The 288,358-nt window shown below is 44.1% G+C and overlaps 3 protein-coding genes and 2 pseudogenes across 10 annotated transcripts; 2 read left to right on the top strand and 3 right to left on the bottom strand.

Annotated features, from left to right (window-relative positions):
• The window catches only part of LOC110521050, a 13,639-nt pseudogene extending 2,067 nt beyond the window's left edge, over positions 1-11,572 (top strand).
• Positions 11,573-13,022: 1,450 nt separating this feature from the next.
• cep85l (centrosomal protein 85, like) lies at positions 13,023-87,742 on the bottom strand. Of its 2 annotated transcripts, XM_036975781.1 has the most exons (14): positions 87,632-87,742; positions 86,470-86,586; positions 74,967-75,125; positions 46,429-47,147; positions 31,970-32,055; positions 28,666-28,783; positions 28,267-28,500; positions 25,927-26,079; positions 24,915-25,069; positions 24,667-24,784; positions 24,506-24,556; positions 24,178-24,285; positions 21,990-22,173; positions 13,023-15,813 (listed from the first exon to the last, which is right to left on the bottom strand). In XM_036975781.1, the coding sequence occupies exons 2-14, from the start codon at positions 86,483-86,485 to the stop codon at positions 15,650-15,652; spliced, it is 2,265 nt and encodes a 754-aa protein (XP_036831676.1). In that variant the 5' UTR covers positions 86,486-86,586; positions 87,632-87,742; the 3' UTR covers positions 13,023-15,649. The 2 variants fall into 2 exon arrangements, with proteins under 2 accessions (XP_036831676.1, XP_036831675.1); XM_036975780.1 differs by lacking the exons at positions 86,470-86,586; positions 87,632-87,742 and adding an exon at positions 78,958-79,498.
• LOC110522210 (cardiac phospholamban) lies at positions 38,362-45,598 on the top strand. 3 transcript variants are annotated; one of them, XM_021600416.2, is made up of 3 exons: positions 38,362-38,526; positions 41,878-42,225; positions 43,571-45,598. In XM_021600416.2, exon 2 carries the CDS (start codon positions 42,036-42,038, stop codon positions 42,195-42,197), a length of 162 nt encoding a protein of 53 aa, XP_021456091.1. In that variant the 5' UTR covers positions 38,362-38,526; positions 41,878-42,035; the 3' UTR covers positions 42,198-42,225; positions 43,571-45,598. The 3 variants fall into 3 exon arrangements, 1 of the variants encoding a protein (XP_021456091.1); XR_002473269.2 differs by having other exon boundaries at positions 38,363-38,526; positions 41,878-42,193; XR_002473268.2 differs by having other exon boundaries at positions 38,369-38,526; positions 41,883-42,193.
• Positions 87,743-90,653: 2,911 nt separating the features above from the next.
• Positions 90,654-110,438, bottom strand: LOC110521049 (annotated as a pseudogene).
• A 2,411-nt stretch (positions 110,439-112,849) lies between these two features.
• LOC110522208 (protein FAM184A) lies at positions 112,850-276,368 on the bottom strand. Of its 5 annotated transcripts, none has more exons than XM_021600410.2 (19): positions 276,039-276,368; positions 275,601-275,805; positions 198,157-199,011; positions 194,988-195,123; positions 184,765-184,946; positions 183,328-183,513; positions 170,735-170,857; positions 170,152-170,313; positions 169,321-169,442; positions 165,722-165,872; positions 158,645-158,857; positions 150,031-150,184; positions 147,798-147,925; positions 127,022-127,206; positions 121,243-121,389; positions 118,297-118,420; positions 117,767-117,871; positions 116,725-116,936; positions 112,850-113,354 (listed from the first exon to the last, which is right to left on the bottom strand). In XM_021600410.2, the coding sequence occupies exons 2-19, from the start codon at positions 275,778-275,780 to the stop codon at positions 113,273-113,275; spliced, it is 3,447 nt and encodes a 1,148-aa protein (XP_021456085.2). In that variant the 5' UTR covers positions 275,781-275,805; positions 276,039-276,368; the 3' UTR covers positions 112,850-113,272. The 5 variants fall into 5 exon arrangements, with proteins under 5 accessions (XP_021456085.2, XP_021456086.2, XP_021456087.1 ...); XM_021600411.2 differs by having other exon boundaries at positions 118,303-118,420; positions 276,039-276,367; XM_021600412.2 differs by lacking the exon at positions 116,725-116,936.
• Positions 276,369-288,358: the final 11,990 nt, after the last annotated feature.

Here is a 288,358-nt window from a genome sequence, read left to right as displayed (position 1 = left end):
GCGGCCGGTTACGACAGAGCCTGGGCGCGAACCCAGGGTACAGCGCCCTTAACCACTGCCAAACATAAATATTAAAGTAAAGTACAGATACCCCAAAAAACTACTTAAAGTATTTTTACTTAAGTACTTTACACCACTGCTCTTGAGCATCACGGAAGCATTGACAACGTTTTCCAGCATGTACTCAACCAACTACAGAACTATGGCAGGTCATATGTGATCCCGATGCCATTCCATTGTGCAGGCATAACCACGCATATTTACATAGAAAAAGCCTAAACGTCCCTTGTCTGACACAAATGTTGACTAAAATGATTTGAACTTACTTTGCCGATTGTCCAGGGGTTGGTACTTGTGTGTCAATTTGAGACAAAATATCCATGGGAAATATTGTTAAACAGACTTCAAAACGTACCATTTTTTACCTTTGCAGGGATCAATTTTAGGACTGCTAGTCTGCTTTCCACAGCCAGTTATGAATTATAATGAGATTCTTCACTGTGAACGCAATGGGATTCAAAGGTGGTAATGTCCTTTTATTGCCTGATATGAGCTGCATGCCAGATTTGTTATACAGATGGACTTTTTGGCAGTGCAGATGAAGGCTCGTGACTGTTGTGACGTGGCTATGGCCAAGTTATGTGTGAATTCTGGCCAGGAACATGGTTGTTCCCAATGGATAAAGAAAACATGTTTAGTTCTTTTTCAGTAGTTTGACACCACACCTGTAAGCAATGAGTTGATTTCATCCTCAAAGTAGAGCCCTCATCTGACTCATCATATCCAATCTTTAGAATGCTGTACTGGGAAGCTCGACATTGGCATTTTACTCTGGAGAAACTTTTGAGCTGTATCCGCTTGCAGGATTTTGGTTTATTACAGGCAGTCTGTCTATGATTGAAGCCGTTGAGGAAAAAAAGGTTATCCAATTTTTTGCACTGCTGAGTCGCTTCAAAGTGTTTTTATCGGCTGGTGATATGGGGAGCGGAAACTAGTCACAAATGGTTTCAGTCTCCGAGCTGTCTCCCTCCGGATTATTATGTTATACTGTACCCTCCGAACTGGAGCACTAGTCCTACCCTTCATACACTATCTTATGTTAATGGGAGCTAATGACCTAAAGGCCTCCCTTACACGTATACTGTATGTTCCATTTCATGATCCTAAAATACATTTTTACAAACTCTACATTTCTGTAAGTGGCAGAAAGGAATGGATCTGTGTTCATTTCAAAATGAGTCCTGTTTTCCCTGCAGTTTTTGGTCTCTACTAGATTTAGATGGGGACTGTTGTGGCGTTATCCATGTATTAGAGCATAAATGCAATTTCACCCTTGACATGCAGTGCATCCACTTGTGCTAAAGGTTTCTACGCTGAAGCAGCCCCCCCCCCCCCCCCCCTCTCTACCAGACCACCATGAGCTGGAGACCATGTTCAGTCATTACACCCAGTGTCGATTCCAGTGGCTCTTTACCTCATGGCAACAGCCGTTGTCCTTCGACAGGCAGCTCAGGGCCTACAGTGGCGGAAGCAAAGCAAGAGGAAGGTGGCGTCCTGGGGAGGCACGCTGTGTGACGTCCACTACCTGGCCTCACTCTAACGCATCACCACCGACTACTGGAGTGGGAAGCTGGCCCGGGGCGACTACTGGAGTGGGAAGCTGGCCCGGGGCGACTATTGGAGTGGGAAGCTGGCCCGGGGCGACTACTGGAGTGGGAAGCTGGCCCGGGGCGACTACTGGAGTGGGAAGCTGGCCCGGGGCGACTACTGGAGTGGGAAGCTGGCCCGGGGCGACTACTGGAGTGGGAAGCTGGCCCGGGGCGACTACTGGAGTGGGAAGCTGGCCCGGGGCGACTACTGGAGTGGGAAGCTGGCCCGGGGCGACTACTGGAGTGGGAAGCTGGCCCGGGGCGACTATTGGAGTGGGAAGCTGGCCCGGGGCGACTACTGGAGTGGGAAGCTGGCCCGGGGCGACTACTGGAGTGGGAAGCTGGCCCGGGGCGACTACTGGAGTGGGAAGCTGGCCCGGGGCGACTACTGGAGTGGGAAGCTGGCCCGGGGCGACTACTGGAGTGGGAAGCTGGCCCGGGGCGACTACTGGAGTGGGAAGCTGGCCCGGGGCGACGGCCCTGTCGGTGAGTAACGCTTTGAGATGTTGCGCCTTGCCCTATACTTTTATTCTACTTTATGCTAACGTTATGCACAGTCATGGCACTCTGATTCGATTGACTGCGCTGAGTGGATCAAACCTTGTGCTTACTCTGGATTTGTTTTAGAACGGGCACCCACTCTTGCGTGCTCATAAATATTCTTCACACATTATGGTTATTTTCAATTTCTATGCCCCAAGAATAATATCATACCACCTTGACCTATTACTGTTAATGGTATCACTTCTTTATACATTATTAATTGGATGCAGTGAGTAGGGAAATGAATAAGCCTCTCCCTTGACACCGAGGCTCTTCTATAGTGCGTTACCCTGTGTTCTGCTCTGCTATCTGTTGTACTATGACAGGTCTTGAACAAAGGCCACTGGCTTTCATGCCAAGTGTCTATTCTCCTTCCTCCCAGGAATTCAGACGGTGGAGAACTATTTCTCCATGTGCAATCCACTGGTGGCCTTAATTGTTAAGTGCATTCCCAGCTGATACAGATACTGTGCCTATCGGCATTTTGTCTGGTGGTAATGGGGCTATCTTGGCAAACATGCCAGTGGTCCTGTGGTGTCCCATATACAACAGGAGTTCCCTGATCCTGGTGCAGAATACACAGGGTTTCTCCCTCCCCATATTGACTGATACCATTCAATTCAATAATAAGAAAGGACTAAGTAAAAGTTGTCTAGTAAAAAATGTGATGCCTTCTGCCAGGTCTATCTCCATTTAGAGACATCGGTATCAAGCCCGTCTGTCAGTCTGGACTTTGACAAACGTTGGTGAGCAGGTGGTGAGGTCTTTCCCAGAGCCCCCAGTGATGGCTGTAGCAGCATAGATCAGCTCCTGGCCCCTCCTCAAAGATACTGATCGGTCGACCGACCGTCCGGACGGACGGACGGACAGACAGAACACTGATTTACATGATCAATGGCAGTGGTGATAGAAGTACCCAATTGTCAAACTTGAGTATAGATACCTTAATAGAAAGTTACTCAAGTAAAAGTGAAAGTCACCCAGTGAAATACTACTTAAGTAAAAGTATTTGCTTCTAAATATACTTAAGTATCAAAAGTAAATGTATATGTTAAAGTATACTTAAGTAGTAAAAGTATGAATCATTTCAAATCTCTTACATTAAGCAAAGCAGATGGCACCATGTTCTTGATTTTAATATGTACGGATAGCCAAGGTGTACACTCCAGCAGTCAGACATCATTGACAAACTATGCAATAGTTTTTAGTGAGTCCGCCAGATCAGAGGCAGTAGGGATGACCACGTGTTCCCTTGGTAAGTGAGTGAACTGGACCATTTCCCTGTCCTGCTAAGTCCTCTACATGTAACGAGTACTTTTGGGTGTCAGGGAAAATATATGGAGTTATTTTCTTAAGGAATGTAGTGAAGTAAAAGTAAAAGTTGTCAAAAATATCAACAGTTAAATAAAGTACAGATACCACAAACTGCTTATGTAGTACTTTAAAGTATTTTTTACTTAAGTACTTTACACCACTGATCAATAATGGTTATGATTAGCCTGGGGGGAACCAACCTGATCGCTTCATTCACCTTTCTGTTTCACTCGAGATATCATAAATGTGCAGTGAAATAGAATGTTGAACACAGCAATCAGGCTGGTTCTACCAGACTAGGTTATGCCCTGGCAGTTATATGCACCCAAGAAGTAGAAAATAAGCAACAAATGTCAGTTTACATCAATTGTTTCACAATTGGGTTATCAAATGTATCAAATGACGTGGTTTACCTTCTGTATTTCTACAAATGATGAGCCTGTGAAAGCTGTTGCCGCTGGCCGGATACTTGCCAACATTCCTAGGAATACTCACAGCGAGGGCATGTCTGCATGATGCTGATGAGGGCCTCCTTGTTGGTCTTCTCTGTGCTGCGTGTTCGGCTCAAACTGGTATCTCTTGAACAACTGCAGCAGGCAATCTTATGAGGTGGTGTTGACTGGGAGAATCTGTGACAAGGTGATTTATATTAGACAGCTAAGTGGTAAATTGCATTTTGGTTCTAAAGAAAGGACAACGCTAATGCAAAATGACTACTAGTTGTATCTGCTTGGCTGGGGAATTGGCCTACTATTTTATCAAGCTGGGTATTGTATCTTTGAATACAACTTCTCACATAACACACTACCTGTCGTCGATGAAGCAGTCTTTCATCAAGGCAGTAACTCTGGTCACTATCAGAGGCCTCATGATGATGTGTCCTTTTCATTGGAGTTGAGGGAGACTCTGGCAACAATGGAGGCGGTGTCACAAGGGTACTTGTCACATTTCACACTTTCATTCTATAGCCTTGCTTGACAAGCTGTGAACATGGTAAGTGAACAGTGAATGAAATGATTTTGAGGTTGCTAAACCATTGCAATCACATTGCTGGACATGTTATGATACCCACCTTTACTGCGTCTGTTAGGTCCCAGCATCCATTCATGACCAGGGGATCACTCTGGCACCCAACTGTCCACTTTGTCTAACAGAAAAACAGGTTCAATGATTGTCATCATCCTTCAATAATAAACCATGCTTGAGAAACGTAATCTGGTTTAGAAGCTAATTCTATGCTTTACAGATGTAGACGGACTAGCTCCAGATTGGATTAGATTCAGGCCAGTGATGCTGTTACACTTTGCAACCAACCAGCTGTGACGTGTTTTGCTATGGCCCTGTGTTGGTTTGAGTTTGTTGCTGCTAGTTAGTTGTAGTCTGTTGTAGTCACATGAGTTAGCTAGTACCACCATAGTTTCAGCCAATATTTATTTGTGCATTAAATATGCTTTGCACCTCAGAGAATAATGTGACTGTTTTGTCTAGATTACAATTGCTACCTTGGAGTGTAATGAACATAATTGGTAGGAAATAACTTAGCTTTATTATGTTGTCAAATTTACTTTCGATGTTGCATTTTGCTGTTACTAGAGACCCTGGTTTGAGTCCATGCTCTGTCCAGCCGGCCGCGACCGGGAAACCCATGAGTGGTGACCGGGAGACCCATGAGGCAGCGCAAAATTAGCCCAGCGTCGTCCGGGTTAGGGGAGGGTTTGGCTGGCAGGGATGTCCTTGTCCCATCACCCACAAGTTTGTCAAATAGCTAGTAATGCCAATGTTAGCTAGCTAAAATACGGTGGTGCCCTCTATCTTAGTTAGCTGGATAAAATTATAGCTACTGAATCTAAAGTCAATCTGGCCACATCACAATCACCACAAAAGGTTTTTCTACAAATTATTTACCTTTTGAAATGTTATCGTGTTTCTAAGCCAAATCCGAGTTGTATTGAGCTAGGTAGAGATTTCAAACAGGCAACATTTGGGTTGCTAGACGTTTGCGATATACGCCCACTCATCCACCCCGACCAACCACCTTACCCGTTTTGGCCTTAAGTAACCTGTCTTAAGTAACCAAACCAAAGTTAGCATATCATACTAATTTTTGTGTTTTTCTTTACCGCTTTTTCATGACATCCAATTTGTATTTACAGTCTTGTCCCATTGCTGCAACTCCCCTACAGACTCGGGGAAGGCGAAGGTCGAGAGCCATGCGAAGGTCAAAGCCACATGGGTCTACCGGTCACCACTTATTGGTCTCCCTTAGACTGCTGCGCCACTCGGGAGGCCCTAATATTTACTATGTTACAACTAGTCTATGAGACCAGGCTGGTGCATCCTGCTGGAGGCATGCATTGCATCGTAGGGCTTTTCGGTCCCAAATGGCTGTGATCCTTTGAACACGTTGGTTGGGGGTAATGAAACAACTGAGCACCATTTAATGAAGGAAAGCGAAGTGGGCGGATGGGTGATTAGCACGTGGAGCTTGGCAAAGGGGGACTAATTGTAATCCAAACCCAACCTTAATTTACTCGTAGTGATGCAGAGGTTTCAAACTCAGTTTTAGACTACACTGACTTTGACCAAAATGATCCTATTTACACTTTGTAGTCAGTTTTTACACTAGAATAAATGTCTCTGACTCGATGTCACAGGTAAGGGATTAGTTGTTTTTTAGCGGAAGTCACTCTCTAAATTACTAAATTTCAGGGAACATTAGTGGAGTGTAATGTGTAGTGCACCTACCGAAATGAAAGCACTCGTTGTGTTTTTGTCAACACTATTGATAAAAAGATGAGAGATGCCTGACTCTTTTCAACATTATGGAGGACAATGATCATTTCCTTTGCCAAACTGCTTGTATACAAATGACATTTTTGGCATTTATTCAGTGGTGTCTTTAGTATTCCATCAGTGTGCATCTCCTTCCGTTAAGCATCTCCAGATCATCAGCTCTGTGCTGGTGATTTCACAGGTCACAGCTTGAGCAGGCTGCAGGAAGCGCCTAGACCCATGTAATGTCCTGCTAAATGGATTATAGACATATCAATGCATGTCCCACTCAATTACACTTCATGTGTGAATACAGGCTAGCTGCAGGCTTGTACTCTATAGCAATAGCCAGCGATACAGTCAAGGACAGTGTTATCAATACAATTTATACAATCATATTGGCATTTGGCACATTAGTGGTTTGTATGAGCAATTATGGATGGGATTGTTTTTTCCCAGCTAGTTTACTTGATGTATAGAATTGGAAAAACACTTTACTTTGGCATTAGGAATTCGCTTGGATTACAGTGGCATATAGGCTGCTGTAGTGTTAGATATTCCTAAATTCTACTGTATGATTGTCTGATGGTGTCACCTTAGTTCCTTTGTTATGTTTCTTGTTTAGGTTGGTCAGGGCGTGAGTTGGGGTGGGCATTCTATGTGTTGTTCTAGTTTTGGTTTTCTATGTGTTTGGCCTGGTATGGTTCTCAATCAGAGGCAGCTGTCAATCATTGTCTCTGAGAATCATACTTAGGTAGCCTGTTTTTCCCACTTGATTTGTGGGTAGTTGTCTTCTGTTTTGTGTGTTTGCACCTTACAGGACTGTTTCGTTTCACTCTCTTTGTTGTTTTGTTATTCAGTGTTCAGTTGATTTATTAAATATTAACATGGACACCTACCACGCTGCGCATTGGTCCGATCTCGACAACTCTTCCTCAGATGACGAGGAGAACCGTTACAGATGGATTAGGGATTGACTGAGTGCAGGTGTACGAGGACACCCTGGAGGGCGTGTACCTGCTGCTGATGGAGATGCAGGAGATCCTGGTGGAGCACAAGAGGCTCTGGCAGGTGACCAAGGTCCAGATGGCCCAAGTGTGCACCCTAAAGAGACTGCCATCAACTGGAAAAAAATCGAGAGACTGCCCTACTACAAGTATGTGATTATTACACAGAAGAAAAATGCAACATGTAACAATTTCACAGATTTTACTGAGTTTCAGTTCATGTAAGGAAATCCGCCAATTTAAATGAATTCATTAGGCCCTAATCTATGGATTTCATATGAATGGGAATACAGATATGCATCTGTTCGTCACAGATACCTTAAAAAAAACATAGGTAGGGGCGTGGATCAGGAAACCAGTCAGTATCTGGTGTGGCAACTGTTTGCCTCATGCAGCGTGACACATCTTCTTAGCATAGAATTGAATCAGGCTTGTGGCCTGTGGAATGTTGTCCCACTCCTCTTCAATGGCTGCGCGAAGTTGCTGGATATTGGCGGGCCTCAGGATCTCAGCCTGCCCATACCATAACCCCACCTCCACCATGGAACACTGGTCACAACGTTGACATCAGCAAACCACTCACCCCACGATTCCATACACGCTGTCTGCCATCTGCCCAGTTCAGTTGAAACCGGGATTCATCCACACTTCTCCAGCATGACAGTGGCCTTCGAAAGTGAGCATTTGCCCACTGGAGTCAGTTACGATGCCAAATTGCAATCTGGTCAAGACCATAGGGAGGACAACGAGCACACAGATGAGCTTCCCTGAGACAGTTTCTGACTGTTTGTGCAGAAATTCACAGTTAAATCAGCTGTCCGGGTGGCTGGTCTCAGAGTATGCTGCAGGTGAAGAAGCTGGATGTGGAGGTCCTGGGCTGGCGTTGTTACACGTTGCCTGTGGTTGTCTTGGCAAAGGAGAAATGCTCACTAACAGGGATGTATACATATTTTTGCACAAATAAGCTTCTTGTGCGTCTGGAACATTTCTGGGATATTTTATTTCAGCTCATGAAACATGACACCAACAATTTACACGTTGCGTTTATATTTTTGTTCTGTATAGTTAATCAGATCCAGATAACTAATCAGGGTTAGGCTTGAGCGGTATCCAGATTGTCATACCGTCCTTGTGCCATCCCAGGACTACACTAAGCCTCTGTAGTCCGACGGTTAGCAAACATGTAAAATGCTAATGAGTGCATGCAAGCATATTATAATATAAACTAGTGGGACGGTGTGGTGAAAGCACTTTGAGGTCAAAGCAAATAAGTGGTTGCAGTTTAAAGGCCCAGTGCAGTCAAACGTTTCCCTGTGTTTTTATGTATATTTCCACGCTGAGGTTGGAATAATACTGTGAAAATGATACTGCCCTTTTAGTGTAAGAGCTGTTTGAAAAGATTTCTAGACATTTCTGCCTGTTCTAGTGGGATGGAGATTTGGCCTGCCTGGTGATCTCATCAGCCGGTAATTGGTGAATGGACCAATAAGAAAGAGTTCCAAACCTCTCTACCAATAACAGATGGTTTTCAGTTTTCCCCTCTTGACTCAGACCTCTCCCAGACAGTCCCAGTGAAATTCTTGCTTGAGAAATTTCTCTTTGCAATAGAGCTTTTTCATCTTTTTGACTGTTTTAATTGATAAATTAAATATTAAAATGTAAAATTTAAAGTAATTTTTTTCAATGGTATTGAAAATCATACCAGGGTATTTCAAAATACCCCGGGGGTACGGTATATATGGCATACCGCCTAACTCTTATGCGTTTCAGATCCTATTGAGAGGGAATATGGAGCTATACTGTTAGTTGGTTAAAAACTCGTTAGCTATGCTTTGAAGCCTGGGGAGAGAGTGCTGTGTAATCAGGGCACAGCTGGTAGCTTCAAACACATTGCCTGCAGCACAGGACCCAGCACTATCCACTGTCAGTCAATGATATGTTTGAACTTCAAGACTGCTCATCCCCTCGACCTATGAGTTCAACAGAAGCCCATAACTCAGAGGCTGAATCTTTTGCCCCAGGGATGAATTACATTTTTCCAGGCTCATTGTGTTTTTTTCCCCCTGCCTTCTTAAAGTGGTAATCTATAGTTCAAACCAGACACCCCGCCACAGATTTAGCAAAACGTTTAGGGCTGTGCCTGGAGACCATTCTCAAATGAATCTACAGAGCTGTGAATGCAAGAACCATCCATGAGATTATAGTTTTAACCATGTTTTGAAGCTATACAGTGTTTTATTAACAATGTTATTATAAACAAAGGTATAAAACAAGCTCATTGTTCGGGGTTCTGATGGCTTTAGACAGAACTAAATTCTTGAGGCATTTAATTAATAAAAAAAAAAACAAACAGGGATGTTTCAATCACAGATTGCACCTCTTTGAAGTTACAGGAGTCTAAATGAAACACTGACTGGCTGCAGGACTAAATGTAATAACCACTTGTGAATAAAAAAATCTTTCACCATGGTATTATCAATGTAATATTTTCAATGCCCTTAGTATTCAGAGTCTCCATCCTGTCTGGGCGAGTCATTACGCATTCGCTTAATCCAAATTTAAGGCACTGTGGAGAGAATAACTTGAGCTCTCTGAAAGTTACTTTGGGCACAGTTTTTTTTCTTTCTTCTAAGAGATGACAAATTGCCTTCATGGAGTCACCCATTTACTCCGTTTTCTTGCACATTCTGTTGTTCTCCTGTCCCTATGTGGTTTGATCATGTGAAATTCATCCCTGCTTCGAAAATAATGACGCTCACAGTAGAGATTGGATGGAAGAAAGGACTGAAAATACTCTGTCTCAATTCAGGGCCACCCACCTATTCATGAATGGATTTTCTGTGTTTGTTTCACTCTTTCATTAAGTGTTTCATTTGTATCAGGAATATGACCATTTTGGAATTGATAAAACATTTTTGTCATGCATTTTCTGTCATTACTTAATATTCATTCATATTAGCCATATGGCCATTAGAAATGTCTGGAGTGCATCTCTCTGGTCATCCCTCAGGCAGTACATTGTGTCAGGCAATGCGGTGTACCGAGGGCACGTGCAGAGCTTCCTCAAAAGGAAGAGGCTGGTCCATCACTGGATTTTCCTGGAGCAGAACTCCTAGGTTCACACGGGTGCTGCCTGACAACCTCTACCCTCTGCTGGAGTTTGACACCAAGATCTCCCAAGGTAAAGTAGAGCCTCGGTTCTCCAGAATGTACCCAGAAACCTCTGTTATCATTATATATCCACCCTATCAGCTACAGAAACGTCTGTTCTCCAGTATGTACCCACCCTATCAGCTACAGAAACCTCTGTTCTCCAGTATGTACCCACCCTATCAGCTACAGAAACCTCTATTATCCAGGATGTACCCACCCTATCAGCTACAGAAACCTCTGTTCTCCAGTATATACCCACCCTATCAGCTACAGAAACCTCTGTTCTCCAGTATATACCCACCCTATCAGCTACAAAAACCTCTGTTCTCCAGTATATACCCACCCTATCAGCTACAGAAACCTCTGTTCTCCAGTATATACCCACCCTATCAGCTACAGAAACCTCTGTTCTCCAGTATATACCCACCCTATCAGCTACAGAAACCTCTGTTCTCCAGTATATACCCACCCTATCAGCTACAGAAACCTCTGTTCTCCAGTATGTACCCACCCTATCAGCTACAGAAACCTCTATTCTCCAGGATTTACCCACCCTATCAGCTACAGAAACCTCTGTTCTTCAGTATGTACCCACCCTATCAGCTACAGAAACCTCTGTTCTCCAGTATATACCCACCCTATCAGCTACAGAAACCTCTGTTCTCCAGTATGTACCCACCCTATCAGCTACAGAAACCTCTGTTCTCCAGTATATACCCACCCTATCAGCTACAGAAACCTCTGTTCTCCAGTATATACCCACCCTATCAGCTACAGAAACCTCTGTTCTCCAGTATATACCCACCCTATCAGCTACAGAAACCTATGTTCTCCAGTATATACCCACCCTATCAGCTACAGAAACCTCTGTTCTCCAGTATATACCCACCCTATCAGCTACAGAAACCTCCGTTCTCCAGTATATACCCACCCTATCAGCTACAGAAACCTCTGTTCTCCAGTATGTACCCACCCTATCAGCTACAGAAACCTCTGTTCTCCAGTATGTACCCACCCTATCAGCTACAGAAACCTCTGTTCTCCAGTATGTACCCACCCTATCAGCTACAGGTTGTCTTAAGATTTCCTTCTATTGATTTCTTTCATGTTGTCCTTTCTCATTTAGGTTCTTAATAGTTTTACTTGTGGTGCTAATGCAGGGGTTTCAGCCTTTAAGAATACCATGATGATTTTGATCATAGTCCGTTTTTAACAGGGGGAAATCCCTTCCTCCAGGCAGCCAGGGTGGGAGGTATTTGAATATAAGTGGTTTGACATCATTTACCCTGAGCTGCACTACAGCCATCCATCACCGGCCCCAGCCATGACAGTTTGTCAAAATGCTGTACATTTTCTGTATTTGATTTAGTACCTGAGCCTGCCCATGGCTGACTGACCCAAGTGATAGACGGACACAACCAAAGGGGCCATTTGTCTTGTTTACCAGCCTCAAATAATGGCGTCGCAGGTCCGTGTTCTTTCTGGTGCGGATGTAATGCTTTCAATACACACACACACATACACAGCAGCTAACCTTTGTTTTATACCCTGTTCTCACTGTATTCAGTGTTCCTAGGAGGGTTTCCCTTTGTCAATGGCTGTAGAAATGTTTAACATTTTTTTTCCTCAGTCACACGTGTGGATCTGGCAATATTATGGTCCTGCTGTATCCGTTTTTGATTGGTAGATGTGGTGTTTGCGTGCACTCACTGAGGTTAACATGTTTTGGGGGGTTTGTTTACATTTAGCCTCTAGTTGGCCTGTGGTTTCTGTGAGGTATTGTGGGGATTCTATTAAGCTGGCCCGGATGGGTGTCGTTTGCACTGGGTGGAAATAGCATTCACTTTGGAAGGGGCAGCCTCCCCGGGCGTGAGCTGGGTGCCCCGTTCTGGCTGACAAGAAAAGTCACGTATGTTAAGCACGTGGAGCAATGAGTAGGATTCTGCATGTTTTTTAAAATCAAAAGCAATCTGCCTTCCCAATGAAAACGACTAGTTAGAGGTGGGGAATAGAGGGAGAGGTTTCATTTATTTATTTTTGGAGGGGGTGTGTCTCGGATGGTTGAGGGGCAGCTCTCGGAGAACTGTGGGGGGGGGATCTTGGAGGGTTGGTGGCCCGGCGGTTGGGAGTTTGGGCCGGTGGCCGATAGGTCGCTGGTTCGGATCCCTGTTTTTGACTTGGTGGGAGATCTGGCGACGTGCCCTTGTGCAGGGCGTTGATCCTGGTTGCTTCTGGATGGGAGTGATAGATGACTGAATGTAATGTAAATGTTGAGCTGCTTCACTGCCGGTAGATTGTATGTAATAATAAAATAATAATAATTAGGGTTTAGCCAACAGATGGATTGAACTACTTTGACGTTTTTGAATTGATCGGTCATCCCCCTCAAGTTGTGGTAGTAAATAGATTTCAAATGCTAACAATTCTTGGCCAATGAACGACAAAGGCTAGAAACGTGTGACAGTGCTGGGTCGCTGTGTAACCAATAAAACACGACTACTAATTGATTAGAACTGTGATCTGTTTCAGGTTCTGAATCACCTGATTATTATAACGGCGGCCTAGAGAGAACACATACCAACAGTTATAGAAAAATATTGTATTTGCAATCTGTACAAATAACATATCAAATGGAAAAATACTTGTTAATACATTTAGGAACATCGTATATAAATAGACCTTTGGCATTCATAAAATCTAGCTGCAAAACTAAAAGCTTAAAACATGTATAAACCACAGAAATAATCCTACGTACAATAAAGCCAACCAGTGGCTCAAAGTCCACAGTGCACAGAGAGACAGCCATGACAACCACACCTTTCCCTTTTGGATGAGTCGACCAACACCAGTCTCACCATAGACTTACACCGTCACAATGGGTGCCATACTTACAGTGCCTCACCGTTCTGTGCATCCGAGTACATTCTTCTCCAGGTTTCACAAGAGCCTGCTATGGTCTTTATTTACCTGAGTGGATATGTATGCATTGTTTGTGGCTATTGCTTAGCAACATCTTTGTCAACATACAGACAGTACAATGTAAGATGGTAACCATACATTGTAAGAGAGTCAGAGAATCCTATTTACATTGGATGCATACATGCAGAATAGTTACATGTCTCCAGTCACTATTCATGTCAATAGGGAGGAACATACAGGAGCTCTTATCTGCTGCATAGATTTGTAAAGGCACAGAAGAACAATATCTCATATCTGCTGCTGATAACTGAATGTGAGGCGCTGGCTGGTGCATGGGACATTGCATAGTATTTTACAGTTTCCATGTACCACTTAGGGCTAGATTAAATCCGTATCGTGGAAGATCGGCAGTATAGTACGGCTGAAATGTAAAAGCCATTTCCGATTGAGCCAACATATGCAGGGTTTACCGTGAATGCAGAAACATTGCTTTTAAATTACAATCACGCTAGACTGCGGTTCAGCGTTCGTGAGACTGCACATGTCGGCTCGACTGGAACATAGTCAAAACATTTGTTCCATATCTTATAGCCTACCAAAACATCTCTTACATAGCTCATACTGTACACGTTTCCTTTTTAAGATCGGTAATACAACAGTAGAATAGGATACCCTACCCATGCAAATTGTTCTTCGCACACAACACTGACTTAAGTCCACATTAAAACATGTCACTTCGAAACATGCAATAAATTAAGCTATGAAAATGGATATCGTCATTTTTAACAACTTATTACCAGGCTGAATTACAGTTTCTGTAGATCGTTTTTAAAATAACATGTATAATAACGTTCATCACTTTGTAGCAAACAGTAAATTCACTTCCCATTTAGTTAAAGATCAAGCACGAGGAGTGTTCCTATGACAAATAGTGGGAACGACGGCAAACTATCAATTAAGTAAAACAGGAGAATGTGAACCAACGATCACACCATGAATCCAATAGACTAAAGAGTCCCCTCTACTGTGTGGAAGAGGTTTGGAGGAGTAGAGTGGTCAGTAACCTTGACGTATTACGTGCTCCTATATTGACTGACTGGATGGATACTAGCTCAGTCAAATCGCACTGGGTAATGTTCTGAAGGCCTAGACTGTAGAAGTGCCTTGTCAATTTTGCCATCGGTTGTTTTTGCATTTGTTTTTACTGTCTCGATCAAATAGGTGTCTATGGAACTCAGGGGACACGGTACTGAGCCCCGGCCTTACCATGGAGATTCCTAACTTCGAAAAACAATTCCTGAATTTCATTTGGTTAGAAAGACACCTGAATATTACCTGATGGGTTAATATATTGCTTAAGATATTCAACAACAATACAACAACAGCCAATAATATAACTGAGGGTATAATTGCCATGCTATCATTTCCGTATCAACACAGCTATCCTAATAACCAGTCTGGGAGTGTTATTCACATCACTGAACTCACACAGAAGAAACACCCATATTAAAAAGGAGACCGGAAACACCACAATGGCGCGGATATGTTGTGAAAGGAAGAAGTGCCACTATGCCGTGTCGACCTGCGACTACGGGCAGCAGTTGAGAGGAACGTTTGGGGACAATGTCTTTGGGCGACACGCGTTGTGGAGATGATGTGTGAGAGGGGAGCCATTGGTTGCCGTTGGAGACGACTTAGGAAGGGGACAGCTGATTGCTGGAGAAGCTGTCACACAGAGGCACTTGACAGAGCAGCAGTGAGAGTCATTTTCCTACTGGCTGGTGATTGTGTCGGAGGGGCCAAATACACGCCAACACACACGCATACACTCACACACTCCGACTACCTTCTGTGCATCTGTGAGGGTAGGGGTCTCCAGGTTTAAATACACAAGTCTAAGCGCATGAAGCAATGTACATGATCATGTTGGAATTCTTTCTAGTACACAGGAAGCACGATCAACATTTGAAAAATCAAAACCTATTTAAAAAAAAGACTGTTCCTTGTAAACTTGATTCACAGCTTGCTCCTACGTTCAGAACGCTGGCGATAGATACCTCCATCACGTAGAACTGGATAAAAACCTCATGGCCGCTTGACACTGTACCAGGTTTATTATTCCCTTTTTTTTTTAAAACACTGTTCTTCCTGGGTTTCCTCCAATCAGGATTCGTCCTGTCCTCACTGGCTGTGAAACAGTAGCCCTGGGGAGAAGGAGGTGGGCATGCTGACGCTGTGCAGTGACGAGAGAAGAGGGGCGGTCAGGATCCCTCGTGGCGGGTGTGTCTTTTGTCATTGCGTCACACAGTTGTCGCCCATGTCCTGTGCGTAGCGGTCGGAGATGGCAGTGCGCAGGTCGTCAATGTCCTTCCTCAGCTGGCCAACCTCCAGCAGCTTGGCCCGCAAGTTGTCCTCCACCAGAGAGTTGTCATTCTCCTCCCCTGACATGCTCATCGCTATGGGGGGGTAAGAGAGAGAAATACACCGTCAGGAAGCAGAGATCACATCAATGAAGCAATGCTGAAATCTATCTGATGGGCTTTAGTACACATCTACCAATCCAAGATTTCAACGAGCAGCAGGTGTGTGACTTAGGGAGTGTGAGATATGCTACATTATGAGATAGTAAGTGTATGAGTATGTTTTGGCAGGTGTGTGACTTAGGGAGTGTGAGATATGCTACATTATGAGATAGTAAGTGTATGAGTATGTTTTGGCAGGTGTGTGACTTAGGGAGTGTGAGATATGCTACATTATGAGATAGTAAGTGTATGAGTATGTTTTGGCAGGTGTGTGTGTATTTTTTTATTAGAAACTGGGTGGTTCAAGCCCTGAATGCTGATTGCTCTAATTCTGTCGGTAACCAGTTTCTAATAGCAATAAGGCATCTTGGGGGTTTGTAGTATATTTCCAATATAGGACAGCCCTTAGCCACGGTATATTGACCATATACCACACCCCCTTGGGTACGTATTGCTTAATTATACTGCGGCTGTGTGAAAGGCTCTGTTCAGTGTGTGAGTGTAGAGAGTGTATATTGTGTATGTGCTAGGGATGGGCATTTGAAATATTGCCACTATTAGAATAATATCGTGACTTTTTTTATCTCGGATATCTGGATAGTCAGAATACATGTGTTTCGTGAAACTTTTTTCTTGTTTGATGTGCGACAGCATAGACGATGCTGCTCTGCTTGTGCAGCAGGGCGGGGGAAGGACAGGGGCCTGTTGGGAGGGAGAGAGAAAGTAGCCATACTCACACTAGTTAGACACACTTGTTGCTGCCATAGGTTATATATCATACATTTGATGCAAATAAGCTATTATTTTTTTTATGGGGCGCACGTCATAAACACTACATTCAAAAAGTTTGCTGTTTTATTTAATGAAGAATTTCACGGTACAGTACATTCAGAAATGATTCAGACCCTTTGACTTTTTCCACATTTTGTTACGTTACAGCCTTATTCTAAAATGTATTAAATAAAAAAAAAATCCTCATTAATACCCCATAATGTCAAAGCGTAAACAGGTTTTTATAAATGTTTGCAAATGTATTAAAAATAAAAAACAGATATACCTTATTTACGTAAGTGAACAGACACTTTGCTATCAGACCTGAAATTGAGCTCAGGTGCATCCTGTTTCTGTTGATCATCCTTGAGTTGTTTCTATAACTTGATTGAAGTCCACCTGTGGTACATTCAATTGATTGGACATGATTTGGAAAGGCACACACTGGTCTATATAAGGTCCCACAGTTGACAGTGTATGTCAGAGCAAAAAACAAGCCATGAGGTCGAAGGAATTGTCTGTAGAGAAGGGTACCAAAAAATGTATGCAGCATTGAAAGTCCCCAAGAGCACAGTGGCCTCCATCGAATGAATGAATAGAAGAAGTTTGGAATCACCAAGACTCTTCCTAGAGCTGGCCGCCCGGCCAAACTGAGCAATTGAGGGATACAGGCCTTGAACCCGATGGTCATTCTGACAGAGCTCCAGAGTTCCTCTGTGGATATGGGAGAACCTTCCAGAAGGACAACCATCTCTACAGCACTCCAACAATCAGGCCTTTATGGTAGAGTGGCCAGACAAACAGGCCACGTTTGGAGGAAACCAAGCACCGCTCATCACCTGGCCAATAACATCCCTACGGTGAAGCATGGTGGTGGCAGCATCATGCTGTGGGGATGTTTTTCAGCGGCAGGGATTGAGAGACTAGTCAGGATCAAGGGAAAGATGAATGGAGCAAAGTACAGAGAGATCCTTGATGAAAACCTGCTCCAGAGGTTCACCTTCCAACAGGACAATGATAATTAGCACACAGCCAAGACAACGCAGGAGAGGTTTCGGGACAAGTCTCTGAAGGTCCTTGAGTGGCCCAGCCAGGGCCCGGACTTGAACTCGATCGAACACCTCTGGAGAGACCTGAAAATAGCTGTGCAGCAATGCTCCCCATCCAACCTGACAGATTGAGAGGATCTGCAGAGAAGAATGGGAGAAACTCCCCAAATACAGGGGTGGCAAGCTTGTAGCGTCATACCAAAGAAAACTTGAGGCTGTAATCGCTGCCAAAGGTTCATCAACAAAGTACTGAGTAAAGGGTCTGAATACTTATGTAAATGTAATATTTTAGTTTTTTTTTAATTAGCAAAAACCTCTAAAAAACAATTTTTGCTTTGTCATTATGGGGTATTGTGTGAAAAAAAAAAAAAATTGAATAAGGCTGTAACCTAACAAAATGTGGAAAAAGTCAAGGGGTACTGAATATTTTCCGAATGTATTGTATAAAATTAGTAATTGATTGGAGAAGTCAAATTGCTTTGAATCTTTGAAGGAAAGATGTCTGGTCACGAAGGAATGAAGCAGTGTCTTCTTGCTCCTCTGTTGCCTGAAACCTGAAACCTGTGTAGTCATCACTTTACAACATCAATGTTTAACCCCCAACACGCTGCCTTCACTTCAAAGGCTGACAGTTTCTATATCTTGAGAAAACATCATTAGCTCTTGGCCTCATAAATATGGGAGGCGGCTAGCCCACCAGGAGGTTCAGCCTCTCTGATCTGAGCTCTGACTGGAGCCATAAGGATTTCCATCTAGCTAAGCTAGCTATAGCTACAGTACAGCCACTGCTGCACTCCGTCTGCTCCTTTCATAGCTCCAAACCAACGCAATTACAAAAGATAACGATTCCACAGAAAAGGGAAAATCATTTTCTCTGGCTCTGCATCAATAGTTCAGACTCTTTTCAAATGCTTCCCCATGATTACAGTTAGGCCAGTTGTTTGAGTAATTGCCACAGTGCAGCAGGACCAATGACGTATAAACCCTGGATTGCTGATGCTATGTATTGACCATTGAGAGGCTTTGAAGCCACCAGTCGGCCAAATTGGCACGCCTCAGTAGGAGCAGTCCTCCATATGAATGAATGGAACTCTACAGGATTTCAATTAAATGTTTCAAGGACGAAAATCAAAGTATTTAGAATTGTTGTTGTTGTATTGGACAGTAACACCAGTAACAACTAAAAATGATACTTAGTAAACCGTTTTTAAATTTGTTAGTTTTATGTTTAGCTCACATAATATACAGTGGCTTGCGAAAGTATTCGCCCCCCCCCTTGGCATTTTTCTTATTGTGTTGTCTTACAACCTGGAATTAAAATTTATTTTCTGGGGGTTTGTATCCTTTGATTTACACAACATGCCTACCACTTTGTAAAGTCACCTTTTGCAGTACTTACAGCAGCAAGTCTCTTGGGGTATGTCTCTATAAGCTTGGCACATCTAGTGACTGGGATTTTTGCCCATTCTTCAAGGCAAAACTGCTCTAGCTCCTTCAAGTTGGATGGGTTCCGCTGGTATACAGCAATCTTTAAGTCATACCACAGATTCTCAATTGGACTGAGCTTTGACTAGGCCATTCCAAGACATTTAAATGTTCCCCCTTAAACCACTCGAGTGTTGCTCTGGAAGACTGAAACAGGTTTCCCTCAAGAATTTCCCTGTATTTAGCACCATTCATCATTCCCTCAATTATTTTTTTTATTTTTTACATTTTTACCCCCTTTTCTCCCCAATTTCGTGGTATCCAATTGTTAGTAATTACTATCTTGTCTCATCGCTACAACTCCCGTATGGGCTCGGGAGAGACGAAGGTTGAAAGTCATGCATCCTCCAATACACAACCCAACCAAGCCACACTGCTTCTTAACACAGCGCGCCTCCAACCCGGAAGCCAGCCGCACCAATGTGTCGGAGGAAACACCGTGCACCTGGCTACCTTGGCTAGCGCGCACTGTGCACGGCCCGCCACAGGAGTTGCTGGTGCGCGATGAGACAAGGATATCCCTACCGGCCAAACCATCCCTAACCCGGACGACGCTAGGCCAATTGTGCGTCACCCCACAGACCTCCTGGTCGCGGCCGGCTGCGACAGAGCCTGGAACTTCTTTCCTTCTTAATGCATTTGAGCCAATCAGTTGTGTTGTGGCAAGGTAGGGGTGGTATACAGAAGATAGCCCTATTTGGTAAAAGACCAAGTCCATATTATGGCAAGACCAGCTCAAATAAGCATTATTACTTTCATGACATGAAGGTCAATATGGAAAATGTCAAGAACTTTGAAACCTTCTTCAAGCGCAATTGCAAAACCCATCAAGCGCTACGATGAAACTGGCTCTCATGAGGACCGCCACAGGAAAGGAAGACCCAGAGTTACCTCTGCTCAGAGGGTACGTTCATTAGAGTTACCAGCCTCAGATATTGCAGCCCAAATAACAGAGTTCAAGTAACAGACACATCTCAACATCAACTGCTCAGAGGAAACTGTGTGAATCAGGCTTTCATTGTTAAATTGCTGCAAAAAAAGGACACCAATAATAAGAAGAGACTTGCTTGTAGGGCTGGGCGATATGGCTAAAATATCATATCATGGTATTTTTGACGGTATTTTATGTTTTGATTAATAAAAGTTCTAAATGTGCTTTATGAGTAGTGCGTGACCCTAGGGTGGCAACACATATATTCTAAATGATTTCAATGGGTCTCCATTCGGATTGTTCTATACTGTTCAATTCAACTTCAACCTACATTTCCTGCATTTCCAGCAATACGTAATATGGTACAGTACACTGACTTGATTAGTTAAATAAAGGCAAAAAAAAATCCCAAACTTGTCATAATTATGTTTTAATCCAGAGAGGCTAGAAAAGTGATCAAGATCTTCAATGAGACTTTGCAGGGATCAAGATGTATTTATTTATTATTTCACCTTTTTTAACCATGTAGGCCAGTTGAGAACAAGTTTTCATTTTCAACTTTTCAACGGCCAAGATCAAGCAAAGCAGTGTGACAAAAACAACAACACAGAGTTACACATAAACAAACGTACATTCAAGTTTGCGACTTAAGAAAACTTCAATCATCAACATACATGGACACTTTTGTTTTTATCCCCTGGATTTCTAACCTCTTGATGTTCTTGTTGGATCTAATTTTAATAACTAGCATTTCCATGGCTATAATAAATAGATATGGAGACAACGGACAGCCTTGTTTTACTCCTCTTAAAAACTCAGTACGTTCAGATAAGTAACCATTATTTACTATTTTACATCTGGGGTTGCTGTACATAACTTTAACCCATTATTGTATAAGAGATTCACCAAAATTAAAGTAATCCAGGCATTTATATATAAATTGTAGTCGTACTTTATCAAACACATTTCCAAAATCTGCTATGAAGATCAGGCCTGGTATCGTTAATGTTTCATAATGTTCAATTGTTTCAAGTAACCGTTGTACATTATCTCCAAGATATCGTCCATGTAAAAAAACATGTCTGATCAGGAGGAACAATATCTGGTAAAACCTTCTTTATTCTGTGTGCTATGCATTTCGCCAGGATTTTTGCATCTCTGGAAATGTTTAGTGTAGCCTACTGTTCTCCGGGTATAATGCAAGATTACCTTTGAGCAAAACATTAGGAAATTTAGCAGGCTACGTTCTTTCTATGATAAACATTAGAAATATGATGGCCATGCATCGTTTTTGCAAAAGACCTTGCTTTTTCATTGTTAGCTCGTTTACTTTTGTGGCTGCCAGCCAAATAGCGTTGCACTTTTCATCTGATGAAAATTAAGCTATTTTATGCCAAATGTGTTGCACTAATGCATTTTATGTGAAGGAAAACTATAGTTGCAGGCCACGGATCCTATCGAAGAGAAAAAGAACACGACTTTCAATAGGAAACGTGACTCCTGTCAATACACAGCTGGACTCACCTGTTTCTGCTTTCTCCCGTTGTGCTATTTACAAACAAACACATGACTGGCTCAACTGTTCTCGGGAACTACGGTGAGCTTCATAATGTCAAATAATGTGACAGGTGAAATGAAGAATGTGATCTGCTTTATCTCCTAACGGATTACACACGTTGACTGCAGTTATTTACTTAAAAAGTGAAAAAATAGCTTTAATGGTATTAAATGTATTGAAACAACATCCCATGGCTATTTCCAAATACCCCAGTGTACCGTACGGTATACCGCCCAAGCCTATTTTGGATAAGGCAGTAGTTTGTGGGTGGAGGTGTGTGTATGCAGAGAGGTTTGATCTAGACAGATGTACTTACATTTGATGCCCAGTAGCAGTGCCAGGTTAGGTTCCTTGCCCTGGGCCCTCTGGGTGAGGATACTACAGAGGGCCTTGAGGTCCAGCAAACACAGGGACATCTCCTTAAGTAAGGGCCCCGCTTCGGGCCCTTGGCCCCCGCTGCCCTGACGCACCATCACGCCCTCCTCCACCTGCCTTCGGTTCTGTAGGAATACACACACACACACTTAGAACACACACACAGTGGAACACACACACTTAGCTTAGATATCCACACTGGGTTTGTTATTAAACACTGACACTAATGCAGCAGAGCTCTGGAGTGTTCATTAAATTCATGTAAAACCCATTAAATCCGCCCCAATATTAAATAGGATTTTGAGCCAGTTCAAAGTAGATAAAGTGTTGCTGAATTGAAACACAAATTGGCTAAATTCTTTGCTCTGCTTAAAAGCGTCGTTGTTGTTCTCTGTCACTGCCACAATGCATTAATAACAACAACACATTGTAAATGGCTAGAGAAGGGAGTTTAGTCGCTCACAATAGGAGCACAAGCATTTCACGGACCTGCAATAACATCTGCTAAATATGTGTTTGTGACCAATACAATTTGATAACTTTTTCTTATCATAACATGACAGCCGCGCTATTATTTCGAAACAGAAATGGATTTGTCCATTAGGGCTCCAGAGAGTGTATTTTTGGATGAAACTGCATTTGAGAGAGAAATGAAGAAGTGAGAACTGCCACTGGCAGGCAGTGTCTAAAGCGGAGTGTGTGAGTATTTGTGTGTTTACACTCCTTTGTAACCTGGGAGGATCATCAACACTTGCACAGCCTCTCATTGGTTCTGCTTTGAACCAGAATAGTTCAAATGAGACACTTTAAAATGAGTCTCTCCAAATGTCTCACAGAATACCATGTAGTCTGGAATAATAATCACCATCCCTCAACAGGATAACGAGGCATCATAGTAACAAACACCCACCAAGGGGACAGAAAGGTAATAGTAGTTGTTGCAGGTGCAAAGTCATTTTAGGACCGATTAGCCAAGTTCCTGCTCTTCCAAGATGGAGGCCGTATCACCACAAAAACTTTAAAAAAACTCTTTCATCTCAGTTTCACACCCAAAGGCGCTTACCACTTGTTGTTGCCTGGAGTCAAATTTCCCTCCTCCCCTGTCATTCTTTCTGCACGCTGCTGGGGACATAGTGTGCCGCTTAAGACCCAGCCTCCATAGAGCAGTGGAGTTAAAACCACCCATACTAGTAGACACACCACACAGACTCATCTCATCTTGTCATATCTCACCGTCCCTGCGCCGACAGCCCTTTGAGTAGTCGAAGCCAGGCAACACTCCATCCCCTCACCCTCCATCCTCCCCTCCCTCCCTCTCTCTCTCTCTCTCTCCAAACCAGCGACCTCCCTTTGTGGGAGCCGAGCCGGGGAATCTTCCAGCTGATAATTGCCTCTTGTGTCCCTGTCAGTGGGATAATGTATGGTGCTGCCGCGCCAGCCACGTGTGTGTGTGCTCTCTACCTCTCCTCTGTACAGGAGACACACACACACACACACGTGTTCCCGCCCTCTTCTGCCCGCCCGGCTGTCACATGCATGAATTCAGACCTTTCATCGCCGGGCTCGTCCTCACCTTGAGACGGGTGGGGGAGGTGAAGAATGACACCATGAATTCTAATAGTGTGGTAGTGGTGGGAGCTGGAGGGGCCATATTGGGTTATTCATGACTTGGCTGCTATGAAAAGATCTGAGGACAAAAAGGGTCACTAGTGGAACATAATGGGGGTGAATGGACCTCTCCATCACCAGCTAAACCTGGGACAGAGCTACTGTCTGACAGGATGTGGGTGTGTGTGAGAGAGTGAGAGATACTCCAATCTACCCTAGGTTCTAACATGCGTCCTTTGTCCTGATCTTGTCCTCATTTTGATTGTGCCCACATTCTTTGACAGGAGTAGACAATTTTAAAAGGCCCATTGTGAACTGATTTTGATCAGGTCTCCATAAGTGTAAACTTATAGTAAACGATCAGGACGCGTGTTAGCGGCAGGTATAAACGGGGCTTAAGAAATGTCCGCTCATTGTTTGCTCCCGAGAACAATTCTACTTTGCGACGTACACGTCGTACACGTTTGTAGTTAGTGTTTTCGGAGTGTCTGCGCGAGGCTCATCAGCGAGGGGCTGGTTACCTGGTGGAGGGTGCAGGAAAAGGCATCCAGGGCCTCGTCCTTCTCCTGCAGCTGTTGCTGGAGCTCTTGGGAGAGACATCGCTCCTTCTGCAGCCTCTGCTCTACAGCCTGCAGCAGAACAAGACAACCATCGCATGAAACGGCCACTACGCTGTACGATGCACTGATGACAGCGATGACTGATCATCATCCTCTTCTTAAACATCATCATCATCACCACTCACAGACACACTCAAGGACAGACACACAACATGACAACTACTAGACGACAATAGCACCTGATTGAAGCATATTGTTGACCCAAATACAGTCTAATAATAGGGCTTACCGTCAGCTCAAGGGTGAGTTTTTCTATCTGGTTCTTCTGATTGTCTATCAGCTGAAAAAGAGCAGAGCGGAATCGTAAACATCTGGTAGCTGTCAAGACTCAGCACTCTGAATGACCCTGTGTGTGTGTCTGTGTGTGTGTGTGTGCATTCTGCGTCTGACCTTGCTGGTGGTGGCTTGCTGTTCCTGTAGTCTTGCGTTCTCTACCTCCAGCTGCTTTAGGTCCAGCATGGGGAGCCGTACGCCGTCCTCAAGACACTGCTCCACCTTCTCCTGCAGGCTGGGGGAACCAGAGAGAGACACAACGTTAGGGCACCGTCTGTCATCAACACAACCACAGCTAACCAGCTCTGTTTGAAACGCACTGTGACAATTAAAAAACATATTGCATTTCTATTCCTTGGTCATACCTCTGCACAGCAGCCACCAGCTCCTTCTCCCTCTTGCACTGGGTCTCAATCAGGTCCTCTTTCTCCTGCAGCACGGTGCGGCCTTCCTCCAGGTTTTTCTCCAGACGAGCCACTGTGTCCTGCAGGCCCTGGGCCTTCCCCTGACTCTCCTCCAGCTGATAAACACACGCAGCACATGAACAGAACATTAGGACTGTACATACACAAACAGGCAAACACAACTAGATAAGACTCACCGAACCATACACACCAGTTTAGTGCACACAAACCCACACTATGAAATTTACATTGACTTAATTGTCTGGTTCTTATTGACCTCTGGTGGTAAAATGGTGTATTACACGATAACGATTACCAAATTGAATCTCATTAATTGTCTTGAAGAAATTTACACAAAGCAGGTTGACGATGATTTAATTATCATTACAGTTCAGATAGACAGGGCAAACACAATAGGAGACATATTATCTTAAGGTTGATCAGAGGTTATTAACAGACACTTGCTGTTAATTGACAGTATGAACTCCCCTGCCTCCTCCTCTTTCCCCTCTAGGACTACCATTAATGCAGCCTGAAATGGCTGATCTAATCAGGTCTAATGGGATTAAAGAGCTGTAATGAAGAGACGCCTCCGCTCCATTACCAGGTGTTACTGTAGCGTCTCACTGAGACGCTAGCTAGCAGAGACGCTAGCTGGGGCTCACTGTCTGGCCTCTGCTAGAGGGGGTAGACATAAGGAGCTTTCTGACCAGTGACCACAAATCCAATTTCAACCAATAACCTTAACCTTTAACCCTCACATGAACCTGGCCTTTAAGCTAAATCTTAACCCTGAAACTAAATCAAGACCATACAGGCTAGCTCATGTACTCTCTCATCATTTTGGGGGTATTTTCTAACATAGCCATCAAATGACTAAGAAGCATAGCAGAGATTCTAGCGGAGATGCTAGCGGAGATTCCAGGCAAACGGGACCCCCTGAGGTGATCCTGTGGCTGGACAGGGTCTCTACCTGCTGGGCCTGGGTCTGGACCTCATCCAGGGAAGGCAGGTCAGCCAGGTACTTCTCCAGGGTTTCTATCCTCTGCTGCTTCTCCTGGTTCTGCTCACTCTCCCGCTGACACTTCTTCTTCAGGCTGTTGATGTAGCGGTCACGCGTCTTCATCTGGAGGGCGGGGTAGAGGGTTGATTACATTCATTAGGGTTGGGGTTGCGCCTAGGTTAAGTGTTCCAGGGGTGTACACACCAAGCTAGAGTTAGGGTTGTGGCTGATCCGGGGTATAGACATGAAGTTAGGGTTGTGGATGAGGCTGGGGTTAGGGTTGATCCGGGGTGTAGACATGAAGTTAGGGTTGATCCGGGGTGTAGACATGAAGCTAGGGTTAGGGTTGTGGCTGGGGTTAGGGTTGATCCGTGGTGTAGACATGAAGCTAGGGTTAGGGTTGTGGATGAGGCTGGGGTTAGGGTTGATCCGGGGTGTAGACATGAAGCTAGGGTTAGGGTTGTGGATGAGGCTGGGGTGTAGACATGAAGCTAGGGTTAGGGTTGTGGATGAGGCTGGGGTTAGGGTTGATCCGGGGTGTAGACATGAAGCTAGGGTTAGGGTTGTGGATGAGGCTGGGGTTAGGGTTGATCCGGGGTATAGACATGAGGCTAGGGTTAGGGTTGTGGATGAGGCTGGGGTGTAGACATGAAGCTAGGGTTAGGGTTGTGGATGAGGCTGGGGTGTAGATATGAAGCTAGGGTTAGGGTTGTGGATGAGGCTGGGGTGTAGACATGAAGCTAGGGTTAGGGTTGTGGATGAGGCTGGGGTTAGGGTTGATCTGGGGTGTAGACATGAAGCTAGGGTTAGGGTTGGACTGGGGTTAGGGTTGATCCGGGGTGTACACATCAAGCTAGAGTTAGGGTTGTGGCTGATCCGGGGTATAGACATGAAGTTAGGGTTGTGGATGAGGCTGGGGTTGTGGCTGATCCGGGGTATAGACATGAAGTTAGGGTTGATCCGGGGTGTAGACATGAAGCTAGGGTTAGGGTTGTGGCTGGGGTTAGGGTTGATCCGTGGTGTAGACATGAAGCTAGGGTTAGGGTTGTGGATGAGGCTGGGGTTAGGGTTGATCCGGGGTGTAGACATGAAGCTAGGGTTAGGGTTGTGGATGAGGCTGGGGTGTAGACATGAAGCTAGGGTTAGGGTTGTGGATGAGGCTGGGGTTAGGGTTGATCCGGGGTGTAGACATGAAGCTAGGGTTAGGGTTGTGGATGAGGCTGGGGTTAGGGTTGATCCGGGGTATAGACATGAGGCTAGGGTTAGGGTTGTGGATGAGGCTGGGGTGTAGACATGAAGCTAGGGTTAGGGTTGTGGATGAGGCTGGGGTGTAGATATGAAGCTAGGGTTAGGGTTGTGGATGAGGCTGGGGTGTAGACATGAAGCTAGGGTTAGGGTTGTGGATGAGGCTGGGGTTAGGGTTGATCTGGGGTGTAGACATGAAGCTAGGGTTAGGGTTGGACTGGGGTTAGGGTTGATCCGGGGTGTACACATCAAGCTAGAGTTAGGGTTGTGGCTGATCCGGGGTATAGACATGAAGTTAGGGTTGTGGATGAGGCTGGGGTTGTGGCTGATCCGGGGTATAGACATGAAGTTAGGGTTGTGGATGAGGCTGGGGTTGTGGCTGATCCGGGGTATAGACATGAAGTTAGGGTTGTGGATGAGGCTGGGGTTAGGGTTGATCCGGGGTGTAGACATGAAGTTAGGGTTGATCCGGGGTGTAGACATGAAGCTAGGGTTAGGGTTGTGGCTGGGGTTAGGGTTGATCCGTGGTGTAGACATGAAGCTAGGGTTAGGGTTGTGGATGAGGCTGGGGTTAGGGTTGATCCGGGGTGTAGACATGAAGCTAGGGTTAGGGTTGTGGATGAGGCTGGGGTTAGGGTTGATCCGGGGTGTAGACATGAAGCTAGGGTTAGGGTTGTGGATGAGGCTGGGGTTAGGGTTGATCCGGGGTATAGACATGAGGCTAGGGTTAGGGTTGTGGATGAGGCTGGGGTGTAGACATGAAGCTAGGGTTAGGGTTGTGGATGAGGCTGGGGTGTAGACATGAAGCTAGGGTTAGGGTTGTGGATGAGGCTGGGGTGTAGACATGAAGCTAGGGTTAGGGTTGTGGATGAGGCTGGGGTGTAGACATGAAGCTAGGGTTAGGGTTGTGGATGAGGCTGGGGTTAGGGTTGATCCGGGGTGTAGACATGAAGCTAGGGTTAGGGTTGGACTGGGGTTAGGGTTGATCCGGGGTGTAGACAAGAAACTAGGGTTAGGGTTGTGGCTGGGGTTAGGGTTGATCTGTGTAATATGCCCATTGCCCACCTTATCCTCCAGCTTCTTGATGTCCTCTGTGTATTTCTGGGTGTTCTGTTTGAGGAACTCGTTGAGGTGGATGACCTCCAGCTCTGCAGCGGCCAGCTTACGGCCCAGCTCCCCGTTGTCACAGCACAGAGGGCTCATCCTGTCTGGGACCTGGGGCTGGAGCTGGTGCTGGGGGTGGAGCTGCAGATGGAGCTGGGGGTGTGACTGAGCCACTGGGCTGTCATATGGAGACTCCTGGAAAAGAGGGGAGGATAGACATGAGTTGTCAGTCTTTCAAAGAGCTCCAGATATGTCAACAAATGGCAAAGCTTAAAAATGTTAACACACGGCCAGTTGTGTATAACAGTATACTGTACGTCAGACAGTTGAGATGTCACTGTGTCGGTGAGGCTTTATTACCTTAGCTTTGAGTAGACCGGGGTCGTCACAGCGCCCCTTCTGGCTCTGGAGGACCTGTTGCGCTTTCAGCTCGTTCTCCCTGATCCGAGCGTGGAGCTGTAGGATCTGCTGCTTCTGTCTGGAAAACACACATCCGACGTAGAATGTCAGCTATACACCACAATGTGTAGCAGAAGCAGCCATGCTGATATCCCAGGTAATACGAACACGTAAAGAAAAAAACGAGGTACACATTCAAATACGCAATGGTCACACACAGCGCCACCTCTCTCCGTGGTGAATATTACACAGGCTGGCAGTAAAACAGAAACACACAGCCAACAGGCCAATCAATGTGGAGCATATAGGACCATATATAATAATACTATATAATAAGGCAGTTTGACTCAGTGTAGATCACTTAAATCTAATATTTCTCTCTTGTGAAGGGTGGGCCAGCTGGCTACATGCTATCCCGATGAGGCAGGCACAATTTCCTCCCCCTAAACCCCGCCCTGAAAAAAAAGAGTCATATTTATAATCAGCTCCTAAATACCTGTCTCTTTGCTTTGACAATTTCTGCCTTTCAGCAGAATAAAAAGGGGCGCGTTGATAAATGCTACCGGATCGAGATTGGAATACTAAATGCTTGGTGTTTAGGTTTGCTTTCGACTGCCACCTGGTGGTGAAATTTGCCCGTTTTCTCATTCATTTCAGTCACAATTGATGGAGACATTCAATAACGAGGCTCACAACTGAGAAATGTAACACCTTGACCAGCCTGCTGCTAACTCAACTCATGAACAATTACATAACGTTAGGAAACTGTTCATCCCATCTCTAATGCACACAGCATGTTGTCGTATTCACAATAACACCAGTTGGCCAGGATATTGAGTGTGCTAGATTGATCTCTCCAGTTCAAAGTGGGTCCGGCCTTTTAATGTCATACCCGTCCACGTGTGGATGTGGCAGGGTGGTGTCTGTGTGCTGTGTGCCTCCTCTGTGTCTCTGCCTGTATTTCCTGCAGTAACCTCTGGGTAGTGTCTGTGTGCTGTGTGCCTCCTCTGTGTCTCTGCCTGTATTTCCTGCAGTAACCTCTGGGTAGTGTCTGTGTGCTGTGTGCCTCCTCTGTGTCTCTGCCTGTATTTCCTGCAGTAACCTCAGGATGGGTGGGTGACCCTGTGCTGTTCACTCCCCTCCCCTGGCACTGCCCAGCTTGTCCTGTCAGCGCCAGCCTGCCACTCTGAAAGGGGACACCTCGGACGCGTGTGGCCGACATGCCGCCACACAGACATCTGCTCAAGGTCATTGAAAAAGTGTGTGTGTGTGTGTGTACATGCCTCGGCTGGGTTGACAGTGTGTGTGTGTGTGTGTGTGTGTGTGTGTGTGTACATGCCTCGGCTGGGTTGACAGTGACTGTGTGTGTGTGTGTAGATGCCTCGGCTGGGTTGACAGTGACTGTGTGTGTGTGTGTAGATGCCTCAGCTGGGTTGACCGTGACAGCGTGTGTGTGTGTGTGTGTGTACATGCCTCGGCTGGGTTGACAGTGACTGTGTGTGTGTGTGTGTACATGCCAGAGCTGGGGTGACAGTGTGTGTGTGTATGTGTGTGTACATGCCTCGGCTGGGTTGACAGTGACAATGTGTGTGTACATGCCTCGGCTGGGTTGACAGTGACAATGTGTGTGTACATGCCTCGACTGGGTTGACAGTGACTGTGTGTGTGTGTGTGTGTGTACATGCCTCGGCTGGGTTGACAGTGACTGTGTGTGTATGTGTGCGTACATGCCTCGGCTGGGTTGACAGTGACTGTGTGTGTGTGCATGCCTCGGCTGGGTTGACAGTGACAGTGTGTGGCCCATAGAAATGAATAAAGGAAGTCAGAGACTGAGAGACTGTAGTGCTCTAACTTTCCACTGGGCAACGACAACCAGAAGGGACACTCACGGAATGTTTTTTTCCTTCCAATGTGGCGAACAGAGTCAGACACCGTGCTGGAATATAATGAGGTACAGTGGGGCAGAAAAGTATTTAGTCAGCCACCAATTGTGCAAGTTCTCCCACTTAAGAAGATGAGAGAGGCCTGTAATTTTCATCATTGGTACACTTCAACTATGACAGACAAAATGAGAAAAAAATCCAGAAAATCACATTGTAGGATTTTTTAATGAATTTATTTGCAAATTATGGTGGAAAATAAGTATTTGGTCAATAACAAAATACTTTGTTATATACCCTGTGTTGGCAATGACAGAGGTCAAACGTTTTCTGTTAGTCTTCACAAGGTTTTCTCACACTGTTGCTGGTATTTTGGTTTCATCTGACCATATGACATTCTCCCAATCTTCTTCTGGATCATCCAAATGCTCTCTAGCAAACTTCAGACGGGCCTGGACATGTACTGGCGGGGGGACACGTCTGGCACTGCAGGATTTGAGTCCCTGGCGGCGTAGTGTGTTACTGATGGTAGGCTTTGTTACTTTGGTCCCAGCTCTCTGCAGGTCATTCACTAGGTCCCCCCGTGTGGTTCTGGGATTTTTGCTCACCGGTCTTGTGATAATTTTGACCCCACGGGGTGAGATCTTGCGTGGAGCCCCAGATCGAGGGATGTCTTCTATTTCCTAATAATTGCTCCCACAGTTGATTTCTTCAAACCAAGCTGCTTACCTATTGCAGATTCAGTCTTCCCAGCCTGGTGCAGGTCTACAATTTTGTTTCTGTTGTCCTTTGACAGCTCTTTGGTCTTGGCCATAGTGGAGTTTGGAGTTTGTTTGAGGTTGTGGACTGGTGTCTTTTATACTGATAACAAGTTCAAACAGGTGCCTTTAATACAGATAACGAGTGGAGGACAGAGGAGCCTCTTAAAGAAGAAGTTACAGGTCTGTGAGAGCCAGAAATCTTGCTTGTTTGTAGGTGATCAAATACTTATTTTCCACCATAATTTGCAAATAAATTCATTAAAAATCCTACAATGTGATTTTCTGGAATTATGTTTCTAATTTTGTCTGTCAAAGTTGAAGTGTATCTATGATGAAAATTACAGGCCTCTCTCATCTTTTTAAGTGGGAGAACTTGCACAATTGGTGGCTGACTAAATACTTTTTTGCCCCACTGTACATACTGACTCAGTCCGACTGTGTACATTTGCTGCTCAGAGGCCTTCGCCCAATATAATAATGCTAAGATTCAGATATGTTTCTCCTAGAATTGTTTTGGTGTTTTTTTTCCTCCAGCCTCAATGAATTCCCCTGCTTGGCCCGATGACTCACTACTGCACCTCTGCTGGGTTTAAACATCCCTGTCCTCTGCCGTGCATTTCTGACCTGTCAATCTCCAGCTCTCTCTGTCGTAGAAGGCCCTCTTTGATCTTCACCAGCGTGTTCACAGGAAGGGAGGCTCCGCCCAGCATCTGCACAGGAAACACACACACATCGGTCAGCACACTTAACATCTACAGAGCAAGCAGATCCGCATCGTTTGTCATTTTTGTCATCGTCGTCATTATCTTCATTATAATCAAACTAAAGATTTAACTAAGAGACACCAAGAGAGTCAACGAGCCCAATGCCATTTCACATGTGTACCCTAAATGTAGTCCCTCTATACAAAGACATGAGCCACAGCTTATCTGCATGCGCTGGGCCTTCACACATTCCAACAGTATATCCTTTATAGCCCTCCTCTATACAGGAGTGTGGGCAGGGTGTCATGGACGGGCCGTTTGGGCGGGCGTCTCTTCAACATTTGCATCAGTGAGTGACTAATCTCCTATAGCATAACAAGGTCTCTGTGCCAGATGGCTGGGCTGCTGCAGGGCCCCTGGTAAGAAGCGGTCACAGGGATCACGATATGGGTCAGGTATGTCCTCACAATCTACTACTACAGGAGCACAGGGCAGAGACAGCCAGATCACGTTCAGTAGGCACGAAATGGAAAATAATTTGAATCGGAAAGATGAAAATGGGTGTTCCTATTGGACAAATTCAGTTACTGAACACGTCCCTTTCTATAATAATCTGGTCTCAGTCTCCATGAGATTGAAGGTTAGGTAGGCTGCAACATCTAAGTCTTTATTTCTATAGCTCAAAAGAAATGGTAAAACCCTCCAACCACATGTGAAACCCTGAAGAATCCCATAGCTATTCTAATATGGTGGACTGGACAGTGTGTCTACAACAGACTTCAGGCTTAGTTACGGGTGGTATGGTGGTGCTATGGCGCTATGTGCACAAACAATGCACACCAATAACATGGATCCTGGACACAAGAGCCATTACCACATACTGCGTTCTGCTTATCTGATGCGTGTAACCCCTCGGTCATTGTCTGTTCATTGAGTTGCCTGCCTGCCACCAGGTTAAAAATACTTCTCCTATTAATGCCCTAGATATCAGCTGCACAGCTCTTCTCTCGGTCTCTCTAGCCCTGGTAAAAAGACCCCCTCCTGTGAGGCTTTGCCACTCCCCCCACACATACCCTGACCTGGAACGAAGGTAGGAAGACATCACAGGAGATCGGTGGTACCTTAATTGGGGAGGACGGGCTCGTGGTAATGGCTAGAAGGGAAATCAGTGGAATGGTTTCAAATACATCAAACACATGGTTTGATGCCATTCCATTTGCTCCGTTCCAGCCATTGTTATGAGCCGTCCTCCCCTGGGCAGCCTCCACTGGCAGACATCCATCCGTCCCTGAATCCAGATCCACTTCACATAGCTTAGCCTATTTTTAACAAACCATTGTGTGACTGTGGCCACAGCAGCAGGGCAGAAACAAGCAGAGATGTGTCCACTGTATCCTGGTACGATAAGCTAGTACACACGGGCTCTCAGAACTCAGCAGATAGGAGATATTAAGAAAAGGCCCCAATAAAAAGGTAGGGGCACTGCTGCACTGACAACCAACACGCTGGAGGGAAACATGGGGAGTTTCCACAACACTGTATGAGGAGGCCAAGCCAGGACAGGCCAGGGTAAGACAGGATAGGCCAGTGGGGCCCACAGGGACTGGCCTGAACTCTGGATCCCACTGCTGCCTTCGGCCCTCTCATCACAATATCGCCACACATGATGGTTTATGGGCTTTTCTGCCGAGGAGGGAAGCTCCGACTCTCTTTTGTTTTAGGCTGGTCTAAACCCAAGCTAAATTCGCGAGCGCGACAAACTGAGGAGGTGTCGCCTGTGTAGAGGACACTCTCTCTGGGGAGAGCAGAGCGTCAAACTGCCACTACAGCCTTCAGGGAGCAGGAACACCACTCAGGGAGCGGAAGTCAGCATGACATTTTTTTTATGAAAATGACGGTCAAGTTTGTACATTAGCATGTGCTAAAAATGAAATGGCATTGTACGCTGGAGGCCTTTCTCTGGGAATCAATGGTGAAAGAGAGGCTGTCCACTTGCCTGCCAAGTTTATAGAACGAGGAAGACTGAGCGAGCGAGAGAGAGTATGTTAAGAGAAGGTGGGTGGGTGGGGTGCAGTTAGTTTGTCGCCATGCAGCCGGAGGCTCTTGGGGTGGGGGGGTGGGGATTTACTTTAACACTAGGGATGAATGGCTGATCTGGGGCATAGCTGTCCCCACCAGCTGATAGCAAAGCCCAACACAAAGCAACACCCACCGCCTTCAGACTGAGGTCATGGCCATGGGCGCAGCAGGGGTGATGTTATCACCATGCACCACACACTCTTTCTTCATTGGTTTAATACCGCACACCAGCCATAGAGGAAGCTTACTCCCAACACCAGGCCCCAGACCATCAGGCTCCCTCACGTCGTCACTAGACCTAGAGCCGGAGCATACTGTATATCTCCGTTGTCCGGCAACAAGGTTTTTCAGTGTTCCGCCTAATGACCATATTGTCGCTTTCTTCCCCCACACAGTCATTCCAACCAATTACAGTTGAAATGCAGTAACAGCAACAGCTGCTCCCAGACAGACCCAGACATTACCCTGTGCTGCTGCCTGCTGAACGCTTGAAATGCCAAACGAGAAGACAGTTTCATTTAGATGCCTGGGGAGCTGGGTTTATTCATCTGCACCACACAGGAAGATGGAAACACGCACACACAGGCATGCACACACCAAACTAACGAACCAGAAACCGAAGCATCTTTTATAATGTGTCCCACATACGCCAGTGTATTTCAAGTTCAAAGCATTCTTACTGGGAGGTGGTCTTTAATCCTATCAAAAGACTATCTTCCTGGCAGAGCTTATTACTTAAAGTAACTGTCCAGTGTTTCCCGTTTTTATGAAATATGACCTATAATTATTGCTTACAATATGAGTGAAATAGTTTTCCTTGAAAAAGTTTTCAATTAAGTATGTTAAAAAGCAGCTTTTGTGTGTTGGAATGGTGTGGGCGTATACCAGTCGTTAAAAATATGAACGCGTGTAGACCGCTGATTGGCCAGCACATCGTCCTCTAGGCCGCTGATTGGCCAGCTCATCCTCCTCGGGAGTACGACATCATACTCTATCAGGAAAGAGCAAGCATTTTTAGAAACGGTCTGTTTGAGATGCAAGTTTGAGGCGGGGTGTTTTTCTTCCATTTTATGTTTTGACAAATAGGAGTTTAGGATGAGTCAACAACATTATTTGGGTATGAGTTAACAAAATATGAACTTCTGAAAGTGATATTTTCACTGGAGAGTTAATTTAAAGGATCAGATCAGATTACAGCAGCAAACTGTAAATCTATTAGGCCCACTGGTCAAAGGTGCTATTGGCTAGTTAGCATAGCGAGGTTTGAGTTACATGTAACGGTTATGACCCAGGTTAGCCCTAAAGTGGACTTGCTAGCTTGTTAGCACCTACTGCTACTACATCTCACTAGCTAGATTTACAAAATCTCTCATTAGCTTTCTCACACTTCTACTAGGCCTACATATTGTGTACTGTAGTCCTGGATTTAGCCCTACAATCTGTAATTGCGTCCATTTAAACTGAGTAGAATTTGTTTAATTTTCGAATTTTCCAACAGAAATGGCCTAGCCCGTCTCTCTCCACATCACCAGTCGAGGTCAGCATTTGGCTTTGGGGCTGGTTTCAGCTGCATCTATGTTACCAATTAAAATGAACCGGGCACATTGGAAACAACACAACTTTGTTCCCAATGAATTCTTGTGGAGATGACACCTGGGAGCCAAGCAGGCTAATAACTGTAGCTCTCTCTGTCCATCTCTCTGTCTCACTGCTGGAGAGGTCGTCTAGGAGGGCCCTGGAGACCTGACAGGCAGGCAAGCAGGCAGGCAAGCAGGCAGGCTGACTCATTATACTATACGGTGGTATGGTGGGGCCATATGGAAGAGACAAGCCATATTCTCTCTCTCTAGCTCCTCTCACCTTTCTCTCTCTCTCTTTACCTCTTTCTGAGTCTCTCGCTCTCTCTCTCGCTTTACCTCTTTCTGAGTGTCTCTGTATATCCCCTGGCTACTGCCGTGGCGAGGCGAGCGCCACTCTATCACATAGCACAGCTAATCTGCTGCCAATTCCTAGAACGTTATCGCCCCTGCCGCCCTCCTCCCAGGGCCCTCCAGTGCAGACACCCCAGCTTTCAGCACTTTCTCCCAGCCTTGCACACCGACACACACCTCCACCTCTCCTACCCTAGAGGGGATACATTGGGACTGCCGTGATCTGAGCATTGGAAATGCATTGGACTCTACCTTTACATTTTTAACTGTTTTATTTCACCTTTATTTAACTAGGCAAGTCAGTTAAGAACAAATTCTTATTTACAATGACGGCCTACCAGAAGTAAAACTATAGGACAAAACACACATCACGACAAGAGAGACACCACAACACCACATAAAGAGAGACCTAAGACGACAACATAGCATGGCAGCAACACATGAAAACACAGCATGGTAGCAACACAACATGACAACAACATGGTAGCAATACAACATGGCAGCAGCACAAACCATGGCACAAATGTTATTGGGCACAGACAACAGCACAAAGGGGAAGAAGGTAGAGACAACAATACATCACGCGAAGCAGCCACAGTCTTGGGAATGAAGAGATGGAGATAAAACTGTCCAGTTTGAGTGTTTTTTTTGCAGCTCGTTCCAAGTCGCTAGCTGCAGCGAACTGAAAAGACGAGAGACCCAGGGATGTGTGTGCTTTGGGGACCTTTAACAGAATGTGACTGGCAGAACGGGTGTTGTATGTGAAGGATGAGGGCTGCAGTAGGTATCCCAGATAGGGGGGAGTGAGGCCTAAGAGGGTTTTAGAAATAAGCAGTGGGTCTTGCGACGGGTATACATTCGGGGTGTAGATCTAAGAAATGAAGGTGTGTCTGCAGATACACCATTTTCTGACTGACTTAATTCCACCATAATTCCACCGCATTTATTCAGCGCCCCGCAAGGGATCCACCTCCACCAAGCCTGTTACGCACCTTCATAAAGGGAAGTCTGAGTCATACAAATGGCTGCTATATGCACTGAACACAGGTTTACAACTAACCCCAAAGCCCACAGTTAACGAGAGACCCATGCTGTGCTTAGACTAAACAACATCAACAGCTTCCATAATAGATGTGGCTGGTTGGAACTCTCCCCCCCCCCCCCGTCTCAGAATGTCAATGTTTGTGGTCATGATTAACGCACCGCTACAGAGGGTGATTATGAGCATTGAAGAAGTTCTCTCTCATGTAATGGATACGGCGCAGATGAGAGCCTTTGCGAGAATGCCGTGCAGAGACACAGTAGGTATGAATGGAGTGTGTGTGTGTATGAATGCATGTACTGTATGTGTGTGCGTAATGCTTCGTTCAACCTCTAATGAAGGTCACCGACCGTTGGCATCCGACACCTGTGTGGGCATACCTGTGCCACCGCAGGAGGGGGTGCTCGGTGTTCCAAGAACAGTACCACCCAAGCCAGAGAAGACCGGGACAAAGTATGTCGCCCCCCCACCCCCCGTCGCCCTTCCTCAAAGCAACGGCCATAAAAAAAAAAAAAAGCACTATTCTGAGCTTGTTTTGATCGAGTCAAGACCCAGCTAAACGCTCCTTTTAAGGAAGAGCGGAGGGATTTGTTTCTGTTTTGGGGCTGAAAACTGTACAGGAAAGATGTTCAGATTCAGAGCCCCTGGAGAGATTGATGGCCACTGTGTTTCCTCTGATACAGTCAGGAACACATAGAGGACTGACTGCATGAAACGGCAATAGACAGTCCTTCAAACTAACAGAGTCTATGCGGGTTAGGAAGCACACACACAACGGAAGCCAGAAAAGCTGAAAGGGAACAAACTCTCAATAAGAAACAGGTAAGCGATGTTGCGGAGGATCGATTCGTTCTCGGAAACTCTCCTGAGAGAGAAAAGAAACACAGCAACCACAACATTGTCCTTTTTCAGCTGTGGCTGCGCATCACTTCCAGGACTGACAATCAGCCTGTGTTTGCCATTTCAGAATGACTAAGTATGACCTGACAGAGACAGTGAAGACACACAGGTCAAACTCCTCAGGGTTCAAATGGTGTAGGTCCTCCAGCAGACGGAAAGAGAGAGACCCAGTTCAGAACGAGAGGTACTAGCCTATCTATAGTACGCCAGGTGAGAGAGGGGAGGCCGCTTGCCCGCTCTGCCCATCCGTGCCCTCCTCTTCCAAAATGGACGGATGAACAGACCACATAGCAGCGATGCCACTCCCCCAGGCAGCTACATCCCTCTCTCTCCCTTCCCTCTCTCCTCTCCACTCTCCGCCCATCTGCTTTTCCTCCCATAAACAAGGTGACGTAGTGCAGAGTGCTGCCAGAGAGCCTCCTCGCCTGCTGCTGCTGGATCCACAGCCTTTCTGCCAGCCTCCTCACCAGACGGTCTGTGACCTCCAGATCAACATCCATCTATCCACCCACTCCACTGGAGCAGGTAAGTGCACAGGCCTGGCGAGAATGACAACTTAAGGGCTGTAAAGAAAGCCATATTGTAATACTGTTCCAGCTATACGACGATATCGACATTACCTCGAAACTAATAACAATGCACTCCTGCGGGGCTCCAAAGTATTCCCTAAATATCATTTATTCAAGGTCAAGCACTAATAGTTCAGACGGATAAGACTCACAAAACACCTAAGCAACTGTATTTGTGTCTCTCAAGCGATGATTGATCTTGCAATACGCAATAGTGTTGTTATGAAGGCTATATCCTGAGACAAATGGTACCCTGATGTTTAGGATGGAGCAGTTCTGAACTTAACTGTCCTCCTGTCTAAACAGACAGAGCGGCGCGCGCGCTCGCACACACACATCAGAGGCTAGCCGTGACCTATCCACAACACACACATTTGCATCTGGCAAAGGCCTGGAATTTGCATTGATTGAAATGAGCAGACAGGACACAAAAGGGAGTCTGTAGACAGGGAAAGGTTACTGCCAACCAACCAACCACACACTGGAGGAGAGAACTGGAAATCACATGGGTTTATCATGAAAATGGCCCACTCTAGCTTGCCTCAGTGCAGTGAATCTACTGGTAATCAATTCTCATATTCATTGTAATCCTATATTTCAATACCAGGTGGAAGAGGCTGTTATGAAGATATATTTTGTTTGAATAGAACAGACATTTTCTGGTTGGCAACTGACCATTGTTCACACTGCTATGCGTATCGTAATTGGGACTGTATAACATTTCACTTATGCCCTCTCCTGAGCCACACATCCAAATCAATGCCCACAGTTCCCTGTACATTGCTGTGTGATGCCATCATGGAAAGTTCAGTGCTGGGGGCCAAGCCCATTGAAAGCTTTCCTCCCTCTCCCTCCAGATGACTCATTATCACAGGAACTACGCCAAGAGAGCTGAAAAAAAAAAAAAAAAAAAAACGAACACTATTGGCCTGTGAACGCTTCTGCCAGGTTTCAGAAGGATTTCCTTCTTAGGTTCGATTCGATTTCATGTTCGGCTTTGTTTTTCCCCCACTGACTCCGTCGCTCCATGTGGACTCTTTCATGAAGAGGAATGGCGGGTTTGGGTTTTACAATCCAAACAACGTCCCCATAGGGTTTCAACAACAGCCTCTATTAGTTTGGCATTTCATCCTGCTGTTATTAGTTTGTCATTTCATCCTGCTGTGTCCTTGGCCTCCCCTTCAGAATGCCCTTGTAAGGGTGGGTGGGTGAACCCAGGGGGCAGTGATTGAGTAGATGGTGACATGTTTAGTAGTGCCAGGGGAGAGGCTATTATTAATGAACTTATCATATCCCCTTGTCCTGACATGAGGAGAACAACTCCTGACCACTCCAGAGCTGAAGGCTTGGGGGCATTTGGTGTTGACATGCCGCTTGATTGCCACTCATCGCTGAAGGCATGGTGCGTTAAGCAAACCATGTGTCATGTGACCAGGCTGAGGGAGGTATGTTTGTGCCAGCCTGGGCTCCGACGTCATTCGCTAGTAACCACTCTTACCCAGAACCCTCCAGTTCCTTTTAGGCTGGGGGCACCTGTGATCTTCTTGGAACACCAGGGTATAGCCTAGCGTTCCTCTCAACCACAATGGAACGTAAAACAACACGACTCAAAAAGTGTAGAAAGATAATCTCTTAGCAGAGATGGATTGATGCTATAGTGGACAGAAGGCCCTTAATCCTCACAGACTCATTATCAGGACTCAAGCGAGATTCCTCCGTATCTACATCCTGACCCATTAAATCCACACGCTCTACTGCACCCAACCCATGCTTTGCACGCGCAGTTCCCCTCCCTCCACACTGGTGTTCAAGAGGTCAGGTCAGAGGGATGTTTTTAAAGAGGGGTTTAGGTTTGGCTAGTGTCGAAATGGACTCCACCTCTTTGAGATAGCCAAAGGTCAGCCCTAAGAATACCCGCTGGCACATAGCTGGAGCCGGGCAGATAACTGCTGTCAGCAGGTCTTCAGCGGGCCTGGCCGCCTCCTCGCCTTGCATCTCCCTCCCCTCTACTCTGGAGCAGGCCATGGGTAGTCTGACTCAGAGAGGCAGGGAACCAGCAGGGACCAGGGGCAAAGCTGGGAGAGTGACTCACAGATCCTCACCTTTCCTGGGCATGCCTGTCACTGAGGAGCCCCTGAGGGGAGAGAGGATTCTGGAAGAAGAGATAAGGCCTGTGCGGGCGGACTAGAGAGAAGCAGGGCTGCTCTGACGATCACAACCCAGTGTGTATATTCTCGACCCAAAATGGAGGACAGCTTTAGCCACAGTAATATCTCCAACAGCACCCTCACCGTCACTGAGATTAGAGGTGGTTTGAATGGCTTCATCTCCAGTTAGAAGTCTTCTGCGTTCCGATAAGGCGTGTGATCTCCAGCAGGTTTTTCCTTCCATGTTCCGCCAGAGGGAATGCGGTGGAGTCAGAAAGGGCACACCGCATACAGCACCTACTCACGTCCATGTTGGAGTCGTCAAACACCCAGCAGGGAAGTGGGATTCTCATTTCTATGATGTCGAAAGCTGTCACAGTACATAGAAAACACACATTCCACATAAAATCATCGAGCTAAAGCATCGCATCCTTCAAGAACCCCGACAATATTTAAGCATTAAAATACGCCAAAATATGCAACGACAACAAAAACAAGTAACATACACCACGAATACCAAACCGCCACCATCCAGGTTACAAACATCTCTTCAAACCTAGCTTCCGACTCACAACTTATGAACCCCATTGAGAGAGAAGTACAAAACCGTTTCCCTTTTTTAGAAAACACTGCGGTGCGTCCTTCACAGAATAAGCCCAGATACGATCGGCCAAATCCAGTCGGCCATTTATAGAGAGGAATGAATTATGGGAGACGACAGGAGGTTGGAGTCCATTTTTATTATCATTCCATTATCCTCCCCTCTCGGTTGTTTTGACCTTGAGAGGAGGGGCAGAGCTGTGCAAACACGTGACACTAGAGAGCAGACTCAGTGGGGATAGGAGATCTGTGATTGATTATAAGGCCTGGGGTTATGGGGCCCCAAAGTGAGTGCCGTTTGATTATATAGATTTTTTTTTTTTTTTTAATGATGTTGTATTGTAACATACACTGGATAGCTGCAGTGAAATGTGTTGTTTTACAGGGTCAGCCATACCGTTGGACATGAAGGGGAATGGGTGGGGTATCTTGCCCTCCAGTTGAACCAATTGTTAAGGAAACTGAATGTGACTAAAAATGTTATTTTGATTCCGTTAACGGTATTTCTTTGTCTGTGTTTCCTCACCGACTCCACTTTCTCTGCCACTCCCTCCCCCCAGCGCAGCTCCTCCAGACCCCTGGGCACCGGGACCACTCCTCTCACCTCCCTCCGTCACCAGCCCGCCACCACTCTCTATCCTCTGTCCACCTGTCCTAGAGTACGCTCTCGCCCCTCACTGCCTAGCGCCCAACCCCACAGAGCCCAGCCAGTCCCAGCATGGATAAGGTGCAGCACACGATGCGCTCGGCCATCCGCAGAGCCTCCATGGCGGTGGACGTGCCCCCCCAGGCCAGGCAGAACATGCAGGAGCTCTTTGTCAACTTCAGCCTCATCCTCATCTGCCTGCTGCTCATCTACATCATCGTGTTGTTGATGTGAGGGCCGAGGAGGGGCCGGGAGGGGCCAGGTGCCACACTACAGCCCAACAGGGCCATGCACTCTTTAAGAGGGCCAGACAATGAAAGGGGAGAGGAGGGGATTGGGTGGCAAACATGGAGATTATCTTAATATTTTGTCAAATGGCTTTGAATTTGCAGGAATTCGTGTAGGATAAGATCAGATATACTGTTTTGTAGAGCCTAATAATCCGGCATGATTTATTTGAATGACATATACAATCATATATAATACTAGAAAGTTGCAGTGTGAGAGTTGCAATAGAAGATTGTTGTTCCCAGATGCAGTATACACTCTCCTACATATTTATTTGCACAGTGAAGCTAAAGTAGAGTCATAAATATCATACCCCACCAAACAAATGCTAATGAGAGGTTAGCATGTTTTGGGGGCATGATCTTTGTGCATCTGTAACTTTCTCAATCCTCATTATTCGCGATTCATTCGTGATTATTCGTAATCATGGTAGCATGCACGTTAATGTAGAAGTGTTCAGAAACATATTCTATTGTTATTTACCATACAAGGGACTCCAAAATGACACAATAAAATGATTTACCAATCATTGAGCACACCATAATCCGAAACACTACTAAAACAAACAGCAAATGCATCCAACAAGTTTGTAGAGTCACAAGCATGATGTGGTCATTGCGTGCTAGGAATATGGGACCAAACACTAAACTTTGGACTAAATTGAATACACTATTGTAAGAGTAGAGGAGCTAACCCCTGTGTCCTTGCTATATTCCCAATCTGGTCCTTATACAGTACCATCACTGTCACCTAATTATCCCCAGTTCATTCATCCCCCTCCTCTCCCCTGTAACTATTCCCCAGGTCGTTGCTGTAAATGAGAATGTGTTCTCAGTCAAATTACCTGTTAAAATATGGGTTAAAATACTCATGGCACAATCAGATGGGGGGGCGACTAGATACATAAAGTGCATTCATTTCTAAACTGTAAACAGATGTGTATGAAAATACCCTGAAATAAAAAGGTGACATTCTGTACTGTCACCTGATAAAACTTTTGACCTCAAATCCAAAACGCTGGATTATAGAGCCAAATTCAACCTTTCAGCTTCACTGTCCAAACAAATACGTAGGGGAGTGTATGTCAAAGTTGTGTGCACACATGTCACCCTCCTGTAGTTCTGTAATCCCTCACAGTGACTCTTAACTTACAGCTCCCTTCTGCCACCTGGCTATACTGACACACTACAGTGCACTGCTGAAATAAACGTACTGACAATGTTAACCCATGGGAATCTGACTTGTATATGTGTGTGTGATCATGTTTGTGTCTGCGTGAGCGAACCGGTCTCTCACTGGGCCCCTGTTTTCCCTCTCAGACCTCTGTAGCTGAACCAACAACCACCACAGCACAGCTACAGTGAGGGCTAAGCAGGGAGATGTAATCTGCATCCATCCAATCATCAATCCATCACTAGCCTTCCTGGGGAACCTTCCAGAAGACCCCCCCCCCCCTTCCCCTGGACTGAAGAGCTTTGCCCAGAAATTGACCACTCTGCCTGGGGTATCTGCAGCCTGAACCCAACCTCCTCCATGTCGAGTGTCATCATGGATCTGGTCAATGACCGCGGCCTCAACCTGATGCTCAACTTCCTGCTCATCGTCATCGTGCTGCTCCTCATGCTTGTCCTGGTCAAGCTCATGTAACCTCTGACATCTGACCTCATGGCTTACAGTAGTTAGGTTGAGCAATTCCAGTCCCCAAGGGCCACAGGGTCTGATGGGAGTCCCTCTACCTCTGATTTGATCATATAAATACACCATGGCTTTGACTAATTACTATTCAACAGTTGTTCATCCACAGCATCAAATCACTGAATAAAGGCTGCGAACCTGCTGGATTAGAATCCAAGATCTTGAGCTGTTGGAGAGAAGAAAAGTCTGGGATTCCGTGAGATCGTAACATGAGACGGCTAGATTCAAAATATGACAGGAGGATGAAGCTCCATCCACCGATGGTAGAGAATGTAAAAAATGTTGGCATGGGAGAATCAATAGCATGCCCTCCTTCCATTTAGCTTGACCTCCCTCTAGTGGTAGAATCACCTAACTGCACCACATTTCATTCTGGCCAATGATTTCTTTTTTAAGTATGCCATTTAGCAAACACTTTTATCCAAAGTGACTAACAGTCATTGGTGCATACATTTTACGTATGGGTTTATATGAGCCATAGAGAACAAGCTCTTTAAAGCTTTTACACTCACAGTCAGACTATTAAGACCAAAGCACAAAACACGCATGATGCAACTGACAAATGAAATGGAACTGAAAATGATTAAACCTGCAATATGTAACTTTTTTGGCTGACCCTCCACAATTCACATAGAAATGTGAGTTATAGTTCTGTCATTCTGATCGAAAGCTAGTCTAATCTGTTCCATTTCTGTTCTATTTCTATGGTTCCAATTTTTTGTCTTTTACTTTCTTTTTCAGTTTCAAACGGCTGAAAATACTATTTTAAAATATATATTTCACAGCGGTTTAGATGGTACAATGATTCTCTACACTATATTTTCTTGTTTCGCCACATAAACTGAAATTAGGAAAACTAGTATGCAATCTTTAAAGGCCCAGTGTATTCAAAAACGTGATAATCCTATGTTTTATATATATATATTTCCACACAATGAGGTTGGAATTATACTGTAGTATTGTGAAAATTATGATAATGCCCAAAGCTGTTTGAAAGGATTGCCTAAAATTTCTGCCTGTTTTGGTGGGATGGAGTTTTGGCCTTCTATGATGACATCACCATGGGGTAAATTGGATAATAGACCAATGAGAAAGAAGAGTTCCAAACCTCTCTGAAAATAACAGCTCATTTTCAGTTTCCCACTCCCCACTCCACTCCCAGACAGTCCTAGCAAAATTCTTGCTTGAGAAATGGCCCTTTCCTAAGAAGCAATTGTTTTGTTTATTTTTTACCATTTTAAATGAAAACAATCACAAGTTAGGTGCTTAATTGTTACCCAGAAATGATTTGATGTTGAGATAAAAACAGCTGCATATGACCTTTAAAGTTTTCAGTCCTTTCTGGTGCGATATCATCTCTTTATGCTGCACTCACAGAGTAACAGTTGAGTTAGGCCCTTTGGAGACGGTTGGCTTTTCATCTTTTTGTGTCCAGTTGCTTTTGAACACAGTTTTTAGCATATTCACACTGGATAGTAGATAAGTACAACACATTCTTCCCTCAATAAAAATGTGTATGTAGTGTAAACTGTTCGGGGAGAGATATAATATTGTTATTGCGATATCCTAACATAATTGTGTGCTGTAAATGTTTTAGTGTCCAGTAGTAAGAGGCGACTCGTTTATTTTTGGCAGAGTAAGACACAAACACAGAGTAAATGCACCAAACGCGTCCAGCTCTCTGAAGATGAAACTACTGTAGAACGGTTGTCTATCTGCAGGCACTGGCTCCACTGGTCACTTTCTTATGCACACAACGCATAAAGATCAAATACACAAACCATAAAGAGTTTGCCTGTCTTCATTGAAAATGTGAACTACTTTATATTAGCCTTCATGGAAACGCATGTGTATCTTGTATCGGTGCAATCCGGGATCCACCCCTATCGCTCCAGTATCCCTGCACATTGTAAATATGGTATTGGAACTGACCCTGTATATAGCATACTTACTTTCTCCTGTTTTTGTTCTACCTTATGTTATTTTTAGTACCACATTGATATTGATTATTGCATAGCTTGGTTAAGAGCGTGCAAGAAAGGCATTTTACTCTACTTGTGGATGTGACGTTAAAACTTGAAACGTGATCGTTGGGACGTCCCTAACCCATTGAAGTTTACATTTAACATGGCCATGGTAAGGATTAGGTTAGAGTTATGGTTAGGGTTAAGGGTAGGGACGTCCCCAGGATTCCAGATAGCACTGACCATCTTGTATTGTTTGCCTTTAGGAAAAACGTCAACGCTTCAGAATCCCACCAGAGGGCGATATGCCCCAATACTTAGTCCTACATGAAGCGGTTCACAATTTGGAGGGAAATCTTCACCAGTTTTTAGTACAGACTCCAGGCAATATTGTGCTGAAAATCTGAAAGTTAGTTGTCATGGGTGTTAACCTAACACTCATCAATTTATTTGACAGAGTCCCCTGACTAGCTGTCAAACAGAAACTGTAGTCCACTCGCCCAATACACTCCTCTCACCTGGTTGAGCTCGGCCTCTTGCCGTAGCCTCTCCCTCTGCTGCTGCTCCTGTTGCCAGGCCGACAGGGCCCCACACAGCTCTGGCCCGGGGCCGGGGGGCCGGTACTCCATCTGCTCACTCAGCCACATCTGGGTCCTCACTGCTGGCTGGATGGGAGACCCTCCTACTGTCTGGTGGCCCAGTGGTAGGCCCCTCTGGCTGGGTACCGTCAGCCCGACGCCAGGGTGCTTGGTCTCTGGTAAGGCACTGTAGGTCAGGTCTAAAGTGTTGGGTTTGAGTGGGGACGAGCAGGCAGAGTGAGAGTCTGTCTTAGTACTCAGGGGGTACTTGTACCTGGCCTCGGCCCCTGGGGAGTGCAGGTGGGATAGGTAGGGGTCCGTGGGGCCCAGAGGGTCATGCCTGTAACCGTAGAGCACCCCTCTGTCCAGGGAGCCATGGGGGTCAGAGCGGTACGCGGCCCGACCCCCGGGGATGGTCTTCTCCTGGGGGCTGAGGCGGGTGAGGGAGGACCAGCGGCGGACGGGCCGGGGGTCCTTCATGTCCAGGGGGCTGTCGAGGGGCGAGGGCAGCTGGCAGGAAGACCAGGGGTTGCTCCCAGGGGAGGGCACTGTGCTGAGCTTGGGGCCGGTGGAGGGCGAGGGCATGACGTGGGCCGTGGGGAGGGCACCTTGGGAGCGCAGCGGCTGGAAGGACAAGGTGGTGCTGGAGCTGGAGTGGTCTGGAGGAGAGAAGAGAGGAACACTGTGTGGGTGGACTTGTTCAACTATCTTACATATTCCAAACGACATACATTTCTATAATACACGACCACAACTTTTTGGGAAGTTTCTAGAATTTAGTTACAAAGGGGTGCTTCAATTCTGAACACAGTACTCCACAGTGTGCTCCAAGGACCATTTCATACTACTGGGCATTATTAGTTTAGAAAATGTGTTCCTGGTTCATAGAAAGCTGCAGTCTGTCTGTCTGGAGGGCTCAGATGTTCAGCAGGGGTGTTACTGTGTTACTATATGGTTGGAGGCACCGCCCACAGTGTCAGCCCTGGGCTCATCTGCCATGTTCCTCATGAATAACCCACGATCTGTGTGTGTGTGTGTGTGTGTGTGTTATACGACATACTAGGAACACTGCTGCCTCAGGGGCATCACGCAACAGACACATGTGGCCAGTCACACACAAAGAAGCACGGGGTAAACAAAGGACTGTGTCTATGGCTGGGCCCTTCTAAACCAACATGACTAACTACCAAAGCAAGACACGGATAATTAGCTCCCCAGTGCAGGTCTGAAAGTGATTGACAATATCATATGTTAAAGTCACACTGTCATTAATCATTGGATGAACCAAACAGTATGATACTACTACTGTACCTCAGCATAAAAGGCCACTAGTTAGCCATGAGTATATAGACAGGAGTGAACTCGGACTCATCACCAATTATAAGTTCTGCCCATTACTTAAGCACATCATAGCAATGATGCAACAACCAGTGGCCCATATCCAACTTTCCTCATTTACAGCAATAGACTAACATTAAGGCATCAAAGCTTCCACTGGGGCTTCCGTGCATCTCATTAAGACTAGAGGACTCTGCAATGCAGCAGAGCAGGGATTTACTCCTTCCAGACTTATTGCAAGTAGACTGGCTGGTGAGTTGGAGGAACAGGGAGAGGGAGGGGAGAGTAAGCCACAGTGAAAGGAGGCTGAAGCTGGGGCAGAGTGGGAGGGGGACAATAGCCTGGGATGGTCTTAGCTCTGTCTGGGCCAACTCTTTTGTCATCCGTTGTAATGCAGTAAACTGTTAGCATGGTAACTAACACCACAGAGGAGTTGGCTCAACTAAACCATGCAGTGGCAGTGATCTTCCACCAGGCGAGAGAGAGGAAGACAGAGGACCAGTCTGAGAGTGACAGGGCAGTCCTCCCAACATCCCAGAGCCCTCTAGTACTGGAAGCACAGAACTGCTCCTGACCCTAACGAACCCTGTGAAAAGTTCCCTTCAACTGAATCTAAACAATAGGTGACCAGATAATCTGAGGCCAAAATGAGAGCAGGCCAAGGGCTCTGACACCCCTGTATCCTGACAGTGACAGAGAGGGACACTTTGAAGGAGGAGTCAGCCAGTCAGAGAAGAGACAGAGCAGTCATTCTGTCAGCCCTTCTCACGTCACATTAGTCATTGGGGCAATTCACATCAGAGCAACAACCCCCCCCATGCACTGTCCGGAATGTTCTCTAATATGAGCAGCAAGGACGCAGGGTGGGACGCATAATGTATCCTTGGTTGAGTTATAAGGTCAATCAACTTAAAAGATTGTCTGCAATATTTTGAAAGCAATGTTAGTTCAGAATGGAGGTCAATTTCACTGGTTTTGAAGTTGTACTGAAGTAGCCTACTTAAACTGACTTTGTACTGAGACAAAGACCCCGTTGTCATGCCACCATACCACCCGGATTCCGTTGCTCCTTGTTGTTGTTCAGTTTGCGCTCACCTTGAGCCCCCCAGGAAACCATTAGCGGTTGGGCCGTTAACAAAGACAGAGGCACGTGGCTCGTCGAGGTTCTGACAAAGTGCTCCTTTGTTAACACTTTTGAGTGTCAGGGCAAATGCTAGAGCAGCTGGAAGGGGCTGGGGGTTGAAGGGTGGAGGTGGGGCTAGGGCAAGTTAGGCTCAGACAGCCCATTCCACACAGGACCGGCTGCCACTCTAAACCTAGTCTCACACATGAGACACTTCCTTCCCTAGCTGGCTACGTGCAATAACCTGGTCTGAGGAAGAGGTGACTCTAAACTAGGGCCCGGCTGCATAAAACATCAAGCGTTAGGGTTAACCTTAAGGAATAGAGCCCCTCAAATATTTCCTTAGGTAAGGGCCTTTACAGTAGTTTGAAGGTATGGATGGCAGAAAGAGTATCTGGATCTGGCATGATTTACTGACTAATGTCTCGTCAAAGAGATTGCTTTAATTTTGTCAGATAGCAATCAAGACAGGATAACCAAATTGCTTCAGAAGATAATAAATCACGTTTCTTGTAGTTACTTTTTTCTCAACTTGTTTATATTAAGTACGTCAAGCTAGCTTAAATAGTACTTAGAGCTAACTAGCCAGCTTTGTAGCCATGGATTGTGCATCTTCCATTGTTTAGCTAAGTAGCTAGCTTTGTAGCCATGGATTGTGCATCTTCCACTGTTTAGCTAAGTAGCTAGCTTTGTAGCCATGGATTGTGCATCTTCCACTGTTTAGCTAAGTAGCTAGCTTTGTAGCCATGGATTGTGCATCTTCCACTGTTTAGCTAAGTAGCTAGCTTTGTAGCCATGGATTGTGCATCTTCCACTGTTTAGCTAAGTAGCTAGCTTTGTAGCCATGGATTGTGCATCTTCCACTGTTTAGCTAAGTAGCTAGCTTTGTAGCCATGGATTGTGCATCTTCCACTGTTTAGCTAAGTAGCTAGCTTTGTAGCCATGGATTGTGCATCTTCCATTGTTTAGCTAAGTAGCTAGCTTTGTAGCCATGGATTGTACATCTTCCACTGTTTAGCTAAGTAGCTAGCTTTGTAGCCATGGATTGTGCATCTTCCATTGTTTAGCTAAGTAGCTAGCTGGTTGATGTTTTCATTTTGTAACCAGAGCAGATGAAAACAACAATCACCTCCACAAATGCTGTTTACATTGATATCCATACTGAATGAAGCCGATAAGGGACCTCGTGGGCACCCTTAACTTTTCCACTTAATTTATTGGGGAAATTCACCTTAAAATGTTTTGTGCAACTGACTTAAAGTTAAGTAGACATAAACCAGCCGGGAAGGTGTTAAGTAGACATAAACCAGCCGGGAAGGTGTTAAGTAGACATAAACCAGCCGGGAAGGTGTTAAGTAGACATAAAGTAGTCTGGAAGGCTTTGAGTAGACATAAACCAGCCGGGAAGGTGTTAAGTAGACATAAACCAGCCGGGAAGGTGTTAAGTAGACATAAACCAGTCCGGACGGGGTTAAGGAGACATAGACCAGTCTGGACGGGGTTAAGTAGACATAAAGTAGTCTGGAAGGCTTTGAGTAGACATAAACCAGCCGGGAAGGTGTTAAGGAGACATAAACCAGTCTGGACAGGGTTAAGGAGACATAAACCAGTCTGGACGGGGTTAAGGAGACATAAACCAGACTGGACGGTGTTAAGGAGACATAAACCAGACTGGAAGGGGTTAAGTAGACATAAACCAGTCTGGACGGGGTTAAGGAGACATAAACCAGTCTGGACGGGGTTAAGGAGACATAAACCAGACTGGACGGGGTTAAGGAGACATAAGCCAGTCTGGACGGGGTTAAGGAGACATAAACCAGACTGGAAGGTGTTAAGTAGACATAAACCAGTCTGGATAGCTCTAAGTGAAGAAGACATATCCTGGCTGGCTACTGTTGGAGACTGCGGCTCAGACCTGCTAGTTTCTCTTTTCCTGCAGGCCAGCTGGAGCTCAGGAAGCATGCTACACTGAGCGCTAACAACTTGGAAAGGCATTCAGATGCACACTGTGACTGACTGACCCTGGGCTTCCAATGGCTACTGAAGTGAACTCAGCCTTAACCACTCTGGATGCCAGCACTACAGTACAGCACACTAAGCACTGAGAGGTAGGGAACAGCATGGAGGGTTAGTGGAGGAGGGAAAGTCAACGTGGAGATGTACAGAGGGCAGTGTATTAACACTGACAACCAGCTCTGACAGCCTGATGATGCTAGCATGATGATGATGGTAACTGATATAACAGTTGGCTACCAGGGAGCAATCATAATGAGGCCACACCACAGAATGGTGACAAGTGGTGACAGGACTGCTGGCAGGGAGGATATGCTCAGGACAATTCTAAGCAATGCCAATAAGCTTGTTATTGGAGTAAAAACCAATAACAAGTGTTCTGAAAGGAGATACAGATCTCTGAGATCCAGCAGGCTTTAATTAAAACTCTATTAACAGGGCTCAACAGTGTAACAATTTTCCTCGCATATGCGCCTAAATATTTTCCTGTGCGACCTTACATTTTAACCAGAGCGCCCAGAGAAATGAAGGATTCTAGCTTCCTAACCTGAAAATATTTTTCTTTGTGTTCCTAATTTCTTCGTGTTGGCCAATATTTTTCAATTTAGGCGCAAACATGCTCCGTGTAAAAATATTTAAAAAATATGCGAAGAGAGCTGCTTAAATATCGAGGCCTTATTAAATCAAAGAAAATAAATTCTAATCTAATCGAATTGTATTCGTCACATGCGTCGTAAACAACAGATGTAGACCAAACAGTGAAATGCTTACTTACTGGCCCTTCCCAACAAGGAAAAGAGAAAGAAAACAGAGACATAATAAAAAGGAAAAACATAATAATAAAATTAATAATAAATACACAATGAGTAATGATAACTTGTTATAAACATGGGGTACCAGTACCGAGTCGATGTGCAGGGGTACGAGGTAATTGAGGTAAAAATGTATAGTGCATTCGGAAATGATTCAGACCCCTTGACTTTTTTCACATATTGTTACGTTACAGCCTTATTCTAAAATGGATTACATTTTTTTCACCCCTCATCAATCTACACACACTACCCCATAACGACAAAGCAATAAACAGGTTTTAAGCATTTTTTTCAAATGCATAAAAAAATGCAAACTGAAATATGACATATACATAAGTATTCAGACCCTTTACTCAGTACTTTGTTGAAGCACCTTTGGCAGTGATTACAGCCTTGAGTCTTCTTGGGTATGACGCTACAAGCTTGGCACACCTGGGGGGGATCCTCTGTCAGGTTGGATGGGGAGCGTCGCTGCACAGCTATTTTCAGGTCTCGTCAGAGATGTTCGGGTTCAAGTCCGGATTCTGGCTAGGCCACTCAAGGACATTCAGAGACCTGTCCCGAAGCCACATCTGCGCTGTCTTGGCTCTGTAGTTAGGATCAATGTCCTGTTGGAAGGTGAACCTTCACCCCAGTCTGAGGTCCTGAGCACTCTGGAGCAGGTTTTCATCAAGGATCTCTCTCTACTTTGCTCCGTTCATCTTTCCCTTGAACCTGACTAGTCTCCCTGTCGCTGAAAACCATCCCCACAGCATCATGCTGCCACCACCATGCTTCACAATAGGGATGGTGCCAGGTTTCCTCCAGACGTGACGCTTGGCATTCAGGTCAAAGAGTTCAAACTTGGTTTCATCAGACCAGATAATCTTGTTTCTCATGGTTTGAGAGTCTTTAGGTGCCTTTTGGCAAACTCCAAGCAAGCAGTGATGAGTCTTTTACTGAGGAGTGGCTTCGTCTGACCACTGTACCATAAAGGCCTAATTGGTGGAGTGCTGCAGAGATGGTTGTCCTTCTGGAAGGTTCTCCCATCTCAACAGAGGAACTCTGGAGCTCTGTCAGAGTAACCATCGGGTTCTTGGTCACCTCCCAGATCAAGGGCCGTTCTAGGAAGAGTCTTGATGCTTCCTAACATCTTCCATTTAAGAATGAGGGTGGCCACTGTGTTCTTGGGGACCTTCAATGCTGCAGACATTTTTGGGTACCCTTCCTCAGATCTGTGCCTCGACACAATCCTGTCTCGGAGCTCTACGGACAATTCCTTCGACCTCATGACTTGGTTTTTGCTCTGACAAGCACTGTCAACTTTGGGACCTTATATAGACAGGTGTGTGTCTTTCCAAATCATGCCCAATCAATTGAATTTACCACAAGTTGACTCCAATCAAGTTGTAGAAAGATCTCAAGGATGTTCAATGGAAACAGGATGCACCTGAACTCAATTTCGAGTCTCATAGCAAAGGGTCTGAATACTTATGTATATAAGGTATTTCTGTTTATTTTTTATATATAAATTTGAAAAAAATACTAAAAAACACTATTTGCGTAGTCATTATGGGGTATTGTTTGTAGATTGATTAGTGTTTTTATTTTCATTTAATCCATTTTAGAATAAGGCTGTAACATAACAAAATGTTAAAAAAGGGGTCTGAATACTTTCCGAATGAACTGTACATATAACTTAGGAATAAAGGGACTAGGGAACAGGATAGATAATAAAGAATAGCAGCAGCTTAAGTAATGAGTCAAAAGAGTTCATGTAAAAATAGGTCAATGCAGATAGTCCTGGTAGCTTTTTGGGTAGAAGCTGTTCAGCGTCCTGTTGGTTCCAGACTTGGTGCTGAGAGAACAGTCTATGACTTGGGTGGCTGGAGTCTTTGACCATTTTTCGGAGATTCCTCAGACACCGCCTGGTATAGAGGTGTACTGGGCAGTACGCACTACCCTCTGTAGCGCCTTGCGATCGGATGCCAAGCAGCTGCCATAGCAAGTGATGATGCAGCCAGTCAAGATGCTCTCAATTGAGGATCTGAGGGCCCATGCCTCCTGAGGGGAAGACGCATTGTCATGCCCTCTTCACAATTGTGTTGGTGTGTGTGGACCACGATAGATCCTTAGTGATGTGGACAATGAGAATCTTGAAGCTCTCAACCTGCTCCACTACAGCCCCGTCAATGTGAATCGGTGCGTGCTTGGCCCTCTGTTTCTTGATGTCCCAAGATCAGCTCCTTTGTCTTGCTGACGTTGAGGGAGAGGTTTTTGCCCTGGCACGTGTTGAGGGTCAGCGTGGTGGATGTGCTGTTGCCTACCCTCACCATCTGGTGGCGGCCCGTCAGAAAGTCCAGGATCCAGTTGTAGAGGGAGGTGTTCAGTCCCAGGGTCCTTAGATTAGGTGATGAGCTTGAAGGGCACTAAGGCGTTGAACGCTGAGCTGTAGTCAATGAGCAGCACTCTCACATAGGTATCCAGGTGGGAGAGGGGCAGCGTGGAGCGCAATAGAGACCGCGTCATCTGTGGATCTGCCGGGGCGGTATGCGAGTTGGAGTGGGTCCAGGGTGTCTGGGATGATGGTGTTGTGATGTGAGCCATTAAGAGTGATTTCAGATGTTATTGTATGAAATCAAAGAGGGGCAAGAGCCTAAAACAGACACACATTTTAACAGCTGTTATTCATTACACAATAAACGTTAAAAAAAAAAATAGAGGTCGAAGTCTGTGTTTGCCACCCTTATATAGTCAGGGAGGTAATTTCAGACAGGGGGTTTAACGCACCCAGAATAGACTCATCTGGTTATGATTTGCATTGCGGCAGTAGAGAAAAACAGGGCTACAGACAGAAAGAGAGAAAGAGAGGAGGAGAGAAAGGGAGAAAGAGAGAGACAGAGTTTGAGAGAGAGACAGCGATAGATGGGGAACTGCGGAAGCCTGGGGCTGGTAGTACAGCCCTCCCCTACAACAGCTCACAGAGCTGGGGAGAGCCTCCTTACAATGTTCCTGCATCTAGCAATGAAAATCACAGCCCTTGTGTGTTCCAGGCCAAATTATGGCCAGTAACAGTCAGCTGTAGAATGTAGAGCTACATAGAGATACACTACAGTACATGACCAAAAGTATGTGGGGCGGCAGGTAGCCTGGTGGTTAGAGTGTTGAACTATTAACCGAAAGGTTGCAAGATTGAATCCCCGAGCTGACAAGGTAAAAATCTGTCAATCTGCCACTGAACAAGGCAGTTAACCCACTGTTCCTTGGTCATCATTGAAAATAAGAATATGCTCTTAACTGACTTGCCTAATTAAATAAAGGTAAAATAAAAATAAATAAATGTGGACAACTGCTTGTTGAACATCTGATTCCAAAATCATGGCCATTAATCCGCAGTTGTCCCCCCTTTGCTGCAATAACAGCCTCCACTCTTCTGGGAAGGCTTTCCACTAGATTCTGGAACATTGCTGCGAGGACTTGCTTCCATTCAGCCACAAAAGCATTGATGTTGGACGATTAGGCCTGGCTCGCAGTCAGCATTCCAATTCATCCCAAAGGTGTTTGATGGGGTTGAGGTCAGGGCTCTGTGAATGCCAGTCAGGTTCTTCCAAACCGATCTCGACAGCCATCGGGCCTGTACGGACCTCGCGTTGTGCACGGGGGCATTGTCATGCTGAAACAGGAAAGGGCCTTTCCCAAATTGTTTCCACAAAGTTGGAAGCACAGAATTGTCTAGAATGTCATTGTATGCTGTAGCATTAAGATTTCCCTTCACTGGAACTAAGGGGCCTAGCCCGAACCATGAAAAACAGCCCCAGAACATTATTCCTCCTCCACCAAACTTTACAGTTGACACTATGCATTGGGGCAGGTAGTGTTCTTCTGGCATCCGCCAGATTTGTCCGTCAGACGGTGAAGCGTGATTCCACTGCTCCAGAGTCCAATGGTGGCGAGCTTTACACCACTCCAGTCAACGCTTCGCATTGCACATGGTGATCTTAGGCTGTTGTGCGGCTGCTCGGCCATGGAAACCCATTTCTTGAAGCTCCTGACGAATAGTTATTGTGCTGACGTTGCTTCCAGAGGCAGTTTGAAACGGTGTGTTTGCAACTGAGGACAGACGTTTTTTACTTGCTACGCGCTTCTGCACTTGGTGGTCCCGTTCTGTGAGCTTGTGTGGCCTACCAATTCTCAGCTGAGCCGTTCTTGCTCCTAGACATTTCCACATCACAATAACATATCTTACAGTTGACCGGGGCCGCTCGAGCAGGGCAGAAATTTGACTAACTGACTTGTTGGAAAGGTGGCATCCTATGACGGTGCCACGTTGAAAGTCACTGAGCTCTTCAGTAAGGCCGCTCTACTGCCAATGCTTGTCTATGGAGATTGCATGGCTGTTTGCTCGATTCTGTACACCTGTCAGCAACGGGTGTGGCTGAAATAGCCGAATCCACTCATTTGAAACGGGTGACCACATACTTTTGTATATATAGTGTAGATAGCGATAGATACAGTGCCTTGCGAAAGTATTCGGCCCCCTTGAACTTTGCGACCTTTTGCCACATTTCAGGCTTCAAACATAAAGATATAAAAATGTATTTTTTTGTGAAGAATCAACAACAAGTGGGACACAATCATGAAGTGGAACGACATTTATTGGATATTTCAAACTTTTTTAACAAATCAAAAACTGAAAAATTGGGCGTGCAAAATTATTCAGCCCCCTTAAGTTAATACTTTGTAGCGCCACCTTTTGCTGCGATTACAGCTGTAAGTCGCTTGGGGTATGTCTCTATCAGTTTTGCACATCGAGAGACTGAACATGTTTCCCATTCCTCCTTGCAAAACAGCTCGAGCTCAGTGAGGTTGGATGGAGAGCATTTGTGAACAGCAGTTTTCAGTTCTTTCCACAGATTCTCAATTGGATTCAGGTCTGGACTTTGACTTGGCCATTCTAACACATGGATATGTTTATTTTTGAACCATTCCATTGTAGATTTTGCTTTATGTTTTGGATCATTGTCTTGTTGGAAGACAAATCTCCGTCCCAGTCTCAGGTCTTTTGCAGACTCCATCAGGTTTTCTTCCAGAATGGTCCTGTATTTGGCTCCATCCATCTTCCCATCAATTTTAACCATCTTCCCTGTCCCTGCTGAAGAAAAGCAGGCCCAAACCATGATGCTGCCACCACCATGTTTGACAGTGGGGATGGTGTGTTCAGCTGTGTTGCTTTTACGCCAAACATAACGTTTTGCATTGTTGCCAAAAAGTTCAATTTTGGTTTCATCTGACCAGAGCACCTTCTTCCACATGTTTGGTGTGTCTCCCAGGTGGCTTGTGGCAAACTTTAAACAACACTTTTTTTATGGATATCTTTAAGAAATGGCTTTCTTCTTGCCACTCTTCCATAAAGGCCAGATTTGTGCAATATACGACTGATTGTTGTCCAATGGACAGAGTCTCCCACCTCAGCTGTAGATCTCTGCAGTTCATCCAGAGTGATCATGGGCCTCTTGGCTGCATCTCTGATCAGTCTTCTCCTTGTATGAGCTGAAAGTTTAGAGGGACGGCCAGGTCTTGGTAGATTTGCAATGGTCTGATACTCCTTCCATTTCTATATTATCGCTTGCACAGTGCTCCTTGGGATGTTTAAAGCTTGGGAAATCTTTTTGTATCCAAATCCGGCTTTAAACTTCTTCACAACAGTATCTCGGACCTGCCTGGTGTGTTCCTTGTTCTTCATGATGCTCTCTGCGCTTTTAATGGACCTCTGAGACTATCACAGTGCAGGTGCATTTATACGGAGACTTGATTACACACAGGTGGATTGTATTTATCATCATTAGTCATTTAGGTCAACATTGGATCATTCAGAGATCCTCACTGAACTTCTGGAGAGAGTTTTCTGCACTGAAAGTAAAGGGGCTGAATAATTTTGCACGCCCAATTTTTCAGTTTCTGATTTGTTAAAAAAGTTTGAAATATCCAATAAATGTCATTCCACTTCATGATTGTGTCCCACTTGTTGTTGATTCTTCAAAAAAAAATACAGTTTTATATCTTTATGTTTGAAGCCTGAAATGTGGCAAAAGGTCGCAAAGTTCAAGGCGGCCGAATACTTTCGCAAGGCACTGTAGCTACAGTAAACGAGGAGGAGCCTCTCCTCCGCTCAGCACCTAAACCTTGTCCCTACCACACATGAATCACACTCCTTTCTCCTTCCCCCCTCTCTCACCCCCCCCCCCCCCCCCTGTCACTGAGGAGAATTCCTCCTGCTCCTTTCCATACATTCACCTCGCTGCTAAAGCACACCCCACCCCCTCGTCCCCTCGTTGTTAAGCGAAGTAGCAGCTTGTGGTGTTCCCATCACAGAGACTACACATAGGTGGAATCATTGAAACAAGCCTGCTACTGCGAGCGTCACCTCACTAGCACTGTCCTCTCTGTACAGGCAGGCAGAACGGTGCAGTGTGTCCTGCCACGTACACTTCATACCCCGTACACTTCATACCCCGTTGGCTCTCGAGCCCCAGCCACACACACACGGACACACATCCCACTGCCTCACAAACACCAGCTAAACACACACACCCCTGCCTCTATTGGCCCAGCAGGGTCACAGCGAGCCACCCACCAGGTTCAGTGGCCTTTCACAGCAACCCCTTCTCACTGCTGTCCGATGGACTGTGACACTCACTGGGGGCAGCAACACTGTGACCTAGAGAACACAACATCCACACAACCTAGCGCTGACTCAGAGGGGCAGGGGACTGCAGGGGGCTGCACAGTGGGGTATGGGTAGATGGCTCCACAAGTCATCCCTGCCAAATATAATGTACACCTTCCACAGTTCAACCGATAGGAAAATATCTATTCTGTGTTTATTTTTTCGAGAGGTCCTGGAGAATAAATCAACTGTATTTAAATAAACGGTATTCCCCCAAACCCCAGTTACATGACAGGACAAGATCAACTGTCCAGAGCCAGCAGGATGAGCCTGTGCTGCAATACCCAAAAGAGGATAAAAGTGGATCAGGGTGATCTCTGTTAGCCTGAACATCAACCGAACAGGGCTGGATTTGGACTGGATGGATCACGTGGCCACAGCGTTCCTCTAGGCCAAACCGTATCCGGTCCAAGTAACACTGAGGGGAGGCGATGAGCTCCGTCTTATATCACAGGATCTTGAACAGCATCCAAAACAGCCAAACGCCCAATGACTCACACCGCACAGTTATCCTACGCGATTGCAGGACACCGAGTCCTGGTGAAGAAAATAGCAGTGAGAAGAGAGAAGGGGGGAAAGGGACAACAACAGCAGCGTGACAGACTGCGTGGTCTCAGATCAACAACATGTCGCCTGATCAAACGGTTGGGAGGTGGTGGTGGTGAGTGATTGTGAAAGAGAAGGTTGCTTCATCATCGTCATCATCATCACTGTCAATAGAACCAGCCTCATGATGTGTTCCACCAGCCAGGCCCTGTTGAGCAATCCCGCACACGTGTCTATTAGCCAATCAACAGCTCTGTGGTGTGGGCCTCACTTAGTATGTGCGGTTTTGAAGTGAGAATTTGTGTGTCTGAGAGAGAGTGTGTGTTCACTCTGTGGCCTTGTGAGCATGTGTTTAAGAATATGTGGATGAGTATATGATAACGTGTGTGTGTGTGTGTGTGTGTGTGAAAGATGGTATGTGTTGTAGGTGTGAGACAATGAGTGCGTATATTGCTAAGTGTGTATGTGTCAGACACGCCGTCTAACATGTTTTCTTCCCCCTTTATAGACAACCTTTCTCCCTGAAGAGTGCGTAGGAGGTAGCCTGCTAGCGTTTCCGCCACATTAGCACGTATTTAGCCACAGCTCTCGGGTTTCAGGGCACCGGGCTGTTACCGCGGCGCCGGCGCCAAGGAGACGGGTCACCGGGGAAGAGTGCGCGACTCGGGAGCTCTGAATGTTCCATTCTCGTAAACCAAGAGCCGGGCCAGGGGCCAAAAATGAGGCTCCTATAAAAACACGGCCATTTTTACAGATGGGGTCCGACAGGGGCCAGAGTAGGGGGAATTGGAGGGGGGTGAGGGGGCTGCTTTATTGTCCTGCTGCTTGGCTAACTGCAGAGAGAGAGAGATATAAATGGGATGTTTTGATTCAGGTTTAATTCGGGATGGGTAAACATCCTATGGTCCAGCCACTCAGAGACATGACGTAAGGAAGTGGAAGGACCCCTGCCTGGGTAAAAAGTAGCCTCTGTCCTGCCTGTCAAAAAACACAGGAAGAATCAGATGACTGAACAGTCTCATGGTAGGCTCAGGAATATGATGTCATCAGTCACAGCAGCCCCCCCATCAGTCACAGCAGCCCCTTGTTCCAATACCTTTCAATTGTACTGATCCTAACACGTTTTCATGTCTGTCAATATCATCATTCATCAGACTTTTGAAGTTTGTTTACAGACCAGCTCACACGATGCCATTCAATCTGCAAAGACCACCACGCGGCTTCAAAACTCACCATCATAAACGAAGCACATCAACCTAATCTATTTATGTAGTGAGGTGGAATCCAACTGGAAAAGCGCTAACACTGGCTTCCTGTCAGCCGGCGCTCCTCGTGTCACGACATGCCTGTCCTGCTAGCTGTCATCTGAGCGGTAGTGGAACTCTTGCTCCACTGGTGTTGCGTCACCACAGACAGCGCTTAGCTAGCTAGCCCTGCCAACCCGCTCCTGTCCTGGACTCAATAAGCATGCTTCAGGGAAGAGACGTGTTGATGTAACCAGAGAGATAGAGCTAGCACGCGGGGTACAGACAGAGTCAAGGGCACCAGCTGAAATATGAGTCGCCACATAGGACAGGAGAGGATTGTAAGAGAGGGCGGGCAGGGTGTGCTATCTGAGCTGAGCACGGGCCAACGAGGAGCACAGTTTAGCGGCCATCAACAGAGACGCGAGCTAGGGTTATTACGGCTGTTGATTTGGATTGTAAACATCCTACCGGTTATGCATTCCGCCTGTCAACAATAAACAAGCTCGAGGCTAATTCGAAGGGACAAGTGGGGAGCAGCAGCGTCCAATCTGGTTGCGTAACACCTTTAGTGGCTGAGCAGCAGCTTTTGATACAGTGGTTTTTTTGTGTGTGTGCCCAGTTCGGCTGCAGTCTTATGTAACAGTTCTCCAAATCCAAAAGTCATGTAAGAGTCCTCGAGCCCAAAACCTCCGCGATAGAGCGTAAACAAGTGTGGGCAGTATATTTCCGCCCAGTATGTCGTACGCCTGCGTGTGCACAGTATGTGCCCCAGATGAGTATCATAAAAACAGTGTCTACATGGCTGGACCACAGGCAGTGCTGCACAATAATCCCACCGAGGCCAGTGTGTGTGTGTGTGTGTGTGTGTGCAAGAGGACAGATGGTCCTATGGCCCAGTGTGTGTGTTCATATATCCCTCTCTAATCTCCCAGTCATCAGGGTTAATGGAGCCCTGTTGAAGGAGGGACACAGTCAGAGAGACCGGCCAGCTGGATGTATGAATATAGACCACCTCCCACTCTCTCTATCTTTCTCACACTCCCTCTCGCTTGCTCGCTCTCTCTCTCTCAGCAGCCTAACCAACCTGAAGCAGAAACAAAAGGGGTCACCAGTCAGCATAGTGTTAGTGAGAACGCTTGGCTTGCCTCGCCAATTATACGGTGTCCGTAGCCGACTAGATAAAACAAGCCTGTACAGGACAGGAAAGCTGGCTGGGTCTGGGGAGAAGTGCTGAGCCATCAGGCCTGTCAGAGCTGAGAGAGACGGACTTCATAAAGAGAGAGGAGACATATGACTGGGCTCAGCTGTCCCATAACACTGGCTGACGGCAACAGAGTATGGCTTCAGATGAGTTGGCAGATTGTCAGCGGCCAGTCTACACTGAGACCGGGGGAATTACTGTCATTTAACTGTTAAGTTCTCAATCGACACCTAAAACACTCGGTTTGTTCCCTGTCGTTCCTCCAAGTCACAGAGACGATCCATGGATTACCTCACTTCAGTCACCTCAAATCACACGATCTATCACCGAGTTCACATCCTTCTATCAGCAGCTCCCAGGAACGCAAACCCAGCAGCACGCTGCATGTCATCAATATGCATTCCACTGGTGTATCAGTGCACATGGCTCTGTAGCCTAACTACAGCCTAGCTCCTGTATCCTTCCCTTAGCTCATTAAAGTAACATTTGCATTAGAGCCCCTTGCCTTTAACACTAAGGGGTAAGTATTTCTGGTGTATGCCCTGGAGCCTGGGTGGGGACTGTAACACCCTGTTAGCCATACTGTAATAAACTCCTGCCATGCTCCTCATGCCTCTGTAATGAAGCAGGGCCGCTTTCCTCTCACCTCATCCCGCCTGGTTTCTTTCATTAAGTCCAGGGTGTCTCGGTTCATTTGTATGTGATAGGGATAGACTTCAGTTTTAGATAGAGAGAGAGAGAGAGGTAAGACATGAGATAATGAGCTGTAATGCTTCCTGCCCCATGGGCCTGCAGGCTACAGGAACATACTCAGGAAGAGAGGGATCGATTGGCCATTTGTACTTTATGTGGCACGTGACAAGAAGGGGGGGGGGGGCAGAGAAGGAGAGAATGGCTAAGTGGAGGTTTTTACGACAGGAAAGACGACGAGAGGTGAGTGTGCTGCATGTGTGTTTACTGTGTCTGTGGTTATTCCTTAGGGTAGGAACAGAGAATGGGAAGACAAGAGAGGCGAAGAGGGAGGTAGCCGGGAGGAGGGAGAGAGGTGTGTGTGTGTGTGTGTGTCAGCTCCACCTCCTGCCCGGTGGGCTCTCAGACTGACAGGTACAGTGGGGTCGCGACTTCACGTCTCCCAGAAAGGCACTGAAGCTGGGACCGATTGACGAACGAAAGCCCCCTCCATCACACACTGGGTGCTAAAGTTCCCCTACCACAACAGCCCTATCAAAGCCATAATAGCTAACATCTGATGTCAATTACTGTTATAGCCTACAGCAAACGGAAGACGCCATAGTGACACCAGAAATTAGACATCGCTCGGCATAAACCCTACAATCTCAGAGCAAGGCTGTTAGAAGAATGGCCATGAACGACCTTGAGAAAGCTCAAAATAACAACCTTTTGGGTTTTAGAAGAGAGGAGATTAGTGGAGTGACCTCATTCAGCACCTCCATTCGTTTTCAGAAGGACACCCCCCCCACCCTGGGGTTTTTAGTTCCACCGGTTCAAGCTGATTTCAAACTGAGAAACCGTTCATTCACAGACTGAGACCGGCAAAGCTTTTAATCCCATTATCATTCATTAAAATAATATTCAGGATTTCTGAAATGCTTAGAAGAGCCACATGGAGAACATACATCTTAGAAAGTGAGACCAGTTGAGGGCTTGCGTCTCCTGGGCTGAAAATGAATCTCGTTCATTTTGCCACCATGCAGAAGAAAGCTAAGCTAAGTAATATAATTTGGCCCATTCCACTAACCACCAGTCCAAACCAAATACCATTACCATTTTTTAACCACTTCACCTTCAGGTGGGTGCTGGGATTTGCAGTCTAATAACAGGTTGTGCCTCTCTCTACGAGACGTCCCTGAAAAAGACCCTAGTTATGATGATGCCTATACAAAACCCCCCCAAGAACTTGATCTTCCTATGGTCAGACGTTACGGACACAGGATACTGCGAGTGTCCTGCTGCGAGAGATTCTTCCTCCTATGCGTCCATCCTCCTCAGAGTGGTGTTATTTAACATGGTGAAAAACAGGCTGCGTATCTGGAGAACAGACCTAGGACATGCACTCCTTTCTGGTCTCTCATCCTGTCGGTCAGAGAATTGCCTTACCAGGCAGATCCTCGCTAGGGGGCCATGTCATTTTAAGCTGGCATGGATACTTCCTGTGTGTGTCATCTCAGTTACATCCAGCTCCATTCAGTTATCCTTCTCCTCCAGGTACATCTATGTAACATGGATTTAAAGAGGAATATGAAGTGTGTGTAATCCAGCGAGAGGTGCTAACCTAGTCGTGTCTCTACTCGTCGTTAGTGGATTTGCACACACTACAGTCTCCCTGGGCAGGATTTGCCTCCAAACTCTTCAAAAAGCTTTAAATCTCAGATCAGTTCAGGATGGACGATTATCCTATTAGAAATGCGTGGATGGTTTCATTATCTACGAGGGTGGCGAATCAGACACAACGAAGCCTACCTCCGCAACATTACAACATTGTCACTGTGGAATTCACTCGCTGTTTTCGGTTCGAGAAACGAATCAAGGAAAAATGACCGAAAAAATTGACTTGAGATGCATCCAGAGAATAAAGAGATGAAGAGCTGTTTTTAAAGTGCACATTCAGCGGAGGAATGGAAATCTGACAGAGACGAGCCAAGGGCTGCCAGAGAGAGAGAGAGAGAGAGAGAGAGAAAAGGGAAAGTTTGGTTTCCTTGGGAACCCTGAAGGAGGTGGGAGAAACTGGTGAAATATCTATCAAGCCTTCATCTAGAAGACAGCCATTGTGCGTTGTATTTACAGTCATCCCCTTCCCACTAATAGAACAGAAAACAAACCAGACTCATAATGCAGACAAACACACACGCACACAAATGCAAACACCTACACACACACTTTCCCTCACTCGTCGACCTCATTCAATTTCCCCTCTACCCATGCTAGCCTGTATCAGCGGGTCAACGATGGACAGTGTGCGCACCAGGCACCAACTGACAGTCAGACAGACAAACTGGGCTTTTCATCGCCCTTAGATTAACTCTGGGGGGTCCCCACTAATTACAAAGGGCAGCGATGAAGGCTGCAGGAGGCCCCATATGTACACATGGCTCAACTCCAAGTCGAATGACAAGCCTAATCCATACATGAACTAGGACCTCGTCCTGTCTTCACACCACCACGCCAACCCCTCGTCTGACACATCACGCCTTGTGGACTTCACACCACCACGCCATCACCACCACGCCTTTTACAACATCCACTAAATGAGGTGTTAATCAAGTTGGGGTTACGTTCCTTGAAAGGGTCCAGGATCGCTGTAAGAGGATTTGGTTTTTATTAAAAGATTATTGGGGAAACAGAAATGCCGCTAACAGCACTGTGTAAATAACAGAATCTAACAGAACGCTAACATGCATTGTGGACTTAGCTAAATGCCGTATCCAGGTTAGCATGCAAGCTAGTACAGTAGCTTATTATCCTTCACAATTGTCATTGTTTGAGCTGAGTTTTAGCTTCTCAAGGTTCATTATGCATCCTCTTCCTACATCCGCATATTTTGTTTGTGGAATACGTGTTGATGCCAGCAGTGCAGACATTGGAGCCAACGGACGCCTTACAGCACACGACTACAAATTCAAATGTCAAACTGTGTCTTTCTTTGAGCCTGAAAGAAAGACACAAACTATACTAAACTGTACAGAACAACCTTAACACCAGGTTTGTTCATTCTCTCCACAGCGGTACCATAACAGCAGGAAAAGCAGCAGGGAGACCGTTCCCTTTGTGAATGCAGATGTCCAAATCAACACCCGCTCACATGGGGTGCATAAAAAAACATGTTACCACTGCCAAAAGCATCTCTGCGAAGACGAGGGAAGATGGAGCTGCGTTCAGCCCAACTGTGACTCACATTATAGCAGAGAACGATAAGACACACCACTCTCTCTCACACACACACACACTCTCACACATGCAAGCACTGATCCCTGGTCCCAGCGGAGAAACTAACTAGCTCTGATTCATCCGTATCTAAGTCAGAGGCTCAGTGAGCGAGAGGGAGCTTCAGAGAGGAAGAGGCTGGGGAGATCCAGGAGAACAAAGGAACACTGCTTATTATTTATGACACTATTAAAGCAAACTGCGCTAGCTAGCTACTGCATGTTAGCGCACAGCCACAGGATCAGCTAATATGCTGGCTTATTAATTGCAGCATTACCGCAAAAATGGATGACGCAAGTGGAAGGGGGAAAAAGTAAGAAACTTGACTGCATTAAAAGACCAAAATTGGTTAAAGAAAATGGTGATAAATAAGAAAGTATACCAGTTTCATTTAAAGACCAAATAATTGACAGCTGTGCCATACAGACTGCAAAATAGTTGGGAAGAGATTTTCGATGTACTGATTCCATGGCACTGATACGCAAAACGACACCGGATTCAAAATTATTATACAAAATTCTTGCAACCAATAGAATGTTATATATATGGGGGATACAACCATTCCAGCTCTGGAGATTTTGCTGCGAAAAGACAGAATCATTAGATCACGTGTTTTGGTACTCTCCATATGTAGCTTGTTTTTGGTCACAAGTCCAGGAATGGCTGAAGAATTGCAACATTTACGTGGAGCTAACTTTGCAAATAGCACTGCTGGGTGATTTGAAGTCATAGTCAATCAATCAATAATATAATAATACTTTTAGCAACAACAACAAAAATCTTTCATTTACAATCTGTAGAAACAATCTGTAGAAGATTTTTTGTGAAACATCACAGCACAGTTGAAAAATATATGGCAAATATAAATAACAACAAAATGGATGGAGATACCTTAAGAGATAGATGGGAGAGGTTGAATGGAGCTGAAGGGTGAGACTAAAAAAAACACGATAACTAATGGGAAATATACTGTGTCCGTAAAACGTATACAGGCCCAGAACTTTTGTGAAACAGCAAAGTTTAAAATATATGGCAAATAGAAGTCAAACTGGATGGTCTTCAGAGATAGATGGGAGGGAAGGTAGCTGAAAGATGGGACTAAAAACAAACAAAAGATAACTATTGCAAAATATATTGTATCCGTAAAATGTATATAGTATGTACAGTGCCTTGCGAAAGTATTCGCCCCCCTTGAACTTTGCAACCTTTTGCCACATTTCAGGCTTCAAACATAAAGATGTAAAACTGTATTTTTTTGTGAAGAATCAACAACAAGTGGGACACAATCATGAAGTGGAACGACATTTATTGGATATTTCAAACTTTTTTAACAAATCACAAACTGAAAAATTGGGCGTGCACCTTTTGCTGCGATTACAGCTGTAAGTCGCTTGGGGTATGTCTCTATCAGTTTTGCACATCGAGAGACTGACATTTTTTCCCATTCCTCCTTGCAAAACAGCTCGAGCTCAGTGAGGTTGGATGGAGAGCATTTGTGAACAGCAGTTTTCAGGTCTTTCCACAGATTCTCGATTGGATTCAGGTCTGGACTTTGACTTGGCCATTCTAACACCTGGATATGTTTATTTTTGAACCATTCCATTGTAGATTTTGCTTTATGTTTTGGATCATTGTCTTGTTGGAAGACAAATCTCCGTCCCAGTCTCAGGTCTTTTGCAGACTCCATCAGGTTTTCTTCCAGAATGGTCCTGTATTTGGCTCCATCCATTTTCCTATTAATTTTAACCATCTTCCCTGTCCCTGCTGAAGAAAAGCAGGCCCAAACCATGATGCTGCCACCACCATGTTTGACAGTGGGGATGGTGTGTTCAGCTGTGTTGCTTTTACGCCAAACATAACGTTTTGCATTGTTGCCAAAAAGTTCAATTTTGGTTTCATCTGACCAGAGCACCTTCTTCCACATGTTTGGTGTGTCTCCCAGGTGGCTTGTGGCAAACTTTAAACGACACTTTTTATGGATATCTTTAAGAAATGGCTTTCTTCTTGCCACTCTTCCATAAAGGCCAGATTTGTGCAATATACGACTGATTGTTGTCCTATGGACAGAGTCTCCCACCTCAGCTGTAGATCTCTGCAGTTCATCCAGAGTGATCATGGGCCTCTTGGCTGCATCTCTGATCAGTCTTCTCCTTGTATGAGCTGAAAGTTTAGAGGGACGGCCAGGTCTTGGTAGATTTGCAGTGGTCTGATACTCCTTCCATTTCAATATTATCGCTTGCACAGTGCTCCTTGGGATGTTTAAAGCTTGGGAAATCCTTTTGTATCCAAATCTGGCTTTAAACTTCTTCACAACAGTATCTCGGACCTGCCTGGTGTGTTCCTTGTTCTTCATGATGCTCTCTGCGCTTTTAACGGACCTCTGAGACTATCACAGTGCAGGTGCATTTATACGGAGACTTGATTACACACAGGTGGATTGTATTTATCATCATTAGTCATTTAGGTCAACATTGGATCATTCAGAGATCCTCACTGAACTTCTGGAGAGAGTTTGCTGCACTGAAAGTAAAGGGGCTGAATAATTTTGCACGGCCAATTTTTCAGTTTTTGATTTGTTAAAAAATGAAATATCCAATAAATGTCGTTCCACTTCATGATTGTGTCCCACTTGTTGTTGATTCTTCACAAAAAAATACAGTTTTATATCTTTATGTTTGAAGCCTGAAATGTGGCAAAAGGTCGCAAAGTTCAAGGCGGCCGAATACTTTCGCAAGGCACTGTATAAGCTGGAAGTAGAAGCCTGAGTATTGTTGTCCATTAGTTTACTCCAATTAGGGGAGCGGGTGGTAGGGTTAGAGGAAAATAAAATGAAAAATATGCCGGCTACAGTGGCTAGCAGTTAGCGTTAGCATACTGTCCTGTACCTCACAGCAGGATGTGATGGAAAATGTTATGTTTGTGCTTTTCTAATAACCAATTTCTGTGACTGATTGAACAAATCCTCACTATCAGTATCTGCAATTTGGCAGTACGCCGAGAACCTTGTTCTGAGAATGAAAGATATCTTAGTTTCAAGGTTTCAGCTTAGAGAGAAGAAGCCTCGTGAGGTATTGGTCTGTCAGGTGCATGACCCAGTATTGGTCGGTCACATGAATGAAGCAAACGTCAAAGACTAATTCATTATGAATAAGTTAAAATATAACTTGTATGTAAGAGAACTAACGGGACTGCCCCGGTGGAGCTCCTGATCAACATGTGTACTTGGTGCATTGAGTTGTTTGGAACCTCTCTCCAGAGCGCTGATAATGAATAATGATTCATTTAAGATTGACTTCGAGTGTCCCTGTGTAGAATTTCCATGACAGGGATTAGCATATGAAAACTAGCATAATGGACAAACAAATACCCATCTGCTTATGCATGAGTGGACAGTGATTAAAGGCTCTTCCAAATATGTAGGATCAATGTAGGCCTAACTCTACTATTAGGCCTAACCTTTACCAAATAGGCTACATGTGAGTGGACCCAATCACAGTAACTATTCGGTGAACACAAAACAAAACAAGAATCTTGATAACATTGCTGACATTTTGGACTGGACTCTCCAAGTGGGTATACTTCTATTTTCAAGACTTAGCCTAGGCTAAAGACCCATCTGACATATTACCCAGCGGGAAATGTCATATTCAGGTACACAATAGCTAACTTTGCTAACTTCAGTGAAGGATGGTCCTTGCCAAGTCTTTGTGTGGCCTATCCTAACCCATCATTAGTGAGATGAGAGCGGAGCAGCTGGTCTAGCGGTTGTGTTAGGGACTAGAGGGGTGAAGGGGCAGGGCACTGGGGGCCTTGCCCAAACAAAACCCCTCACTCCCTTCAATCACAGCCTGACATAATTACCCCCCTCACAGTCAAACGCTAATGAGATGAGCCCCAACTGGCCGTGCGTGCTTGGGATGGTGCAAAGCTACACCAAATCTCATTTCAGAACAACCTCTCTACTTAGGTCTCTTCTGGGAGGTGTAAATTAGGTTCGGATCAACAGGAGATTTAGACACTTACTCCAAAATGGCCTCCTAGAAACAAGGATTCTAGATAGAAAATCTACATGGATGGTTAAGCTGCCTAAATTCATTAGACACCATAAAAAGCACAGAGGGGAGCAGTTGCTGGCCCTTTTTAACTGGAAACAATGGTTCCCGTATTCCCTCCAAAATGTGAGCCTATCCCGGGCTTGACCTTTCAAACAACTGGAATTGGTCGTACAAGGGCTTGCAAGAGTGGGGGACGATGAAGAATGGAACAGAGACATGTTGAGCTACAGACCTGACACCCACTATTGATGCACAGGGTTGAGTGATGAGTGTAAATCCTTTGTGATGGAGTGAGTGCCAACTTGCCCTTCATCAATACGCTTGGGTGTTCTTTAGTATTAATAGAGCGCTCAGGGGAATGCCAAGCATCCTTCCTGCATGTCTTGGGCCACCTCCGTGTTTATTCCCGGCCCATGTGTCACTGTGCTCAGCTCAGGTTGCCTCTCCCAACTGCCCATCATCTCCCTGGTAACCTAACACCCCGGTGACGGCCTGGGCTCGACCTGCATTACGTAAAGCACCCCATGGATCTGGATGTCTCCACGGGGCCAAAATAAGAACCTGGGAGAATCTATGCTTATGGTGTACAGACAGAGCCTGTAGTAACCTCGAGAGAATGACAGTTGCTGGAACTCAAGCATGGAATTTTACTGCACTGTCCCTGTCACTCCACAAGCAACTGCTGATCTAATATCAGGAGGACCTTAACTTGGTATTGATTAAGATGTTGGCTAGCAGTGTACCACCCTGTATCCCACTGCTGGCTTACCTCTGAAGCTGAGCAGAGTTGGTCCTGGTCATTTACTGGATGGGAGACCAGATGCTGCTGGAAGTGGTGTTGGAGGGCCAGTAGGAGTCACTCTTTCCTCTGGTCTATAAAAAAAAAAAATATCCCAATGCCCCAGGGCAGTGATTGGGGACATTGCCCTGTGTAGGGTGCTGTCTTAACCCCAGCGTCCTGGCTAAATTCCCTTTCTAACCATGCCCAGCTTCCAATGGGCTCTTTCATCCCTGTAACTATTCCCCAGGTTGTTGCTGTAATGAGAATGTGTCCTCAGTCAACTTATCTGGTTAAATAAACAAATAAAAATGTCACCTTACATGGAGTAGTTAACCATGGCAGAACATTACATCAAACAGTGGGAGGAGTCTTAAACAGGAAATTGACATGAACCACCAATCTGTTCACCTCTGGAACACAACCTCTCAATAAAATCTTTACAGCCTGGGCCTGTTTTACCCAGAACCACCGTGGTGAAGCCAAAGGCACCCCTGAAGTAATTATGAGGCTTGCTGCTGTCACGGCCATGTATAATTAGAGAGGAGGGTCATGGGGCGGCCTGGTTCCAAACCGGAGGAATTTCCTTTGCCTTGTTCTAGGTCGGCAGCGGCCGAGAGCTAATTTAGAAACGGGGGGATTCTTTAGAAGGGCTCCTTGGTTCTCCAGAGGTCTGGAAAACTGTGTCGTCTGTTACAGGTTGGTTGACTCAGAAAGCCGGATGTATCAAATTCTTTGCTCAATGCTATTTTCTCTCAAGGTTATATTTGACCGAAGAGGGACGGTAAAGACGCTTCAACCTATTTTTCCGGGTTGGATCGTCTTGTGGAAAACCAGGTCACCCAGAGAGTTGGAGAAATGGTTATCCGACACAGAGATTTCATCTAGAGACAGGAAGAGGACGCCATAGGCGATAGATGATCACTTACAAACGCAGCTCTCAAGAAGATGATGACCTCACACAATCAGGAAAGACATTCCTCCTCCTCAACAGACATCTACCCTGCCCCCACCCCAATGGACAATTATCATGCTGAATAGCCACAGTTGTACAACTGAATGCATTCAACTGAAATGTGTCTTCGGCATTTAACCCAACCCCTCTGAATCAGAGAGGTCCAGGAGGCTGCCATAATAAACATCCACATCTTCGGCGCCCAGGGGAACAGTGGGTTAACTGCCTTGCTCAGAACGACACATTTTTACCTTGTCAGCTCAGGGATTTGATCCATCAACCCTCTCGGTTACCAGCCCAACGCTCTAACCACTCGGCTACCAGCCGCCCCTGAACACAGTCCATCTCTGCACTTATACAGGGAGGCCTCAGGCAAATCATTTAATCATGGATGTAAATATCCAAACCTACTAGTTCTTCTAACACTAGAAGTCTACAACACCCCAAGAATATACTCTGAACTTTTCAGCGCTCAGGTAAGCGCATGTATGTGCAACCCTGAAACAGAACTAGCCTGCAGCTGACTTCAAGCACCAAATCAGATGGCTCTGTACAGGATGCCATAGACAGCCTAGAGCTCTGGCTGGGATGGATGACCTATATTTACATCAATATTATGTCTGGAATTCTGAGCCTGGACTGAGCCTCTGGTATGGCTACAGCACCCATTGGTCTTTGGCATTGGTGTCAGCACAGCCATTGGTCTTTGGCACCGGTGTCTGCACAGCCATTGGTCTTTGACATCGGTGTCTGCACACACAGAAACCAGGGAAAAGGCAGAGTGACCCGGATGCACCCATGTCCCCAGGCGACGCCAAGCCCATCCACCGTATCCTACCTCCTAATGAACCGCAATGAACTGGAATAATTATGAAACTCGCGCGAGGAGAATAGCTATCAAAGGCACACAATTGAAACACGCACAACAACAACAAAAAAGCACGCGCGTTACATAAGCCTGCTCTGCAATGAAGATGTTGTTTAAGGACATGTAAAGGGGGATTGAAATAGAGCCGCTTGCCTGGGTAAACATCAGACAGAGTGACGGAAAGAGAGAGCGGGTTGAGGAGTACAGCAGATAGCAATCTCTTGATAGGGGGGTACTGAAAGGGTATACTGTCAGTACGTTTGGATTGAATTTGTGTAAAAAAAAAAAAAAACAGATTGTCCCCATATATGAGGAGCAAAATGGAGGGTGAAAAAAGACGATAAACCAACTGCAGACTTGATGCAGTGGCTCCAGGAATAGAATCCTCCCTTCATGTGGATCACAGTCTGCACAGAAACAAACCGTAGGGGTTGGAGTAAAAACACCAGCGCTGCACAAATACCACCCTTGAAACCACAACTATACATCGAGATTAGAACAAGAGCAATTCATTGTGTCACTGCTGTAAGGAGAGAGGAAGATTTCCTATGAACTCAAATGTCAACACAATGGCGGGAGGTGGAAACGTGTACAATAAAATGCAGGCGATCCTGCACACTAGGGGTTTAAATGGCGAAAAGGGATCTCTCAAAATGCAGACGATCCTGCACACTAGGGGTTTAAATAGCGAAAAGGGATCTCTCAAAATGTCCAGTCCAATGTCCAAACAAAACAAATGGGAATAACTGACAATTCAATCATGCCTTAATCACTAGACCTTTGTTCCATTTAATTACAGGGTCGAGTGGATTAGCAATCTGAGTTTGTCTGATGTTAGCCTAGCTACAGTATCGGAAGATACAGCCATGCTGCAGGACGATCGCAGTAGTGTCCTCCTAACGCGATAGTTATAGAAGAGCTCCTGATCCACCCACTCAGACATTACAGACATTGTCATGGCAGAGCTGCCCTACTTCAGAGTCCAGCTCTCTCTCTCGGGCCTGTATCCATTCACATCTCCAGTGGTTATGGCATTCAGTTAGGGGGGGGGGGGGTCACAAGAAAATACAAAGGAAACAATTCAATATTTGTAGTTTAAAAAAGGCAGAGCCTGTACAGGTCATCCTGGGTTAGTGAAAGGCAAGTCAATGTTATCTTACGTTCTCCTAACACACCAGCCAGCCTGGAAGAATGAAATAGTAGCAGCAGAGATGACAAAGTGAGGAGAACTGAGTCTGACCTTGTTTCTGGACCTACGCAGTACCTGATGCGCTGCACTGAAGGTAAGTAGCTCAATTAAAAGCAGAGATGCTGCGATCAATCGGAGTCTGCCAGGCCCTGTGCTCTTCAACCGGCCGGGGGAGGTGGGGGGGGCTCAGTATTAGTTAGTTCCCCACAGCACACACACACAGACAGGCAGGTGCTTTAGAACAGCTCTAGATCCACCCAGGCTCCAGGAGGTGACAGACAATGTGCCCTAGCCCGGCCCAGTGCCTCTGGCTGGGAGGGTGGATGAGGGAGGGCAGGGTGCCGACTGCTGAGTGCTGAAATGTAGGCCAGAACAATGAAACTCCGGCCTGTTGTTTCCGCAGGTGAGGACAAACAGAACATCGGCGCATTGCTATATTCCATCATCGCCAAGGGTACCAATTAGGAACTGTTGACTGCTTGTGTCATAACTAACTAGAAGGGTTCCCAAGGTAACAACACTTCCTTTGGGTGTGTGCTGTCTGTGTACATTCAAGTTGCTAGGGGGGCAACTGGGACACAGAGTTCTCTAAACTGAAGGCGCTGCTATTGAGAGTCATTCTCCTATTCATCTCTCATAAGGCAGTGACATTCACAAGCGTCTGAAGCTCTCTCTGTGTGTGTGTACGCTCCAAAATACATCTGAAAACACTAACGAGATGATAAATGATTCTGTGCGTTTGTTTAAATGATCCCAACAAAGCAAGGCCTTGAGCAGATCTCCGCAGCACAGCCCACAAAATGTCTCGATGACCTGAATATGTAGAGTCTTTGTTTGGGTAGCCCTAAGGCAGACTGTGGCTGGCCAGCTGTTAATGGTTATGGTGGTTGTGGGAGATGGGTGGCCAGTCCAGAAACCCCAATCCCAGACACAACTCCCCAGGGAAGGTAAAGGGTAGAGGGGGCTGGGCTGGGTCCTGACATCTGGAACTGTGGAGGTTACGACCGCAGTACAGACAGGGGGCTGCCGACAACATTCTCTAACCTGGCAAAGCCACAACACCACACAAGGCAGGCATACCCCCCCCTACTAGAAACTATTAGGCCAAGTCCTACAGTGGACTTGTTGATAAGCAAAAGTTTGCCACAGACTTCTTGTATGTTCATGTTGGGCTGGTAGGAGTAGTATGCAGTAGCGCAGGGAGTAGGGCCTACTCAATCCAAATGTAAGAGTTGTAGTCTTGACGATTGGAAATAAAACATATTTCCCAATGTAGCTAGAAACTAGGGAGAGAAACAGGGATATGCAAGAAGTGAGTCCTGAACCACAAAAATAGAGTGGATTTGGAGTCTCTACTAAATCTCAATTTAATTCCTTCCAGTGATCCAACCAGCTAAGACACACTACTGCCAAAAGGACATGACTTTAGTTTCCATTTGTGTCATCGTTACTTTCCAATAGAAAGTGAAACACCCTTATCCGGGAACAACAGTGTGGAAAGAGTTGGACTAGAGTCCGTAGCTTCAGACCTAGTCATTTATATAACAGCAGACTCTTAGCTAGAAGATGCAGTGAAACTTAAAATGGGTCATACACGAGAGATTCTCTCGCTCTCTCTCTCTTCTGTTGCTAATAATGCTCGTATTGTGCTGTATTGTTCGTGTTATGGAGGAGTGGACCTCCTATATATGATGAGAGTCCATACCTTCCACACTGTCGGAGCAGGATGTGCCGATGCCTGTGTCACCGCTGTCAGAGGCACCGCTGTGGCGTCTCCCACGGTTACTGGTACCGGGGGCAGAGGAGGTACCCTGCCATGACGACTCACACCCCGGGACCCATCCAGGAGGGCTGGTGTTGGAACCTAAAAAACAAGACCCCCAGTCAAGGAAGAAGCATTTGTTAGAAACACTCACTGTTTACTACACTGTACTAGTCTGTTTCAGCACCAACAAAGGTCAAGCCAACTTCAACTTTTATCAATCCTGTGTTTTCATAATAGATTCAAATGAACTAGCCTACCACCCATGGTAGCCCAACAGCTAGGCCGTACTCTAACATGAAGCCAATAAATGCTGTCTTGGTGTTTTACCTTATCGCTAACCGATAAGAGGATCGGGATTGTTTGATCGTTATTAAAGTCAGCAAATAGAATCTGCACAGCTAGAGACCCTAATAACAGCTGCTAGCTTAGCTCAACTGGCATATGTTTTGGTTGGAGACGGACTGACTACATTTCTGTTGCTCTACACCCCCTTCCCCTCCTAGTAAACACACAACTAGTTGGCAAAAAAAACGGACTCAACAATCCCTGAAGTCTGGTTGTATGCTATAACTAAACAAGATCTACTTTCCTCTCAATTACAGTCAATGTGATTGTGTTATACAGTCAGATATTTAAAAATAAATGTATTTAACCATTTAACTAGACAAGTCAGTTAAAGAACACATTTTTATTTACAATGACTGCCTACCCCGGCCAAACCCTAACAACGCTGGGCCAATTGTGCGCCGCCCTATGGGACTCCCAATCGTGGCCGGCTGTGATACAGCCTGGAATTAAACCAGGGTCTGTAGTCACGCCTCTAGCACTGAGATGCATTGCCTTTAGACCCCTGCGCCACTCGGGATAATATAGAGATAGTGGTACTGAGGGGGTAGTGTTGATAGTCGACTGATACAGTGGTAGTGCACATATTGACTAGGAAACACTCAGTTCCTGAGGGGAGAGATAAGCCCGGTAGTACAACATGACACAGTGTCACTGAAATCTACCAAGCAGGGATGTGGCCTATACGCTCAGGTCAAAACTACACAGCTTAGATTTAAACTAGCCCAAAGGCCGGCAGATGTCTCCTCATCCTACCGGTAGTGGAAAATGGTGTTTATAAAGAAACGTATGCATATTTTCTCCATTTTGTTCCACCGTCTCACCATTAAATCGAGTTAAGGAGGAAATTCACGCCTTTGCAGCCTGGATGGAGAATGTTTTATGTACGACCTTGTCCAGGGATACGCAGCCGCTGCATACAATACCTTTGGACGGTAAGATGAAACGACTCAATATCGCCATCTGCCGACCTTCGGACTAGATTTAAACCAAATGATGTTCCAATCCCAATTCTGGATTTTTCCCCCCAACATTTCAGGGGAAGCTTCAAGATGAAAAACACAGATAGGACTGTTTAGTATCAAACAAAAACAAGGGATCGTAGATAAGTAAACCTATTTTTGAGATAATAACTAAGAAAAAAGGCAGAGGACTTTATACTCCTTTGTGCTGACTGAGCAAACACATGAGACACAGAAGCCAGACCAGAAGTGCCCACGGTACTGATTCTCTGTCTGCTCAGACCTCTAATCCAATTGTTTCCCTTGATTTACTGAGTCACAAAACACAAAATAACTTTTGCCTCCTGTGATATTCAGTTGTTAGACAGTATGCTAGGCCCTAGTCCACTGCTAAGCTACACCAATCCACAACTGAGCAAACCAGTCAGTCGCCCATTATAAAAACACAGTCCCCTCTAGTGAAAACAAACCCTCTCTCCCAGGCACATGGAAATGAAAGCTGAGGCTACACTGAAATATTTCCTGAGTCATTTCAGATGACAGGAGGGATTTTCGGTTTCAGATTCCTAAGGGATGCATTCAGGCACTTGTCCTTATCACATTGAGTAACTGTTATGTGTGTATGGGTAATGATTGAGGTCAGGTTAGACAGTGAGGTTCGGGCAAGTCCCAAACACACCGTAGTGCATCCCAACAGTCCATGTCTGTCTTTACACACTGCAGGGGCTGTATGTCCTCTTTGTCTGCAAACTATTCTGAGTGTGTAATCCGTTTAGACAGAAGTCATTAAGGCTGTCCTATTTTGTGCCATCAGGCAGGAGGCTGAGGAGGGTGCAGCTCAGATGTGCTCTGCAACGTTACTCCACATGGAGAGGTGACTGTCCTCCTGCTCTGCTCTGACCATCACCAAGGCACTTGCTGAAGCACACTCCTGTTACAATGCAGTGTAGGTGGCAGAATACTTTTGCTTATAGATAAGACGTTACATCAAATTGCTCTAATACCTATGTAGTAACACTATATTACTTTAGTAAGAACATTGCTACTTATCGTAGCCTACAGTTGGCCAATTGTGTAGTGTTTTGGGGGGTTATTACACAATAATAAGAATATTACATAGTTGTGTAAGAGGCATGAATAATTATCCAATCTACAGTGACCACATACCAGAATCCTATTTCTCTTTACACACTTCCCTTGACGCTCCCTCTCTCTCTACCAGGAATCAGTGCATCAATTATGATAGGCATCAGCAGCAGAGAGAGGTTGAACTAGACCTGCTACATGATCACTCTCCCATTTCTGACGGGTCTTAAATCTCGAGGGCTCTGTCCAGACAGCCCCTTACATCATCATGCCAAAGGCCTCCACTCCACTCCTGCTCCCAGCCTGCCTGCCTGCATATGTGGCACATCACAAGTACCTGTGATGTCTAGCATAATTCTGAACGCTGGAATCTTCCTGTGGATGTAACACTTGGTGAGGGTGAACCTACAGTGAGCACGGCTCAGATTGAGTGTGACAGGGCTGTCGGATTCCAGTGGTCCACTCTCTCTAATCACTGCCCAGATATATTAGCCATTCCAAAATTGCCTACATTCTCAATATACCTGTCCTGAAACTGAGCCTGGTGAAACCACTCATATAAACTAGGAGTCCTTAAATAAAGAGGATCGTAAAATAACGATATAATTGATATGCCTTTTTAAAGCCAACATATTGTAACACTATGGAGAACAAGTTGATCGTGTAAATTCCTCATCTGTTTTATGGAGGAGTGCGCCCAGAATGTAGTACTTGGGTTTTGCAAAAATAGATAGATTATTGAGATCACAAAAGCACGGGGGACCCGCCAAGCCCCATTATGACACTGCAGTGGCTATGCTCATCTGATTCAGCAGTTTGCTGGACGCCGGAGAACATTACGCTTCGGGAGCATATCAAGTTTGTTGTTCGTTGTAGGCTAAATCAAAACGTGATGCTCTATTTGTAAGGCTGGTACTCTATCTGTTGGCTACTTTAGATGATCTAGCTAGTAGGCTAGCTAGATTGATAGTTAACTATCAATCTGGCCAAAGCCACAGTAATTGACAGGGCTAGCTGTCACTGACTCACTGGACAGGAAGACAAAGGACGCGCGGGGGTAAGTCCGTCAAAATATAATTCTAGTGACACAATGCCGCTAACTACATCACAATGTTACAATGTAGCTTGGCTAGACATCTTTCGAACGTTGATTACAGAAACAGAAATCGTAGGCTATAAGGGCGAGCAGTTAGCTAAATGCCCCCGATAATGAAAGAAAATCCGCTCTCTGCAACCTGCATTATTTTGTCATGAACAATTCATTGATAGTCATCCATTCAAGCATTCCTGTTACAATGTCTCATCATCAACGATGTCTCATCATTATCAAGAAGCACCAGATGCTCCGGGAGAGCAAACGTTAGCAGCTCGCTCGCTAGCAGAAACCCTTATGTATTAGCTTAGCATCAGCTAGCTAGCTGAAGGTTCACCGTTATACGAGCCTGATCAAGCCTCTTGTCTGGTCAGACATTATTGCCATAAAAATATCAGCACAGTGATGTTATTCTTGAATAAAAATATAAATAATAAGATCTTACCCGTTTTAAAGGTATCGAACCCATCCTCAAATTCATTTCTGCCCCACATTGTGACTGGTTTTATGCGCCCGATCGCAGTGGAACTCCGAAAATAGATCCCACAAGAAAAAAGAAAAACGTGATCTCACAAAAGATGGAAGATTCCTCAAGAGGTTGTCATGATTACATTGCGGGAAAGGGCAGTCATTAAAACTGAAACGAAACGGCTTCCTATTATAACACGTCTTCTGTCCAAAACGAGCTCCATAAATCTGAAATCTTGGGAAGGTTGACTGAAGAACTTACTGTCGACTCGCTGGCAAGAGCAATGCATGTAAGGATGTGATCTCACTGAGTGCGTGCTACAGCTCCTCTTCCCGAAAGGCTCAGTCTCCTCCCCCTCTCCTCAGTGCCAAGGCCACTGCAGCTAGACAAGGGTTGAGTGTTCCTTGGCGACTCTAAGCATAGCCAACCGGGCATCACACACTATTCTAAAATACTGATAATCGTTTCCCTGTGTGTGGCTTTTGGGATTTTGGTGTTGAGCTGCAGTATGCAGTCAAAGGCAAAGCCCCACTGTCTGCAGTCTTGACGGAGAGCCAATTGTACAGGTGCGCAGCGCATCATGAGTAAATTGTGACGTTTCTGGCGCGCTGTCGCTTTTTTTTTTTTTTTTGAACGGCAATTAAACAACAAATTAATATATCTAAGGGAAATATACTTGTTACTGTCGTGTAATTAATTAATACATAATAACTCCAACGTTCTACCCCAAGACTGCACTTCCATTAAGTAGGTAAACAAGGCAAGGTTACCCGAAAAGAAAAGGATCAGCTAAGGTCATGTCAGCTGGTCAAAAGGTCATATCAGCTGGCAACTTCTCACAGGGAGATTTTTTGTTTGTTTACAGAAATATTTGAAGCTCTGTGGAAGACACCTGGTCAAGGCTGCTAGACAGCAACACAGCAGTCAGTCAAGACAGGAAGAGGAGCTATTGAGTTGCCTAGTGGGGAAACCAGTGGGACCAGTTAGTGACGTTCCTAATTTTTTACAAATTTTATTTAACTATGCAAGTCATTTAAGAACAAATTCTAATTTACAATGACAGCCTACACCGGCCAAACCCGGAAGACGCTGGGCCAATTGTGCGCTGCCCTATGGGACTCCCAATCACAGCCTGTTCTGATACAGCCTCGATTCAAACCAGGGTGTCTGTAGTGACACTTCTAGCACTGAGATGCAGTGCCTTAGACCGCTGCGCAACTTGGGAGCCTCATATAAGTCTCATATAAGCCTGCCTACTACACATTCCTAAAGGGTCACATTCCTACTAATGACAATTTTCTACGCTCATCCTGAAATGATAAATGGCACTTTGGGAACTTCCAATAAGCACTTGAACTGAAAACTGAACACAGTGCGTTTGTTTTTTTGCAGGCAGTAAATGTCCCTTTAGACCTAGTCCTCTCACTTCTGCTTTGCTCTTTTTATTCCCTATCACTTAGTTATGTGCTTCACTGTCCAGCTTTGTTCCTCTATTGTGGAAAAAAACTACCGCTTCTTAGACTTACTTTCAATGAGAATTACAGATCTAAAAGTCACAGATCTATAAGTCACATTTCTATGTGAATTTGGTTGGTAGCCCAAAAAGTTACATATTGCAGCTTTAACCTAAACCCATACCAAACCCGTTATCATGAGAATGTTTATTTCTATACAATATTTCCTTGGGAAAAACAGACTACCATAATAATGTGTCAATAAGCAACATTTCAGCAAACACAATTCCACAACTCATCCTCCTAAGTTCATATAGATACTTCCCTTTAAGTTTGAACAGAGGAGCTTCCTTAGCAACCTACCATGGTGCCAACAAATTGACAAATTGTGAGGAATCATTGTTCATGACACAGTAAGATCACAATATGACAGAGGTCATTCCCTGGCCATCAACAGGTTTTAACCGAGCGAAGAATATTTGGAAGGAACACACAGAACACAGAGACAAAAACATCTGAAAAATCACAGACAAAACACATGTAGTATTTTAATGTGAGCTGCAGTTTTGCATCACGGCCAGACTGTAAAATTGGTCAGCTATGATACCAGAGGACCGATCCAAATCAGTTCCAACGCTACAATGACATGAACTGTCTGCAGTCATTCAGCATGAGACCGTTTCAGGCCGAGGGGAACAGCCCCGATGCATAATTATTTGTGTACCGTATTGTCCCTGTTCAATTACCCATACTGTCTCAATTAAATAAATGACATTCTTTCTGTGTCTGCATACAAATGCAATTATCTCAATAGATGAGCTAAGCAGAGCTGCCAAAAGACATGAGACACATGGGAAAGTGTGTGTTCTTAATCACTAAATGTTAGTTTTTTTTGTGTCATGTAATTGAAGACTTATCAACACAAAATGAGAGCACATGATGGTGGCACACTCCTCCTGCCCGCTTTTGATCAAGTTAACGCATAAAATATATGGCAAGTATGATGTCAGTGTAACAATGTTCATGAAGTAAGGCAAAGATAGTGTTTTGTTAATGCATTTCATTCCCCCAAGGTTTAGAGTGTTGGCAAATTCAGCTCTGACCTAATAGCGAAAACATTAAGGGTCAAGCCCAAATCATGCATCAATATCAACATTGGAAATTCGGTCTACATTTATTCTAATGATATAAGGAAATGGGAAGTATGAAAACAGACCACAGTATTTACAGGTACAAGAACTTCCAGATGGCAAACTGTTATAAACAAGAACAAAACACAAAACTGAATCTCCCAACAGGTCTGAACATGACATGCATCACTCCAGCTTATTACACAATCATCCATTTCCATCATCCACATGAGTTATTGAGAACACTCTCCCGTTCACAGTCAACTAATTGACAAGATAGTACTTTGCGCTCAAAAAAGTGCTCAAAAAAGAGGGTCACAATGTACAGTGCCTTCAGAAAGTATTCCTACCTCTTGACCACAGGAGGTTGGTGGCACCTTAATTGGGGAGGATGGGCTCGTGGTAATGTCAGGAGCAGAATGAGTGGACTGGTTCAAATATATCAAACACATGCTTTCCATGGTTTCCATGTGTTTGATACCATTGCATTCACTCTGTTCCAGCCATTACTATGATCCGTCCTACCCCCTTATTCCACATTTTGTTGCGTTACGGCCTGAATTCAAAATTGATTAAATAAACTCAGCAAATAAACTCACTGTCAACTGTGTTTAATTGCAGCAAACTTAACATGTGTAAATATTCGTATGAACATAACCATATTTAACAACTGAGACATAAACTGAACAAGTTCCACAGACATGTGACTAACAGAAATTGAATAATGTGTCCCTGAACAAAGGGGGGGTCAAAATCAAAAGTGACAGTCAGTATCTGGTGTGGCCACCAGCTGCATTAAGTATTGCAGTGCATCTCCTCCTCATGGACTGCACCAGATTTGCCAGTTCTTGCTGTGAGATGTTATCCCACTCTTCCACCAAAGCGCCTGCTAGTTCCCGGACATTTCTGGGGGGAATGGCCCTAGCCCTCACCCTCCGATCCAACAGGTCCTAGACGTGCTCAATGGGATTGGGATCCGGGCTCTTCGCTGGCCATGGCAGGACACTGACATTCCTGTCTTGCAGGAAATCATGCACAGAATGAGCAGTATGGCTGGTGCCATTGTCATTGTCATGCTAGAGGCTGGTGGCATCGTCATGAGCCTGCAGGAAGGGTACATGAGGGAGGAGGATGTCTTCCCTGTAACGCACAGGGTTGAGATTGCCCGCAATGACAACAAGCTCAGTCCGATGATGCTGTGACATACTTTCCCTGACTAAGACGGACCCTCCACCTCCAAATCGATCCCGCTCCCGAGTACAGGCCTCGGTGTAACGCTCATTCCTTTGACGATAAATGCGAATCCAACCAGCACCCCTGGTGAGACAAAACTGCGAATCGCAGGGATTGTGCGTTCCTGGTGTAACTCGGCAGTTGTTGTTGCCATCCTGTACCTGTCCTGCAGGTGTGGTGTTCGGATGTACCAATCCTGTGCAGGTGTTGTTACACGTGGTCTGCCACTACGAGGACGATCAGCTGTCCATCCTGTCTCCCTGTAGCGCTGTCTTAGGCGTCTCACAGTACGGACATTGCAATTCATTGCCCTGGCCACATCTGCAGTCCTCATGCCTTCTTGCAGCATGCCTAAGGCACGTTCACGCAGATGAGCAGGGACCCGGGGCATCTTTCGATTTTGGTGTTTTTCAGAGTCAGTAGAAAGGTCTCTTTAGTGTCCTAAGTTTTCATAACTGACATTAATTGCCTACCGTCTGTAAGCAGTTAGTGTCTTAACGACCATTCCACAGGTGAATGTTCATTAATTGTTTATGGTTCATTGAACAAGCATGGGAAAGAGTGTTTAAACCCTTTAAAATGAAGATCTGTGAAGTTATTTGGATTTTTACGAATAATCTTTGAAAGACAGGGTCCTGAAAAAGGGACTTTTCTTTGTTTGCTGAATTTATATACTGTTCTCATCCATCTACAAACAAAAGCCCATAATGAAATGTTTGCAAATTTATTGAAAATTAAATACAGAACTATACAGTACAAGTAAACATTTTTGACACCTACTCATTCAAGGATTTTCCTATTTTTTTTTACTATTTTCTACATTGTAGAACAAGCAAAAAATAAAGAAAAATCCTTGAATGAGTAGGTGTCTCCAAACCTTTGACTGGTACAGTAAATATGCACACCCCTGAGTCAATACTTTGTAGAATCACCTTTGGCAGCGATTAAAGATGTCTTTCTGGGTAAGTCTCTAAGAGATTTCCACCCCTAGATTGCGCAACAATTGCCCATTATTCTTTAAAAAATTCTTAAAGCTCAGTGAAATTGGTTGTTGATAATTGCTGGACAACCATTGTCAGGTCTTGCCATATTTTCAAAACTGTAACTCAGGGACATTCACTGTCTTCTTGGTAAGCAACTCCAATGTATATTTGGCTTTGTATTTAAGGTTATTGTCCTGCTGAAAGGTGAATTCATCTCCCAGTGTCTGGTGGAAAGCAGGCTGAAGCAGGTTTTCCTCTAGGATTTTGCCTGTGCTTAGCTCCATTCCATTTATTTTTTATCCTGAAAAACTCCCAAGTTCTTAACGATTACAAGCATACCCATAACATGATGCAGCCACCACTATGCTTGAAAATATAGAGAGTGGTACTCAATAATGTGTTGTATTGGATTTGCCCCAAACATAACACTTTGTATTCATGACAAAAAGTGAATTACTTTGCCACATTTTTTGCAGTATTACGTTATTGCCTTGTTAAAAACAGGATGCATGTTTTGGAATACTTTTATTATGTATAGGCTTCCTTCTTTTCACTCTTTTAAAAATCACTATTATTGCAACTTAAAACTATCCATGCAACTTATTATGTGACTTGTTAAGCACATTTTTACTCCTGAACTTATTTAGGCTTGCCATAAGAAAGGGTTTGAATACTTATTGACTCAAGACATTTTAGCTTTACATTTGTAATTATTTTCAAAAAAAAAATTGACATTTTGTAGTATTGTGTGTATGCCAGTGACAAACAAATCTCTATATAATCAATTTTAAATTCAGTCTGTAACACAATAAATTGTGGAAAAAGTCAAGGGGCGTGAATCATTTCTGAAAGCACTGTACCTGCACTCTAATTCTCTGTTCCCATAGGATAACACTTTGGAGAACCCTTTTGGTTCCAGGTAGAACCATTTTGGGTTCCATGTATAAGAGGGTTCTACATGGAACCAAAACGGGTTCTCCAATGGGAACAGCCAAACAACCCTTTTGGAACATTTTTTAAAATGAAGAGTGTAGGATAACGATTGGTCAATCACTACTTCTAATAAGTATTCTACTGTCATAGATAGTACAGTGATGATAACCACGGCCTCTGATGAGTTTGGTAACTGTTTGGGTCATGCTTGAACAAGAACACCTGTGTATTAGAGGAGCTAAGTTGTGCATGCATCTCTAGACACAGAGTAGACATGTTGTTCTGGATGGAACCCTGGCACTGCAGGACACCACAAACCGTCCCCACGACAACAGTAGCTCTTTCAGCCAAACAGCACGGCCCACTCCCTCCCATTCGGAGTCTGAACAGTAGACTACACTTCAGCACAGAACAAAGAACACTTCACATTTACCAAACAATCCTTGGGCTGTTAACAGTGCACATTTATGTGTGATTGAACTCGCGTCTTTGGTTATTTTCAGATGCACCTTTTATGAGCAGAAAAAAATACTTTGAGGAAACATTCAATAAGCTAAGGTGACCAGATTTTGGAAATTAAAATGTTTGCAATAGTCCTTTCAATTTAATTATAATTTATTTCTAACACAAATTGATTACCCATCATTTTTGGGGACATTTTTGGGGACAGCTCTAGCCGGGGTCAGGCCACCAAAACCATGGACTGTACCCAGAAATTGGGGGAGTCTGGTCACCCTACAATAAGAGGTGGCTTGTAACTAGGCCTATTACAAAACCACATCTGGAATGTGTCTAAGTCAGGGAGAATTCCAATACAACTAGCTAATAATGGAATGCATTACTACAATATTGTTTAAAGAAAGCCTAATTCTCCAAAGCAAACGTTTTGGTATCAAAGCAGAAGTCTGGCACTCAGCCCTTATTAGAGAGTAATGAACAGTCACTACCCAGCACACAAACACAACATTTCCTCTCAGAGGACTCTGAATATCTCAGTGTTCCACTGACGACAGCAGGGACCTGCTCTTTTGCTGCTGTTTTTCCCTCCACCACCTCAGATGAGGTGGATTACATGCACAATTTCCAGATCATTGTTGAAATATATATCAAGAGGGACTTTGGGCAAACGGAGCGGTGTTAGAATCAGTGTTTTTGTGTATGTTATCAGCTTGCTGCAGACTGCTCCCTGCCCCCCACTTCCTGTCTCTCAGCCAGGAAACCAATGACTGGGCCTGGACACACTACTACAGCCAACCTGCACACTGAGCCCGCTGTCCTAGCACACAGCACTGACACATGTCAACAGAAAACCCTGGCCAGACCATGTGTTACACTGACATACCAGTACACTAGCATGACCACTACATGTTTATGGCTCATTAGCTGTTTCCATACCGCAACTTTTACACATTTCTGCCCGAAATAGTTTATCTGAATAGTACAACGGATGGTGGTATGGTGCTAACAGAACTTGAGAATAAATCAACCACATCAACATGGGCTGTAGAATGGAATGCCAGATACAAAAATGCAAAGTCAAAATCTGTTTAAAGTAGCCTCAGTAATCTCAGTTATATCCTAATAGAAGGCAAGTGTCCTCTTTACATATTCACATCGGTTTTAAATAGCACACCCATATTTCTGTGTATTTCTTTTGAGGAGCTTGCTTTGTGAGTAAGTATACACCAGCATGAACAAATATGAGAAAAGAGTACGGGTAATACATCTATTCAAGTTTTAAAAAAATCTACTTACACAAATTCTTCTTCATGAGCACTTCGGCACGCAATGCAGAAGCAGAGTGAGGAAGTGGTAAAGGATTCAGAATACGTTGACATGAAACTCAACTCAGGAACTTGATTAGCCAACCACCTTCACAAAACACAGCAACAACAAAAAGAAGACATTTTGAATACAAGCTGTGCAATGAGAAAGGTCCATGACCCGTACTCCACTTTGTGATTTTGGCCTAGTTTTCAGGAAGAATTCATAGGATCAAAGGAGTAAAACAACATTTAACATTTATACACATGCTATACATACAAAACAATTTCATACAATCTTTTGGCAGTGAAGCATCAATGCAGAGGGAAACATAATCAAGGTACCAGCTTTATTGCAGAACAGTTGAAGCCTGCTTCCTTCCAGACAGCTAGTAAATCTGCCTCTATGTTCACCATTAGACTGGCTGACTGGGATGTTTAAGTACACTTCTGAAACCATGGATTTAGGTTACTTGTTAATTAGCCTTTTTAATTGGGTGTTTTGTCAGACCTTCTGTCTGTATCCATATAGCTCAATAATGCTACTCTACATTTTAGACTGGGTCTGGACAGCCAGACTAGACCCATGGTCTCTATTCCAAGGCCTCTACAATATCCCCCAGTCAATTCATTATCATGGTCATTCCAGAAGCTTTCAGCTCCACTTTTAAGTTAAAACAGAAGTCAACTAAACTTCTACAATGGATCTCTCCAGCTCTTACGTCCACCTCTCCCCTCTTTCTCCACTAGATAAGAACATATAGATGCTGTTTTGGGAAGTTGGAGCTGTCATTCAGTGTGAAATTCAAAGGAAGCTGAAAGTTGGTACTCAGAAGAGTCTTTCTACACAGTAAGGGTTCCTTAGTCGGCAGTTATTTTGTCAGTGTTAGTTTCCGGCTTGTCAGGGCAACAGTGTGGGTGTATTGCCCAACTTTTTACATGACACAGCGCAGTAACAACAGTCTCATACACAGTTGAATCCATCTCAGCCTAATAGTACTTGCAGTCTTATCAATATTATCCTTATGTGTAAGACTGAATCCAAACCATGACCGTATTGAGTTAAAAAAAATATTGAATGCACAATGTTGTCAAACTCAGAGACAGCTAGCTTGGAGGTGTTGTCAGTCACGTTAGTCTGCATGAGTTCATACCTCAGGCCTCCAGCTCTTCTGTCAGGAATGATCCTTTTCAGCCTTCTCCCCTCAGCTCCCCTCTCGGCTCCTGCAGCACCCATGAAAAAACAAGCCTGTGAAACATCTCCTGTGTGTTTATGTAACTGTGTACAGCCTGCCAGAGGCACGCAGGCCAGCCTTTCACTGCTGCTCATTCCTATGCAACCCACAGATCTAGTACCACAAGTTTTAGAGGCGCGTTGGAGTAGATTCGGAATCTGAAATGGTTTTTAGCAGCTAGTGATTATCTGTCATCTGTTCCTGATCTACCAAGCCAGTTAGAACAGGAAGGGGCTGTTCTAAGATGCATTCTTATAGGAGTGAAAGAAAGGAGATATCAGCCGTGAATGTGATGCAGTACTTTATGTCCTAAAATATTAGATCAAGACAATTTCCCCAAGCAGTTGATAAGTTCTAAAACAAAAAGTAGACCAGACTTACCCTAAAAGACGATCCTCTAAATTGAAAGACAAACCCTGAGGAATAACAGAAATCTCAACCACAAAGAATAAACTGAGGACAAAAGCAAAACAGTCTGTTGAATTGAACAAAGACCACTACACCAAGACATGTGCATTCGGCACATAGCAACTCCGTCGGCTGTTCAGACTGCCAAAACCTGCGGAGAGGAACTACCACTGTGGCTAATAAGTCCTCCATTAGCACTTACATTTCAATAAGGAATACAATCCTATAATAAGGACATTCACCTCTTCTAATTTGAATAGGTATAGCTCATTTTATTATAAAAGAAAGTGTTATAGGTCAAACTGCAAATTCTCAAAGCACAGCACTTCTAAAAGCTGTGAAAATTATGAGCACATGCACTTCACATGACATATTATACCTGTGCCAATATTATTCTGACAAAACATTCAATCCTTTGAACTGAGATTAGAAGAACCTCAGAAACACTGTAGAGGACAAATGAGAAATACAATGCTCCTGAAAATCAGAATAAAACTGCTGGAAAACAAGAGAAGGCTGACATCATGCAGTGATTGGGTGATGTATGTGGTAGTAGACAGACGGGCGGATGGCTAATCAATGTCTCTTCATTATTGATGAGGCTGCTTCTTCATCTGCAGGAAGTTAGGATCCATTAACTCCTCGTCTTACCTCCTGTTGTCACCCACCTCCGACCTTCCTCCATTAACATCACCATCACACCACCTCACTGGGGACTGTCTGGCTGACATTGAGCAGTCTGACCTACACCAACTAGAACAAAAGACATGCTTCAGCAAGTTGGGTCGATATGATTGTAATGTGTGCAGTGCATCTCCATACGTTACCTTTATGCAAGTGGCTGGTTGGTAGAGCCTCTTCAGTTTGTCGTTTCTAGGGAGATCTGGTTGATTTGTTTCCATCTTCTTAAATGTTACTTATGAGAAGTGATGGATTGATACTATTAGTGTCCACATCTTATAACGAAACAGGACGAGACCCAAATGCAGACACAGGAGGCAGATGGTTTGAGTCTCTGATATTTATTAATAGACAAGGGGCAGGCAAGAGGCAGGTCGAGGACAGGCAGAAGTTCATAAACCAGGTCAGAGTCAGATGGGTACAGAACGGCAGGCAGGCTCGAGGTCAGGGCAGGCAGAATAATATGGCAGGCGGGGTCAGGGAAGGCCAGACAAGGTCGGAACTGGGAGGACTAGAAAACAGGTACAAGACTAACAGGCTGGTGGAAAAACACGCTGATAGGCTTGCCGAGACAAGACTAACTGGCAACAGACAAACAGAAACCACTGGTATAAATACACAGGGGATAATGGGAACAAATGGGAGACACCTGGTGGGGGGCGGAGACAAGCACAAGACAGGTAGCCTAGTGGTTAGAGACAGTTAGCCTAGTGGTTAGAGACAGGTAGCCTAGTGGTTAGAGACAGGTAGCCTAGTGGTTAGAGACAGGTAGCCTAGTGGTTAGAGACAGCCTAGTGGTTAGAGACAGGTAGCCTAGTGGTTAGAGACAGGTAGCCTAGTGGTTAGAGACAGTTAGCCTAGTGGTTAGAGACAGGTAGCCTAGTGGTTAGAGACAGCCTAGTGGTTCGAGACAGGTAGCCTAGTGGTTAGAGACAGGTAGCCTAGTGGTTAGAGACAGGTAGCCTAGTGGTTAGAGACAGCCTAGTGGTTAGAGACAGGTAGCCTAGTGGTTAGAGACAGCCTAGTGGTTAGAGACAGCCTAGTGGTTAGAGACAGGTAGCCTAGTGGTTAGAGACAGGTAGCCTAGTGGTTAGAGACAGCCTAGTGGTTAGAGACAGGTAGCCTAGTGGTTAGAGACAGGTAGCCTAGTGGTTAGAGCGTTGGGCCAGTAACCGAGCGTTGGGCCAGTTGCTGGATCGAATCCCCGAGCTGACAAGGTAGAAATCTGTCATTCTGCCCCTGAACAAGGCAGTTAACCCACTGTTCCCCGGTAGGCTGTCATTGAAAATAAGAATTTGTTCTTAGCTGACTTGCCTAGTTAAATAAAAAAAATGTTGTGACACAAGATAGGTTTAATTTAGAGAATAAATAGTTTCACAAGATTGTATCTATGGCATAATTCCTGTTCAATAGCCAGCAGCACGACATCAAGTCAATAATGAATCTCATTATCAAACACTGATCTGCATATTTATACAAATTCGTGAGAATACAACACACACGCATGCATGTGACAAGTCACAAATAATATTCAGTACATTACTGTTTCAAACATTGTGTCATTTTTGCTTTTTTCACTGACTCCTTGTCCCGGTCCACATCCAAATCATCATCATCGAAGTTGGAGGAGCAGAACATAGAGAAGCCAGAGAAAAGCCCAGCTCAAAACACTTCCTCTTTTTAGGGTTGGCAGCAGAATCTCCAGCAGGGGTCTGGCCCTTACTGTTGACTGCTTTAAGTCTTTGCCTCCACTAACCCTTGCCTTTGTCCTATCCTCTGTAGAGGCTTTAGCTTGCGTCCCTGTCCTCTGCTGTATGTGATAGCTTGTGTCCTTGTGTCCTGTTGCCCTGCTTTAAGCTCTATGGAGGAGGTTACCTGAGCCCCTGATGTAGGAGTTGTTTTTGGGGTTGTAAACACCCTGGCCTTTTGTGGTTGTGAAGGAGAACCTGGAGAGTTTGGCCAGGGTAGAGGCCGCCACAGTGGGCTTTGGGTGGTCTGGCTGTAATGGGGGTGGTGGTGGCTCTGTGGGGGTTGTTGATGTACTTCTGTTCTCACCTGGAGCCATACTGGTTGGTCTGCTCAGCAGCTGCTGGCGTTTCTGATCCCCCCCACTACCACCACCACCCTCTGCCCTGGGACCACTGACCTCTGGGCTCAGGTAACATGACACCTCAGTGAAAAAGTATTTATCATCAGACTGAACCCTCAGTCTCGACTTCTTGGCTGCACTGCTGCCCTCTGCTGGCCTGTCTTTGTAACACTGTTTCTCACTCTCCCTTTTCTGTTCTGTCTTTCTCTGTAGCAGAAGAAGCTATGTTATGATTGTCTCTGTTCTCTGGGTTTGCTTTGCTATGTGGACCTCTATTCTCTGTGTGAAAGTCTGAGCTGTCAGGATAAGGGGAGAGGTTTAGTGTGGGACATATTCTCTCTTGCCTTAAATGTGAAACCTGTGAAGAGTGCAGTTCTTCTCCCCATGCCCCCACAGTATAAGAGGGGTCTTGGTCTCCAGACGGAAGGTTACAAGGGACATAGTTCTTCTTTGAGTTGCATTTCTTCCCTGCTCGAGGTGTGCTGTGGGAGGGCAGGGAGTCTGTGGAGAAGGCCTGCTCTAGATGGTCTAGATGGCAGGTTTCGGGCCTGCTTTGAGGAAGAGTTGTGGTTATCTTGTGTGGATGTTGCGGTTGTGCTGTGTGGATGTTGTAATGGGTGAGGTGATGATGGGTGAGGTGGTGTCTCCTTCCCCCACTGGGCTGGCCAGTGAGTGGAACCAGTCCAGTCCACTCTCTGAGTCTGTGGTGATGTCAGAGCGCCCCGGACCCCTTATTGGAGCGTTAGAGCTCTTCTCTACGTAATGACAACCAATGCTCAGATCACTGTGTTGTGCAGAGGAGTACATTTTTCTGTTCTACTTTAGGGGAGCATGGCTCATTATTCTGCAGCCTAAAGAAAGCACAATGACTCACTGTGTATGAGAGGGAATTCTTAATCCTTCACGGAGAATTGTATTCAGTATTTTCACTGGGCTAGGGTTCAGAGATAATATGTTGGTGGGGAGATGTTATAAAGTTTTTTAATTTTTTATTTCACCTTTATTTAACCAGGTAGGCTAGTTGAGAACAAGTTCTCATTTGCAACTGCGACCTGGCCAAGATAAAGCATAGCAGTGTGAACAGACAACACAGAGTTACACATGAAGTAAACAATTAACAATTAAGTCAATAACACAGTAGAAAAAAAAATCTATATACATTGTGTGCAAAAGGTATGAGGAGGTAGGCGAATAATACAAATTTTGCAGATTAACACTGGAGTGATAAATGATCAGATGGTCATGTACAGGTAGATGTAGATATTGGTGTGCAAAAGAGCAGAAAGTAAATAAATATAAACACTATGGGGATGAGGTAGGTAAAATTGGGTGGGCTATTTACCGATAGACTATGTACAGCTGCAGGGATCAGTTAGCTGCTTGGATAGCAGATGTTTGAAGTTGGTGAGGGAGATAAAAGTCTCCAACTTCAGCGATTTTTGCAATTTGTTCCAGTCACAGGTAGCAGAGAACTGGAACGAAAGGCGGCCAAATGAGGTGTTGGCTTTAGGGATGATCAGTGAGATACACCTGCTGGAGCGCGTGCTACGGGTGGGTGTTGCCATCGTGATCAGTGAACTGAGATAAGGCGGAGCTTTACCTAGCATGGACTTGTAGATGACCTGAAGCCAGTGGGTCTGGCGACGAATATGTAGCGAGGGCCAGCCGACTAGAGCATACAGGTCACAGTGGTGGGTGGTATAAGGTGCTTTAGTAACAAAACGGATGGCACTGTGATAAACTGCATCCAGTTTGCTGAGTAGAGTATTGGAAGCTATTTTGTAGATGACATCGCCGAAGTCGAGGATCGGTAGGATAGTCAGTTTTACTAGCATAAGTTTGGCGGCGTGAGTGAAGGAGGCTTTGTTGTGGAATAGAAAGCCGACTCTAGATTTGATTTTAGATTGGAGATGTTTTATATGAGTCTGGAAGGAGAGTTTACAGTCTAGCCAGACACCTAGGTACTTATAGATGTCCACATATTCTAGGTCGGAACCATCCAGGGTGGTGATGCTAGTCGGGCGTGCGGGTGCAGGAAGCGAACGGTTGAAAAGCATGCATTTGGTTTTACTAGCATTTAAGAGCAGTTGGAAGCCACGGAAGGAGTGTTGTATGGCATTGAAGCTCGTTTGGAGGTTAGATAGCACAGTGTCCAAGGACGGGCCGGAAGTATACAGAATGGTGTCGTCTGCGTAGAGGTGGATCAGTGAATCGCCCGCAGCAAGAGCAACATCATTGATATATACAGAGAAAAGAGTCGGCCCGAGAATTGAACCCTGTGGCACGCCCATAGAGACTGCCAGAGGACCGGACAGCATGCCCTCCGATTTGACACACTGAACTCTGTCTGCAAAGTAGTTGGTGAACCAGGCAAGGCAGTCATTAGAAAAACCGAGGCTACTGAGTCTGCCGATAAGAATATGGTGATTGACAGAGTCGAAAGCCTTGGCCAGGTCGATGAAGACGGCTGCACAGTACTGTTTTGTATCGATGGCGGTTATGATATCGTTTAGTACCTTGAGCGTGGCTGAGGTGCACCCGTGACCGGCTCGGAAACCAGATTGCACAGCGGAGAAGGTACGGTGGGATTCGAGATAGTCAGTGACCTGTTTGTTGACTTGGCTTTCAAAGACCTTAGATAGGCAGGGCAGGATGGATATAGGTCTGCAACAGTTTGGGTCAAGGGTGTCACCCCCTTTGAACAGGGGGATGACTGCGGCAGCTTTCCAATCCTTGGGGATCTCAGACGATATGAAAGAGAGGTTGAACAGGCTGGTAATAGGGGTTGCGACAATGGCGGCGGATAGTTTCAGAAATAGAGGGTCCAGATTGTCAAGCCCAGCTGATTTGTACGGGTCCAGGTTTTGCAGCTCTTTCAGAACATCTGCTATCTGGATTTGGATAAAGGAGAACATGGAGAGGCTTGGGCGAGTAGCTGCGGGGGGGTGGGGGGGCGGAGCTGTTGGCCGAGGTTGGAGTAGCTAGGAGGAAGGCATGGCCAGCCGTTGAGAAATGCTTGTTGAAGTTTTCGATAATCATGGATTTATCGGTAGTGACTGTGTTACCTAGCCTCAGTGCAGTGGGCAGCTGGGAGGAGGTGCTCTTGTTCTCCATGGACTTTACAGTGTCCCAGAACTTTTTGGAGTTAGAGCTACAGGATGCAAATTTCTGCCTGAAGAAGCTGGCCTTTGCTTTCCTGACTGACTGCGTGTATTGGTTCCTGACTTCCCTGAACAGTTGCATATCGCGGGGACTATTCGATGCTATTGCAGTCCGCCACAGGATGTTTTTGTGCTGGTCGAGGGCAGTCAGGTCTGGAGTGAACCAAGGGCTGTATCTGTTCTTAGTTCTGCATTTTTTGAACGGAGCATGCTCATCTAAAATGGTGAGGAAGTTACTTTTAAAGAATGACTAGGCATCCTCAACTGACGGGATGAGGTCAATATCCTTCCAGGATACCCGGGCGAGGTCGATTAGAAAGGACTGCTCGCAGAAGTGTTTTCGGGAGCGTTTGACAGTGATGAGGGGTGGTCGTTTGACTGCGGATCCGTAGCGGATACAGGCAATGAGGCAGTGATCGCTGAGATCCTGATTGAAGACAGCGGAGGTGTATTTGGAGGGCCAGTTGGTCAGGATGACGTCTATGAGGGTGCCCTTGTTTACAGATTTAGGGTTGTACCTGGTGGGTTCCTTGATGATTTGTGTGAGATTGAGGGCATCTAGCTTAGATTGTAGGACTGCCGGGGTGTTAAGCATATCCCAGTTTAGGTCACCTAACAGAACAAACTCTGAAGCTAGATGGGGGGCGATCAACTCACAAATGGTGTCCAGGGCACAGCTGGGAGCTGAGGGGGGTCGGTAGCAGGCGGCAACAGTGAGAGACTTATTTCTGGAGTAATTTTTAAAATTAGTAGTTCGAACTGTTTGGGTATCGACCTGGAAAGTATAACATTACTTTGCAGGCTATCTCTGCAGTAGACTGCAACTCCCCTTTGGCAGTTCTATCTTGACGGAAAATGTTATAGTTGGGTATGGAAATCTCAGAATTTTTGTTGGCCTTCCTGAGCCAGGATTCAGACACGGCAAGGACATCAGGGTTAGCAGAGTGTGCTAAAGTAGTGAGTAAAACAAACTTAGGGAGGAGGCTTCTGATGCTTCTGATAAGTGGGATTTATACTGAACAAAAATATAAACGCAACATGTAAAGTGTTGGTCCCATGTTTCATGAGCTGAAATTAAAGATCCCAGAAATGTTCCATACGCACAAAAAGCTTATTTCTCTCAAATGTTGTGCACAAATTTGTTCACATCCCTGTTAGTGAGAATTTCTCATTTGCCAAGATAATTCATCCACCTGACAGGTGTGGCATATCAAGAATATGATTAAACAGCATGATCATTACATAGGTTCACCTTGTGCTGGGGACAATAAAAGGCTACTCTAAAATGTGCAGTTTTGTCACAATACCACAGATGTCACAGATGTCTCTTGTTTTGAGAGAGAAGAATTGGCATGCTGACTACAGGAATGTCCACCACAGCTGTTGACAGATAACTGAATGTTAATTTCTCTACCATAAGCTGCCTCCAACATAGTTTTAGAAAATTTGGCAGTACTTCCAACCGGCCTCACAACCGCAGACTAGGTGTAACCATGCCAGTCCAGGACCTCAACATCCAGCTTCTTCACCTGCGGAATCGTCTGAGACCAGCGCCCCGGACAGCTGATGAAACTGTGGATTTGCACAACTGAAGAATTTCTGCACAAACTGTCAGAACCCCTCTCAGGGAAGCTCATCTGTGTGCTCGTCATCCTTACCAGGGTCTTGGCCTGACTGCAGTTCGGTGTGTCGTAAGCGACTTCAGTGGGCAAATACTCACCTTCAATGGTCACTGGCATGCTGGAGAAGTGTAATCTTCACAGATGAATCCCAGTTTCAACTGTACCGGGTAGATAGCAGGCAGCGTGTATGGCGTTGTGTGGGTTAGCAGTTTGTTGATGTCAACGTTGTGAACAGAGAAACAACAACAAACAGAATTGCATTTTATCGATGGCAATTTGAATGCACAGAAATACCGTGACAAGATCCTGAGGCCCATTGTCATGCCATTCATCCGCCGCCATCAGCCCATGTTTTAGCATGATAATGCACGATACCATGTCGCAAGGATCTTTACACAATTTGCGGAAGCTCATAATGTCCCAATTCTTCCATGGCTTGCATACGAACCAGATACGTCTTTGGGATGCTCTGGATCGATGTGTATGACAGCGTGTTCCAGTTCCAATATCCAGAAACTTCGCACAGCCATTGAAGAGGAGTGGGACAACATTTCACAGGACACAATCAACAGCCTGATCAACTCTATGTGAAGGAGATGTGTCGTGCTGCATGAGGCAAATAAAGGTCACACCAGATACTGACTGGTTTTCTGATCCACATTTCTACCTTTAAAAAAAAAAGGTATCTGTGACCAACTGTATTCCCAGTTATGTGAAATCCATAGATTAGGGCCTAATGAATGTATTACAATTGACTGATTTCCATATATGAACTGTAACTCAGTAAAACCTTTGAAATTGCTGCATGTTGCATTTATATAATTTGTTCAGTGTAGTTTGAAAATAGTATGTGTGTGTGCTTAGTCTGGGCATTTCGTACTCTTGACAGGTTTCCCATTTTCCAGTTCTGCATAGGTTCATACACCACAAAACGTTGTCCTTTGAGTCTCCACAATTATAACTCGCGCTCATCGTCTCACCTTGAGAGCCTGTCCATCTCCTTGTTGAGGATGTGCAGGAGCTGGAGTCCCTCCAGAACGAACTGACACTGTGTCTGGTACTGCTGACTGGGGTTGTCAGGAAATGACATGTGCAGAGCATTTCTATCTCCCAGGAGAGCGCCCCCTAAGGCTCAGACACACAACCAATCTCCCAGACACTTGCCTTTCCATTTCCATTTCATGTGATGCGTGTCATGAAGTGTTGGGCTAATGACATTACACTCAATGAAATTGCAAAATGTGACGTCATATCACGGTTTCCTAGCTGCGTAGTGCACTCCGTGACAGAGACCTCAACAACAGCATCCTCCACATGGAAACATCAACCTGGCACGTGCTGCAAGGGACCAAGGGAAACATAATACGCTGTTTGATCACATATGAACGACTATAGTATAAAACATTCGTATAATAAATATTATTCTAAATATGAATTATTACAGTTTCAGTAAATACTAAACACCTTAGTAAATTAACTAAACCTAATTGAGTGCAGAAGGAAAATAATGATATTATATTTGTCCCGCGCTCTGTGAGGCGGCTGAGGCTCTCCTGCATGCGGTCAGTGGTGTGGGCTGCGTTCCTGCTGTCGCTTTGCTTCTGCAACTGGTAGTAGCCTCTGGACAGAATGGAGTTGGCCTCCTCAGAAGGCCAGTAAGGCAGAAATAGGCCTTCATCTTCTCCATGCACCACAGAGACTCCTATGACTGGCTGGGAGCTCCTGGAGGGCAGATGAAGGCGTTATTATTATCAGGGTCGTATTCATTATCAAATCAAATTTGCATTTGTCACATGTGCCGAATACAACCTTAAAATACAACCGTTAAATTATTACTTACAAGTCACCAGACAGAAGGACTGAAAACAGGAAGGGACTACCTGAACTTGTTTATTAAGAATTGTTTTCAGTTGCAAAACATTTTTTGCTACATTTTTCCCTAATGAGTAGGACCCGGCCTTCAGTAACCACAGCTCTGAGTGGTCGTCTTGATAATGACACAGAGCACCAATTAAACTGGGGCGATGACGTAGAGGGTATACATCATTGGCTTTTATTCAACATAGCTCTTCCTCATGCAAGTAGTGTGGGAATTATATTATGCAAATCATCATGTGCTGGTTTCCGGGGAAGAGACCAGACGAGGTCTCAAGTCTAATTTGCAGCGTAGCGTAGCTTAACTTACCGATATCATATCCCAGTGATTCTCCTCTGTAATTGGTGGAAATCTCAGGCACTAAGAGCAGTGCTATTACACTCCACTTCTAGAGAGATGGTTTTATTTGATCCCTGTTCTGTACTTCAACTGATCCTATGTCATTAATTGCCCGGAGAGTCCTACCACCTGGTTTTCCAGGTCTGAATCAATCTCTAACACCCAGTAGGACCAGGACCAGGTCAAAACGGCTGAACAGGGATCTGGCAAGGGCCACGTTGACCGACACAGGCACGTTGGGGTCCTCCTGGCCCTTACGGGTCGGATGCTGCCAAGATGGTTGTCCCGGTGTTCAGTTTACACACAATGCTGGGAAAGACAGAGGGAAATACAGAGGGAAATACAGAGGGAAATACAGAGGGAAATACAGAGGGAAATACAGACGGAAATACAGACGGAAATACATAGGGAAATACAGAGGGAAATACAGAGGGAATTAGACGACAAAAAAATCAATGAAGGAAATAGAAAGACGCATTATGTGTCATTATGTCATTATCTTTTTAATGCCTACTGACATTATCGTGTTCGACATGTCTAACTCTCAACCCACAACAGAAGTAAAGACCAATTTTGAGTGCAAGATAGGAATTCTATGCAGTAGAGCAAGAGGCTTTATAGAACCGCCCTCTGGAATTGTATTATGACTATATACATATAAAAAGTGTATTTTCTTTACCCTGCACCTTGGCCACGGTGATGGTCTGCTTCTCCATGGTTCCGTGGATACTGGTGCGGTCGTGCTCTTTGACGCTGTTGAACAACAGAGCTCCTGCCTCTAGATGCCACTCCCAAGAGTCCTTCACGGCTGCCACCGTGACACACACTGCATTTTTTACTACTATAAGTGGTTATTTCATGGATTCTTCGAAGCAAAGTGCACTGTATCAGATGCACCAGCAGAGGGCAGACAGACCTGCGGAAGGAGAAAGATCCCAGCAGTGAGGACTGAGAGGGGAGTGATTTTAGCAGCATTTTAACAGATCTAGAATCAGATATTAACATGGACACGGTTATTTGCAGTATATAAGATACAGTTGAAGTCGGAAGTTTACATACACTTAGGTTGGAGTCATTAAAACTTGTTTTTCAACCACTCCACAAATTATAGTTTTGGCAAGTCAGTTAGGACATCTACTTTGTGCATGACACAAGTAATTTTCCCAACAATTGTTTACAGACAGATTATTTAACTTATAATTCACTGTATCACAATACCATCGGTCAGAAGTTTATATACACTAAGTTGACTGTGCCTTTAAACAGCTTGGAAAATTCCAGAAGATGATGTCATGGCTTTAGAAGCTTCTGATAGGCTAATTGACATCATTTGAGTCAATTGGAGGTGTACCTGTGGATGTATTTCAAGGCCTACCTCCATACTCAGTGCCTCTTTGCTTGACATCATGGGAAAATCAAAAGAAATCAGCCAATACCTCAGCAAAAAAAATTGGAGACCTCCACAAGTCTGGTTCATCCTTGGGAGCAATTTCCAAATGCCTGAAGATACCACATTCATCTGTACAAACAATAGTACGCAAGTATAAACACAATGGGACCACGCAGCCGTCATACCGCTCAGGAAGGATACGCATTCTGTCTCCTAGAGATGAACGTACTTTGGTGCAAAAAGTGCAAATCAATCCCAGAACAACAGCAAAGGACCTTGTGAAGATGCTGGAGGAAACAGGTACAAATGTATCTATTTCCACAGTAAAATGAGTCCTATATTGACATAACCTGAAAGGCCGCTCAGCAAGGATGAAGCCACTGCTCCAAAACCGCCATAAAAAACAGACTACGGTTTGCAACTGCACATGGGGACAAAGATCGTACTTTTTGGAGAAATGTCCTCTGGTCTGATGAAACAAAAATAAAACTTTTTGGCCATAATGACCATCGTTATGTGTGAAGGAAAAAGGGGGAGGATATAAGCCGAAGAACACCATCCCAACCATGAAGCACGGGAGTATCAGCATCATGTTGTGAGGGTGCTTTGCTGCAGGAGGGACTGGTGCACTTCACAAAATAGTTAGCATCATGACGAAGGACAATTGTGTGGATATATTGAAGCAACATCTCAAGACTTCAGTCAGGAAGTTAAAGCTTGGTTGCAAATGGGTCTTCCAAATTGACAATGACCCCAAGCATACTTTCAAAGTTGTGGCAAAATGGCTTAAGGACAACAAAATCAAGGTATTGGAGTGGCCATCACAAAGCCCTGACCTCAATCCTGCAGAACTGAAAAAGCTTGTGCGAGCAAGGAGGCCTACAAATCTGACTCCGTTACATCAGCTCTGTCAGGAGCCAAAATTTACCTAACATATTGTGGGAAGCTTGTGGAAGGCTACCTGAAGCGTTTGACCCAAGTTAAATAATTTATAGGCAATGCTATCAAATACTAATTGAGTGTATGTAAACTTCTAACCCACTGGAAATGTGATGAAAGAAATAAAAGCAGAATAATTAATTATCTCTACTATTATTCTGACATTTCACATTCTTAAAATAAAGTGGTGATCCTAACTGACCTAAGACAGGGATTTTTTTACTAGGAATAAATGTCAGGCATTGTGAAAAACTGAGTTTAATGTATTTGGCTAAGGTGTATGTAAACTTCCAACTTCAACTGTATGTGAGAGAAATGGGCCCATGTTTAGAACAAGGATACATACCTCTTACCTTTGTTCCAGAGGGATCTATTCTTTGCACCCCACCGGCTAACACCATAGCAACAGATAACTTAACTACGTACATTCCAAACACCCGTGGGCACAGACTCATGAGAATCTGCTTCCTGCCTTCGGAATGGAAAAAGAACACCAATCAAATTCCATAAACTCTTCATGTCCATCTCATCTCATAGTATTTATCAGGTAATAATGACTATTAAATAAATGTAAAAGTAGTATTTAAATCTATATGGCAACAGTTAGTTTCTATGTACCAGCTATAGGGTCATGTTTACAATTGTCCCAGAGCTAGTCAAACTCCTTCTGCATGTCCTCTAGGACCAGAGCTGCCATGGTCTGCTCATTGTTCACTTCAATAAAGTTGGCTTTCAACACTAAATCCACTAAATTCATTGTGATGTCACTAATCCCTTTAAAAACATTCCTATTCATTAAAAAAGACTCCTATTCATCTATTATGACTTTATCTTGGGTGAAAGCCAATCATACAGTATTGTGATGTTATCATAAACAAAATTACACCCCAATGTAACATCCATATATCATACAGTATTATGACATCATTGGTCACACATCACACTGTGGAATTCCAATACTCAGTGATGTCACAATCTACCTGGCAACATAATGATGTCACCTCTGCAAAACAAATAGTTGTTTAAAAAAAATCCCATAATATGACAACATCCTTTATGTAACAAATCACACTGTGACGCCAACTGTAATACTGCATCATAGTGATAACCCACTGGGCACACACTGGTTGAATCAAGTTATGTTGAACCAACGTGGAATAGACATTGAATTGACATCTGTGCCCAGTGGGAAGTGAAGTCATAGTGACCAGTGTTACCTGATTTACAGCTGTCCACCAGATCATCCTCCAGAATGACCACCATGGAATACTGCCCACAGACAGCCTGAACCTGGACACCCAGATCAGCAGGGAAAGGGGGGCCGCAGTCTGATCAAATATAGGCTTACAATTTCTGTTTGCAGATGTTATTTAACAGGCTATTCCACCTTCAACCCACAGTAGGGTTGTGCAATGTGTAAAACAGAGCTACAGCCCCTTGTCCCCCAGCCAGTCAATCACCTGCTCATGAATCTTAATCTGTGGTTAGTCCCTGCAAGCTGCTGGGTAGGTGAACTTGGTGGCAGGTGAACTTGGAGTTGCAGAGGTCCTGGTTGGGGCAGTAGTTGGGAGCTCCATCCGGCAGTAGGTGGGAGCTCCATCCGGCAGTAGGTGGGAGCTCCATCCGGCAGTAGGTGGGCAAGTCGGTTTGCAAGGACGGCACTTAGAGCACATGACGGCACACATTTAGTCCCTTGTACTCCAGGACCTTGGTCACACTGGTGCGGATGACCGTGTCTGTTACGAACAGGAAGTGACCCGCATTCCGAGACTTGGGGATGTTCTCCCTGGTGAGCTCTGGACACAGAGGAAGATCTGAGGCATGATGACACATTCAGCAGACTTTAAATCAAAATTGATAATACAACTGCACCAACATCCCCAAGTCTCGGAACGCGGTTCACTTCCTGTTCGTAACAGACACGGTCATCCGCACCAGTGTGACCAAGGTCCTGGAGTACAAGGGACTAAATGTGTGCCGTCATGTGCTCAAGTTCAGCATTACTTGTCATGCTCAATATACACCACCAGATGGGGATCTCTACCCACTCTTGTATTGAGGAGAGATCGCTTACATCTTGAGTCTGTAATCAAACCCACAAATGCTGATGCTCCAGATACTCAACTAGTCTAAAGAAGGCCAGTTGTATTGCATCTTTAATCAGAACAGTTTTCAGCTGTGCTAACATAATTGCAAAAGGGGTTTTCTAATGATCAATTAGCCTTTTAAAATGATCAACTTGGATTAGCTAACACAACATGCCATTGGAACACAGGAGTGATTGTTGCTGATAATGGGCCTCTGTAGATATTGTAGATTATCCATAAAAAATCAGCTGTTTCCAGCTACAATAGTACATTTACAACATTAACAATGTCTACACTGTATTTCTGATCAATTTGATGTTCTTTTAATGGACAAAAATGTTTGCTTTTCTTTCAAAAACGGTAGTGTACATATGACCTCAATTACCTTGATTAACCTGTACCCCCGCATATGGACTCGTTACCGGTGCCCCCTGTATATAGCCTCGTTACCGTTATTTTATTGTGTTACAATTTTTTATTTTTTTAATGTATTTTTTGTGAAAATATTTTCTTACTTACTTTAAAAAAAAACTGCATTATTGGTTAAGGGCTTGTAAGCAATGTTCCCACTAAGCTGCGCGCTTACGGGGTAAAAATAAAAATGCTTTAAAGTACTACTTAAGTAGTTTTTGGGGTATCTATACTTTACTTTATTATTTATATTTTTGGCAACTTTTACTTTTACTTCACTACATTCCTAATGAAAATAATGTACTTTTTACTAAATACATTTTCCCTGTTACATTTTGACAGGAAAATGGTCCAATTCACACACTAATCAAGAGAACATCCCTGGTCACCTCTACTGCCTCTGATCTGGCAGACTCACTAAACACAAATGCTTCGTTTGTAAATGATGTCTGGGTGTTGGAGTGTGCCCCTGGCTATCCATCAATTTAAAAAAAATATAGAAAATGGTGCTGTCTGGATTGCTTTATATAGGGAATTTGAAATGACTTATACTTTTACTTTTGATACTTAAATACATTTTAGCAATTCCATTTACTTTTGATACGTAAGTATATTTAAAACCAAATACGTTTAGACCTTTACTCAAGTAGCATTTTACTGGGTGACTTCTCTTTTAGTTTAGTAATTTTCTATTAAGGTATCTTTACTTTTACTCAAGTATGATCATTAGTACTTTTTCCACCACTGGGCAGCTCCCCGGGACTGCGGTGCAGAACAAATATCAGCCCGCACAGAGAAGCACTTAAACTAAAGTTTTCCATGTTAGTTAACACTATCAATGTTTCCCTTTCCTGTGGGAATTGTGATCGAATTGTGATCGAATCAACACAATATTACCCACTTTCAATGCAACATATCGAAACCAAAACGAACTATGCAATATTTAATATGCAATACGAACTATGCAATATATGTTGTTGTAGGCAGGACACATCGGTGTAGGATTGTATTGCATTGACACTGCACGACTCAGGCCCGAACTCTACACAGACCGGTGTGCCATAAACAATCAGAACCGGAATAGGCCTAAATGCAAATAGACCATTGCCATATATGGATCTGTGCCATTCACTTTGAACTGAACTGTTTTTACAGCATGACCGGTTGTGATTAAATTGCGTTTCTTTTGAGATCAAAGTGAGAGCTACATGTAGCAACGTGTGCACTTTTGTTCATATCCTTTGCTAGTTAGTGAGATATTAGCCCATTTCTAGATCATTTGTAGTCAGCAATGAGGGCGTGACTGCTTCCTACAAGAGCACAAAATGTGTACATTTCTTGACATCTTTGAAAAGTGAGTCAGGTAAAGAGGTTTTTTTTGTCTTAAAGAGGCAGTGTTGTATTTTGAGATATGCATGAATAAGCTAAGTAGCCAATAGGCAGAGGGTAGTATAACTTGTCTGATTCTGTGTAATAACGGTATGGGAATAATGATGCATTTTATTTTGTAAAGTTGTTTTATGCATCAAACAACAAGATTTTCAGTCACAAGTGGATAAACAGGTTCATGTCGAGCCCTGCAGCTTTTCTTCAAAAGTCTCATGGAATGTAGACCTACATTGAACACCACACATGGGCTGCTACTGTAGGCTGAATGATAGAACAGCTATTTCCGTGTTAAAATGTTATGGGATGCATTTTCTTGATTGTTTTTGATGGTAGGCCGCTCTGGTAGGCCTACATTATGATCAATTAGCCACAGTAGCCTACTTGACCACTGTTAAAACTAACTTAAATCGGGTACAGCCTCAGTGTTCACAGTAAACTCGCCCTGGAAGTTGCACAGAACTTTCACAATGTTCAAGTTTGCACTCAGCAGAATAGAAATGTGCTCAGTGATGAAAACATTTGGAGGGAACATTGCTTGCGAGGAAGCATTTCACGGTAAGGTTTGCACCCATTGTATTCGTTGCATGTGGCAAATAAAATTGGATTTGGATTTGATTTAATAGGTGACATTGCTCTTCTTTCATCCCACGCACTGACAAAATATAAAAGGAAAATAGGCCTTTATGGTGGATCCAATGCAATATTCCAGCCCACCAAATACTATCATGGACTCACGGAACATATCATCTCTCTCCATCTAGCATCTAAAATGGCATTCACATTGTACGTCCACATCTTCAGTGCTTTTACATGAAGCCCTGTCCATTTTCTCAGTGAGATTAGACAACTCCGATTTAAGATGCAGCCCACATACAGCGGTCCTCTCCACAGAGAGACATACTTTGTATTTCGAGCGAGCAACATGTTGAAAACATCGAGTCATCAAAAGAGCCCAGCATACCCTGAGGAGAAAGATATTGGTCTGACCTTAAACATTGCCTTGTAGTAGTAACATTCCCCAGCAGAACACACACGGCTACATCACCAAGAGCCCTTTGAAGCGCATCCTCTGGCTAATTATAACACTGCTGTTGGTACCAGTGAGACCCCAGACTGCAGTGCACAATGGCTAAAGTAATTAGGTGTGGAGGTTGACCTAGGACGGCTGACACAGGAAAATGTTTAAACCGGTACTTTGTTTTGGTTCTAAGCGGTTCAGAACTTTATTTTGCTGGTCGGAATAGTGGAACAGAACAAAAAAATGGTGAATCATCATGAAGGAAGTCGACAATCTACTGTCAAATCCTTTTCAATCCTTGTCATATGAAGATAAATTATAGATAAAATGTATCGGTGTTCATCGGCCGTTGGACATAAACATTACACAACAAGGTGGAAATCGCAAATTCAGTAATGAGTGGTTTGAAAGCAATCAGTGGCTAACTGCAAGCATTGCAAAGCAATCACTAGCCTTCTACTCAGTGGAGTGAGTGTGTGGGTCCAAGTCTGGGTTTAAGGGTCTCTTTTCCAAGCTTAAAAGGATAAACATTGGCCACGCTGCCAATCCAGCATGACTTCTTCCGTGTTTGAAACAACTGGAAATTCGGAACTGGTAAATCTCAGACTTCAGTGAGTTCAAGACAACTGGAAACTGTGAAAGAAACAAGTTCCGACTGGGAAAATAAGTTTGGAACGGTGATCCAACTCGGAATTCCAAGTCGGGAACGTGGGCCCCTATCACTGACGTCATAATTCAACCTTGATTTTTTTCAGAGTTCCTAGTTGTCTTGAAAGCGCCATAAATCCAGAGAATGCCAAACTTTAAATGACAGCGTTTGAAGACACGAAGGACATCTGCACGGCCTTCCTGTTCACATGAAACACAACAAGGTGAGTCCAAAAATGTCTTGCACTGTATGCTGCTGCATAAATTATGTAATGTGACAGGGAGTGCAGAGCATTTGGAAGTATTCAAACCTCTTGACATTTTCCACATTTAGGTTATAATTACATATATTTTTTCCTCATCAATCTACACACAATACCCCATAATGACAAAGAAAAAACAGGTTTTTATACATTTTTGCAAATGTATAAAGAAAAAAACTGAAATAGCACATTTACATAAGTATTCAGACCCTTTACTCAGTACTTTGTTGAAGCACCTTTGGTAGCGATTAAAGCTTTGAGTCTTCTTGGGTATGACGCTACAAGCGTGGCACACCTGTATTTGGGGAGTTTCTCCCATCCTCTAAAGCTCTGTCAAGTTGGAAAGGGTCCCGAAGCCACTCCTGCATTGTCTTGGTTGAGTGCTTAGGGTCGTTGTTCTGTTGGAAGGTGAACCTTCGCCACAGTCTGAGGTCCTGAGCACTCTGGAGCAGGTTTTCATCAAGGATCTCTCTGTTCTTTGCTCTGTTCATCTTTCCCTTGATCCTGACTAGTCTCCCAGTCCCTGCTGCTGAAAAACAACCCCACAGCATGATGCTACCACCACCATGCTTCACCGTAGGGATAGTGCCTGGTTTCCTCCAGACGTGACGCTTGGCATTCAGGCCAAAGAGTTCAATCTTGGTTTCATCAGACCAAATAATCTTGTTTCTCATGGTCTGAGAGTCTTTAGGTGTCTTTTGGCAAACTCCATGCAGGCTGTCATCAATCAAATTTCAATCAAATTTATTTTATATAGCCCTTCGTACATCAGCTGATATCTCAAAGTGCTGTACAGAAACCCAGCCTAAAACCCCAAACAGCAAGCAATGCAGGTGAAGAAGCACGGTGGCTAGGAAAAACTCCCTAGAAAGGCCAAAACCTAGGAAGAAACCTAGAGAGGAACCAGGCTATGTGGGGTGGCCAGTCCTCTTCTGGCTGTGCCGGGTGGAGATTATAACAAAACATGGTCAAGATGTTCAAATGTTCATAAATGACCAGCATGGTCGAATAATAATAAGGCAGAATAGTTGAAACTGGAGCAGCAACACAGTCAGGTGGACTGGGGACAGCAAGGAGTCATCATGTCAGGTATTCCTGGGGCATGGTCCTAGGGCTCAGGTCCTCCGAGAGAGAGAAAGAAAGAGAGAATTAGAGAGAGCATATGTGGGATGGCCAGTCCTCTTCTGGCTGTGCCGGGTGGAGATTATAACAGAACATGGCCAAGATGTTCAAATGTTCATAAATGATCAGCATGGTCGAATAATAATAAGGCAGAACAGTTGAAACTGGAGCAGCAGCACAGCCAGGTGGACTGGGGACAGCAAGGAGTCATCATGTCAGGTAGTCCTGGGGCATGGTCCTAGGGCTCAGGTCCTCCGAGAGAGAGAAAGAGAGAAGGAGAGAATTAGAGAACGCACACTTAGATTCACACAGGACACCGAATAGGACAGAAGAAGTACTCCAGATATAACAAACTGACCCTAGCCCCCCGACACATAAACTACTGCAGCATAAATACTGGAGGCTGAGACAGGAGGGGTCAGGAGACACTGTGGCCCACTCCGAGGACACCCCCGGACAGGGCCAAACAGGAAGGATATGTGCCTTTTTTTCATGTGCCTTTTACTGAGGAGTTGCTTCCGTCTGGCCACTCTACCACAAAGGCCTGATTGGTGGAGTGCTGCAGAGATGCTTGTCCTTCTGGAAGGTTCTCCCATCTCCACAGAGGAACTCTGGAGCTCTGTCAGAGTGACCATCGGGTTCTTGGTCAGCTCCGTGACCCCCGATTGCTCAGTTTGGCCGGGCGGCCAGCTCTAGGAAGAGTCTTGGTTGTTCCAAACTTCTTCCATTTAAGAATGATGGAGGCCACTGCGTTCTTGGGGACCTTCAATGTTGCAGATCTGTGCTTCAACACAATCCTGTTTTTTGGAGCTCTACGGACAATTCCTTCAACCTCATGGCTCAGTTTTTGCTCTGACATGCACTGTCAACTTTGGGACCTTATATAGACATCATGTCACGCCCTGACCTTAGAGAGCCTTGTTTATTCTCTATTTCGTTAGGTCAGGGTGTGACTTGGGTGGGCAAATCTATGTTTCTACTTCTTTGTTGCCCTAGCATGGTTCCCAGTCAGTTTATCGTTGTCTCTGATTGGGGATCATACTTAGGCAGCCCTTTTTCCCACCTTAGATTGTGGGATCTTGTTTTTGTGTAGCTGCTTGTGAGCAGCCCAGAACGTCATGTTTCGTTTGTTTTGTTTGGTGAGTTTCGATTTATTAAAATATGTGGAACTCTACGTGGAACTCCTTGGTCCGCTCATTTCAACGCACGTGACAAATCAATTGAATTTACAACAGGTGTACTCCAATCAAGTTGTAGAAACATCTCAAGGATGATCAATGGAAACAGGATGCACCTGAGCTTAATTCAGAATCTCATAGCAAAGAGTGAAAACATATGTAAATAAAGTATTTGTTTTTGTTTTTTTATACATTTGCAAAACAATATGAAAACCTGTTTTCGCTTTGTCATTATGGGGTATAGTGTGTAGATTGATTAATTTGTTATTTTCATTTAATCCATTTTAGAATAAGGCTGTAACGTAACAAAATGTTTTAAAAAAGGGGGCTGTGTTACGGTTATCTTTAGGTGAAGGAGTCGGACCACAATGCAGCGTGGTATTCTTGATACATATTTAATAAAGAAGAAAACACGAACAAAAACAACAACCGTACCGTGAAAACCTATACAGCCTATCTGGTGACAACAAACACTGAGACAGGAACAATCACCCACCAAACACTCAAAGAATATGGCTGCCTAAATATGGTTCCCAATCAGAGACAACGATAAACACCTGCCTCTGATTGAGAACCACTCCAGACAGCCATAGACTTTGCTAGAGAACCCCACTAAACCACAATCCCAATACCTACGAAAACCCCAAGACAAAACACACCACATAAATAAACCCATGTCACACCCTGGCCTGACCAAAATAATAAAGAAAACACAAAATATAAAGACCAGGGCGTGACAGTCTGAATACTTTCCGAATGAACTGTACATATAACTAGGAATAAAGAGACTAGGGAACAGGATAGATAATAAAGAATAGCAGCAGCTTAAGTAATGAGTCAAAAAAGTTAATGCAAAAAGAGTGCAACGTAAGAAAATGTGGAAAAAGTCAAAGGGTCTGAATACTTTCCAAATGCACTTTATACGGTAGCTAAGAAAGCAATACTAAGTGTATGTTGTGCAGTAAACTGTTAGTAGTTCATGTGCCTCACCCTAATAATTTGCTCCCTTTACCCCTAATAACTTAGCCTACTCTTCTGACTTGGTGGTGCACATTTATTCAGCCTATAGGCTGTTTTAGAGAAATGCCATTGTCGGATATTGTAAGAGCTTTTATTGTCTGCTTATATTCCCCCTTTATTTATCCTACGGTGTACAGGGAGAATACTGTAAGAACGGCCCACGTTCTGAATTCTATCGCTGTACATTTCAAAAGTGCTGAACATTGACTACGTCCCTTCTCGCTCGCTCATTAAAGTCTTAATCAAAATTACGGATAGCCTCTTATCCACTCATTGTCCCCTTATGCCATAGTTTGTTAATCTCAATTGTCAGTAGAAACCACATTTGTTTAAGCAAGTCAGCCATATCAGCTATGCTTTTTTAAAGGCAGTAAATGAGACTGAATGAACTGTTTCGCTGCCAAACATAGCTCTGCTGGTTTGGATTTTGCACTGACCAATATGGCTGCCATTTTCACCCCATTCTGGAACTTTGAGGGTCTATAATATAGTCCCTCTACTAATATAATTGGATCTCTATGTTAAGGGCCTCTTACCTGTGATTCGGGCATGCAGGTGGTGTTTGACCTTGTGCCAGCCTTGCTGTGTTGAGTTCACTGACACCGTCTTGGCGGCTCTGTGAAGGGCGTTGTTGAAGATGTTGACGCCTACCCCTCGCTGGGGTAGGCGTTAAAGTAGTCTCCCACCTCCATGTTGGCTTCGAATAGTGTCATGGTGTTGCTGACCACCGAGTAGTGGGCATCTTCATCAAGCGCCAGAAGGATCTGCATGATGTCAGTCGTGTGGTGCTCTGTTACATACGCCTCAAACACTTGCCCTATCAGAGCTACCAGCTCAGGTTTATCAACGTCATGGATCTGCAGGGGTGGAATATGCTTTAAATGCAACAAGCTGTGTAATGTATGCAATGATCTATGCAGCCAGATGACATCTCATATAGACCCAAAGGGCTCATCTGTAGTGTCTGGCTAGTAAACTGATGGTGAAATTGGTAGTAGAGGCAAATGTGGACAGCAATCTATCAGGTTGGTGATAGTATGTCCGGCTAGCACGAATGCGTCAGTTCTGTACGCTAGGAGATGCATTCTCGTCAAACAAATGCGCGTGGACCAGAGTTTGTGTGTTCTATTCTGGAGAAACAACTGGTGTATGCAGAGACGTGTTTGTCAACACTAACAACTTTGGTGACTTACAAAAATATATTGAAGTAAGTCACTAAACAAAGCCGGAAAACAATCCCTCTAGAGGGCCGAAGATCCCAAAACACCGCGAAGAGAGACGGTTCGCTAAGTGTGTCGTTGGATCGAAAGAAAAGCAGCGCTGCTCTCGTCTCAGCTTCCTCCATTTAAATCTTACATGAACATAAAAATGATTCCCCTATACCGACGACGGATCAGCTTCTAGCGATATTACCACCGCTGGAAATGGTCTTTATTATGCTTACTAAATAATAATGCCCTAAATCACAGATTGGTCACATCATTGCCCTGTTACACATCATGAAATATACTGAGGCAAATAACTACAGACAGCAGCCTAATTGTAACGATTGTTGTTGGTGGAAGAAGGAGTAGACCAAAGCGCAGCGTGGTACGTGTTCATGATACCTTTAATAAACTGAACCCTGAATACAAACAAACAAGAGAATAAAGGAAAACCGAAACAGTCCCATATGGTGAAAACACTGTAACGGAAAATAACTACCCACAAATCATAGTGGGAAAACAGGCAGTATGGTTCTCAAACAGAGACAACATTTGACAGCTGCCTCTGATTGGGAACCATACCAGGCCAAACACAGAAATACAAAACCTAGAACAAAAACATAGAATGCCCACCCCAACTCACGCCCTGACCAAACTAAAACAGAGACATAAAAAAGGAACTAAGTTCAGGACGTGACACTAATGAAATCTCCAATTTGGACTCCAGACCAAAGGACAAATTTCCACCGGTCTAATGTCCAATGCTCATGTTTCTTGCCCCAAGCAAGTCTCTTCTTATTATTGGTGTCCTTTAGTACTGGTTTCTTTGCAGCAATTCGACCATAAAGGCCTGATTCACACAGTCTCCTCTGAACAGTTGATGTTGAGATGTGTCTATTCCTTGAGCTCTGTGAAGCATTTATTTGGGCTGCAATTTCTGAGGCTGGTAACCCAATTGAACTTATCCTCTGCAGCAGGAGTAACTCTGGGTCTTCCATTCCTGTGGCGGACCTCATGAGAGCCAGTTTCATCATAGCTCTTGATGGTTATTGCGACTGCGCTTGAATAACTTTCAAAGTTCTTGAAATGTTCCATATTGACTGACCTTCATGTCTTAAAGTAATGATGGACAGTCCTTTCTCTTTGCTTATTTGAGCTGTTCTTGCCATAATACGGACAATCTTTTATCAAATCTGGCTATCTACCTTGTCACAACACAACTGATTGGCTCAGGTGCATTATTAAGGGGGAAAGACATTCCACAAATTAACTTTTAAGAAGGAACACCTGTTAATTGAAATGTATTTCATTCAACTAGGCAAGTCAGTTATTTACAATAACTGACTCTTATTTACACTGACGGCCTAGGAACCGTGGGTTAACTGCCTCATTGAGAACGGCAGATTTTTACCTTTTACCTTAGGGATTCGATCCAGCAACCCTTCGGTTAATGTCCCAACGCTCTAACCACTAGCATACCTGCCACCCCAATTTATATATAACACACTACCGGTCAAAAGTTTTAGAATACTGTCTCGGATTCCCCCGGTACTGCTGCCCTTCCGTGCACTACCGGTCAGTTTTACCCTCAAAAGTTTGACAATATATACAGTATTTAAGCTAACCCCAAACTGTTTTCCTAACCTTAACCTAATTCTCCAAACAAGCTACATTAATTATCCTAACCTGCTGCGTAAGGTCTTTGAACCTGCTATGAAAAGTCAAATCTGACATTAACTTGACAAAAGCTGGATCCCTTCTAGCCCATGACCTTTAAGAACTTTGGAACTTTCCTCTGGATTCACACATTCAGTACTCCCACAGGGGTGTTCAAAACTATAACACGAAAGAAACATCATGGCACTGTCTTAAAATACTCACTATGAATTAAATGCTGCATTTAAATCCACAATAATTCAGTAGAAAACATGTGCTTTTTTATGTGGGTCAAAATAATCTGAAATTGCTTTTATGGCAGGAACCCCTTATATTTTCTGATTTGTTAGCGTCTATGTCTATCCAAAATAAATGTGTAGCTGCAAGGCTATCACATGCCACAACAGGACCAGAGAAATTCACCTGAACCAGACCTCTAAACACAGACACAGTAAATACCTGTACATACTTTGACCTAAAACAGTGTAAAACGCAATTTCAAAACATAATGGAGTTCATTCAAACACCTTATAATGAAATATTTTCTGCAGAAGTTGGGATTCTATGGCACAGTACTTTATGGTACAAATCCTCCATAAATTGAAAGCCCCCCCCCAAAAAAGACAGCACACATATCATGATTAAATGTCACAATAATTATTTATTAGTTAAGCATACATAGTATAATATAAATATAAAATATGCAATTTATTTTTAAAATTGGTGAGACATCATTATATCTGTGTTGAGACAACCATACAAACAGTTTAATTCTACCAAAATTGGTTATGCGTCTGTAACAAACTCTCGCTATGGTGCCATTCTAAAATAAGGTACAGAGAGAGGACAATTTACTGTAGCAGCATATGCATCACTCTTTAGAAACTGCAGAAAAGAAAACGTCAAACATACTCATCGGCACTGTACAAACAAGGAACCCGTTCACGGGGAAGTAATCAACAGAATGAAATGGAGTGGGAGATCATTAAATATTGTTCTTTTTTTTGGTTGTTGTATTTTTCGTTTCCTATGGTTGACATGCTCTCGAGTTGCAAAAGTCAGAAAGTGAAGTACTGGGCGAACCACTCCTGGCGCTGGGGGTCGGGGGATCCTACGGGTGACTCTTCTGTCTCAGGAGGGCTACACAGGGGGGGGGGCACACCACAACAGCAGCACAGTTACACAACACAGGACATTATTGACTAAGGAATCGTTATTACACCTTGGTGTTGAGTCATTTGATTTGATTTAAATCTCTGGGTTTTATGCCTATGTGATGTGTTTGTGAATGTTCCTTAGTGTCGTCGGTATAGTCATTCATCCAGTTCAGAGGATAATGGGATTTTGCTGCGGCAGTATAGATTTGATGATCTGCTCTTAAGTGTGAATGTTTCCTAGAAAACGATAACATTTCCATTGCGCTAATCTGCCTTTAACCCTGTTAAGTGTGCTCATTTCTAAGAGCCCGCGGCTCTACTAACTCTAACTTTTCTGTTTTACATGATCGTCCAGACATGAGATTTTGTGAGATGAAATTACAAGACCATGCGGTTGTTAATCTTTGACTCAGGTCCTCGGGGGACCACGCTGTCTTGGTTATACAAATATGTGAATGCATCTATTAAAAATCCTATATACTACGTTCATACTACTTGTCTGTAGTTTCTGAAAAGCCAATGCAATTGTAACCAAGGAAAACTTCTGAGAGGGAAAATGTATTGAAAGACCATAACCTTGCCTATTGTTGTTTGTTCTAAGTCTACCTAAGATATGGCATATTCAACCTAATGCATTGACAAATTCACAATAACGGCCAACAAACATCACTGTATTCGAACATTGCAGCTTTATTCCACATAAAATAACCTTTGCTCTTTGCCTATAGAGCTAGATATATCTCTGGCTGTCTGTCTGGCTGCCTGGTGTCTAGGGCCCTCCCTCAGCCTCAATTGTTCAGGGGTCGTAGCCCGTTGATGGGCACCAGATGTCTCCTATCTATGAAGGGATTGACATCCGACTGTCTGGAGAGCCAAAAAGGAGGAGAGAATGAGTGGGAGGAGAAGTCTCATTGAAATGTCAGTACAGAACAAACCGTAATAATGTGAAGCGCTCTTCTCTCAACAACTAGAGTGTACAACGAGTTCAAGATGAAAATATCTCAGTGATTTATGACCCAACTTTATATTGCAGTTGATATTTGACAAACACAAAGGCAAGGAAATTGCAGTCTGGGAATCTGATAAAGAACTGTGTAACTTCAGATCTTTTGAGTTTTAATTTCCTACTATGGTTATTTCCCCAGTTGTTATGTGAAATAACATCCTCTGAACTTAAAGGTTTTATTATTATTATCATGACTAGATACAAATGAATAAACACAGCCTGCACTCATTCTGCACTGCACCAACTGCACTGCCCTAACTGAGCTGAAGTTTTTAAATAAAAGACAGGTGGCTTCTTCATTCTGTGCGGGGCCTTGAACTGTTTGTCTCTGAGAACTATCCTAAAATATCTCCTCTGTGATCATTCTCTCCTCAGTCTCAGTAGCCTCCATTGCAGCAAACCCAATTGAATGCTCAATTGGTCTGTTCATCACCAATTTCGGATCCAGAGAACACCTGGGCTGAGACGGACAGGGCTGACTTCAACAACATCAAAAGCTAGAAGCAGAGAAATGGCATAAGCACGCATGCTAGTGTTTTTCATCGGGAAAACTCAAGTATTTATGTACATGTATTGTACTACACATTTGCTGGTGAGCTGAATTAAGAAGTTCTATTGATCTAGGTATCTTCTCTGAGAACTGAAGCGTGTGTGTTCTGGTATAGACCTCGTGAATCGAAATAGGGCAGCACTTCAGGAGCACTGCACGCAACGAGATTGGGGCAGCCTTTGAATAATCTGAAAGCAAATATGTAATACATGGCACCATTGTGTCATCATTTGCCCCTGCAGTTTGGTTAATACGAGTGGTATGTGCTTCAGCAGGTATGTGGTATGTGGAGGTGCATCTGTTGCTAAGTGTAAACAGGGACACCTTGCCAGGGGCTGAGACAGACAGGCCATGTGTGTGATGCAGTGATGGGAGAGTCCCATGACAATGGAGGGCAGCCCCGCGCAAATCCGCCACGCCGACTCATCTGCAACTTATTTACATAGCAGCATGCAGCAAAGGCAACAGAAACGCCCAAAGCTCAGAGGCACAGTGCACACGGGTACAGATAGATAACAAGTGCAGCAATTGTCAGAAACCTAAGCACCGGATGAGTGCAGGCAGCACAAGCTAGTACAACACATGCACAAGAGAGTACCACATTAACATGTGTGCTTAATACACATGAACAGAATTATAGCTGGAAGCACAACAGCGAGCAAAGCAATGCCAAGGCACAAGAGAGAGAGGCGTTCATTGATGAGAAGGAGTGTTGTTGTTATTGGAGGCTTCAGTTAGACGTTCACACATCCACACACACGCAAGAAAATACCACCACCGATATTTTCCTCATGTAAAATCAAAACAATTTCACATCAAGGTGGACAACAAAGTGCAGTAAGTGCGACAAGCCTGGAGGCCGGTGAGGATGAGGGGGTTTAACAGAACAATACCAACATCACCAATGAGTTGTAGGCCTATAACTTCCAGGACAAACTGAACAATTAACACAACGCAGAGACACAAAGAGACAACTCCTAGCGTGCACACTTCAGTTAGCATGTTAAGAGTGACGGTGGGGGTGGGGGAGGGGTAGTGGTACACATGCTCCTTTTTGCATTCCAATGCCATTTTCAAAGCTTATGTATTTACTATACTTTATAATAGTATAGTAAAGTGTTGATACATCTCCAGCAGTGTGTGTAAGTTCAGCTGGAATATCTTTTGTTGTGTGTTTGAAAAGAAACCCTCTTGTGAAGTCACTGACTTCGCGGTATAAAGTAAAGATGAATTGACATAGAAGTGTATGGGGGGGGGGGGGGGGGGGAGAGATTGTGGGAGCTCTGCCTCTCTCCGAAAGCTAATTCTCAGGGGATGCAATCAAAGCCTCGCAAAAACTGCAGGCAAAGACAAAAACCATCATGTCCTTCAAATAGAATAGCAATCAAGAGGGAATCCTGGGATGAACCCTCAGCCTGCTGGCAACAGGCAGCACGCAACTTAATATATTATTCAAGGTAATTAAAGTTCCAGACTGGAGTGCTTAAATGTTTTTTTTGTCATTCCTAATTTAACGCTCTTTTGTTTATCAGAGCGAGGTCTGACAGAGAGGGGGGAAGAACATCAACATTCGCCAGTGAGGGTCACATTGAGAAGTTTCTTTTAAAGACTGAAGCCCAACAGAAAGGGATATGACAGCTGACTCTGGAGAGGTTTGTATGAAAGCTGCCTATCTGCAGCTGTATGGGCCGAAGGTCAGGGCAAGCCTCTGTCTGTCTGTGTGTCAGTGTGCTTGACCCCTGGGCCTGCCCATGGTGCGGACGGAGGCGTCAGCGGTGAGGGAGGGGCGGCGCTCACCTCATGAATTTCTTGGGCTCTGTCGGAGGGGTCGGTGGGGGCAGAGGTTTGCTAGTGTTGAGCTCAAGGTGGTGAATGGGGGAGTTGGGGATAGGCTCTAGGCGGTTGGGCTGGGGTTGCCCGCTCCCCATCCCTGTTCCTGTCGCCTCCAGAGCCCTGAGGTTTGGAGAGCTGCTGAATCGGTTTGCTGATTTGTCATTCTTTCTCTGTTGCTACACAGTAGGACAAAAACACAAACAAATGGGAAAAATAGGGAAAGCTAGTCCAATGGGAAAAAAAGACTGCTGTGTGTATATATATATATATATATATATATTTAGATATTTCTCATTCTCTTGGAGGATTTATGTGGATGGATGCTTTCTGATGGTCAAGCTCGCACCACTCAGCTAGTGAAGCAACAGTCGCTCTCAGCTTTCTGTAAACTAAGATGGGCAAAAAAGGGATGCATCAAAGGAAGAGGCTACAGAAAGTTCACACTAACAAAGAATGGCTTGGAAAGCAAAGGAGAACTGGATGTCTGAACAGGGAGATAACACACATACACACTGACTAACACACACACACACACACACACACACACACACACACATACACACACACACACACACACAAAAATGTACAAACACACATAATATTGGAAGTTATAGAACTTGAAATGGAGTCAACAGTTACATATTGACCATGCAGAGTGATCCATTCAACTGGGAGACAGGGGATTGCTGTGTTTACATTGGAATGGGACACAACTTCTCTCCACTAAAGGATGGAATGGTTCCAATGGAAATCAAGGCTAAATATACGTGGAAAATCTCCACTTCAATCATTCTCTACAACGGCGTACAGGCAACTGGTTTAGGCCTGTAATGATCGGGATGGTTCCCTAATGGTTTCAAATTGTCACCGGTAGCTTTGGGGCTTCACAAAGTGTCAAAGACTGGCTCAGATGAGCCATATGGCTCTAATCAACTGATGGTCAGTGTTAGTCCAGAGGTGTGTTAGCCTTGTGTCTGTCTGTGTGGTGTGCAAGCGGTCAGCTCACCTTGATGAGGGGATTTATTACTCCCACGTTGGGACTGGTGTTGAACACTTTGTTGAAGTTGGTCTCTCTGTTCACCAACTCCAGCTGGTAGAACTTTTTGTCGTCCTGCACGTCCACAGAGAGAAGCCAGTTAGGTCACGGCGCTCTGGGTTCGTGATGGAGCATCTCACTGATGTTTTACGACACACCTCACATTCTCGGTCTACAATGGGGCTTAGCAGTACCGGGTGATAGCACTGGCTAAAGTCAGAGGGCTTTCTATCCACTCTCTCTAGTGCCACAGACACTTTGTCACCAATACAGTATGCTGGATAACCTGTCTGAATGCATCGCTGGGACTCGAGGGCTGTAACATAGCTCTCTGAGTCTACTGCTGCTGTATGAGAACTCTTAGGTCATGCAGAGCTACAGCACTCCATAGTCTGGCTAGTATTGTCTGGAGGTAGACAGGCATGCAGGCTCCATGTCTAGGATTGTTGGGTAAAACCACAAAAGGGCATCCTGTAGGCCATCTTGTACTGTGTACATACACTTACCACCAGCTTCTTGACGAGGGACTCCCTCTCAGTCACCATGTCCTTTAGCTCAGCGATCACCTGCAGGTCCTCAGGCCGGCTCTCCCTGTTCCGGAACTTATCCTCCGTGCCCTCCAGCCTGGGGGAGAGGAGGGGCCCATTAGGGCTCAGATGTCTCACAGTTTGTTTGTGTGACGTGATAATAAAAGATCAGCTTGGGGATATGAGCATTAATACATGCAGACACTGAGGGACCATGTTTTGAAAGCTTCCCTTCCCTTACCTACAGTTCAATAGTAAAGCAGTAGCTTTTAACTCTCCTGGGTTTAATCTCATAATCAGAAAGCCTATTAGTGCTGGTGTATTACTATGATCAAAAAGTGGCAGTACATGTTTTTCCTGGATTTCCACTTTAACGTGTCAACAAATAACAAGCGCTTTTTAATTTTTTTTTTAGAAGAGTTCTTAACAGTGTTCAAAGCCATCTGCCTCTCCACAGTTTTTTTGCTGCCTCTAACTTGAGATTGATGACTTTAATATGCCAAGATATTCCTCGTACTGTAAACAAGCATCCATCATGTCCAGTTTGGCTCGTCGCCCTCAGCACTTACAGATGTGGAATGACAAGTGATACCAAACTCGCCATCAAAACGCCGACGCGAGACAGGGACAGGCAAGAGCTTGAATTAGAGGGAGAGCCTATTGGATATCAGGATAATTGCTTCTGCTGCGCTGCTATGCATCGGCGATCTGTTAATTTCTTGCTCTACTACACATTACTTCAGTGTCACATTTCACTATAGACTCATCTGCATCCAGTGGTGTAAAGTACTTAAGTAAAAAATACTTTAAAGTACTACTTAAGTCGTTTTTTGGGGGTATCTGTACTTTACTTTACTATTTATATTTTTGACCATTTTTACTTTTACTTCACTACATTCCTAAAGAAACGTATTTTTTACTCCATACATTTCCCCTGACACCCAAAAGTAGTTGTTACATTTTGAATGGCTAGCAGGACAGGAAAATGGTCCAATTCACGCATTTATCAAGACAACGTCCCTGGTCACCTCTACTGCCTCTGATCTGGCGGACTCACTAAACACAAATGCTTCATTTGTAAATTATGTCTGAGTGTTGGAGTGTGCCCCTGGCTCTCCGTAAATAAAAAATGGTGCCGTCTGGTTTGCTTGATATAAGGAATTTGAAATGATTTATACTTTTCCTTTCAATAATACATTTACTTTTGATACTTTAAGTATATTTAAAACCAAATACTTTTAGAATTTTACTGAAGTAGTATTTCACAGGGTGACTTTCACTTGAGTCATGTTCTATTAAGGTATCTATACTTTTACTCAAGTATGACAATTAGGCACTTTTTCCACCACTGTCTGTATCCCTACACATATTCCAAGCACACCCGTGTGAAATAAACATGTTGCTGCAGTGCAGCCTGGGAAGCTGGTGCTGGCTTGCTTTCTATAAATATATCACACTCCATTCAACTCTCCAGCGGGATCACTCAAAACAGATGTGACAACAACCAATCAGACAACAAACTCATGTTGGTTCCCAGGGGCTTAACCAATAGGAGATGTAATGAGATAAAATATTCATAAAGCTTAAATGGCGTAATAATTTAGCGGTGGCCAGGGACTGGCTTTGGGGGAACGAAGCTGCCATGGTGATTAATTGGGGAGGGGACAGGGGTTGTCGTTAAAATAGATTTGTCCTGTGCTTAATTAGCAGGCAGTAAATCGGCCACCTCAAGGGAAGGCCCTGGAAATGTCAACTAGTCAGCAAATTGATAATGACAGGGTCTCCAACCAGCAGGTTGGTTTTAGATCTATGTGTGACCTATTTTTACAATATCGTAATGGATTCTGTTTGTCGGTCACATTCATGGAGGAACATGTGCACAAATAATGATGTATGCTTCACTAGCATTTCATTTTGATGTTGTGAAAGGAGTGATTGAGCCATGAGAATATTTAGTGGGGAACATCACAGATGAACTATTTTAAACAGAGGCTCTCTCTGCAGTAGCTGGCTGTGTGTCTAGATTGTGCTCTCATTCAAGTGAAACCAAATTAGGTCACTCCTGACAGCAAAATCCACAGTCCTAGGGCCCTTACATCTGTTTCTCCTCTGTTCCTCTCTCATATTTCAAAAATAGTTTCTATGGAGACGTACGGATCATTTATGAGTGCCTTCCTAAGCTCCCTATTTCATTTCCATAATCAATACATCTCCATTGATCTATTCACAGCAGTTTGCAGGGGATTTTTCTATGTCTATGCTTGTATTTGCTGGTGTGTACTGTGTGTGCATTGTGGTGTCTTGAAAGCTATGGGGCAGCTGCACACCCAGCTGGAGGTTTATCCCCAGTAGGACACTGCTACATGGACAGTGTGTGTGTGTGTGTGTGTGTGTGTGTGTGTGTGTGTGTGTGTGTGTGTGTGTGTGTGTGTGTGTGTGTGTGTGTGATGGGATATTGAGGACACAGTCACCTCCATACAGCACACGAGGGAAATAAAACAAGTCTGCCAGATCTCTCATAGGGAGCTGCATCTGTACTACTGGGAGGGTAAGGAGAGAGAGAAGGACCTTCCCAATGGGCCATATTCACCTCAGGAGGTCATGAGTAGCCCCCTTCTCCCCCCTCTTGAATCCATCCCTCCCTCCCTCTCATCCTTCCTTCCTCCTTCCATTCATCCCTGTATCTGTCTGGGGCACTCACCTTTTCACCCTCTGTTGCTCGGCCAGGTACTGTGGTCTGTCATCATCTGCCAGGGCTTTATATAATCACACAGGAATGTACGCACGCACGCACACACACACACACACACACACACACACACACACACACACACACACACACACACACACACACACACACACACACACACACACACACACACAGCTAAAGCAACTACATACTGGATGTACTGTACGTACAGGACTTGCAGAGCAGAAATCTTGTCTTTGAGTAGCTCCTGGGCCTTGTTGAAGTCACACAGCATGTTCTGAGTCTCTCTGTTGTGCATGGCGTTCATCTCAGCCATCTCCCGCTCGTGTTTCTTACACAGGTCCTGTTCATGAGCCCTGATGAGAAGAGACCAGACCATTAAAGCCCATTCAGATCACGTCTTTATACGCCTCTCCAGCTCTGAGGCGCTGAGTCTCTGGTCTAGAGGTGTTACAGTATCCTAACGAGGCACAATTACCACAGACACATTCCTTTTGATCCTGCTGCCGCCAGTCAAATTGCATTCATCTTTGACTTTCTTTCATTTCCTGACACACTCATCCTTTCCTTTCCTAGAAGGACATACATAATTCATAGCAGAGGGCTCTGGAGGAGAGGTATCACTGTTTCGCCATAAGTGAAAAAAAACACTCCTCTCTATTTACTTATTGATTTATTTTGAAATCGGGACAGATGGACAGGACTTTTCCAGGACATTTCACCAGCTCATTGAAATTCCCTGCATGGTAGCTAGCGGTGACTGTCTCCTCTCAGTGGGCTTTATGGCAGGGCTGCTCACTCTGAGGTACTGCAGTCGGAGAGAGAGACCATGAGGAGTACAGAGGAATATGTTTGCCTCTCCCTGAGTAACACCCTGAGGGACACATCATTTCCAATGTATTTATTTATTATGTTATTTTTATCTCAGAAACGAGGATTCGCCCGCGTGTTACATAATTGGAAGTGAAACGTACTCCACGAGGAGCTTGGAATCCTGCTAGTGATGTGTGTCGTTGATGTCACACATGCATGCACGCACAAACAGACGTGCGCTTTTGCACACACATGCGCACTGGAACACTAGCCCTCGGATTCAGAGGGGTTGTGTTAAATGCGGAAGACACATTTCAGTTGAATGCATTCAGTTGTACAACTGACTAGGTATCCCCATTTCCCAATGGGACTCCCTAATACTTTCTCAAACACCCAGAAAAGGCTACTCTCCTTGAGGTTATCCTCACAAATAATCCTGATAGGTATCAGTCTGGTGTTTTCTGTAATGACCTTAGTGATCACTGTTTTACAGCCTGTGTTCGTAATGGCTGCTCAGTGAAACGACCTGTCCTGATTTGTCATAGACGCTTGACAAAAAAACTTGAATGAGCAAGCCTTCTTTCATGAACTGGCCTCTGTAAATTGGGATAGAATCAACTTGATCCCCTCTGTCAAAGACACTTGGACCTTCTTTTTTGATATTTTTAGTGGTATTGTTAACAAACACGCCACCATGAAGAAAAATGTAATTAAAAACAGGTTTAGTTCCTGGTTCGACCATGATCTTGCAGAGTTACTCCACCTCAAGAAAAGGCTCAGCACACGCATACTCAGGCTGACTGGCTCTCGTTCAGGCCAATTAGAAATAAGTGGACTCAGGCTATCCGGAAGGCCAAAGTTAGTTATTTTAAGGAAAAGTTCTCTCTCTGAAGTTAGGGAAACGGTTAAAGACCTGGAGAATAAACCCTCCTCTTCACAGCTGCCCATGTCCCTTAATGTTGATGATGTGGTTGTTACTGATGAGAAGCACATGGCTGAGCTCTTTAATCACCACTTCATTAAGTCAGGACTCCTATTTGACTCAACCATGCATCCTTTCCCGTCCAACATTTCCTCATCTCCCAACCCTTCTAATGTGACTAGTCAGATGGTTTAGACCCTTTCTTCTTTAAGGTTGCTGCCCCTATCATCGCCAAGCCCATCTCTGACCTTTTTAACCTGTCTCTCCTCTCTGGGGAGGTTCCCATGGCTTGGAAGGCAGCCATGTTTCATCTTTTATTTAAAGGGGGCGATCAAGCTGATCCTAACCGCTATAGGCCTATTTCTATTTTGCCTTGTTTATCAAAAGTGTTGGAAAAACTTGTCAAAAATCAACTGACTGGCTTCCTTGAGGTCTATAGTATTCTCTCGGGTATGTAATCTGGTTTCCGCTCAGGTTATGGATGCGTCACTGCAACCCTAAAGGTCCTCAATGATGTCACCATTGCCCTTGATTCTAAGCAACGTTGTGCTGCAATTTTTATTGACTTGGATAAAAAAAATGTAATACAGTAGACCAGTCCATTCTTGTGGGTCGGCTAAGGAGTATTGGTGTCTCTGTCTCTAAGGGGCCTTTGGCCTGGTTTGCTAACTACCTCTCTCAAAAAGTGCAGTGTATAAAGTCAGAACATCTGCTGTCTCAGCCACTGCTTGTCACCAAGGGAGTACCCCAAGGCTCGATCCTAGGCCCCACATTCTTCTCAATTTACATTAACAACATAGCTCAGGCAGTAGGAAGCTCTCTCATCCATTCATATGCAAATTATACAGTCTTATACTCAGCTGGCCCCTCCCCTGATTTTGTGTTAAACACTCTACAACAAAGCTTTCGTAGTGTCCAACAAGCTTTCTCTACCCTTAACCTTGTTCTGAACACCTCCAAAGAAAGGTAAGGTGGTTTGGTAAGAAGAATGCCCCTCTTCCCACGGGTGTGATTACTACCTCTGAGGGTTTAGAGCTTGAGGTAGTCACCTCATACAAGTACTTGGGAGTATGGCTAGACTGTACACTGTCCTTCTCTCAGCACATATCAAAGCTGCAGGCTAAATTTAAAATTAGACTTGGTTTCCTCTTTCGTAATAGCTCCTCTTTCACCACCTTTGCCACACTAACCCTGATTCAGATGACCATCCTACCCATGCTAGATTACGGAGACATAATTTATAGATCGGCAGGTAAGGATACTCTCGAGCGGCTAGATGTTCTATACCATTCGGCCATCATATTTGCCACCAATGCTCCTTATTGGACACATCACTGCACTCTATACTACTCTGTAAACTGGTAATCTCTGTATAGCCGTCGCAAGACCCACTGGTTGATGCTTATTTCTAAAACCCTCTTAGGCCTCACTCCCCCCTATCTGATATATCTACTGCGGCACTCATCCTCCACATACAACACCCGTTCTGTAAGTCACATTCTGTTAAAGGCCACACACATCCCTGGGTCGCTCGACTTTTCAGTTCGCTGCAGCTAGCGACTGGAATGAGCTGCAACAAGCACTCAAACTGGACAGTTTTATCTCAATCTCTTCATTCAAAGACTCAATCACTCAATCACTCTTACTGACAGTTGTGACTGCTTGGCGTGATGTATTGTTTTCTCTACCTTCTGGCCCTTTGTGCTGTTGTCTGTGCCCTATAATGTTTGTACCATGTTTTGCGCTGCTACCATGTTGTGTTTCTACCATGTTGTGTTGCTACCATGCTGTGTTGTCTGTGTTGCTGCCTTGCTATGTTGTTGACTTAGGTCTATCTTTATGTAGTGTTGTCTCTCTTGTCGTGATGTGCATTTTGTCCTATATTTATATATATCTTTTTTTAATCCCAGCCCCTGTCCCCGCTGGAGGCCTTTTTGCCTTTTGATAGGCTGTCATTGTAAATAAGAATTTGTTCTTAACTGACTTGCCTAATTAAATAAAGGTTCAATAAAAAAATCAAATGAAATGTGATTAGTTATCTCTAGAAAAGCATCAGCCTCCATTTTTTTAATTCATCACCAAACAGGCTTTTAATTCTAATGAGAGTTCTTTCCGTTCATTCCATCCGGGCCTTAGCCACACATTATGAATTAATATAAGAGTGAAATTATCAGCCTGTGGGAAAAGCATGATGATAGATTATATTTAGGCCTTGCCCCAAATAACAGTTTCATATTTCCTTATCAATTTATTTGGCCATATAACAAAATGTCAAAAGGGACCATGTCATCAAAGGGAATAACAGATGACAAAATATAAACCAGGACATCTAGCAGGGAGAGGCAAATTGGCCCCCTCTCTTTCTGCCAGTATCCTTCCACTTTAATCTAACTTGAAAACGTTGCCAGCACTGCCAATGGCCACTGACAGTCACATCTAAACAAGAGGAAGTCGCACAACTGAACTTCTCGTGTTGTGATTCACCAGTCATCTAAATTAACTAAACAATCCAAAATAACCTTCATCGTGACCATATTAAAACGAGGTAGAGGCATTCACCTGTAAGGATAGCATACGGGAGACTCACCTACAGTGCCTTCAGAAAGTATCCACACCTCTTGACTAATTCCACATTTTGTTGTGTTCCAGCCTGATTTTGAAATGGATTCAATTGAGATTTTGTGTCACTGGCCTAGACACAATACCCCATAATGTCAAGTGGAATTATGTTTTTTGACATTTTTACAAGTTCATTTAAAATGAAAAGCTGAAATGTCTTCAGTCAATAAGTATACAACCCTTTTGTTATGGCAAGCCTAAATAAGTTCAGGAGTAAACATGTGCTCAACAAGTCACATAATAAGTTGCATGGACTCACTCTGTGTGCATTAATAGTGTTTAACGTGATTTTTGAATGACTACCTCATCTCTGTACCCCACACAGGCAATTATCTGTAAGGTCCCTCAGTCGAGCAGTGAATTTCAAACACAGATTCAACCATAAAGACCAGAGAGGTTGTCCAATACCTCGCAGAGAAGGGTACCTATTGGTAGATGGGTAAAAAATGGCAGACATTGAATATCCCTTGGAGCATGGTAAAGTTATTCATTTGGATTAATAACACTTTGGATGGTATATCAATACACCCAGTCACTATAAGGATACGGGCATCCTTCCTAACTCAGTTGCCAGAGAGGAAGGAAACTGCTCGGGGAATGCACCATGAGGCCAATGGTGACTTTAAAACAGTTACAGAGTTTAATGGCTGTGATAGGAGAAAACTGAGGATGGATCAACAACATTGTAATTACTCCACAATACTAAACAAATTACAGAGTGAAAAGAAGGAAGCCCGTACAGAATAAAAATATTCCCAAACAACTTGTTCGCAATAAGCCACTAAAGTAAAACTGATAAAAATGTGGCAAAGAAATTAACTGTATATCCTGAATACAAAAGATTATGTTTGGGGCAAATCCAAAACAACATCACCGAGTACCACTCTTCATATTTTCAAGCATGGTGGTGGCTGCATCATGTTATGGTACGGTTGTCATCGGCAAGGGAGTTTTTTAGGATAAAAATCAACGGAATAGAGCTAAGCACGGGCTACATCCGAGAGGAAAACCTGATTCAGTCTGCTTTCCTCCAGGACAATAACCTAAAACACAAATATACACTGGAGTTGCTTACTAAGACAACATTGAATGTTCCTGAGTGGCCTACTATAGCTACAGTTTTGACTTAAATCAGCTTGAAAATCTATGGCAATACTTTAAAATGGATGTCAATGATCAACAACCAACTTGACAGAACTTGAAGAATTAAACAAATTATAATGTGCAAATATTATACAATCAACGTGTGCAAATCTCTTACGAGACTTACCCAGAAAGATTCACAGCTGTAATCGCTGCCGAATGTGATTCTAACATGTATTGACTCAGGGGTGTAAATACTTATGTAAATGAGATATTTCTGTATTTCATTTTCAATAAATATGCCAACATTTCTAAAAAAATGTTTTCACTTTGTCATTATGGGGTATTGTGTGTAGAAGGCTGAGGCAATAAATATATTTAATAAATTTTGAATTCAAGCTGTAACAGGGGTATGAATACAGGTGTATGAGTACGCAACGCGCCGGAACAACATTACTGGCCTGTTATTGTGTCAACCCTCCTTTGTGTCACCCCATAAGGCTCTGTGGTGGGGTCACGGCCCTCCCCTCCTGCCCTCTCCTCCCACCCACCTGATCTGCTGGTTGGCCTCACTGCGGATCTTCAGCACCTCCTTGCCCTTAAGCTCCAGCTCCTTGGTGAGCGTGTTGATGTTTTCATTCAGTGTGTGGATTTCGTGGTCCAGCTCAGCAATGTGGTTCTTCCTCCTTACCACCTCCTCCTGCAGGTCTGAGATACGGCCCAGCAACTCCCTCTCCTTTGGGGTAATAGGCAGACATACACAGGCAACACACACAAAGATACACAGAAACACACAAAAATCAAGCAAAAAAAAACACGTTTGAGTTAGCATTTGATCTCATTTGTGCATTCTTGCTGTGCTGTTGTGCTGCTTCCTTGTATTCCCAAGGGGTACTGCGATGTTGGATACCATCTTTACAGTGCCATGATGCTACAGCTTAAGTGGGCACACTCACATACCATGGTCACTAGTGATTAGGCCTGGGAATTGCCAGGGACCTTACGATACAATATTATCATGATACTTAGATGCCAATACGATCTGTATTGTGATTGTCACGATTCTATATAATATTGTGATTCGATACTGTGATTTTATTGCGATTCGATGTTCCAACCATATTGCTCATCATATGTCTGCTGCAGAGAGACATGAGAGAGAGAGCCATGAGAAAAAAAGTTTTATCAGTCATGGAAATTAGAGTCCTGAAAACAAATTGGCTCCCTATTTAAACATAAGATGGAGAACAAGCTATGAAGGAATAATACTGGAGTTTTAGCTCAAATATACAGGCAGCAAGAGCAAACATCATATTGCGAGATTGTCAAAATGATACGTCAAGGAAACTGTACTGTTCAGATGGGTTAAATGGAGAAGTAGCCTGAAATCTGGACACTGACTGTAGGTCTATAACCTCTCATATAGCCTAATCTAATATTAACTCCTGCAGAATTAAGCATTTCTTGCAGTAAAATTATACACCAAATGTACATTTTGACTCGAGAACAGGAGTGGAGAAATATGATTTATTTCATTCAGCATCTTGAGAAAATGAATGCGCAGTTAGCAACCGTCTGTAATGGTGCTATTTTATCAGCATAAAATCTTTATTTCAAACATCATAAAATATGCATCCAAGCTGAACTGAAATCTTCTCAAAAACATGTGTCGTTTTTAACTGCTTTAAATTTTCTTAAAAACGGTCAAACTGATACAATTTTGCAAGTAAAATCTTTCCCATTGTAAGGGGTGCGTAACTGGTGGCAGGGAAGTCAGATGCAGGAGAGCAGAACTAGGTAATAGCCGGAGCAGTTTAATTCCAAAACCAACGGTATCAAGAAAACAACTTGGGTACAAAACCAGACGTTCACCAGTCAACATGTGCACATGCACTTACAAACAAACAATACCACACAAAGACATGGGGGGAACAGAGGATTAAATACACAACACGTAAAGAGGGAATGAAAACCAGGTGTGTGGGAAAACAAGACAAAAAAAAATGGAAAAGGAAAAATGGATCGGCGATGGCTACAAGACCGGTGAAGTCGACCGCCGAACACCGCCCGAACAAGGAGAGGAACAGACTTCGGTAGAAGTCGTGACAGTACCCCCGCCCCTTGACGCGAGGCCCCAGCAGCGCGCCGACACTGGACTCGGGGACGACCCGGAGGGCGAGGCGCAGGGCGATCCGGACGGAGACGGTGGAACTCCCGCAGCATTGAAGGGTCCAACACGTCCACGAGGTACTGAAGGCCCCTCGCCTCGAATCCAGTATGGAACGAACGGAGTACGCCGGGCCCCCCTCGATTTTCAGAGGGGGCGGAGGAACCTCCCGCACCTCAGACTCCTGGAGCGGGCCAGCCACCACCGGCCTGAGGAGAGACACATGGAACGAGGGTTTAATACGGTAAATCGGGGGTAAGCTGTCACCTGTAACTCACCTCGTTCACTCTCCTCAGGACTTTAAATGGCCCCACAAACCGCGGACCCAGCTTCCGGCAAGGCAGGTGGAGGGGCAGGTTTCGGGTCGAAAGCCAGACCCGGTTCCTCGGTGCGAACACCGGGGCCTCACTGCGGTGACAGTCTTTCTGGCGCAGCACGGCACGCTGAAGGTGAACATGGGCGGCGTCCCATGTTTCCTTCGCGCACCGGAACCAGTCGTCCACCTCAGGAGCCTCGTTCTGACTCTGATGCCAAGGAGCCAGAACCGGCTGATACCCCAGTAAGAGGTTAGTGGAGGAGTGGCGGAGCGGGTTCTGGGCCATCTCTGCCCAGGGCACGAATGCTGCTCACTCCCCCGGCCGGTCCTGGCAATAAGACCTCAGAAACCTGCCCACATCCTGGTTAACTCTCTCCACCTGCCCGTTACTCTCGGGGTGAAAACCTGAGGTAAGGCTGATCGAGACCCCCAGACATTCCATGAACGCCCTCCAGACCCTCGAAGTGAACTGGGGACCCCGATCAGACGTGTGTAAACAAGGCCTACGCAGTCTGTAGGGCCGTAGGTAGACCGGGCAGCGGGAGGAAACGGCAGGACTTAGAGAAATGATCCACAACAACCAGGATCGTGGTGTTTCCCTGTGATGGGGGTGATCGGTCAGGAAATCGATCGACAGGTGTGACCATGGCCGCTGTGGAACAGGTAAGGGGTGTAGCTTACCTCTGAGCAGGTGCCTAGGAGCCTTACACTGGGCGCACCCCGAGCAGGAGGAAACATAAACCCTTGCGACCTTAGCCAAAGTGGGCCACCAGTTCTTCCCACTCAGACAGCGCACCGTCCGACCGATGCCTGGATGACCAGAGGAGGGTGACGTGTGGGCCCAATAGATCAGCCGGTCATGGACAGCAGACGGAATGTACAGACGCCCAGCGGGACACTGGAGGGGAGCGGCCTCTGCACGCAACGCCTGCTCAATGTCCGCGTCCAGCTCCCATACTACCGGCGCCACCAGGAAGGAAGGTGGGGGTGGGATCCATGGGCCGCTCCTCTGTGTCATACAGCCGGGAAAGTGCGTCTGCCTTCACGTTCTGGGAACCTGGTCTGTCAGAAAGGGTGAAAACAAAACGGTGAAAAACATGGCCCACCTTGAATGGCGAGGGTTCAGTCTCCTCGCTGCCCGGATGTACTCCAGATTGCGTTGGTCAGTCCAGATGAGAAAGGATGTTTAGCCCCCTTAAGCCAATGTCTCCACGCCTTCAAAGCCTTGATGACAGCCAAAAGCTCCCGGTCCCCCACGTCATAGTTTCGCTTCGCCGGTCTGAGCTTCCTCGAGAAGAAGGCATAGGGGCGGAGCTTCGGTGGCGTACCCGAGTGCTGAGAGAGCACGGCTCCTATCACAGCCTTGGACGCCTTCACCTCCACTATGAATGCCAAAGAGGGTAACCAAAGGCCCTGTCCGCCTCAGCCGACCACTGCATACGTACCGGCCCCCCCTTCAGCAGTGAGGTAATGGGAGCCGCTACCTGACCAAAACCCCGGATAAACCTCTGGTAGTAATTGGCAAAACCTAGAAACCGCTGCACCTCATTTACCGTGGTGGGAGTCGGCCAATTATGCACGGGCTGAGATGTGGTCACTCTCCATCTCCACCCCTGAGGTGGAAATGCGGTACCCTAGGAAGGAGACGGACTGTTGGAAGAACAGCCATTTCTCAGCCTTGGCATACAGGTCATGCTCCAACAGTCGACCAAGCACCTTGCGCACCAGGGACACATGCTTGGCGCGTGTAGCGGAGTATATCAGAATGTCATCAATATACACCACCACACCCTGCCCGTGCAGGTCCCTGAAAATCTAATCTACAAAGGCTTGGAAGATTGATGGAGCATTCATCAACCCGTACGGCATGACGAGGTACTCATAATGCCCTGAGGTGGTACTGAACGCCTTCTTCCACTCGTCTCCCTCCCGGACATGCACCAAGTTGTAAGCACTCCTGAGATCAAGTTTGGTGAAGAAGCGCGCCCTGTGCATTGACACAATCACTGTGGCGATAAGAGGTAGCGGGTAACTGTACCTCACAGTTATCTGATCAAGGCCTCGATAGTCAATACACGGGCGCAGACCTCCCTCCTCCTTTACAAAAAATTAACTCAAGGAGGCGGGGGAAGTGTAGGACCGAATGTCCCCCTGACGCAGGGATTCGGAGACATATGTTTCCATAGCCACCATCTCCGCCTGTGACAGATGATACACGTGACTCCTGGGAAGTGCGGCGTCTACCAAGAGATTTATCGCACAATCCCCCCGTCGATGGGGTGGTAATTGAGTCGTCTACTTTTTGGAGAAGGCGAGAGCCAAATCGGCATATTCGGGGGGAATGCGCACAGTGGAGACCTGGTCTGGACTTTCCACTGTAGTAGCACCTACGGAAACCCCAAACCATCCCGAGCACTCTTGCGACCACCCCGTGAGAGCCCTCCGTTGCCATGAAACAGTGAGGTCATGACAAGCTAACCAAGGTAGGCCCAGCACCACGGGAAACGCAGGAGAGTCAATGAGAAAGAGACTGATTCTCTCCGTGTGACCCATAGTTATTGTGTGTTTTCCTTGTTTTAGTGTTGGTCAGGACGTGAGCTGGGTGGGCATTCTATGTTGTGTGTCTGGTTTGTCTATTTCTATGTTTGGCCTGATATGGTTCTCAAATCAGAGGCAGGTGTTAGTCATTTTCTCTGATTGGGAACCACATTTAGGTAGCCTGTTTTGTTTTGGGTTTTGTGGGTTGTTGTTTCCTGTCTTTGTGTTTAATGCACCAGTTAGGACTGTTTCGGTTTTCACGTTTATTGTTTTGTATCCTGTTCATGTTTGAGTTACCTTATTAAATTAACATGACCTCTAACCACGCTGCGTTTTGGTCCGCCTCTCCTTCCCAGGAAGAAAGCCGTTACACTGCGTCACCATGCCCAGAGGAGCGGTGGCCTCCCTAATCAACCCTGACCTTAATGGTCGACTATCTAAGGCGTGAACTGGGAAGGGCATATCTACAGGAATGATGGGGATCCCTAAACTATGGGCAAATGATCTGTCAATAAAATTCCCCGCCGCGCCTGAATTGGCGAGCACCTTATGCTGGGAATGCGGGGAAAACTCAGGAAAAGTAATGAACAAAAACATATGTACAACAGAGGGCTCTGGGTGAGAATGGTGCCTTCTCACCTGGGGTGACGCCAGAGTGCCCTGCCTGCTGCCTCGTCCCCCAGAGGAACCAACCCGGCACCGACCGGCAGTGTGAACTCTGCAGCCACAGATGGTGCACGAGACGGAACCTCCTCCGGTCTCACTGAGCGCAGCACCTCCCAACTCCATGGGCATCGGAGCGGTGGTGCTGGGGGATGGAACCAACAGACCCCGATCTGGACGTCCGCGTGTAGCCAGCAAACCGAATGGACAGGTCCAGCAGCTGGTCAAAGGTGAGGGTGGTGTCCCTGCAGGCCAACTCTCGATGGACGTCCTCGCGCAAATTGCAGCGATAGTGGTCGATCAGGGCCCTGTCCTTCCATCCCGCTCTGGAGGCCAGGGTTCGAAATTCCAAAGCGAACTCCTGTGCGCTCCTCGCCCCCTGCCGCAGGTGGAAAAGACGAAGACTGCCCAGAAACGATGGGTGAACTCCTCAAAGTGGTCCAGCAACCCATCTCCTTCCACCCACACGGCGTTGGCCCACTCCAGGCCTTTCCCCGAGAGGCGGACACCCTATCACAGCCCGAAGGAGCCGGGTGGACGTTTGCTAGGTATAACTCCAAACTGTAACAGGAAACCCTGGCAGCAGGCAGCCGTCCCATCGTACTCCCCGGGGAGGGTGAGGCAAATTCCACTGGAACCGGGTGCAGGGGGAGTGAGTAGTGGAGGCCCCGGTTGTGCTGGTGGAGGTGCTGGAGGAACTCTCCCAGCGATCCATAGTAGAGGTCGACCGATTACGATTTTTCAATGCCTATACCGATACCGATTGGAGGACAAAAAAGACGATACCGATTAATCGGACGATTTTTTGTATTTGTAATAATGACAATTACAACAATACTGAATGAACACTTATTTTAACTTAATATAATACATCAATAAATCAATTTAGCCTCAAATAAATAATGAAACATTTTCAATTTGGTTTAAATAATGCAAAAACAAAGTTTTGGAGAAGAAAGTAAAAGTGCAATATATATATGTAAGAAAGCTAACGTTTAAGTTCCTTGCTCAGAACATGAGAACATATGAAAGCTGGAGCTTCCTTTTAACATGAGTCTTCAACATTCCCAGGTAAGAAGTTTTAGGTTGTAGTTATTATAGGAATTATAGGACTATTTCTCTCTATACCATTTGTATTTCATATACCTTTGACTATTGGATGTTCTTATAGGCACTTTAGTATTGCCAGTGTAACAGTATAGCTTCAATAGCTCTCCTCTCTCCTACCTGGGCTCGAACCAGGAACACAACGACAACAGCCACCCTTGAAGCAGCGTTACCCATGCAGAGCAAGGGGAACAACTACTCCAAGTCTCAGAGCGAGTGATGTTTGAAACACTATTAGCGCGCACCCCGCTAACTAGCTAGCCATTTCACATCGGTTACACCAGCCTAATCTCTGGAGTTGATAGGCTTGAAGTCATAAACAGCAGAGCTGCTGGCAAAACGCACGAAAGTGCTGTTTGAATGACTGCTTATGAGCCTGCTGATGCCTACCATCGTTCAGCCAGACTGCTCTATCAAATCATAGACTTAATTATAACATAATAACACACAGAAATGCGAGCCTTGGGTCATTAATATGGTCAAATCCGGAAACTATCATCTCGAAAACAAGACGTTTATTCTTTCATTGAAATACAGAACCGTTCCGTATTTTATCTAACGGGTGGCATCCATCAGTCTAAATATTCCTGTTACATTGTACAACCTTCAATGTTATATCATAATTACGTAAAATTCTGGTAAATTAGTTCGCAATGAGCCAGGCGGCCCTAACTGTTGCATATATCATTCCTAGGACGTCATTGAATATAAGAATGTGTTCTTAACTGACTTGCCTAGTTAAATAAAGATTAAATAAAGGTGTAAATAAATAAATAGATAAATAAATAAATAAATAGGCAAAATAGGCGTCCAAAATTACCGATTTCCGATTGTTATGAAAACGTGAAATCGGCCCTAATTAAATCGGCCATTCCGATTAATCGGTCAACCTCTAGTCCATAGCTTGGACGACACGGTCCATTGCGGCGCCGAGATGGTGGAGCATCGCTGTGTGTTCCTGGACGCGCTCCTCAATCTCCATACCAGGGGCACCTGCTCCTGCCGACTCCATATTCTGGTGTGGTATTCTGTAAGGGGTGCGTAACTGGTGGCAGGGAAGTCAGACGCAGGAGAGCAGAACTAGGTAATAGCCGGAGCAGTATAATTCTAAAACCAACGGCATCAAGAAAATAACATCTTGGGTACAAAACCCAATGCGCACCAGTCAACATGTGCACAAGCACTTACAAACAAACAATACCACACAAAGACATGGGGGGAACAGAGGATTAAATACACAAACACGTAACGAGGGAATGAAAACCAGGTGTGTGGGAAAACAAGACAAAACAAATGGAAATGGCCCTCTTCTAGGGCAACAAGTAATGAGAGAAGAGAAGCTGCATTTAGATATTTATAGACAAGTTGATTAACAAATAGGCTATAAACAGAAACAGGCCTATATCTAAAAAGGCCTGTAAAAAATAGTTCTGCAATCTCCGACTGTACAGCTCATTTTCTATATTTGCGGGTTAAGTTGGATGCGGGCCTCAGATTTTCACTTTATCACATAGTCAGGGGTTGCTAATGGGTTAATAGCAACAGTGGTGGAAAGAGTACCCAGTTGTCATACTTGAGTAAAATGAAAGATACCTTAATAGAAAATGACTCAAGTAAAAGTGAAAGTCACCCTGTAAAATACTACTTGAGTAAAAGTCTAAAAGTATTTGGTTTTAAAAATATACTTAAGTATCAAAAGTAAATGCAATTGTTCAAATATACTTAAGTATTGAAAGTAAAAGTGAAAATAATTTCAAATTCCCTGTATTAAGCAAACCAGACGGCACCATTTAAAAAATATATATATATTTTTTTTTTACAGAGAGCTAGGGGACCACTCCAACACAGACATAATTTACAAATGAAGCATTTGTGTTTAGTGAGTCCACCAGATCAGAGGTAGTAGGGATGACCAGGGATGTCCTCTTGATAAGTGTGAATTATACTATTTTCCTGTCCCGCTAGCCATTCAAAATGCAACCAGTACTTTTGGGTGTCAGGGAAAATGTATGGAGTTAATAGTACATTGTTTTCTTTAGGAATGTAGTGAAGTACAAGTAAAGGTTGTCAAAAATATAAATAGTAAAGTAAAGTACAGATACCCCCCAAAAACGACTTAATTAGTACTTTGAAGTATTTTTACTTATGTACTTTACACCACTGAATAGTAATTGCGGGCGGATGCTGGTGAACAAACAGCTGACCCGCGCATTACTAATGGCCACCACTCAACCTCTCTCTCTCAGCACTAAATGTTTACTTCCCTGGACACGTGTGCTGTGAGGTTGTTAGTACTGATGCTGCTGATATGTCTGAGCTTTCTGCACAATTCTCTAAATATATATCTTATATTAATAAATAAAAAAGTGACTGTTCTGCTTGTATTTGTTTATACTTGTCCGAGCTACAACAACGTGCTAGATGACTGTTATTTCGCCTGGAAAAGGTCGCATTCCAGGAAAAAGGTCATCTCCTGACTATTCGCTCAAACCTGGCTGTTGCTGTCCAGTCCATTGTACTGCAAACCTACTGGTAAAGCCTTCACTAGAATATTTAGTGTATTTAGTCAAATGTTCAGTATGTAATACGGACAACGATACCATTTAAATCTAGACTGACTATTATCACTCTCTTTCTCAAAGTTACTGTAACAGTTAATTCTACAGTTTGAGATATCAAATGCCAACATCCCCTTTTGCCCAGGCAGAAATACATGTAATTACCTGATTATACTGTTCAGAGAACTAGAACTACATCCCAGTTGTAGATTAATCATGCTTTGCTTGGCTCAAAGATCATTTCCCCCTTCAGCAACGGCACATCCTTTAAAAAGTCCTTCCCTCTATAACAGAGACTACGCTAAGAGTTCCCACAGCATACCGCCAAGTCCAACTCTGGTATTGAAGTTGATGGCTCTTGTGTAATCCGATTACAATCTGTATTCATTTTGAATTCCTGTAAATATAATTTCATGCCAGCTGATTGAGGTGATAACAGTAGTGTAGTTATTAATGTGTGGGCCACTGCAGGGGGCTGGTTTCAGTGGACTAGCTCACTCTCCTCTCCATAGAAGCTTGCTTACCCATCCTCTGCCTAACAGAGATTCACTGTGACATTTCGGCTGACTCCCAATCTCCCCAGTGGATACCTGTTTTGCTTGGAAGCCAACATGATTGCCATGTCTCTGCATGGGTTGGTTGTGGATTACACAGGTAGAGGCAGACAGTGCTGAACATCAGTGAGGGAAAGGGAGTTTTTGGCTATGTTCCAATAGGCATGTGACCCTATCTTTGTGTGCGCGCAAGTTGATTTGATTGACGTGTGCCTGGGCCGTAAAGTGAGAGAGTGGTGGCAGCTCTAATAGCAGCACTGAGCCTCACAGTGAGGACCCTAGGCCGACCTGCAGAGGTTCAGAGGGACAGTCTGAATACCACCCGGACAACTAACCCTCTCCGTTACGGTGGCACTATAGAATAGTAATATTCATTGTCCATCTAAAGATGGACACTCTGTTGGAACTTAGAGCAAATTGTATGGTGGAGCCATTTGAGCGGTACTTCTCAAAATCAAACAGACACTTTTCTAGGGCAAAAGAAGCTTTAAAGGGTTTGGACAAAATGTCACAGGAACGAAATAGCACTTCAGGTTTCAAAGATTCCTCTGAGGGGATGGTGGGAAGTTGGTAGATGGAGTTCCCAACTCCAATAATCACCATTTTTGATCTCTGATCTTTGACAAAAAGCTCTTTAAAAAATGATTTAATTTCTGTGGCTGGCTGACACTTAGTTTGACAGCAGTGCGACTGGAGGTGGGTAGAGGGTACATTACAGTGGTAGAGGTCTGGGAATAGGAAGGTCTCAGCGAGGAGCTGATTAGAAGACAAGTATACTGGCCTCGTGAGGCCTCTCTGAGCCCCAGCTCCCCAGTCTCTCTCTCTGCTTCCACAGGATTGTCTGTCTCTACAGTTCCAGAGCAGACTGATCAAAAGGCCAGCCAGAGCACAGCCTCGTCATTAGCGGCTGGTAGCCACATACAGAGAGAGAGAAAGAAAGAGAGGAAGTGAGAGAGAGCTGAGTCACTAGAGGGCAGCAGTCAGATCTGTCTGTGATCAGTCTGTGATCAGTCAGATTAGTCTGTGAAGCCGGAGTGATTGGAGGTACTGAGACCCTCACCCCCAAAACTCAACCTCTCCAGGGCTACATCACATCACAAGGATGGGAGGTGTCGAGCTGCTGCCATTAGTCCAAGAATTGCCACGAACCAGAGAGCGGTGAGTCATAATGGTAGATGAAATCTTTCTTCAGCCTCCATAAATGATATGAGATCAAGTATACCTGTGGTTTGAATTCAAATCATACCCAATACTGCCACAAAGCAGGAATAACTCCAGTGCCATTGATCCGCCATAGAGGTGACACTGAAACGTTATTGATAAGGAAACTTCTTTACAGATTAGGCTCTGTCATAGTAACTATGAGTCACGACCACTGAGGGGAGAGACCATCCTCCTTCCCCACCCCAGCAGGAGCGCACCTCCTCTAAACATCCCTATCTGCCCAATAATCTGGGAAAATAGAGGCATCTATCACAGTTTGCAAACAGGCCGCGGCGTGTCTCCGCCGTGAAAAATAGGTCCGCTGGTGATGAGGAGCCATTAGCGATGCTTCAGTTGTTGGAGATGAATTGAGCATTTACAGGCCTGTGTAGGATTTCATTAAGACAAGGTCTCATAGACAGACATTGTTTTGAGGAATCAGCCTCCGGGGACCAGAGCGCGGGGATATTAACTTTCAGATACAGAAAAACATGAGAGGAAAGATGACACAGACCTCTCGATGGCCAAAATGCACACAGGCGCACACACGTACGCAGGCACGCACGAAAGCACACACACACACACACACACACACACACACACACACACACACACACAGACACACAGACACACAGACACACAGACACACAGACACACAGACACACAGACACAGACACAGACACAGACACAGACACAGACACAGACACACACACACAGACACACACACACACACACACACACAGATAATATGTAGCTACCATGAGCAATAGAGTATAAAAAATAAACATTCTTCAGAGCCGTTTGTCTGTCAGAAGCCGAGCATTCGTCTGTGGGGAAAACTGATGACTATCCCCAGCAAACGCAATTCTCCACACCGCAGACCAGGCCTGCTAATCTCACAGCTCATTAAACAAGCCAGCACCGTGCATCTCTCAGGGGCCACAATTATCGATAAGGCGGCACAGCGCTCAGCGCAGGCCCCTGCCGCCCGCCGTACCATCAACAGCTCAGCACAGGGAGTTATTTGTTGGATACATCTCTCCGTCTCCCAGAAAGAGGACGAGCAACACTTTTGTACCTCTCTTCAGACGGCCCTCTCTCTATCTACCGGGGCTGCTGGGCTGAAGGGACTGTTCAAAGGAAAACACCCTGCTCGGCGTTGCTAAGGCTTTTTGATTAAGGCACATGTTCATTCTAAAGATCAGAGCTTTGCCATTTACTGGGTAAAACCACAACACCTCTATAAGAGACAACAGCAGCCGTACAGTCTGGGAAACATAACTGGCGGCTGTGATTAGCAGATCTGTATAATGAAGGATGACTCAATGTACGGGCAGCCCTCATGTGGGAGGGATGTCTCAGCGTCTGAGAAATCATGCAGCCCTATGGGACATAGACAGAGAGACAGGGCTGTGTCCTGATACGTCTGACTGCTGAGCTGAACACAGACAGTTTGAAGGAGAGGGGGCTTAGAGAAGGTTGTTGGTTGATTGAGACACCACCAGTAAGCCTGTTTATGCCATGAGAGATGTCAGACGTACTAGTACTGTGGTGCTTGGATATGGCAGCCCTATATGGGATGAGAAGAACAGGCCATGGTTCACTTCACACACACCTATCAGGTGCAAAAACCAGGCAGGGCATTTAATATGCATTTGGGATATGCATTCCTGTCTAATACAAGCGAGAATCACACCTCAAAGACCTCAATATATTTCCTGTTTTGTTTTACAGGTATCCTCGCATCGTAACATGAGGTGGATCTCACAGACCTGGCAGTGTGGTGCCAGGACAACAACCTCTCCCTCAATGTGAGCAAGACAAAGGAGCTGATCATGGACTACAGGAAAAGGCGGGCCGAACAGGCCCCCAGTTAAAATCGACGGGGCTGTAGTGGAGCGGGTCGAGAGTTTCAAGTTCCTTGGTGTCCAAGGAAATCCCCTGTTTTAGGTCAGTTAAAATCACCACTTTATTTTAAGAATGTGAAATGTCAGAATAATAGTAGAGAGAATGATTAATTTCAGCTTTTATTTCTTTCATCACATTCCCAGTGGGTCAGAAGTTTACATACACTCAATTAGTATTTGGTAGCATTGCCTTTAAATTCTTTAACTTGGGTCAAACATTTCAGGTAGCCTTCCACAAGCTTCCCACAATATGTTGGGTGAATTTCTAATTATTTTTAATTTAATTTGTAAATATTTTTTTATTGAATATTTGAAACATACAATATATACTTGCAGTGAAGCCGCTCAATAACTACATCATACCAGTCCTCCAACAGATTCCCATTCAGAGCGACACACAGAAGCATCCAGGGTCAATGCCCTGACCGATCTACCACCAGGCAAAAAAACGTGAACCCGAACGAACCCTCCAAGACCCCCCCCCCCACAGTTTCCCAATAGCTGTCCCTCAACCATTCGAGACCCCTCCCACAGTACCCCCCAAGAAGAAAAAATAAATAAAAAATACAATTAATTCCATTCCCACCCCCCAAGAACCCCCAATGCACCAACAACCAAGATAATGAACTAAAGAGAAAAAAAGGAAAAGACAGAAGAAAACAGCAAACAAAAACACCAACAAAAAAAAACACACAAAAAACCCGATACATTTAAAACAAAGGACATCAAGGACAACTAAAATCATAACAGCAATGCCAACTGTCTATGTTTGTGTGTATGTCTGGCACTATTACATGTATGTGTGTGTTCTTGTATGTGTTTATTTGAATGAGAGCGAGTGTATATGTGTACAAACACCTGCACGGCATCAGCCTCAGGCAAACCGGCATTAGTTATAAAAACACTGCCCCTTAGTGTCTTTCTTTAAAAAAAAAAATTTTTTAAATCTTTGACCATCATTCTATCTCTCACACAGCAACTCCACTCCCACTTGTCTCCAATTCCACATCCCAACCCTCAGCCCATCCCATCTATCTCTGCTGGCCACCCACTTTGGGTTTCTATGCAACACATATCTTTCAACTATGCTGTGATGTTTAATGTACAATTTCAATCTATCTAATCGAATAGAAACCACAGATTGCGAGTTGAAGATAAATACTTTTACTAAGAGTATTAGTATATTAGTAATTGACTGACCCGGTCTCTCCAGATCTCCTAACAGTACTATTTCTAGGGTAAATTTTAGATCAATGCTATGCATTTTCAGCCATTCCTGAACATGAGACCAGAAACAGGCTACCCGAGGGCAATACCAGATTAAATGGTCTATTGATTCTGTATCCTCACAAAAAAATCTGCAGAGCTTAGATGATTTTATGACCCAAATATTCAACATTTTGTTGGTGGCAAGAATTCTCTATAATAATTTTAGCTAAAAAGCACTAAGTCTTAAATCTTACGTTGTTTTATATATCAACTCATACACCCTGTACCATGGAATCGGTACATCAAACATTTCTTCCCAACTATTTTGCAATCTGTATGGCATAGTTGTCAACATCCTGGTCCTCAAATGAAACTGGTATACTTTCCTATTTATGTTATTTTTATTCCTCTGCCAGTTTTGATCCTTCATTTTGGGCAGACAGACTAGTTCCCTACCTCCTTCCGCTGCCACCTGCCTCCATTTTTGGGGCAATGCTGTAATCAATTGGTTGAACTCTTGGATTGAGCAGACCTTTCCGTACAATTCTGATAACTCCATGAAGGACATAACTCGACCATTCCAATTTACAATATAATTTAAGAACAAAATACCCTTTTCAAACATCTTTCCCATAAATACAGGTATTTTATCAACCAGCACATTTGAGTTTAGCCATAATATTTGTTGTCATATTTGTTCTATCTTTTCAGGGGGATGAAATTGAAATTGTAGCCAGCTCTGCAATGCTTGTTTGAAAAAGAGAGATACTTTGAAAAAGTATAATTTTCAATGAATCGAAAATGAGACATGGCAATCTACACAAAGGCAAAAAGGCCATTTTTAAACAGTGGATGAGCTTTTCTTAGTAATCTACTTGAGAACCATTCAGGGTTCAAATAAACCTTTTGAATGAGTGAAGCTTTTAGAGAGAGAGGTTTAGTGCTTTTATATTTAATCATCTCAACCCACCCAATTCATATTCATTATATAGAATATGAATAAAGCTAAATATTTTTTGCTCATATGATTTCAAAAACGAATCATCAGGAGTAGGCAGTGCCATAAGTAAGTGAGTAAACTGAGATATGACTAAGGAGTTAATCAGGGCAAATTTTCCATAAATAGAAAAGTATTTACCTCTCCAAGGTTGCAGGATCTTGTCTATTTTTACAAGTTTTCTATTGAAATTCATTTTGTAGAGCTTATTTATATATTTTGTGATATGAATACCAAGTATGTCTACTTCACCATCAGCCCATTTTATAGGTAAACTGCAGGGTAATGTAAAAGTTGTATTTTTTAAGGATCCATTATGTAATATTGTACACTTATCATAATTAGGTTTTAGTCCAGAGAGTACAGAAAAGTTATCTAGATCTTTAATTAATGAGACATTGCAGGGATCTAGCTTGCTGACTTAATATAAAACTTGAGTCATTGGCATACATGGACACCTTTATTTTTAAGCCTTGGATTTCTAATCCTCTAATGTTGTTATTGGATCTGATTTTAATAGCTAGCATTTCGATGGCCATAATGAATAGATATGGTGACAGCGGACACCCTTGTTTAACTCCTCTTGACAATTCAAAACTTTCTGAGAAGTAACCGTTATTTACTATTTTACACCTGGGGTTGCTATACATGATTTTGACCCATTTTATAAGAGAACTACCGAAATTGAAAAAATCCAGGCATTTATAAATAAAATCCAGTCTTACTTTATCAAATGCCTTTACAAAATCACTATAAATACCATTCCTGGCTTCTTATATGTTTCATGATGTTCTATTATTTCTAGTAGTTGTTGTATATTATCTCCAATGTATCATCCATGTAAAAAAACCTGTCTCATCAGGATGAACAATACCTGGTAAAACCCTTCTAATTCTGAGTGCTATGCATTTTGCTAGTATTTTTGCATCACAACATTGAAGTGTAAGGGGCCTCCAGTTTTTTAGATAGACTGGGTCTTTATATTTGCCATCTAGGTCTTGTTTTAATAATACAGAAATCTAACGTTCCTGCTGAGTACCTGACAGACTACCATTTCTATAGGAGTAGTTAAAACAAGCTAACAATGGAGCTTTTAGCATATCAAAAAATACTTGATATACCTCTACCAGTATGCCATCAAGCCCCGGGTTTTTCCAGACTAAAAGTATTTAATAGCCTCAAAAAGTTATTCCTCTGTAATTTGGCCTTCGCACCGATCTTTCTGTACATTTGTTAATTTAAAATGTTTTATATTATTTGGAAATAATTCCTTACCAATTCCTTCATTCAGTGGGAAAGGATGAGACGGAAAAGAGAACATCTGCCTAAAATAATTAGCCTCCTCTTAAAATATAATTCTGAGAATCATAGATGGCTGTAACGAGTTTCTGCAATTTTTTTTTTTTACAATTATTGATGAATATTGAATTGAATGACCCCTGAAGATACATTTAACTTCACTAGGGTAGGGGGCACTATTTTCACCTCTGGATGAAAAGCGTGCCCAAAGTAAACTGCCTGCTACTCAGACCCAGAAGCTAGGATATGCATATAATTGGTAGATTTGGATAGAAAACACTCTAAAGTTTTCAGAACTGTTAAAATAATGTCCGTGGGTATAACATAACTGATTTGGCAGGCGAAAAACTGAGAAAAATCTATCCAGGAAGTGGATTTTTTTATGTTTGTAGTTTTCCATTGAATGCCATTACAGTATCCATTGACTTAGGACTCAAATTGTACTTCCTATGGCTTCCACTAGATGTCAATAGTCTTTAGAAATTGTTCCAGGCTTGTATTCTGAAAAATGAGAGAGTAAGACCACTCTGAATGAGTGGACCCTACAGTGTCCCAGAGGTTTTTCATGCGCACGACCGAGAGCGCGCCTTTCTTGTTTACCTTTTATATTGACAACGTTATTGTCCGGTTGAAATATTATTGATTATTTAGGCTAAAAACAACCTGAGGACTGATTCTAAACATCGTTCGACATGTTTCTACGAACTTTACGGATACTATTTGGATTTTTCGTCTGCCTGTTGTGACTGCGTTTGAGCCTGTGGATTACTGAACAAAACAGGTTTTTGGATATAAAGAGGGACTTTATAGAACAAAACAAACAATTATTGAGTGAATGGGAGTCTTGTGAGTGCAACCATATGAAGATCATCAAATGTGATTAATTTTATCGCTATTTCTACTTGTGTAACTCCTCTACTTGGCTGGTAATTGTTTGTAATGATTTGTCTGCTGGGCGCTGTTCTCAGATAATCGCATGGTATGCTTTCGCCGTAAAGCCTTTTTGAAATCTGAGATCTGTGGTTGGATTAACAAGAAGTTCATCTTTAAACTGATGTATAACACTTGTATGTTTTATTAATTTTTATAATGAGTATTGTTTTTTTTTTCCTGTTTTTGAATTTGGCGCTCTGCAATTTCTCTAGATGTTGTCCAGGTGGGACGCTACAGTCCCACATACCCTAGTGAGGTTAAAGGTATCCCAAACAATAAGGGTATTTGCTGAACCTACAGTATATAAACTTGTAGACGAATACATAAAAAAGATAGACAAACAATAAACACATTAAATTATAAAACAGTTCTCGACAATAAAGAGAGAGGGAGAGAGAGAGAAGAGAGCGAGATCAGGTGTGTGTGTGTATGTATAAGTCCGTATGTGTAAGCAAGCATGTAATTGAGTACGTGCGTGCTCATATCCATTTCATAATGTTCAGATATTTTTACAGTTCCGATACCTTCTTTTTTTTCCCCGTAACCTGAAGTCCCTGTAGAATTTAGTAAAGCCACAGTGTTATGGAGCTGTCTTGGAATAGCTGGCCATCTACAAGAGTTTGTCCACAATGATAAAGGCACGCCTACCATCCTTCCTTTGTTGTCTTTGTACTGGATACAGGTGAATGTCGGCCCAATCCTCCTGACAGAGCTGGTGTAACTGAGTCAGGTTTGTAGGCATCCTTGCTTGCACATGCCTTTTCAGTTCTGCCCACAAATGTTCTATGGGATTGAGGGCATTGTGATGGCCACTCCAATACCTTGACTTTGTTGTCCTTAAGCCATTTTGCCACATCTTTGGAAGTATGCTTGGGTTCATTGTCCATTTGGAAGACCCATTTGCGACCAAGCTTTAACTTCATGACTGATGTCTTGAGATGTTGCTTCAATATATCCACATAATTTTCCCTCCACATGTTGCCATCTATTTTGTGAAGTGCACCAGTCCCTCCTGCAGCAAATCACCCCCACAACATGATGCTGCCACCCCCGTGATTCATGTTTGGGATGGTGTTCTTCGGCTTGCAAGCATCCTCCTTTTTCCTCCAAACATAACGATGGTCATTATGGCCAAACAGTTCTATTTTTGTTTCATCAGACCAGAGGACATTTCTCCAAAAAGTACGATCTTTGTCCCCATGTGCAGTTGCAAACCATAGTCTTTTTTTTTATGGCGGTTTTGGAGCAGGGGCTTCTACCTTGCTGAGCGACCTTTCAGGTTATGTTCATATAGGTCTCGTTTTACTGTGGATATAGACACTTTTGTACCTGTTTCCTCCAGCATCTTCACAAGGTCCTTTGCTGTTGTTCTGGTATTGATTTGCACTTTTCGCACCAAAGTACGCTAATCTCTAGGAGACAGAACGCGTCTCCTTCCTGAGCGGTATGACGGGTGCGTGGTCCCATGGTGTTTTTACTTGCATACTATTGTTTGTACAGATGAACATGGTACCTTCAGGCATTTTTAAATTGCTCCTAAGGATGAACCAGACCTGTGGAAGTCTACAATTTACTTCCTGAGGTCTTGGCTTATTTCTTTTGATTTTCCCATAATGTCAAGCAAAGAGGCAGTGAGTTTGAAGGTAGTCCTTGAAATACATCCACAGGTACACTTCCAATTGACACAAATTATGTCAATTAGCCTATCAGAAGCTTCTAAAGCCATGACATAATTTTCTGGAATTGTCCAAGCTGTTTAAAGGCACAGTCAACTTAGTGAATGTAAACTTCTGACCCACTGGAATTGTGATACAGTGAATTATAAGTGAAATAATCTGTTTGTAAACAATTGTTGGAAAAATTACTTGTGTCATGCACGAAGTAGATGTCCTAACCGACTTGCCAGAACTATAGTTTGTTAACCAGAAATTTGTGGAGAGGTTGAAAAACGAGTTTTAATGACTCCAACCTACGTGTATGTAAACTTCTGACTTCAACTGTAGCCTCGTTATTGTTATTTTACTGTGTTTCTTTTTATATATTTTTCAACTTTCGTTTATTTTGTAAATATTTTCTTAACTCTTCTTGAACTGCACTGTTGGTTAAGGGCTTGTAAAGCATTTCAAGGTAAAGTCTACACTTGTATTCGGCGCTTGTGACAAAAAGTTTGATTTGATTTTGATTTGACATTGAAATAGCGAAATAGCCTACAGTGAAAAAAAAGAGGCTTTGCTGCCAGTGCCATGTTCATCTCCATAGGAAAAACTAAAACAAAACAAAAACCCTGTCGTAAGCCTGCTTCTGTTGTGATACAGGTTTGTCCTGATATGTCTGACTACTGAGCTGAACACAGACAGTTTGAAGGAGAGGGGGCTTAGAGAAGGTTGTTGGTTGATTGAGACACCACCAGGAAGCCTGTTTATGCCATGAGAGATGTCAGACGTACTAGTACTGTGCTTGGATATGACAGCCCTATATGGGATGAGAAGAACAGGCCATGGTTCACTTCACACACACCTCTCAGGTGCAATAACCAGGCAGGGCATTTCATATGCATTTGGAATATGCATTCCTGTCTAATACAAGCGAGAAACACGCCTCAAAGACCTCAATATATTTCCTGTTTTGCTTTCCAGGTATCCTCGCATCGTAACATGAGGTGGATCTCACATTGAAATAGCTTACAGTAAAACATGTCTTGCTTTGCGGCTATGTTCATCTCCATAGGAAATACTAAAACAAAACAAAGCCCCTGCCATATTAGCCTGCTTCTGTTGTGATAGGGGCCTGTCTGCGGTAATAGGTTTAGTCGATTACTGTGTCACGGTGGGAAGCGAAGCCGTTTGCACTGGAGTAGGTACCCTGGCTCGTTGGCCTCGTTTAATTTGGCAAGTGGAACTGTATTTGCCTTGTAACCCGAAGACTGACTAGCGTAGAAGTAGGTCCCTTCAGAAACAGCTGTGTGCCTGGGCCTGAACATCTCGCCATGGCCATGACAGAGGACCCAGGGCGTTAAACTTCATTTCACCGTTGTCAGAAGATGGGGCGGCTGGGAGTGCAGGTATTATGTCAAGTACATCTACTGCTCTCTAGCTGACACATCAGCTGAGCCCAGCCTCTCCTGTGTGCATTACTATCTTTTAACCTGCTAATACTGTCAGCTGCGGCATAGCTATTGTTGACGTACAATACGTAATAGAGTTTAGCTCTTTGTTTCTGAGAACATGGCCTGTGTTAGCGATATAAAGCACCCAGTTTTGTTGCAGAAAGTGGAGGAATAGGGATCAAACGGATGATGTGTTCAGCACAATAATTTATGCAATCAGCCTCTTGCTGGGGAGTTTGTGTGTGTGCTTTGCGTGCGTGTGGGAGGGAAGGAAAGCTGTCGCTTGTTCTTTCTCTAGAGGCCAGCACCCCAGTTCCCAACACACTGATGACACTTGCTCAAACCATATCCAAAAAGCCACACAGATAGTCAGTTGTGTGAATGTATACAAGCAACAGAAGCCAGAGTGAGGAGAAAAGAGGGCTGTTGCCAAGGGAGATCTATATATTCTATGGCCATTAGTGCTAAAGCTTTTCAGCCTGCACAATTAAAAGGCACAGAAGGATTATTTAGATTCTAAAGTGTGTATATGCATATACTCTTTCATATACGCTTTGAATAGAATTATCTATCCACATACGTTGAGCTAATGTCTAGCCTCATTGTTAAGCCACTATATTTCCCCTGCTGTTTGGGAAAATACAATGCTGTTCATGGCCAATATACAATTTTACTGTAATACAAACTAATGCTGGCCCATCCGTATTGTTACCATTATTTCTGTTAGCTAAGTGATATGTGGAATGCCAGTATGTGCCGGTGAGTCTGACCTGCATCCGGCTGTTCTCCAGTGCATTCTCCAGCTCTAGTTTGGCTGTAGCTGTCTCCTGCTGGTGGGTCTGCCGTAGCTGTTCTATGGCCGAGGCGTGGAGGTGGTTGAGCTCCGAGCGCAGAGAGGCTAGGAACCAGATAGAGAGAGACAGACCGGATCCTTAGGGAGTTCCCCTCTATACACCACACAATAGGACAGGCCACCCTGGCTAATTAAAAACCCATTCATCATACAGTACATCCCCTACCTCTAACAAGCTATGGAATGTTCCAGCGTTGACCTTGATTCCTACAGGGAGGAGTGTGGGGCTGTTGTTCAGGTGCACTGCGCGGTTTAGCTTTCAATGGTTTTTCTGAGGGCTGCAAGTGTAGCATTTACCTAGCATGGTCCCCTATTACTACATACAGTGCCTTGCGAAAGTATTCGGCCCCCTTGAACTTTGCGTCCTTTTGCCACATTTCAGGCTTCAAACATAAAGGTATAAAACTATATTTTTTTGTGAAGAATCAACAACAAGTGGGACACAATCATGAAGTGGAAAGACATTTATTGGATATTTCAAACTTTTTTAACAAATCAAAAACTGAAAAATTGGGCGTGCAAAATTATTCAGCCCCTTTACTTTCAGTGCAGCAAACTCTCTCCAGAAGTTCAGTGAGGATCTCTGAATGATCCAATGTTGACCTAAATGACTAATGATGATAAATACAATCCACCTGTGTGTAATCAAGTCTCCGTATAAATGCACCTGCACTGTGATAGTCTCAGAGGTCCGTTAAAAGCGCAGAGAGCATCATGAAGAACAAAGAACACACCAGGCAGGTCCGAGATACTGTTGTGAAGAAGTTTAAAGCCGGATTTGGATACAAAAATATTTCCCAAGCTTTAAACATCCCAAGGAGCACTGTGCAAGAGATAATATTGAAATGGAATATCAGACCACTGCAAATCTACCAAGACCTGGCCGTCCCTCTAAACTTTCAGCTCATACAAGGAGAAGACTGATCAGAGATGCAGCCAAGAGGCCCATGATCACTCTGGATGAACTGCAGAGATCTACAGCTGAGGTGGGAGACTCTGTCCATAGGACAACAATCAGTCGTATATTGCACAAATCTGGCCTTTATGGAAGAGTGGCAAGAAGAAAGCCATTTCTTAAAGATATCCATAAAAAGTGTTGTTTAAAGTTTGCCACAAGCCACCTGGGAGACACACCAAACATGTGGAAGAAGGTGCTCTGGTCAGATGAAACCAAAATTGAACTTTTTGGCAACAATGCAAAATGTTATGTTTGGCGTAAAAGCAACACAGCTGAACACACCATCCCCACTGTCAAACATGGTGGTGGCAGCATCATGGTTTGGGCCTGCTTTTCTTCAGCAGGGACAGGGAAGATGGTTAAAATTGATGGGAAGATGGATGGAGCCATATACAGGACCATCCTGGAAGAAAACCTGATGGAGTCTGCAAAACACCTGAGACTGGGACGGAGATTTGTCTTCCAACAAGACAATGATCCAAAACATAAAGCAAAATCTACAATGGAATGGTTCAAAAATAAACATATCCAGGTGTTAGAATGGCCAAGTCAAAGTCCAGACCTGAATCCAATCGAGAATCTGTGGAAAGAACTGAAAACTGCTATTCACAAATGCTCTCCATCCAACCTCACTGAGCTCGAGCTGTTTTGCAAGGAGGAATGGGAAAAAATGTCAGTCTCTCGAAGTGCAAAACTGATAGAGACATACCCCAAGCGACTTACAGCTGTAATCGCAGCAAAAGGTGGCGCTACAAAGTATTAACTTAAGGGGGCTGAATAATTTTGCACGCCCAATTTTTCAGTTTTTGATTTGTTAAAAAAGTTTGAAATATCCAATAAATGTCGTTCCACTTCATGATTGTGTCCCACTTGTTGTTGATTCTTCACAAAAAAATACAGTTTTATATCTTTATGTTTGAAGCCTGAAATGTGGCAAAAGGACGCAAAGTTCAAGGGGGCCGAATACTTTCGCAAGGCACTGTACAGTATGATCCTTCCCTCTGAAGGTCCTTACTCAGGGTTCTAGCCTCGTCTTACTCAGCATGGCCCTCGTTATTAGGGCACTAACCCGGTGTGTCTCCCTCCCTGCCAGGGCCCTTAACCCAGTGTGAGACCCTGTGACCATTCCCCATCAGGCCCTAACCCAGCCTGGCTCTTACCCAGCACGGCTCATTCCCAGCACGGCTCTTACCCAGCATGGCTTTGCCCTCGTCCTCCAGCTCGAAGCGTAGTGTCTGTAGCTCCTGCTCCGACTGCTGTTTGAGAGTCTCGATGCTGTGTCTGTGGGCCTCTCTCACAGACTGGAGCTCCATGTGGTGCTGCTGCCGCAGACGCTGCTCCAGCTCCTACACACAGAGGTCAAAGGTCGTGAGTGACACACAGGTTGTAGGACAAACAAATGACAGCAATTATTTTCTAGAACCTTTTGGCACGTATAACCGGTTTTCACCTGGTTGATGATGCTGGTTAACCAGAAAAAATGACCATGATGTTCATCCCTAGAAGGAATGGTCTGAAACGTATACGAAGAGTTCAGATGGTCCAGACAAAGAGGCACTGATCAGTTTGGGAGAATCTGGCAACAGCATCAGTTTAACTCAACCGGTATGTTGCTGTGGGACTAAGTGTAGTTCAGTAACATAAGGACTGGGAGTTACTCAGGCAGTGGCATGGCACCAGGAGGGCTAAAGGGGACACTTTCACATGGAGCCAAAATACATATATTTGACAATACTGCTGATCACGTTATTATTTTACAATCAATGAGCACTTAAGCATATCATCAGTAGCTTGATGCGGCTATTGGAAGGCTGTCCTATGTTTCCCAGCAACAGCGAGCAGAGGCAAACAGCACACATTACACCACTCCAAACTCAAATGAGAAGATAGAGACGTTAACGTGGCGAGGATACAGTCAAAACCTCACGAAAACACCTCTCATATAACACCAAAACCTCACGAAAACACCTCTCATATAACACCAAAACCTCACGAAAACACCTCTCATATAACACCAAAACCTCACGAAAACACCTCTCATATAATACTAAAACCTCACGAGAACACCTCTCATATAACACTAAAACCTCACGAAAACACCTCTCATATAACACCAAAACCTCACGAAAACACCTCTCGTATAACACCAAAACCTCACGAAAACACCTCTCGTATAACACCAAAACCTCACGAAAACACCTCTCATATAACACCAAAACCTCACGAGAACACCTCTCATATAACACCAAAACCTCACGAGAACACCTCTCATATAACACCAAAACCTCACGAGAACACCTCTCATATAACACCAAAACCTCACGAGAACACCTCTCATATAACACCAAAACCTCACGAGAACACCTCTCATATAACACCAAAACCTCACGAAAACACCTCTCATATAAACACCAAAACCTCACGAGAACACCTCTCATATAACACCAAAACCTCACGAGAACACCTCTCATATAACACTAAAACCTCACGAGAACACCTCTCATATAACACCAAAACCTCACGAGAACACCTCTCATATAACACCAAATCAATGAGCACTTAAGCATATCATCAGTAGCTTGATGCGGCTATTGGAAGGCTGTCCTATGTTTCCCAGCAACAGCGAGCAGAGGCAAACAGCACACATTACACCACTCCAAACTCAAATGAGAAGATAGAGACGTTAACGTGGCGAGGATACAGTCAAAACCTCACGAAAACACCTCTCATATAACACCAAAACCTCACGAAAACACCTCTCATATAACACCAAAACCTCACGAAAACACCTCTCATATAACACCAAAACCTCACGAAAACACCTCTCATATAATACTAAAACCTCACGAGAACACCTCTCATATAACACTAAAACCTCACGAAAACACCTCTCATATAACACCAAAACCTCACGAAAACACCTCTCGTATAACACCAAAACCTCACGAAAACACCTCTCGTATAACACCAAAACCTCACGAAAACACCTCTCATATAACACCAAAACCTCACGAGAACACCTCTCATATAACACCAAAACCTCACGAGAACACCTCTCATATAACACCAAAACCTCACGAGAACACCTCTCATATAACACCAAAACCTCACGAGAACACCTCTCATATAACACCAAAACCTCACGAGAACACCTCTCATATAACACCAAAACCTCACGAAAACACCTCTCATATAAACACCAAAACCTCACGAGAACACCTCTCATATAACACCAAAACCTCACGAGAACACCTCTCATATAACACTAAAACCTCACGAGAACACCTCTCATATAACACCAAAACCTCACGAGAACACCTCTCATATAACACCAAAACCTCACGAGAACACCTCTCATATAACACCAAAACCTCACGAGAACACCTCTCATATAACACCAAAACCTCACGAAAACACCTCTCATATAACACTAAAATCTCTTGAGAGTAGAGAAAGAGAGAGTGAAAGAGAGAAAGGAGAGAGTAGTGAGAGCAAGAGAGAGCGACAGAGACTGAGACAGAAAGAGAGAGACAGAGAAAAAGAGAGCGACAGAGACAGAGGGAGAGAGTGATAGCGGCTAAATCTAACTACAAACACAGACTTGTCCAACTGGCAAGGAAATAGCTGAATGGGAATGTGATGGAAATTTTAAACATATGCTTTTCTTGTAACTAATTTCAGTGTTCTATTCATGTGCTGTTCTAATAACTAATTTCTGAGTTCATGCAAGTGACTGATTGAACGAATCCTCACTTATCCGTATCTGCAATTTGGCAGTATGCCCAGACCTTCTTTTGAGAACAAATGATTTCTCTGTTTCAAGGTCTCAGCTTAGAGAGGAGAAGCCTCGTGAGGTGTTGGTCTGTCACATGTTATGAACCAGTATTGGTCGGTCACATGAATGAAACAAAACGGTAATGATGAATGAATTATGCTAAATCATGCAAATATAACTTGTCTATGTATAGCTGTATATAAAACAACTGCCGGGACTGCCCCAGCAGACATTCTGACAGACGTTCACTGCTGTGCATAGAGTTTGTTGGAACCTCTCCAGCGCGCTGACAATAAACAATGATTCATTTAGGATTGACTTCGAGTGTCCCTGTGTAAGAATTTCCATGACAGGAACATCCAACAGGCACGACACCAGATTGATAGGGATCAAACAAGACTAGACATTAAGATGGAAATAGAAAGAGAACAGTGCATTTCAATCAACATATGACTTGTATAAGACCAAATCAAATAAGCCTTAAAGAGTAGGCTTGGGCGATATGCCATTTGTACCATATACCGACAGTATGATTTTCAATACCGTATAAAAAAATAAGAAAAACGGTATAATAACAATAATTGTTGTTGTTTTTTCGAGGTTTGGGGGGGGAGCTGCAACCCTCGCGGGAGCTGCAGGGTTGCATGCTACGCCACAGCTTATAACTAACTATAAATTAAGTAGAACTGCAAGAAACGTAAGATGTGTCAAATGACTTATTTCCAGCTCAGGGCTCCAGTTATGCATCTGGTTTGCTAACTTGCTAGCTAAGTGGCTGGCGGCAGGGTAGCCTAGTGGTTAGAGCGTTGGACGAGTAACCGGAAGGTTGCAAGTTCAAACCCCCAAGCTGTCGTTCTGCCCCTGAACCCACTGTTCCTAGGCTGTCATTGAAAATAAGAATTTGTTCTTAACTGACTTAACTGTGCCTAGTTAAATAAAAAATGTCAAGTTACTGCAGAGACATTCAATCCCCTCCTGGATGAAGATCCCGGTTTGCTTTTTGAAACGTGGAAATAGTTGTTGTTGTTGTGTGCACTTCCAGTAATAAGGTATACCCCCGAATGGTACCGAGGTACGATGCTATGAAAATCTGGATACCACCCAAACCTATTAAAGAGTAAACAGTAATAAATCAGTGGTGACATGATATTGCAATGATTCTGGTTGTTGAATGCCATACAACAGTTAGTGGTTGAGCCCCAGCAGTGTGAAGCGTGTGTGCGTGTGTGTGTGTGTGTGTGTGTGTGTGTGTGTGTGTGTACAGTGCCTTGCAAAAGTATTCGGACCCCTTGGATTTCTTCACATTTTATTGTGTTACAAAGTGGGATTAACATTTATTTAATTGTATTTTTTTTGTTGTCAACAATCTACACAAAATACTTTGACGTCAAAGTGGAAGAAAAATGTGAACACTTTTTAAGATGAAACAAATAAGGTAATAACTCAAATACAGTTGTTGCATAAGGATTCAGCTCCCTGAGTCAATACATGTTAGAAACACCTTTTGGCCTTGTTTGCAGCTGTGAGTCTTCTTGGGTAAATCTATAAGAGCTTTGCACGCCTTGATTGTGCAATATTTGGCCATTATTCTTCTCTAAATTATTCAAGCTCTGTCAAGATGTTGGGGATCATGTCAATTTTCAAGTCTTGCCATAGATTTTTAAGCAGATTTAAGTGAACACTGTATCTTGGCCACTCAGGACCATTCACTGTCCTCTTGGTAAGCAACTCCAGTGTAGATTTGGCAATAGTGTTATAGGTTATTGTCCTGCTGAAAGGTGAATTCCTCTCCCAGTCTGAAGCAGGTTTCCCTCTAGGATTTTGCCTGTGCTTAGCTCCATCCCGTTTCTTTTTATCCTGAGAAACTCCCCAGTATTTGCCGTCAAGCATACCCATACAGTACCATAATGCAGCCACCACAATGCTTGAAAATAAGGAGGTGATCAGTGATGTGTTGGATTTGCCCCGAACATAAGGCTTTGATTTAGGCCAAAAAGTGTATTCCTTTGCTGTGTTTATTTTTTGCTACAGTATTACTTCAGTGTCTTGGAATATTCTGTGTAATTTGTATTCTTCATTTCACTCTGTTATTTAGGTCATTATTGTGGACTCACTACAATGTTTTTGATCCATCCTCAGTTTTCTCCCATCACAGCCATTTAATAACTCAGTAGCTGTTTTAAAATCACCAATGGCCTCATGGTGACATCCTTCAGCAGCTTCATCCTTGTCCTATGTTCAGAAGGTCGACTGAATCTTTGATGTGTCTGGGTGGTTTAATACATAATCCACAGGATAATTGTTAAAGAGATATTCAATGTCTGATTTGTTATTTTGACCCATCATTGTCCTTCTTTATGAGGCTTTTGAAAAAGCTCCCTGGTCTTTGTAGTTGAATCTGTCCTTGAAATTCAATACTCGACAGAGGGGCCTTAAAGATGTTGTATGTATGGAGGTCAGAGGAAGGGTTAGTCGTTCAAAAATCATGTCAACCCCTTTTATTTCACACAGAGTGAGTCCATGTAATTTATTATGGGATTTGTTAAGCCACATTTTGGTCCTGAACTATGTTAGGCTTGCCTAAACAAAGGGACTGAATACTTGTACAATGACTATTTTAGTTATACATTTTCTATTCACCCCAAAAATGTTATGTTCTTGCAATTTGACATTACAGAGTATTCTGTGTAGATTGATGACAAAAAAATGACAACTAAATTAATTTTAACCTCACTTTGTAACACAATAAAATGTGACAAATGTTTTGTTGTTTTGAATCTGTACTCCAGCACTTTGGATTTGAAACGATACAATGACTATGGAATTAAAATGCTGACTGTCAGCTTTAATTTGAGGGTATTCTCATCCATGAATCGGATGAATCGTTTAGAAATTACAGCACAATTTGAACGTAGTCCCTCCATTTTAGGGGACCAAAAGTATGGGGACAAATTCACTTGTGTATTAACGTAGTCAAAAGTTTAGTATTTGGTCCCAGATTCCTAGCACACAATGATTACGTGAAGCTTGTGACTCTAAAAACTTGTTGGATACATTTGCTGTTTGTTTTGGTTGTGTTTCAGATTATTTTGTGCCCAACAGATGTCATTTTGGAGTCACTTTTATTGAACATAAGAATAGAACATGTTTCTAAACAATTTTACATTAATGTTCAGACCCTTTACTCAGTACTTTGTTGAAGCACCTTTGGTAGCAATTACAGTGTCGAGTCTGCTTGGGAATGACGCGACAAGCTTTGCACACCTGTATTTGGGGAGTTCTGGCTCTGGTTGGGCCACTCAAGGACATTCAGAGACTTGTCCCGTGCCTTTTACTGAGGGGTGACTTCCGTTTGGCCACTCCACCATAAAGGCCTGATTGGTGGAGTGCTGCAGAAATGGTTGTCCTTCAGGAAGTTTCTCCCATCTCCACAGAGGAACTCTGGAGCTCTGTCGGGTTCTTGGTCACCTCCCTGACCAAGGTTTTTGTCCCCCAGTTTGCTCAGTTTGGCCAGGCGGCCAGCTCTAGGAAGAGTGTTGGTGATTCCAAACTTCTTCCATTTAAGAATTTGAGGCCACTGTGTTCTTGGGGACCTTCAATGCTGCAGACATTTGTTGGTACCCTTCCCCAGATCTGTGCCTCGACACAATCCTGTCTCGGAGCTCTACGGGCAATACCTTTGACCTCATGGCTTGGTTTTTGCTCTGACATGCACTGTCAACTGTGGGACCTTATATAGACAGGTGTGTGTCTTTCCAAATCATGTCCAATCAATTTAATTTACCACAGGTGGCCTCCAATCAAGTTGTAGAAACATCTCAAGGATGATCAGTGGAAACAGGATGCACCTGAGCTCAATTTCGAGTCTCATAATACTTACGTAAATAAGAATCTGAATACTTATGTAAATAAGGTATTTCTGCTTTTTTAATTGTATTTCTAAAAACCTGTTATCACTTTGCCATTATTGGGTATTGTGTGTAGATTGATTAAATAAATTAAAATCTCAGTAATTTTAGAATAAGGCTGTAACGTAACAAAATGTGAAAAAAGTCAAGGGGTCTGAATACTTTGCAAAGGCACTGTAGATGTGAATTGTTAGCCGGTGGTCTGTGCATTGTGTTTGTGCATTAGCCAACTCCTCTGTGTGTTTGTTAATGTATAGCTTGGTAATGATAGAGGAGCTGGCTACAGTACACGGCATGAGACTAGGCTAGTTAATTATCTGTATCTTTTCTCTCAGGTCTAAAACCCTGCGTCTGTTAAGTGTGCGCGCACACCCCGGGAAGTTTGTCAATCTTAACTCTGTTGCAGTCAGTCAATAATTATGAATTCGCTGTTAGAAACATGTGTAGCGGGAGAGAGCCTATTTCATTGTGTGCCTATTCATTCAGCTGATACTGTGTAAGCCTGGGCACGAATGAAAAATAAGATTGAATAGCTTGAAAGAACCTCGAGACACTGTATTTTACTGTATTTTACGAACTAGGTGATTTGTTTGAAATCGCGACACCGTGAAAAAGGAGCTCCTAGTTTGGATGTTAAAGTATGTGTGGAGAAGATTTGTAAGCATTTTAATTAGCCGTGTATAACAGTGCCTGTCATGTAAATAGATCATATCAGTGGATATTTGTTCCCACTGTAGGCAAGGTGAAACTGGATTTGTCCTCAATGCCTCAAGCAAGACAATTCAGTTTGCTTTGCTAACACTCTAAATGCCTTTGTCCTCATAAAATGTGTCTAGAACAAACTAAACCCTTAATACATTTACCCCTACATTTTAGAACAACTTTGAGTCAACCTAACCCCTATTGAAGAGCGAACAGCTATTGAGATAAATGTGTTCCTTAGGGTGTGGTATTTTTTTTTTATTAGCAGACATGAAAGACTTTTCGGCCCATTCAATCACCGATGACTCATGGGTCTTTTGCTTCTAATCCAATCTGTGGCTGGAGAGGTGAGACAGAACGTTTGGGGACATTGAGTCAGCTTTGCACAACGCCTGCATGAGCCCTTAACATAAACTCCATCCAAGGGTTTTTGAATGTCAAAAGAAGCCTCAGAGTAAGGTTGAATGTATTTCAAAATGTCCTTGACTGTATAACGGAATGTTAAGTGCAGAAAAACGCATTTCTTCCCTTTTCTTTGGAAGGAAAGGTTCAGTGTCAGGTGAAAAAGTCAATGTCGTAATATTTTTCAGAAGTCTATATTTTCATGTATTGGGCATGTCTGGATTGGTAAATGAGTTCTGATTCATGCCTTTCAATCATGAACCCAGGCAACTAAAAGTATGACCCGAGCTGATCGATACAGCTAACTCTCGCCTCACAACTCTCATGTCCGATGAAGAGCTTTAGGAGCAGAGAGGCTGATTTAAAAAGATCTGGATCTGAGCATGAAGCTAATGCTAACACTGGGACTCCTGGATGACTGGCTTATGGATCAGAGTTATTGCCCCCGGCTGTGCTGACAGCAAACTCATCACCATCTGAATTACTATTACACAGATGCCTCGCCAGATTCCTCAGACGTTCCCATACCATTACATTACTGCACTACATTACTCATAAGCTGCTGTAAAGATTCCCTGGAACGATATTAGCTGTGTTGCATCATAATTCCATCAAAGACTTTGCTGCTGCTGCTGCTCTGTAGCCTATTCGTTTTAAAGTGAAAGGAACTGAAAAGCAGTGTGTCCCAAACAGCAATAATTCAATCAGGGTCAGGTCCAAATCACTGATCCGCTCAGAAGTCAACCGCTCCACGTCTCTGGTAATGTTGATGGACTCACTGTTGCAAAAGTCCATCTAGCCACATCACCAGCTATTTCACCAGTATATCTCCACTGTCTCTCCTCATTCTCTGCACCCGACTGATATCCAGTCTTACTGACACATCAGAGTCTATACTGGCCCATCATGCCTCAAGTATCTAATCTAATGCTCTAACGTCACAATTGGGGATTTTTCAGACTGGCAGTGACTCTGGTGTTACAGAGTTCTGCCCTGAGCCGTGTTCTAAATGGTCACACCTTGAGGTCGTGCTGACGGGTCTCCTCCAGGTCCTGCATGGTGCAGCAGTGGGCCTCCTGCAGGCTGTGCTCCCTGCGCTGGTACTCCAGCTGCAGCTCTTGGAGCTGCTGGCCCAGGTGCTCCCGCTCCTGGCTGAACTGGGCCTGCAGCTGCTGCAGGGAGCTCTGCGACTGAGACAGCTGCATCTCCAGACTCTGCTTCAGCAACGAGATCTGACGAAAGGGAGGAGTAGAAAAGGAGAGAGAAAGGAAAAGGAGAGAGGGAGACGGTGTAGAGAGAAGAACAGCTTGGATCAGATTGCACATAGTGTCATTAGTTCCTATATTACAGCTTCGCGAAACTAACCTGGGCCTACTTCATTAGACAAAAACAGAAATCAATTTTTATCGCTAGCTAGTTATGACCTGAAGAAACACATTCATTTTTTTTGTTAGAGTGTGAATCAAAAAGTCATTTTGAAACCAATTATACCCTCATAATCCTTATTTCAATATGGTAGGTCTGCAGCTATTTTGGATGCTTTGCAATGGTAGAGTAAGTGTCGTACGTAAAAGTAAAGATAACTTAACAGAAAATGACTCAAGTAAAAGTGAAAGTCACCCAGTAAAATACTCCTTGAGTAGAAGTCTAAAAGTATTTGGTTTTAAATGTACTTAAGTATTAAAATGAAATGGAATTGCAAAAATATACTTAAACATCAAAAGTAAAAGTATGAATGATTTCAAATTCCTTATATTAAGCAAAACATTTTTTACATTTACGGATAGCCAAGGGCACAGTCCAACACTCCAACATTAATTTACAAATGAAGCATGTGTGTTTAGTGAGTCCGCCATATCAGAGGCAGTAGGGATGACCAGAGATGTTCTCTTGATAAGTGCGTGGATTGGACAATTTTCCTGTCAAAATGTAAGGAGTACTTTTGGATGGCAAGGAAAATGCATGGAGTAAAAAGTACATTATTTTTTTAGGAATGTAGTGAGGTAAAAGTTAAAGTTGTCAAAAATATAAATAGTAAAGTAAAGTACAGATACCCCCAAAAAACAACTTAAGCAGTACTTTAAAGTATTTTTACTTAGGTACAGTGGGGCAAAAAAGTATTTAGTCAGCCACCAATTGTGCAAGTTCTCCCACTTAAAAAGATGAGAGAGGCCTGTAATTTTCATCATAGGTACACTTCAACTATGACAGGAAAAATGAGAAAAAACAACCCAGAAAATCACATTGTAGGATTTTTAATGAATTTATTTACAAATTATGGTGGAAAATAAGTATTTGGTCAATAACAAAAAAGTTTATCTCAATACTTTGTTATATACCCTTTGCTGGCAATGACAGAGGTCAAACGTTTTCTGTAAGTCTTCACAAGGTTTTCACACACTGTTGCTGGTATTTTGGCCCATTCCTCCATGCAGATCTCCTCTAGAGCAGTGATGTTTTGGGGCTGTTGCTGGGCAACACGGACTTTCAACTCCCTCCAAAGATTTTCTATGGGGTTGAGATCTGGAGACTGGCTAGGCCACTCCAGGACCTTGAAATGCTTCTTATGAAGCCACTCCTTCGTTGCCCGGGCGGTGTGTTTGGGATCATTGTCATGCTGAAAGACCCAGCCACGTTTCATCTTCAATGCCCTTGCTGATGGAAGGTGGTTTTCACTCAAAATCTCACGATACATGGCCCCATTCATTATTTCCTTTACACTATTTCCATTTACATTATTTCCTTTACATCAGTTGTCCTGGTCCCTTTGCAGAAAAACAGCCCCAAAGTATGATGTTTCCACCCCTATGCTTCACAGTAGGTATGGTGTTCTTTGGATGCAACTCAGCATTCTTTGTCCTCCAAACACGACGAGTTGAGTTTTTACCAAAAAGTTCTATTTTGGTTTCATCTGACCATATGACATTCTCCCAATCTTCTTCTGGATCATCCAAATGCTCTCTAGCAAACTTCAGACGGGCCTGGACATGTACTGGCTTAAGCAGGGGGACACGTCTGGCACTGCAGGATTTGAGTCCCTGGCGGCGTAGTGTGTTACTGATGGTAGGCTTTGTTACTTTGGTCCCAGCTCTCTGCAGGTCATTCACTAGGTCCCCCCGTGTGGTTCTGGGATTTTTGCTCACCGTTCTTGTGATCATTTTGACCCCACGGGGTGAGATCTTGCGAGGAGCCCCAGATCGAGGGAGATTATCAGTGGTCTTGTATGTCTTCCATTTCCTAATAATTGCTCCCACAGTTGATTTCTTCAAACCAAGCTGCTTACCTATTGCAGATTCAGTCTTCCCAGCCTGGTGCAGGTCTACAATTTTGTTTCTGGTGTCCTTTGACAGCTCTTTGGTCTTGGCCATAGTGGAGTTTGGAGTGTGACTGTTTGAGGTTGTGGACAGGTGTCTTTTATACTGATAACTTCAAACAGGTGCCATTAATACAGGTAACAAGTGGAGGACAGAGGAGCCTCTTAAAGAAGAAGTTACAGGTCTGTGAGAGCCAGAAATCTTGCTTGTTTGTAGGTGATCAAATACTTATTTTCCACCATAATTTGCAAATAAATTCATAAAAAATCCTACAATGTGATTTTCTGGATTTTTTTTCTAATTTTGTCTGTCATAGTTGAAGTGTACCTATGATGAAAATTACAGGCCTCTCTCATCTTTTTAAGTGGGAGAACTTGCACAATTGGTGGCTGACTAAATACTTTTTTGCCCCACTGTACTTTACACCACTGCTGCTTTGCAACGTTTGGCGGCACCCTACACGTACTGGTGTGTACGTGTGATCAACAGCTCAGTGTGTCATCAACATGAGAACTCAGTCACTCCACATTAATCAGCCAGGCCTCATTAGGAGTTACAGCCTATTACTACAGAGTATTATTACTGTGAATAATGAGACCGACTGGGCCCTAAGCAGGACAGGTGGAACGTGTGAGAGGAAAAGATCCAGGGGTGGTGACACCTCCATAAGTCACCCTGACTCTGCTGCTAGCTGTACGGAAGCATCTGGAGCTACACCGTTAAGTAGGAGCTCAGAGTTAGAATGCCCTCCTTCCCCCCCATATGCATAGATTTTTCCAGCATCTGCGTAATAGAAAATGTGGACAACAAACAGTATGGAGTGCACAGTGCATTATCAATGTAATAATGCAGTGACGTGTATATGTTTGGCTCTGGGCGGAACATAACACAGTGATACTGTGGACTTGGCAAGACAGACTGCAGTGATCTAAGTGGAGTCAGTGGTTGTGTCTGTGGGTTCATGCCAGAGAGGGACTAGTGGGTTTTAGTGGTGCTGCTGACACTAAAGTGGGGCCATTGACAGAAGATATTCACACCTCCCTTAGAATCAATACCTTGGAGTGAACAAGAGGCGACACACAGGATCTGTATAGCTGTAATGCTCACTGTGTGCCAGACTTATTATCAGAGTCATCTGCTGCAGGGCAAAATGTGTGACTACTATCAAAATGGCACTACTCGTCATCCCTGATAGAATCACAACCACTTGTGTAGAGGGATAAGAGGCTGCTGAATGCCTTCCATTGGGACCTGAGCGCAAACAGCAACATTCCTAACTCAGAGGCGACTCAGATGTGGTTATTATGGCACAACAAAGAGAGCAGGAGGTAGAGTAAATCACACGCCACTCAGAGAGGCTGTAATTCTGTCTCATCAAAATAACAGAAATATACACCTTTCACAGTGTCAGGAAGAGGAAAACACTCCAGTGGGAAGTGCACCAAGAGTCAGTTACACAGCAGAAAGAGAATATACATTTTCAGAAGAAGGCAGATTTAGGTAATCAGTGTTTCATGCGTGTTGCCTGGGAACTGGGTGACGTTGGTTCACTGCAGTAGCAACCAGTCACAGTGGTTCTATAACAACCCTCTCAGTATAGAGACAAGAAGTGAAGAGAGAAACCACACACACACACACGTTGGCACATTCAACACTGCAAGTGTCCCCGACAAGAAGCACTCACCTGCGTACAGCACACTGTAACGAAAGGAAAATGGACGCTGTAAAACCAGCACCGTTAGTGCAAACCAGGCCAAGTCCACACCACGCCATCATGCTAGCCACGCACACCAGTTGAATATACTGGTATTTGTCTGTAAACACACTGTAGTGAGGGAGAAACAAAGAGCGCCAAGTGGAGCAGGTGTTTAAGTAGACTAAAAGCTCAGACACACCAGTAGGACTGTCCAAAGTTTGCCTTCCGACAGTACTTAGCACCTCTGAACAGAGTGTCGGCAGTCAATCTAATTTGTGTTCACACAGCAAAGACCTTGGAAGTAGTCAGCCACTCAGCCTAAAATACTACACACTCCAAACCAGAAGGTGGCAGTAGCATTGTTTGGCAATGCATATCTGTGCGCGTTGTGGTGGTATTGCTTATGGTCTAGATTCCAAGTTATCTACGCTAATGTTGCTATTTTGTAGAAAGACCATGTTGATACTAGCCAGATGGCCACTGCTTGATAACTACTTAGCTAGATGACGAAGAAACAATTTAATTCACTCTCCATAATCCCATACTGCAATTGCCAGCCGATAGCCAAATGTTTAGCTAGCTAGCTAACATTAGCATATTCGCTAAATAGGGCAACATAGCTAGCTAGCTAAGGACACTGCACTAACTCAGCAGCTAACACAGGCAGCTGTTTCATGGAAACTAGCTAATCCATTGTGATTTAATTCTAACGTCAATACTAGCTACAGTGGTTAGCTAGCTTGGAGGAAGTGCTTAGTTTTGTGTGCATTGCGTCTGTGCACTTAGCTAGTTACAATCCCATAGCCTACATTGCATATAAAGTGTGACTGGCTCATCCGTAGATGTATGGAGGAAATGCCCTCTTTTTCCCAAAACATTTTGTCTCCCCTCTTGGGGGTCGTGCTCTCTGATTGGCTCAAAGTCAAGTTGTAGACCACTGACAAGCATAGCGATTCTACAAGTTGAATCCGTAGGTTCGTCGCTACCGGATTGGCACGCAGCATCTATCGCTTTTGGTCTAAGGAAGGAAGAAGGAACAGCCTCCCACTGTGATAAGTACTTATCGGCAGTCTATCGGCAGTGAGATTTTCAGTGTGTTTCATGCTTACATGATTGACTTATGTTAAGCTTCACTGAGCTGAGTGGCGCTATGGTTGTGAACAAAATACACAGGAACACAGGGAAACATTCAGGAGTCAACAATGTCAAAATAAAGGCAAAAAATATATAAAAGGTGCAGAGGGGAGGGAGGCCAGGTTAGGGTAGCTCTTTGTCAGGGAATGGTTGGAGTATCATGAGGGATAGCCAAGTTGGTGAGGACAGAGGAGCCCTTTTTCTCCAGATGATTGAAAACAACAGGAAAAGATGAGCAGCGCTGCCTATTTCAATGTTTGAATGGATGACAAGACACTGTGAAATATGGTGATATCTCAGTTCAGTAAAAAAAAACATGAAATGACTTTCTACTGTCAAACCTAATTATTATCTGTGAAATGCCCTGAATGTTAATGCAATTAGCAAGTAGAAGTGCATTAAAAGTTTTCGTTTTTAATTCGATTTGATTGGGCCATTCAGTCCCCTTCACAGGGTTGCCAGTGCCATTTTGGGAAGACTTCAAATGTCATAATTTGAATAGATATCCAATAAATTCCCCATGTTTTATCTTCATACACTTTGTGTGAGTGACAGTGCTAGCTATAGCTGCGGTGGGAGTTACAGCTAAGTAACAGAACAGGCTTCTCAGCAGTCTTTCATTGTCATGGCTGGTATCTGCATGTGTACGGCGAGGCCCTGAGCACTCTCCTCTCACCTATTCATGGACATTTGGAAGTGGACAATTTAATATCGTATGACATACACTTCCAAAATGTTTCATTATATTTTGGGTTAAGTGGTGAGAATGTATAACCTATTCTCTTTACCTTACGGTATGTAAAGTAGTCACGGAATCCCTATATAAATCCCAGCTCAACAAAACTTTTGCATTGATGGGACTAGTGAACAGACAAATTACGTAGTTCTTTTACTCTCCATGTATCCTGGAGCCCAGTCATAATGTTGACATGGGGCAGAGTACGCTGTGTATATCACAATCAAGGTCTTCACAGGTCCAGCCGAAAACCCGTGACCCAACCGGGTCGGATCCGAAATTCTGTAGTTGACTCTCAGATCTAGGTCGGAGTGGATTTGATTGTCACGGGTCTCGGGTATGTGTAAATATAATTACAGAACTGAACGCGACTGCTGCAGTAGAGAGAGAGAATTGTATGCTGCTGCTCAGTCTTTTCACGAGAGTGGCGCATGTAGCCAATCACAAGTCATCAAAGGGGCACTAGCCTCTGGCTCTGTGTGTGCGGTGGCAAGCAAGTTAAGAGATCAATGGAAGATGAAACTAAAATTACGGAATTAAAAGTTAAATGTGTAGCCTCCCGGGTGGTGCAGTGGTCTAAGGCACTGCATAGCAGTGCTAGCTGTGCCACCAGAGATTCTAGGTTCGAAACGGCAGCGACCGGGAGGCCCATGGTGCGGCACACAAGTAGCCTCAATTAGCCAACCCAACTAGCTTAACTAGCTAGCTTCTCTTCATGGTTTGATGCAGTCAAAACAGGTGCTATGTAATCAGATTGGTTGATAAATAACCTAGCTTTGGCAGCTAAAAGTTAGTAACTAGCACGAGTTGGCTTGGTTGCTGCGGTCTCTCTCTCCCTCCTCTTCGTGCCATTCAGCCACATATAAACACACACACGACCTCTGCCCCGCTTGCTGCTCCTTCATTCCTCTCCCCCTCCCCCAGTGCCTGCATAAACAGCTTCAGTTAACGTAGTACATTTTTTTAATTATCTGCTGCTTCCCTCACTCGGACCGGATCAGACCGAGTCTGGACCCGAAAAGGCTCTATATGGGGCCAGGTCCGGTTGTCCTCTGGTCCATTTATTTTTGACATTTATTTATTCGGGTAGGATCTGGGGAGGAAAGCACCGGGTCCATTTCGTAATGGGTTCAACTTTTTGGACCCGAGAACACCTCTATATCACAGGGACCAGCTGTGGTGTGGTGCAGCAGGGTGAGGGTGGACTGTCTCTTACCTGCTCCAGTAGGTCCTCCACCTTCCTCTGCCAGCTCTCGCGGGCGCTGCCCAGCTCCTGCTCCTTGTTCTGGGCCAGCTGGGAGAGGGCTGCCCGCTTGTCATCCTCATGATCCTCCCTTAGCTCCTCACGTAGCTTCTTACACTCCTGCCTGTGGACACACACCAAATGCACACAATTACCATTAGATGAAGTATACAGAAGACACACAGGGGTCAGGGGATCAACATAATGCAACAAAGCAAACCATTTTGTAAATAATTCCATGTAGTAATATATAGTAGTAGCATTAATGTACTAGTAATATATTGTCATTCATTCCAAATCAGTAAAGCCGCTGCAAACCATATGCAGCAGAACCCTGTTTTAGCTAGGGTTAGGATTACGTTGACAAATAAGAATTATTATCATGCAAGTCATGCTTGCAAGAGCACATGCATGAAAAGACCATCTAGTAAATATGTTACACTGTATGTGGCTGTGATAAGACCCTTTTACCAACTCCACTTCTCATTAGGACGAACAACGCAACACAGACCAACATTAAACATTTGTTAGGAAAATCTGCCGCTGTGTGCATATTTCATAAACAGAATGCATCTGCACTTCGCTCCAGAGCAGACTGCGCAGACAGCCAATCATTAGAGAGAAGAGAGATTGGGGCTGACACTCCCATCCATCTGATACAGTATGTCGATGTCAATGCATGCGGCGGTCTGTACACAGCGCAGCCTGGGACGGAGGTTTTCTAAGAGGATAACAGTGTGTCCTGTAATTGCTGAACATTTCCAGCGAGCCGCTGTCTGTCGGAGCTCCGGGGGTGTTCAGAGTCCACATCCTTGGGAGCGGAGCAGAGTGTACGATTCCCTACGGCGCCATGCAAACGCCTCCCACCTCGCCGTGTCAGCGCTACTCAATGCCCACGCGTTTAGCGGCGCTACACAGACTGCATGTTAATCGTTATTTAGCAGAGAATGGCGTCGTTAAACGTGTGGCGCTGACAGTGTTTTCGCCGTTCCCTACAAGCAGATGAGCGTCAGGGTGAGTGCGTGCCACGGTTTAGCCCTGCGACACTGCTGTAAAAGGTGTTGAACCTCATCTCTTCAGAAAAACACAGACAGACACACAGCTCTCAGCATCTTCATATTGTAGAGAGCCTCATATTCATACTCTAGCCCCCCCCCCAATCTGGCTAACTACCTAGGAGGGCACTCAGCACCTGGTGAGTGGAGGAGATGGGAGGAAGGGGGTGAGTGTGTAGACTAGGTAGGCAGTATGGAGGACGGAGAATGAAGGACGGAGAAGAAGGGAGGAAGGATAATGAAGGAGGATGTAGCGAGAAGGAAGGAGGCATGTGTGTAAATCAGCCGGCCTCGTTAAGATCAAAGCTTTCAGTCAACATCAGACAGCAGCAGACAGGACAGGCAGACGGCCACAAATGGACGCCATCAGCTCGCTGTCTAAACAGCAACATGGTTTCTTTCCCCAACTTCTGGCGCACATCGACGCCAGGCATCTCTCACAAAGGCTTAGTTTGACTCTGAGGTAAATCTCTACTGAAGTTCATTATACCCGGTTCTGACATCACCGCATGGAAACACTCAGTAAAGGAGCCTCCTCTTATATTCTATCTGCCTGAAATAGTGGATCTTAGATGTCTATCTCTCTCAGCACAAGCCAAGCCAGCTCTGTTCAATTATTCTCGGTCCCCTTGTGTGTGCGCATTCTCCGTGTATGTGTGTTGGCTGTGCCGGTGTGCCAGATGACACACACGCATCTCTTGCGGTTGAGGCACTTGAAAGGCTGTCAAAGGCACTGCGGTGCAGTGTGGTGGTGCTGCCCAACTGGATTGTTCCGCTTGCAAATGCTGTTCGTGTTCAAGCCCACCATTACGTAAGGTAAACATTGCAGGAGGCTTTAATGTGGGTAGGGGCTCTGGTATCTCTGCATCTCCCTCCACATCACCAGTCTAGCTCCCTGTGAGGAGCAGGAGGAGAGATGTTTCTGACAGGCCGTCGCAGGAGATGAAAGAGAAGAGCCTCGAACAGAGGACGGTAAGAGGGAGACGTGAATATCTCTCCCTCTTCCTTTGCCTCTTTCTCTCTCTCTCTCTCTTCTTTCATCTCGCTCTCTCGCTCGCTTTCATTCTGAGTGGCCTGTTGGCTCGAGTTATACATGGTGATAAGAAGAAATGAGGGCAAGACCGCAGACAAACTCAATGAACTGGAGAGGTGAAGTTGAGTTGAATAACTGCAGACAGTAACAACAGAAAACAATAATACTATTCAGTGACAGTGGTGTGAAAGGACACAACAAGGTTCTGTGCAGAAACACAGAAGTACAATCAGAAACCCGGAGGTTGCTATTTGCATTATGCTTTACTAAAGAAGAAGGAGAAGCATACGCTTTTAAAATTACTACCTGACTTATTTAAAACACCAAAATGCTGTCAGAATTACAGAGCATGTCAAATTCACCAAACGCAGCGTATACATTCCAATTCATAGGGACAAAATGAAAAGGGGCTGAAGGGGAATGCAATTGTGAAAGATGAACATTGAGAGAGGAGGGTCAATTAAACGTAATTACGGTACAAGAGATGAAGAAAAGGACACTTTGAGCCAACGCTGGTCTGGATGGTGTTATTGTAGAACTCCATGTGTAGCAGAGCCTTCCTGGTAATCAGGAATCCCTAATACTGTATTAAGACATTAATTGACCCCAGCAAGGGAGACAGACACTAATTGGACTCTGTCTGATGAGCTGGGATGATCATCCTCCTCCTCCCCAGTCTCAAATCTCTGAGCTGCAGGTCTGTTCACACCCTGATTCACATGTCCCTGCTGTAAAGGCATTGAGATTCAAATGTGACAACAAAACCCTTTTCCACTTGAAATTCATAGGCAGTGGCTTGTCAGGGCCTCCTTGTTAATCGGGCTCAAATCCATATCTCATATGAACCTCATTACCATCCTGTCTTCCTCCTTTGAGCCAGAACAGGCAGCAGCAGCGTCGGCGGCAGTGAGATGCTCGGTCTGCTCGCTTGGTGAACACCCGCCATTGCTTCAGCGGAGTAGCCCATTTTGAGATAAGCGAGGGCATTGGCTGAACAAATGTTGTGGGAAATGAACTCTTTAAAAGAAAAGAGAGATAGAAATATTTGGGGGCAGTCTGATTTCTCACGGGACCTATCCTCCTACTCCTCTTTCATGTGCACACAATGTGGGACCAAGCTAGCTACAGTATTACAGTACAGTGTTCACTTATGACTCTTTTGAAATGTGTGGATTTGAGCCCTCTGAAGATAATTCCAATGGTCACCGTCCATTCCAGTGATAATCTGTGGTGCAGCGCTGGCTCTTTCTAAATGAAGCCATCCGTTCATAATCCTCAGAGCCAGGGAGAGGAGGACCTCTTTCTGGGCTGGGATCAGGGACCGGGCCTGGACTAGTTTCATTACCATGGTGTATCATGGTGGCACTCGCCTCAATGTGACTTTCAATTACTCCAAGCCAAACTCTTTCACTCACCCTGTCCATCGCCATCCCTGGCACATCTCATCAAATCCACCCCGGGGCTAAGGACACACACATACACACCTTAACGTCTCGGTCCACTTGAGCTCCAGTTCCAGCGCCATCTTGTCCATCTTGAGTTTCTCGTCCTCTTTAGTGGTAATGACTTTAGCCTCGTGCTGCTTCTTCTGGGCCTCCATCTCTCCCTGAAAGAGAGAGAGAGGGGGGGGAAGAAAGAAAGGGTTTGTGATATTAGCCTTCGTGATAAACAAGACAACTGAGCATGGGATCTAAACCTCTATGGACAGGACTCAACAAAAGAGGAACTCGGCTCCACAGCCATCAATTCTCATTGCTCCACACTTCCCCTGACATCCAGACTAGAGTCTGCTTCATTATGCAGGCCCAGAGAGATGAGAGAGAGGGGGGAAAGAGGGAGAGAGGGAACGGAGAGAGTAGAGAGGGAGAGAGGGAGAGGAGCCACAGAAGGTCAAAGGCATGGGAGAGCCAGTCTGAAGAGCAGCCTTCTAATGAACTGCCAATGCCATACGGGCTCCTTAAAGATGAGAACATAATTCAGAGTCGGAGTCTGATTAGGTATGCCAATCCAAAGCTGCTGGATAGTCTGCTTGGCATATCAAGAATTGGAATCTGGGACAAAGCAGGTGGATGTGATGGATTTAGTCTGGGAACAGACTCAAGGCTAGGAGATCAATTCAGTACAGATCAAGTTTATTACCCCCCCCGTAAATAAACATGATATACAATGAATAAATCCTCAGTCAGAAGAGTGAATGGGGAAGGGAATTCATTAGGGTTTGCTGATGGATTCTCCAATGCCTCCCTGATGAGGAGAACCACACAGGGCCCAGGGGAGAATGTGTGTGTGTGTGTATGCATTGTTGGTGCTCTCACCTGCAGGGCAGTCAGCAGGTTGCTGGTCTCTCTCAGTCTGGCCCTAGTAGCGTCCAGCTCCTCCGCTAGTTTGTCCTGGGCCTCCTTCAGGTTGGTGATGTGTCCCTCTGCTGTACCCATACCCTGCTCACCCTCCTTCACCAGCTCCTGCAGGCGCAACACCTGCACACAGAACGGACAGATCTATCATACATCTCAGACAGGCTTTAAAAACAGCTGTAAAAGGGAAAGCATAATTGTCACCAGCCATGTCATCATGATGATATCTTGATAATTTGACTGCTGACATGCAAAACATTTTGGGACTGTATTAACAGTGGACTAATGAAAACAAATACCAAAATATAGTTTTTGAGTGAAATCTCCCTTTCTAATGACCTGGTAGTAAAATACATTCCCTTTTGTAATAGATATGAGTGTGGAATCTGCACCTCAAACGAGCCGAGACATTTTTTATCACCTGCTGTTGACAGCAGCAAACTTGAATCTATTCCGGTTTGTCCGGACGACCACAATAAATGGCCATGACAAAATGAGAGGAGCAAGAGGAGAGATCTGATTGGTTGGGTGGCTCCTGACTGACCTCCTGATTGGCTTGTTCAAGTTTGGTGGCGAGCTCCTCCTTCAGGCTGTCCAGTTGCTGTCTGAGATGGTTCTCCTGCTCCTCCAATGAGAGCCTCTCCCTCTCAAACTGCTGCTCCATTTCCTGTAGACAAACCCCAAAGACTCTGTTATAATAATACCAGCACAATAACCATTACAGGGCTAATCAGAGTATTTTTATGAATTTAAATACTTAGTAAATATGGCTGCAATAACTGTGCTTTTAGAGGAAAATCAAAGCCAAGGTAAAAGGATTCACTAGTACATGAAAGGATAATGGTTGGTATTATTCACATTTACACACTACTAAGAGTTTTGTCAGCATCCGTGTAAAACAATCTTGTGTAATATGGACTCAGAAGGGCTTGGGAGCTGTGTGTGTCTGTGTGTCTGTGTGTGTGTATGCTCCAATCCCAAGTGACACATTCATGTTGTACCCCTGGGTAGGTGGCTAACCTTTTACTGCAGTGGGCTAAATCAGGGTCACACAGAGTGTTTCTTGGTAGTCTTAAACATATCTACCTTGAAACAAAAGTATACACCTCACACACATGGTTATGGGCTTAACAAAATAATACTTTTGGAGTTTGCATCCCAATATCACACTTTATATACATCACAGAAGACTGAAATATAACAAAACCGTTTGACATAGAAACACCACATTTTCAATATATATTTTTTTAATGATCTTAATAATAAATATTAATAACATTCCACCCATGAGTCACCCATTGACTGTCACCCATGAGTCACCCATTGACTGTCACCCATGAGTCACCCATCGACTGTCACCCATGAGTCACCCATTGACTGTCACCCATGAGTCACCCATTGACTGTCACCCATGAGTCACCCATCGACTGTCACCCATGAGTCACCCATTGACTGTCACCCATGAGTCACCCATTGACTGTCACCCATGAGTCACCCATTGACTGTCACCCATGAGTCACCCATTGACTGTCACCCATGAGTCACCCATCGACTGTCACCCATGAGTCACCCATTGACTGTCACCCATGAGTCACCCATTGACTGTCACCCACGAGTCACCCATTGACTGTCACCCATGAGTCACCCATTGACTGCAGGAAAGGGCTACTATCCTGCTGGGAAAAGGGATGACGTGAGTTCATTATACACCGTACCAGTCCAAAGTTTGGACACACCTACTCATTCAACGTTTTTTCTTTAAAAAAATTTAAAAATCTATATTGTTGAAAAGTAGTGAAGACATCAAAACTATGAAATAACACATTTAGTAACCCCAAAAAAGTGTTTAACAAATCAAAATCAATTTTATATTTAGGAATCTACAAAGTAGCCACCCTTTGCCTTGATGACAGCGTTGCACACTCTTGGCAAAGTGTGTCCAAACTTTTGACTGGTGCTGTACGCAACATCAGGCACCCAGAACAAGGATGTCTGTAAATCAAATCAATTATGCAGAGTTTCACTGATAAGGGCAATGTCACATTCTGGAACTCAATTTTCCGGGGGTAGAAAAGATTTCTCGCTGTGACGGTGAGATATCACGGAGTAAATGCGGCCTTCAGACATTCCTGATACGGGTTAGATGTCTAGTCTACCATTTCACTCCCATTGCAGGATATTCGTGTCAGTGGATGACACCCCAGTGACAGTATGATAAGTAGACATCACCATAGGAAGACAAGCCTCTGGAGATGGAAGAAGTGCGCAGTGGTATTTCTTTTTCACCAGGCATGGAAATGTAATTACTGCACCAGACGACGATTCGCTTCTGAAATTCTCAACAGCTCTGCATCTGTTAATGTCAGCGCTGAACATTCGACTGTGGACATCATTGAAAACACTTCATATAAGCCTACATCATTTACAAAGCAGAATACTTGATCACTTTCATGCTTACATTACTGGTATAGAACTCCGAAAAGACGCCTTGAAGCTAAATCAATGACTGCCAAATAAATAGGAAATGCATTGAGCCGACTAGTGACTCAGACTACTGTGTGAACCTTGTCCGCTCCAATATTAACTTCCTCTGATACAGATGGTGATTGATAATACATGATCCTTTGCCTCAGTATCTTCTCTTAAGGAGGCAATCCGCGGTTGAAACAATCACAAAGCACCCTCCCCGCCACTGTTTCTGTAAGAATCTGAGGGATGGGGCTGAAGAAATGTAACCACTCTCAAATTCATAGAGCTATGGATGCATGGACTGACTACCCATGATATCAAAATGATAGTTTAACCATGGTTTGAGGCCATACCGAGTTTGTTTACCTTTACCTTGTTGCTTATATTTTGGGTTCTGATGGGGTGTGACAGTTGAACTAAGCTCCGGAGGCATTGATACGTTATATTCTTCCAGAATGAATGGGTACATATGATTCATTTACAAGTCCCTTTAATGCTTTCCCATGACCAAAAACTGGGAAGAATACATATCACACAGAATATGAAATAGACAAGATACTTTAAAGTGCGATCTCAAAAGGCAGTATCTATCTGCATGAGCAGCAGACTTGTCAGCATGGTGCACTAAGTAGAGCTAACTGAATAATGTATAGTTCCACCTTATTCAGAGAGAACTGCTCTGCACACTTTATGTACAGTATGTGTGGTTGAAGAGTATATGATTTAGAGCTCTCATCTTCCAGAGCACACTCATATGCAAATAGGAGCTTATCTATTTTGCATGATACCATCCCTCCAAAACAAGAGTCAAGACATTAGGCCGTTAATCTCATTAGCGTCTTCCCCTATTTTTTTCAATGTGTCAATGGTAGTGTGTGTGTGTGTGTGTGTGTGTGTGTGTGTGTGTGTGTCGGCTTTGAAGCAAAGTCACTGAGTTCACCTTGCGCACAGTTCTTGAATAGTGCATACTCTTTAAAACGGCTAAAAGTTTGTGCCACACTAAGTCTACGCTGTCAGCTGCCCATGGTAGTTTGACTAGTCACTAGTTCTACCTCAGTGTCAACAGTAAAGGTCCTTCCCACACCTTGGCGATGCCAGCCAAGGAGGTGACTCATGACCACGTCTTGGGACAGAAGGATGACAAATTGTCTTTCCTTCCTCCTCCTCTTGCTGTGCTGTGCGTAGAGGGAAGAAGAGGAAGAGCCTCAGGGAGTCCGCCCAAAATAGGATGTCAGCCGACGCGTCGACTCGTCAAACTGCTATTTGTGACTCTGACTCACCGGTGCACAAACATAAGCCCTCTCCTACATGATCTATCTGCTCGCTCTCACCCTGTCCTGCATCTCTGTTGGGGAGCGTGAGGAGAGGAGAGGATATGATAAGCAGCAGTGCAGGTGATAGTTGCCGAGGCATCGCTCTCTTTCTTTTTCTCTCTGGGCGCTAGTCTAATCAATGACAATAAAGCATTTCTCCGTTCTGTCTCGGAGACCTCCACCTTCGTCCTGACAAAGGAGAGCGACTGACATTTGTCTCCCTGAGATACGGTTCCTGGAAGCAGCCGAAGCACCCGGTGAGGTGTCTATCTTCCTCTACTATGGGCTTATGCAAATTAGACTCCAGGAACTCAAATACTATCCTGGTGAAGGAACAAAAGGGGTTGCTACCTCCATTTCCTCCTATTTAAAACAATAAGGCTAAACAGGGAGATGTGAGCTGCCACTGGTAAATCTATTGACAATGTAGAATGACCAGGCTGATTTGTGTGCCCGAAACACACACACACACACACACACACACACACACACACACACACACAAACACTACCATTGACACTCAGTGGGAAAAAAATATCTTCCCTCCCTTCAAGCAGCCATCATGGGCCAGTACAGACAGTCTTGTTTTTCTGAGCTGAAAAGGCTTTAACTCCAAACAATGGTGTTAGGTTGGCCAGCCCTGATATAAACAAGCCTAATTACAGCGGCTCAACCCGATATCTGTTATGCGGACGTTTTTTAAATGACGAAAACACTAAATAATACAACCATGTTGGAGGGGGATGAGTTGACTGAAGCCTTTGGCAGCCTCGGAGCCGAGAAGCAAAAAGATGACAGATTGCATTTTGGCTGAGTCAATCGTGCATGTCTTCTGAGTCATTTAATTTCATATGTTATCAAAACAGACAGTTTAGTCATGTCAGTGTGGCAGATGTTTTCAAGTAGATAGAAACGCTTCTCAGTGTTCCATGGAGTCAGAGCGGGGTTTTCTGTAGTGAGGTGCAGAATGGATGTGTGAGGGTGCATGTCAGCCGTCTCCAACACCTCGGCGCAGGCTGATGTCGGTTCTGGTGCTGTGTGTGTCTGAGTGGTCGAGCAGAGCAAAGCGGGGGCGGGGTGGGGAGATGAGTTCTCATTGTAGTGGTAAATGAGGCGTGGGTGCTAGGCCAGATACAAAGCCACTACCTGCTCTGCCGCCTCCCTGTCCTCCTGCAGGACTGGAACGGAGGCAGCAGAGCTCTGGACCCTGACACACACAGAGAATAGTCTGGACTGAGACACAGACACAGCCTAAGATATATACAGTTGAAGTCAGAAGTTTACATACACTAAGGTTGGAGTCATTAAAACTTGTTTTTCAACCTCTCCACAAATTTCTGGTTAATAAACTATAGTTTTGGCAAGTCAGCAAGTCAAATCCCAGAACAACAGCAAAGGACCTTGTGAAGATGCTGGATGAAACAGGTACAAAAGTATCTATATCCACAGTAAAACGAGTCCTATATCGACATAACCTGAAAGGCGGCGCAGCAAGGAAGAAGCCCCTGCTTCAAAACCGCCATAAAAAAATCCAGACTGGTTTGCAACTGCACATGGGGACAAATATCATACTTTTTGGAGAAATGTCCTCTGGTCTGATGAAACAAAAATAGAACTGTTGGCCATAATGACCATCGTTATGTTTGCAAGCTGAAGAACACCATCCCACCCGTGAAGCATGGGGGTGGCAGCATCATGTTGTGGGGTGCTTTGCTGCAGGAGGGACTGGTGCACTTCACAAAATAGATGGCATCATGAGGTAGGGAAATTATGTGGATATATTGAAGCAACATCTCAAGACATCAGTCAGCAAGTTAAAGATTGGTAACAAATGGGTCTTCCAAATGGACAATGACCCCAAGCATACTTGCAAAGTTGTGGCAAAATGGCATAAGGACAACAAAGTCAAGGTATTGGAGAGGCCATCACAAAGCCCTGACTTCAATCCAATAGAAAATGTGTGGGCAAAACTGACAAAGTTTGTGCGAGCAAGGAGGCCTACAAACAAACCTGACGCAATTACACCAGCTCTGTCAGGAGGAATGGGCCAAAATTCCCCCAACTTATTGTTGGAAGCTTGTGGAAGGCTACCCGAAACGTTTGGCCCAAGTTAAACAATTTATAGGCAATGCTACCAAATACTAATTGAGTGTATGTCAACTTCTGACCCACTGGGAATGTGATGAAAGAGCTGAAAATGAAATAAATAATTCTCCTTACTATTATTCTGACATTTCACATTCTTAAAATAAAGGGGTGATCCTAACTGACCTAAGACTAGAGGTCGACCGATTTATCGGAATGGCCGATTAATTAGGGCCGAATTCAAGTTTTCATACCAATTGGAAATAGGTATTTTTGGGCGCCGATTTTCCGATTTTTAAATATTATTTATATTTATTTATTTTAATTTAATTTAACCTTTATTTAACTAGGCAAGTCAGTTAAGAACACATTCTTAGTTTCAATGACAGCCTAGGAACGGTGGGTTAACTGCCTCGTTCAGGGGCAGAACAGAACGACAAATTTTCACCTTGTCAGCTCGGGGGTTCCAATCTTGCAACCTCTTGACCTGCCTCTCTCTCGTTGCACTCCACAAGGAGACTGCCTGTTATGCGAATGCAGTAAGCCAAGGTAAGTTGCTAGCTAGCATTAAACGTATCTTATAAAAAACAATCAATCATAATCACTAGTTAACTACACATGGTTGATGATATTACTAGATATTATCTAGCGTGTCCTGCGTTGCATATAATCTGACTGAGCATACAAGCATACAAGTATCTAAGTATCTGACTGAGCGGTGGTAGGCAGAAGCAGGCGCGTAAACATTCATTCAAACAGCACTTTTGTGTGTTTTGCCATCAGCTCTTCGTTGTGCGTCAAGCATTGCTGTCACGGTCGTCCTCCTCTTCATCTGAAGAGGAGAGGCAAGATGGATCGGAGGACCAAAATGCGGCGTGGTATGTGCTCATCATGAATTTTAATAAAGAAAACACTGAACACTGAAAAACTATACAAAACAATAAACGAAATAACAACCGTGAAGCTAATGCGAACTGTGCTGAAAAAAGCAATCAACATAGACAATCACGCACAAACAAACAGTGCAACCCAGGCTACCTAAGTATGATTCTCAATCAGAGACAACTAATGACACCTGCCTCTGATTGAGAACCATACTAGGCCGAAACATAGAAATCCCCAAATCATAGAAAATCAAACATAGACTGCCCACCCAACTCACGCCCTGACCATACTAAATAAATACAAAACAAAGGAAATAAAGGTCGGAATGTGACAGTACCCCCCCCCCCCAAAGGTGCGGACTCCGGCCGCAAAACCTTAACCTGGGTGGGCGTCTGTCCGCGGTGGCGGCTCTGGCACGGGACGCGGACCCCACTTCACCATTGTCTTAGTCCGCCTCATTGTCCGCCTCCGTGGCTTCCTAACCATGGCACCCCTTCTCAATGGACAGTGGGGCAGCTCGGGACAGAGGGGCAGCTCGGGACAGAGGGGCGGCAGCTCGGGACAGAGGGGCGGCAGCTCGGGACAGAGGGGCGGAAGCTCGGGACAGAGGGGCGGAAGCTCGGGACAGAGGGGCGGAACATCTGGCGCCTCTGGGCTGAGGGGCTCTGGCGCCTCTGGGCTGAGGGGCTCTGGCGCCTCTGGGCTGAGGGGCTCTGGCGCCTCAGACTCCGGCAGCAGCGCCGGACAGGCGGGAGACTCCGGCAGCAGCGCCGGACAGACAGGACCACCTGCAGGGAGGAGACAGAGAGCCAGCCTGGTGCGTGGGGCTGCCACAGGAACCTTCAGGAGACCTTCAGGAGGCTTGGTGTTAGGAGGAGGCACCTGAAGGACCGGGCTGTGGGGGAGCACTGGAGCTCTGGTGCGCATCCTTGGCACCACTTCCCCAGGCTGGACAACTACTCTAGCCCGGACCCTCCAGAGTGCAGGCACAGGTTGAACCGGGCTGTGGGTAAGCACGGGAGATCTAGTGCTTACTACGCGCACCTCTCCCTTAGGCTCCACTCCCACATTTGCCCGGCACGAGCGGAGCGCAGGCAGAGGACGCACTGCACCCTCAATCAGAGGCAGGTGTCATTAGTTGTCTCTGATTGAGAATCATACTTAGGTAGGATACCCTGGGCCAAAACTGAGTACCGGCGACCAGACCCGCTGAGCAGGCACCATACGCCCTGGCTCGATGCCCGCACTCGCATGACACTCTCGGGGGGCTGTCCTATAGCGCACCGGGCTATGGACACGTACTGGCGACACCGTGCGCTTAACCGCATAACACGGTGCCTGAGCAGTAACGCGCTGCTTATAATAAGCACGAGGAGTGAGCTCAGGTCTGCTACCTGGCTTAGCTCCACACCTCGTGTGCCCCCTCCAAAAATGTTTTGGGGGCTGCCTCTCGTACCTGTCGCACTGCCGTGCTGCCTCTTCATATCGCCGCCGCTCAGCTTTCGCTGCCTCCAGCTCTGCTTTGGGGCGGCGATATTCCCCAGCCTGTGCCCAGGGTCCCTCTCCGTTCAGTATCTCCTCCCATGTCCAGGAGTCCTGTGATGATGGCCGCTGTTGTCTTTTACCACGCCGCTTGGTCCTTGGTTGGTGGGTGATTCTGTCTCTGTGTTTGCACCAGATAGGGCTGTTTTGGTTTTTTCACATTTCTTGTTTTGTTAGTTTATTCATGTATAGTGTCTATATTAAAGAACCATGAATAACCACCATGCTGCGTTTTGGTCCGCCTCTCTTTCACCTCAAGAAAACCGTTACAATTGCACTGTTATGACTTCAAGCCTATCAACTCCCGAGATGAGGCTGGTGTAACTGAAGTGAAATGGCTAGCTAGTTAGTGCGCGCTAATAGCGTTTCAAACGTCACTCGCTCTGAGCCTTCTAGTAGTTGTTCCCCTTGCTCTGCATGGGTAACTCTGGTTCGAGGGTGGCTGTTGTCGATGTGTTGCTGGTTCGAGCCCAGGGAGGAGTGAGGAGAGGGACGGAAGCTATAACTGTTACACTGGCAATACTAAAGTGCCTATAAGAACATCCAACAGTCAAAGTCATATGATTGAGTGTAGTCTGGCCCAGGAGTGTGAAGGTGAACGGAAAGGCTCTGGAGCAACGAACCGCCCTTGCTGTCTCTGCCTGGACGGTTCCCCTCTCTCTACTGGGAATCTCTACCCTATTACAGGGGCTGAGTCACTGGCTTACTGGTGCTCTTTCATGCCGTCCCTAGGAGGGGTGCGTCCCTTGAGTGGGTTGAGTCACTGACGTGATCTTCCTGTCTGGGTTGGGCCGTGGGCCGTGGGTTGTGCCGTGGCGGAGATCTTTGTGGGCTATACTCGGACTTGTCTCAGGATGGTAAGTTGGTGGTTGAAGATATCCCTCTAGTGGTGTGGGGGCTGTGCTTTGGCAAAGTGGGTGGGGTTATATCCTTCCTGTTTCGCCCTGTCCGGGGCTATCATCGGATGGGGCCACAGTGTCTCCTGACCCCTCCTGTCTCAGCCTCCAGTATTTATGCTGCAGTAGTTTGTGTCGGGGGGCTAGGGTCAATTTGTTATATCTGGAGTACTTCTCCTGTCTTATCCGGTGTCCTGTGTGAATTTAAGTATGTTCTCTCTAATTCTCTCTTTCTTTCTCTCTCTCGGAGAACCTGAGCCCTAGGACCATGCCTCAGGACTATCTGGCATAATGACTGTCCCCAGTCCACCTGGCCGTGCTGCTGCTCCAGTTTCAACTGTTCTGCCTGTGATTATTATAATTTGACCATGCTGGTCATTTATGAACATTTGAACATCTTGGCCATGTTCTGTTATAATCTCCACCCGGCACAGCCAGAAGAGGACTGGCCACGCCTCATAGCCTGGTTCCTCTCTAGGTTCCTTCCTAGGTTTTGGTCTTTCTAGGGAGTTTTTCCTAGCCACCGTGATTCTACACCTGCATTGCTTGCTGTTTGGGGTTTTAGGCTGGGTTTCTGTACAGCACTTTGAGATACCGGTGATGTACGAAGGGCTATACAAATAAATTTGATTTTATTTGAAATACAAATGGTATAGAGGGAAATAGTCCTATAATAACTACAACCTAAAACTTACCTGGGAATATTGAAGACTCATGTTAAAAGGAACCACCAGCTTTCATATGTTCTCATGTTCTGAGCAAGGAACTGAAACGTTAGCTTTCTTACATAGCACATATTGCACTTTTACTTTCTTCTCCAACACTTTGCTTTTGCATTATTTAAACCAAATTGAACATGTTTCATTATTTACTTGAGGCTAAATTGATTTTATTGATGTATTATATTAAGTTAAAATAAGTGTTCATTCAGTATTGTTGTAATTGTCATTATTACAAATAAATAAATACATAAAATCGGCCGATTAATCGGTCCTCCAATAATCGGTATCGGTATCTGCGTTGAAAAATCATAATTGGTCGACCTCTACCTAAAACAGGACATTTTTACTAGGATTAAAATGTCAGGAATTGTGAAAAACTGAGTTTAAATGTATTTGGCTAAGGTGTATGTAAACTTCCGCCTTCAAATGTATATATAGAGAGAGAGTGATATAGAGACACCTCCTGGGATACAGAGACGAGCCTGAGATAGAGACACAGCTAGGCTTGGGTGATATACTGTTTATACAGTACACAGGGGTAGTCAAAATGTGTTCAATAAGGTAAGATGCATGCTACACCACTGTTTTATAAACATAAGTTAAGTATAACTATAAGAAATGTAAGATGTGTCAAATGAATTATTTCCAGCTCAGGGATCAGGGCAGTTATGCATCTGGTTTGCTAACTTGCTAGCTTAGTGGCTAGATGTTAATGCCAAGATTCTTGCCTTACAGCAGAGACATTCAAGATCCCTGTTGCCTACTAAAAACTACAACAACAAAAATGTTATAGCGCCCATTGTGCGCACTTCCGGTAATACAGTATACCTCAGTATGGTACAGAAACAGTATGACGGCATGGCTACCACCCAACGCTAGACACAGCCTGGGATACAGAGACCCGGCCTGGGATAGAGACCCGACCTGGGATACAGAGACCCGGCCTGGGATACAGAGACACGGCCTGGGATACTGAGACCCAGTGGAGGTACTGAGACAGATAGCACTGGGCTCTCATATAGAGATGGAATGGAAAGGGAGGAAGACCTAGATCTGAGCAAAACCTAAAAGCTGAGGGAGACTGGTGACAATCACACATTACTGCTGTCAGACAGCAAGGAAATAGGAAATGTTTTTGATGGGGCTGTTGTCAACCATTATAACCAATCTGTTTCCATGTGATTTCAAACCACTAGCCATCCATAATAACAGTCTGTGTGTATGGCAGGCAGCACTTGAGGATACTCAAAGGTACACCAGCACAGAGCTGTTTTCAACACTCGTGGGATTGCCTTGACAAGTGGCAGCCAAGCTGCAGAACCAAATCAGAGAAGCGAAGCCTGGAATTCGTGCATGCAAATGACATGGAGGGGCTTGAAGGGAAGCGAGGCTGTTCTGCCCATTGTAATGACTCTCTCTCCCCCACTCTTTCTCTTTCTCTCCATTGGTTCCAGCAGCAATTTGTGTCTGTGTGATTGATTAACACCTACTTGAAACCAGAGGTGGGACCAAGTCAGCATTATTACAGTCACAAGCAACTCTGAAGTCACAAGGTCCGAGGTTCAAGTCGAGTCTCGAGTAGAACGGGTCAAGGCTCGAGTCAAGTCCAAGTCGTGCCTACTAAGAGCGAGTCAAGTCGTGTCGCACGTTTTCAAGTCATGTCTCGCGCAACGATTTGTTCGACTACAACTCTTTGTCTATTTATTGAGGCTACCAGACAGCCCTTTTCAATATTTTGTCTACAATACATTTTGATAAGCCTATTGTAAAAATAGGGATCTTGTATCAGTCGTAAGGGCGTGACATCAGCAGAAGGCAAGGCAGGTTGACGTGCTCAGAGCGTAGATTTATTTACAGGTCTTGGTGATCCAATGGTGAAAGTGCCAAATCACACAAAACATACAAGTAGATTGACCAAATATACACAGGCAATATCCCAAAAAGAAATAGCATCTGCCTCTGGCTCCACCTGTCCTATCTGAACGGACACAGGTAGAGGGCAAGACTGTACAGCCTCCCGTTGAAAAACCAAATGGAACCTGTCTAACAGGAACTCTTTCAGGACCATACAATTACCCAATTGGCAATTACAATACACTGGTTCTACAATGTAAAAGGTCATTTCCACATACATTGCTACATTCGTCTTAATCAAACTGAATGATTATTAATGATATTTCAACACCGTGCATACATGGAATAATCCTTTTCGCTTATTCAACATTCTGACTCCAAAGCGTGGAACGCAGGCCACGTAGCCTATTTCAATCCTCTCTTTCTATATTTTGACGTTTGCGCTGCACCCTATCCTATGAGTGTACAGCCAATCAGCAATCTGTTCGCTAGATCTTCACCCGACCTGTGTTGACTGACAGTTTGCTGGTCCAATCAGAGCGCCGAGTGTACGTTTCACTAGCCAATCTGTTGCAGGCTTTTTTTGCAAGGGAGATGCTGCGGCTACTGTCTCTGGCTGCGTGGAGAGTAATCCACGTAGACTCTGTGCCACAAAACGAGTGACAGAACATTACAAAACCTGGCCAGATAATTTCAAGTCATCAGTCTCAAGTCAAAGTCGAGTCCCGAGTCTTGAGGCTCCAAGTCTAAGTAAAGTCTCAAGTTCTTTTCTTTTAAGTCGAGTCACAAGTCATCAAATTTGTGACTTGAGTCAGACTCAACCCAAGTCATGTGACAAGAGTCCACAAAATTGGTCTGGACTCTTTCCTAATAGGAGGGTATGGAGCAGTCCCGACCCAGAATAGACCTTTCTCTTATCCCCACATTCAATTAGTGTAAGGCAATCATTGTTTCAACTGTTGTTCTTTAGTTTTTATTTATTTCACTAGGCAAGTCAGTTAAGAACAAATTCTTATTTACAATGATGGCCCAGGACAAAACACACATCGGGACAAGAGAGACAACACATGAGTCTTACTGTTTTAGTCTTGCTGTTGGATCCGGTGTAACTTGTTCATTAGGGTGGTTGTAATGTCAATTGCAGAATCTATTACTGTAAGCCCAGTCCATTTGATATTCATAGCAATAGCCAAATCATAGCAAAACATGGCTTGGAGGTGAAATGATCATAGATGCAGTGTACTGCCGTGTATGTTCAGCCCATCCCATTGCAGCAGTGTGTAGCTGCGGTTTCACCGCAGTGTGTGTGTGTGTTGCGTAGATACAGTGTTGTGTTACTGGAGGTTATGTGTGTGTGTGTGTGTAACTCACGGCCAGTAGCCGGCTCTTCTCCTTCTCGGCAGTAGTCTGTGTGTTCTCCAGGGTGGTCCGGTGTTTTTTCGACAGCTCCTCCAGCGCCCGGGTCTGTGACTCTTTGAAGTGGGCGGCGTCGTCCTCGTATTTGGCACGCATGTTCACCATCTCTTTCTCATACACCTGCTTCTCCTCCCGTAGAGTCTGATGGAACAACACACACAGAGACAACACCATGACTGTCAGCCCTATGTGTTTATCTAAGATGCTTGATTCTAGTTGAATTAAAACCAGCTGTGAGCAGAATGCTAAGCTCATTACGGTCTTATTTACATTCCCTTGGTAATTTGAGTGAGCATCTATTTGAGTCAGTCACACACAGGCAACACATGAACGGCTGCTCCGCTTTTCAGTCTCGCTGTCTGTCGGTGTGTTGTTGTGGCAAGAAGGTGACAGCCTAAAGATGCTTCAAATCCACTCTGACACATTCAGAGAGAGAGAGAGAGAGAGGGGCGCACTTCTCAGAATGCCAGCAGCCCAGTAGATCTGAAAAATGTACTCACGCCTCCGTTCCCATCAAGTTGTCATCGTAACACCTAACTCAAGGCTATGGTAATGTGAAACAGGACAGCGATTTCCTGGGAACTGGAGAGGTGAGCACATCGCTCTCCGTTTTTTAGGCTACAGCATTGCAGTGAAAGTGACTGGGGGGAATTGTCATTAAGACACACCAATGTCAACACAACACTATCCCTGTCTTGAGAGCATATTACATATTCAGAACGGCATATGGTGAAAGATTCAACGGTGCATTTTACCATAATGAAAATGCAGAATGGGATATAAATCTTGCTTGACATTTACAGGGGAACTGCAGTTTGTCTTCTGCGCTACGGTTCGTAAATAATGTGACCTTTTTGGACGTTCTTTTTTAAAAGGTTGTTCAAATTTGACTCGCTCAGCAGCATTTTGTGAGTTCAGAGGCAATGCAAATTTCAGGGCTCTGTAACTCCTGAGAGCAAGGGGGGACTTTCCAAGGAGCAAGCTAAATTCTTAGTCGTAAAATATTTTTTGGGTTGTTGTGTACTCTGACATCAATAATTGAAGTTAAATGCTATTTTACAACCAGAAAGCATGGCTTAGAGCAAAATGGTGACTGTATTGGAAGAAATGGCTAATAGCTGAGATATAACAAAGCAAACTGTGATGCAAAAGTGATGTCTATTTATACCAAAAAAAACGTAGTCTTTGCTAAATCAAAGTACTCAGCTAAACGTTAACAAAAGTGCAATTTTTAGTAACTTCTCTTTCCAAGATGTTGAGTTTTGTGAATTAAACATGGAGGAGTGGATTTAGGCACTGCAACAGCTGGTGCAGAATAACAGTCTGTCCTCAAACAACTCAAGGATCCAGAGAGGCAGATATATAGTTCCCTCCACCACACTGAACACTCACCTTCTCCAGGGATAGAATCTGTTGTCTCTGCCTGTCGTCTAGTGCGTGGGTCTTGTTCTGGAGGGCCCCGCGTTCCTCCTCTAGACGGATCACCTTGTCCTTCAGACGAGACTTCTCAGACTCCAGGTCCCGGATGGCTGCCTCGTGGGTCATCTGAGTGGCCTGCAGGCTGCCAATGTGACCTGGCAAGGAGGGAGATGGAGAGAGAGGGAGAATGAGAAACAGTCCAGCCAGACAGTGTTATTACAGTGGGGCAAAAAAGTATTTAGTCAGCCACCAATTGTGCAAGTTCTCCCACTTAAAAAGATGAGAGAGGCCTGTAATTTTCATCATAGATACATTTCAACTATGACAGACAAAATTAGAAAAAAAATCCAGAAAATCACATTGTAGGATTTTTTATTAATTTATTTGCAAATTATGGTGGAAAATAAGTATTTGGTCAATAACAAAAGTTTATCTCAATACTTTGTTATATACCCTTTGTTGGCAATGACAGAGGTCAAACGTTTTCTGTAAGTCTTCACACACTGTTGCTGGTATTTTGGCCCATTCCTCCATTTATTTATTTATTTTTATTTCACCTTTATTTAACCAGGTAGGCAAGTTGAGAACAAGTTCTCATTTACAATTGCGAACTGGCCAAGATAAAGCAAAGCAGTTCGACACATACAACGACACAGAGTTACACATGGAGTAAAACAAACATACAGTCAATAATACAGTATAAACAAGTCTATATACGATGTGAGCAAATGACGTGTAAAGGTAAAGGTAAAGGCAAAAAAAGGCCATGGTGGCAAAGTAAATACAATATAGCAAGTAAAACACTGGAATGGTAGATTTGCAGTGGAAGAATGTGCAAAGTAGAAATAAAAATAATGGGGTGCAAAGGAGCAAAATAAATAAATAAATAAAATAAATACAGTAGGGAAAGAGGTAGTTGTTTGGGCTAAATTATAGGTGAGATACAGTGCCTTGCGAAAGTATTCGGCCCCCTTGAACTTTGCGACCTTTTGCCACATTTCAGGCTTCAAACATAAAGATATAAAACTGTATTTTTTTGTGAAGAATCAACAACAAGTGGGACACAATCATGAAGTGTAACGACATTTATTAGATATTTCAAACTTTTTTAACAAATCAAAAACTGAAAAATTGGGCGTGCAAAATTATTCAGCCCCTTTACTTTCAGTGCAGCAAACTCTCTCCAGAAGTTCAGTGAGGATCTCTGAATGATCCAATGTTGACCTAAATGACTAATGAGGATAAATACAATCCACCTGTGTGTAATCAAGTCTCCGTATAAATGCACCTGCACTGTGATAGTCTCAGAGGTCCGTTAAAAGCGCAGAGAGCATCATGAAGAACAAGGAACACACCAGGCAGGTCCGAGATACTGTTGTGAAGAAGTTTAAAGCCAGATTTGGATACAAAAAGATTTCCCAAGCTTTAAACATCCCAAGGAGCACTGTGCAAGCGATAATATTGAAATGGAAGGAGTATCAGACCACTGCAAATCTACCAAGACCTGGCCGTCCCTCTAAACTTTCAGCTCATACAAGGAGAAGACTGAGATGCAGCCAAGAGGCCCATGATCACTCTGGATGAACTGCAGAGATCTACAGCTGAGGTGGGAGACTCTGTCCATAGGACAACAATCACTCGTATATTGCACAAATCTGGCCTTTATGGAAGAGTGGCAAGAAGAAAGACATTTCTTAAAGATATCCATAAAAAGTGTCGTTTAAAGTTTGCCACAAGACACCTGGGAGACACACCAAACATGTGGAAGAAGGTGCTCTGGTCAGATGAAACCAAAATTGCACTTTTTGGCAACAATGCAAAACGTTATGTTTGGCGTAAAAGCAACACAGCTGAACACACCATCCCCACTGTCAAACATGGTGGTGGCAGCATCATGGTTTGGGCCTGCTTTTCTTCAGCAGGGACAGGGAAGATGGTTAAAATTGATGGGAAGATGGATGGAGCCAAATACAGGACCATTCTGGAAGAAAACCTGATGGAGTCTGCAAAAGACCTGAGACTGGGACGGAGATTTGTCTTCCAACAAGACAATGATCCAAAACATAAAGCAAAATCTACAATGGAATGGTTCAAAAATAAACATATCCAGGTGTTAGAATGGCCAAGTCAAAGTCCAGACCTGAATCCAATCGAGAATCTGTGGAAAGAACTGAAAACTGCTGTTCACAAATGCTCTCCATCCAACCTCACTGAGCTCGAGCTGTTTTGCAAGGAGGAATGGGAAAAAATGTCAGTCTCTCGATGTGCAAAACTGATAGAGACATACCCCAAGCGACTTACAGCTGTAATCGCAGCAAAAGGTGGCGCTACAAAGTATTAACTTAAGGGGGCTGAATAATTTTGCACGCCCAATTTTTCAGTTTTTGATTTGTTAAAAAAGTTTGAAATATCCAATAAATGTCGTTCCACTTCATGATTGTGTCCCACTTGTTGTTGATTCTTCACAAAAAAATACAGTTTTATATCTTTATGTTTGAAGCCTGAAATGTGGCAAAAGGTCGCAAAGTTCAAGGGGGCCGAATACTTTCGCAAGGCACTGTATGTACAGGTGCAGTAATCTGTGAGCTGCTCTGACAGTTGGTGCTTAAAGCTAGTGAGGGAGATAAGTGTTTCCAGTTTCAGAGATTTTTGTAGTTCGTTCCAGTCATTGGCAGCAGAGAACTGGAAGGAGAGGCGGCCAAAGAAAGAATTGGTTTTGGGGGTGACCAGAGATATATACCTGCTGGAGCGCGTGTTACAGGTGGGTGATGCTATGGTGACCAGCGAGCTGAGATAAGGGGGGACTTTACCTAGAAGGGTCTTGTAGATGACATGGAGCCAGTGGGTTTGGCGACGAGTATGAAGCGAGGGCCAGTCAACGAGAGCGTACAGGTCGCAATGGTGGGTAATATATGGGGCTTTGGTGACAAAACGGATTGCACTGTGATAGACTGCATCCAATTTGTTGAGTAGGGTATTGGAGGCTATTTTGTAAATGACATCGCCGAAGTCGAGGATTGGTAGGATGGTCAGTTTTACAGGGCTATGTTTGGCAGCATGAGTGAAGGATGCTTTGTTGCGAAATAGGAAGCCAATTCTAGATTTAACTTTGGATTGGAGATGTTTGATGTGGGTCTGGAAGGAGAGTTTACAGTCTAACCAGACACCTAGGTATTTGTAGTTGTCCACGTATTCTAAGTCAGAGCCGTCCATAGTAGTGATGTTGGACAGGCGGGCAGGTCCAGGCAGCGATCGGTTGAAGAGCATGCATTTAGTTTTACTTGTATTTAAGAGCAATTGGAGGCCACGAAAGGAGAGTTGTATGGCATTGAAGCTTGCCTGGAGGGTTGTTCACACAGTGTCCAAAGAAGGGCCAGAAGAATACAGAATGGTGTCGTCTGCGTAGAGGTGGATCAGAGACTCACCAGCAGCAAGAGCGACATCATTGATGTATACAGAGAAGAGAGTCGGTCCAAGAACTGAACCCTGTGGCACCCCCATAGAGACTGCCAGAGGTCCGGACAGCAGACCCTCTGATTTGACACACTGAACTCTATTAAAGAAGTAGTTGGTGAACAAGGCGAGGCAATCATTTGAGAAACCAAGGCTGTCGAGTCTGCCGATGAGGATGTGGTGATTGACAGAGTCGAAAGCCTTGGCCAGATCAATGAATACGGCTGCACAGTAATGTTTCTTATCGATGGCGGTTAAGATATCGTTTAGGACCTTGAGCGTGGCTGAGGTGCACCCATGACCAGCTCTGAAACCAGATTGCATAGCAGAGAAGGTATGGTGAGATTCGAAATGGTCGGTAATCTGTTTGTTGACTTGGCTTGCGAAGACCTTGCAGGAAGCAAATTTCTGCTTGAGAAAGCTAGCCTTTGGCTTTTCTAACTGCCTGTGTATAATGGTTTCTAGCTTCCCTGAACAGCTGCATATCACGGGGGCTGTTCGATGCTAATGCAGAACGCCATTGGATGTTTTTGTGTTGGTTAAGGGTGGTCAGGTCTGGGGAGAACCAAGGGCTATATCTGTTCCTGGTTCTAAATTTCTTGAATGGGGCATGCATTTTTAAGATGGTTAGGAAGGCATTTTAAAACAAATAACCAGGCATCCTCTACTGACGGGATGAGATCAATATCCTTCCAGGATACCCCGGCCAGGTCGATTAGAAAGGCCTGCTCGCTGAAGTGTTTCAGGGAGCGTTTGACAGTGATGAGTGGAGGTCGTTTGACCGCTGACCCATTACGGATGCAGGTAATGAGGCAGTGATCGCTGAGATCTTGGTTGAAAACAGCAGAGGTGTATTTAGAGGGCAAGTTGGTTAGGATGATATCTATGAGGGTGCCCGTGTTTAAGGCTTTGGGGAGGTACCTGGTAGGTTCATTGATAATTTGTGTGAGATTGAGGGCATCAAGTTTAGATTGTAGGATGGCTGGGGTGTTAAGCATGTTCCAGTTTAGGTCGCCTAGCAGCACAAGCTCTGAAGATATATGGGGGGCAATCAGTTCACATATGGTGTCCAGAGCACAGCTGGGGGCAGAGGGTGGTCTATAGCAGGCGGCAACGGTGAGAGACTTGTTTTAGAGAGGTGGATTTTTAAAAGTAGAAGTTCAAATTGTTTGGGTACAGACCTGGATAGTAGGACAGAACTCTGCAGGCTATCTTTGCAGTAGATTGCAACACCGCCCCCTTTGGCAGTTCTATCTTGTCTGAAAATGTTGTAGTTTGGGATGAAAATTTCAGAATTTTTGGTGGTCTTCCTAAGCCAGGATTCAGACACAGCTAGAACATCCGGGCTGGCAGAGTGTACTAAAGCAGTGAATAAAACAAACTTAGGGAGGAGGCTTCTAATGTTAACATGCATGAAACCAAGGCTATTACGGTTACAGAAGTCATCAAAAGAGAGAGCCTGGGGAATAGGAGTGGAGCTAGGCACTGCAGGGCCTGGATTCACCTCTACATCGCCAGAGAAACAGAGGAGGAGTAGGATAAGGGTACGGCTAAAAGCAATAAGAATTGGTCGTCTAGAACGTCTGGAACAGAGAGTAAAAGGAGGTTTCTGGGGGCGATAAAATAGCTTCAAGGTATAATATACAGACAAAGATATGGTAGGATGTGAATACAGTGGAGGTAAACCTAGGTATTGAGTGATGATTAGAGAGATATTGTCTCTAGAAACATCATTGAAACCAGGAGATGTCATCGCATGTGTGGGTGGTGGAACTAATAGGTTGGATAAGGTATTGTGAGCAGGACTAGAGGCTCTAAAGTGAAATAAGCCAATAAACACTAACCAGAACAGCAATGGACAAGGCATATTGACATTAAGGAGAGGCATGCTTAGTCGAGTGATCAAAAGGGTCCAGTGAGTAGTGAGGTTGGTTGGGGTCACGGCGATTTAGACAGATAGCCGGGCCATCGGTAGTAAGCTAGCATAGGATGGAGGTCTGTCATTAGCCACCTCGTGCGTTTCCGTCGGTAGGATTAGTGGGGTTCCGTGTGGTAGAGGGGATGAATCCAATTCGCAAAAAACAAACAATAGATATAGTTATAGAGGCCCAAGAAAAATAAAAATAAAAAAATAAAATAAAAAAATTGTCCAATAGGTCTATTCAGATAGCAGCCGATAAGACAGCTAACGGTTAGCGGACCGCAGATGGGCATTCAGGTAACGTCGCGATGGAGGAGCCAGCCGGATAACTCCCTCGGGTAGATAACGTCGGTAGTCCAGTTGTGAAGGCCTGGTGGGGCTCCGCGTTGGCAGTAAAACAGGTCCGGATAGGTGATTGTAGCCCAGGAGTGACTGATGGAACTCTTCAGCTGGCTAGCTCCGGAATAATTGATGTTTGCTCCGGAATCGACGAAAGCCGATAATTACACAGGTAGCAGCTAGCTAGCTGCGAGATCCAGGTATAAATGTCCAGAGTTAGCGGTTGAAATCCGGGGACATGGAGAGAGAAATAGGTCCGGTATGTTTCGGTCCGAGCCACGCCGTACAAAACTGGCGATAGATTTTCGAGCTAAAGGATAGCTGATGACCACAAACCGTGGTTAGCTGAATACTAACGATTAGCCAGTAAAGCAGCTAACTAGCTTCTGATTAGCTTCAGGCTAGCTTCTGGCTAGCTTCTGGATTAGCTTCTGGCTAGCTTCTGGTTAGCTTCTGGTTAGCTTCTATGGAGGATTACAGATTTGGGGTAAATAATCATTTGTATTTTTTTATTTTATATAAATTGGTGAAGCGGGTTGCAGGAGAGTGTTTTGAAGATGAGTTTATTGAAAATAAAAAATATATATATAAAAAGGTATGCGAAGAAAGTTGTAAATATATATATATATATATATATATATATATATATATACGGGACACGACAAGAGGAGGACAAAAGACGTCTGAACTGCTATGCCATCTTGGAGCAAAAAAAAAAGGGTGCAGATCTCCTCTAGAGCAGTGATGTTTTGGGGCTGTTGCTGGGCAACACGGACTTTCAACTCCCTCCTATATGGGGTTGAGATCTGGAGACTGGCTAGGCCACTCCAGGACCTTGAAATGCTTCTTACGAAGCCACTCCTTCGTTACCCGGGCGGTGTGTTTGGGATCATTGTCATGCTGAAAGACCCAGCCACGTTTCATCTTCAATGCCCTTGCTGATGGAAGGAGGTTTTCACTCAAAATCTCACGATACATGGCCCCATTCATTCTTTCCTTTACACGGATCAGTCGTCCTGGTCCCTTTGCAGAAAAACAGCCCCAAAGTATGATGTTTCTACACCCCTGCTTCACAGTAGGTATGGTGTTCTTTGGATGCAACTCAGCATTATTTGTCCTCCAAACACGACGAGTTGAGTTTTTACCAAAATTTTTTATTTTGGTTTCATCTGACCATATGACATTCTCCCAATCTGCTTCTGGATCATCAAAATGCTCTCTAGCAAACTTCAGACGGGCCTGGACATGTACTGGCTTAATTAAGCAGGGGGACACGTCTGGCACTGCAAGATTTGAGTCCCTGGTGGCGTAGTGTGTTACTGATGGAAGACTTTGTTACTGTGCTCCCAGCTCTCTGCAGGTCATTCACTAGGTCCCCCCGTGTGGTTCTGGGATTTTTGCTCACCGGTCTTGTGATCATTTTGACCCCACGGGGTGAAATCTTGCGTGGAGCCCCAGATCGAGGGAGATTATCAGTGGTCTTGTATGTCTTCCATTTCCTAATAATTGCTCCCACAGTTGATTTCTTCAAACCAAGCTGCTTACCTATTGCAGATTCAGTCTTCCCAGCCTGGTGCAGGTCTACAATTTTGTTTCTGGTGTCCTTTGACAGCTCTTTGGTCTTGGCCATAGTGGAGTTTGGAGTGTGACTGTTTGAGGTTGTGGACAGGTGTCTTTTATACTGATAACAACTTCAAACAGGTGCCATTAATACAGGTAACAAGTGGAGGACAGAGGAGCCTCTTAAAGAAGAAGTTACAGGTATGTGAGAGCCAGAAATCTTGCTTGTTTGTAGGTGACCAAATACTTGTTTTCCACCATAATTTGCAAATAAATTCATAAAAAATCCTACAATGTGATTTTTTTTATCTCGTTTTATCTGTCTTAGTTGAAGTGTACCTATGATGAAAATTACAGGCCTCTTTCATCTTTTTAAGTGGGAGAACTTGCACAATTGGTGGCTGACTAAATACTTTTTTGACCCACTGTATACTGGACAAAAAATATAGACATTATATAGACAACATGAAACAATTTCAAAGATTTCACTGAGTTACAGTTCATATGAGTCAAATGAAATGAATTCATTAGGCCCTAATATATGGATTTCACATGACTGGGAATACAGATATGGGCCTCACAATGGGCCTCAGGACCTCGTCATGGTAATTTTGTGCATTCAAATTGCCATTGATAAAATGTAATTGTGTTCGTTGTCTGTAGCTTATACCACAACGTATTTTATGTTTATTTTATGTTTATATATATATATATTATTTTGTACATTTTCGTAATATCCAAATCAAATCAAATTTTATTAGACACATACGCCGAATACAACAGGTGTAGTAGACCTTGTTGACAGTGAAATGCTTACTTACGAGCCCCTAACCAACAATACAGTTTTTAAAAATACAGATAGAATAAGAAATAAAAACAACAAGTAATTAAGGAGCAGCAGTAAAATAACAATAGCGAGATTATAAGGGGGGAGCAATGCAAATAGTCTGGGTAGCCATTTGATTAGGTGTTCAGGAGTCATGTCTTGGTCTACGACTTGGGTGGCTGGAGTCTTTGACAATTTTTAGGGCCTTCCTCTGACACCGACTGGTATAGAGGTCCTGGATGGTAGTAAGCTTGGCCCCAGTGATGTACTGGGCCGTATGCACTACCCTCTGTAGTGCCTTGCGGTCGGAGGCCGAGCAGTTGCCATACCAGGCTCTCGATAGTGCAGCAGTAGAACCTTTTGAGGATCTGAGGACCCATGCCAAATCTTTTCAGTCTCCTGAGGGGGAATAGGTTTTGTCGTTGCCCTCTTCATGACTGTCTAGGTGTGCATGGACCATGTTAGTCTGTTGGTGATGTGGACACCAAGGAACTTAAAGCTCTCAACCTGAGAGTTGTTTAGCTCGTCTGGTAGGCTCGTAGCACTGGGCAGCTCTCGGCTGCCACATCCAATGAGCGTCAGAGCCGGTCTAGTACGATTCAATCTTAGTCCTGTATTGACACTTTGCCTGTTTGATGGTTCGTCGGAGGGCATAGCAGGATTTCTTATTAGATTCCGGGTTAGAGTCCAGCTCCTTGAAAGCGGCAGCTCTAGCCTTTAGCTCAGTGCGGATGTTGCCTGTAATCCACGGCTTCTGGTTGGGGTATGTCCGTACGGTCACTGTGGGGACGACATCGTCGATGCACTTATTGATGAAGCCAATGACTGATGTGGTGTACTCCTCAATGCCATCGGGGGAATTCCAGAACATATTTCATTCTGTGTTAGCAAAACAGTCCTGTAGCTTAGCATCTGCTTCATCTGACCACTTTTTTATTGATCTAGTCACTGGTGCTTCCTGCATTAATTTTTGCCTCTAAGCAGGAATCAGGAGGATATAATTATGGTCAGACCTGCCAAATGGAGGGCGAGGGAGAGGTTTGTATGCATCTCTGTGTGTGGAGTAAAGGTGGTCCAGAGTTTTTTCCCCTCAGGTTGCACATTTAACATGCTGATAGAAATTTGGTAAAAACGGATTTAAGTTTCTCTGTATTAAAGTCCCCAGCTACTAGCAGCGCCGCCTCTGGGTTAACGTTTCTTGTTTGCTTGTGGCAGAATACAGATCATTCAATGCTGTCTAGTGCCAGCCTCTGACTGTGGTGGTACATAAACAGCTACGAAAAATAGTTTATCATAAGATACTCTACCTCAGGCGAGCAATAGCTCGAGACTTCCTTAGATATCGTGCACCAGCTGTTATTTACAAAAATACATAGTCCACATAGTTACAGTCTTGTCCCATCGCTGCAACTCCCGCACTGTTTCTTGACACACTGCTCGCTTAACCCGGAAGCCAGCCGCACCAACGTGTCGGAGGAAACACCATACTGTACACCTGGTGACCATGTCAGCATGCATGCGTCCGGCCCGCCACAGGAGTCGCTAGAGCGCGATGGGACAAGGACATCCCGGCCAAACCCTCCCCTAATCCGGACAACGCTGGGCCAATTGTGCGCCGCCTCATGGGTCTCCCGGTCGCGGCCGCTGTGACACAGCCTGGGATCGAACCCGGATCTGTAGTGCCTTAGACTGCTGCGCCACTCGGGAGGCAAAGGCTGGGCAAAGGCTGGTCAATTTGAACCAACATTATTTCATGACTTGCTGAGATACTGTATACATAGACGTCAATATTGGTGGGAATCATGTAGGACCAAGAGTGCAGTAGGCCACTATTCACTCGTGTTTTTCAGGTAGTGTAGTACTGTGGGTTGTAACAGAGAGAGCATGAAGGAGGAGAAGCGGGTGCATAGTCTGTCAGTAGGAGGAGGAAAAGAAAAGAGGAGTAGGGAGAGAGTGCAGTAGGGTGTATACTGCCAGTAACAGAGGGAGGAGGGGGGAGAGAGAGACGAGGGGAAGAGAAGGAGAGTGCAGCGTTTACCGCTAGGGTTAAGAACTTTAATAGAGAGGAGGTGGGGAGGAGGGTGGCATGCAACTCACTGGCTTTGAGGAGGATCTCTGTGGCCTGCTGCTGCACACGATCTCTGGTGGCCTCCAGCTCGCACTCGGCCTCCTTCTGTCGGATCTCCACGATCTCGGCATCCTGCGTCACCTCGTCCAGCTGTTTGCTCAAGTCCTGGAGCACAGACACAGAGCACAGGTTAGCCTACACTACCGAGGCACAGACACACCTACTGTAGCACAGGGCCAACTCACTGTGTTCATTCACTCTCCCTAAACAATGATACAGTATATATGACTCACTCACTCATACTCTCTAATTATCACTTAACTTTCTCTCTTTCTTTCTCCTTCTCTCTTATCACCATCACTCTCTTTTTTAATTCCTGCATTTTCACTCTCTGTAAAGATGTAGATAGAATAACCACTTTTCATTCTTAATTGGACAGCGTTTACAGCATAATGCATGTTGTCTACTGCTCTCAAGGACTCGTTCCTTATGAAATAATACATCGGATTGGCCATGAAATAGGCACTTAGCTTTACATTTCCCATGGGAATAAAGCCCATTTGCAAGTGGTGTTCTAATAAATATCTTGACTCGTTTGGCGGATTTTTTTTTTTAAATCTGAAAAATCTGTATGGAGGAGTCGATGTCCTTTAAATTAATAGATTAAGGGACTACATTTCCTCAAGCAAGAATCTATTTCACTAACGGAATATCTGGGTGTTAACCACAAAAGTCTTGCCCAAAATCTATTTGATGATAAGATGGAGTATCTTAAGAGCCAAATGTAGACTACTTTTACAGCCCGGCTTTCTTTCTCCAAATTGTCTGCCATTCACTAGGCCTAAATTACGTCTGCATTCTTTGTAGATGGACACAACATTTAGCTACAGTGAAATAAACATCTGGAAGTGAGTGAAACAGGGGGATGCATTTTGATTGTCTAGTATGGTGTGATTTCCTATTCTGATTGGTCCGTGGGGTGTGATATTTCCCTGATGTGCAGGTGTGTGTGCAATGAGCTGTTTAGGGAAAGAGGACATGCTTTAATCGCTCTCTCAGTTTGTTTTGTTTCTCTTAATGAAAAATGCAATTGTGGTGGCATGGCTGATATCATCGTGTCACACCTGCCTTCCTGATAAGCAGTAGGCACCCATCTCATACTAAACTGACTGGATGGGCTCCTGGGAGCTATCCATATAACACAGTCTGATAAATTAGCTAGCTAACAAAGACCCACCAATACATGTTACGGGGACTAGGTCTTTGGTTTACTGAAAGGGAATATCTATAGTAACCAGTATTATTAAATTACAATTAAATCATACTGGGATTTTCAGGATTATCACTCAGGTAATTGCCAAAATAAAGGAAACACTTCCTGTATGAATTAAGCAATTAAAATCACATCATGCTTAGGGTCAAGTGTAGAAAGTTGCTCATTATTTTGGCTACCATGGCTAGAAGAGATCTCAGTGACTTTGAAAGAGGGGTTTCATAGGAGCATAGGGGGTTTAAAGAGCGTGTGTGTCTCAGTCAACAGAGCTCAACTTAACTGAATACTTATAGGACATTCTGGTGCGGCGCCTGAGACATCGTTTTCCACCGCCATCAAGAAAACACCAAATGATGGAATTTCTTGTGGAAGAATGGAGTCGAATCCCTCCAACAGAGTTTCAGACACTTGTAGACTCTATGCCAAGGCGCATTGAAGCTGTTCTGGCAGCTTGTGGTGGCCCAATGCCCAATAAAGACACTATGTTGGTGTGTCCTTTATTTTGGCAGTTACCTGTATTAAATGCTTTCTGGGCTAAACGAAAGATTACCGTAATAATACAACATCAACGCTAGCTACATATCTTCTACTATGAAGTGGACATGTGTATCTCTTTAAAACTTGTTGAGGATAGGGGGCAGTATTTTCACTTTGGATGAATTGCGTGCCCATAGTGAACTGTATCCTACTCTGTCCTAGATTGCTAATATATGCATATTATTTTTACTATTGGAAAGAAAACACTCTGAAGTTTCTAAAACTGTTTGAATTATGTCTGTGAGTATAACAGAACTCATAGGGCAGGCAATCTTCCAAACAAGAAGTGAAATTCTGAATGTGGGGCAACTTTGACGTCATCGCCCCTTCCTTTCCCAACAAGATATGGATCTGGTAGCACTTCCTACGCCTTCCACTAGATGTCCTCATTCAGTAGAAAGTGGAATGGAGCATTTGCTGTGAACTTTGACCGAATGGGAGGGGAAATAGTCAGTGTCCCGACAGAATGCCATTTTCCTGTGGCGCATTTCTCTTTGGCTGCAGCTGAAAACGTATGAGCCGGTTGGAACGTTATTGGATATATATGATAATAACATCCTGAAGATTTTTATTTATTTGTTTTTTTTTTGAATGTTTTTTTGAATTTTTTATTTTACCCCTCTTTCTCCCCAATTTCGTGGTATCCAATTGTTGTAGTAGCTACTATCTTGTCTCATTGCTACAACTCCCGTACGGGCTCGGGAGAGACGAAGGCTGAAGGGAATGCGTCCTGTCTCAGATTATTGATATGTTAGGCTTTTTCCGTAACGTTTTTAAAAAATCTGACACAGCGGTTGCATTAAGAACCAGTGTATCTTTAATTATATGTAGAACATGTATCTTTAGTCAAAGTTTATGATGAGTATTTCTGTTATCTGGCGTAGCTTTCTATAATTCCTCCGGATATTTTGGAGGCAGTTCTGAACATGGCGTCAATGTAAACCCGGATTTGTGGATATAAATATGCATATTACCGAACAAAACATAAATGTATTGTGTAACATGTCATATGAGTGTCATCTGATGAAGATTTTCAAAAGGTCAGTGATTCATTTTATCTCTAATCCTGCTTTTGTGACTCTATCTTTGGCTGGAAAAAATGGCTGCGTTTTCCCTTTGATTTGGTGGTGGTCTAACATAAATATATGTTGTGTTTTCGCTGTAAAACATTTTAAAAATCGGACATGATGGGTATCTTTCATTTGAGGTATTGGACTTGTTATTCTAAAGAATATTTTTGAATTCCCTGCGCCACCTTTTCAGCTGAATGGGGGGGTGGAGTTCCCTTAGGGGAACTCCTTGCCATAACAGGTTTTAAGACTAATAGCTTTGGGGCCTTTCATTGGGACATTTAAGCCACAGAGGGGTATCTCCACAGCCTATCTTACCTTGATGTTGCTCTCGGTTGCAGTGAGCGAGGCCTGCAACTTGTGGGACTTCTCCCTGTGTTCCCGCGCCTCCTCCTGCACCCTCTGCAGCTCGGAGCGCAGCTTCCCCAGGGTCTTCTGCAGCGCTGCCTCCTGCATGTGGAACTCCCTCCGCAGCTCCGCCTCAGTCTTCTTCCAGGCCTGCAGGTTGTCTGCGGTGAGCTGCTGCGTGCGCTTCATGGCCTCTAGCTCGCGCTCGTAGAAGGCCTGAGCCTTGTTGAGCTTGGCCTCGTACTCCTCCACCAGCCTCTTCTTGTCCCCCTTCACCTCCTCCACGCGCTCCGACAGGGACTCCACCTCCGCCTTGTGCAGCTGGCCCAGTTTCTCCTGGTCCTTGCTGTGGTTCTGGTTCTGGCTCTGGTGGCTGCGGAGCAGCTCCGACACCTCCTGCCGATGGTTGGCCTTCAGCTCTTCCAGCACCAGCTTCTTCTCCTGCTCAAACTGGGCCTGTGCTGTGCCGAAGAAGCGCAGTTTCTCCTCGAACGAGCGGCGCATCTCCTCCACCTCGCGGGACATGGTGACAACACGCTGTGTGTGCTGCGCCTCGGTGCACAGCTGCATGTCCTCCACGCGCTGCCGGTAGGTCTCAAACTCTGCGAGGGCCTGGCGCTTCATGCGCTCATGCAGCTCCATGGACTCCTCCATGGACTGGATGCGCTGCTTCAGATCCATCTCGTCACTGATTTTGCCCTTGTACTGCATGATCTTCTCCCGCGTCTCCGACAGGATCTGCTGCACCTCCTCCTCGTGCGCCTCCTTCAGTATCTGGATGGCCGCCTCGTGCTCGTCGTTCTTGGTGTTGAGGGCGTAGATCACCTGGGGAGGCAGGAAGAAAATTAGAATGGGAGACCGGATAGAACAAACGCATATCCAATGGCTTTGAACGAGTGCTGGAGATGTCCCTCAGCAAAAAACCTGTATGGTGACGTGTTAGCAGGCATCTCCGGATCAGGTGATAAAAAAGCCTTAATGTACATCAGCAAGAAAGTTCAAGCTTTGTACGATGATATGATGGCATTGCCCTGAAAATAAAAGGTTTATCAATACATTAACTGTCTGACAGCAGTCATAAAACACTTATGAGACGCATGATTGACAGTGGAGTGACTGGCTGACCTTTACTCCCCCAAAATTACTTCCAACTGAAAGCCCGGATAATCTGACTACAAAGTGATTTTGGGAGAAAATGAGTTTTACATTTACAGTTTAAGAGCCATGAGAAATGTCCCCTAATCTAATCCTCCCCCTACTGATCCAGGGTGTTTGCTCCGGGCTGCTGCCCTACGGAATAAGGCTATTTGTTTTCTCACCAGATACACACATCCAATAATTCATCATGCTGAACAGTTGAATAATCCTCGTTTACTTAGTACAAAAGCCTGTCATCACAATAAGATAGAAAAAAGAAAAAGAAAATGCCCTTTTCTGAGAATTATATCCATATTTTGTACACCAGGGTGAAAACATGGGAAGGATTGTGAAGTTCTTAAATGTGTCTCCAACTTGCCAGTGTTTTTGATATGCAATTTTTTTTATAATACGTTGAAACAGACTTATTTTGTTATCACTCTTAAGATGGTCTGTTACAGCTCTTCATCAAATGATAGTAAATGCAACACATTGTACCCAACCGGGTAGGACAACATTTTTATCAAAGGTTTATTCAAGAAAATACAAAACCACCAGGGATTCCTGGCTTCCCATTGTAACCTCCCCTGCAATCTTTCAATCACATTCTCGTGTCTCAAAGGAGATAAGAGGCCTATGCAGCAGTATCTCAGCTCAATACCCATTATAGACCTTAGGCCTAATCATATCCATCCTCTAGATAAAATAATAATGTCCTCGTTGAAATGCATTTTAGGGGAATGAAAGGACCCCAGCTTGTGAAGTTCCTCACAAGCGATGAGGGGCTGAGTCAGAATTCATTTCCATAATTGTTTTGACAAATGATTAGGGGAAAAAGCTAAAAGTTCTGGGCCTATCTGGTGTTAGCGCGGCAATCTAGCCAGCCACATGTAAAGAGAGAGATAGAGGGAGAGATAAAGAGGGAGGGAGTGAGAGAGAGATGGATGGATAGAGAGTGAGAGAGAGAGAGAGCGGTCTGTGGTCCCATGGTCTCAGCGGGTGAGATGGCTTTGGCAGAGAACCGTGACGTGGTGTCATCATTCCATAATGGATTCTCCCCTCCATTTGACCTGAGAGGAACCCAGGACTACCTCCCATATAGCCTCCATCAATTTTATCTCTTTCACGCAGCCAGGCACGGCTCAGCACCGTCAGCTCCTGCAGCAAGGACCCTACAGCCATTTAGTAGAGCCAAGGGCTTTGGAATGAGCTTACTCAGCATTCTTGCAGGATTCTCTTCCAAAAAGAGAGCGAGAGATGAACTGACTTAGGCGTATGTGTTCTGTTTCAAATAGAACGCAAACGAAATGCACTGACAAGAGTGAAACAAATCAACGTCAAAGTTCTGTATCGATTGCAGACTCATCAAAGTACTGCTGCTGCCTGTCTTTTTCTTTATCACGAGTCTAGCTGTTTCCCAAAACCCATATCCTCCTCCTTTAATTAAAAGGCTACCCTTTGCTCCCGAACCACTATGTTAGGCTCCGTGTGTTATTACCATCATCCATCCCCACCTCCCCAGGTGAGATCAATGTGTGGTCCTGCTGGCTGAGATGTTCTCATAATGACAGTGACTGGGCTAATGAATAAGACAGCACTTAAAGAGCACAGAGCGGTACAGAATAGATTTTTGTACAACGCATTGTGTAGGCTGAATCTGTGATTGCAGATGGATGCATTCATCACTGACGGAGGAACCCAATATAACACTGGCTGCTTAGTAGTCAGCCTGAAACATGAGCTGAAAGCCCCAAGAGTGGGCCTAGACCTACTTACTGCTCGCTACGAATGTGTCTGCTAACTGTCTCCGTCTTAACACTAAGCTCCAGTAATTGCTTAAAGGTGAGCCTTGTTCATGTTCCCCAGAACGATTTGAGGAAGCTGAAGACAGAGAGGAAAGGGCGAACTCTTAGATCACAAAAGGGAAAATACATCTCAAGGCAACACTGGAGGCTCTGGGTTAAGTTTCCAGAGCGAACTACTCAGCATTGCCCATCTCGCACACTCTGGAATACAGAATTATGATACACAAAGGAGTATGGATCTGAATTATTGCCATAAATGAATGATGACCAGTAATCCCAGGTAGCAAGATGTAGATATGGAAGTGAACAGCGGGTGTCAAACTCAAAGCCCTCTGGTTGTGGATGTTAATCTTTGGGCTGAAGCCAGCATGTTCGGCACTTAAAGAGGCATCATCTGCCCCAAAAAAGGAGAGCTCAGCTCAGGTCTGAGAAATGCAATGCTTCTCCTCCTCTCCTGGCACTGGTGATTGAATCACTCCTACCGCCCAGAGCAGGGGTCATTACTAATGTCTGAACATCAGAAAATGAGACCTTGATGATAGCGATTATCACCTCCATTTGCAGAGGAGTGCGGAAGGGTAACATTATGTTCAGTACAATGGGACGCTCTGTAAACAGTGCCAAATTATACTGAACAAAAATATAAAACGCAACATGTCAAGTGTTGGTCACATGTTTCTTGAGCTGAAATGAAAGCACAAAAAGCTTATTTCTCTCAAATTTTGTGCAAACATATTTTTTTACATCCTTGACAGTGAGCATTTCTCCTTTGCTAAAATAATCCATCCACCTGACAGGTGTGGCATATCAAGAAGCTGATCATTACGCAGCATGATGATTACACAGGTGCACCTTCTGCTGGGGACAAGAAAAGGTCACTCCAAAATATGCAGTTTTGTCACACAGCACAATGCCACTGACGTCTCAAGTTTTGAGACAGCGTGCAATTGGCATGCTGACTGCAGGAATGTCCATTAGAGCTGTTGCCAAATAATTTAATGTTAATTTCTCTACTAATGTCGTTTAGTAGTACTACCAACCGGCCTCACAACCGCCGACCATGTGTAACCACGCCAGCACAGGACCTCCACATCCGGCGTCTGAGAGGAGCCACCCAGACAGCTGTTGAAACTGTGGGTTTACACAAACAGAAAATGTCTGCAGAAACTGAAAGCTGAAAATGTCCCAGTGCTTCCATGGCCTACATACTCACCAGACAGGTCACCCATTGAGCATGTTTGGGATGCTCTGGATAGATACACTACCAGTCAAACGTTTTGGAACAGATACTCATTCAAGGGTTTTTCTTTATTTTTACTATTTTCTACACTGTAGAATAATAGTGAAGACATCAAAACTATGAAATAACACATATGGAATCATGTAGAAACCAAACAAGTGTTAAACAAATCAAATTGATTTTAGATTATTCAAATAGCCACCCTTTGCCTTGATGACAGCTTTGTACACTCTTGGCATTCTCTCAACCAGCTTAAACTGGAATGCTTTTGCAACAGTCTTGAAGGAGTTCCCACATATGCTGAGCACTTATTGGCTGCTTTCCCTTCACTCTGTGGTCCGACTCATCCCAAACTATCTCAATTTGGTTGAGGTCGGGGGATTGTGGAACCCAGGTCATCTGATGCAGCACTCCATCACTCTCCTTCTGGGTCAAATAGCCCTTACACAGCCTGGAGGTGTGTTGGGTCATTTTCCTGTAGAAAAACAAATGATAGTCCCACTAAGCCCAAACCAGATGGGATGGTGTATCGCTGCAGAATGCTGTGGTAGCCATGCTGGCCAAGTGTGCCTTGAATTGTAAATAAATCACAGACAGTGTCACCAGCAAATCACCCCACACCAGAACACCTCCTCCTCCATACTTTACGGTGGAAAATACACATGCAGAGATCATCCGTTCACCAACACCGCTTCTCACAAAGACAACCAAAAATCTCAAATTTGGACTCCAGACCAAAGGACACATTTCCACCGGTCTCATGTCTATTGCTCGTTCTATTGCTCGTGTTTCTTGGCCCAAGCAAGTCTCTTCTTATTATTGGTGTCCTTTAGTAGTGGTTTCTTTGCAGCCATGGAGGCCTGATTTCACACAGTCTCCTCTGAACAGTAGATGTTGAGATGTGTCTGTTACTTGAAATCTGTGAAGCATTTATTTGGGATGCAATGTCTGAGGCTAGTAACTCTAATGGACTTAGATTGGCTCAAATGCATTAAGAAGGAAATACATTTCACAAATTAACTTTTAAGAAGGCACACCTGTTAATTGAAATGCATTCCAGGTGACTACATCATGAAGCTGGTTGAGAGAATGCCAAGAGTGTGCAAAGCTGTCATCAAGGCAAAGGGTGGCTATTTGAAGAATCTCAAATATAAAACATATTTAGATTTGTTTAACACTTTTTTTGGTTACTACTTGATTCCATATGTGTTATTTCATAGTTGTGATGTCTTCACTAATATTCTACAATGCAGAAAATAGTAAAAATAAAGAAAAACTATTTTGACCGGTAGTGTATGTACGACAGGGTTTTCCATTTCCCGCCAATATCCAGCAACTTCGCACAACCATTGAAGTGGGGCAACATTCCACAGGCCACAATCAACAGCTTGAGCAAACCTAAAGCAAAGGCAACGTGTCGCCATGCATGAGGCAAATGGTGGTCACCCCCCCGATACTGACTGTTTTTCTGATGCACGCCCATACCTTTTTCTTTATGGTATCTGTGACCGACATATGCATATCTATATTCCCAGTCATATGAAATCCATAGATTTGGGCCTAATTCATTTATTTCAATTGACTGATGTCCTTATATGAACTGTAACTCAGTAAAATCTTTGAAATTGTTGCATGTTGCATTTATATTTTTGTTCAGTATAGCTTTGAGCGGATATATCTCAAAGGACAGCAGAGTGCCTGTCCGCCATTAATGCCTCGGTCATGCCATTGACTGTATCCCACTATAATAGGATGCAGTTGCAGCCAATTTAAAAGCCAATCTCACTAATGTGACTTTAGAATATTTCCAGTTTTGTAAACTTAATTCCTAACTTGTATTTACTATTCAGTATTAGTTGGACTAAGTCACGTGCAAATATACCGCATCAACCACCTCAGAGGCTCTTTAAAGAAGTGAAGATGCTGATTCGCAAAGCTACTGAATATGCATTAAGTGTGGAAATGGATTTAATGAAGTCGAAAGATAGTGCTAATTAGAGTCATTATGGGCACAGTTTCCACTAAACTGCAAGGTGCACCTAAAATCCAGGAGGTAATTAAGGCAGATAAGGGGGTAGCATAGGGCCAGCTCTGTAAACTGTGCTTTGTTTCATACAGAGGGAACACTGACTGGAACTTTGCTATGCTGAGCAGATTCTCCAGCAGTGTGACACCAAAATTCCCCCACTGCAGCATTTACATGGCCTGATTGCGAATAAGTTTATTTTAAATGCCTGACTTAGCAATACGTCATATATGATTTTTCTCCAAGGTCAAATTAAATGGAAGGGTTTGGCGTACCTTAAAGGTTGCTCAAATCGAATAGTTTGCCTAATTTCAGTTTATGTGACAAAACAAGCAGTGTAGAGAATCATTGTACCATCTAAACCGCTGCGAAATATATTTTACATAACCAAAAATATTGTATTTTTAGCTACTTGAAGCTGGTGTACAAAACCAAAAGTAAAAGATGCAAAAACGAAACTTAAGAGCGGGAAGCATAGAAATAGCCCACATAGACTTGCGTTCAATTAGAATGACAGATCTATAACTCACATTTCTATGTGAATTTGGTCAGGTCACCCAAAAGGTTACATGTTGCAGCTTTAAGCCTCTCATAGACAGAAGATTATGGTTTACGTACATAGGCAGTAGTAGCTTAACGGTCTTTACACAAGTCATTGTGTGATCTTATCTAAGGCAGGTTTGATTGGCTGTGGCCCTTTATTAAATAATAGATGGGCATGTGAAGGGAGGCCTTCATGGGGTGCCTGCCATCTCTATCTAGAAGCGGGGCTGAGTATGAGAGTGGATGTATGAATGTTTGTGTTCATCCTCCATTCTATACTGGCCCATATCATAATCAGGGCTGTTACGGTGACCATATTACCGCCACACAATGGCTGTCACTAGTCATGACTGCAGTCAAATTCCACATGACCATTTAGTCACGGTAACTAGGCTTCTACAAAACTGCGCTCAGATGCTTCTTTTGGTCATTAGTAGCTTACCAAACTTGCTAACTGCTAGTCACTAATGGCCTGCTCCTCAGCACTCTATTGTCCTCTCTAATCACTCTGACATCAATGCAAATGTGATAAAAAAATCTAATCAAACACTTCATGAGAGCCCATGAACTCATGTTGTAAAACATTTCATTGGGCTATGCAATTGCGTGAGAAAACAGAGTGATGGCCGCTAATAAAAAGATGAGGATCCCATCAGCTTTCTATAGGCTAGGCCTACTATATTTATTTCTCAACTTTCCTAATATGAAGAACATTGCTTCTCTTTACAACAGGAGTATCGCCTACCTGGCTCGCATGAAAATAAACCACAGGAAAATTGTCCTCCATTCACTATTCAAGTGCATAGGTTACATGTATTTTTCCCCCTGCCCCTGTTCCGACAAGTGCATGATAACAGTCCACTAAATCCAAACTAATTTCACACATATATTATTTAGTACATGTAAAGGCAAGATTAAATTAAGAATAGTCTGATGGGTGACAATATATCATTTGTGAATGATGTATTATCACTTGTGAATGATGACCAGAGTTTGCAGTAAGACAAGAAACAGAGCAATACTTTTGGTTGTTGTGACTTTTTCAAATCATAGTCGCACACCTCATGTAGCCTATATGTTCCAATGAGGTTTGTATCATAACTAATGTGGCCAAATAACTTCAAACGTAGCCAAACGTGGTGTAGTCTAACTGGCCTAAATAGGTGGAAGGTGAGTTTCAAGTTTGGGGGAGATCATTTTCAATATGATAATTCCCCTTTATAATAAAGCATTACTTGAATAATAGCATTTGCAGACATGTAAGATAGCCTACTGTCACGGCATGGCCTTATGGTGGTGTATATCGCGGCTTCCCCCCTCTCTCACTCTCCCCACTACCAGTTTTATGACTTTACGGTAGGTCATAAATACCTGGTAGAAACTGCCAATCAGTACTGAGGGAGAGAGTCTACCAGAACAAAGCGCTTCACTTTGTCCAAAACTCCTAATCCCCAAAATGGGAAAACGAAACAATATGTATTTTTTTGAGAATGCGGGTATGGTCCGTGGACACTTAAGGAACAGTCAAGACGAGTGTGTTTCATTTGGTGATCTCATGAAGGACAGGAAACATGCTAAGTAGTTGCAAGGTGGCTAATTAGCGAAAATGCTAAAGTTATCAATGATGACATTCAAACACACAACCTTTGGGTTGCTTAGACGCCCACCCATCCTTCCCAACCAACCTCCCTTCTATCTCCCTCCTATCATTTCTGTCTTAAGTAACCTACGGTCTTTATCTGTGATTGAAATGCACTGTATACAAACTTGTTTATTGCACATGAAAAATTATACTTTTTCGTGTGCCTGTCACAAATTTCCAATAAGCAATTTGTGTCTATTTCACAATAATCTATGATGCTGGGCTGCTAATAATATAACACTCAATCACTGTTAAAAATAAATAAAGTTCAATGCATGGCTAAGTGGGTACAGTGTAGAGTAGGCCTAGGCTATATCAGATACATTTATTTTTTCTTTGCATATGAAAAATGTGGCCTTTTATAAACACATTTAATGCAATTCGACTACACTTTATTTATGACTGGAGCATCTTAGTGGGGCAAAAATGTTTTTAGATGCATGCCGCTACACAACACTATACAACACTAAACAATACATGAAAGCCACTACACAACACTATACAACACTAAACAATACATGAAAGCCACTACACAACACTATACAACACTAAACAATACATATACACTAAACAATACAATACTTTTTAAAAACCTAGCTGATATGGGTGACTTGCTTAAACAAATGTGGTTTCTACTGACATCTGAGATGTTCAAACTATGGCATAACGATTTGCCAGTAGATTGACGACTTGATTCATGATGATGACTACTTGTCTAGCTTTCTAGCTAAGATTTTGAAAGTATGATGTTGACATGATCAGTCCAATCAAAGCTACGATAGATATAATGTGATTTGACGTCCTTTTATCAGTGGCCAATGACCTTGAGCCTTCTTGGATGGGCACTTCTAATGTAAATCTATGGCAGCACCCAAGGGGCTTGAATTTCCGAGCTCTCCCCATAGATTCTGCGATGACGTAGTGTCCCCATGAGTGACAGAACATTGTGCCAATCATGGTACAACTAGATAACATTACCAACCCCCTATGCTCTGTATTTTCTGCTGGCTGCCCCACCACCACAGAAAGCACTGAGCTAGGCTTAACAGGTGGGGCTCTGTTCTGAATGACGGGTCGCCACTGGACTGGAGACATTAGTAGAATATTTTTTAATAGGCCAAATTAAAGGACGTGCTACCTTGTCCTGGACCTGCTGTTTTCCTATCCCTCTCGCTCTCCCTCCCTCCCTCCCTCTCGCCCTCCCTCTCTCCTGCACCTGCTGTCTTGACCTCTGAATGCTTAGCTTTGAAAAGCCAACTGACATTTACTCCTGAGGTGCTGACCTGTTGCACCCTCTACAAGCACTGTGATTATTATTGGACCCTGCTGGTCATCTATGAACATTTGAACATCTGGCCTTAATGGCCATGTACTCTTATAATCTCCATCCGGCACAGCCAGAAGAGGACTGGCCACCCTTCAGAGCCTGGTTCCTCTCTAGGTTTCTTCCTAGGTTCCTGCCTTTCTAGGGCGTTTGTCCTAGCCATTGTGCTTCTACATCTGCAATGCTTGCTGTTTGGGATTTTAGGCTGGGTTTCTGCATTTGCTTTTCTTAAATATTGCGATATGTCTGCCTTGGCCTCTCTACTTTTCACAGACAGCCGCATCTCAACAATAATCTGCCCAAAATGTGCGCGGTGCCTTTCCTTCCGACTATAGGCAATGCGATTAAAAATAATCAGCAGCTTATTGTTTTTTAAGAAGCTAAATATCCTCTGTGGCCAAATCATTTTGAATGAATTTATTTATTTATGTATAGACAGGAGTAATCTAATTAGGCTATATAATTCTGGCTATTTCATAAAATTTACTTTAGGACAAGCTTAGCTTCCCCTATCCTTATGGATGCGCCACCTATGCTTGCACATTAAAAATGTTACTGCACGTAACCTCCATTCATTCACTATTCGAGTGCAGGCTACGGATGACATGTTTTGTTTTGTAAACCATTCTAATCCAAAATAATTCCACACATATATTAGTAGCCTATATGCAAAGATCAGATTCAATTAATAATAGGCTGATGGGTGAGAATATTATCAAGTGCTTGTCAAATTGTGAATGAGAGACTGATGAAGTGTGCGCAGCCTGCACAAGCAACTAAGCAGAGCTCATGCCTTAGCGTACATGCAACTTTTTTCAAATCATCATTAGAGTCCAATCATGCAGCCTTAGAATGTGTTAAAAATCACAACATACAGCCTAACGCTTGTATCACAACTAAAATTGCCTTAAATAACTCTAAATGAAGCGTATAGGATGACCTGTTTCTTTGTTAACCTGTCAACACAGAAGCCGACTGTGTTCACTCCCTCGGAAAACGTTTGGAGAAAACATCCTTTCTATTTTATTCAGCTATGTATTGTAATCTTCATACTACAAAAATAATATAAAATAATGCCACGTAATTCTAAGCAAATCTTGTCTGCTAAATTAACTAGTGTAGACCACAGCCATATGGCATAGCCAGATCAGGGCCTTAAAAAATGAAAATAATAATCATATGAAAAAAGTACATTTGAAATAATTAAAACGTATGCACTCACTACTGTAAGTCGCTTTGGAGAAGAGCGTCTGCTAAATTACTAAAATGTAAAATGTAAATAAGGACAACTCAGAGTATGCTATTCTGTTCTCCTGAAATAGACTACATTTTCTTCATATCATGTTTCTTTAGACCTGTCTAAAATAAATCATGGATTTATTGTGAGGGTGTAGGCTATATTAAACAGATTTATTAGACTTTTTAAAATGAAGGCCTTGATGTTCCAAAGGTCTACATCAGTGGCTTGTAGGCTATGCGTGGAAGCCAGGAGATGCTAAATGTGTTTATGTTAATTAATGGTAAATTACAGTGAGACCGGCAGTTATTTGCTTGACAGTCACCAGCTAACAACATGACCGCCACAGCTCTAATCATAATTATAATTATTATCATAGTTATTCTTAAGTATTTGTATGAATGGGAAACGTAATTCCATTATGTTGTGCAATCATTTGTTCTCCCTTTGTTCCCTCTCTCTCCTCCCTCTATCCCTGATCACAGGTGACCAGTGAGAATGGTATAGTGGCGTGCTATGGGGTGGGGCTTCTAGTCTCCTGGGTTCCGGGCCTGGGAGAACATGAGAGAAGGTGTCTCCACGAGTAGGTCTTCTTATTGTTACCCGTATCATGTTTTAGTTCTTTTCAGCCTGAGGGCCATGTATTTGTAATAAATATACCTCAACTTTAGTATCAGACAATGTGGTCCTGCGATTCCTTTCATAGATACAATCCAGGTTTCATAGATACATATAATGTACCATGCGGTCTTCTTCTAATAGAAACTAGAGACTCGCACTCACTGATGCTGTTGTGTTGGTGTTCCTCTCTCTGTTCTGTTGCGTAACTGTATTGGTGCCTTCTTAATTATTGGGATGGATGGGTTTTTCACACCTTCGCTAAAGTGATGAATGTTTCACACGGCTCTCTAATCTGCATTATTCATTTACAATTCTTAGCCTAGCCTAATCACGATGCACTGCACTGTAGGCCGAGACTAGAAGTGTGAACTTTCCTATCAGTATTGCATGGAAATGTAGCCTTATTAATATTACATAGCAACACATTTGAATTACAGCTGGGACCAATGGCGAAGGTCACAGGAAGTGATGTGCTCCACTTGCCATCAGACAGGAATTGCACATGTTAATGGATGGTGGAATGGTTGCCTGTAGTGAGTGGGCACAAAACAAATGAGTCATGCACCAATTTGTCTCTGATTCATCTAACTACCTTGAAAGCCTTACTGAATGAGATCTTACTCCACAGCACTCTCCTCCTTCAGAAATGTAACGGTTGATTAGGATCATTAAATCACATTCCTCTCATTTCAATATTGTAAAATAGCCCCCCCTTTCAAACAACATTGTCCGTTGTCCCTGAACAACATTTTCCTCAGATACGGAAGCCAAAGAAACTAGAGGACCCGTGCCAACCTCTGGGATACCACCTGATAAATATCTAATACTATATACTAGGCCACAGCGCTGGGGGTGGTGAGAAAAGCCTTGATTGTTGTGGTTCCCCTCTTCCTTAGCAGGCCATGACAGGTTAAGGCTATGCGTACCAGGGGGGTTTCGTGCCTGCTGATGGAAGGCATGGTTTCCAGGCCCCTGATGTCACCCAACATGGGCAGCGACCTCTGTATGGGATCAATAAGTATTTGCTGTGAAGGAACAGTATAAACATCATCTGTCTGAGAATGGTTCTAGGGCTGGGGCCTACTACATCTTGCCAGCCACTCAAATTTCTAGGAAATGTTATAGCGTTTCAATTCAGATAACTTGGCATCCAGGTAGACACACAGACAGTATTGGTAAAAATATCAGTGTGTGTGACTTGCTTTGTTCTACAGCTGTTTGCCAAAGAACTTGATGAGAACACTGACTGTGGCACTGCTGGAGCAGATGGAATATCAGTATGAAGGCTCATGTGATCATGTCTCCACACATGACTGGATGACACCTCAAACAACGCAAGAGGGCAACATGGTTTAAAGATCTGGAAGTTTTTTTAGACCATTTTTTGAGAGGCACAAAAAGTGATGGCATTTCCCTGTGGGGTTTCGGAGCATCCTTTTCAGAGTGTATTGCAGCCAACTGCTATGGTTCATTTGTTGTGTGATCCATCGCCCTAGGGGAATACAGGCTGATCAGCAGGGGAAGAAGAACCACTTCTGTTACTGGAGCCTCCTTTCTCCCCCTTATCCCAGGAACTAGCTAGAGACAGGAGAAGGGGCTGAGGGAATGGAGTACTGGAGGACTTTGATTGGCCTTGCACTCAGTGCTCCATCAGCACAGGGACTAAAGTTTCTAAAGTCCCGCCTTGGAAGTGGTAATTGTAAGAGAGGGCTGAGGTGTGAAGCTTTCAGCCAGACTCGCAAGAAAAAAGAGACAACACTATTTAATAGGCTACATCTCATGGAAAAGGCCAAATGCTCAGACGGAGGTAAATGCCGATAGCTGAAAAGGTTATCAGTGCGTCATTTGGCCCACCTCAAAAACGAACATTTGGCTCACAAGTTCTGCTACTGCCCTGTGAGTGTAATCTACACACAGAGACAAATCCCCATGCAGGCAGGATATGATTTTAAAAAAATCCCATACACACATGCATGCAGCCCCAATAATCCACTATTTGAAGATATAAATGGGATGTTTAAGGTCGGGGGATATATATGTCACGGCACGTGCATTTATGGAATGAGAGCAGAGGCATCATATCTGACAGCCAATGAGCTTAAACTGAACTGGACTGTTGTGGAAATGAGAGGTATTACTGATATCATTTCCACACACTTGAGTCTGACACAATCAAACCCGATTCCTGTAGTCACGCAATCCTCACCTCCTTCGCAATAATTGAATGTTCTTGCTCATGTTTACTGCAGTAGAGCTGTCCAGGTTACATGATGTTCCTTGCAATATGGAATCCGATTGAATCCCGGCTGCCAGGGAGGTAAGCGCTCCTCCACCCCTCAGTTCCTGGAGTTGACCTCAGTAGGCCTCTGTGGGGGGATGGCTAAAACAGGGAGGGATGTAAATCAAACTACCAGAGATGCCACAGTGTCTGTGAACCCGATATGACAGTCTGTCTGGCCACACTGTGACAGCTCAGTGCTGGGTCTACTTGGGCCAGAGACACCAGTGAATGGAGACCAGCTGGCCACTCGGTCAGACGGTCTGTCATCTCCATTTAGACATGTCCTCTATCTGACGTCTGTCTGTCTTTCTTGGTAGTGGGCAAAGAGACATCAGCTCTACCCACACAGCCACAGGCTCATTTAGAGTCTGGACAGGCTGTCTGCTGGCTGGAGAATAGCCCATGTGATAGTCAGTGAGGGGGGGGATCAATCCCTGTCAGCCTGCAGCCTGGCATCATGGTAACCCTAGCCCATGGCCCCTCCCAAATCACTGCCTTGATCTCAGACCTGTCAACGGGTCTTGTCACATTGCGGATGTATAACCCCACTGGAGGAGTGTGAGCTGGGAGAAAGATCAGTCTTTGAACGCTCACAGTGCCGTGCCTATTGATTGAAGAAAGGAAGCCGGGTAGTGTTTTTTTATTGTTATGTGCACTATCACAGTGAAATTCCTGTCTTGCTTGTTCTCTCCCAACAATGCAGTAGTGCTATAAAAAGTGTAAAAAAGTAAAGTAGAACAAAAACACACGAGAAATAGAAATAAGAAAAACACGAGAAAGCAAGAAAGCTATTTACAGGGTCGGTTCCAGGTCCAGTGCCAATAACATATGTAAGATGTGCAGGGATACTGGAGTGGTATGGTTAGATATGTATAGGGGCAAGGTGACTAGGCATCAGGATATATGATAAACCGAGTAGCAGCAGTGTGTATGACGATGATTTTATGTGAGTGTGTGTGTGCGTGTGTAGAGTCAGTATGAATGTGTGGATGTGAGCAAATTAAGTGTGTGTGTTGGAGTGTTAGTTAGTGTGTGTGTGAGTGAGGGTGTAGAATGTGCATAAAATGAGTGTGAATGTGCATAGAGACTGCAAAAATGTCGACTCCCACCAGATCCGCACTTCGCCGAGACCGACAGCATCTGGGGCCACTCCCGCAACACGATCCTCCACGTCGGGACATGGCTCGGGCGCCCGAGGCCCAAATATAATATAAGGGTCAATGCGGATAGTCTGTGTAGCCATTTTATTAGCTATTTAGCAATGTTATGGCTTGGGTTGTTGCCTACAATAAGTGGTTCTGATCTCACACTAAACACATTTTCAGTGCAGTTACAGAGGCATAAAAGTTGAGAATCCAATGTAAATGTAAATGTCCCACCTGAGTGCATCGTTTCGGAATTTGAGTACAGCTCTATGTGGCCCTATTGAGTCATTTTTCTGATTTGTTTTCCACTTTGGTCTAAAATGCATTCTGAAGAGCGCTCGTAATTTACTGCAGCATGAGATATTGACCAAATATTTGCAATACATTTTAATGGATAGGCAATAGATAATGGATACTACCCTGATATTGAACCCTTGGCCAGGAAGATGATGAACACAAAGAAGAAAAATTAGGTCTGTTATAGGGAGGAACTGCAGTCAGAACTAGGGCTGTTACAGTGACCATATTATCGCCACACCGGCAGGCATGAGTCATGACCACGGTGAAATTCTACATGACCGCTGATTCACGGTAATCTTATGCACTCTGGACATGCGTTAGTAGTGCCCAACTCGCTAACGGTCAAGAGGTCGCTAATTGCCTGGTACTCAGGGCTCTATAGTCCCTTGAACCACTCTGACATCAACGCAAAAGCAATCGAAAATCACGTCAAACACTTATCATCAAAACAGTGCTATTAAAACTCAACTCACTGTGATTGAAGAAAGAAGTTCAATAACAGGTTGAAATTGAGTGGAGAAAATGGTCGTTTTGAATGTTTCAAAGCCTAATACAATGAAATGGACAGCGCTTTCTCAGGTGATGATTCATTCAAAACATCCATATGCATATTAGAGCTGGTGCATAAGCCTATATACAGTGGGGCAAAAAACTATTTAGTCAGCCACCAATTGTGCAAGTTCTCCCACTTAAAAAGATGAGAGAAGCCTGTAATTTTCATCATAGGTACACTTTAACTATGACAGACAAAATGAGGGAAAAAAAATCCAGAAAATCACATTGTAGGATTTTTAATGAATTCATTTGCAAATTATGGTGGAAAATAAGTATTTGGTCAATAACAAAAGTTTATCTCAATACTTTGTTATATACCCTTTGTTGGCAATGACAGAGGTCAAATGTTTTCTGTAAGTCTTCACAAGATTTTCACACACTGTTGCTGGTATTTTGTCCCATTCCTCCATGCAGATCTCCTCTAGAGCAGTGATGTTTTGGGTCTGTTGCTGGGCAACATGGACTTTCAACTCCCTCCAAAGATTTTCTATGGAGTTGAGATCTGGAGACTGGCTAGGCCACTCCAGGACCTTGAAATGCTTCTTACGAAGCCACTCCTTCGTTGCCCGGGCGGTGTGTTTGGGATCATTGTCATGCTGAAAGACCCAGCCACGTTTCATCTTCAATGCCCTTGCTGATGGAAGGAGGTTTTCACTCAAAATCTCACGTTACATGGCCCCATTCATTCTTTCCTTTACACGGATCAGTCGTCCTGGTTCCTTTGCAGAAAAACAGCCCCAAAGCATGATGTTTCCACCCCCATGCTTCACAGTAGGTTTGGTGTTCTTTGGATGCAACTCAGCATTCTTTGTCCTTGTCAAACACAACGAGTTGAGTTTTTACCAAAAAGTTATATTTTGGTTTCATCTGACCATATGACAATCTTCTTCTGGATCATCCAAATGCTCTCTAGCAAACTTCAGATGGGCCTGGACATGTACTGACCTAAGCAGGGGGACACGTCTGGCACTGCAAGATTTGAGTCCCTAGCAGCGTAGTGTGTTACTGATGGTAGGCTTTGTTACTTTGGTCCCAGCTCTCTGCAGGTCATTCACTAGGTCCCCCCGTGTGGTTCTGGGATTTTTGCTCACCGTTCTTGTGATCATTTTGACCCCACGGGGTGAGATCTTGCGCCCCAGATCGAGGGAGATTATCAGTGGTCTTGTATGTCTTCCATTTCCTAATAATTGCTCCCACAGTTGATTTCTTCAAACCAAGCTGCTTACCTATAGCAGATTCAGTCTTCCCAGCCTGGTGCAAGTCTACAATTTTGTTTCTGGTGTCCTTTGACAGCTCTTTGGTCTTGGCCATAGTGGAGTTTGGAGTGTGACTGTTTGAGGTTGTGGACAGGTGTCTTTTATACTGACAAGTTCAAACAGGTGCCATTAATATAGGTAACGAGTGGAGGACAGAGGAGCCTCTTAAAGAAGAAGTTACAGGTCTGTGAGAGCCAGAAATCTTGCTTGTTTGTAGGTGACCAAATACTTATTTTCCACCATAATTTGCAAATAAATTCATAAAAAAATCATACAATGTGATTTTCTGAATGATCACAAGAACGGTGAGCAAAAATCCCAGAACCACACGGGGGGACCTAGTGAATGACCTGCAGAGAGCTGGGACCAAAGTAACAAAGCCTACCATCAGTAACACTGCGCGGCAGCTTTCCAATCTTGTAGGGGACACTTTTGAATGTGCCTTTAGAGGCCATGCAATTCAGTACTCATCTCGAAAACAAAAGCAATTTAGGTCACAAGTATCAGGAATCAAGGTAAGACTCAGATGCAGACAGTCAAAGTAACAATGTTTATTGTAGCAACCGGGTAGGCAAAGAAGGGTCAAGGCAGGCAGGGGTCGAAAATCCAGGGTAAGGCAATGGTACAAGACGGCAGGCGGACTCAGGGTCAGGGACAGGCAGAGTTCAGTAATCCAGAGGTGGAGCAAAGGAACATGACGGCAGGCAGACACAGGGTCAGGGACAGGCAGAGTGGTCAGGCGGGCGGGTACAGGGTCAGGACAGGCAAAGGTCAAAACCAGGAGGACGAGGAAAGAGAGGCTGGGAAACGATAGGAGCTGACAGGAAAACCGCTGGTTAGCTTGAACAATCAAAACGAACTGGCAACAAACAGACAGAGAACATAGGTATAAATACACAGGGGATAATTGGGAAGAGGGGTGACACCTGGAGGGGGGTGGAGACAAGCACAAAGACAGGTGAAACAGATCAGGGCGTGACAAAAAGAGTCCATATTAACAAAGGAAATGGAAGGACTAATAGTACAGAAAGATAGCAATAAAAACTCTACCATAGAGGCACAGAATAAGTTAGAGGTAAAACTAAAATAACTTATTCAAGATCTAGTGTAATATATGTTTTTAAATTAAGCGAACTGGATCGAACATGGGGAAATGTACGGATTCTTTTCTATTAATAATTTAAAATGAACAGGAGTACAGAACGACTCATGTGAAGGCCAAAATACAGAGGAGGAACTTCTTGTTGCAATTAAAATATTTAAGTCAGGGAAAACTCCAAGGTTCGATGTCATACCAGTGGAGGTACAGTGCCTTCGGAAGCTATTCAGATCCCATGACTTTTCCCACATTTAAAAAAAAATGCTTAGCAATCAATACACGATACCCCATAATGACAAAGCAAAAACAGGTTTTTAGAAATGTTTTCAAATGTATTCAAATTAAAAACAGTTAACTTATGTAAATAAGTAATCAGACCCTTTGCTATGAGACTCGAAATTGATCTCAGGTGCATCCTGTTTCCATTGATCATCCTTGAGATGATTCTACAACTTGATTGGAGTCCACCTGTGGTAAATTCAATTCATTGGACATGATTTGGAAAGGCACACACCTGTCTATATAAGGTCCCACAGTTGACAGTGCATGTGAGAGCAAAATAAATGAGGTTGAAGGAATTGTCCGAAGAGCTCCGAGACAAGATTGTGTTGAGGCACAGATCAGGAGAAGGGTACCAAAAAATGTATGTAGCATTGAAGGTCCCCAAGAAGTGGCCTCCACCATTCTTAAATGGAATACGTTTGGAACAGCCAAGACTCTTCCTAGAGCTAGCCGCTTGGCCAAACTGAGCAGTCGGGGGAGAAGGGCCTTGGTCAGGGAGGTGACCAAGAACCCGATGGTCACTCTGAAAGAGCTCCAGAGTTCCTCTGTGGAGATGGGAGAACCTTCCAGAAGGATAACTATCTCTGTAGCACTCCACCAATCAGGCCTTTGTGGTAGTGGCCAGACAGAAACCACTCCTCAGTAAAAGGCACATGACAGCCCGCTTGGAGTTTGCCAAAAGGCACTGTCGTGACATGACTATCATTAATGAGATGACTGCAATTCATCATTATTACCTACTATGTTTAATTATTACTCAATCACATTAATCACATAACAATTAATTAATTAATCATTTGGGGCACCATGGTAGTTTATTTAAGTTTATTTAATGAGTTTCCGTTACCTGAATTAACTCAAGAATATATTGATATCATACCAGTCATCAGTCATTTCCTCATATGAGTCTCTTTCTGAACATCGTTGACCTCGTAAATCTGCACGAACCTTAACCTAAGTGATGAATCAGCGATACACAAATTGGCTTAATTATTTATTTACTAACTAACTAAATAATCACACAGAAATACATACACACACACACGGTATAGGTTATTGATTACTAACATAATGCATATGAAAGTTCTCTAGTTGACTAACCAAATATGACGGCTTGTTACACAATGGAAAGGGGAAAGATAAAGAGCTGGAGAGACGTACATACATTTGGAAACTATGCTCACCGTAAATATGAATATTTGGCACCCTAACAACTGCTCATTTGGATTGAAAATGCAACATATATTTACTTACGTGTAGATGTCTTTCTCTGTCATCTCTCTGTTGAAACCACTCGATCCGTCTATGCCGAGTAGTTCGATGTAAGTCTCTGGTTGTCCACCAGAGGTCACAGTGTCCTTCTTAGTTGTAGGCTTCTTTTGTTCTGGAGTGTTCTTAGAATGGGTACCTCAGAGGTATTTCCCTCCCGTCTTGGTCAATTGTTCTAGACTACTTTACATACCAGCTGCAGACTGGGAATGTTTGGTCTAGCCTTCGTCACTTGTCGAAAGTTTCAGAGGTTTATTTTCTGGTCTTGTAGTTTTAACCATTTCAACGTGTGGACCATGTACTCACGTTCTCTGGTCTCACCATTTTCAGCTGTGTAGCCACCGATCCCCGCTGTCTGGTCTGTATTTAAATTCTCATCGAGTACTATTAAGCACTCTGGCCTGAAAGGCGGTTCCATCATGTTGACACAAACTCTGCGCTCACTTGGGTGTGGCTATTGACTGGCACAAGTTTTGCAAGATAAACAATTCTCATTTAGAAGGCTAAAATCACATTGCTATCTTTTCACAAATAGTTTAATATTTAATCATATACGTTTTACAACAATTAGATGTAAGTCTGATATACACATTGTGAAAGCTCTTAAAGTTACAATGTTTCCGTTATAACGCCTTTCTGATCATTTTAATGACATCACAAAATAGACATTAATTTTCCATATTCCATTTCTCATCATTACCAACATTCGGAGGATGAAATATATTGTCCCGGTGTCCATTGTTTGATGTTGAAGTACTTGGGCGGTAAAGTCTTCATAAGGCACACAGACATTCCGATCAACCGAGCGGAATCGTCTGCTGAATACTGTATGGTTTACAATGAGTGAGGTGTCATAAAACCCCCTCATCCATCCCTCTCCCCCTCTGCAGGAGAGAGAGAGAGCCCAGTAGAGCTGACCCACTGTAACCTGATCCTTTGGATCCTCACAGGAGAGTCATGACAGCACCTGAAGGACTGTCGGACCATGAGAACAAAGATTCTCTGGTTTGATGAAACCAAGATAGAACTCTTTGACCTGTATGCCAAGCGTCACATCTGGAGGAAACCTGGCACCATCCCTACGGTGAAGCATGGTGGTGGCAGTAACATTCTGTGGGGATGTTTTTCAGCGGGAGGAACTGGGAGACTAGTCAGGATCAAGGGAAAGATGAATGGAGCAAAGTACAGAGAGATCCTTGATGAAAACCTGCTCCAGAGCGCTCAGGACCTTAGACTGGGGCGAAGATTCACCTTCCAACAGGACAAGGACCCTAACCACACAGCCAAGACAACGCAGGAGTGGCTTCGGGACAAGTCTCTGAATGTACTTGAGTGGCCCAGCCAGAGCCAAGATTTGAACCCGATCCAACATCTCTGGAGAGACCTGAAAATAGCTGTGCAGCGATGCTCCCGATCCAACATGACAGAGTTTGAGAGGATCTGCAGAGAAGAATGGGAGAAACTCCCCAAATACAGGTGTGCCTAGCTTGTGGCGTCATACCCAAGAAGACTTGAGGCTGTAATCGCTGTCAAAGATTCTTCAACAAAGTACTGAGTAAAGTGTCTGAATAATTATGTAAATGTGATATCATTTATTTTATTTGTTTATACATTTGCAAACATTTCTATAAACCAGTTTATGCTTTAGTGTGTAGATTGTTTTAGTACATTTTAGAATACGGCTGTAACGTAACATAGGATGTGTCTAAATATGAAAAAATGCACATTTCCAAATAACAATCGAACGGTTGACCAATATTTTTTTTGTCTGGGACAGCCCTACCATTAACATGTTTAGCATCTCTAAGTCACATAAACTCAGCAAAAAAATAAATGTCCTCTCACTGTCAACTGTGTTGATTGTCAGCAAACTTAACATGTGTAAATACTTGTATGAACATAACAAGATTCAACAACTGAGACATAAACTGAACAAGTTCCACAGACTAACAGAAATGGAAAAATGTGTCCCTAAAAAAGGGGGGGGGGGGGGGTCAAAATCAAAAGTAAGTCAGTATCTGGTGTGGCCACCAGCTGCATTAAGTACTGCAGTGCATCTCCTCCTCATGGACTGCACCAGATTTGCCAGTTCTTGCTGTGAGATGTTACCCCACTCTTCCACCAAGGCACCTGCAAGTTCCCCGACATTTCTGGGGGGGAACGGCCCTAGCCCTCACCCTCCGATCCAACAGGTCCCAGACATGCTCATTGGGATTGAGATCCGGGCTCTTCGCTGGCCATGGCAGAACACTGACATTCCTGTCTTGCAGGAAATCACGCACAGAACGAGCAGTATGGCTGGTGGCATTGTCATGCTGGAGGGTCATGTCAGGATGAGCCTCAAGGAAGAGTGCCACATGAGGGAGGAGGAGGTCTTCCCTGTAACACACACCGTTGAGATCGCCTGCAATGACAACAAGCTCAGTCCGATGATGCTGTGACACACCGCCCCAGACCATGATGGACCCTCCACCTCCAAATCGATCCCGCTACAGAGTACAGGCCTCGGTGTAACACTCATTCCTTCGATGATAAACTCAAATCTGACCATCACCCCTGGTGAGTCAAAACCGCGACTCGTCAGTGAAGAACAGTTTTTGCCAGTCCTGTCTGGTCCAGCAATGGTGGGTTTGTGTCCATTGGCCACGTTGTTGCCTACAAGCCCTCAGTCCAGCCTCTCTCAGCCTATTGCAGACAGTCTGAGCACTGATGGAGTGATTGTGCGTTCCTGGTGTAACTCGGGCAGTTGTTGTTGCCATCCTGCACCTGTCCCACAGGTGTGATGTTTGGATGTACCGATCCTGTGCAGGTGTTGTTACACGTGGTCTGCCACTGCGAGGACGATCAGCTGTCCGTCCTGTCTCCCTGTAGCGCTGTCTTAGGCGTCTCACAGTATGGACATTGCAATTTATTGCCCTGGCCACATCTGCAGTCCTCATGCCCCCTTGCAGCATGCCTAAGGCACACTCACGCAGATGAGCAGGAACCCTGGGCATCTTTCTTTTGGTGTTTTCCAGAGTCAGTAGAAAGGCCTCTTTAGTGTCCTAGGTTTCCATAACTGTTACCATAATTGCCTACCGTCTGTAAGCTGTTATTGTCTTCATGACAGTTCCATAGGTGCATGTTCATTAATTGTTCATGGTTCATGGTTTAAACCCTTTACAATGAAGATCAAATTATCTTTGAAAGACAGGGTCCTGGAAAACGGACAAAAAAAAGGGACATTTTTCTTTTTTTTGCTGAGTTTACAAGCCTCTGATGTGAGCCTTTGGAACATCTACATTTAAACAAGTTGAATAAATCAGTTGAATATACACCATTACAAAAAATCCATTATTTTAGGCAGGCCTAAAGAAACATCATATGTATTTCAGAAGAACAGAATATGAGTTGGCCTACTGTATGTTATCTGGCTATACACTATGCCATAGGCTGTAGGCTTGCTCATTTAGCAGACAAGATATGCTTATAAGTCCCATGCCATTATTTTATATTCTATGATTTTATAGTAAGAAGAATGTAATTGAACTTTGCTGAATAAAATATTAAGGATATCTTTCCCATTCCTTAAAGTGATCATTTGAAACAGGTCCTATTTGCTAGATTTACAGTTATTTGGCAACTTTAGTTGTGAATGATACAAACCTTAGAATGCCTTAGAAATCAAAATATATATTCCGTATTTTGCATGACAATACCTTGCTGACAAAATGTCATGACCACCAGAGCCCTAGTCAGAACCCATCCTGACATTGACACTGACAGGACAGGCAAGTCACAGACAATGGCTGTATAAATGGTCCATAGCACCACTGTTCCCTTTCTAGACTCCCTGGGCTTTACTTTTCTCCTCTGGACAAAATGTACTTATCAGCAATCTGCAGCTTATTGACCACAAAGGGAAGGAAGAGTCATTTTCAGTTTTCAGCTAGGTGACTTTGCAGAAGGAACACAATTAAGTAGGTCAGTCCATCAATAGCACCTGGCTTTATCAGCCCAGAGAAAGACACATTCTATAAAGCAGCCTAATCCATGGGCTCTCACCTTTATCTGTGACGAATGGGAAGGAATTTGACAAAAGAATGTGTATTTAAGAGAGTGTGCTGTAATTTCAGCTCAATGCCCAGCTACTACCTGCTGTTAACTCAAAGCAGCCTCTGGGAAGATAGTCGCAGACAGGCACCACTTCTAGGATACGGGCCAAGTTAATTAAATATCAGCTCTATCCTTGAGCAGCATAGAAAATCAAAAGGACACAGGAATTTGACGAGCAATGAGGAGAAAAGAAACAGCAATTCCTACTGTTTAAACTCTCTGCTATTCATTATGGGCTTCTACTGAAGTGTCTTTGGCTGGAAAGAAGTGGGGATGGGGGATGCCTCTTCCTCCTCAGAGTCCACCGGTCTCAAACCTACCTGTGTCACAGCTGCACAGTCTTTCCCACTGCTCATTGATTCAATTCCATCCTGATTGCATCAAAGCACTCACATACTCTTCGTGCCCCCATTCCTAACCCACTCACAAGTAGGCTACCCTCAGAGACAATGTTACACAATACCATAAATAGGTATTCACTGAGGGATTCCTACTACCTCGCTAATTGGATTTTACTTCTGGATACATTCTGCTAAGCACCACCTGGTCTATCTACTCAAATAGGGAGACTGTTACAAGCCATTTGACTATACAGTAAAAAAAAAATCACTCGACAGCAATGTTCCTATGCCTTCACATACCTATTAAATACTTCAGTCAGTAACCTGGCAATGAACTATGCTCAATAGCACTTAATAAGAAGCTGAACACTTGGTTGAACTAGGTGGGCCGCGGAAAACACTTTCACCCTGAACTTCACTGAATGTGTCTCTCAGAGAAAAAACTGAGTAGAAAAGTTGAGTAGAGTAAAGCTCTAGGCTACACCTGAATAGAGCCTTTCTCTCCCTGGTTATATAACTGGGTCTGATTAATAGACCTATCTAGATTTACTGTGACTGCAAAGCTTGATTCAGCCTATTGTACAGCTGAGCTTGTTAGCTCCAGTATTGATTAAAGCCTTTCATCAGATAAATAATTATATTATTGACCAATGACAAAATATACACAAGTAAAACGAGCAGAAGATGAACAATCCAATATTTGAAGTCCACAGCCGCTTATTCAACAGTGTCCTTGAGAACTTTGTACAGTACACCTGAACTTTGCACAAAGTAATCGTGAGGATAGGAGGTGACATAGGTAGATGAGACAGAGTTAGAAAATGTTTGCTCTGGTGCCGCCCGTGGCCCAAACCAATCTGAGATGCAGGGATCGTAAAGTTCAGCCTCACTGAGGAGCTACAGGTGTGCCTCCAGACCTTTCAGAGCTCCACTGTCTCCTGTTAACCTACACCTGGCTGGACGCCCCAAGGTATCTGAGGCTAAAATAGTCTGTCTATACCGTGTTGCATTATCCTGACAGTTCAAACCTCACAGGATCCTCCGACAAAAATCATGCTTTGTAGAGCAACGCGGGTTAAGTGGATTCAACGATGGCATGATATCACCACATTGCTTCACTTGACAGTTTGTTTGCAAAATGACCGTTTGTTTGCAAAATGGGTTAAGTGGATTCAACGATGGCATGATATCACCACATTGCGTCACTTGACCGTTTGTTTACTTATCTGTCTGCACTGTTAAAAAGACGTTATGACGTGAAACATGCAGAGCTGAAAGATGTATTTGCTCCTCTCAGGCAACGGTTTTGAATCTAACATCGTAATTGTAATGCACATGATGGGAGACAGAGAGCTGGTTTCAAGTGCAGCAGGTGTTTATTTGTAAAGGACCACAGGGGGAGGCAGGTAGCTGGGTCCAGGGGCAGGCAGAAGGTCATACACAGGAGGAGGTAGGTAGCTGGGTCCAGGGGCAGGCAGAAGGTCATACTCAGGAGGAAGCAGGTAGCTGGGTCCAGGGGCAGGCAGAAGGTCATACACAGGAGGAGGTAGGTAGCTGGGTCCAGGGGCAGGCAGAAGGTCATACACAGGAGGAGGTAGGTAGCTGGATCCAGGGGCAGGCAGAAGGTCATACACAGGAGGAGGCAGGTAGCTGGGTCCAGGGGCAGGCAGAAGGTCATACTCAGGAGGAAGCAGGTAGCTGGGTCCAGGGGCAGGCAGAAGGTCATACACAGGAGGAGGTAGGTAGCTGGGTCCAGGGGCAGGCAGAAGGTCATACACAGGAGGAGGTAGGTAGCTGGGTCCAGGGGCAGGCAGAAAGTCATACACAGGAGGAGGCAGGTAGCTGGGTCCAGGGGCAGGCAGAAGGTCATACACAGGAGGAGGCAGGTAGCTGGGTCCAGGGGCAGGCAGAAGGTCATACACATGGGGTCCAAAAAGGAAACAGTACAGGCAGGGAAAAGGCTAGTAACGTCATCCGGGAGATCAGGCAATAGGTTGATAACAGGCAACCCGGTAGGCAAAAGACGTCGTTAGTGAGGCAGGTAAAAACAATCATACACGGGAGGATTAAATTACGGTGAAACCCAGAGCTCCGAATAGAAGTGTGTCACAAAACAAACAATACCTCACAATGATGGGGTGCAAAGAACTGAAGTAAATAGTGTGTGATAATGACATACAGGTGTGTGAACAGTTTATCAGAATTCAGGTGATTTCTGGAGAGTGAGCTGCGTTCAGGGGATCTATGTGTTTGAGAGTGTGAGTTAGAAGCAGACGTACAGTACAGTGCAGTAATCAACCGACACCCAGAGATCAAAATTCAGAAGTGATCCCACTGTCAAGTCCCTGGCTGTGTAGGAGTGCCCATACTAGTGTCCTAAATAGTAGGCCGTTTGAGTATGCGAAAACAAAACATTTTATAGTACGTGAATTTTAGTACGTGAATTTTTGAAATTCAAGTATGAGTTAAACGCATACACAGCCACAATGCATTGGAATCGGGGGGCTGCGAGTTTAGACAGCTAGATCTCTTTAAGTAAGAAACAAAACAACATGTAAGATGGCGAATAGCAAAGCTTCTGCGGTGGTGTTCAATGTAAGTAGCTAGTTTTTGTTCTCCTTAAATGATTATGACTATTTCATTGTAACGTTATCTTTGAAAACAAGTCTGCAGCGCCTTAAGCTAGCTACGTGCTTCAGTTCAGTAGGACTAGAAGTTATGACTGTTTTAACATTAACGTTAGCTACAGGGTTACTTGCTTGCGATGACTTCACATTTAACATCAACTTAGTTAACTGGCTAGTTAACTACTTGTTGTAAATACCAGGGCTTGTTTTCAAACTGTTATAGGGTCTGATGACAATACTAAGCATTTCATTCAGTGGTGAAAACAGCAGTAGAAATGCAGCAAAAAACACATTTTTGAGTAAGTCATGTGGACATACAGTGCCTTGCGAAAGTATTCGGCCCCCTTGAACTTTGCGACCTTTTGCCACATTTCAGGCTTCAAACATAAAGATATAAAACTGTATTTTTTTGTGAAGAATCAACAACAAGTGGGACACAATCATGAAGTGGAACGACATTTATTGGATATTTCAAACTTTTTTAACAAATCAAAAACTGAAAAATTGGCCGTGCAAAATGATTCAGCCCCCTTAAGTTAATACTTTGTAGCGCCACCTTTTGCTGCGATTACAGCTGTAAGTCGCTTGGGGTATGTCTCTATCAGTTTTGCACATCGAGAGACTGAATTTTTTTCCCATTCCTCCTTGCAAAACAGCTCGAGCTCAGTGAGGTTGGATGGAGAGCATTTGTGAACAGCAGTTTTCAGTTCTTTCCACAGATTCTCGATTGGATTCAGGTCTGGACTTTGACTTGGCCATTCTAACACCTGGATATGTTTATTTTTGAACCATTCCATTGTAGATTTTACTTTATGTTTTGGATCATTGTCTTGTTGGAAGACAAATCTCCATCACAGTCTCAGGTCTTTTGCAGACTCCATCAGGTTTTCTTCCAGAATGGTCCTGTATTTGGCTCCATCCATCTTCCCATCAATTTTAACCATCTTCCCTGTCCCTGCTGAAGAAAAGCAGGCCCAAACCATGATGCTGCCACCACCATGTTTGACAGTGGGGATGGTGTGTTCAGCTGTGTTGTTTTTACGCCAAACATAACGTTTTGCATTGTTGCCAAAAAGTTTAATTTTGGTTTCATCTGACCAGAGCACCTTCTTCCACATGTTTGGTGTGTCTCCCAGGTGGCTTGTGGCAAACTTTAAACAACACATTTTATGGATATCTTTAAGAAATGGCTTTCTTCTTGCCACTCTTCCATAAAGGCCAGATTTGTGTAATATACGACTGATTGTTGTCCTATGGACAGAGTCTCCCACCTCAGCTGTAGATCTCTGCAGTTCATCCAAAGTGATCATGGGCCTCTTGGCTGCATCTCTGATCAGTCTTCTCCTTGTATGAGCTGAAAGTTTAGAGGGACGGCCAGGTCTTGGTAGATTTGCAGTGGTCTGATATTCCTTCCATTTCAATATTATCGCTTGCACAGTGCTCCTTGGGATGTTTAAAGCTTGGGAAATCTTTTTGTATCCAAATCCGGCTTTAAACTTCTTCACAACAGTATCTCGGACCTGCCTGGTGTGTTCCTTGTTCTTCATGATGCTCTCTGCGCTTTTAACGGACCTCTGAGACTATCACAGTGCAGGTGCATTTATACGGAGACTTGATTACACACAGGTGGATTGTATTTATCATCATTAGTCATTTAGGTCAACATTGGATCATTCAGAGATCCTCACTGAACTTCTGGAGAGAGTTTGCTGCACTGAAAGTAAAGGGGCTGAATAATTTTGCACGCCCAATTTTTCAGTTTTTGATTTGTTAAAAAAGTTTGAAATATCCAATAAATGTCGTTCCACTTCATGATTGTGTCCCACTTGTTGTTGATTCTTCACAAAAAAATACAGTTTTATTTCTTTATGTTTGAAGCCTGAAATGTGGCAAAAGGTCGCAAAGTTCAAGGGGGCCGAATACTTTCGCAAGGCACTGTAGTTAGCTCTCTTGCCACTGCACTATGCGCTGCCACTAGCTATAGCTAACGTTCCTATTTTCCACAGCGGTGCTGGTCCCAACACTTCTCTTTTCTTCAAGGTCTCCTGATTTGTCACGTCGGTTTATCTGTGTTGAACTGATTCTAGTATTCATGCTATGCAATATTAGTTTCTAACTGAACGGTTACACCCTGAATAGGTCTAGCTAGTTTCATTGAACATAAGTTGTTATGGTGAAAGTAATGGGAAGCTGCACTCATTACGGTTTCACCTTGGCAACTCCAATGTGATAAAGTATGTGGAAGTCTAGCTGTCTACAGAAAGTTCACACAACTCTAACGTAAACTCACCCCGTTCCGTACAAATGTGCGCAACCGCAACATTCAAACGAGGCTACAAAGAAAATGAATGGGACTGTAGCGACTGTGTTGACGTCAAAATTGGGGGTGTGAACTAGGTTTCTATTCAAACGTTGATCGAGATGGTAATGGCTCTATAGTTGTGGAGAAAAGTTGAAAAAAACTGACCCTCCGTTACATCCTGACGTGTCATGTCGAACGTACAGCATGCATAAAGCAACTATTTCTGTCCTACAATCTCTCTCCACCAGGTGTAGCACTTCTCTCATAGTTTAAAAACAAGAAATGGACAGTGATGGGGGTAAGGGGGGATACTTAGTCATTTTTTTCGTCATCATTGCATGCGATCATCATTCTCAAAGCCGCTGTTTACTTCTAAGATCACTTTAGCACCGCCCTAAAAACCCGATTCAAATTCGACACAAACCTTCAAATAGGTATGTAATGACACATTATATAAACTCTTTATAGAGTTTTATTTATATTTTAGAGGCAATAAGGTGATAAGATGGACAGATCAAGTGAAAAAAAAGCCATTTTCACACACAACATCTCTCCTTCTCACTATCACGCATTAGTTTCGCTTCCCCACCCGCCATTTTTAAAAAGACCCGACGGGGCTCATTGCCTGCTTGAATTATGCAGAAACGGACAACGTTTAGGTCATGTAATTGATTCTGTTGGAAAGGGGAGAAATTGTGCTTTACAATGGTATTGAAATTACAGTTGATCTTGAAGTATTACGTTTTTGGGGCGCTAAAATAAGGGCAATTGTACGGACCAAGGCGATGTACGAGTTTACGTGAGTTTACGTTACTTTGCCCATGTTTTGGTTAATGTTGTACTTCATCTTGTGTTTTTTCAGGATCTCCAGCGTCCTCCAACTCTTTTACAAGTCAAAAACTCAGGTATTATCCTAGAGATCATCGACGCCAGTTTTTCCCAGTCCGAGCTCGTTTTGTTTCTGAATTCCCAGTTGCCTTGAATGCACCAAAAGTAGTATGTTTTGGCCATGGCATACTGCATCCTTTTTACTAAACAGTATTATGATTATTAGACAGTACGCAATTTAAGTAAGTAGTAGGCAAGCCAGATTTAGGCCACTGTCTGTCACTGTGCTACATTTTGATCTGAGACTATGATCCCTCGCTCAGACCTTCAGTGTCAGCCAACAGATGCTGACATTAGTGTTGTTGACTCAATACTAGATAGACCACCTACGTAGTTTAATACAAACCACAACCTGGTCTCCCAGTTGTTTTGACACATATAACTTGAGAGTCCCTGTGGAGAGACACATGCTGGCTCATTGCTCCAATGCATCCCTCTTTTAACTCTGATCTCTCTTCCAACCCACTGAAGTGATGCATGAATGAAACTTGGACTCTCAATTATGACTAAAGTCTCTAGATACCAGGTTTACCAGCACCTAACCACCCCACACCAGCGGCATCCATCCCACACAGTCACATTCTTCTCTTCCAACATCAGACGTGGGCACCGGATCTCTATGACAAATCCACAGAGCTTGCATGCTGTCTGGGAGGGGGGGGGGGGGGGGGTGTCTCTGAATCCATACAGCAATAATGGTGCATTTCCTTACAGGATTTACCCCTGTGTTTTACCCAAAAGGATCAGACTTTTCTGTTTCCATCTAGGCGGCCCGTTACACTGGTCCATGGCCCCGGGCGGACCTGCTCTCACTTGGGGCCAAAGCCAGGCCACTGGTACTTTTCAGCTTTCATTTACATAATAATGGTCATGAACTTTAACACCTTCTCACAAGGCAACTGTTTTCATTATCCCGAGGTTGTTGATTCTGCTCACTGACTCCTCACTGTCAGCCCTAACTAACACAATTTCCTTTGTATAAAACGGCCTCGTTTGGAACCTCAGTGTGTCACAATGAGTAAATTAAGGTTGGGTTTGGATTACAATTATGTTAACAAATCATGCCTCTTTTGTCAAGCTCCACAGGCAAATTGCCCATCCGCACACTTCACTTCCCTTCATTGAATGGTGATTCATCGCCCACAATGTGTTCAAAGGATCACAGGCCCTATAAGGATTGACCATGCCTCCACAGCCAAAGTTCTATGGTTTGCATGCCCTGCGAAGGACCCAAGTATACGGTCATAATAGGTGCTTGGAGTTCGTCGTTCCCCAAGTCTGCACCAGTTACGGTAGCTTGGTGTGCAACGACCGGTGGTGGTGAGTATAACCAGAGATACTGGAATATAATGACCTCTGGTATAACTTAACTAATGACGTTCGATAACATTATTGCTGGTTACGTAGCTATCTTTTGATCAAACAAGGCAGGCTAGCTAAAGTTTTCACTTTCGTTAGCGCCGCTAGTTAACTAAAAACGAAATAATGGATGAAGCTGTGGTGGTAGCCAACTTATGTCAGAGTCGGACTAATATAGTGAACTAGGAGCAACAAACTGTAATGGCGTCACCGGCCTGAATCTAATCCAATCTGGAGCTACAGTCAGTCTACATCTGTAAAGCACAGAATTAGGGTTTCCACAAAGTCAAAATTGACTATAGTAAAAAAGAATGAAAATAAACATTTGCTTTTTGGTCTTAATTTAAGGTTTGGCATAAAAAGATATGTGTGGTTAGGGTTATGTTTAAAATAACATTTTACGAAGAGACTTTTTAGAAATAGACAGCCTTTATGACTTTGTGGCTGTGGTAACTAATGAGGAACTAGAATTAGCTTGACCCGAGTTACTGCCCTGATGACACAGATGGCTTCATCAACAACGGTAATGTATGTTATGTGAAACGTTTGATAAACTAGAAGGTTAATTATCCAGCCAGGCAGATACAAGTAGTAGAGTCATTTTGGTTGTAAAATGCATTTATAACAGAAATGTAATTTACCACTTGGTTGTCTATTGTACCACCCTGTCACAAGCCCTCCCAGTCAACACCACCTCATAAGATGAGGAAGTACCTTGTTTATGAGGATTGCCTGCTGCAGTTGTTCGAGATGTCCAGTTTGCAGCCGAACATGCAACATAGAGAAGACCAGCAAGGGGACCCTAAGCATCACACAGACATGCCCTCGCTGTGAGAATTCCTATACAGTTGAAGTCGGTTTACATACACTTATGTTGGAGTCATTAAAACTTGTTTTTCAACCACTCCACAAATTTCTTGTAACAAGCTATAGTTTTGGCAAGTTGGTTATGATATCTATTTTGTGCATGACACAAGTAATTTTTCCAACAATTGTTTACAGACAGATTATTTCACTTATAATTCACTGTATCACTGTATCAATTCCAGTGGGTCAGAAGTTAACGTACACTAAGTTGACTGTGCCTTTAAACATCTTGGAAAATTCCAGAAAATGATGTCATGGCTTTAGAAGCTTCTGATAGGCTAATTGACATCATTTGAGTCAATTGGAGGTGTACTTGTGGATGTATTTCAAGGCCTATCTTCAAACTCACTGCCTCTTTGCTTGACATTATGGGAAAATCAAAAGAAATGAGCCATGACCTCAGAAAATAATTGTAGACCTCCACAAATCTGGTTCATCCTTGGGAGCAATTTCCAAACGCCTGAAGGTAACACGTTCATCTGTACAAACAATAGTACGCAAGTATAAACACCATGGGACCACACAGCCGCCATACCGCTTAGGTAGGAGACGCGTTCTGTCTCCTAGAGATGAACGTACTTTGGTGCGAAAAATGCAAATCGATCCCAGAACAGCAGCAAAGGACCTTGTGAATATGCTGGAGGAAACAGGTACAAAAGTATCTATATCCACAGTAAAACAAGTCCTAAATCGACATAACCTGAAAGGGCGCTCAGCAAGGAAGAAGCCACTGCTCCAAAACCGCCATTAAAAAAAAACAGACTACAGTTTGCAACTGCACATGGGGACAAAGATTGTACTTTTTGGAGAAATGTCCTCTGGTCTGATAAAACAAAAATAGAACCGTTTGGCCATAATGACCATCGTTATATTGGGAGGAAAAAGGAGGAGGCTTGCAAGCCAAAGAACACCATTCCAACTGTGAAGCACGGGTGTGGCAGCATCATGTTGTGGGGGTGCTTTGCTGCAGGAGGGACTGGTGCACTTCACAAAATAGCTGGCATCATGAGGTAGGAAAATTATGTGGATATATTGAAGCAACATCTCAAGACATCAGTTAAGTTAAAGCTTGGTCGCAAATGGGTCTTCCAAATGGACAATGTCCCCAAGCATACTTCTAAAGTTGTGGCAAAAAGGACAACAAAGTCAAGGTATTGGAGTGGCCATCACAAAGCCCTGACCTCAATCCTATAGAAAAGTTGTGGGCAGAACTAAAAGTGTGTGCAAGCAAGGAGGCCTACAAACCTGACTACACTGTTACACCAGCTCTGACAGGAGGAATGGGCCAAAATTCACCCAACTTAATGTGGAAAGCTTGTGGAAGGCTACCCAAAACATTTGACCCAGGTTAAACAATTTAAAGGCAATGCTACCAAATATGAATAAAGTGTATGTAAACGTCTGACCCACTGGGAATGTAATGAAAGAAATAAAAGCTGAAATAAAGCATTCTCTCTACTATTATTCTGACATTTCATTTGAAAAAGTCCAGGGGTGTGAAGACTTTCTAGAGCAGGGGTACTCTACTCTTACCTGTTCTACCTGATAAGTGCACACACCTGGTGTCCCAGGTCTAAACCAGTCCCTGATTAGAGGGAAACAATGAAAAAATGCAGTGGATCTGGCTTCGAGGTTCGGAGTTGAGTTTGAGGGTTCCAGAGGCACTGTGTACAAGACACCACACAGGAAGGTATGACCATGTTTGCCAAGGAAGCCCCATTATCACCAGACAAAATGCAGATAGGCACCGTGTCTGTGTCGTCTGGGAATGACAATGAAAGGTGAAAGGTGCACATTGTTATACACTGTATGGACCTCGCTTTGTGCATGGTGGCATTGTCATGCTCAACCAGGAAAGGGCCTTCCCCAAACTGTTGCCACAAAGTTGGAAGCACAGAATCGTCTAGAATGTCAATGTATGCTGTAGCGTTAAGATTTCCCTTCACTGGAACTAAGGGGCCTAGCCCAAACCATAAAAAAGCCTCAGACCATTATTCATCTTCCACCAAACTTTACAGTTGGCACTATTCATTGGGGCAGGTTGTGTTCTCCTGGCTTCCGCCAAACCCAAATTTGTCAGTCGGCCTGCCAGATGGTGAAGCGTGATTCATCACTCCAAAGAAGGTGTGTCCACTGCTCCAGAGTCCAAAGGCAGCGACACTTGGCATTGCGCATGGTGATCTTAAGCTTGTGTGTGGCTGCACAGCGCTGGAAACCCATTTCATGAAGCTCCTGACAAACAGTAGTGAGTGTTGCAACCGAGGACAGATGATTTATACGAGCTACGCGCTTCAGCACTCGGAGGTCCAGTTCTGTGAACTTGTACGGCCTACCACTTCGCGGCTGAGCCGTTGTTGCTCCTAGATGTTTCCACTTTACAATATCAGTACTTATAGTTGACTGGAGCAGCTCTTGTATGGCAGAAATTTGACTTGTTGGAAAGTTGGCATCCTATGACGGTGCCACATTGAAAGTCACTGAACACTTCAGTAAGGACCTTCTACTGCCAATGTTTGTCAATGGAATATGCATGGCTGTGTGCTCGATTTTTACACCTGTCAGCAATGGGTGTGACTCAAATAGCCGAATCCACTAATTTGAAGGGGTGTCCATATACTTTTGTATATATAGTGTATTAGCGGAACACTGCTTCTATGGTATTATGTAAAGGGTTGTTAATTCTACATGGACCGGTTACTACATTTGAAAGTTATCAAAACACTCAGTTTAGAATATGTACACTGAACAAAAATATAAACTCAACATGATTTCAAGGTTTTACTGCTAACCTACCTATCTTTCCGATTTGGTCCTGCCGTACATACCTGCACGTACGCTACGGTCACAAGACGCAGGCCTCCTAATTGTTCCTAGAATTTCTAAGCAAACAGCTGGAGGCAGGGCTTTCTCCTATAGAGCTCCATTTTTATGGAATGGTCTGACTACCCATGTGAAAGACGCAGACTCTGTCTCATCATTTAAGTCTTTACTGAAGACTCATCTCTTCAGTGGGTCATATGATTGAGTGTAGTCTGGCCCAGGAGTGTGAAGGTGAACGGAAAGGCTCTGGAGCAACGAACCGCCCTTGCTGTCTCTGAATGGCCGGTTCCCCTCGCTCCACTGGGATTCTCTGCCTCTAACCCTATTACAGGGGCGGAGTCACTGGCTTACTGGTGCTCTTTCATGCCGTCCCTAGGAGGGGTGCGTCCCTTGAGTGGGTTGAGTCACTGACGTGATCTTCCTGTCTGGGTTGCGTCCCCCCTTGGGTTGTGCCGTGGCGGAGATCTTTGTGGGCTGTACTCCGCCTTGTCTCAGGATGGTAGGTTGGTGGTTGAATATATCCCTCTAGTGGTGTGGGGGCTGTGCTTTGGCAAAGTGGGTGAGGTTATATTTTCTTCCTGTTTGGCCCTATCCGGGGGTATCATCGGATGGGGCCACAGTGTCTCCTGACCCCTCCTGTCTCAGCCTCCAGTATTTATGCTGCAGTAGTTTATGTGTCGGGGGCTAGGGTCAGTTTGTTATATCTGGAGTACTTCTCCTGTTTATCCGGTGTCCTGTGTGAATTTAAATATGCTATCTCTCTTTCTCTCGGAGGACCTGAGCCCTAGGACCATGCCTCAAAGCTACCTGGCATAATTACTCCTTGCTGTCCCAAGTCCACCTAGCCGTGCTGCTGCTCCAGTTTCAACTGTTCTGCCTGTGGGTATGGAACCCTGACCTGTTCACCGGACATGCTACCTGTCCCAGACCTGCTGTTTTAAACTCTCTACAGACAGCAGGAGCGGGAGAGATACTCTTAATGATCCGCTATGAAAAGCCAAATTACATTTACTCCTGAGGTGCTGACTTGCTGCACCCTCGACAACTACTGTGATTATTATTATTTGACCATGCTGGTCATTTATGAACATTTGAACATCTTGGCCATGTTCTGTTATTATCTCCACCCGGCACAGTCAGAAAAGGACTGCCCCCCCCCCTCATACCCTGGTTCCTCTCTAGGTTTCTTCCTAGGTTTTGGCCTTTCTAGGGAGTTTTTCCTAGCCACCGTGCTTCTACACCTGCATTGCTTGCTGTTTGGGGTTTTAGGCTGGGTTTCTGTACAGCACTTTGAGATATCAGCTGATATAAGAAGGGCTATATAAATACATTTGATGTAAAGTGTTTCCTGGGTTGAAATAAAAGATTCCAGAAATTTTCCATATCAACAAGAAGCTTATTAGTGAGCATGTCTCATTTGCCAAGATAATACATCCACCTGACAGGAGTGGCATATCAAGAAGCTGACTCCAACGGAGTTTTAGGGAATTTGGCAGTGCATCCAACCGGCGTCACAACCGCAGACCAAGTGTAACCCAGGACCTTCACATCCGGCTTCTTCATCTTCGGCATCGTCTGAGACCAACCACCCGGACAGCTGATGAAACTGTGGGTTTGCATAACTGAAGAATTTCTGTCAGAAATTGCCATCTGTGTGCTCATCGTCCTCACCAGGGTCTTGATCTGACTGCAGTTCAGCATCGTAACTGACTTCAGTGGACAAATGCTCTCCTTCGATGCCACTAGCACGCTGGAGAAGTGGATGAATCCCGGTTTCAACTGTACCGGGCAGATGGCGTTGTGTGGGCCAGTGGTTTGCTGATGTCAACGTTGTGAACAGATTTCCCCATGGTGGCGGTTGGGTTATGGTATGGGCAGGCATTAGCTACGGATTTTATCGATGGCAAATTGAACGCACAGAGATACCATGACGAGATCCTGAGGCCCATTGTCGTGCCATTCATCCGCCGCCATCACCTCATGTTTCAGCATGATAATGCACGGCCCTATGTTGCAAGGATCTGTACATAATTCCTGGAAGCTGAACATGTCCCAGTTCTTCCATGGCCTGCATACTCACCAGACAATGTCGCAGAGCTTGTTTGTGATGCTCTGGATCAACGTGTATGACAGTGTGTTCCAGTTCCCGCCAATATCCAGCAACTTTGCACAGCCATTGAAGAGGAGTGGGACAACATTCCACGGGCCACAATCAACAGCCTGATCAACTCTATGAGAAGGAGATGTGTCGTGCTGCATGAGACAAATGGTGGTCACACCAGATAATGACTGGTTTTATGATCCATGTTGCATTTATATTTTTGTTCAGTGTACATAACTTCAGTAATTGCATTACTCTGTAGGCTACTGACCCGTGCAAAGCTTCTTCCGGCATCTCACCATACATCTGTCTGTAGTTATTGAACTCAACCTGTAGGAGATTTGTTTGTTGTGATTGAGTGGGGGGAAACGGCTGCGGGCAAGATTCTGACAGATGGGTGTCTTGGCATGGTGGCAAGGATACACCCAAAAAACACCCACATCAAACTAAACCCCCAAGCCAACTTACCTTTGTCTTTTTATTTATTTATTCCTTATGTTATTAGGTAAGTTGACTGAGAACACAATCCTATTTATAGCAATGACCTGGGAATAGTCACAGGAGAGAGGGGGTGTCACGCCCTGACCATAGTTTACTTTGTATTTTCTATGTTTTGATTGGTCAGGGTGTGATCTGAGTGGGCATTCTATGTTACATGTCTAGTTTGTCTAGTTCTATGTTCGGCCTGATATGGTTCTCAATCAGAGGCAGGTGTTCGTCATTGTCTCTGATTGGGAACCATATTTAGGTAGCCTGGGTTTCACTGTGTGTTTGTGGGTGATTGTTCCTGTCTATGTGTTTTTCACCAGATAGGCTGTTTTAGGTTTTCGTTACGTTCATCACGTTCTTTATTTTGTAGTGTTTGCATTGATTCGTGTTTTACGTTTGTTCATTAAAACATGGATCGCAATCGACACGCTGCATTTTGGTCCGACTCTCCTTCTCATCAAGAAAACCGTTACAGAATCACCCAACACAAAGGGACCAAGCAGCGTGTCAACAGGCAAGAACAGCCCAAAGTGGAGTACAGTATGGACTATACTTCTTGGGAGGAGATAGACAGGTGGGCGGTCGACCCAGGGAGAGTGCCGGAGCCCGCCTGGGATTCGATGGAGCAGTGCGCGGAAGGATATAGGAGAATGGAGTTTGCGAAGCAAGCAAGGCGGCGCGGACGGAGGCCCCATAGTCAGCACCAAAAATTTCTTGGGGGGGGGCTCAGGGAGAGTGTGGCAGAGTCAGGAGCCAGACCTGAGCCAACTCTCCCTGTTTATCGTGAGGAGCCAAGGAGGAGACCAGAGCCGGTGTTGGAGGTGAGCGAAACAGAGACTGAAGGAGTTAATGGGGAAATTGGAGGAGAGAGAAATGAGGGAGTTGCTGTGTTGGTGTTTTAAACATGGAATTCGCCCGACGGAGCGTGTCGGGGATTTGATGGCACCTGGGTCAGCGCTCCATACTCGTCCTGAGGTGCGTGTTAGTCGGCTGGTGAAGATGGTGCCAGTCTCACGTACCAGGCCTCCTGTGCACCTCCCTAGCCTTGCACGTCCTGTGCCAGCACCGCTCTCAAGATCTCCAGTACGCCTTCACGGTCTAACCCATCCTGTGCCTACTCCACACCCCAGCCCTCCGGTAGCAGCTCCCCGCACCAGGCTTCCTGTGCGTGTTCTCGGCCCAGTACCACCAGTGCCAGCACCACGCATCAGGCCTACAGTGCGCCTCGCCTGTCCAGCGCTGTCGGAGCCCTCCTCCTCTCCAGCGCTGTCGGAGTCTCCCGCCTGTTTAGCGCTGTTAGAGCCTTCCTTCTCTACAGCGCTGCCGGAGTCTCCCGCCTGTTCAGAACTGCCAGTTAGCATAGAGCTGCCAGTTAGCATAGAGCTGCCAGTTAGCATAGAGCTGCCAGTTAGCGTAGAGCTGCCAGTTAGCATAGAGCTGCCAGTTAGCATAGAGCTGCCAGTTAGCATAGAGCTGCCAGTCTGCAAGGAGCTGCCAGTCTGCAAGGAGCTGCCAGTCTGCAAGGAGCTGCCAGTCTGCAAGGAGCTGCCAGTCTGCAAGGAGCCGCCAGAGCTGCCTGTCTGCAGGATGCCGCCAAAGCTGCCAGTCTGCAAGGAGCCGCCAGAGCTGCCAGTCTGCAAGGAGCCGCCAGAGCTGCCAGTCTGCATGGTGCAGCCAGGGCCGCCAGTCAGCTTGGAGCAGCCAGGGCCGCCAGTCAGCATGGAGCAGCCAGGGCCGCCAGTCAGCATGGAGCAGCCAGTCAGCATGGAGCAGCCAGAGCAGCCAGTCAGCATGGAGCAGCCAGAGCAGCCAGTCAGCATGGAGCAGCCAGAGCTGCCAGTCAGCATGGAGCAGCCAGTCAGCATGGAGCAGCCAGAGCTGCCAGTCAGCATGGAGCAGCCAGTCAGCATGGAGCAGCCAGAGCTGCCAGTCATCATGGAGCTGCCAGTCATCATGGAGCAGCCAGTCAGCATGGAGCAGCCAGAGCTGCCAGTCGACCAGACTCTCCCAGATCTGCCAGTCGACCAGACTCTCCCAGATCTGCCAGTCGACCAGACTCTCCCAGATCTGCCAGTCGACCAGACTCTCCCAGATCTGCCAGTCGTCCAGACTCTTCCAGATCTGCCAGTCGTCCAGACTCTTCCAGATCTGCCAGTCGTCCAGACTCTTCCAGATCTGCCAGTCGTCCAGACTCTTCCAGATCTGCCAGTCGACCAGACTCTTCCAGATCTGCCAGTCGACCAGACTCTTCCAGATCTGCCAGTCGACCAGACTCTTCCAGATCTGCCAGTCGACCAGACTCTTCCAGATCTGCCAGTCGACCAGACTCTTCCAGATCTGCCAGTCGACCAGACTCTTCCAGATCTGCCAGTCGTCCAGACTCTCTCAGATCTGCCAGTCGTCCAGATTCTCCCAGATCTGCCAGTCGTCCAGATTCTCCCAGATCCGCCAGTCGACCAGATTCTCCCAGATCCGCCAGTCGACCAGATTCTCCCAGATCCGCCAGTCGACCAGATTCTCCCAGATCCGCCAGTCGACCAGATTCTCCCAGATCCGCCAGTCGACCAGATTCTCCCAGATCCGCCAGTCGACCAGATTCTCCCAGATCCGCCAGTCGACCAGATTCTTCCAGATCTGCTAGTCGACCAGGATCTGCTGAAACCGCCAGCCAGCCAGGTTCTGGTAGTTTCTACTACCTGCCTGGGCTTCCTCTCAGTGCTGAGCTACCCATCTGTCCCGAGTTACCTCTGTCCCATGTTATCATTGTGGTGGGTAACCTATTTAGGGACGTTTAGGAGGGGGATTAAAACTGTCATGGAGTGGGGTCCACGTCCAGCGCCAGAGCCGCCACCGCGGACAGATGCCCACCCAGACCCTCCCCTATAGGTTCAGGTTTTGCGGCCGGAGTCCGCACCTTGGGGGGGGGGTACTGTCACGCCCTGACCATAGTTTACTTTGTATTTTCTATGTTTTGATTGGTCAGGGTGTGATCTGAGTGGGCATTCTATGTTACATGTCTAGTTTGTCTAGTTCTATGTTCGGCCTGATATGGTTCTCAATCAGAGGCAGGTGTTCGTCATTGTCTCTGATTGGGAACCATATTTAGGTAGCCTGGGTTTCACTGTGTGTTTGTGGGTGATTGTTCCTGTCTATGTGTTTTTCACCAGATAGGCTGTTTTAGGTTTTCGTTACGTTCATCACGTTCTTTATTTTGTAGTGTTTGCATTGATTCGTGTTTTACGTTTGTTCATTAAAACATGGATCGCAATCGACACGCTGCATTTTGGTCCGACTCTCCTTCTCATCAAGAAAACCGTTACAGGGGGGATGAATAAGCCAATTTGAAGCTAGGGATGATTAGGTGGCCATGATGGTATGAATGGGAATTTAGCCAGGACACCAGGATTAACACCCCCACTCTTATGATAAGTGCAATGGGATCTTTCGTGACCACAGAGAGTCAGGACACCCGTTTAACATCCTTTCCGAAAAACGACTCCCTACATGATTCCATATGTGTTATTTCATAGTTTTGATGTCTTCACTATTATTCTACAATGTAGAAAATACAAAAAAATAAAGAAAATCCCTGGAATGAGTAGGTGTGTCCAAACGTTTGACTGGTCCTGTGTGTCATATATAAACTCAGCAAAAAAAGAAACTTCCTCTCACTGTCAACTGCATTTATTTTCAGCAAACTTAACATGTGTAAATATTTGCATAAACTGAACAAGTTCCACAGACATGTGACTAACAGAAATTGAATAATGTGTCCCTGAACAAGAGGGGGGTCAAAATCTAAAGTAACAGTCAGTATCTGGTGTGGCCACCAGCTGCATTAAGTACTGCAGTGCATCTCCTCCTCATGGACTGAACCAGATTTGCCAGTTCTTGCTGTGAGATGTTACCCCATTCTTCCACCAAGGCACCTGCAAGTTCCCCAACAGCAACGGTGGGTTTGTGCCCATAGGTGACGTTGTTGCCGGGGATGTCTGGTGAGGACCTGCCTTACAACAGGCCTACAAGCCCTCAGTCTATTGCGGACCGTCTGAGCACTGATGAAGGGATTGTGCGTTCCTGGTGTAACTCGGGCAGTTGTTGTTGCCATCCTGCACCTTTCCCGCAGGTGTGATGTTTGGATGTACCGATCTTTTGCAGGTGTTGTTACATGTGCTCTGCCACTGCGAGGACGATCAGCTGTCCGTCTTGTCTCCCTGTAGTGCTGTCTTAGGCGTCTCACAGTACGGACATTACAATTTATTGCCCTGGCCACATCTGCAGTCCTCATGCATGCCTAGGTCACGTTCACGCAGATGAGCAGGGACCCTGGGCATCTTTCTTTTGGTGTTTTTCAGAGTCAGTAGAAAGGCCTCTTTAGTGTCCTAAGTTTTCATAACTGTGACCTTAATTTTCTCCCGTCTGTAAGCTGTTAGTGTCTTAACGACCGTTCCACTGGTGCATGTTCATTTAATTGTTTATGGTTCATTGAACAAGCATGAGAAACAGTGTTTAAACCCTTTACAATGAAGATCTGTGAAGTTATTTGGATTTTTACGAATTATCTTTGAAAGACAGGGTCCTGAAAAGGGGACGTTTCTTTTTTGCTGAGTTTATATATATATATATATATATATATATATATATTATTTTCTCTTTTGGGGGGCCGATAACCTTTCCGTAGGAGCAAGGCAGAATCAGAAGGTGCAGTTCCTCTACATTCATTTCACTTGTTCTACTACAGACACCTTAATGTATACTTTCAAATTATATTATGTGAGCTAAACATAAAACTAACAAATAAAAAAATATATAGCTAATGTATCATTTTTAGTTGTTACTGGTGTTACTGTCCCCAATAGAACAACAAAAATCCTAAATACACTTAATTTTGTCCTTGAAACATTTCATTGAACTCCTGTAGAATTCCATTCATTCCTATGGAGGACTGCTCCTACTGAGGCGTGCCAATTTGGCCGACTGTTGGCTTCAAAGCCTGTCAATGCATAGCATCAGCAATCCAGGGTTTATACGTCATTGGTCCTGCTGCACTGTGGCAATTATTCAAACAACTGGCCTAACTGTAATCATGGGGAAGCATTTGAAAGGAGTCTGAACTATTGACGCAGAGCCAGAGAAAATGATTTTCCCTTTTCTGTTGAATCGTTATCTTTTGAAAATGAGTCGGTTTGGAGCTGTGAAAGGAGAAGACGGAGTGCAGCAGTGGCTGTACTGTAGCTATAGCTAGCTTAGCTAGATGGAAATCCTTACGCCTCCAGTCAGAGCTCAGATCAGAGAGGCTGAACCTCCTGGTGGGCTAGCCGCCTCCCATATTTATGAGGCCGATAGTTTCTATATCTTGAGAAAGCTAATGATGTTATCTGTCAGCCTTTGAAGTGAAGGCAGGGTGTTGGGGGGGTAAAAATGTACGTTATACAGTGATGACTACACAGGTTTCAGGCTTCAGGCAACAGAGGAGCAAGAAGACACTGCTTCATTCCTTCGTGACCAGACATCTTTCCTTCAAAGATTCAAAGTCATTTGACTTCTCGAATCATTTATAAATCATTATTTTGAATTCTCAGATCAGGAGAACACACACACACACACACACACACACACGTATGACCACATAAATGATGTAGCCTAACATTCAGATGCCATTCAGCAGATAGCATTTGAAAAATGCCTTACTATGTCTGGCTAAGTGTCAAACTAAACCCTCTGTATGAGACATATTGAAGGTGCCATATTTGTATTTGGAGGTGCCATATTACATATTTGTAAGCCCAGATCAAAACCGATGAGAAGGCATTACTGATTTAGCTTTTAGTCAAGCTTTCCTCGCTGTTCCTGAATCAAAATCAAATGGACTGCGTCTGGATAGGTGAAGGGTGGAGTGGTTGAGGGCGCGTGCATGGCGGTCACACAGTGTTCATCGCTCAGCTGTCACTGGAGTGGGGGAGAGTCGCTCAGCTGTCACTGGAGTGGGGGAGAGTCGCTCAGCTTTCTTTCTAATATGAGGGTAGAAGATCGGAACAGGAGAGGTGGCCAGTAGCTATTCAAAGAGGGACGATTCGGGAAAAGGAAATTCACGAATCACTGCCTTGTCAGTTGGGATTGTTCCAGAGAGTCTCTCTTTGTTATAGCAGGTGACCTGCATGGACAAATCCGTCCCTGGCCAGTGACTCCCAGAGAACAAGATGATAATGAGTGGAAGTAGGCTTTCTGATAAGTCACAGTGGAGGTTAGGGGTCACGGCAGGCAGGTTCAAGACCACAAAGTGTGGAACTATCGTAACATGCCACCTCTGAACTGGTGCCTGTGATTATCAGTAGCCTGCAGCAGGTTGACCATCGCCACAGCTATAATGAGAGGGTCGCCTCCCTATCGCACCACTTATTACGCGTCACTGTGTTTAACAAAGCCCCCAAATGGGACCCACAGAGACCATAGGAAAAAGGAAATAAGCCCAGTTAATTAGCATAGTAAAGGCAATGGGATGAAGGCAGGATCTAAAACTTGTATCAGTCACTCACGTCTAGTCCAACTATCCAAAACCAAATAAGCGCAAGTTTTGCTTCAATGTTTGGCCTCATTATGCTCTCATCTTATGCTAAGCCACTTTGCGTTGATTGTTTAAATATGCGAAAAAGACTCATTTACATTTGACATTTTAGTCATTTAGAAGACGCTCTTATCCAGAGTGACCTACAGAAGCAATTAGGGTTAAGTGCCTTGCTCAAGGGCACATCGGCATATTTATTTTTTTACCTAGTCAGCTCTGGGATTCAAACCAGCTACCTTTTGGTTACTGGCCCAACCACTAGGCTACCTGCCGCCCCATAAATCAACACTGTGACATACATTTATTTTAAAGCGACTGTATGCCTACTGCATTGAGAGCAGTACCAACATAGATCAGTTTTATAAACTAATAGGAAAGTGAATATAAGGCCTTGTATGGGTTGTATGATATATTTAGCATTGTGTGGGACTATAATTGCACACCACAGCAGAGAAATCAGGGAATTTAGGCACTTTGTTGCCTTTCTGATTGACAGAGCAAATCTAACATAAAGTACGAGTTGCCGTGGCAACTAGACACAGCTGCCTCTGCAGAGAGAGTTGGTGGTGAGAGCCCAGCGGTCGGGTCCTTTTCATCCCTGTAATTTACTAAGACATGCATGATTGAGTTAAGATATTCATATATACAGGCAATAATTAGACATTATGCAGAAATCAGTTGATTGGACTAATTGGTATTATCAAGGCCATTACGTTCCAGGCTGATTAAAAAAGCTGGAATAGCGTTTCTCTGTCTCTAAGGGACAAAACTAATACATCTACTAACTAGGGCTGGGCGATATGGACAAAAATCCATATCGCGATAAATTGCCTGAATTGATGCGATAACGATAACTAGAACAAAGTTTATAACATTAATGTGCACCCCAGTTTTAAATGATCCTTTAAACTAGCACTACTAGTTTGATGGGTGTAGCCATCAATTGACCCATTAACAATCAATTAGCAAACTTATTTCATGTCAAACTTCACATTTCTCTAGTATAGGCTACTTAGATCAGCAAAATGCCTGCGATAAGTGTGGTTGGTGATGATCATTTCCGCTTTATCCTCTACTACTAACTGGTCTGTTTGTCAGACCAGCACAGGCTACGATGAAATCATTATGCACATGTTGATTTAGAAATGTCATGTCTATGTACTGGCCTTCCGAATGTTCCAGCCAGGTCAAGGGATCCTTGCTGCTCGTAAAGTTTTTTCAGCTGAATTCTAACGATGTAGCCTATTTCTGTATTTGAAATAGAGTATAAAGAGAAGCAGAGGCTCACATGATTTATTAAGTGGTGTCATAATCAGAGGAGAGCTTGGCCTATATAACTGATTCACAGTATACAGCAGAGTATATCAGCTATCTCCGTGCATCACATGAGGCCACACACGCAGAAAAAAAGGGTTCCAAAAGGGTTCTTCGGCTGTCCTCACAGGATAACCATTTTTGGATCCACGTAGAACCCTTTTGGGTTCCCTGTAGAACCTCTCTGTGGAAAGGATCCTACATGGAACCCAAAAGGGTTCTGCCTAGAGTCAAAAGGGTTATTCTACCAGGAATCAAACATGGATCTTCAAAGGGTTCTCCTACGGGGACAGCCGAAGAACCCCTTTAGGTTATAGATAGCACCTTTATTTATTTTAGGGGCAAACGAGAAAAGAACGGGGGGGAGACAGAAAGAGGGGGAGAGAGAAAAAGATACCTAGGTGTGTTTGTGTCATACTCAATACAGAGCTGGTGCCAGAGAGATAGAGGTAGCTAGCTGGCTGCTGATGTTCTGCAGAAGAGAGAATCAGGCCCAATGAGTCACCAGCCCACAGCAGTGCCTTGATATTGGTCACGGAGGAGAGGAGAATCTTGCCCGCCTCTTATCCTCCCTGCACTTCAGTAGCAGCAACCTGCAATTCTAAATCATGAACATTCCTTTTGACTTTAGATAATACACAGCCCAACTCATCTAGACCCACTGCACGTCGGCAAGAAAACCCAAATCAATCGAGTGTAAGCTTTTAAAGCAGGCCATAACTTGTAAAACTTAAATACATATAATCTGTGTTATAATTTGGATTCGGTCAGTTCACCACGCATTCTAACATGTTCACTTGTATTACCTTAGTTACTTCCACAACTGCAGTTTTCATCCAGCCGGTCTCCCCTGTCACACATGCATACACACAATCCAGCCACACTCACAGCCTCACACACCTGTAGCCAGTACACGCACACTAGGAGTTATCCCTGCAGTAGTCCAACCAGGGAATGTACTGCTATCCAAATCTGAAATTCTGTTTAATCCTCCTCCTGTTGAGAAGTTTTCTCTCTGAAAAATGTAGTTCATTTAATCTGATTGTCATAAGGTTCCATGACTTTGTCCACACAGGGCATCTGAACACACAAAATACATTTAGATGATTTTCATTACATTTTAGGTGTTTTATTTAACTTTTGTACACCTGTGGTGTCCCCGGTCAAAAATGACCGGTCATTAGAAATTAATGGGTGAGACTACAATGTGTATAAAATGTAGTTCAGGCACATGCCCATTCATCAGATGGACACAATTCCTCTCCCAGACCCCCACATGCATGTGTTTGAACACACACGCACACACACACCTCACACCTCACCTCACTTCTTGGCTTCCATGGCAACCCGCACGGGAACATGTCCCAAATATAATCTTTCCCCCACGGGGACCACACCTGTTGGCATTCTCACAAACAATCGCAACATTGCCATCCGTTTTGTTACTAAAGCACCTTATACCACCCACCACTGCGACCTGTATGCTCTAGTCGACTGGCCCTCGCTACATATTCGTCGTCAGACCCACTGGCTCCAGGTCATCTACAAGTCCATGCTAGGTAAAGCTCCGCCTTATCTCAGTTCACTGGTCACGATGGCAACACCCACCCGTAGCACGCACTCCAGCAGGTGTATCTCACTGATCATCCCTAAAGCCAACACCCCATTTGGCCGCCTTTCCTTCCAGTTCTCTGCTGCTTGTGACTGGAACGAATTGCAAAAATCGCTGAAGTTGGAGACTTTTATCTCCCTCACCAACTTCAAACATCTGCAATCTGAGCAGCTAACTGCAGCTGTACATAGTCCATCGGTAAATAGCCCACCCAATTTACCTACCTCATCCCCATACTGTTTATATTTATGTACTTTTCTGCTCTTTTGCACACCAGTATCTCTACCAGCACATGACCATCTGATCATTTATCACTCTAGTGTTAATCTGCAAAATTGCAATTATTTGCCTACCTCCTCATGCCTTTTGCACACAATGTATAGAGACAATTTTTTTCTTTCTACTGTGTTATTTACTTGTTTATTGTTTACTCCATGTGTAACTCTGCGTTGTTGTCTGTTCACACTGCTATGCTTTATCTTGGCCAGGTCGCAATTGTAAATGAGAACTTGTTCTCAACTAGCCTACCTGGTTAAATAAAGGTGAAATAAAATAAAATAAAATACAATTGTTTCAATAATATATAGAGCTTTTCTCACAGCTCTGGTATATAAAGCTTTTTTGAGGCCTTGCTCACAATTCATTCTGTGGCAGCACAATGACCAAACGATATACTGTATGTGAGGCTCTTGATCATGTCTTTGATCATGACGCTGGTGAGGAGAGTGTCCTTGTTAAACTTTGACACAAAGTAGTTTGTGATAAATAGCACAATATGTTTCATCTTGAGTATTTGTTATAGTCAAAATAATCCATAATTATGCTTTTTTTTTTACTCAAAAACGAGTTGTATGAGCTCAGGTCAATGAGGCCTTCAGGCCATAAATAGCAAATAGAAGTTCAAAACATGTAATATTCACAAGAACTGAAGTTGATAAAAAAAAAGATCTAACACAACATTAGGTGATAATATATGGATTGCTATGTATTTATAATCAGCTATAATGGGGTGGTCATTTTGGACCGGGAACACAGAATTAATTAACATGAAACGAACACACCAGGAGGGTTAAATCACGACAGAGGCAGACACATAGGGTGATAGAAAAGTGTCACCATGCTATCGTAACAGCAATTCAACAGTGGAGGAGTTTCACCAACTTAACCCCATGGGTCCTTTCTGACTGTATCGTCACCTGAATACAGATGTAGGATCTTCATTTTATCACCCCGTTGTTGCAGGAAATGCTAACTTGTAGTGTATTCTAGGTTTAAAAACGCTTCTGAAGTTAGTCATTTCCACTTTAAAGTGTCAGACTTGATTTGCCAGAACAACTAAATGTATCCAACCCCTACAAAAAATGTCAATTCATGAAAATCCACACAATTTCCTGCTGTGAGAAACTGGTTTCAATTAAGATTCTACATCTTTAGCTACTTGTCCATTCAACCATCCCCTTCTTCTAGCTGTCCCCTTCACCATGCATCACGCCTCTGTCTCACAGACCCCTCTTGAGGCCTTGACAGACCCGACCTTGTCCTGTCTGGTAGACAAACACATACACACACACCCGCCTGAGTCCAGGAAGGCTGCCTGCCCAGCCTAGAGTCAGCCCCAGCAGGTGACGGCACGCCATGAGACAGCCCTATGCTCTGTCACCTGGCTGTGGTGGCCCTGCGTGGCTGATGGATAGGCCACTTCTTCATTTGTCCCTGGCTAGCCGGCTGTTAAATTGTGTATGAGCCGTTGTCCAGGCTGGACTCTGAGATAGCCCTCCTGCCCTCACCCAGACGGCCCTGCTATCATTCACATCATGATGCACACACACAGGCTTACACACAGAGAAGTCTTCACATAGGGACACGCACATACAGACAGATATACAGTGAGAGAGAGATAGAGAGACACACACACACACACACACACACACACATTGTAAATATACACAACACACACATGCCATAGGACTCACGCGGTAGGACATAACGAAGCCTCCCGTGGACATGTAGGAGGAGGAGGAGGATATGGGAGCTGCCACCTGACAGAGGAAGATGGATGGGTGCCCACACTAAAAGCCCACATCCTGTCAGTGTTCTTATGGCCTTATACGAGAATCACGGAATAGAGAAATTAAAACGGAATTCAACAAAATCAATGTAGTGTAGTGGAGGTATACCCCATTTCAATTAATAGGGCTGATGGAACAGATCAGAATGCTTAACTTAAAATTATGATAAACTATTATTTCTTCACATTTTAGGTGCAGCAATGTGCACCTTGCAGTAGACCTATGCACAAAGGTTCCAAAATGCAATGTGTGGAGAGACGCCATTCTAAAATGCACATGCAAGCGGTTTCATGGACAGAGATGGAAACGAGGGGAGATAAAGATGCAACAACTATCATGGATTGCTAATATGACTAGGATAATGCCTTTGGCTGCTAGACAATGAAAGAAAGTGGAAAGAAGACCAATAGAAGTCTTAATAAAAATAACTGCCTACACGTTTCTATGGTAGGATTTTGGCTATAGGCTACTATGAAGCAAGGTAAGACATGCTTCATAATATGAAGTGAAATGTCCAGGTTTCAAACAATTAAGGAACAGGAAACATATAGTGATGCTAATGATAGGCCTAACCGTCTTCTGGTAGATGGAAAGGCTTTCCCAGAATCCTAAATTAAATGTTAACTATCTACAAAGTAGCCTATCTGGCAGAATGATATCATGACTATCTGCATCAATCCAATGGCCATTTGTTTTGCAAACTCCATCTCATGTGCTACAGAAACACCGCTAACCAAACAATAATGCTAGGTGCCTGCACACTTGATTCAGAAATCTAAATGTCTTATATTTTTCCCAGACCTCAAGTTTCCTGATGTGGTTTAAGCATTGTTATGAACTTAGAACATTATTTTTTGGTTTCTTTTTCTATTAAAAACATGTACTTTTTGAGAGCGAAAACCTGAAAAAGAACTGGGAAAATGGAAACCTGGAAGAACAAAATGGAGAAAAAGGAATTTGGGATTTTTTTTTAATAGAATCAGACAATTTTTTAAAACTTATTTTATAGGGCCCTATGTTCTGTGGCTAGTGCGCATCATCTCATCCCTGCCTCCCACCCTGCCTCTCCATCTCTCCCTCTCTCCCTCTCCATCTCTCTCCCTCTCTCTCCCTCTCTCTATCTCCAAACCACAACCGGAGCTGAATGCATGAATGCAAAGCTGATTGTTTCTTACCCCTTCAGGGTGCTTTGTCTCTGCAATAAAAGTGTGCTCAAGCACATCAGACATAATGTTTCAAAGTCCCCCGCTAAGGCAAGGGTAACTTGAGAAGAGAATACCTTCTCTTTTCTCCAGCCCTGAAGAAAACTCAAAACGAAAAAGTTATTTTCTTTCGTTTCGGAGCGTTAGGTCTAATCGCTGTGGGCGCTTTCGTCTACATCTATTGTGTTATAACAAACCTGTGCATTCATGGACACGGTGAGTTATTTGTTTTGAGTCAGTTCCAGGAGAGGAAACCAAGATAACAAGTACACAAAGGAACCAATATAAAACATAGACCGTTCCAAGCCAGAGAGAAAGAGAGAGACAGAGCGAGAGCATCGTTACAACACTGTACTGTGTATAGCCATAACATGACATTTGAAATGTCTCTATTCCTTTGGAACGTTTGTGAGTGTAATGTTTACTGTTCATTTTTATTGTTTATTTCACTTTTGTTTAGTATCTATTTCACTTGCTTTGGCAATGTAAACATATGTTTACCATGCCAATAAAGCCCTTTGAATTGAATTGAAAGAGAAAGACCCAGACAAGCTGAGATCCAATAGCTCCCTCCTCTCTCTCTGTGCATCCCATCCCAGTATCGGGCTCCAGCATCAAGTGCTTAATAAACCCAATTCATTTTAGTAGAAGGTTTTAACCTGTGAAGTGAGGGCAGAAACCAGAGGATCAAAGCTGTGGAAATGACTGCCGAGTCTCCTCTTTGAGCCTAGTCAGAACAGAGCAGAGCAGACCTACAACTTCTCATGGGCAGAGGCACAAAACAGGAGCTTCCCCCAGACACCACCAGGGTGTTACATATTTTAACTGTGCCCTCCTCTCCTCCTCAGACACACACTGATCAGTGCTCTGGAGTCCATGCACGTCCACAACTTTGGCTCACACACACGCGCACACACACCATCACCTCATTCACTTCTGCCCAACAAAAGAGTCTAATCAATAGAGCTGCTATAGGCACAGACACAGAGAGACATGTGGACAGATTGGCTTCATTGGCCTTTATCTTCAATGACAGAGCCCAAAGCAGTGTGGCTATCAGACCAGAGGATAGATAGAGCAGGTTGATCAGTGTCCTGTGGTCTGCATGCAGCTGATAATGAGACAGTCAGGAGAACTCTTCAGAGGCATCCCTTTGCTTTCGCGAACAAATCCGTCCTCTCTTCTTCAGGTAAAAAAAAAGCCCTCACCAGGCTTTGCCAAATCACCGCCTTTCAAAACAGCTTTTAAAAAGAGATACCGTAGTACAAAGTTTCCGTTAGCTGGGATTTGCTGGCTTTTAAACAATAGATTTTTTTAAAGCTGATAAATCAAACTGTTGCAGGCCAAAATGACTGGGAGAAAAAAAATCTCCTTGCAAAATAACGCTTTTTATTCATTGATGGAAATACCAGTCATTGGAAATACATTTTACCATCATGCTTATCGGTCTATAGGTTCAATTCCATTATTTTGTGGAATTAAACTGTACGTTGTGTATTTTTGTTTGTCATCATGTATGGTATTTATCCAACACAACTATGACACGCACACAGTGTAGCCTATTTTGTGCGGGATTTCCCTATTGCTCCTCAGCTTGTTGCTGCTGGAGTAAAACATGAAATGCTAACGTACACATCGATCCAGAGCATCCCAAACATGCTCAATGGGTGACATGTCTGGTGAGTATGCAGGCCATGGAAGACCTGGGACATTTTCAGCTTCCAGGAATTGTGTACAGATCCTTGCAACATGGGGCCATGCATTATGCTGAAACATGAGGTGATGGCGGCAGATGAATGGCACGACAATGGGCCTCAGGATCTTGTCACAGTATCTCTGTGCATTCAAATTGCCATCAATAAAAAGCAATTGTGTTCTTTGTCCGTAGCTTATGCCTGCCCATACCATAACCCCACTGCCAACAAGAGGTAACTCTGTTCACAACGTTCTCATCAGCAAACAGCTTGACCACACGACGCCATACACGCTGTCTGCCATCTGCCCGGTACAGTTGAAACCGGGATCTATCCGTGAAGAGCAAAATTCTCCAGCGTGCCAATGGCCATCGAAGGTGAGCCTACTGAAGTCGGTTACCATGCCGAACTGCAGTCAGGTCAAGACCCTGGTAAGGACAACGAGCACACAGATTAGCTTCTCTGAGACAGTTTTTGACAGTTTGTGCAGAAATTCTTCAGTTGTGCAAGCCCACAGTTTCATCAGCTGTCTGCGTGGTTGGTCTCAGACGATCACGCAGGTGAAGAAGCTGGATGTGGAGGTACTGCGCCGGCGTGGTTACCCAATGTCTGCGGTTGCGAAGCCGGTTGTATGTACTGCCAACTTACAATTTATCCTACCATTTCTACCCTTCTGCGTGCCAGTTATGATTTTCATATGCGCATTTTTGTGGAACAGTAGCATCTCAAAATCATCGTCATGGTTATTATTAAGCATAAAAATCGGAAGAAAAAAAATCTAAAAGGTGAAAAGTCAACTAACGCGAGAAGACCAGCCTCGAGGGGGAGATTGTTGTAAAGATTTTTCAAATAGCTTACTGTGAGGTACTATAGTTTTTATATTTAATAATTTGCAGATTATGTAAAAAAAACAAAAAAAAATTTTAAACTTTCCGCGCAGCAGGCAACGGCGCACCCGCTCGCTCCCTCAACATTATTAGGACAGAAAACACATGCGCATTGCTCACATGAAGCACTCCAAACAAAAGACAATGAAAAAATTAACAAACCTCGTAAATGATGGTTATGGTAATAACCAAAACTTGTTTCTCACAAGTGTAGCAGGTTGTGAATTCTGAAAAACAACGTTTCCACTGAGAGTGAGAACGGTAAATGACTGTAATTAACACAGACATTATTAATGTATACAAATTTACAGGGATTAACGGTACATTTACTTTTGGCGACATATGTAATGGGGAATTTATAAAAATCTAAAATCAAGGGAAAACAAGTCACGCAATGAAACAATGAATGCGCAATAATTGGCAGGAGCCAGCTGAGCCATTCTGATGAGACTCGCCTATATCTTTGCCACACACCCCTACCCTGTTTGTCTCAACATTTTAAATTATACTCAAGACACATTATCTTCAAACATATTTTAGATTCTCTTCACTGACAGCCGGAACTCAATAATCAGTTATTGCCAAGCGCTCTTCCCAAATTGCGAGCTTCCAAAATAGGTATAGGGATAAGAGCTTTCGATTTGAAACAATCCACAGCTTTTTTTTAAAAAGAAGCTACTGATCCTCGATTCCTCTGTGGCTAAGTCATGCTTTCTGGTGATGTATTTTTAATGATTTTCTTTCTGTATTGACAGGAGTAATTATATAATGTACTTCCCTATTGGACTCACCCCGATGCCTTTTCTCTCCTGTTTCTCTCCGAACTTTCTTTCATGGTCCAGCAGCCAAAGGCATAATCCTAGTCATATTAGCAACCCACCCTAGTTGTTGCATCTTTACATTCCCCCTCTTTCTAAGTTTCTAACAGAGATGTTCATCTTTGTCACATATGGAACCGCAATTAGGTGCGCGGTTTAGAATGGTGTTTTCCCAGGTGCGCTGTTTAGAATGGTGTTTTCCCAGGTGCGCGGTTTAGAATGGTGTTTTCCCAGGTGCGCTGTTTAGAATGGTGTTTTCCCAGGTGCGCGGTTTAGAATGGTGTTTTCCCAGGTGCGCGGTTTAGAATGGTGTTTTCCCAGGTGCGCTGTTTAGAATGGTGTTTTCCCAGGTGCGCTGTTTAGAATGGTGTTTTCCCAGGTGCGCGGTTTAGAATGGTGTTTTCCCAGGTGCGCTGTTTAGAATGGTGTTTTCCCAGGTGCGCGGTTTAGAATGGTGTTTTCCCAGGTGTGCGGTTTAGAATGGTGTTTTCCCAGGTGCGCTGTTTAGAATGGTGTTTGAAATGTTAGACAATTATATTTTATTGTCTGCTTCAGTATATGAGTTGCATGTTCTGATATGAAGCATTACCATAATCTAAATGTGATTTCTGTCATTCTGAGCACTGTGGGTGGACGCCCTAATGGGTTATGCACCCAATGCATTTGGGTCTGGTAATTTCTCAAATGGCCGGTATATTTGTATCTTCCCGGTCACGTTGTCTGGCGCCACATTTTCCTAAAGGAAACCCTGCGGTAGTAGCTGAACATGTCCTTCAAACTAAATAAGCTATAGCGTAAGCATAGTACTACTATCGAGCCTAACAGGCTGACTACACTTCATTTTAAATCTATATTATTCAATTATTGTCTGCATTGACCAGAGCTAAACGCAGATCGTGCTGCAAGTCCTGCCTCTCCCATCTCCTCATTGGTTATACCCATGTGGGTGACTGAAAGGCGAAATAGGTTGGTGGCAGTAATGCACCTAATTTATGAAAGCTGCCAATCGCAATATAAAGTCAAGCGAAGAAAAAGCCTGGAAGGAGGAGAGATGACTAGAAACGATTCGGTTGACCGTTTTATGTGTGGATTAATTGGTGGAGTAGAGGACCTTGTGCATTTCAGGTAAAATAACAACTCAATGTTTATATCCCAAGACAAATTAGCAACAGCAAGCTAGCTAAATAGGACAAATTAGCTAGCATGTGCAAGCTAGCTAGCTAAATTGCCATAAATGTTTAATGCTTTTCAACCTGTCCCCAAATTAATATAATTGGTTCAGAGTTTGTTTTGATATTTTAACCTACGTGTCGTGATTGCGTTTGGTGTGGGGGGACAAAATACATTTATGCACAAGTTTGGGTTCCGTGTAAGTCAATCACGACTCACGGTGAGGAGAATTTACTGAGATGATCACAGTAGAGCCCTTTACTCTTTAAAGAAATGTACAGCCATGACCTTGGTTCCACCACTGCGAGGTCACATGACAATAAGTTCTCCATCAGACCGGGAGCAATGAAAATCATACTCAAGTCAAGGGTTGGCATTTACCACAGCATAGTGTCAGAGGTAGGTCTAATATAAATAAAATACATATAGGGCTGTGACAAAATGCTGGCTGTACAATTTAGCTAGTTAGCCAAAATGTTGCCTATTTGCCAACAATGTTTTAACAAGCTACCTAGCTAGCTAACCACGCTGGGGATGAGCTAAGCTAGCTAGTTAGTGCAGTTCAGTTGGGCAATTTCAATTGAAACTGGACAGAGAAAGGTCTGGATTCACTTCTAAAATTACATTTATTGACTACTAGACCATGTACATAACTATGTACATAGTTACAATGTACAATGGCTATGATGTTATGAGGTCTAGAATTTTTTTATACATTTCCCATTTGGTATGTCTTTTCAATCTCGGTTTGCAGCAGCACTGACAGCTGTGTTGACATGATAACTGGTCGGCGTTCTGAACGGAACAATATGAGGAGTCATGTAAACTTTCTTTCTGCTCACTGATTGGACATAGCATACAATCAGTTGCATGAAATAGGATTGATTTCTATGTCTTGCAACGCAATGCAACTAAGTTGCAAGACATTTTTGGAGGGTGACACAGGGAGCAACCCAGACGCAACTTTGTTGCAAGCAACATAAGTTGCGTTCAGATTGCCTCGTGTGGCATCGGTTTAAGAGTCTATGTTATCGCAGAAACAGACTCAACTGCACGAAATTCCCGGCTGTCCCGTCTTCAGTCAGTTATTTTATTTTCATGACAGTCTTCATCCATAACCATTGGTTAAACGGTTATACGGTAATTGTTCCGGCCCGACATACATCACAGAGATTGCACCTGTATCCTATGGCTGTCTGTGTGAGGTGGAAAATCATTATAGAAAATGAAAAACCTGAATAAACCTTAATAGCTGTACAGTGGGGCCCTGTGGGCCACACACACAGGCAATCAAATAGGGGCACACACGTATGTACAGAGCCAATAGAAAGTCTACACCCCCCTTGGATTTCTTCACATTTTATTGCGTTACAACGTGACATTAAAAAGGATTTGTCATTTTTTGTTAATGATTTACACAAAATCCTCAAAGTGGAAGAAAAATTATTAAAAAATGTTTTAAAGCAGTCTTCTTGGGTAAGTCTCATAAGAGCTTTGCACACCTGTATTGTGCAATATTTGCCTATTATTCTTTTAAAAATTCCACCAGCTCTGTCAAGGTGTTTGGGGTCATGGCTAGACAGCAATTTTCATGTCTTGCCATAGATTTGAAAGCAAATTTAAGTCAAAACTGTAACTTCGCCACTCAGGAACATTCACTGTCTTCTTGGTAAGCAACTTAAATGTAGGTTTGGCTTTGTGTTGTAGGTTACTGTCCTGCTGAAAGGTGAATTACTCTCCCGGTGTCTGGTGTAAAGCAGACCGAAACAGGTTTTCCTCTAGGATTTTGCCTGTGCTTAGCTCCGTCCCGTTTCTTTTCATCCTGAAAAACTCCCCAGTCTTTGCCGATGTCAAGCATACCCATACCATGATGCAGCCACCACCATCCTTAAAATAAGGAGGCAGTTACTCAGTGATGTGTTGGATTTGCCCCAAAGGCTTTGGATTTAGGCCAAAAAGTGTATTTCTTTGACGTTTTTTAAAAGTATTACTTTAGAGTCTTGTTGCATACATACAGTGGCAAGACAAAGTAAGTGAACCCTTTGGAATTACCTGGATTTCTCCATAAATTAGTCATAAAATTTGATCTGATCTTCATCTTAGTCAAAACAACAGACAAACACAGTGTGCTTAAACTAATAACACACAAATTATTGTATTTTTCTTGTCTATATTGAATAAATCATTTAAACATTCACAGTGTAGATTGGAAAAAGTATGTGAACCCCGAGGCTAATGACTTTTCTAAAAGCTAAACTCCTCAAGAAATGCTGTCGGCCCCCCAAAAGACAAAATAATATATATATATAAACTCAGCAAAAAAATAAACGTCCCTTTTTCAGGACCCTGTCTTTCAAAGATAATGAGTAAAAATCCAAATAACTTCACAGTTTAAACACTGTTTCCCATGCGTGTTCGATGAACCATAAACAATTATTGAACATGTACCTGTGGAACGGTCATTAAGACAATAACAGCTTACAGACGGTAGGCAATTAAGGTCACAGTTATGAAAACTTAGGACACTAAAGAGGCCTTTCTACTGACTCTGAAAAACACCAAAAGAAAGATGCCGCTACAGGGAGACAGGACGGACAGCTGATCGTCCTCACAGTGGCAGACCATGTGTAACAACACCTGCACAGGATAGGTACATTCGAACATCACACCTCCAGAGAGGCTGGACTGAGGGCTTGTAGGCCTGTTGTAAGGGAGGTCCCCACAGACATCACCGGCAACAACGTCGCCTATGGGCACAAACCCACCTTTGTTGGACCAGACAGGACTTGCAAAAAGTGCTCTTCACTGACGAGTCGTGGTTTTGTCTCACCAGGGGTGATGGTCAGATTCGCGTGAGTGTTACACCGAGGCCTGAGTGTTACACCGAGGCCTGTACTCTGTAGCGGGATCGATTTGGAGGTGGAGGGTTCGTCATGGTCTGTGGCGGGCAGTCATTGCAGGCAATCTCAACGCTGTGTTTTACAGGGCAGACAACCTCCTCCCTCATGTGGTACCCTTCCTTGAGGCTCATCCTGACATGACCCTCCAGCATGACAATTCCACCAGCCATACTGCTCGTTCTGTGCATGATTTCCTGCAAGACAGGAATGTCAGCGTTCTGCCATGGCCTGCGAAGAGCCCGGATCTCATTCCCATTGAGCACGTCTGGGACCTGTTAGGGTGAGGGCTAGGGCCATTCCCCCAGAAATGTTGGGGAACTTGCAGGTGCCTTGGTGGAAGAGTGGGCTAACGTCTCACAGCAAGAACTGGCAACTCTGGTGCAGCCCATGAGGAGATGCACTGCAGTACTTAATGCAGCTGGTGGTCACACCAGATACTGACTGTTACTTTTGATTTTGACCCCCCTTTGTTCAGGGACACATTATTCCATTTCTGTTAGCCACATGTCTGTGGAACTTGTTCAGTTTATGTCTCAGTTGTTCTTGTTGTTCATACAAATAATTACACGTTAAGTTTGCTGAAAATAAACGCAGTTGACAGTGAGAGAACGTTTCTTTTTTTGCTGAGTTTAATTGGAGTCAGGAGTCAGTTAACCTGGAGTTCAATCAATAAAATGAGATTGGAGATGTTGGTTAGAGCTGCGCTGCCCTATAAAAAAAACTCACAAAATGTGAGTTTGCTATTCACAAGAAGTATTGCCTGATGTGAACCATGCCTCGAACAAAATAGATCTCAGAAGACTTAAGATTAAGAATTGTTGCCTTGCATAAAGCTGGAAAGGGTTACAAAAGTATCTCTAAAAGCCTTGATGTTCATCAGTCCACGGTAAGACAAATTGTCTATAAATGGAGAAAGTTCAGCACTGTTTCTACTCTCCCTGTGGCCGTCCTGCAAAGATGACTGCAAGAGCACAGTGTAGAATGCTCAATGAGGTTAAGAAGAATCCTAGAGTGTCAGCTACAGACTAACAGAAATCTCTGGAACATGCTAACATCTCTGTTGACGAGTCTACGATACGTAAAACACTAAACAAGAATGGTGTTCATGGGAGGACACCATGCCAGAAGCCACTGCTGTCCAAAAAAACATTGCTGCACGTCTGAAGTTCGCAAAAGAGCACCGGGATGTTCCATCTTCTGGCAAAATATTCTGTGGACAGATTAAACTAAAGTTCAGTTGTTTGGAAGGCGCTCACAACACTATGTGTGGAGAAAAAAAGGAACAGCACACCAACATCAAAAAACGGCATCCCAACTGTAAACTATGGTGGAGGGAGCATCATAGTTTGGGGATGCTTTGCTGCCTCAGGGCCTGGACAGCTTGCTATCATCAAAGGAAAAATGAATTCCCAAGTTTATCAAGACATTTTGCAGGAGAATGTAAGGCTACCTGTCCGCCAATTGAAGCTCAACAGAAGTTCGGTGATGCAACAGGACAACGACCCAAAACACAGAAGTAAATCGACAACAGAAGAAAATACGCCTTCTGGAGTGGCCCAGTCAGAGTCCTGATCTCAACCCGATTGAGATGCTGTGACATGACCTCAAGAGTGGTTCACACCAGAAATCCTAAGAATATTGCTGAACTGAAACAGTTTTGTAAAGAGGAAAGGTCCAATAATTCCTCCTGACCGTTGTGCAGGTCTGATCCGCAACTACAGAAACCGTTTGGTTGAGGTTATTGCTGCCAAAGAAGGGTCAACCAGTTATTAAATCCAAGGGTTCACATACTTTTCCCACCCTACACTATGAATGTTTACACGGTGTGTTCAATAAACATATAATTGTTGTGTGTTATTAGTTTAAGCAGACTGTGTTTGTCTGTTGTTGTGATTGAGATGATGAGATACATTTTTTATGACCAATTTATGGAGAAGTCCAGGTAATTCCAAAGGGTTCACATACTTTTGCTTGCATATTTTGGAATATTTTTATTCTGTATATTTGTATTCTTCTTTTCACTCTGTCATTTAGGTCATTATCGTTGTCACACTCTGACCATGATTTGCGTTGTTTGTTTCTATGTTTTGTTTGGTCAGGGTGTGATAGGAGTGGGCATTCTATGTTGTATGTCTAGTTTGTCTATTTCTATGTGTTTTGGCCTGATATGGTTCTCAATCAGTGGCAGGTGTTTGTCGTTGTCTCTGATTGGGAACCATATTTAGGTAGCCTGTGTTGTATTGTAGTTGGTGGGTTATTGTCTATGTGTAGTTGCCTGTGTCTGCACTCATTGTCATAGCGTCACTTTTGTTTAAGTGTTCATTGTGTTTTTTTGTCATTCAATAAAAGAATAGATTCACATCCCACTGCACTTTGGTCTACTCCATACGACGATCGTGACAATTGTGGACTCACTAAAATGTTGTTGATCCATCCAGTTTTCTCCCATCACAGCCATTGAACTCTGTAGCTGTTTTAAAATTACCAATGACCTCATGGTGACATCCCTAAGCAGTTTCTATCCTGTCCTGCAGCTCAGTTCAGAAGGACGACTGCATCTTTGATGTGTTTAGGTGATTTAATATAATTATTAACTTGAAAATGCTTAAAGATATACTCAATGCAGTGGAGGCTGCTGATGGGAGAACGGCTCATAATAATGGCTGGAACGGAGTACATGGAATGGCATCAAACACATGGAAACCATCTGTCTGATACCATTCCACTGATTCCGCTCCAGCCATTATCACGAGCCTGTTCTCCCCAATTAAGGTGCCACAAACCTCCTGTGATTCAATGTCTGATTTGTTATTGTTACCCATCTACCAATCACAGCCCTTCTTTATGAGGCTTTGAAAAGCTCCCTGGTCTTTGTAGTTGAATCTGTGCTTAAAATCCAATACTTGACTGAGGGACCTTGCAGATGTTGTATGTATGGGGAACAGAGGGTTATTCATTTAAAAAATCATGTTAGTTATTTAATTTGTAAAAATTTGTATTTTGTGTAGATCAATGACAAAAAAAATACAATTAAATCTATTTCAATTCCACTTTGTAACACCACAAAATAAAAATAAAAGTTCAAGGGGGTGTAGACTTTATATAGGCACGAACATGCACACAGACTCTCTATCTGTGCCACCACTCTCCCTCCTTAGGCCTATCTGAGAGGCAAAGCAGCATCATGAAGGGTGCTGAGGGCTGTGGGAGAGGCCAGTGTGCCAGGGCTGAGTGAGATCCCTAGCTCAGACTTCTCTAAAACAGGCTTTATAGTGTAGTAAAGGAAGAGAGGGAGTGGGCTCACCTGGTTTAAGCATCATGAAGGGTGCTGAGGGCTGTGGGAGAGGCCACATTACTATATTACAGAGACACATTTTATCAATGACGTCATTCTATCAACTGTCAGGATTTGGTTCCTCTGCTAAGTTCTTACCATTGAGAGTTTCACTGTGAGCTCATTCCAGCCTGCTCTATCATCTGTAGCATGAGCGTTTATGCAGAGTTGTCAGCACCACGTTAGGTGTTAAAACCAAGTGAGATGTCGACCAAGGACAGTAAAACAGATTTGTGGCGGAGCTCAGAAGAACTGAGAGAGGAGAGGGTAGCACTCCACACACACATACACTCACGATCACACTTGTTGTCGGGCGAACAAACAAGCCCAACACCCGAGCCAAGAGATTTATAACGATTCAACTCCAAAGACCTTGGAGAGGCCTGAAACACAATGCGTTTAATACCATTGACTTTACTTCACAGTGTTCAAAATGGCCCTGACAGCAGCCTATATCAGAGCATGTGAACCGAGGTTCCCGCTCATGGAGCCGCTCCACACCGAAAATAAATTATTTAGGCTATATTAGTTCAATTATTTCAAGGCTATAGCCTACAAAGAAATACAATGTGAAACATTTGCGAGTGCGACCAAATAGGTTGGTAGGGACATAAAGCGCTCAGTATTGAAACAACATTTAGTTGTTTTAAATCATTGTAGTCTATAAATTCTGCATATAGGCTGTGACTTACTTAGAATTAAATACAAATTAAAGGGAAAATGCCTTATTAGGCTCTGTCTACAATGCCTTTGAATTCATTTTTAGAAGCATGAGTTTGGTCAGAGTCTGTGGCTTCAGGCGCATGAGATAGTGCCTGGAGCGCAGGCCAGCAGCGGAGAATATTGCAGAGCCACTGGGGATTGCAGAGCCACTGGGGATGCTAAACACTCTTTCGTAAATATTTAGCGAACTCCGTGGCAGTAGCTAAAGGGACTATAGCAGCGCACAAGTAGACTACAAATGCATGCTGGGCAGGGCATGCCCGGAGCTCGTAAAGTAAACGCTACTGAAGTGAAATTGGAGTGGGCGAGAAGGCTGACTCTCGCTCCGTGCTCCAGTCAAATTGGGCACACTCCTCGCTCCGCTCCAACTGCGTTCACATACTCTGGACTCTATATACAGAACCAGTGGATTTCAACCAGTGGTCTGTAGAACAATTGTGTTCCGCGGGGGCATTGCAGGTGTTATATTTTTTAACATTTCATTTTCTTAAAAAAATAATAACAGTTGGGAGTATTAATGGTATTATAAGCAATTTTACATTACTTTTCACAATGCAAATTGTTAATAATTGTCACGACTTCCGCCGAAGTCGGCTCCTCTCCTTTTTCAGGCCGCGTTCGGCGGTAGACGTCACCGGCTGCTCCATTTTTCATTTATCAATTTTTGTCTTGTTCCCTGCACACCTGGTTTTCATTCCCCAATCACACTACTTGTATTTATTCCTCTATTCCCCCTCATGTCTTTGTGTGTGATTGTTTCGTGTTACGTGTCATTTTTGAGGCACTATTTCTGGTGTGAGTTTATTCCGTGTTTTATATTCATGAGGTATTTTTATTTGTTTGTACTTGATTATTGTGACTGTTTGCGCGTTTTTGCACTTTGGCATATTGGATAGAGGTTTCGATGCAGTGGCGTCCGTCTATTGGTTTCTCTTTGTCACGACTTCCGCCGAAGTTGGCTCCCCTGCCTGTTCGGGCGTACTCGGCGGTCGTCGTCACCGGCTTACTAGCCGTCACCGTTCCCTTTTTCGTTGTCTGTTTGTTTTGTCTTATTAGTTTCACCTGTGTCCTATTGTATGTGCTTAATGGGCTTCCTTATTTAAAGTACGTGTACCCGTCCTTGTTTTGTGCGGGATTGTATTTATGTTACGTGTGTGCGTTAGGTAGAGGTGTTCGTGTTTCTGGACCTGGCACCCTGTGTTTTGGGTGGTCCACATTATTGTCCGCGCCCTGTGTTTTGGGCTTGCTATATTTGTGCCGCATTAAAGTGCACCTTTTCCCAGTGGAACTCTCTGCGCCTGATTCCTTCCTCACCCACCTAGTCCCGCGTGACAGAATCCCGCACCTCAAACATGGAATCAGCAGGAGCAGCCGCACCTCCTCTCCCATCGATGGAGGAAAGGGTCCTCCATCATACCAGTATTCTCCACCGGATTGGATCGGCGATGGATCTGATGATGGAGAGGATGGATCGATGGGAGAGGAGTGGCCCTCATCTCCAGCACCCCCTCCACCAGCACCTCCTACCCCTGCTACCGCATCCGGCTCTTCGGCTGACGCTGGGTGTCAGGGGTTCCTCCTACAGCTTGAACTATACCTGGCAACCGTTTGTCCCACTCCCTCAGGAGAGGAGAGCGTAAGCGTCCTCGTCTCCTGTCTGACGGGACAAGCCCTAGAGTGGGCAAACACAGTGTGGAATGGCCCAGACTCGGCGAAGGATCACTACCCCGAGTTCACCCGCCGATTCCGAGCTGTATTTGATCACCCACCAGAGGGTCGTGCGGCGCGTGAACGGCTGTTCCACCTGCGTCAGGAGATGAGGAGCACGCAGGACTTTGCCCTGGAGTTCAGGACCTTGGCCGCAGGAGCAGGGTGGAACGACAGGGCTTTGATAGACCATTTCCGATGTAGCCTCAGGGAGGACATCCGCAGGGAGCTAGCGTGTCGGGACACCACCCTCACGCTGGATGAGCTTATCGACATGTCCATCCGTCTTGACAACCTGCTGGGTGCCCGCGGGCGTTCGGAACAGGCCCTGTCGTTTCCACCTCCCGGCCCTCCTGCTCCCATCCCCATGGAGTTAGGGGGGGCTGCTTCGAGGGGGACCGGAGGAGGAGTTTCCTCCTGCACCAGTTGTGGTCGGCGAGGACACACGGCCGACCGGTGCTGGAGGAACTCGTCTGGGAGTCGGGAGGGCAGGCGGAGCACTACTCAGTGACCCCAGGTGAGTCAGCACCAGACTCACTCAGAGCTTCCTGTCGGTCATATGTTTTTGTTAACCTCTTTTCCTGGGTTTTCTCCCTCTCTACAGCATAAGGCGCTAGTCGATTCAGCCGCAGCTGGGAACTATACATCAGATCCGCCTGTGGCTCTGTGAGTGAAGAATTGGATGGCGGTTGAGGTGAAAGCATCTTAACATTGATTGTGCATTATGTGATAGCGAGAAGCTGCTGATAGCTCTTGCTGAGTCGGCTGAGTCATTGGGAAAACCAATGAGTCAGAGCAGAGGCCAAAGAGTGGCCAACATACACACACACCCAAAGTGACGAAACCTCTGGAAGCTGCAATCTGTATTGACAGTGCTTCTCTTCATTTTGTTCAGACAGATGTCTAGAGCAGCTGTTAACTCTGTGGAGCAGCCAACTAACATCTCCCTGACCCAAACAAAAAGAACAACAGAACCAGTGGGAGGGAGAGAGCGCGAAGCTTGCAGAACAGAGAAAGAGAATTCAGGGAGATATGAGACAGCTAGACTCAGTGCCTCCAGTAGTGTCTTCCAGTATGCATGGTAGGACAGGTCCTGACCCCAGCCAGTCTGTTTTTCACTGATATGATTCACTTTACAGCACCTGGATGACTGAGCTGGCCATCTCGGCAGCCCACAGCCCGACAGGCAGCCCACTTCAGACTGCACCGACTCGGCATGTTAATGTGGCAGCCATTTACTGGGCCTTAAAAGAAAAGTCTGGCCTAGCCGCTCCACTCTTCTCCTCTCATCCAAGCCAGCCAGAGCCAGCAGTCCTCCTCTTACTGCAGCTCATTCCTCACCCCACACCTCCCCTCTTATGGACCGCAGGTGGAGGGGTTCCAGAGTCAACCGCTATTAACTTGCCGCCCTCTGATGCGAAAGGCCAAGTCATATCGGCTCTCTGTCATCATAATTGGAACATTTCTGCAGCCGCCAAGTCGTGGGCGCCGGTGAGGCGTCCTGTCAGCACTAAGGCAGGGCTCCTCTGATAAGTGCAAAAGGAAAATCAACCTATCCTTGGGTCCTAGGTCCTGCACTGCACAGCCAGCTACAGGCTGATGAAATCAGGTGCACCAGGAGTAGGCTAGATCTAACTGTACTCCCTTTGACAATGATGAAGAAGAAAAGGGGGGGGGGATCCTCGTGCCTGGGAATCAGAAAATCTAGTTTTTATTTGATTTTTATGATGGACAGGGTAGTGGATTCCTTTATCTCTTGGGACCTCTTCTGTTCATGTTTTTGGGGTTAATAATGGCACACAGTCCCTTAGCAGGGGGTTGAGGCAGAGAAGTGAGGCAGCAGAGAGAGGCGCAGATTGGGCTGTGAAAGCGGAGGGCCCTCCGGGGGTCCTTGGGGAAAGGCCCCTGACCCTAGCCCCTTCCACCAGGCTTACTAATGCATACAGCATCATCTCTCTCTAACCATGATAGAGCAGGAGCTGTACACTCTGGCCTGTAGTCCTTCCACCAGTTAGAATATTGATTTATTTAGGTTATCTAGTTTCACAAGCTAATGCTCTCCCTACTTTCCTTGTAGGAGCAGGATGTATTATGGCTGTGTGTGCTGTTATAAGCTGTATGTTTGTGTGTATTTGAGTGTGTGTGCACACAAACATACAGCATATAACAGCACACACAGGCCAAAGTGTTGAAACCGGCAGAAAAGCGTGACACTAATACGTGTGAGAGAGTGTGTCTGTGAGAGGAGGATGCTTGAGAAGCCAACCCGCAGGGTGTGATCGCTGACAATACCGTGGGGAGACAATGTGCAAGAGACAATAAACCAAATTAATGCATCACATGGGACAATGTGAGGCCGATAGAAAAACAATGAGCATTGTAGACCAAAGCCCATTGCATGTGAGAGGATGGGGCATCATACACTGCTCAAAAAAATAAAGGGAACACTAAAATAACACATCCTAGATCTGAATGAATGAAATATTCTTATTAAATACTTTTTTCTTGACATAGTTGAATGTGCTGACAACAAAATCACACAAAAATGATCAATGGAAATCAAATTTATTAACCCATGGAGGTCTGGATTTGGAGTCACACTCAAAATTAAAGTGGAAAACCACACTACAGGCTGATCCAACTTTGATGTAATGTCCTTAAAACAAGTCAAAATGAGGCTCAGTAGTGTGTGTGGCCTCCACGTGCCTGTATGACCTCGCTACAACGCCTGGGCATGCTCCTGATGAGGTGGCGGATGGTCTCCTGAGGGATCTCCTCCCAGACCTGGACTAAAGCATCCGCCAACTCCTGGACAGTCTGTGGTGCAACGTGGCGTTGGTGGATGGAGCGAGACATGATGTCCCAGATGTGCTCAATTGGATTCAGGTCTGGGGAACGGGGGGCCAGTCCATAGCATCAATGCCTTCATCTTGCAGGAACTGCTGACACACTCCAGCCACATGAGGTCTAGCATTGTCTTGCATTAGGAGGAACCCATGGCCAACCGCACCAGCATATGGGATCTGAGGATCTCATCTCGGTACCTAATGGCAGTCAGGCTACCTCTGGCGAGCACATGGAGGGCTGTGCGGCCCCCCAAAGAAATGCCACCCCACACCATGACTGACCCACTGCCAAACCGGTCATGCTGGAGGATGTTGCAGGCAGCAGAACGTTCTCCACGGCGTCTCCAGACTCTGTCACGCCTGTCACATGTGCTCAGTGTGAACCTGCTTTCATCTGTGAAGAGCACAGGGCACCAGTGGCGAATTTGCCAATCTTGGTGTTCTCTGGCAAATGCCAAACGTCCTGCACGGTGTTGGGCTGTAAGCACAACCCCCACCTGTGGACGTCGGGCCCTCATACCACCCTCATGGAGTCTGTTTCTGACCGTTTGAGCAGACACATGCACATTTGTGGCCTGCTGGAGGTCATTTTGCAGGGCTCTGGCAGTGCTCCTCCTGCTCCTCCTTGCACAAAGGCGGAGGTAGAGGTCCTGCTGCTGGGTTGTTGCCCTCCTACGGCCTCCTCCACGTCTCCTGATGTACTGGCCTGTCTCCTGGTAGCGCCTCCATGCTCTGGACACTACGCTGACAGACACAGCAAACCTTCCTGCCACAGCTCGCATTGATGTGCCATCCTGGATGAGCTGCACAACCTGAGCCACTTGTGTGGGTTGTAGACTCCGTCTCATGCTACCACTGGAGTAAAAGCACCGCCAGCATTCAAAAGTGACCAAAACATCAGCCAGGAAACATAGGAACTGAGAAGTGGTCTGTGGTCACCACCTGCAGAACCAGTCCTTTATTGGGGGTGTCTTGCTAATTGCCTATAATTTCCACCTATTGTCTATTCCATTTGCACAACAGCATGTGAAATTTATTGTCAATCAGTGTTGCTTCCTAAGTGGACAGTTTGATTTCACAGAAGTGTGATTGACTTGGAATTACATTGTGTTGTTTAAGTGTTCCCTTTATTTTTTTGAGCAGTGTATTTCTCCCAAACCAGCAGGACATGAAATACAGAGTGAAATATGAACTTGGCCACATTGAAAATTCACAATGTGCTTCAAGGTTGCAAATGACAATGAAATTCCTCTGTCAACAGATGAAACTGGCACTTTACCAAATCAAATCAAATCTTATTTGTCACATGTGCTGAATACAACAGGTGTAGTAGACCTTACCGTGAAATGCTTACTTACAAGCCCTTAACCAACAATGCAGTTCAAGAAATAGAGTTAAGAAAATATTTACTAAATAAACTAAAGTTTAAAAAAAAATGTATAAAAAGTAACAATAAAATAACAATACAGGGGGCTACATACAGGGGGTACCGGTGCCTAGTCAATTTGCGGGGGTACAGGTTAGTCGAGATAATTTGTAGGTAGGGGTAAAGTGACTATGCATAGATAATAAACAGTGAGTAGTAGCAGTGTAACATCAAGGGGGGGATAAATAGTCCAGGTGGCCATTTGATTAATTGTTCAACAGTCTTAGAAGCTGATAAGGAGCCTTTTGGACCTAGAATTGGCGTATACTATACCTCTTGCCGTATGGTAGCAGAGAGAGCAGTCTATGACTTGGGTGACTGGAGTCTTTGACAATTTTTGGGGCTTTCCTCTGACACCGCCTAGTGAATAGGTCCTGGATGGCAGGAAGCTTGGCCCCAGTGATGTACTGGGCCATATGCACTACCTTCTGTTGCGCCTTATGGTCGGATGCCGAGTGGTTGCCGCAGTGAAACCTTTTGAGGATCTGGAGACCCATGCCAAATCTTTTCAATCTCCTGTGGGGGAAAAGGTGTTGTCACGAATGTCTTGGTTAGGTTTGGACCATCATAGTTTGTTGCTGATGTGGACACCAAGGAACTTGAAGCTTTCAACCTGCTCCACTACAGCCCCGTCGATGAGGAATAGGGGCGTGCTCGGGCCTCCTTTTCCTGTAGTCCACGTTCATCTCATTAGGCAGGTAGCCTAGTGGTTAGAGCATTGGGCCAGTAACCAAAAGGTTGCTAGATTGAATCCCTGAGCTGACAAAGTAAAAATATGTTGTTCTGCCCCTGAACAAGGCAGTAAAGTCACAAGCTGTGCTGGACGGCTACTGCCCCTAGAAAGCAGGAAAGTATTCACACCCCTAGACTTTTCCCACATTTTGTTCTGGTACAAAGTGGGATTAAAATAGATTTAATTGTATTTTTTTTTTGCCAAAGATCTACACAAAATACTCTAATGTTAAAGTGGAAGAAAAATTCTTACATTTGTAAAGAAAATTACGAAACTTAAAACACTAATATATCTTGATTACATAAGTACAGTGGTTCCTCCTTTAAAAGTTGCGAGCTTGCACCGCGGGACTTAGGGATACAAAGCTTTACTGCTTCAGACCACCACAAGGGGGAGTTAGAGTACTCATTATGCATTTGGTCCCAAGGTTTTTATATGACCAATCATATCGAGTGGTTCTAATGACAAATTTTGACGCGAGCCACCCGTCCCTGGGTGAAGATGGCTGACAAAATGTACAATTGAGAGGAATATGTTTTTTTGTCATAAAGTTAATTGACAAAAATCGCAATTTAGCAAGTTATCTGACTAGCTAGTGTTGGGAGAATGAATTTGTCATTCCTGTTGTTTAATGTTTTAGGGATTCCTGAGAATCTGTCTTGTAAAACAGTGGATGTAAAGAATCTGGCTAGCTAAAGCATTTACTGCAAATTGAATGTACAATTGTGTAAGCTTGCCTTGCAATGCAGCTGAAGTAACATAGCTAACTATTTACTTGCTTATTGTGTAGTGGAGGATAAAAATAACTGTATGCCTATGGATGTTTAGTTGAGACATTCTTTTTCAGTCATATCAAACTTGTTTGAATGATGCTGTGTCTGCATGTACTGTATGTATTACAATTATACACTTCAACAGTGTTTACTGCTCCTGGGACATCAATGATTACACATTGTAACTATGCAAAAAACTAGAAACATGATTGATTATTAATTAATATATACAGAAAAAAAACTATGCATATCTAACTCCCTTCATCTGCATTAATCTGAGGACACAGGATAGTATTTCAATAAGATACTTCATTTCAACCAGTGGAGAATGTGAAACGCTTTATTGAAAGAAGTTAATTATCCAGGTGTTATAAATACATAATAAATGCATTAAAATTATGATAATTGTAATATTATAAATACAAGTTCAATCTGTACTTCAATGCACATATGGTGTGCATTATAAAACGAGGAAGAAAGACGAGGTGGGGAGAGAGGGGTAGAAGACAGAAAGGGAAATAGGTAAGAACAGCGGCAGACAGCATATGATTAATGAATTACAGTGCTACCCTAATATTCTCTCAGTTCATCACAATTGCAGTGTCCCCTAACCAGCCTTGGGCCCCCAGTTGGCCCGAAGGTTATCTTAAGAGTGGGTGAGGTGGCGATGATGGGACTGGCTTCCTCTCTCACATCAAAACATACCTGCAGACGAGTGCAAATTGGGGAGAGGGGCTAATAGCTGAACAATAGACTATTCAACCTTTACTAAAGAATATCTAATAGCCGAGCTAGATGTGAAACCCCCCCTCCTCCTATCACAGACCAGATTTGCCCTAACGACCAAGGGGTAGCTTGCTACTCAATGTAATAAAGTATTGACTTTTCAAATAAGTTACCTTACACGTTATGATGGCTGACAATTTGTTAGCTACGCTGTCCTTATGTACCACATAGCATATCATTACAGCAGTATGTACCGGTATGTTAGCTAGCTAGCTAGCTGCGTAACGTTAGTAGTTATACATCAAACTTGCCAGTATATTAACTACAGGCTATTTAACTACCCAACTTTTATTGACTTGATTATTCTCGGTCATTCTTAGCTTAGCTAAATGGTATAGTCGTTGTGCTTTCTCAATGGACATTCGTGTGCTTTCGTGAATTCGCTCTGGCTATCTATAGACTGGACAATAGAATGAGTCAAAATTCACCCAAGGCTAAAAAACGGCTTAAGAACGTTGGCTAAACTGGAACACTAGCGCCCATTGCAAATAAATGGAATCGAACTTTCGCAGAGCCTGTTTTGACTGGAGTCATGCTTAGAATTCCATTAAAAATGTATCCCTTTTTATTTTACCTCTACAATCTGGTCGTCAGATGAAACTGGAAAAAAACTACTTGTGTAGAAAGTAAACATCCGCACATCGATGGTGTCAACTGTGCTTGTCTGCCTAATGAAAAAGTAGGGAAAAAAATGTAAACTTAGGACTATTTCTGGTCTAGCGATCGATGACATACGAGCTCGCTGCCCAGACTTACATAATTACAAAGAGGAGAATATTCCTGATTAAAATTATGCCTGTGTAACAGTTTTGCTTCCGTCCCTCTCCTCGCCCCTACCTGGCCTCGAACCAGAGACCCTCTGCACACATAGACAACAGCCACCCTCGAAGCATTGTTACCCATCACACCACAAAAGCCGCACCCTTGCGAAGCAAGGGGAACAACTACTTCAAGGTCTCAGAGCGAGTGACGTCACCGATTGAAACGCTGTTAGCGCGCACCCCGCTAACTAGCTAGCCATTTCACACCGGTTAAACCCGACTTGAAAAAAACAAAATATACACAATGAGATATTTGGTGAAATAGCCCGGTATTCCTCTCCATAGGAAAACAATTGGGGGAGCTCAGCATTCCAAGGGCAAAAAGTATTTTGGGGCTAGCGTTTGCTAGCTGCCCAGGCTTACATAATTAGAAAGAGGAGATTCTCGTGATTAAAATGGCGTTTGACTTGAAAAAAATTGAAATACAGTGGGGCAAAAAAGTATTTAGTCAGCCACCAATTGTGCAAGTTCTCCCACTTAAAAAAGAGAGGCCTATAATTTTCATTATAGGTACACTTCAACTATGACAGACAAAATGAGGGGAAAAAAAATCCAGAAAATCACATTGTAGGATTTTTAATGAATTTATTTGCAAATGATGGTGGAAAATGTGGATAGTGATCCATCGACCATGATCTTTTGCTAGTTATGGCCTCTTTCACCATGATCCATAGCGATTTTGTTGCCATTCAGCCCCATTGAGCAACATGGCGTGTTTCAAATTCAAATACTTCCAGCTTCATGCGCCATCGGGAGTTTTTCATAGTGCTGACGTCATCCACGCATTCCTATCACCATCTACTGGTTTTAATGTCTATGATGACATCTTATCCTTGTCATACTGCATGACATCTCTGAACAGGGCCATGGCAACATCATGCATGGATGGGCAGTCAGTGAGCAGCACACACAACTGTAAACAGGAACATGTTTTACGCAGATTATCAATGGTGAGTCTTAACTCGCTGTGAGCCCGAGCTGGTCGGGTGGAAATGTAAGGTTTAATAACGCACGGGGAAGCACGGGTTTTGTGACGCAGCCACCAGTCAGTCATGTTAAGACCTGTGCTGTCATTAGTCGTGGCTTTCCTGTGAAACACCCACCTGACACCTCCAACCTGCCCTCTCTAATCTCCACCTGTCTAGGTTCCCCCATGTGTTTGTTCTGGGGTGTTTCCTCACATTCCTGTAGAAACTCAGTACAGTACGGTCCCCTAACAACAAACAGCCAGCCAGCTTAAATAGCCTTGTCAAATGCTTGGGGATATTTCATCAGAAATGCATAGGTTACTTTTACACACATTGGCCAGAATGGTATTGTTTCCTCGGCTTCACTCCTGCCTGTCTCTAGAATACACTTGAGGTGGAACAATTGGAGCTAGAAGCACCTTCAGAGACACTTTCCAGAACTTTCCAGGCTAAACCCTGCATTATTGTCACCACAGAGGTGTGTTCTGGCAAACGACAGATGAGCAGCATGTACAGTATGGCAGTGACCATTTACCACAGATTGCATCACACAGTCAGTGGTGTATCAGAGAGAACTTTAATCATATTTCCTGTGATAAGGGTGTGCCATGGGGTGCGAGAGTATCTTAATGAAATCTGACGTGGGATTGTGACAATCAGCCAAGAGCATCCTGCCAAGGTTAATAACAACTCCTGCCTTTTTCAACAGCAGGGTTCAATCTTGACAGTTTGTTCATTTGATTTCGCCCTCTCTCTGAATCCTTCTGGGAGAATAATTTAAATCATTTTCAATATCCCCAGTGCCTCCAGGTAAAGTCATGGACAATTTGTGTTCTCAAAGAACAAGCATTTTTCCTCACCACAATATAAAATAATTCCCTGTCTTGACTAGTTCTAGCCTAGATATTCTCTCCATAAATTACACATTTGCTAACAAAGAATGAGTTTTCAGACTTCCTGTCTTGCAAGCCCTCTGCAGCACAACTTTGTTTGAATTCTTGCAGTACGTTTGCTAACCACATACAGGTACTGTAGCGTTAACGTTGGCAGAGTAAGCGTTTTCTGTTAAGCCTGTAGTGCCATTTCAGTCCCTATCTGAGGTCCACCAGATAAGGCTGAAGCGGTTTTCTAAAATAACATATTGTTAAGGTTCCTCCCAGTCCCACTACCTATTGGAACTAAGCCCTGGAGCCCAGGGCCGTAGCCATCTGCTCTGCAGCATGGCCCAGCCTGCCACCTGATAAATCAGAGAAATCAAATAACTTCTAACCCCTGGATTATGGCACAACACATGCAAACGTTGCAGTGCACTATATTCCCCTCTCTTAGCAAGGGTATTAACACATCACAGCAGTCTGAGCACATCCTCTGAGTGATCTCTCTATAGAGAGAGATTCACTGGGGAGAGGGGATGGACGGGACCACCTGGCACGGCAGGGAGAAACACATTCCTTCAAGTGCTGTCATCACTTTACACAGAGCAGCCCGCTCCATTGCAGAGGTAAACACGGTGCTGGGAGCGAGCTGGAGCTAAATCAGAGGTGGAATGAAACCAAAGTGAAACATGCGCCAGTGGCCAGGTTAACTGGGCAGTGCTTGGGTAAGGGGGGGCTACCATTCTGGCTTCAATTGGCTCTTGGCTCCAGATCATTCTGTAAAGGCAGTCTTGTTGAACTCATGTGGGAATCGGAATCGTCAAGATACACTATACACTACCAAAAGTATGTGGACGCCTACTCGTCGACCATCACATCCCACACTAATTTCAAGGGGTGTCCACATACTCTTGGCCATGTAGTGTACCACATACTTATTAGTAACATAATATATTACATGATCTACATTAATGAGGAAACAGAGTTTAACTGTACTGTGTTGGCCTAACCTATATTGTTGTAGTTTGACTATTCAGGTGGAAAGATTTGAGAGCCTACAGCTAGATCCAACTCGGTTCATCAGCTCAGTACTTAAATTAACCTATAAAATGAGACTGCTTTGCACATAGTACCCTGTTTCCCCTTGGAACAATGTTATGGGTACATAGTAATAAAATATAGGTCTCCATAATATTCAGTTTTCAGGTGCTTTTGTCTATAAAGACATTACCGGACTCATTAGCAAAGCTAAGGACAAAGGATTGGTCAAGGCCAGTTACTTCAGAGAAATATGCATCTTTATACCTGCATGATATTGTCTTGAATTATAATGAACTGGTTGCTATGGGAGCAATAGCCTACTTACAGTCCTGACAGCCATCCTCTATCAAAATGAAACAGACAGTAAAATACAGTCATACAAGAAAATAAATAATTTTACAGAATGGATTTTATTCAAGCGATCTGACACAATATCTGATGTAAACTGACCAATGAAGTGAGTCTTATAATATTGTACAGAAATATAAACCACATTGATATTAGGTTGCCTTTCAAATAGATAAATACAGAAGGCTAAAATAGGTCTCCTCAGTTTGAAACTTCCTTGCATCCAAATGTTATTTGCTCCATCACTTAGAGTAGTCAGGTGAGAGATAGAAACAAACATGTACTACTGTGCTGTAAGGCTGAGAAAAAATGAATGTCTTGCATCTCGATGAGCTGCAAAATACTGTAGTGTCGACCTACTCTGAATGACACTGCAAACACTATGAATCAGGACCTTACTGCAAGGAATAGGAGACAATGTTTTCACCAGACTAGAGCATCAGCGACAGACAATGGAGCTGCCTTCTGTAGGACAGGTTAAATGTATCCCTTTTCAGACCATGTCCACTACTTCAATGTTCCGACTGAGTTATGACCTGGACAAGAGGACACTTACCACTTAGTCTTCAATCAGATGAAGTCTGTGTCTGCTGGACAGGGAGGAACAAGAAATGACGTTTCTTAACAGATGTTGCACAGAGGGGCTCCTGGGGTCTCCGAAACACAACAACATGGCCACACCCTGTTTGGGTTAGTTGGAGGTAGGATGCAACAGTTGTATTGCTCCTTCTTGTATGACCATGCCTTTGAATTGGTTGTCATATTGAAAGCCACAAGGTTAGAGTATGCAAATACTAGCCTGGTGGCCCAGTCTGCCTTGTGCTTTAGCTAACTAACTCACATATAATCTAGTCTTTCAAAGATACTTCATAGATCTTCATTGTAAAGGGTTTAAACACTGTTTCCCATGCTTGTTCAATGAACGATAAACAATGAATGAACATGCACCTGTAGAACGGTCGTTAAGACACTAACAGCTTACAGACGGTAGGGAATTAAGGTCACAGTTATGAAAACTTAGGACACTAAAGAGGCCTTTCTACTGACTCTGAAAAACACCAAAAGAAAGATGACCCTCCAGCATGACAATGCTGCTCGTATGGCTGGTGGCATTGGTGGCCATACTGAGCACATCTGGGACCTGTTGGATCAGAGGGTGAGGGCTAGGGCCATTCCCCCCAGAAATGTCGGGGAACTTGCAGGTGCCTTGGTGGAAGAGTGAGGTAACATCTCACAGCAAGAACTGGCAAATCTGGTGCAGTCCATGAGGAGGAGATGCACTGCGGTACTTAATGCAGCTGGTGGCCACACCAGATACTGACTGTTACTTTTGATTTTGACCCCCCCCCCCCCCCCCCCCCCCCCCCCTTTGTTCAGGGACACATCATTCCATTTCTGTTAGTCACATGTCTGTGGAACTTGTTCCGTTTATGTCCAAGTTGTTGAATCTTGTTATGTTCCTACAAATATTTACACATGTTAAGTTTGCTGAAAATAAACGCAGTCGACAGTGAGAGAAGGTATCTTTTTTTGTTGAGTTTAGATGGATTGGTTGTTTAGCAACAAAACCGACGTGTGAGTAGCTATGTTGAAAAAAAGACAGGGTTGGCTTAGACTGTTCACAACATGTAAACTATATTTAGTCTTCAAATGTTTAATGAAAAAATAAATACATTTGCACAGTGAGCACTTGTTGTCTCTCAAATACATCGATACAGTTGTTGGTTAGCTAGCTAGGCGAATTTTAGATACAACGAGCTGAAACGAGCCACCTACGATTCCCCACAAGGCAGCTTCTGTGAATTGTTGCTAACTATCTGACGTTCAGAATTATAACAACGCATACCTCCTTCTGATAACATTGCGCGTGCATGAGTTTTTTGAGACTTTTTCAGCCAACTCGTCTATAGGCTAATATGGAACCACTATCTCTCATCTTTACTTCAGTGGATCTTGCTCCTAGTGTGGATGGGCAACCTGGTCTCAGAACATTTTGTATAATTCTATAAGTGAATCCTCGACACTACATTTAGTATGATATGTTACGTTTCGTATGGTATGTATTCATTTGCGGATGTACATCACCCATTTCGTATGATATCTTACGAATTACAATTCATATTACAGTACCAGTCAAAAGTTTGGACACACCTACTCATTCAAGGGTTTTTCTTTATTTTTTCTATTTTCTACATTGTAGAATAATCGCGAATAGATCAAAACTATGAAATAACACATATGGAATCATGTAGTAAACAAAAAGTTTTAAACAAATAAAAATATATTTTATATTTGAGATTCTTCAAAGCAGCCACCTTTGCCTTGATGACAGCTTTGCACGTTCTTGGCATTCTCTCAAACAGCTTCATGAGATAGTCACCTGGAATGCATTTCAATTAACAGGTGTGTCTTGTTAAAAGTTAATTTGTGGAATTTCTTTCCTTCTAGCTGGCTAACGTTAGCTAGGCTAGGGTTTAGGGTTAGGGTTAAGTGTAGGAGTTAGGTTAAAGGGTTATGGTTAGGGTTAGGGGAAGGGTTAGCTAAAAGGGTTAAAGTTAGGGTTAGAGGATGGGTATGCTAAAAGGGTTAAGTAACCATCTGTTTTATGTAACCATACCAATCGTAACAATTTGAGTGTCCGGGATTAACATTTACTATGTTATGTGTAGTCAATGAGACCAGGCTGGGATGGAATACCCTGCTTCCTAAATTACCTTGTAGAAAAACATAGGTTATATTAAAATGGGTAACAATTAAATGTCCTTAATTTGAAAATGGCCCTCACACTATCAATTTATTCCAGCTGGTGGTATAAACAGCTGTCAGCACCGAGGGTTAAAATGTATGATTATTTAGCACTAGTGCAATATTACGTGAGTACTACTGAAATAACGTTCCGTGTTCAATGTTATTATTGCATACATATGACCAAACTAGGCATATCATTATGTAAGAACTGAATAATTCCTAGCTATATATAAAATAATTGTGACATTTTGCGTTTTATATAATCAAAGATTCGCTGATGCCGGATGAGAGGACTGGAATACCTCCTCAGCACCCGAGCCTTGACAAGTGCAGCAGCATCACAGCACCTGATTAAAGACCGGTCCATTGGTACTCGAGTATCTATAACAGTAACAATCCTTACCTTTGTCAGCTGTGCTATTTTCTTGCTCATTTTGAGGTGCAGATCTTGGGTATATTCCATGGTGATGCCCGACTGGTAAGACATTGTAGATGATGAGCCAGAATTATATTTCCCTGCTCCGGACGATGGATTGCCAGCTGCAGGGCTGTAGTATTGCTGCCAACCCGCTCCAGTCGCCATCTTCACGATCCCTCAAATGTTGTTACTAGAAGAATGTGATGTATCAATGACAATAGCACAAAGGTCAAAGCAGGTTCCCCCGCAACAGGATCTTTCTCCTTAAATCCGTAAAATAAAAATACATCAAGACATACTGCTTGATAATATCAATGTGTCATTTTCTGCAGGTCAAAACAAATGCAATACAGTTGCTGTTAGCATAACGTGTTAATAACACATGGAAATCTAGTACAGCAAAACGCAATTAACACTGCCTACCGTCTTCATCAAAGAAATGTTGCCGTGTGTTTCATGAAGGGGTCCTCAGCATTAGCTAGCCAACGTCAGCTAACGTTAAGTGTGGCAGTAGCGTTCCTTTGACCACTCAAATTCTTGAAATTCTTCGCTTTGTATTTGACAAGCAAGGAGTCACCATGGCACGGGTATTTGCTCAAATGAAAATCTTGTTGAATTGATGTTACTCACGTTGAACCCGGTATTTTGCACCGGAGAAAGCCGGTCCGTAAAGGGGTTTCTTCAATGCATAGCTAGCTTGTATGTGTGTGTGTGTGTGTTGCTCTCTGACAGACAGAGTGGTTGCTGTATTGCTGAAGACTCTGTTACCAAGGATGACTTTTTACGTTACTGTCAATGACGTCAGTTCCGTTCGTTTTCACTCTCTCCCATCGCTTTCAATGATGCGCTGATTTTGGGGGGGTATAGCTGCGATGGGATCAGAGTCAGGTGACACGTGCACTACATTTCAATAGAGTGTTAATCAAAACATTCAACAAATATATGTGTGTGTGTGTGTGTGTGTGTGTGTGTGTGTGTGTGTGTGTGTGTAGCCCGTTTGTGCATGTTGCAAGAACACATTCATAATGGAATATGTGTGTGTGAGGAGGACAAAGCTGGTCATCAATCCTGCTTGCTGTCTGCATGCCTAGAGCACCTTTTGGAACATTTCTACTGCGCTGGTCTTAAATCCCTGCACATAGGAAGAGAATCCTGAAGCAGATTGAAGATCCCACTCAAACCACAGTTCAGTTTATAGTCTAATTATGATGATTCTGTCTGATTTCTTATACTCTTATATACTCTATATTTATCTTATGCTTGCGGCCAAGACAGAGAGCAAACACACGTTAGCCTTACCTAAAGCAGGGTTTCCCTAACTCTGTTCTGGGGCCCGACTTTACAGCATGTTTAGTTTTTTGCTCTAGCGCTACACAGCTGATTCAAATATCTGACACATCATCAAGATTGGATTATATACTGTACAGTGACGACCCGTCATTCAGGGCAGGTGGGGCAGGTGCCTGTTTTGCATGTTATTTTGGTATTAATACATGTCACATTTCAGTTTGCAAACAATGTTTTAAAAAATACATATAAAGCTGCATACAAACTTGGTCTTTTTTTTGCTTTATTGAGTAAGGCAGCTCCAAAATGCAGGTGTTTCAGCCTGGCTCAGTGCTTTCTATGGTGCTGGGGCAGCCAGAGGAAAATACGGAGTGTAGGAGTTGGTAATGTTCTCTAGTTGCGTCGTGATTGGCTCATCATTCTGTCACTCATTGGGACACTACATTACCGCCAAATCTAAGGGTAGAGTTCGAAAAATTAGAACCCCTTGAAGCTGCTGTTGAGTTACATTAGAAGTGTCCATCCAAGAAGGCTCAAGGTCATTGGCCACAGATAAAATGGTGTAAACTCAAGTTATATCTACATTAGCTTTTACTGGACTGATCCTGTCAACATCATACTTTCAAAATCTTAGCTTGAAAGGTAGACAAGTAGTCATCATCATGAATCAAGTCGACAATCTACTGGCAAATCCTTTTCAATTCTTGTCATATAAAGAGAAATTATAGATAAAACGCATCGGTGCTCATCGGCCATTGGAGATAAACATTACACAACAAGTTGGAAGTTGCAAATTCAACAATGAGTGGTTTAGAAGGAATCAGTGGCTAACTGCAAGCATTGCAAAGCAATTCTTAGCCTGTTATTCAGTGGAGTGGTTGTGTGGTCCAAGTCTGGGTTTAAGGGTCTCATTTCCAAGCCTAAAAGGATAAACATTCAACATTGGCCATGCTGTCAATCCAGCACGACTTCTTCCTCACTCAAAACAACTGGAAACTCAGAACTGGGAAATCTGACTTCAGTGAGTTCAAGACAACTGGGAACTTGGGAAAAAAAACAAGCTCCGACTGGGAAAATAAGTTTTGAATCCTGTTATGTTCCTACAAATATTTACACATGTTAAGTTTGCTGAAAATAAACGCAGTTGACAGTGAGAGAACATATGTTGAAAAACAGACAGGGTTGGCTTAGACTGTCATCCAACTCAGAATTGTAAGTCAGGAACTCTGGCCTCTTTCTTGAGCTCCGACCTGAAGATCACTGACACACTCATGATGAAACCTTGTTTTTTTCTGAGTTCCCAGTTGTCTTGAAAGCACCATAAATCCAGAAAATGTCAGACTTTGGTGACAAACTTTAATGACAAACTTTGCCCGCAAAGGACCGCCACCCCACCTTCCTGTTCAAGTGAGCACAGCACAACACTGTGAGACCATAAATGTATTATATGCTGCTGCATAAATGATGTAACATGCCAGAGATATATGGATATATGTATACTGTAGCTAAGAAAGTGTATGTTGTGTAGTAAGCTGTTAGTAGCCCATGCGCCTCACCCTAATCATTTGATCTCTTTTCCCCTCTTAATTTCACTTACTGTTCTGACTTGGTGGTGCACATGTAGCCTATAGCCTGTTTTAGAGAAATGTAATCATCAAATATTGTAAGAGCTTTCATTGTCTGATTATATGCCCCCTTTTTTTCTCCTACGGCCCCTTTATTTGTCCTACAGTTCTCACTTGGTGTACAGGGAGAATACTGTAAGAATGGCCCATGTTCTGAATTCTGTCGCTGTACATTTCAAAAGTGCTGAACAAATAGTTATATTGACTATGTCTGTCCTAGCTCGCTCATTGTCTAAATCGAAATGATGGATTATGCTATAGTTTGTACATCTCAATTGTCAGTAGAAACCACATTTGTTTAAGCAAGTCTCCCATATCAGCTATGTTTTTTTTAAAGGCAGTAAATGAAGCTGAATGAACTGTTTCACTGCCAGAGAAGGCTCCGCTGATAGCCAGGTGTATTAGTGGTAAAGTGTTTTGGTACGGCTGTTGAGACTGCTGTTGGGACAGCTTTATGTAGGGCCTAACAGTTTGTGGGCACCGTTGGTCACCATTATAATGCAATGCATGTGTTGTTTAGTGTTGTGTTGTGGCTTTTCTGCCATAAATCAAGTGTCCTTTAAAACTCTCACTTAGCTGCTTTGCTACAACATCATCGCCGTGTATATTCCATGAAGGTTAACAACACAGACCTTGAGACACATGGGTAGGTTTCTTCAAATCAATACAGCCTAAACGCTCACACAGAATTCTCCCTGACTTTTTACCCACTGTCTCTGTGAATCCTGCCTGTGAAGTGAAAGGACTGGAAAGGACTGGGAGAGACATAAGGGCGGAATCGGGTAGATTGTCAATAAGAGGCATGGAGATATGGAAAAACATCAATACTCTAGTTGTAGATGTCACGTCCTGACCTTAGTTCCTTTTTTATGTCTCTATTTTGGTTTGGTCAGGGCGTGAGTTGGGGTGGGCATTCTATGTGTTTTTTCTATGTTTTCTATTTCTATGTGTTTGGCCTGGTATGGTTCCCAATCAGAGGCAGCTGTCAATCGTCTGATTGAGAACCATACTTAGGTAGCCTTTTCCCACCTGTGTGTTGTGGGAAATGATTTTTCTGTGTGTGTTTGTGTGCACCTCGGTTGTGTCACGTTCTTTGCTGTTTCCTGTTTGTTTTTTGGTTGTTTTGGTTTCACTTTCATTAAAAGATGTGGAACTACATGCACGCTGCGCCTTGGTCGATTTATGACAGGGAGTTTGAGAATAGCGAGCGTGACAGTAGAGCATGAAACAGTCCTTAAGTTACAAGATTTTACGGTCTCCTAACCAATTGTGCTATTATGTGTTTTTTTTCGCAATAGTTGTAAATTATTTTGTACATAACGTTCCTGCAACCGTATCTTACGGCAGAAAAGAGCTTCTGGATATCAGGACAGCGATCACTCACCTCCGATTAGACTAAGATTTCTTCAACAACAACAACAACAACAGCAGCAAGCAGGACTCACACGATATTCTCCAAACAACCCACAGGGCAGACATCCCAATCATTCGCAAAAGGAAGCGACGGAGAGGACGAAGAGCCGGATGCCTCGTCCGGACCTGCAGAAGACAACCAACTAGGAAAGCTGCCGTTACCGTCAATATTACTCGCCAACATGCAATCATTGGACAATAAACTAGACGAGGTACGATCACAAATATCCTACCTACGGGACATCAAAAACTAATATCCTATGCTTCATGGAATCGTGGTTGAATGACGACATGGATATTCAGCTAGAAGGATACACTCTGCACCGGCAGGATAGAACAGCACACAGTAAGACGAGGAAGGGGGGGGTCTGTGCATATTTGTAAACAACAGCTGGTGCACGAAATCTAATGAAGTGTCTAGATTTTGCTCGCCTAAGTTGAGTATATTGTGATAAACTGCAGGCCACACTACTTGCCTAGAGAGTTCTCAGCTATACTTTTCGTGGCTGTTTATTTACCACCACAGACAGATGCTGGCACTAAGACCGCACTCAGTCAGCTGTATAAGGAAATATGCAAACCACTCACCCAGAGGCGGCGCTCCTAGTGGCCGGAGACTTTAATGCAGGGAAACTTAAATCAGTTCTACCAAATCTCTATCAACATGTTAAATGTGCAACCAGAGGGGAAAAAATTCTAGATCACCTGTACTCCACACACAGAGACGCGTACAAAGCCCTCCCTCGCCCTCCATTTGGTAAATCCGACCACAACTCCATCCTCATGATTCCAAGCAAAAATTCAAGCAGGAAGCACCAGTGACTCGGTCTATAAAAAAATGGTCAGATGAAGCAGATGCTAAACTACAGGACTGCTTTGGTATCACAGACTGGAACATGTTGCGGGATTCTTCCGATGACATTGAGGAATACACCGAATCAGTCACTGGCTTTATCAATAAGTGCATTGAGGACCTTGTCCCACAGTGACTGTACGTACATACCCCAACCAGAAGCCATGGATTACAGGCAACATTCGCACTGAGCTAAAGGGTAGAGCTGCCGCTTTCAAGGTGCGGGACTCTAACCTGGAAGCTTACAAGAAATCCCGCTATGCCCTGCGACGAACCATCAAACAGGTAAAGCGTCAATACAGGGCTAAGATTGAATCATACTACACCGGCTCCGATGCTCGTCGGATGTGGCTGGGCTTGCAAACTATTACAGACTACAAAGGGAAGCACAGCCGCGAGCTACCCAGTGACACGAGCCTACCAGACGAGCTAAATCACTTATTCAGTATGCTCGCTTCGAGGCAAGCAACACTGAGGCATGCATGAGAGCATCAGCTGTTCCGGACGACTGTGTGATCACGCTCTCCGTAGCCGACGTGAGTAAGGCCTTTAAACAGGTCAACATACACATACACAAGGCTGTGGGGCCAGACAGATTCCCAGGATGTGTGCTCCGGGAATGTGCTGACCAACTGGCAGGTGTCTTCACTGACATTTTCAACATGTCCCTGATTGAGTCTGTAATACCAACATGCTTCAAGCAGACCACCCTAGTCCCTGTGCCGAAGAACACAAAGGCAACCTGCCTAAATGACTACAGACCCGTAGCACTCACATCCGTAGCCATGAAGTGCTTTGAAAGGCTGGTAATGGCTCACATCAACACCATTATCCCAGAAACCGTAGACCCACTCCAATTTGCATACCGCCCAAACAGATCCACAGATTTGATTTGATTTGTATCTCTTTTAGTCCCCATTTGGACTAATCTCCCAAGAGTCCTTAAACATTGAAATACAATTTATAATACGAACACATTTTCACATATAACACACTATTACAAACATACATAATATACTAGCATAATGACCTAATAAATACTCAATCTAAAAAATATTGATTCTTCATCTACTATAGTCCCACAACATTTCTATGTATTATATTTAAATTGTTTTAAAATAATGTTTACATTTATATATTGAAAGGTTTCTAGTTTGCTCAGTTAATTTATTCAATTTCTTTATTGCTCTAAATCGAAATGTTCTTTTGCCTATTTCTCTTTTCTGTCTGGATAACGCATAGATGGTGGACAATCTATTCCTAGTATTTACGGAATGTCTGTCTCTTACCAACTGAATGCCGTTGTGAATAGAACTTGGCCGTTTTAAATTATGTATATTATGAAATAAAATAAGCATGTTTCTTGTCGATTGATGACCATCCAAGAACACTACGCATGACTGCAACAGAAGAACCATATCTCCACTTCTTCTTAGACGGGGGGCAGGTTTTGTGGCTGTTGGACTTCCTGAGCCAATGCTCACAGCGAGTCAAAATAGGTCCCCATGTGTCAGATATACGCAATACCAACACAGGCTCTCCTCAGGGATGTGTTTTGTCCCCACTTCTGTATATCTTGTACACTAATAGTTGTACTAGTTCCCATACTGACAGACACCTCGTTAAGTTCGCTGATGACACTGCCTTGATCAGCCTGTTGCATGATGACGAGGAACATCATGGCCCAGTCCTAGATGACTTTGTAGAGTGGTGTGAGGAATCACACTTGGTCCTCAATACCAACAAGACCAAAGAGATGTGCATAGACTTCAGGAAGCGTACAACACCAACCTCTGCAACATCTATCAGAGGCCAGAATATAGAGATTGTAGAGGAATATAACTATCTGGGTGTCCTTTCAGACAATAAGCTTCAGTGGAGTAAATGTACAGACCTGATCTACAAAAAGAGCCAACAGAGACTGTACTTTCTAAAAAAGTTGGGTTCTTTTAATATAGACTGTACTGTATTGACTCTGTTTTACAAATCATTTATTGAGAGTATTTTAACTTTTTGTATTGTTTGTTGGTTTGGCAATGCCACTGTCAGCCAGAGAAACATGCTGAGAAGGATTATTACCATAGCAAGCAAGGTACTTGGAGTCAAACAGACAGGCCTGGATGAGATCTTTAAGGTCAGGGCCCTCCGTAAGGCTCACAAAATCATTTTAGACCCAAGCCACCCCCTGTACCTGGACTTTGAATTACTCCCCTCTGGGCGCAGGTATAGGGCACCCCTCAGCAGGAAAAACAGAACGAGACAATCATTTGTGCCAGGTGTGATATCCCTCCTAGCTCGGGCTAATGTTCCCAGGCTAGTCTTTTCTTCTATACATTTTTATTTTTTATTACTACTAAAATTATTTCTTACTATTATTATTTTTATTGGTGCGTAACTGTTCTAAAAGTTGTATTGTCAATCTTGTTTTGTATTTAAACGCCACTTAAAATGTGTACATGACACTGCAACAAAATTTCCCCGCGGGGACAATAAAGTCAGTAAGTAAGTAAGTAAGTAAGTAATGACCTGGCCGGGTGGTGCCAGAATAACATCCTATCCCTCAATGTAACCAAGACTAAGGAGATGATTGTGGACTACAGGAAAAGGAGCACCGAGCACGTCCCCATTCTCATCGACGGGGCTGTAGTGGAGCAGGTTGAGAGCTTCAAATTCCTTGGTGTCCACATCAACAACAAACTAGATTGGTCCAAACACACCAAGACAGTCGTGAAGAGGGCACGACAAAGCCCCCTCAGGAAACTAAAAAGATTTGGCATGGGTCCTGAGATCCTCAAAAGATTCTACAGCTGCAACATCGAGAGCATCTGACTGGTTGCATCACTGTATGGTAAGGCAATTGCTCGGCCTCTGACCGCAAGGCACTTCAGAGGGTAGTGCGTATGGCCCAGTACATCACTGGGGCAAAGCTGCCTGCCATCCAGGACCTCTACACCAGGCGGTGTCAGAGGAAGGCCCTAAAAATTGTCAGACCTCAGCCACCCCAGTCATAGACTGTTCTCTCTACTACCGCATGGCAAGCGGTACCGGAGTGTCAAGTCTAGGACAAAAAGGCTTCTCAACAGTTTTTACCCCCAAGCCATAAGACTCCTGAACAGGTAATGGTTACCCAGACTATTTGCATTGTGTGCCCCCCCCCCCAACCCCTCTTTTACGCTGCTGCTACTCTCTGTTTATCTTATATGCATAGTCACTTTAACAATACCTACATGTACATACTACCTCAATAAGCCTGACTAACAGGTGTCTGTATATAGCCTTGCTACTCTTTTTTCAAATGTCTTTCTACTGTTGTTTTATTTCTTTACTTACCTACACACACACACACACACACACACACACCTTTTTTTTGGCACCATTGGTTAGAGCCTGTATGTAAGCATTTCACTGTAAGGTTTACACCTGTTGTATTCGGCGCACCTTGCAAATACACTTTGATTTGATTTGATTTAAGTGTACCAGGTGAAAGTGTTTGATCCAGGGTTTGGATGGCTTGCTACTTTGTGATCTCGGATTACGAATCAGACATACTGTACTGTAGGTCTTGTGGTTTGGAGCCACAGCCAGCCAATCGTTGATTGTGGTGATTTGTAAATAGGACACATCCTCATTTAACTTGCTGTTGATTCATGAGGTAACCTCCTGCTCTGACTGAGGCATCTCTTGTGGATTTTGTTCCAGAGATGTGTTGTTTAGTTGGTTCATTAGGAGAGGCATGGGGACTGTTAAACTTTGGGCCAACCAAAATCACTGGCACTGTGAACTGCATTTTATTGTTATTCTCTAACAAGGGGGGGATTCCACCAAGGGAGAGAGTTTTCATTCTATGCCGCAAGTGTGCAAGTATGCAAGCCTACACACACACACAGACACACAAACACAGTCATGTATAACTAACCTTGTGGCGACACACAATTCAGCCCCATTCCAAATCCTATTTTCCCTATCCCCTATTTTCCCTAACCCTAAACCTAACCCTAACTCGTACTCTTACCCTAACCTTAACCTGAAAACCTAACCAAATCAAATCAAATTTCATTGGTCACATACACATGTTTAAGCAGATGTTATTGCGGATGTAGCAAAATGCTTGTGTTTCTAGCTTCAACAGTGCAGTAATATCTAACAAGTAATATCTAACAATTTCACAACAATACACACAAATCTAAAGAAAAGGAAGGGAATTAAGAATATATAAATATTCGGACGAGCAATGTCAGAGCGGCATAGACTAAGATACAGTAGAAAATAATAGAATACAATAAATACATATGAGACGAGTAATGCAAAACATGTAAACGTTATTAAAGTGACCAGTGATTTCAAGTCTATCTGTATACAGGCATGGCCAAAAGTTTTGAGAATGACACGAATATTAATTTTCACAAAATCTGCTGCCTCAGTTTATATGATGGCAATTTGCATATACTCCAGAATGTTATGAAGAGTGATCAGATGAATTGCAAAGTCCCTCTTTGCTATGCAAATGAACTGAATCCCCCAAAAACATTTCCACTGCATTTCAGCCCTGCCACAAAAGGACCAGCTGACATCATGTCAGTGATTCTCTCGTTAACACAGGTGTGAGTGTTGACAAGGACAAGGCTGGAGATCACTCTGTCATGCTGATTGAGTTTGAATAACAGACTGGAAGCTTCAAAAGGAGGGTGAAGCTTGGAATCATTGTTCTTCCTCTGTCAACCATGGTTGCCTGCAAGGAAACACGTGCCATCATCATTGCTTTGCACAAAAAGGGCTTCACAGGCAAGGATCATCAAGAACTTCAAGGAGAGCAGTTCAAATGTTGTGAAGGAGGCTTCAGGGCACCCAAGAAAGTCCAGCAAGCGCCAGGACCGTCTCCTAAAGTTGATTCAGCTGCGGGATCGGGGCACCACCAGTACAGAGCTTGCTCAGGAATGGCAGCAGGCAGGTGTGAGTGCATCTGCACGCACAGTGAGTCGAAGAATTTTGGAGGATGGCCTGGTGTCAAGAAGGGCATCAAAGAGGCCACTTCTCTCCAGGAAAAACATCAGGGACAGACTGATATTTTACAAAAGGCACAGGGATTGGACTGCTGAGGACTGGGGTAGAGTCATTTTTCTGATTGTTTGGGGCATCCGGATAAAAGCTTGTCCGGAGAAGACAAGGTGAGCGCTACCAACAGTCCTGTGTCATGCCAACAGTAAAGCATCCTGAGACACTGCAAATATTGACTCTTTGCATCAACTTCATGTAATTGTCAATAAAAGCCTTTGACACTTATGAAATGCTTGTAATTATACTTCAGTGTTCCATAGTAACATCTGACAAAAAATATTTAAAGACACTGAAGCAGCAAACTTTGTGGAAATTAATATTTGTGTCATTCTCAACTTTTGGCCACGATTGTAGGTCAGCAGCCTCTAAGGTGCTACTGATGGCTATATAACAGTCTGATGGCCTTGAGATAGAAGCTGTTTTTCAGTCTCTCGGTCCCAGCTTTGATGCACCTGTACTGATCTCGCCTTCTGGATGATAGTGGGTGAACAGGCAGTGGCTCAGATGCAGTTTATCACAGTGCCATCCGCTTGGTTACTAAAGCACCTTATACCACCCACCACTGCGACCTGTATGTTCTAGTCGGCTGGTCCTCGCTACATATTCGTCGCCAGACCCACTGGCTCCAGGTCATCAACAAGTCCATGCTAGGTAAAGCTCCGCCTTATCTCAGTTCACTGCTCACGATGGCAACACCCACCCGTAGCACGCGCTCCAGCAGGTGTATCTCACTGATCATCCCTAAAGCCAACACCTCATTTGGCCACCTTTCCTTCCAGTTCTCTGCTGCCTGTGACTGGAACGAATTGCAAAAATCGTTGAAGTTGGAGACTTTTATCTCCCTCACCAACTTTAAACATCTGCTATCTGAGCAGCTAACCGATCACTGCAGCTGTACATAGTCCATCGGTAAATAGCCCACCCAATTTACCTACCTCCTCCCCATACTGTTTTTATTTATTTACTTTTCTGCTCATTTGCACACCAGTATCTCTACCTGCACATGACCATCTGATCATTTATCACTCCAGTGTTAATCTGCAAAATTCTAATTATTCGCCTACCTCCTCATGCCTTTTGCACACAATGTATATAGACTCTTTAAAAAAAAAAAAAAAATCCTACTGTGTTATTGACTTGTTTATTGTTTACTCCATGTGCAACTCTGTGTTGCTGTCTGTTCACACTGCTATGCTTAATCTTGGCCAGGTCACAGTTTTAAATGAGAACTTGTTCTCAACTAGCCTACCTGGTTAAATAAAGGTGAAATAAAATAAAAAATAAAATAAAAAGCACTTCATGATGACAGAAATGAGTGCTACAGGGCTACAGTGCTACAGTGCAATCCTCACCCTGAGCTCATCAACTTTATTATCCAGAGACTGAATATTAGCGAGTAATACACTCGGAAGTGGTGGGTGGTGTGCACGCTTCCTGATTCGGACTAGAAGTCCCCTCTGAATACCTCCTCTTCGCCGGTGGTGTTTTGAATCAGCCTCTGGAATCAGTTCAATCGCCCTGGGGGGTACGAACAAAGGATCCGTTTCGGGAAGGTTATAATTCCTGGTCCTAATGCTGGTAATGCTGGTGTGTTACTGCCACTATGATATCCAAAAGTTCTTCCTGGCTGCATGAAATAACACCAAAAAGATTATGGGCAAATAATGTAAGAAATAACAACAAAAAAAAAACGAAATACTGCAAAGTTGCCTAGGCACTAGAAGCATGGCTGCCTTATCTGTCGGCACCATTTTTACTACTTTACTACTAAAACCTTGAACCTAACCCTAAACCTAGCTCCTAACCCTAACCCTAAACCTAGCTCCTAACCCTAACCCTAAACCTAGCTCCTAACCCTAACCCTAAACCTAGCTCCTAACCCTAACCCTAAAACTAACCCTAGCTCCTAAACCTAATTCTAATCCGAACACTAATTCTAACCTTAACCCTAAAAATAGCATTTGACCTTGTGGGGACCAACAAAATGTCCCCAGTTGGTCAAATTTTGCTCGATTACTATTCTTGCGGGGTCTAGTTAAACACGTCCACGCACGCACGCACGCACGCACGCACACACGCACACAGTAATAATACAGTGCTCTTTACAGTTCTTCCTATGATTTAGATGGATATAAAGTTAGTCATGGTTAACTTGCTGCTTCCTCTTGATGAATTAGATTCCTTTCAAAGACACTATACACTCTTCCTCTCATTAAGGAAATACACACTGATGGGATTTGTGGATAGGCAACCAACCATGATGAAGAGAATAAACATGAAACACTAAGTCTACTAAGCTTTGATACATCATTTAGGAAAGTTATGAGGAGATAGTTCACCTGTGTTTGTGAGCAAGTGTAATCAATCATCACTGCACTCCACTGGGCATACCTTGTAAACTACTTATGCAAAGCATGACGTTCCATTTGAATGGTTGGTTCAAGTAACCAACTCCTCTGTCAACGTACATTTATCCATACAGTATTGGCTGAATATTCTGCATTGTGGTC

This window comes from Oncorhynchus mykiss, chromosome 4, assembly GCF_013265735.2.
Source record: "Oncorhynchus mykiss isolate Arlee chromosome 4, USDA_OmykA_1.1, whole genome shotgun sequence".
NCBI classification, from domain to species: Eukaryota; Metazoa; Chordata; class Actinopteri; order Salmoniformes; family Salmonidae; genus Oncorhynchus; species Oncorhynchus mykiss.
The sequence above is the reverse complement of the archived record's forward strand: the minus strand, read 5'-3'. Positions and strand labels throughout refer to the sequence as shown.

Excerpts from the sequence above, each read along its gene's own strand:
- cep85l (XM_036975780.1), bottom strand. The coding sequence starts at position 79,006 with ATGTGGGGCAGAAATGAATTTGAGGATGGGTTCGATACCTTTAAAACG. Across the intron at positions 24,286-24,505 it reads AACTCACCCTTGAGCTGACG|GCTGTAGAGCAGAGGCTGCA; the intron begins GTAAGCCCTATT and ends GTTCTGCTGCAG. Across the intron at positions 22,174-24,177 it reads TTTCCTGCACCCTCCACCAG|AACCGAAGGCAGGTGGAGGA; the intron begins GTAACCAGCCCC and ends GTATTCCTACAG.
- LOC110522210 (XM_021600416.2), top strand. The coding sequence starts at position 42,036 with ATGGATAAGGTGCAGCACACGATGCGCTCGGCCATCCGCAGAGCCTCC.
- LOC110522208 (XM_021600410.2), bottom strand. The coding sequence starts at position 275,780 with ATGGCGACTGGAGCGGGTTGGCAGCAATACTACAGCCCTGCAGCTGGC. Across the intron at positions 183,514-184,764 it reads AGATTCTATCCCTGGAGAAG|ACTCTACGGGAGGAGAAGCA; the intron begins GTGAGTGTTCAG and ends TTGTTCCATCAG. Across the intron at positions 170,858-183,327 it reads AGAAGAGCCGGCTACTGGCC|GAAATGGAGCAGCAGTTTGA; the intron begins GTGAGTTACACA and ends GTTTGTCTACAG.